This window comes from Chrysoperla carnea, chromosome 4 (assembly GCF_905475395.1).
Source record: "Chrysoperla carnea chromosome 4, inChrCarn1.1, whole genome shotgun sequence".
Classification (NCBI taxonomy): domain Eukaryota; kingdom Metazoa; phylum Arthropoda; class Insecta; order Neuroptera; family Chrysopidae; genus Chrysoperla; species Chrysoperla carnea.
In genome coordinates, this window is record NC_058340.1 from 70,242,565 (window position 1) to 70,527,772 (window position 285,208).

The window sequence follows — 285,208 nt, forward strand, 5'->3', positions numbered from 1 at the left end:
CATTGACAAGCTTAACCTTTCAAATACCAAAACTCTTCTTGATATCAAATTTTATTCAAATCGGACTTAAATTGCGACCGCTAGAGAGTTTACAGACACATAAACATACATACATGCATAGTACATACATATAAATTTATAAATTTTAACGATGGTCATTTTTGACATCTATTAGGTAGGATCGATGTCTAAAAAGTAAAATAAGTATAGATAGATTCCAATTATTACAAGTAAAACATTATAATCGTCTAAATCCTCTATAAAAACGAAAATCAAATAAAATGCTTCAATTCGAAAACCACCTACCGCATTTATTTCCTATATATAACGGGTGTTAGAAATATCTCGGAATAGCAGTCAAATTCGAAAGATAATGATTTTAGCAAAAAAAGTTTCAAACAAAAGTTGCATATACATGTAGAGCTAAAGAAGGAAAGTATAAGATTTGACCTTGAGGGTGACCTTGAATTTTAAGATAACTGAAAAGTTAACTTTAACTCTTATATGGTGATGATGGAGGAAAACATTAAGTTAGGGAATTGTTCCTAGTAAAAAACCGACAACTTTTGTTCGAAACAATTTTTCGAGAACTCAATAGGTTTGGTAGAAATCGAACCCGATAGTATTTCCTTGATTGTTTTTGCATTCGATTTTTACCTTTTCGCATATTATTCCAACGCATTATTTTTATTGGCTTTTTAGTTGATGGATCAATCTATATTTCTGGAGTCATTTTGTTTCGAGTGTCACTGATGTTCCGGAACATTTCTAACCCAAAGTATATTGTATGAATATTGTTAAAATTTATGTATGTAATAAACTACATACAAATATAATTTTCAACGGGTATTATTTTAGTGGTACTATAAAAGTTACCCCACTATAGTGTTATAAATAATATCCCCACTTCAGTCACAAAATCAAAAGTGTTTTCGTTAAAAAGCCAATATATAATAAGATTGCATTACTAAACAGAAAATATTATTAAAACATCGAATCTGATGCGAACACAGATGGTCAGGTTGAAAACAATCTGTTTTTATTTTATTAATAACCGTGATCTATTTTTATATTAAAATATATATTATTAATATGTACGGACGGCCCCGTCTAATAATTTTACAGAAACGTGGAAAAATTTATTTTATTTATCCTTACCTTATAGGAAGTAGGTAGAATCTTTTTGAATACCGGGTGCTTAAAAAAATGGGTGAATTATTGAGTCAATATCTTGATCATCTGAGGAGTATTTTAAAGTAATATACAGGGTGCTTTTTTAAAATTGACATGAAATGCAAAAAATAGTTGGGTCTTTAGTACATATTACGCAAACATTAAACTTGACCCAGGTTTTCAGGCTCAACGAAAAGATCACTCTATTCCATACCTGGTAATAGATAGATGAATACTTTTAATTAGAACGCAACGGTAAGATAAATTTATTCGAAACATTTTTCTGCAAACCGTACAATTTTGGGCAAAAACAAACTGAAAAGTTTTACCCAAAATTGAGTTTTTGTATGTCCTCTGTAGAATCTAGGCACTCTTGGAAAAAATTTTCCAATAAAAGTGGTTTGTTTTTCTATAAAGACCATTTTTTGTTCAAATTGAATGAAGAAATGCGCAAAAAGCTTTTTTATATAGTTTCTTACATAGGGTCTTATAGGGTACTTTTTCTATCAATTACTGTCTACTATTCGGTTTGTTTGAGCTTTTATAAAGAGATGTGTGCCTTTGAAATTAACATTTTTCAAAAATACCCCTTTATTGATGGGTATAGTAAAATAAAAATAAATTAAGATCAGCTGATATCTAATTGATTTTAGCCCTCAATTTTTCAAAAAGTGTAAAATATTCGAAAATAATATTCTTACTTCAAGTTTTGCAATCACTTCGTTTTAGTCTTAATTTTTAAGCACAGTAAAAATTTTGCTGTGTTATTACATAGCTCACACGATAAAGGGAATACGATTTTTCATTATTTTCGGTTCGGTTAAGGACGTTGATGCGTCAACCTGTTTTGCTATGTGCGTTCATAGGGAAACAGTACCTATGTAAATTTTAAAGAATTTTAAATTAATATAAAATAGAAAATTTTTTTGAAATTCTATTAAAAGTTTAAATAATTATTAACTGGTAAAAGTTTCAAGTATGGTTATCGATATAATTTTTGAAAAACATCGATTTATATTTTTCATTTAGTCCCATGTTAAAACTTACTTTTAGTCATTTTTTAAACTTTAAAAAAATTTAAATTAATTCGATAACAGGTTATTTTTCCTGTCTTAAATCATAGAAAATCATTTAAATTATCGCATTATCATATTGTTTTTTATTTCTCTACTAATATTGTTGACGCGTGAACGTCCTTAAATTTAATTGAAAACTGTCATTGAAATTGACAGCACGAATTTTTAACTTTTTTTGGCTTGACACAATAAATAAATTGAATCCAATGATTTCTAATATTTAAGTCCTAGAAAATGATATCATTTACAAGAAGTAGGCAGTCCCTCTATACTTCAACGTATATTGCTTTGTGTATATTTATCTAGGAAACAAAATTTTCTAAAAGAATCTTGTTATTTTATAAAATTTGTGCGAAATAGAAAGAAAGTTTCCCCGCGCATACATCCGGTATGGGTGGGGAAAATGCTGCTAGAAAATCGTAAGCCTTTAACGTGTGTCATACAAAATTTATGCTACATAACGTGTAACTTGTCAAAAAAACAAGTACTTACATTAATCTGGGTGAAGGATTTTTGGATTAGGAAATCCAATGCATATCAAAAAATCAATACAAAATCAAAACATGTATCAAAAAATCATGATGAAAATCAATTTACAAAGCATGAAATTACGTAAACATTTTCAAATGGTGAGTACACAAAATATTATTATTTAAATTAGTTTTGAAGCCGCGTTTTTTTAAATTAAAACGGTATAATTTTTTAAGAACACAAATGAAATTAGTAACAAATTACTTGTAAGTAGGGAAGTCATGTACTTTTAAAAAATTGATCTGTCAAAATTGAATTGAATTTGCTACCGCTTTATTTTTGTTTTTAAAAAAATATAAAGTGAAAAAATATAAAAAAAATGTCTGTGATGGAGGGTTCGTTAAGTAAATGGACCAATGTCGTTAAAGGATGGCAATATCGTTGGTTTGTACTTGATGAAACAGCAGGATTACTGTCATATTATACTGTAAGTGACAATTAATTTCATTTCGTTTTCATTGTTTTGATGTAATTAACATAAATACAATTAATTGACATGTCAAATGTCAATATGTAAGTATTTTTATTTAAATAAATTTCTATAGTGATTTAATGTCAAACAGGTGTACGGGATAATTTAACTTTTACCGGTTTTTTTTTTTTGTAATTTTTCATTTTCATTGATTTTATATTAATTCGTAAAAAATGTACATAATCTTCGCTAATTTAATTATTTATGCATATTTTCCTATTTTTATACTTTTTATTATGTATGTACAAAAATTGCAAAAATAGCAAAAAATCGAAAAATTTTTGTTATCTCCAATTTCGATAAAACTCAGTATATAAGGTAATTTTGTTCCAAAAAGTATCCAATCATTAAATTAACCTGATTTTTATACTTTTTGTATCAAAATTACCCCATACACCGAGTTTCATCAAATTCTGGAACAAAAATTTCTTTTGCGTATTTCTCGATTTTTTCAAAGGGGTTTCCCCTTAAAAAAATTGCAAAAAATCGAAAAATTATTTTTCTCTCCGATATCGATAAAAATCAGTATAAAAGGCAATTTTGACCCAAAAAGTACAAAAATCGGATGCATTTGTTGACTGGTCGAATAGTTTTTGATATATGGACTATAATCGATCCAAATATTGCGATATCTCAGAAACTCTGCATCCAATCATTGAATTAACCGAATTTTTATACTTTTTGGATCAAAATTACCCCTTCCACCGAGTTTCATCAAATTCCGGAACAAAATTTTTTTTTGCGTTTTTCTCGATTTTTTCAAAGGGGTACCCCTTAAAAAAATTGCAAAAAATCGAAAAATTTATTTTCTCTCCGATATCGATAAAACTCAGTATATAAGATAATTTTGACCCAAAAAGTACAAAAATGCTTTTGATGACTGGTCGAATAGTTTTTGAGATACGGACAAAAATCGATCCAAATTTTCAAATATTGCGATATCTCAGAAACTCTACCCACTCGCTTCGCTGGGCAATTGCAAATTTGTATATAAAGACTATTTCGTTATAAACTTAACTTCATTTGCCATCACTTATTTCCGCTTTCGTACACAATTTCGATGGTCTTAATTTTTGGTCTTAATTGTGTCGGACAGAAAAGCTAGAAATAAAAGCGCGTTTATTATGTTTTATAAAAGGGCAAGCGTACAATTTTCTGCTCGGCACAAAATATTTTATCGCGCATTCGCCAAAAATCAAAAGTCTATTTCTGTTAAACAAGAGCTAACTAAATAACGAACAATTTGCTACTCTTGTAACATTTTGACGATCGCTATAAATAACTTACAATGACATCTAGAGGAAATCGAATGAAACAATGTAAAAATGTAGGTACTTAGACTGAAATAAGATTAGATAAAAACAAAATTATGTTTTATTTGAAATAAATATTATTTATTATTAAAACGTATATATAATCGATAAAATATAATCGTTATAATGATTTTGCATTGGTTTGATTTTTTGCATAAGCATTCTTATAAAAATCATAGAATAAATAATAAACTAGAACTACATTTGGAATATACAAGAATCCCAATTCTTTTGGTACGTTGCATGTTGATGGCAATGCTGTGAAATAGTGTACGATTATTATTGTAAATTGGACCTGTAACAAAAATTAAAGAAAAATTGTTCAAATATGAATCAAACTTAATTTTATATTCCAAATCATCAGAGAGATAATACACACTAGAGGGACATAGACATTGGAAACGTCTAATAGTGAGAAAGGTAGAAAGAGACAGAAATTGGAGTATACATTTTTGTTGTTATTATAGTTGGCGCGGAAAAGAATGTATGAGAAAGAGGAAGGAAGACAGCTATACGATATCCCTTTTGGTGTCTTTTTCTATTACGATCAACCTTTGGTGGGGACTTTACACCTCTATTGCGTATTATCTCTATGCGAATCACTCTAAATCTAGATGAGTTAACAATAACCTAATATGAAGTAACTAACTTAAAATAATACATTTTTCAGTAAAAGGAACCTGCCGCCTTCTTAAATAGCTTTAACTCCTTACTCCATGTCTCAAAGTAGGTTTTCAATATGAAAACCAGAGTACAACTGTAGAAAGAAACATTGTAATCAGAGTCTGGTCACGAGTAATCTATGATTGGTTTGCTATTTTTAGGTGGAATTTACATCGTCCCTAGTAGCTGTCGGCTCGCAACCCTCGCGAGTTGACTGTAACTCGCAACCCTCGCGAATAGACTGTAACTCGCAACCCAACTCACACGAAAGTTGCTGTCTGCACTAGCCTGTTTACATGAACGCTGATATCAGTTTCTGACGCGAAACTGAGAAGGAAGAACGCGAGGTTCTGTCGTTTGATGTGTTGAATGCAGACGAGTGGATCACGCAATTGATAGTACCTCAATTGCGTAGAGTAGACTGTAACTCGCAATCCAACTCACATGAAAGTTGCTGCCTACACTCGCCTGCTTACATGATCGGGGATAATATCGTTTCTGATGCGAAACCGAATGAGAAGAACGCTAAGTTCTGTCGTGTATTGTGGTGAATGCAGATGAGTGGACCATGCAATTGATAGTAACTCAATTGCGCAGAGTAGGCTGTAACTCGCAACCCAACTCACACGAAAGTTGCTGGCTGCATTGGCCTGCTTACATGATCGCGGATAATATCGTTTCTGATGCGAAACCGAGTGAGAAGAACGTTAGGTTCTGTCGTTTATTGTGGTGAATGCAGATGAGTGAACCATGCAATTGATAGTAACTCAATTGCGCAGAGTAGACTGTAACTCGCAACCCAACTCACACGAAAGCTGCTGGCTGCATTCGCCTGCTTACATGATCGCGGGTAATATCGTTTCTGGCGCGAAACCGAGTGAGATGAATGCGGTGGATCGCACAGTATATAGTAACTCACATGATACGTTTATACAATGACAGAAACTTTCAACTACTGTTTAGAAGAACTCGTATTCTAAGCCGTACTGTGTAAACCTTAGTCAAAATATGGTTGAGAGCAAGTCACATTATGAATCTTGCTTCACCTTTCGCCGCAGTCAGGTTTACTTTTTTATTTACAATACGGTGTCTGGCTATCGCCATATTAAATTTAGTTTTTTTAGAGCGCCAAATAGGCACATTCAAACAAACATACATAGACTTGACATTACTCTCCTTTGCGTCACGCAGTCGTGTAAAAATATAATAAAACGGTATAAAAACAGTAGGAACAATTTAGCCGTGCATGCAACGAATGGCTAAATTTTTCTTAAAATAAAATTGCTAAAAAATAGAAAGTTAGAAAAACAATTACATTTTTTCTAAAATGAATATTTTTTTTATTAAAAGATAATAAAAATATGATAATAAATATGATCATATTATCAAATAGAAAATATCATATTTGATAATATGATTATGAAGCTACAAAGATTTTTTTGTCTCTGTTTTTTTCATATAAGTATTTTTATAAAAATCATAAAACATATAATAAATGAAAAGAACATTTGGGAGACCCATTAAAGCCCCTGCTAGTTTTGGTGCTTGGCATGAAGGTGTCAATGATGTTAAATAATGTAATATCATTATTGTGAACTGTACCTAAAACAAAAAAGACCAAGTGTATGGTCACTTATAGTGGGGTTCGTTCCACACTGTTCAGAACTGTCAATATTTTTTTTTTTTTAATTTAAAAGATAATAAAAATATGATAATATTTTCAAATATGATCATTAATACAGATAATAGAGAAGTCCGCTGCACTCTTCCATAATGCACTAATTTGCAGAAGTTATTATACCATGTACATATGAAATATGTCAAGGTATACTAAGTTTTGTCCCAAGTTTGTAATGCTTAAAAATATTGATGATACAAAATTTTTGTATAGGTTATCATAAAATCACCCAATTAGTACATTCGCCCGTCACCTCGATAACTTAAAAACGAAGTAAGATATCAAGCTGAAATTTGTATAGAGTGCTGAGGACGTAAAAAGTGTGGTAGAGGTCGAAAATGAGCAACATAGGTCAAGGTCTTGGGACCGTAAGACCCGTCTTGTAAACCGTTAGAGATATAACAAAATTATAGTGTAAATAATGTTTCTTATAAAAAAATAAACAACTTTTGTTTGAAACATTTTTTCGTAAATATCATGTGCTGAATGTAAATGCGCAAAATTGTTATAATTTTGGAGCGTGTTAGTGTCGCCATTGTGAGGAAGACCGTTACGGCCTATATCTCCGGAATAGCAATAACCTTTATTGTAGATAATTCAATTTCCTATCTTTTTTTGCTGAATAATGTTTTTTCTATCACTTACCGTTTACGACTTATTAAAAAATCTCTATTATCTGTAATACATATTTGATAATATGATTATGAAGCTACAAAGATTTGTTTGTTTCTGATTTTTTCATATAAGTATTTTTATAAAAATCATAAAACATATAATAAAGGAAAATAACGTTTGGGAACGCCATTAATGTTGGTACTAATTTTGGTACTGGACATGAAGATGGCAATGATGTTAAATAATGTAATATCATTATTGTGAACTGTACCTAAAACAAAAAAGCCCTAGTGTATGGTAATTTGTGGTGGGGTTCGTTCCACACTGCTCAGAACTGTCCTTTTGAGGATGTTCATTCTGATGAAATTTATATAAAAAGGTAAAATAAAAGTTTTCTTACCATTTGTATAATTGTTAACGATTGTTTCCATTTTATTAGTCGTTGTTGCATTTTTTTCCCGAATAATGCCAAGAAATAGTAGGTGTACATTAAAACATGTACAAAACAGTTGATTAACATTGGAAATGTGGCCATTCCACCTAAAACATTAATGGATTTTTTCGTAATTACTATTTATTTCCACATATTTTAATATTTTTAAAATTCCCCCCAATTTCTTATTATAATTTTATTTTGGACAAACTAACTTAGAATATTTTTAAATTATAATAAAATTGTTTAGGAATCGAACTCGTGGCCTCTCCCATATTTCTATAATTTCCTTATTTTAACTTTTCTCATTTCCGATTTCTACATTGAGCGTAAATTGCCTTCTTCTCCTCTAGCGCTAATACTATTTGCATCAATAATTGAAATGGAAAATACACACATTCGGGGAGAATCGAATCCACGAACTCTTGCATGTTTGAAAGTACGCTACCTCTGCCCCACCGTACTCCCATTTAGACCAATAGAATAAAAAGCATAATTTTAGGTCCATGCATATATGGTTAAAACTAATACCTGCGAAATATTTCGCCCCAATCCATACAAGTGATAATGTGGATACATGATGGTAAACATGTAAAAATGAGATTTGTTTTTTCTTTTTACGTAACACAAAGAATACTGTCTCAATTAAATCCACCATTTTTAACATAAATAACCACCATACGGTTTTTGCCATACGCATTTGATCGGGATCTGTTGTGTATAACACTGGCTGACAACCCCATGAATATGTTGTTAACCAACCACTTATTAGTATCTAGAACAAAAAGCAACATTTAAAAAATATATAACTTGGATCCTTTGGAGCTTGCCATATGCTAGCAGGGATTGCAAATTACAAATAAAATCGTTTCTTAACTTACCGAATAACAGATAATAGCATTTGCAAATACTTGAAATAGATTATAAAATGCAATAATTTTTTTCAAATTGTATGGCTTCCTACTTTCCATATATTGTGGACCGAGTTTATATATTACATATAAATAACCAATTATTGTTATCACCAATGGAACAGGACTGTCCATAAATGGCCATTGTTCCACACGTTTATCTGTAAAAACAAATTATGACAGAATTAGACGAGGGAATAATAATAATACTTCTCTCAGTAGTATATTGGTTAATCGCCTGATTCGCGGAATAAACTCCCCAAAGTTAGCCGAGTGAAGCACTCACTACCATGTTCTCGTTTTACTTCACAATAGCGTTGCCAACTCAGTGGTTTTACCACTAAAACTAGTAGGCTAATACCTATCCCTATATATTATCTCTAAATGTGAAGGATGTTTGTTTATTTGTTACGCTTCCACGCAAAAACTAGCGAATGGGTTTGAATGAAACTGTACAACAATATAGTTCATATATCAGAATAACACATGAGCTATAATTTATAAAGATATAAGTATTTTAAATAAAAAAAGTTTTCACTGTTAAGCTTAGTCAAGCGGGCGGGTATCAAGCTAGTATATCTTAATTATGCAAGTAAAGTTGTTTGTTTGTTACGCTTTCACGCAAAAACCAAAGGATGAATTTGAATGAAACTAGACAATAATATAGCTCGTACTTCAGAATAGTACATGAGCTATATATAATTTATAAAGATATATTTAAACAAAAATAAAACACTTATATTTATTGTTTTATCATTTCAACCAAGGTTTCCAGACATACTTCTTACATTAAAAAAAAAAAATTGAAAACTGATACATTTTAAGAACGTGATTTTGTTAATAAAATTAACCATAATCAATTACAAAAACTTTTGAATAACAATGCTTTGTAAAAACAAAAACAGCTATTGAACTAAACAAGTAATCGCGAGATTATACGCAAAACTTGGCAGCCTGTGGAATGCCTTCCGTAAAAATTCAATAGTCATGGCAGGCCATCACCGATTTGAAGCCGATTAAAATTAGCATGTCTGTGTTGCTATCCATTGCTGAGTGATTCAACTCCTCGAAGCATTTAAAAATAATTCTCGATCAGAATCTTGAGGGGCTTGATTACAAAACAAAGATTTCTGCTTATAAAATTTCGACACCCTTTAAGTAATCTTTATGTCGATACCCACGTATAACGTCACTAGTGGATATCTTCCTGTTTGTTTAAACGTTCATATATTGCATACAAATATAGATCTTTAAAAACTAACTTCACTTTTTTCTTCGTAAAGTGAAAATTCTTCATCCGATGTGATACAAAAAACTTAGGCCGAACCCTATTCTAAAAGTAGGCAAGAGGAAAAGTAACATCTTTCAAATTTTTGACCTGTTAAAATAAGAATTTAAATGGAAGTTGACTCTGGGTCAAGTTCAAATTATGAATAAATATTTTTTGAAAAATTTTTCGAATGCCACTTCGGTGAAACTCTTATATCTACCCGTTTTCGAGCCTGTTTTAATTCACAATCAGTGAACCTGTTTCATGAAATACTGCATGGCTATAATTTTTAAAACGAACGAAACTGTGATATTTTTTCTTCTTTCCGGCTGAGATTCAATTTTTATTTAGATACTGTAAAATTTTTATTTAAGCCTTAATGTCTGTGTAAATTCTATGACGATCTTTTGAGTCAATCTCTATTTTACTTTAGCAAGAATTTTAGTGCCAAGAGTTTCAAATTTCATAGAATTTTCTCGAAGGAATAAGGTATCAATCGAAAGATGATCAAACAAACACGCATTCACATTTCTAATACTAAGTAAAGATATATATATATATAAATAAATAAAAGTAATTACCTGTAAGTTCGTGGAATACGAAATTATATTTTTCAGCAATAGTTGCCATTTTGATCCCCCAATTATTTTTTAAAAAAACAGTCTAAGAACTACTAAATTGCATAATTTATGTCACCAACGTGCATGTACCATTTCTCGGTCAGAAAAGAAACGGTGTTCAATCAATAAATAACTGATCGAATTTTTAAAAATATTGATATGATGTTTAGCAATATAAATTTGTTTTTTCACATTTTCATGGCGTGACGTATGGTGTATTGTATTATTAAATCATGCTTTATACTACCTGCTGTATTCAGGATTACTACCAAGTTTTTTTTCCGATATTTATACTTTAAATTGAATTGTTTAGGAAGAAATTCGTCCGAATTTTCAACAATTGTATTTTTGCGAATTAAAAAAATTATGTTTTATCATTTTCTGGCCCGCTTTTAGTTTGTAAGTCGAAAGCGAGCCCTTAGCGAAAGAAAACTCCACATAATCCTATAGGAGAAAATTGTAAATTTGTTCTAGTTTAAGAATCTTTTTTATTTTTTCAAATATCTCTATTAAAACTTGAGTTATTGTAATCGAACTCGAATGTATGATGAAAAAATCTTTAAATCGTGTATAGACAAACTTTGAAAAGCTATATCTTCGAAACTATCCTCCCTATAAAAACCGGCTTGATCTACAATTATTGCAAATTATTTTTAACTTAACTTTCTTTAAAAATAAACTAAAGTTTTGATGAAAAACCAGCCCTTCCAAGTCAAAATCGGCAAAAACTGAAATAAGGTCAAAATTTTAGAGGTTTATCTTATTTTTCGGCATGATCCGGTCGTTTGCCGAGGTCGAAAACTTGGATTTAACATTACCATTACGTTGAAAACAACAAACATACTTAATTTGATGCAACGTTCACTCCCTTTTCAGATTTTCTTTCGCCAAGGGCTCGCTTTCGTCTTATAAACAAAAGCGGCCTAGAAAAATGATAAAACTTAATACTTACAATCGTACTAACTTCGTTGCTATTGCATAAAACGCATTTTTATGTACATAACACTAAAATAGAGATTCATATCTTTAAAATTAGTACCTTAAAGTACAAAAATATTATTAATTGGCCAATCTACGGACGTTTCAAACCAAACGCTTAGCGCTGACCTAATGCAATATCATTTTCGTTTACGGTCGTATCAAGACGAAAAAAAAAAAAGAAATATTTAGAATAAAATTGGACTGAACTGTTTAGAAAAATTTTCAATAGTTTAGGAGGTATGGCCGTATAAACAATTAAATTGTTTATAAAGATTTTTTCCCCCCACTCTGATCGATAAGCAAGTTGAAAATTCGGATTCAGCGGGTCGAAATACACTCCTTGTTAGGTGGGACCTATTGATGCACACGAAATCCACTCAGCGCCTGTACTATTTGTCATGCTTTTAACTAATGAATATCTTAAGAAAATTAGCCTTTTAATAGTTCAACGCAAACTTTAACATCCCAAATCTAAAAAATTTAACATAAGGGGTATTAAACAATTTTTGCTGGTTATGAAGGGCATTAATGATAATGCATATTCACCACGATTTAAAGATTTTCTTAAGAAAACGTTCCTTCTCGAGAAACGTCCCTAATACACAGGGACTGTTATTTGAATCATATAAATGAGACTTTATCGAAAACATTTTTTAGCTATTTCATGAAAAAAGCCAAAAGACAAAAGTACAATTTATTGAATAAATGTATAATTTAAATGAAATAAAAACGCATTATGTGAAAAAAATATTAATTTCCTGAACCATTACGCGCTATTCTCTTTCATTACGTAAATCGTTTGTTTGTAAATGAACATTAGTGACTGGGCTTTTTCAAAATATTCTAATACACAATAGCCCTGGAGCCGGTGACAGTAAAACTGCACTTACACGGATTTCGAAATTTCACATATGAATCAATACTATTTAACGATACAGCCAGGATTTTTTTTATTTTTTTACTGGTGTGGCAGATATTTTGGTCAAGTGTTGTCACACCGAGATATTTCGGAAGTAGAACTCAAAACGAACAAATTAAAAAAAAAAAGAAAGTAATTCCGCGATAAGGGTAAAATTTTATTGGCTTTATATATTAAAAGTCGGTGTGACAGACCTTTCTGCTACGATAAGAGCTGTCACACCTCCTGAAAATAGATAAAATTTGCAACAAAATGATCTCTCTTAATTTCCATGAAAGTGCAAAATACTTTTTATTCGCTTAGGCGCTACGATGCCACAGACAGACAGACACGCACACAAACACACATAGCGGTCAAACTTATTAAGCGAGCTCCCCTGGCACACCTAGTCCATATTGTACCAATCGTTAAATAGCATTGATTCATATGCGAAATTTCGAAATCCGTGTAAGTGCAGTTTTACTGTCACAGGCTCCCCACTTACAACAAAAATTTATTAAAGAATTTTATTAGGTCTAGAACTGAACGTAATATTTGACACGAATTTCAGAGAATTTCAAAACGGCTGACAAATATGATAATATTTCCTCTACGTAAATTTTTATTGTCAGAGGTGATTTCCGTTTCAGAGTATCCGGAAAATTTTCAATTGAATTGCAATAAAAAAATGCAAAAATCATTCAATTCGATACTCATAATAAGGTGTCTATCGTTCCACATCTAAAATATTGAAATTTTTAAAATGTCGAGCAACGGATATTTTGAGATTGAATTTTTCAATCTCGCATTCAGACAAAACAAATTGCTTACTGATTATTTTATTTTTCTTAACCCCCGAACTATAAAAAGGGGTTGCATAAGTTTGACCGCTATATGCGTCTGCCTCTCTATGGCATCGAAGCGCATCGTTTCGTTTGAAAGGTAATTTAATGGGGAGTGTTCTTAGCTATGTTTCAAGTGCGAGTTTATGGTTCCGTATCCGGAACAACTAAAAAATAGGCGATGATCCTCAAAATGGGATCAGTTTGGAGAATTCTCTAAGGAAAAAGATCATTTAATGGAGAGTGTTCTTAGATACGTTTCAAGTACGAGTATAGAATTTCGTATCCGAAAAAATTCTCGGAGGTTTTCTAAATTTTGTAAATTTCACTTGGATAGGTATAAATTTTCTTTATTGTTGACCAAAGATTATTCAGGCAGCCTATATATTTTATAGAAATTTTTTTCTTATTTGTTTCAGTCAAAAGAGAAAATGATGCGAGGTGTAAGGCGAGGCTGTGTGCGATTAAAAGGTGCTATAATTGGTATCGACGACGAGGATGATAGTACGTTTACAATCACCGTCGACCATAAAACATTTCATTTTCAAGCACGCGATGCAGAAGAACGTGAAAGTTGGGTGCGGGCATTAGAAGACACAATATTACGACATGTATTTCGTGTAAGTAATTTTAATATGCTCTTTAAATTTAATTTCAGACACGAAAATTTCTAACATAAAGCGAGACAACTTTCAAATAGATTTATCGTTATATAAGGAGTAGGGTTTAAAATTATTGTTCGCACAAGCAGTACGATGAAGTCTGCGATATAAGTAGTAAGATTTTGTTATCCAAATCATACTTACCTGGCGTAGAGGTTACCGTGATCAACAAGGCGGTTCCCCCAGGGTGAGGCTTTTCCATTGCACTACGGTTAGGCTGACCCTTGCGATAATCCCTAATGTGGATAACTCGGGCGTGTAATTTTTGGTAGTCGGGACTGCGTTCGCGCTATCCCGGTCTCATGTTAATCTAAAAATATCTAATCTTGATTTCAAATGCTCCAAGCATCAATGCTTGCCTACTGGCTTTCAGTTAGTTTAATCAAAATCGTTAATATTGTCCAAAATTTGACGTTTTTTTGGTATATTCATTATCCATATAACCATATACAACAAAATGTTTTAAAATCATATTATTTAAGGAAATTAGAGATTACAAGACGATTTCAAGGGTTCAGTTGTATATTTACAAATTTATATTGTGTATGCTTGTTTTAACATGCGTGAAATTTCCAACATTACAACAATTATTTGTCTTTTTCTCTGCCTAAAATAAGCTGTAAAATTTTCATATAAATCCGCCAAGTTTATCTTCAACCAAGAGTCCATAAAATGTGTTGCGAAAATTACAAAAAAAGGTTGCCGTTATTATTTTCCACCAAATAGGGCCTACTTTGAAAGCAACTAAATAATTCATGTTGGTGATGGGGTAATTAAGGACGTTCCCAAAGAAATTACCTAAATGTTCCAGTATTTTTTTTTTTGGATAAAACTACGGTACCCTAAATACTTTTAAAACGTTTTGATATGAGACAAATTTGTACAAAAATTGATTCATTATTGACAATAAATATTTATTATCACAATTCTTTACTGCCGGAACCCCCCAACGTTCTCCTTTCATTTTGGAAAAGAAGTAATTTGAGAAACCATTGTTCGAAGACAAACAACTTTTTCTGTCTGTATGTCATTGTGTAAAAATTTGTTAGTTTTTATCATGAGAATTTAATATTAATTTTTCATATTTTTAAAATTAATTACCAAAATTAATTAAAATGTCGGTAAGTTTTAAAAAATAAAATTGCCTTGGGGAAAAATAAATGCAATTTTTTTTAACTTGTTTAATATTGTTGAAATTTTTTTTAGGGGTGTTCATTTTTGACGGTTTTGAATAAATCTTCCTCAATAATAAAACTGGGAACATTTCTGAGAAAAGTGGATTTAAAACCGTTTTTCCAAATATGAATAGTTTTCATTTTAAAGTATGTTCGGATAAAATTTGTGCATCTTTCAATAAAAATAAAGTGAATTTCATACAAACGATGGTCATAGTTTGTCCAAGAGCAAATGTTTCTTAAAAACATTGTTCGAATTATTATTCTCTTGACATGAATCCAACAAACGCTGGTTCGATTCCACGATAGGACATTTTTTTAATTCTCTTAATATGAATAAAATTTTTCTAAGTATATTCTAAAAACAAACAGCTTTCAATTAAAATGTCCTAAATTTAGCAAATTCTACCTTTAGAGAATTATCCATCTAACTTGAACGTATTTTTTTCAGATGAAATGGGAGTGTAATCGAACACAACCGTCAATTGCCGATTTCGATAATAAAGTTGCTGAAGCGGACGCATATTTACAAATAATGATTGATCAAACTAAGGTAATTAAAAACTTTTGGAACTAATTCATAAATAATTGGAAAGTTAATATTAAAAGTTCTTTTTTTTCTAGGCAATTGAAGAACAAATACCAAATATAACGGATTTAGAAGAACAAGAAAAATATAAAATGTTACAGGATCAATCAAATGTAAGTATCTTGAGAAATAGCGAAAGAGACCATTGCCTGTATGTCCTTACATATTTTAAGCATTCTCAATCTAGGCCGTAAGATCGATACCCAGAATTATGTGCCTCATTTTCTAGCTTCTACTTCACAGGGGACTGAAAATCATTTAGGTGTTCACTGAAATGAAGAAAAATTTGCAAGTGAACTGCGTGTTTTTGATTTTCAGTCCCTAAATGTCAATTCACAGGCTTTTATACCGTCAATATTATGTATGCCAAGCAGGGCCTGATTAAACATTTGAGGGGCCCTGGATCGCATGCTCGCTTATTCCATCAGCCATTTGCTGAATGATTTTTTCACATATTTTTTTCATTTGCTTGTTTGTACAATCTGACACAAAGAGTGATTCTCTCTCATCTCTGTATGGCAGTAATTATGTGACCATAGACATAGAAAATAAAGCGTTCTCGATCTAGCTGTCAAATAAAGTGTTACAAAAAATTATGTGGGATTTACGGGGGACTCGTAATTCTGATGTTCCTAGGGCCTAAAAAATGGTTAAAGGCGACCCTGCTTTCTCTTTCAAAGACTTTAGTGCATATGCTTTCTGAGACATTATAAATATTTACTTACATTTGAAATTTTTATTTTCAGACTATGCTCGACAACATTAAACATTCCATTGTATTACTTCAAATTGCAAAGGTATTTTTTTCTTTTTATATGATATTTATTTTCAGAATTATCCTAAAAGGGGATTTCCTATATCATTCTCTGGCTCTCTGAAACTTTTGACTCAAAACCTACAAAAATCGTGTTCAACACTAATTAAGCCGAGAAAATCCTCAAAAATTTGTTTTTAAGAATTTGACGGAAAAATAGGGTGATTTTGACACAGAAAATATAAAAATCGAGTTCATTTAATGATTGGATGATACAAATTTATTACTTCTTTACCGCTCTCCGAATCCACAATAGAGAATATTCATGTATTGTTTTTATATTTTTAATTCATTGTTTACACCGTGTACCGTTTTACACAACAAAGTAAAAAATATAAATACTACTTAAAAATGCTGTATTTAAGTGTAAACAAATATTTAAAATACATTATAATTTTGAGATATTTAAACGCAGTTTTTTGGCGCTCTCTGTTGATGACGTATGAGTACGTGATCTGTCAATTGGTGACAGTTCAATGTATAATTTACAATTTAAAAAAATGAATTTACAACACAGAATTTACACTCGTTGTTATTAAGTTTTTTAATAAAAAGCCGTAGAATAATATAATTTAATGAAATACCATATAAAATGTATGTAATTAATATTATACAGTATGTCAACAAATTTGACAAGCCCGTACTATGATGTCACGTCCGTATAAAAATTAGAATTTCCGTTTTATAAATTTTTAAATGCCCTCACTGAATTTGTACTTTTATTAATTAATTTTAAGTATTTAAAAAGATATTAATTAATAAAATAATGGTTTAGTTGAAATGTCCAGTCATTAAAGTTACGGAAAAAAAATATTTGAACCAAATTTACATTTCATGAATATTCCCTATTGCTGAAGTAGTAGTAACAAATGTACCGATCAAAAGAAGGGGTATCTTATCCGATTAGTGCTGCCACCATTGTTTTATTTAAATATTTCACTTTTATTTAAATATAAATGATAAGAAAATCCCCAAAACACTAATTGATAAAAACTATAATGAATTTCCTTTGTAATAATTTAATCTTACTAAATGATTTTTTAATTATTATTAGAGTCAAATGATTGTAGAACAATTTAAAGATGCAATGCAAAGACATAAAGAATTATTAAAGGCAAGTAATTCACCTCAATCTCACAAGACATTTTACAGACAGTTTTAATGATAAAAAAACCACACAATCAAAATTTTAAAACGTCATTATTTGTAGTAATTGTTTTGTATTGTATCCAGAATACAGCATATCCAGTAAATGGTATTTATCAGGGTCCAACACCAAGATTAAATTTACCCGTACGTAATGCAGGTAACTATTCGACAAATTTTATTCCATAAATTTTGCGATTATCCCCTTTAAAGCTTATTGGGAGGTAATTCATTGCGTGTAAAACAGAACTGGTAATTTCATACTACACTAATTTTTGTGTGTGTTAAAAATACATAATATTTGCAAGCATGTAACTTTGCTATCCTTGGTCCTTTTGAAATGTAACACAGCTCATTTTAAGGGCAAAGAAGTGAACTTGAAGAGGTGTTACTCCAATTTACTCGTAACGAAAAAACTCTCTATATAAGATAATTTTGACTCAAAAAATAGAAAATCGTGTTCATGTATCCTTTAGAAAAAATCGGGAAAAAATTTTTGTTTCCGATTTCGATAAAACTCTATATGTAAGGTAATTTTGACCCAAAAAATACAAAAATCGAGCTTACGTATCGATTGGATGCATAGTTTTGAGAAAATCGCTCTTTGTGTAAAATTTTGGACTATATCTCAAAAGCCACGCATCCAATCATTAAATAAACCCGATTTTTGTACTTTTTGGGTCTGGAATTTTGTTCTTTAATTTGATGAAACTCGCCGAGTGGGGTAATTTTGATTCAAAAAGTATAAAAATCATGTTAATTTAATGATTGGATGCAGAGTTTCTGAGATATCGCAATATTTGGATCGAATTTAGTCCGTATCTCAAAAACTATTCGATCAGTCTACAAATGCACCCGATTTTTGTACTTTTGGGTCAAAATTACCTTATATACTGAGTTTTATCGAAATTGGAGATAAAAAAAATTTCTCGATTTTTTGCAATTTTCTTAAGGGGTACGTACCCCTTAGAAAAAATCGGGAAAAAAATTTTTTTTCCGATTTCGATAAAACTCTATATGTAAGGTAATTTTGACCCAAAAAACACAAAAATCGATTTTACGTATCGATTGGATGCATAGTTTTTGAGAAAATCGTTCTTTGTGTCCAATTTTGGACTATATCACAAAAGCCACGCATCCAATCATTAAATAAACCCGATTTTTGTACTTTTTGGGTCAAAATTACCTCATATATTGAGTTTTATCGAAATTGGAGGAAAAAAAAATCAATTCAACTGGAGGAAAAAAAAAATCAGTAAATCAATTCGACACTGTAAACAAATTAACCGCTAAAAACCATGAAGCAGGTTATCAAAACCACAAAATTCCAAACCACTATCAATTGAAATTACAACTAATAAAAATAAAAGCGTCACGACGCTTTTATTACCATCTTTGCTAAATTAATGTTTTTATTAGGATTTTCACCGAGCTCCAGTCAAATGGGTGTACAAACCGGTATTGAACTTGCAACAGAATGTATCGGACCACAAAAAAGTAACATTTTATCGGGTAGGTAAATAAATATAGGAATAAATCGAAATTAATCTTCAATGATTATAATTTTCTGTTTTTGTTAATTTTTACAGGTACTTCATCGCCTATAATATTGGTTGTGCCAGAAACGTCATATTCCAGTTCGGAAGGTGAAGAAGATTTTTACGATGCTAACGATTCACCATTCACATCCAGTCAAGTTCAAAGTCCGATGTAAGTTACTATTTCTTTTTGCTTTTTTATTAAAATTGGCGTAAAAACATTTTTTTATAGCCCATGTGGTAGAAGCAAAAAATTTACAAAATCATAAAAATCTATTTTTGAGAAATACGAGAAAAGAAAATAATCGATTTGCGTCATTTCTCAAATTATTAACATATTTTTCCGTATTTGTTATTTCAAATTATCACCAACCATTACTTACTTTATGTATATACAGTGTGTTCCAAAAGTCCATAAACACGAGTAATACTGATGTGTTGTGATTATGAAAAACCAACTTTTTACAATTAAACGTCAGACCCCTTTTGAATTTTTTAAACGGGACTTGTTTTAAAATGGATTCATTTCAACGTTCATCTTTAATATTTCGGTAACAAAAGAGATTGTGACCTACGACTTGCGCCAAAATTCGAGTTTTTATGCTCATTCCAACAAAGTTTTAAGAATAAGGTTCCTGATAAAAAAAACAATTTATCTGTATGGAAAAGCCTATCTCAAATTACCTTAACTACTTGATAAATTTTATTAATGGATCCTACATCCTCGTTAGTTAAGTCTAGCTGGTTACTTAAAACCCTGTATAAACGAAATAAACTATTTTTTGTGAAAAACGCAATGGAACACAGACATATGGAGCCCATTTTTCTTGTATATAATACGCAAATAATTTATATCAACAGGAAATTTGATAACAAAAACTTATAAGTTTTACATGCTAAATATATGTTTAGGAAATTTTAAAATACAATCTGTTGGATATTGTAGTAGTATATGGAGCTATACAGGGTGGTCCATTTTATTTTAGTCTGGCCAATAGTTCGTTTTGTAGTTAACCAATCAAAAAATAACTTGCAGAAACAAGTTGCAGAGTTTTTAAACAAAAGTTGCAGAGTTTGATAGGGGACATCATGTTCTGACATTAGATTGGACCTAGTTCTCCGGCTTTCTTTAATAGCCAATTTAGATCCTTAAAGGTAAGAGAAAGAATGCAGCTTTAAATTAGAAAGTTGATCTTCTTGAAAAACTAGCAATTTTTATTTAAAACATTTTTTCGAAAAGCGTTAGCTTTTAGAAGAAATGCGAGACACGGTAACTACAGAAAAATGCTCAACCAAAAGTTTTCAAGGACAATAGAGGACATTCGTCTGTGTCTATGACTTTGATCTGAAATTCTAGTTTCAAGGTCATTGGACCTTGATCTTCAAATGATTTTGAAAATTTACCTGGGCTTAAATGTTATAAGCACAGACGAATGACATTTATTGGCCTTGATAACTCTTGTCTAAAAATTTTTAAAATAAAGCTAACTTATTTTCTTTTGATTAAATGCAGTAATGATAATACCGATTTTTGAAGAAATGCTTTAAATAAAAAATATTATTTTTTTTTATGAGGATCAACTTTCTAATTTAAAGTAGTAAAGTACTAGTTTGACAATTAAAGCAATCCGGAGAACTAGGTCCAATCTGATGCCCCATCGAACGAAGTTACACGAAGGTTGGTTTGACGTCATTTAAAGTTGATAATAGTGATATATTAATACAACTTTTGACACTGTTTTATTGTCATTGCTTGTCGGATTGACATCACAGATCACGTGTGCGGTGGAGCCAAAAAAAATCGTTTTAAAATATTTCAAATATTGTGACTTTTTAACAATTTTTTTCATAGTGTTTTTATTGTTAAAAATGCGTAATTTTTGAGTTGCAGGCTCTGCTCGACCTATATTTTCATAAAAAGTTATCAAAAAGCATTTCTGTTTTTCATAAAAAAGGTCTATTAGCCATAATAGATTAAAGCGGTCCACCCTGTATATGGGAGCTACATACATGGCAGCAGAGCTATACATGTGTGTATATATATTGATTTTTATAACTTTTAAGCAGTCGAATTGGCGTCGTTATGGTCAACAATGCGCGTCCTTATTATATATGAGACATTTCAAAACGACAATAAAAACTTATCATCTAGTTGTATGAATTCTTTTAGATACGTTTGGAAAGAGTAGTCAGAGAGGCGAGTAACATAACACTTACATGAAATCTGAAGGCTTGGGGGGATGCAAGTAATTAAAAATGTGTTTTCATATTTTATGATTATTCCAAGGTTTTTTCCTCACCACATAATTTCTCTTTTAGCTTGTACAGATGATAGAAATTCGAAATTTATTTTTTTAAATGTTCAACAATTCTATTTTATTAAGATGGAATTTTGTATCTGAATGTGCTTTTGGTATCTTAAAGCAGGGGGAAACACAAAATTGAAAATTTCTTGCTAAATTTTAATAAATTAGGGAATATTAATCACAAATAAAGCTGTACTCTTTTCCCACTGTTTTCTCACTTTTCCCAAATCGTTCGAAGACAACAATTTTGAAATTTTTTCGAAGGTGCAACGCTTGAATAGATTGGGGCAGCGTATATGAGTGCGGGTCGGAACATTGGTGATTTGGTGTGCACTCACTTTATATACTTCCCGAGTATCTAACAAATTGTGATGTCAGCCAATCAGCTTCGATCAGATGATTAGCCCATTTATAAGAGCAATTACGATCAGTTAAATCATACTGATGATGACTACATGGTAGTCGAAATATGTATTTATATAATACAAAAATTGATATAGGAAATTGGGGAAACAAATCGAAATTTAGTTCGAAAATAAAACGGGGGGAACCGAGAACCCAGAATGAATGGAAACAATGAAATGGAACAATTTTTCTAAGATTATTTCGAGGTTCACTGAAAATCTTTATCGCAGTTTTACGAACTTTTTTTAATCACCCCGAATATTAACTCGAAAATTATGTGATTAGTATCAATGTTGACCATATTAATCAAAGGTACTTGTTTTTTGATTACGGAGTTTTTATTAAATTGTTTTATTTACAAACTTCCTTTTAGCAATTGAATTTTTTAGTAGATTATTTTTATTTTATTTTCTTTGAAAACTTGTTTGTTGAATTTTATAGAAAATAATTTTCTTACTAAAATTTGTTTCCTTTCCTTTCCGTAAAATCTACCAGAACGTCTATTTATCAAGACAAATACTCAAAAATAAAAAGACAAAATTGGCTTTCATTTTGAAAATCAATAAATTATTTGTACCTCGTAGAACTAAATCTAGGTAAGTTTAATCTAGCTAAAGTGAGGCATTTATACTGACTCTAGTAAGGCATTTATACTGACCTAGGATTCAATAATAAATAAACACAAAATAAATAAAAAACTTAACTTAACAAAAAGAAAACTGACTTTAAAAGAAAAATTTTTCCAAAACAAATTAAAATGCACTAAAAAGTAAACAAATAACGATAATTTAATTTAGTTAAAATTATTATTATTTTTGGAGTCGGTGTCAGCCAAGCTAATGTAGCAAACTGTTCTGTCAGAATTGTTTCCTTGGCTGACACCGACTCCAAAAATAACAATAATTTTAACTACATTATATTATCGTTATTTTTTTTACTTTTTATTGCATATTAATTTGTTTTGGAAAAGTTTTTCTTTTGAAGTCGGTTTTCATTTTGTTAAAAGTTTTTTATAATTAGTGATTTTTAGTGAATCTGAAATATAATAACTAATTTGTCACTAAAAAAAGAATCATCGAAATCGGTTGGCGTGATATTGAGTTATTCGTCCTCTTGTCGTCCATACTTAATGCAAATTTAAGAATTTTATGGTTTTCTCATGGATGTCGTTGTCAGAACTGGACCAAAATGAAATGAGACCACACGGGAAGCACTAGCTTTCAAATAGATAAAGAATCATCAAAATCGATCCACCCAGTCAAAAGTACTGAGGTAACAAACTTAAAAAAATACAGTCGAATTGAGAATCTCCTTTTTTTGTTTGAAGTCGGTTAACAATACACATATCTTGATTTTGAAAACGTGACAAGTATACCAATACCATTAATCAAAAGTTTTGCTCAAAGCCATCGATTTATTTTGTTGCTGCAACGTTTAGTGTTTTCAAGTTCACAACTGACTTTGAACGTACATCAGCTCAGCTGATATTCAATGATGAAGTATGTTTTTTTATTCACTCTTGACCGGTTTTATATACAAATATTAATTACATTGTTAATTAATTATAATATCAATGCTATATTATTACACCGCATTCTATTGATAATAAAAGTTGTTGTGATTTTACGACAATAGCGTATCCAATAAATTCGAACTCCCTAGAGCGGCATTCTTTTACAATTTAGAATTATTAGACTACTTATTATTTATTGAAGACATCTTTCATATATATTAAGACTTTCTCATATTCAAAATTCTCTTAAACGGCCTTAATATCGGAGTTAAAAATGAAATATAACCCTTCAGCACTCGTGTTATGAGAATATTGCTTATACTCGATTTAAAACATAAATGCCAAAAAAATTAAATGATTAAGTTCTAGATCTCAAAAAAACTTATCGATTGACGTCTGGTAAGTCCGATTTGAATGCGTGTCTCGAGAAAACTTAGCTGAAAAACGAAATGTCACTTACAATAAACAAGGATAGATAGATGATAGATTAAGTGTCATCTATGAATACAATAGATAGGTTAATTGAAGTATGTAATATTTCTTTACATTATTTATAAATTATTATATTTGTGATTACTGAGAGAAGTTTTTACTAGCGTCTTTAACATCCGTTTTTTGTACCGTGTGGCTAACAAAAAAAAAGTTTTTATTTCACAGAAAAATTTATGTCTCAAATGGTCCTCCCCTCTCAAATTTGAATACTGTCTACGTTGCTGAATAATAGTATTTCATGTTCTTTAAATAATAAAATTTGTTGTGATTTTACGCGATTACTCATATGTATATACTACGGTTAATGAAACTATTTTTGGTTGACTGATTACAAATTACAAAATAATTATTACTGTCATTTTTTTCTCATTATTGTTATCAAAAATTCTACTCTTTCTTTATTTTTAAAATTAGGTCTCCTTAAAAAAATTCTCAACTGACATAAATAATTAAATCCTCCTCCAAAATAGTACCTATTGTAAAAATAACGTAAAACTTCATTTCGTGCGTCGATGACATCATCATGTTCTTTGGGTTCTCGCCTTTGATTCTCCTCCAGCGGTTTTGATGATAGATAACTTTAAGTTTCTCCTTTAGTAGTTGCGTTGGGTATAAGTGGTCTTTGTGGGTGGCAAAAATATGTAATAAAACAAATCTGTCTTTTTCTAACACATTGTAATTCCTATAAATTAAATCGAAAATGTTCTGTCCGACGTTTAATGTGTCAGAAAGACCTAAATTTTTCCATTATCACAAATAATCTAAAATTTTTGAAAATGATCCGAAATGATGAAGATCAAAAAGTGGCAACATAATCTGAACCATAACATATTTTTTGTGATAGATACACTTGTCTATAATTATTATTCGGATCATTTAAGTCATTATACATCATATAATTTCTAGGTTAAAACATTTTGATAAGACTATGATAACATTACACGAGTCATAACATTAATTAATCACTTTTTTCATATTCCAAAAGTTTATGTTTATTATTAAAGAACTTATAGTACAAGATCCGAATTAGGGTCGACCTTCACCCATCTGTTTACCGAATGAAAGTTATTTTCTATGAAATGTAAAATATTAACAAATATTCCTGTAACGGGTTGCCTTAAAAAATATGGTCAAGACCATTTTTAATATAAATATCAAAACTTGGAAAGCTTGTAAACATTATTTTTGACCAATATTTTGTGGCCAATCATATGCCACCGTAATTGTAACAAAATTATCTTTATTTAGATATGCGAGTCAATGAATTAACAGATGCACGTAATTACTATTTTCAACTTGTATAAATGCGATAATAGTGAACGAAAAAAGGCAAACAACATAGCTGCTGCATATTCTTTATGGCTTTTACTTTCGAGTAGATCAAAATTCGTAAGATATGCAAGTCAGTGAAAAATTTCTAAAAATTTTACTCTTGATATTTTCACTAAAAGTAGTCTGGACCATATTTTTTTAGGCAACCCATTGCAGGGATATTTGTTAACATTTTATATTTCATAAAAAATAACTTTCATCCGGTAAACAGATGGGTGAAGGTCGATCCTAATTGGGATCTTAGACTATTATAATTATTTCCTGACCAGATATTACATACAATTCTCTATAAGTTTGTTCTTTTTTGACTCAGTGTAATATGCTGAGTGTAAGTAGAAAAGAACAGTGATATTATCAAGTCAAAAGACTATTCGCTTCTACTTCTACACTTATTGTTAGTATAAATGGTGGATACATACATTATAGATGTTACCGTCAGATTGTAATTTCTGTTAAATTGTAAACAGTCTATCAACAATCATTCCAATCTGTATTAAATTAACTTATTGATCTCTCTATATAACTGGATAGAGGATCTCATGCATTAAAATTGATCAAATTTGAAGTGTAAACTAGCGCCTCCAAATGAGTGAATATAACTTAAAAAAATACAATGGGGTAAGCGCATATTTAACAAATTTATACTTCGTAGTAAATCGTAACAAATTTATACTTCGTACAATGTTTTTTTTAGTTTCCAGCTAATTTTTCTGGGTGCTGGGAATGCTTTAATATTAAAAACTTAAAATTATTTTACGCTAATGCGATCAGTGACTTAACCCAACACATTCAGCTCAGTTAAGTTAATATATAGGTTAGATTAACACGAGTTGGGATGGTTTTTTGTACCTGAGGATAATTTTATAATTTTACTAGACGGTTTACAAGCTAGCGGAAATTAAATCTAACGGTGGACATATATATATTATATATAGATTTACTTCTATTAATTTCCTGCTAGCAAGATATTGATTTCGCTCCGAAAATTTCATATTATCTTTATACTTTTATATTACAATTATTTATTTTTGTCTAAGGTTAAATTTTTCTATTCAATTTTTGCCTAATTTTGATGAGGGCCAAGTTCCTAGTTTCTACTATTTCTTTTCAATAAAGAACCCAACTTTTAGGTTACTCTGAAGATCAAAACCAAATTCAAAATGTTTTAAATATCACCCCCCCCCCCTTTTCTCACCCAAAATTATTATATCAATGGTAATATTTCAAACATATACAGGTCATATCCAAGTATATACAGAATATTTAAACAATTAATCTATTAGTTGTCAACTTTTGCTTAGTTATTAATTAGTATGTTTCAAATTGTAGATCTATGTTTAGAAATTTATTAGAAATCTTTAAACTTATCATAATAAAGTTATTGGTTTGATCTATAAATGTCATATTTACACGGCTGGTTACTCTGTTGCAAAAGAACAAAAAAAACAAACAAACACATGCGCAATGCATTTCTTGCGCACTCTCAGCACAATATTGTTTACAATATAAAAAAAATAATAAATTTTTTGTTCTTCATAATATTCGCAAGTTGATCTAGTTTTGTTGATACTATGATTTTTTATCCTTTTTTATAGCAGTGAATTAAAAATAATTGTACATAAAGATATAATGAGTTTCTTTTTATTCTCACAAGTGATTTGTTTTAATAAAGGCCATATTTATATATGTACGTTTATAGAGACAGTACCAGTACCGTGCTTACTTTCAAAACAAACCCCCTATGGCCCCCGAACAGTTATTAAATATTTTATTATATTAATTTTTAACGTGTAGTATTTTTTTTAATCTTATATGCCATGATATTACTATGTATATTATGATCTTGATAAGAAAACTTGAACCATTACAAGCTTCTATTTTATTTAGTTTCACCTGTCTGTCTGTAATCAAATCTTGCAAGTCTCTGTCTAGCGCCTGCTCTATAAATAACAGAAGAAATTTGCTGCGTAATTCTTTCTGTGGGTAATTTTTTTATGAAGGCTGGCGTCTTGCTTTTTTGGGAACTTCTCCAGTACTCAAGTTCATATTTTCTATGCAGAATTGAATTTTCTTTTGAGAATAATTCTCGCACATCACAAAACGACTCAAATTCGATAAAAATTATTTTTTAGTGTCTAAACATACTCGTAAGTGTCGTCTTGCGTTACCGTATCTTAGACTGTATTAAAAATATCTTTTATTTTGTTCTGAGTAGTATCATGATACAATTAGCTCAAGTATGTTCTTGCGTAAATACACTCTCTCACTCTTGATTAATCACTCTCGCGCTCTTTTCACCATCCTCCACCATATTGGTTGAAGTTGTTTATTTACGTCTTTTAGTACGCATTTTTCTTTTCTGAATTGGTTAGATTTTCTCAAAACGCGTTCGTATCACGAATATTACTTTGTCTAATTGTAATATGCGTATTGCTACCTCAGTTATCTCGGTTGTTAGTTTGAGCCTCTATTAGTAGTTTCTATTTTTAGGCAACCACCATCAATATGATTTCATCGACAAAACTGTTTAGCTTAGAGTCCTCAAGTACCTTTATTTTCAAGAGATCGTCAATGTCTAAAGAATTTATGTTTCTGTAATTTTATGTTCTGTATTCACCTAACTATTAATTTGATTCATCAAAAACTAACCAGATAGTGTGTTAAAATTTTATGAGTTAGTTAGATTCATAGATTAGTTAGATAGATTTTATGCAGTTAGATTCATTTTCCACTGATTTATAGTGTACACCAGATGGATGCGCGAAACATTTTAATGATGACACATTTTTGTTAAAACATTACTCGGTGCTCTCTGTTAAACATAGCGACTGTAATGTCAATGAGTTTGAGTTTAGTTTAATATTTTACTTTGAGGGGGTTAGTTTTTTTATGTTGAATTTTTCATATTTTATTGCTACACTACTGGATCTCTACTAGTGTGGTGGTTATTGCATTGTTTATAATATTGTGTGTATATGTTAGGAATCAGAAGTCAGAACGTGGATTCATCATAAGTTCCTATACCGTGGATATCTATTGTTGTTTTTAAATATCAGTGGCAGTGGCATATATTTTACAAAAATATAATTGTGTTCAATTGAAATATTTTTAAAATTTAATTGTGTGTTTAAATTGTTAAGTTTGGTGGTGGTTTTTATGTTTAAGTTTATTAACAAAATAACCGGGTAATTTGGTTTGTTTATTTTTTTTCCCACATTTGTTAATTGTTAGGCTCGATTTACACTAAGAACTCTTTTTGTAATGTTTAAATGAAACGGTACAATCATAGAACAATAAATTATTTTTATCCTCAAAATCGAAATAAAAAACATATCATGATTTATATTTACGTTTTGAGATGTTCTACAATAATGTAAGACATTTACAAAAAAAAATTTGTGTGTATATGTGTGTGTTGTCAAATTTTTTGGCGTAAAATAAATAATTGCCAAATAAATATTGATCATTTATAATTTTTTGTACTTCTAGTAGATTTTCAATTAAATTAGTGCGAAAGAAAGGAGAGTTAAAAGAGTGGAGAATTTTTTTCGAAATTTTTCAAAAGACCAACCCGGACACAATACATTGATTTTTTGTTACGGTTAAAATTTTTTGAAAACTATGGATTAAGGTAGTTTTGATCACGCAGATCAAAAGTTCTTATGGATTCAACCCTCAAAAACCCTTCCCTTCCGAGCCAAGACTCTTCAAAGGTTATGCCTACATAAGATATTTCTTTTTGGTTTCTTATGGACTCAATCCTTAGAATCACTTCCTTTCTGAGCTACAGCCCTTCAAAGGTTATGCTTACTACGGATTGAGGTAGTTTTAATCATGCTGATTAAAATGTCTTATGGACTCAATCCTCAAAATCCCTTCCCTTCTGAGTAATCCCCTATGAAAAAATCAGATTTTTAATATGTATAAAATTTTATTTGTAGTTTAAAGCCTCAACAGCATACCGCAAAAATTTGGGCCTAATTGCATTTAAGTGCTTGAAAAAAACCACCCAAAAATAAAGATTTTCTGTTTCTATACATGCTAGAAAGATGGGATTTTAAACAACCGATTTCCCATAACGCAAAACCGCCGAAAAATTAAAAAAAATAGTTTTTCAAATTTTCCGGCGGGTTGCCTTGTGCAAAATGAAATTTTTCGGACTTTTCTGTTAATTTGACTTTATTTCGAGTCAATCGGTGAAAATCCTATCTTTCTAGCATGTATAGAACAGAAAATCGTTAATGTTGGTACGTTTTTCGCGCGTTCTTTTTACAATTAACAATCACGCACTTAAAATGCAATAAGCCCCAAATTTTTTTTGGTATGTTATTGTATAAGATTTACACTACAAATAACAATTTTGTTTCTATTAAAAAAATTTTGGGGTAAAAGTGACTAAAATACTGCAAATTTGCAGTGTACTGTCCGATCACCTAAAATGTAAACAAAAATTGCTATTTTTAAACAGGTCAAAATTTGTTTGAACAGTTGTAACTCCGGCTTTAGAAAATTCGCGTGGATTTAATATTAGTATATATGGTGACTTGTGACACAGTTAAACTTAACGTTTTGCATGTTTCGATAATGCAAATGGGTAATCAATATTTTTGTTGTGTTATAATAATTAAAAACAAGGAAATGCTGAATTTGCACTGCTATTGTTTTATTTTTCAACGTACCTTGAAAACAATAGATAAGAGATTTTAAATAAACTAGCAGCCAAACCCGGCGTTGCTCGGGTTAAAATACATCGCATGTTTAATGGTATAAATAATATTTAGAGTTCCATTTTAAGGATCCAGGGTCTTATTCTATTCTATTAGCTTCTATTGTCCTTTTTCTTGTTAAAAAATCGTTTAATTTAGTAAAATTTATATCCAGACAGAATATTTTAATATAAATAACTTACTTTTAACAATAAAACCCTTGAAAAAACACTAAACTTGGTTGAAATTAAAAGATTTAAATTTCGGAAGATGGCCCAGAAAGTTGGTGTACGGTTCTGGCTTGATAATTCAACTTTCTCGATCATTCCAGAAATTTGTTCTGAAAATTTCCGAAAGTTCACATGAGTAAGAAAAGGATAGATATATATTTTTTTTCCACCCATGATAAACTAATCATATCTTCAATTTTTTGAAAGCTGTCACTTTGCTAATGGAAATATATATAAAAAACATTCCCCCAAAAAGGATACGATCGATTCCTTAATATATCTACCCTTAAAAAATCTGTATTTATTTTTAAACCAAATGTCAATTTTAATTATATTTTATCGAGTTGTATATTCTGTACTGTACCTATAGTGCAGTCGCTAGAGGAAAAAACCATGTTGAAACCTGTGAAAATGAGAAATTAAAAATTGAAATTTTTATATGAAGTAATTTTATATTTTCGGCATGTTTTTTTCACAATTTTTCATTTACCGTTGTGTTGATAATTAGTACCTGAATAACCGAGCTTTGCTCATTATATATTTTAAATGAAACCTAGCCAGATGGATTTTTCGTCCCAAATACTCCCTGCATACTAATCCTGTAACAACGCCATCTACTGAAACCTATCTTCAATGTTTCAGTGTCGGTAAAGCAGTTAGTTGCTCCCAATTTAAATAATGTGTTAAATTTATAATATGCGTACTTTACGCTTCATCTAAGAAAATTCGCTAAAACTGCGCAACTTTAGGAAAAGAAACTTGAAGTCATAAAGCAAATTATCTATTCATTTCAGTAACTGGCAGATCGAATTTCCCTTTCAAAGTTTGATCTAAAAATGTCATTTGATTTTATTACTTTTTACAATTTTGATTTGTTGTTTTTCCAAATTATGTTTTTCATTCGGGAAACTGTCAAAAAATATTGATGGCAAATCTCAACACTCTAAAAAAATGAAATTTAATAATCGACAAAAACAATCAGTTAATAATGTCTCCAGAATAAAGATAAATTTTAGAGCAACAGTTGCATCATTTAAAAAGAGGTATATGCTTAATTCACAAATTTTGAAATCAGATCAACATCCATCATTGAAGCAAAATAGAATAAAAAGTTTTTGTTGACTGGCAACCATTTTTTTAATAAAAATGTCAAATTAACTTTATTTTTCTTTGGATTAATTTTTTTTTTTACTAATTTTGATTCAGAGAAGGTTTAATCAAAACATTGTGAATAATTCCTTTTAGACAATTATCTGGAAGTCCTAAGGCATCAAATGTATGATTTTACCCGTGGACATCCTTGTATATATTTGCGGTATGCATCAGTAAAGCTATTATTTAGAAAGATAGTTTGAATTTTGACATTTTTTTTCACTTTTTAAGATCGACATTTATAACTCGTTTCGTATCTTTCTGCTCAACAGAACAGGGGTTGATGTTTAAAATCAATCGATATTTTACGCTTTCGTAAAGTTTTTTATCGCCCGATTTTTAAATCTTGTTGGAAAATTTAAAAGAAAACAATTTTTTATAATTATAAAATCTATTATAAATTTAATTATGTTTTTATGAGTGGAATTTATATATAAATTAATTATGGTAATTTCCTTTTAATTTTACAGAGGAGTACGAGTTTTCTCAAATGAAAGTGAAACAACAGCAACATCCACAGACAATAGTACTAATGAAAAAGTGGAAATACATAATTCTGTTAGTGACACACTTTCTGAAAGTAATAATTTAAGTAATGAAAATTTACGTAAAGTTTCGACAGCGGTTAGTGAACGAACATCATTACCATTGAACGATGATGGTTCTATTAATTATGATGGTAAGTAAAACTCTAACAAATTTTCATCCTTTTCTTACATAAAATTTTTCATCTCCTAAAAAAGGGAATATGTAATTACAAAATATCGTTTCTATTTGCTCTGGGAAATAAATTTGAATGAAACTTTTTATACCGTGTTTATAGGATCCCAAGAAACATTGAGTCAACTTATCCTAGTCAGAAAAGGGCATAGGGCCCCAGCGGGGGGCATATGAACCCTTATTTTTTGGAAATTTTGGCTTAAAATTGTTATCTAGTAGGTAATTTTAGTCATCTAATACGAAGCCGATGTCCGATTACACGGAGTTTGCCCATCTTTCGAAAATCGCATCATTTTTGACCAAGAATTTCATTTTTTTGGCACAAAAACTAAATTAAGTATTTCTCGTCCAAACTGTGCTCTTGGAGGTATTTTTGGTTGCTGATTACGAATCCAAGATTAACACGAATTCTGTCACATCTTCTGAAAATCGTGTCATTTTTGGCAAAGAATTTAATTTTTTTGGCACAAAAACGACAAAGTAAATGTTTAAAAAAATGACGCGATGTTCGCTGCGATAGATGCGAAAAAAGTGTATTTTATAGTCTTTTTATAAAATCGGATGCGCATACAAAATATTAGTAAATTATTCTTTTTAATTAAAAAAAATGTCCTTAACAATATTTTCAGTCCTGGAAATCCATTAAATATTCATTATTTTTACTTTCCAAATTCGCATGATTTAAAATATAACTTTTTTGTTTAAAGCTTTGTATGACGAAGACATTGAGGAAGACTCTTCATTAATGGAAGCACATGGTTCAGTAATAACACATTTAATATCTCAGATCAAAATTGGTATGGACCTAACGAAAGTTGTATTACCAACATTTATATTAGAACGACGATCATTACTAGAAATGTATGCTGACTATTTTGCACATCCAGATTTATTTGTAAGGTTTGTAAAAACATAAATATTATCTGTTAGATCAAAAGACTATCGTCGCATTCTTAACAGTTGTCAGTCATGGCCGGATTAATCATGTTGGAGGCTCTAAGCTTTTTCTATCTTTTGTTTTTGAGTGTATATACGTCATTAATATTTTAAAATAATAATTTTTTTTCTCCGGATAGTATTGCTGATCAAAAAGATCCAAAAAGTCGTATGGTACAAGTTGTTAAATGGTATATGGCCTCATATCACGCTGGTCGTAAAAGTTCTGTTGCCAAGAAACCATACAATCCAATTTTAGGTGAAGTATTTAAATGTTGGTGGGATTTACCGCATGATAGTCAAGAAAATTTATCATCTTCATTAAATAATTCGACCATTACGACATCGACTAGTGACCAGAATGTTGATACGTCACCGTCGTTGGTAACAGATGGACCTGTCCCGTGGGGTACACGAGATCAACTTACATTTGCTGCTGAACAAGTATCACATCATCCGCCAAGTAAGAAATTTTCCATTAGATAATATGTAACATTCCCTCTTTGGATAATTTCTGCGCACGGCCCTGATATCTAAGATAATTTTTTCACCCGGTATAATATAATTTTTTTGTTTGTTTCTAGTATCAGCGTTTTATGCCGAACATTATAACAAACGTATAAGTTTTTGTGCGCATGTATATACAAAATCAAAATTCTTAGGTTTATCTGTATGTGTATATAATATTGGAATAGGTAAAATTACGTTATTAGATTATAATGAAGAATATACGGTCACATTTCCAAATGGCTACGGTCGATCAATATTAACGGTACCATGGATTGAGTTAGGTGGTCAAGTAAAAATTGAATGTCCACAAACAAATTATCACGCGGATGTTGAATTCTTAACGAAACCATTCTATTCAAATAAAAAACATCGTATTACAGCGGACGTATATTCAGCAAATGATAAAATACCATTTTTAAAAGTATCCGGTGAATGGAATGGTGTTATGGAAGCCAAATGGAATGATGGTGTTAGTATATTTTTATTTATTATTTAGGATTAGCTGATTAGCTACAACTAAACCAGGATAATCTGGACTTATATGCGATTATGATTAACCTGAGCCATGTAATCTAACAGTCAAATTTTTATTCGGTGTTAGTTTTCTTTAGATCATTACCTCATTTTTGAAATTTCATTGAATTTTTTCCCCATGATTGAAGTAATAATAATAATACATAAGAGGGATATCGCAAATGGGTGCCTAGCACCTAGACCATGGAGTCCTCTATGTCCTTCTTGAGAACAACAACCTTTGCCACTCGAAGGCAAGACTGTTCTGGGTAAGAGTTGCTATTTTAAGCAGATGAAGCTATTGGATTCTGACGGGGCCAGAAGTCACACTCTAACTCCAAAGTGGTCCAGTAATTTGACTGTGTTATTCAGCGACAGACGGTTGTTTTAGCAAATAATAATTTCAAAAATTTTAATATTTTTTTAGCGAACAGAACCATTTATTGATGTAAATAAATTAAAAGTTGTAAAGAAAAAGGTGAAACCAATCAGTCAACAAGAAGATAATGAATCACGACGATTATGGAAAGATGTAACCGCTGGTTTACGGTTTAATAATATTGAACAAGCTACACAAGCTAAAAGTGATTTAGAACAGAAACAAAGAAATGAAGCGAAAGAACGTTTACGAACAAATGACAAATGGGAAACAAAAGTAAATATTTTTTATATTTAAATATTATGTAATAATTCTGATGATATCATGATCATCATTTGCACCCATTTCTCTCTTTTCTGTTGCCTTATTGCCTGATGAACGTTAGCTTTTTCACGATGCTGTTATTATTAGTTCCTATTATATAATACACCTATTACAGTTTTGGTACCTTTATATATTTTACGGCATTTGCTTCGCCAAGATGTCAGTGCCACGAGTAAAAAAAATGTAAACCATTCTCGTTGCAATCAGCTGATTATTTCAATGATTAAAGAGGCAGCCTCAAAGTACAAAGACCTTGCATTGAATCTTTTTAAAGTTCTGCTAAAATATAAATTTCTTTTTCAGTTATTCCAACCTGAAGGTGAACTTTGGAACTACACAACACCCTTATCAGATCGTATCGAGAATCAATTATAACGCAGATTATCATTAAATTAAATTATTATTCAAAAAAATAATTGCGTTAGTTAAAAAAAATAAAAAACAATAATTTCTCTTACACAATCCACACAAAAATATATGGGTTACATAACATATATAATTATTTGACACACTGTGGACTACCAAACCTACCAAAATAATAAATATTATGTATTTGTAAAACAAACATAAAATAAATGATCAAACGATTGAAGTTTGGTACTTAAAAAAATAATAATAAATATGATGCTGCAAGTTCTATTTAATTACCTTTTAAATAATCTTATTATTATATTAATTAATTATTTAATTAAATATTAAAAAATAATAATGTTATACCAATATTTGAAAATATAATTAAAATGTGTTTTGTTCATATTTTTTAAAAACCACCTCCATTTGCAATTCTTTTTTTTTTTTAATTTTATTATTTTTTAAAAAACTATTATTTAGGTATTGATTATTGTTTGTGATGTAAAGGAACAATGTTAAATTCAAATTTTCGGAAGACGACTGGGCCGTTCTGAAAAAAAAAAGATTTTGACCTTATTATTTCAGTTTTTGTCGATTTTGATCCAGAAGGAATAGTTTTACATCAAAGATAGTGGATGGAATTTTTAAAATAAATTAAATTTGCAGCAATTTTAGACCAGAACGGTTTTTATAGCACTCATAGTTTCAGAGATACAATTTTTCAAAATTTGGCCAATTTTTCAAGTTGCACGATTAGCCTCTAGACTGAAAGGGATCACTTCGGAGTCCCCTAAGACCCAAAGAAAGTCAACTAAGAGGAAGGGAGAGGGTTTCTAAGGAAATACTAGATCTTCAAAACTGAACTAAAGTATTGGTAATCTGTATGTAAGTTGGGTTAATGTTAAAGCAGAGTCCTTTGGTGTAAACTTCCTAGCTCTTACTCTTTCTTTTTTATGACAAAATATCATGGATTTTGGCGGAATTGAAACAATTTCAATTTAAAGATTGGTTCAAATTTTTTTAAAACTTTAGACAACTACCTAATATAATATCTAGAAAATGATAGCGATTCTAAGACTGAATAAGAATTTTGCATAAATTATACTTCTCTATAGAAATTTATCTTTTGGAACGTCACCTTACGTTAAATAATAATTATTGGGATTTCGTAACAAAAAAAATTACCAATAAAATTTTTAAAAACTTTTATTCATAAAATTCTTGTTTTATTTTTGATCCGTAAATAATAAACTTTTGTACTACTATAACAAAGCCATTATTGAATATTTTATTATGTATGAAAACGAGATATGATCATTTTTGTAAGCGGTAATCGTACTGCACTGAAACTGCATTTCCATTTTACTCGATTCCTGGCAAAAATACAACACAATTTGTAAGGTTCTCAGGTTTAGAGAATTTTACGTTTTTTAGGGCATGTTTAATCACCTCTTACAAAATCGCTCATAATTGGACAACGAAAAATCGTATGGCTATGAAATGTACATAAAATTAAAACGGAAAAATAAGACTCATGAAAATCATAATAGTTTTCATTAACAGGGTGTGACATGTGCTGTGCGTCATGATAAACATAGAACTTTCTACCTTTTAAAAATGGATGATCTTGAATTTCTGATGGATTTCGAATCTTAGAATAAATTGGAGTAACGCGACAATTTATTTTTGCTCATAATATTTAATAATACATGAAATTTATAAAATTAAAAAACCCGACCTTTCCCAGGTTTTCTTGGAACATAGATAATAATATTCTCGATCAAGTCACCTTTCAAATAAAAAATCAAAATCAATGAATCCTTTTAAAAGTTACGATGCCGCAAAAATAGACACGATCAAACTGATAATACTCTTTTCGCGCCAAGGGTTGAAACGGCTGAACCGATTTTGATAAAACATGTCTAAGAAAACCATCTCTAGGATTAAAAATTATAGATTACACATTCTAGTCGCCATTAGTGATTTTTAGCTGCCTCACAAATTTTTAATGATTTATGAATGAAATCAGACATTTTTTTATTTTGATAACAATAACAAACAATAAAATGATAACAATTAATAATAATTATAAATAATACACCGTTATTTATATATATATAAATATATATAAACAAATAATATAAATAATAGGTAAAATTTACAAGCTATTTAATTATTTATTTAGTGAGTTTTAAAATTAATATTTTTTTTAAATAATTAATTACTGATTGATTGTTTTTATTTAATTATTTTAATTTGTAATTAATTAACGATGATGAGGTCGTAGTTCATTTAAAGTAGCACATGATGGTGTTGCTATCGATTGCGCCTTTTTGAATAGTTCTTCATCACCGAAATTTCGTGCTTTCCATATCATCGTCTCACCTATTAACAAAGGAAAAAGTTTTTAGAATTCGGATATAGAAACCTAACTATAGGTTTTGTCTTTCCCATAGCAAGAATGGCTACGAGAAGTCCATCTTGATTGATTACTGGGACTTTGCACAGAGTCGCATGCCAAAAGGTGTGTAACCACAGATAGGCCATTCGACTGTACTTACATAATCGTAGAACATAGTTAAAAAGGGTGGTGGGACTCTTGACAGGACACTGTCGATTGAACTACCTTCTTCATAACATGGTAATCTCTGATGATCCCAGGGCCTGAATGTAGGACGACCAAACCTCTCTTCGGTTTGGGTTCGAAACCTTGGAGAGAAGTTGTGGGATTTTTGCGTGGCGTCTGGTCTCGACAGAATCCAATAGCTTCAACTGCTTAAAATAGCATCTATTAATTGGAGAAGTCTCGCTTTCGGGTGACAGGTTGTTCTTAAGGATTGCACAGAGAACCATGTGGTCTAGGTGTTAAGGACCCATTTGCGGTACACTTCAAACAGCAAGCTGTTCCTGAATGATGATATCTTAAGATGGAGGGAGGAACGCACTCGTTGTTCTACTAGACAGACATGGACGGAGTACAATCGTAGGCGTTCCGCATATCTTATATCGCTTCAAAGACCTCTATAAGCAAAATTGTTGGGGCTATTACAGGACACTAGTTAGGCAGCAGGCACGCTGAATAACTGGGCCTACCAATGCATCATGATTTTTGCAGGAGCAGCCACAGTGAAGAGAAGGAAACGGTATCTCATATTCTCTGACACTATCCACAGTCAAAGGTCTAAATATATCTCACCCCAGGACAGCTCCTCTAACCTAATTATTAAGAGAAATATTTGCTATGCAACTGAAATACTTACGATAATTTCGCTCTCGATGACAAGCATGTCGTAAATTTGTTATAAATTCCTCTTCAATTGTAGCTTCTAAACGTTTCAATGAACCTTGATATTCATTATGAAATGTTTCCTTCACATAATATGGTATATGTAAATGTTCCGTATGCCTTTGGACTATGAATTTTCTAAAAATGACAACAAAATTATAAACATAAATTTGATTAGAATGGAAGGTATTTCTATCTATTTTTTAAGGTATTTCTATCTAACGACAGGAGGCCAAAAATAGGTTATTTCAGACCACCTGAACTCTGAAGATAAAATTAAACGAATCAATAATTGGTTACGTTCTATAACTCTACGATAAGGAAATACTGACTTCTGATTGATTCGATCGATTGAAAGCGCGTGTTTGACGCGTCAATAGAGTAAAACTTTTATTCGAATTTTACCAGAATTCGTCACCGATATTAATTTAAAATTAAATATGCAATTCCATGCGTACAGCGTAAAAATATGAGAAGAATAAGATAATGTTCTTACTGAGTGGCATGAAGACTGTAGACTGGATCCGAAATAAATAAACTAGACATCATACTTAAAATAATTAATATTAATATTGGTAACATTTGTACAAAAGCTGTGTAACCATTTTGTTGCTGAAATTTAAAAAATAAATTGTATTGAGACCATGAACAAAAAAAAAATACAAACTCTTTTCTTTAAGCTAACTTAGTTTTTTTTCGCCTAATACTAAAGTCATTGTCGTGAAGACAACTTTTCAAGAACTGTAGGAAAATTCAAAATAAATAAAATCGCTATCAATTTCCAGCAATAATTTTTTTTAATCGATTAACAGAAAGTGAAATGCATAGTTGTAATTGAATTTATTTTTTCTACAGACGATCCATGATACAAATACACAAGGTATATCATTGTTGCCTCTCCCAAACGCCCCATTCATTTTAGTCTGTCATTCTCATAGCCAAATTTTTCGTAATTAAGCCCATCTGGATTGCTGAGACTTCGCACAAGAGACTTAAAAAAGATGAAGTTTTTGAGTTTGTTCCGTGTTATCCGAGTTTTCGCTTATACTAGGTACCTCCTCCCCACATTAACTTGGATAAACGAGGTTCTACTCTATTTGTATCATTCACAGTCTTAAGTTTACGACAGTACTTGAAATTTAACGTTAAGCATTCTTAGACAAGACTCAAAATGTAGACTATGTTAAAGTGCTCATCAGATCAAATCGAAGCTAAACAAAAACTATTCCCAATAACAATCCACCAGTTCCTAAGATCCGTAGATGTACTGGATACAGAAAGATCATATCCATTTCTCTCGATTTTTGTCAGTTCAAAATGTCAACTCCCCGACTTTAATCAATTCACATACTCTAACCAATTATAGCGACCATTTTCAATACATTTAGATACCTTTACAGTTTCTTTAAAAAGTTTTCGATTTATAGAATTGGCATGCATTAAATTCACACGAGATAATATTTACTTTACTGAAAGTTTCTTCAGAATAAATGACGAACGCGAATAAGGTAGTGACCCATTTTGGACCGAAAGATTTGACCCGAATAATTGCAGTAAATGTTTATCAAAAAGTTGAGAGAACATACTAGTTTTCCTTCAAAGTGTAAATAATGCTCTCAGAGGCGAATTAACAAATTTTTCATCTGTAGGCAGTTTCAAAAATTCAATAACACTTTTTCTATTAGTTCTTTATTTCTTAGAACCTGTAAAATCGCATTGGTTGTTCGGGGTAGTTCTCCGGTTCGAACTATCGTAGATGGATAAATTCATCAACAAAACACTTTTCTAAATCACCAGAATACTTCGTTACTAACATACTTGTTCTATTTCGAATTTATTCAGTGTTTAAACTGGTCAAATTTCTTAAAAACGAAAATTTACTGGAAAAATTGCTGTAAAATTCTCGTCTCTTTTGAAATTCAACCACAAGTCTGTCTCTAATTTATAAAGATTCATCTGCTGTGAGCTTTTTCTTCCGTATTCTTTTTGTGCCTACTTTGCCTTATTGATAATCCGCCTCTGAGTGCTCTAGGAAGGAGAAAGTACACACAAAACATAAGGCACAATCCTTAAGGATAAGGCTTAAAATTTTGTTAAAAAATACATTTAACGGTTTATAAATATTTCATTTATTAAATTTTCTTATTTTAATTAAAATCACAGAATTTTTCTATATAATTTTACAAATAAAAAAATATCACGTGACATTTTAACAATCCAAAATGACAGTCATCATGCCATTACCTATGATTGGATAGCTTAATTGATCTGATGGCCATCGTTAACCTAGGTTTAGAACGTTACGATGAAGAGAGAGGAGGATTACCACACATATCCACGTCTTAATAACATCGCTTGAATATATAGACAAATAATTAAAAAGAATATTTTAAAATAATTTACTTCATGACGTGATTGTGATGTGTTTGTTTCACCAGATCGTGCCCATCGTCCACCACGACGTACGTAAACATTTTGTTGTGGAAAACCACCACCAAAGAACATGTTAAATAATTCTTCGGCGGTGATATCAGCCTCGAAGCCACGACTATAATGTTGACTAGCGGATTGAGAGGATGCACGATTTGGCATGTTGCTTGCTTCACTACCAAATAGATCATATTGTTTACGTTTTTCTGGATCTGTTAGAACGGCTACAGCATTTCCTATTTTAAACAACAATTTACGAAAAAAAAAAATGTTAATTCAGTTAGAAAGGTGACGATAAATCGATGTAAAAATACATTTTACACGATTATTTTTTATAGAATTTGTTTGATAAATCATTTCGTATGTTACATCGAGCTGGATGCAAGTGTACATTTACAAGAAGTAATGTGTATAAGAAAGATACAATTATATGTTTGCTTGTGTATGTTTTTACTGTAGCTTACCTCAGTCGCAGTTTGCTTTGAGTTGTGTGACTGACTAATGCATTTGGTCTCTGAACAGTAGTAGATAGTTCAGTATGCTTTGATAAGCACGCATAAAAGCAAATATATAATAGTATCTTTCTTATACATAAACGTGTTGTATATTTAATATTTACCTATAGCTTTAAAAGCTTCTGCCGCACCAGGCGCTTTATTTTTATCCGGATGTAACTGTAATGCTAATTTTTTATAAGATTTTTTTATAACTGAATCAGTTGCATCCTTGGTCACTTCTAAAATTTCATAGTAGTCTTTACAACTCTTAATTCGTTTTACCTAAAAACAAAATTTTATTATACCATGTATATATGAAATATATCATAGTATATTAAGTTTAGTTCCAAGTTTGTAACACTTAAAAATATTAATACTATAAACAAAATTTTGGTATAGGTTTTCATTAAATCATCTAATTAGTCCATTTTCGCGTCTGTCTGTCAACAAGATAACTCAAAAACGAAAAAAGATATAAAGCTGAAATTTTCCTAGCGTGCCCAGGACGTAAAAAGTGAGATCGAGTTCGTAAATATGCAACATAGGTTAACTGGGTCAACCCCTTAGAAAAAATTCGGGAAAAAATTTTTGTTTCCGATTTCGATAAAACTCTATATATAAGATAATTTTGATCCAAAAAATACCAAAATCGGGTTAATGTGTCAATTGGATGTATAGCTTTTGAGAAAATCACTCGCTGTGTCCAATTTTGAATTATATCCCAAAAGCCACGCATCCAAACATTAAATAAACCCGATTTTTGATTTTTTTTTTTTGGGTTAAAATTGTCTTGTACAATGAATTTTATCGATAACGGAGGCTATATCGATAACGAAAGTTGTTGCGGCTATCACAGGACACTGGCTGGGCGGCAAGCATGCTGAACGCTTAGGCCTAGCAGTGTATCACGACTACTGCAGGAACTGTCACAGTGGTGACGAGGAGGAGACAATGTCTCATCTTCTCTGTCACTACCCAGCTCTTGTCATGACTTACTTGAGCCAGCCTCTCTTTGACGACCTCTCCGACCTAAAGTCAGTCGACGTCAAAGCCCTCCTGCTGTTCTTAAACAGCTCCAAATGGTTCATGGAGTAGTACCCTATGATCTAAGTGTGTCCCGCCCCAGGACAGCCACTCTAACCTAACCTAACCTAATCTAAGGGGTACAAAGTCAGGTTTATATATTGATTAGATGTGCAGTTTCTGAAAAGATCGCTCTTCGTGTCCAATTTTTTGATTTTATTTCGAAAACCTATACAAATTAGAATGTATTTCCTTCGATACATGTTTCACCATTTTATTATTTTCAGATAAAGAATCTACTTTCAGAAATGAATAGAAACGAATATATTGTTAAAAACTTACAGCTTCTAATTGATCAGGTGTAAATTCCACTGGTGTTGATTCCGCTTTAGCCGCTGCAGGTTGTCGTCGACGAACTTGTGGACTTTCTTTTGCATGATCTTTCATGCTAGATATCTTAATTAATAATTCTAAACAATAAACACTCTCATTAGCTTAAAAATGCATCTTTCTCCCTTCCTCAACAATAAAAAACTAAAGTATACTAACCTTTAGCTTTAGTAGATGGATAAAGTCGTTCAGCTTTATGTAAAAATTTTTCAGCTTTTTCACGATTCCCGAATTTTATATTTATTTCAGCGATTTCAATACAACGATCAGCCTCGTCTTTGTTACTTTCAAGCATTTTGACAGGCTTTTTGCTAAGAAAAAAAAAATTTTTTTACTACCAAGGAAATTTTTACTATTTCATTTATAAATTATGCAAGGTCATTAATCATATTTAATTAATTAATGTGTTTCAAATGCATTAATTAACGAGTATTTTAGCTCTAATAAAAACTAAATGTAATTATTTTATGAATATTGTAGGGGGATTAAAGATTAATTTTAATTTAATTAAATAATATGTATATTTTTACTTACAATTACACAATAATTTTAAAAGCTAAATTTTATATTTTTTATTTTATATTATGGCATAAAAATGGAAAATATTTCAAAATATGCATTTATAGGAAAAAAACCCAGTCTAATTTTATATGATGTTGTCAAAAATAGTAATTAATTTTTACAAAATGTTTTAATGAACAGGAATGCGACTCAAAATTGATAATTTCATTTACATTTATGACGTCTGAGCACCTGATAAATATATGTCAAGAAAGAATTAAAATACACGTACATTGGACTGTGTATAAAATCTTAACTTTATTTATTCTTAGGGCTGTGTCACCCAAGTTTGTGGTGCATGGATATAGGAATATTTTAAAAGGGATGGAGTATAACCGAATGGGGTGAATCTCACTCAGGGGGAAGAGGCATGGTATCATTGTGCCTACTTTCTATTGGCTGTTAACTAGGTGCATGCTGAAAGTATGCTCAAAGCGTTCTTTAAGTGTTTTTGATTCGTTTGTAAGCATGGAAACATGTTTGACATATGGTTGACGTGTGTGGACAACATAAATAAATAATCTTGTATTCAAAAGAAAAGTAAAATTTGTAAAGAAAAATAAATACGTGAAGTATTTATGGTTGTTTTAAAACAATTTTTTCAACGATATAAGTCACCTAAACGTAACAATATTCTATTCAATTTAGTGAATATTCAATCTTCAATCCTAGTGTTACAACTATTATAAGTTAACTAATGAAATTCAAAAGAAGGCTTCAGAATGTCTCGAAAATACGTCGATAAATTTTCAATACTAAATTTCAACGTACATTATAGAATTTTTAAAACATGAAATTAATGTAAAAATTTATTTGGGGAAATTATTACTTATTTATGTATTGAATTATGTTCCCGTGAACCTAATCTTTAATTTAAATAAATGTTATTTTTATTATTTTACGAATTATTTACGATATATTCTTTAGGTAATTAGTCGGTCAGAGGAATATTAAAGGTATATTCCTTCATCCAAGGGTAATTAGTTAAAAATATTATATTTGTAATTAATTTTTAAATTATGTATTTAAAAAAAAAAATACATTTTTTTCTTTAAGGTAAAAGATTTTAATTTAAATAGAAAGATTTTTTGCTCGGACCAATCTACAACACACGCAGAATTCGATATCCCATTTAAAATTTCCCGCAGTTGAGAGTGCGAACAACCGCAGCCAATCAAAAGCAGGCATATTGCTTGAGTCAATCTAAAACCATGGATATAGAAATATTAAAATCTAAAACACACGAAATATTATCGTTCTATTTGAATTTCCCGCAAATGAGAATCGCAGCCAATCAAAAGTAGGCACATTGCTCCCCCCTGAGTGATACACCCCCCTCGTCTAAAGTAGGACTTTATACTACATCCCTACTCTAATTACTAGAGATCCGTGGTGTTCGAATAGCGCCACCTTTTTTTCCTTATTATTAATTATTAAAAAAACTGATAAGCAAACTTAGGGTATTTTCCCACAATTGGCGCTGTTGTATTTAACGATTGGTATTCATGATAGAAACATGAATACTGTACACCAACACCTATCAAATTCTTTTTTAACTTGTCAATCCTAACCTAAAATAGCATGTTATGCCGGATCAAGTATATCAAGGGAAGCAACACAATTTTTTTGGATTGTAAATGGACTATAGATCAAAATGTATGAAATGGTCTTAAATTAGGAATTAAAAAATCACAATCCAATACCGTCTTTTAGTAATAACATCTTCGTAAGGGATAAATTTACAGTGAATGATATTTGAATTCTTTATTAAACCCCCCATCAAACATAACCTCATTTTATCAGCAACATTAATTCATAGCGATTAATAACTTATTTATTATTATACAAAAATGTATAAGATCCCAAAGATATTACAAACGCCACAAACAAATAATTTTTTAAGAACTTACATGATTAAACGATCAATTGTAAATAATGAAGGTAAAATTTTTGTTAAAAAATTTGTGTGTAAAATGTTTTTTTAAAGATTCGAAATTTTTTCTAGGCCAAATACGTAAGACATCAGTAACTCCAAAAAATTTAGAATTCACCACACCAGTTTTATATAAATCTTGGAATTATCCACAATATATTAGAACGGTAAGTGCCGTTTTTTTTTTGTGTCACAATTTTCGAATAAATCTAATAAAAATGTTTGTGATTTTAGTTTAGTACAAATAAAGAAAAAACAAGCACAGAAAATGAGATACCGTTTCGAAATAAGCTTTTGTATGGGTTTGTGGTTTTAACGACTTCAGTTGCAGGCGTAAGTATTCGAGAACGATTAAATTGGTTAAGTTTTGTTGTTTTTTAATGTTCTTTCATAATTTTTTTTCAGTTGTATGTCTACTACACAAAATTTATTAAAAGTGATGAGAAAAAATCTCCGGAATTAGTTGAAAATATTTCAACAGAACCAAGTAAGTTAATAATAACGAAATAATATTCAAAAAAATAAAAACGTACCGATTCCGTTAAATAGAAACTGGAAAACAAAATTTCAGGGGTATACACAGCGACTATAGTAGGTTAGGTTAGAGTGGCTGTCCTGGAGTGGGACACACTTAGACCATAGGGTCGGTTGTGATATCGTAAATGGGTTGGCCCATCCCCGGCCACTACTCCATGAACCATTTGGAGCTGTTTAAGAACAGCGAGAGGACTTTGACGTCGACTGACCTTAGGTCGGAGAGGTCGTCAAAGAGAGGCTGGCTCAAGTAAGTCCATCTCCTCATGACAAAAGCTGGGCAGTGACAGAGAAGATGAGACATTGTCTCCTCCTCGTCATCACTGTGACAGCTCCTGCATTAGTCGTGATACACTGCCAGGCCTAAGCGTTCAGCATGCTTGCCGCCCAGTCAGTGTCGTGTGATAGCCGCAACAACTTTGCGAACAGAGGCCCTTGGAAGTGATATGAGAACTTCGGAACGCCTGCGATTGTACTCAGGCCATATCTGTCTTGTAGTACCACAAGTACGTTCTTCCCTCCATCTAAGATTGGCCTTTTTCAGAATATCCTCTTTCAGGAGTAACTTGCAGTTCGCAAATAGAACTCCCGGGTTTTTATTGATGCTTGTGTCCGGCAGCATTGTGCCATTTCTGGCAAGCTCGTCGGCTTCACAATTTCTTGGAATGTCCCTTGAGCCAGCCTCTCTTTGACGACCTCTCCGACCTAAAGTCAGTTGACGTCAAAGTCCTCCTGTTGTTCTTAAACAGCTCCAAATGGTTCATGGAGTAGTGGCCGGGGATGGGCCAACCCATTTACGGTATCACAACGGACCCTATGATCTAAGTGTGTCCCACCCCAGGACAGCCACTCTAACCTAACCTAACCTACTATTTGACGTCGAAAATCCATCTTTCTTTTCCAAACACCTATCTAAGATACGCGCTCTATGACAGTCGGATAAAAACAGGACCGATAATTATATCTAAAAATTTTGTTATCTAGGTAAAAAAAGCATTCCAAGATATCCGCCAACTTCAGAAGATATACCAGATGACATACCATATTTATTAATAGGCGGTGGAACTGCAAGTTTTTCAGCATTTCGTGCAATAAAATCATTGGATCCAACTGCTAAAATACTTGTTATTAGTAATGAATCGAATTATCCATATATGCGACCACCACTTTCAAAAGAAATTTGGTATAATGAAGATCGTCAATTGATTAAAAAGTTAAAATTTAAACAATGGAATGGGTCGGAAAGAAGGTAAGACTAAAACATGAGTCAACATTTTTTTATTTTAAATCGAAGATTATATTTTTTAATTATTAGATTCTATAATTAATTGGGAATATTCATGAAATTTAAATTTGGTTCAAACATTTTTCTTCCGTAACTTTAATGACTGGACATTTCAACTAAAACATTATTTTAGTAATTAATATTTTTTTAATTACTTAAAATTAATTAATAAAAGTACAAATTCAGTGAGGGCATTTAAAAATTTTTAAAACGGAAATTCAAATTTGTATACGGACATGACATCATAGTACGGGCTTGTCAAATTTGTTGACATACTGTATGATATTAATTACTTACATTTTATATGGTATTTCATTAAATTATATTATTCTACGGCTTTTTATTAGAAAACTTAATAATAACGAGTGTAAATTCTGTGTTGTAAGTTCATTTTTTTAAAGTGTAAATTATACATTAAACTGTCATAAATTGACAGATCACGTACTTATACGTCATCAACAGAGAGCGCCAAAAAACTGCGTTTAAATATCTCAAAATTATAATGTATTTTAAATATTTGTTTACACTTAAATACAGCATTTTTAAACAGTATTTATATTTTTTACTTTGTTATAACGGTGTAAACAATGAATTAAAAATATACAAAAAATACATGAATATTCCCTATTATTTCGAAGAGTTACGATTATTAAAAATATATTTTTATGTATTCAAAAAAAGTTATTTGAAGTCTGACAACACTGAAATGTTTATGTTGACATTTTACGATCAGCAGATGCTTTTGGAATAAAAAATTCCTTGAATATTTTAAATAGAAAACTAAAATTGTATTATTTTTTTCAGTTTATTTTATGAACCAGAAGATTTCTACATGGATTGTAAAGATTTACCAAATGCAAGAAATGGTGGTGTATCGGTGGCTCGAGGTTATACAGTTAAAAAAATCGATTGTTTAAATAAAAAAGTATATTTAGATGATGGTAAAGAAATCACATATGGAAAATGTTTAATAGCAACCGGTGCTAAACCCAAAAACCTAAAAGTGTTTGAAAATGCTGGCGAAGATATACAGAAAAAAGTTACACTATTTCGTACAATTTATGATTTTGAAAATTTAGAGAATGTTTTAAGTAAGGATGTTAAGTCTGTTGTAGTCGTTGGTGGCGGATTCTTAGGTAGTGAAATTTCATGCGCTCTAGCACGTTATGGTAAGTTTTTTTTATTTATACAATTTTATACTGAAAATAGCTTTTATTCATTCACAAGTAACCTTGTCTACTGAGAGTACGCGGTAATTTGCCTCAAATTCGCTAGTACCCTCAAAGAGTAGTTTTTGACAATACCTTTTCAGGATGTTTCTAAAGTAGACTAAATTTCCTACAATATGAGACTACAATAGGAAATATTCATGTATTTTTTTTATATTTTTAATTCATTGTTTACACCGTTATAACAAAGTAAAAAATATAAATACTGTTTAAAAATGCTGCATTTAATTGTAAAAAAATATTTAAAATACATTATAATTTTGAGATATTTAAACGCAGTTTTTTGGCACTCTCTGGTGATCTGTCAATTGGTGACAGTTCAATGTATAATTTACACTTTAAAAAAATGAATTTACAACACAGAATTTACACTCGTTGTTATTAAGTTTTCTAATAAAAATCCGTAGAATAGTATAATTTAATGAAATACCATATAAAATGTAAGTAATTAATATCATACAGTATGTCAACAAATTTGACAAGCCCGTACTATGATGTCACGTCCGTATAAAAATTTGTATTTCCGTTTTAGAAATTTTTAAATGCCCTCACTGAATTTGTACTTTTATTAATTAATTTTAAGTAATTAAAAAGATATTAATTACTAAAATAATGGTTTAGTTGAAATGTCCAGTCATTAAAGTTACGGAAGAAAAATATTTGAATCAAATTTAAATTTCATGAATATTCCCTATTGTCTCTGTAGATCCAAGATAAAGCCTTTCAAAGCTTATCATTTTTTCGAACATCGCAATTTTTTTGCAATTTTCAGTCGTTCTGATTGAATTTTGACCCTGATTCTTAGATGAGTCCTCAAATTTAGATTATTCATTAGACTAACATCATAAACAAGTCTATAAAAAATCAGAACTATCAGATTTGACGCAAGCTTTGATGTATAAAGTTCAAAATGAAATTAATTGTATATATTTTTTTTTATTATTTAGGTAAAAATAAAATGTCAGTAAAACAAATATTCGCTGAAAATGGTAATATGGCAAAAGTATTACCAGGATATTTAAGTTTATGGACAACAGACAAAGTAAAATCAGAAGGAGTGGATGTTACACCAAGTGTTAAAATTACCAAAGTTGAAATGACACCAAGGCAACAAGTTGAATTAACATTAACATCGGGTGAAAAAATTAACGTTGATCATGTTATATTGGCTGTTGGTGTTGAACCAAACACAGATTTAGCAAATGTTTCAAATTTGGAGGTTGATCCTGAAGTGGGTGGATTTGTTGTGAATGCTGAATTAGAAGCAAGATCAAATTTATATGTAGTAAGTAGAAAATTATAATTTATCATCGTTGGGAAATCGAAAATCGACTGGCCAAACTGTGTAAAGCCACAACTAGGCCATTCGACAGTGCTCGGTTGAAACTCGCTGAGCACAGTTGAGAAAGGTGATGGGACTCTTGACAGGACACTATCGTTTAAACTATCACCTTCATAACATGGGGAATTTCGATGATTCCACTTGTAGGGCCTGTATGGAGGACGATGAAATCTCCATACATGTTATTTGTACTTGAAGAAACCTGCAGGGTGTCACGTTTATAATGCTTGGATTCATCAATCCTGGGACAAATTCTGGCGAAGAAACTGTGGACTTTGTGGTTAGTGTCTGGACTCGACAAAATCTTATAGCGTGATCTGCTTAAAATAGCATCTCTTACCCAGAAACATCTCGCCTTCGGTTGACTAAATTTTCTCAAGGAGGATCTCTTGGTCTAGGTACTAGGGATCCATTCGCGGGAACCATTTATGTATTATTATTATACCCATACTTGAATCATTCAAAATTTGCAGGCATCACCAGTAAAAATATTATTGTTTTTTACAGGCAGGAGATTGTGCATGTTTCTATGACACAAAATTAGGTCGACGACGAATTGAACATCACGATCATGCTGTTGTTTCTGGTAGATTAGCTGGTGAAAACATGACCGGTGCACGTAAACCCTACACCCATCAATCAATGTTCTGGTCGGATTTGGGACCAGATATCGGATACGAAGCAATTGGAATTGTTGATTCAAGATTACCAACCGTTGCAGTTTTTGCAAAACCCTCACATCTTAGGAATAATCAATTAGCGAAATTAGCTTCCGATCAACAAAACTCTATTAATGTAGACATTGAAAGTCCGGCAGTGCCATCCACGATTGAGGAAAACAAGGTGTCAACAGAAGCATCATCAGCAACAACAACTCTTAGTGATGTGAAACTTACAACTTCCGGCGGCGATGAGTTTAGTAAAGGATTAATATTTTATTTAAGAGACAATATTGTTGTTGGTATTGTGTTATGGAACTTATTTAATCGAATGTCGATTGCACGACAAGTGATTAATGAACATCGAAGCTTCGATGATTTAAGTGAGGTTGCAAAGTTGTTTAATATTTACGAAGAGCCATAATTTTATGTTTTTCTCGTTCATAAACTTGTTATTTTTTTGTGAACTTCGTTGTTTTTTTTCTCTCATTTTTACGTTACAGCACAAAAAAGTTGTTCATGAGAGTAAGTGAACTAGACATGTTATGGTACCAGATGCAATAACGGGTTTGTAGTATTAATTTTGTATTTCTCGCAAGAAAATTGATTTTCTCGACTAATACCGTTTGGATATTGGTGAAAATAGAAAATTTATGAGATCCTAAGAATTGTTACTCGAAAGGTTTCAATTCTTTTTGGTTAGAACTATTAACATTTCGAAAGTTGTTATTTTATATTTTTAAAATAAAAATAAGTTTTGAAATTAAATTAAAAAAAAGAAAATGTTTGTAATTTAGGTTAATTTCCCAAATTTTACCGGCCAAAATACTTAAATAATGCCACTATTCAAATAATCCACAAAATGTTTAATAAAGACAATCAATTGAGAATACACACAAAGAAATTTAACGAATTTTAATGACATGCAAACGAATTTTGAAAGACGTATTGTTTATTTATATTGTTTCCCCAACAACCATTTAAATGGATAAATTATTATTATCAAAACTAATAGATGGCCCTACACGAATATAACGTGTAGAGCCACCTGAAGAAAGGCACCTTCAGAGAACGAAAATAGTAAAAATTTCACAGGGAGTTGCAGATCTGTTTTAAATTAAAAACTATAATCTGTGGTCTCGTCGTTATGAGAGAAGTTTTGCCTGAAGACACTTAAGAAATCCGTTATCAGGATACGTCCTTGCTTCGAACACTACAAAATTCGATTTAGGTAAAAATTGATAATAAATTACAACAATATTTATATAACAACATTTATTTGAAATAACAAAACACACAATTTATTTTTTCGATATCCGAAAATTATTGTTCTTCATCCTCGTATATTTCCTCCGGTGTTAACTCCAATTCCATCTAAGTAAAACAATAAAATTGTGTATGAAATAACTTAGAAAATTAAACTTTGAAATTTATAATAATTACTTATCGTAAAGAAGAATACAAATTTTTTGATTGAAGAAAGTGCTGCGTAGAAGTAACGACAGTATTTAATGTAAGTTTTGTAGCTTTAAGACTTACCGGAAGCATACCATGTATAACTGCATAACCTAACATAGCAACTGTAGCAATTATGCTAGCTAATAGCTTATTACGTGTTGCATGCGGAAAATCTTCTTCGGCGCTGCTCTTAGCACTTGGATTTGGTTTTGGCTTTGGAGTGGTTGGTTTTGTGAAGTCTGAAAAAATATTGTTTTCGTTTTTTAAATTAACAATTTGTAAATTTCGCTTTCATTCTTGAAAGTGAACTACTTGAATGAATGATCACGGAATTAGAATATGAATAATGTGTGGTAGAGATTTATAGAAATGCTTGAGGGGATAGCTTTTTGGGAAGCGGTAGACAACCCCAGTTATTCTTATTTATCGGACTTGGGTCTTCTCTTCACTTCTGTTATTTGTAACATAGCTGAAGAAAATCACAAATTACACGATATGATAATTTACCCAATGCCCTGATCAATATGAATAATCATTTTACCTTCGTCAACACGAAACCATTCTTTGGTAATTCGATCAATATATCCTTCTAAATTTGAACAAGCTTTCAAATGATTTTGTAAAAATGTTGAAAGTAACGGAGCTTTCAATAACGGTGCTAAATGGCCATAAATAGCTGCATCTAAGGACGTTGGTGTATTACCAAACATATATTTCGAGCTACCTAATCGTGACGATAACGTTGTTATACATTTTTCAGCTTCACCAAATAACTGAAAAAAATTAATCGTTGATTAGAAATTATACCATCTCTATTTGGATCAAATGCAGAGGCGGGTTAGCCATAAGGCATGTGCCTACAGACGCGAGGTTTTTAAAGGGGGAAGGGGTGCGGCACGTGGAAGTTTTTAAACAAAGAAAAAATTAATTGTGTATGTATGGGAAAAATGACAGTGCGTTGATTTTGACATTTGAGATTTTACAGGTTCTAAGAAATAAAGAACTAAAAAAAAGGCTTTATTGATAGATTTTTATTACGGGGGAGCACGGTAATTTTTAAAACTGCCTACTGGTGCAAAATTTCTTAATCCGCCTCTGATCAAATGTTAATGACTTACACTAGTTTCAATCACATCTTTTTTATCAACGTCTGGAAACATAGCATCAACATAATTTTTAGCAATTCCTTCATAATATCCTGGATAATAATAATTTAATGGAAATGGTAATGCTTTTGCATACCATTTACGGAATAATTCGGTGTAATTTCGTTCATCCAACCACCTGCGAAATTAAAATAATCCAAAATTAGACTTAGAAAGAACAAATTTGAACTGATTTTATTATCCAGTCAAATTACACTTTGAAGGTTACAAAAATTTCCATAGAGCTAAAAATTGGTATGAATGTTCAGAATACTATTATAAATGAATTGTGATAAGTCCCCATCAATCCCCCTTGTGCAAAAAATTTTATTGTGGGGAGAAGTTTGCAAAAATAGGTTTTTCGCGTTTTTCAGCAAAACAGTGAGTTTAACAGCAAAAATAATTCAGACAAAAATTGTAGATCATCCAATTTGCTACAAAATGTGTCTCTGCACCTTTTTTTCATAAGTATTGCAATTTCCGTGATATAGCGGTTCAAAGAATTGAACAAATTATTTTATTCGTTGAACCGTTATACGAGTAAAAATCTGAATCCATATATCTAATACATACAAATTTTAAAATTTTTAGAATATAAATCAACGTCCAGAACTCCGTCCCTATTTTTATTTAGTAGCATGACCTGAGTAACATCTGTTTTCCATTCAATTGTCAGTGTGGTGATGCTCGTATACCTGCCTCGTTTCAAAGATCTCATACTCAACAAAATACTGTTAGTCGTAAGTATTGAAAGAGGTGGTGAATTTTCGGAGTACCTGAAAGACCAGACATCTGTAAAAATTCATGTGCAGTGTCGAAAAAATTCTACTCGAAAGAGTAGCATTGATGCTGTGAAAAGACAGTGCCAAGAAGAAGAAGCTGGTTCATCAAAAATAAGTCCTCATATTTTTACTCGTACAACGGTTCAAAAATGTATTACGAAAAAAATAATTTGTTCAATTCTTTGAACCGCTATATCACGAAAATGGCAATACTTATGAAAAAAAGGTGTAGAGATACTTTTGGTAGAGAATCGGATTATCTATAATTTTAGTCTGAACTAATTTTGCTGTAAAACTCATCGTTTTACTGAAAAACGCAAAAAACCTATTTTTTCAAACTTCCCCCCTCAATAAAATTTTTTGCACAATTTGCACAATTTTTTTGCAGGATTGATGGAGACTTTTCACAATTCATTTATTATAGTATTCTGAACATTCATACCAATTTTTAGCTCTATGGGAATTTTTGTAACCTTACTTATATTTTAAGGACCAATTTGACTGGATAAATATAGCGAATCAAATATTTTATTAATTACCAAACATAATTTAAAGCTGGTTCTAATTTAAATTTGATTAAATTTATATACGCTGTGATTTCTGCTTGTTCGATTTTATTTAAATGTGCATCACAATCAAAACCTTGTTTTTTTAAATAATTCTGAATTTCATTAAAATCATAAACGATTGTCGTATCATGTCGAAATATTGGCAGTGTATTTTTTGAACTCCAAAATGGATTATTTGTTTGTTTATTTTGTACCGGTGCATTTGAGAATTTTATCAATGCCTATTCCCAATAATCAAAAATTAATAAATTTGCAAAACGTGATTATTTAATTAACAAACCAATGCTTGAAGACATTCGTAGTCAATTGATGGAATACCCCAATCCCCTTTCCATGTTTCAATTCGCATTATAGAATTATTACTCATTTTTTATCTATTAAAAAGTATATTTTACGAAATACAAAATTGATTTTTTTTTAACCTAGTGTGGTAAATCCGAATCGTTTTCTGTTTATAAAAAAGAATGTTTATGAAAAACACTTACGAGATTTGTGTGTGTTTAACCTTAAAATAAAACGTATTTAATGTTTTATAAAAATGCATTAAAACATATTGTATGCAATTTAAAAAAAAAAAGTTTTACAGAAATATTTGAGTACAGAAAGTGAGTGCCCTTCTCTATCTTGAAATTCTGGTTTTTATTGTTGTAACCATTTTTTAAAAATAGACGAAACAATGACACACTGGGATAAACTGATTACTGAATTGATTTATTTAGAAAACGATAGATGGAAGCACCAAGACCATTTCATACCTAAAGATAAATCTTAAAAAAAGTAAAATACTTTCTGGATTTCTATCTATCATATTTGAACGGAGCCTTTTTAGATTCTTCCCTAAAATTAGAACCTTGCTCTAGATTATCTCAAAAATTCGTTTTTGATCACATTTCATCAAACACAGCTTGTTTTTGTCGGGTAGAAATCAATCTACAACACACGTAGAATTCGCTACCCATTTAAATTTTCCCGCAATTGAAAGTGCGAACAGCCGCAGCCAATCAAAAGCAGGCATATTGCTTAAGGCAATCTAAAACCATGGATATAGAAATATTAAAATCTAAAACACACGAAATATTATCGTTCTATTTGAATTTCCCGCAAATGAGAGCCGCAGCCAATCAAAAGTAGGCACATGCTTCCCCCCTGAGTGATACATCCTCCTCATCTAAAGTAGGACTTTATACTACATCCCTACTATAATTACTAGATCCGTGGTAGAAATGGAATGATCTAGAAAGTTCCAAAATGTGTTTAACGGTCAAAATCGATTCGAAATTTTCTAAATAATTCTATAAATGATCTAGAAAGTTAAACCGACAACTATAATCATGATTAACTTTAAACTGACTAGCGCCATCCGTCAATACGATTATACGAATTGAATACCATGCTTTCGTATTGTGTTTCTCTGTCAGTTGTTTGAATATTGTATTTTTGTCTTTGTTAATCTACTGAAGCCAAAATATACATACTTGGTATACGTTGGGCTTATCTCTTAAAATATGATCTAAGGTATATATAGATAGTATTATATCAGTAAAATACCGATATATTCTCTATGACTTTTATCGACTGAAGATTTTTATAATTATAGTTGTTTTGTCGATAGAAAATCGATACTTATAATTTTTTTTGAAATTATCTTCGAATATCCAGAAAGTTACCATTATAAAAAGTAATCTAATAATAATCAGAAAGTGAAATTAACCGTAAATTAGAACTTAAAATTAGGTAAAATGAATTGGGGTAAAACTTAACCTTAAGATAAAAATAAAATTTTAATTTGTTATAGGTAATTTACGATGCCTCCTAATAAGCGAAAAATCAAAAGCGAAGAAGCAAGCCAAAGCTCTTCTAATAAAACAAAGGAAATTAAAAAAAATAAAGTTGTTGATAAATGGCAAGCTACAAAATCAACAATGAAAGAATGTTTTCAATTTTTATTCAATAATGAAAAATTCGCTGATGTTCATTTCATTGTTGGAAAAGACGAAAAACAACAAATAATTCCTGCACACAAGTTTATATTAGTTACCAGGAGTGATGTCTTCGAAACGATGTTTTATGGTTCTTTAGCTGAACCTGGTGATAAAATACCAGTACCAGATATTGAACCGGCTGCACTTTTGGCATTCCTTAAATTTTTATACACTGATGAAGTAGAAATTGATACAAATATCGTTATGTTTACTTTATATGTAGCTAAAAAATATAATGTACCAGCATTACAGAATCACTGTGTGAAATTTTTAAAAACAAATTGGAATGTCGATAATGTTTTTTTATTGTTAACACAAGCTTATTTATTTGATGAATCAGAATTGGCGAATTTCTGTTTACAAATGATTGATACAACACCAGTACCAGCATTCGCATCTGATTTCTTTATCGACATCGATTTGAAAACTTTAAGTGATGTGTTAAAGCGTAACACGTTGAAAATTCATGAAAGCTTATTATTTGACGCTGTTTTACGATGGTCTGAAGCAGAATGCAAGAGACAAGGATTACCTATAAAACCGAAAAATCAGCGTTCTGTTTTGGGCGAAGCATTCAAATTAATACGTTTCCCATTAATGACAATTGAGCAATTTGTTAATGGTCCAGTTAAAAGTGGTTTGTTGTCTGACAAAGAAGTTGTGCAGCTAGTTATATATTTAAAAGGTGATTCAAAACAACCAAAACCATCGATTCCATTTTCAAATCAAAATAGATATTCTGGCAATGGTGTATATTCTACTTATACTTATGGTTATGCAAGTATGTACAATGGTCAGAGATATTGAAATATTTATATTATACTATAGAAAAATAAATACTCTATTATCATTCTGGAAACTTGCAGATTTTGTTCTCACTCAAACCACGGCATGACGCTTCAATCAATTGATTACCTTTTTTTTTTTTAAAAAATACTCAATGCAAAATTTACAATAAAACTTTTTACATTTTTTTTAAGCTTTACTGTTTTTGAACATGTTTTGGTATCATATTATTTGTATTTGAAATTCGATCAAATAGCTTTTTTATCCAAATCATGTTGTTAAGGGAATATATTAATCCAGTAAATATGTATGAAAATATGGGGTTGCTGTGCAAAAGGTCGGGTAGTTTTGATTTTTGGATATGTTGTTAGTGTTGAGCCCATGACTTAAAATCCAAGTTTTCCACCTCGGGGTGCCAAGGCGCGCCGCGGGGCGCGCCACTTTTTAATGAAATATCGAAAATTTGACCATTCCTAAGTGAAATCTCGCGAACGGTTTATTTTACAGAAAATATTATTTTAATAAATTAAAGGGTAATAAATTTGTGACAGTTTAAGCCCAACACCAGGTTTGTAGCGTAAATAATGGCTGAATTATAGATCTTCAAAATAAATTAACAAAGATAATTGGGATCAAGGATATAGGTTGGTAAACCTGCATTATTAATTGATCAGCTGAGTGTTAGTAGTTTAGTAAAAACAAATTAATTCTATTGTCATGTTATTGTCAGATTTGTTGTTTAAAATGATCTGAATGTTCGTGCATGGTTATTGCTTAAAAGTATCATTTTTAAGATACAGAAGTGGCTAGGTCAAGAGAAAAACCCTCTTGAATGGGGCTGGGTATCTACCAGATTTGGGCTCTCTCCCCTCAAAATGGACAGAGATGCAGCTCCTGAATCCCTTCTTAAAATGATATCTTGCAATTGTAAGAAAGCGTGCAAGAACTCATGTGGTTGCCGTAAAGCTGGTCTTATATGTTCTTCTCTATGCACCTGTTCTCTAGGAGAATCTTGCGAAAACGTTTCGGAAATAAATCCGTTTGAGGGGAGCTTTGAAGACGAAGACGACATGCTGGCGTCAATAAATAACTCTAAACATGAAGATATAGGAGAGTTAAATTTTCCACTGGATGAAGAGAACAAGGAGCATCAGGCAGAGCTTGAGCATTTCCATCCTGGCCCATCAAAAATGCGAAAACTTTAAATAGATACTGTTATCGTTATTTGTAACAAATGCTTCCAAAGTGTACTGTATTGTTTTAACTAAATAGGACATTCATTCATAAAAAAATGTTAATATATAACTCCTACAAACACACTTTTCATTCTTTCTTTCATAATTTTATTAATACTTTCTTTTATAGCAAATAAACTAACATACACAATTAAATTATACGGCGTTTGATTTAAACAATTATATTGTGGAAATATTTTTAAAAAATCACGATTTTCACAAATCTTTGAAAAATTGGTTTATTTTGAAGGTTTGTATTTCAGCCATTATTTACGCTACAAACCTGGTGTTGGGCTTAAACTGTCACAAATTTATTACCCTTTAATTTATTAAAATAATATTTTCTGTAAAATAAACCGTTCGCGAGATTTCACTTAGGAATGGTCAAATTTTCGATATTTCATTAAAAAGTGGCGCGCCCCGCGGCGCGCCTTGGCACCCCGAGGTGGAAAACTTGGATTTTAAGTCATGGGCCTAACACTAACAACATAGGAAAAAATCAAAACTACCCGACCTTTTGCATACCACAATGTATTATTTTACTGAACTATATCACGAATCTAGTAATTATAGTAGGGATGTAGTATAATGTCCTACCTTAGACGACGGGGGTGTATCACTCAGGGGGGAAGCAATGTGCCTACTTTTGATTGGCTGCGGCTCTCATTTGCGGGAAATTCAAATAGAACGATAATATTTCGTGTGTTTTAGATTTTAATATTTCTATATCCACGGTTTTAGATTGCCTCAAGCAATATGCCTGCTTTTGATTTGCTGTGGATTGGTCCGAGCAAAAAATCTTTCTATTTAAAGTAAAATCTTTTACCCTAAAGAAAAAAATGTATTTTTTTAAATACATAATTTAGAAATTAATTACAAATATAATATTTTGGTATACCAATATTTTTAACTAATTACCCTTGGATGAAGGAATATACCTTTAATATTCCTATGACCGACTAATTACCTAAAGAATATATCGTAAATAATTCGTAAAATAATAAAAATAACACTTCATTTATTTAAATTAAGATTAGGTTCACGGGTACATAATTCAATACATAAATAAGTAATAATTTCCCCAAATAAATTTTTACATTAATTTCTTATTTTAAAAATTCTATAATACATGTATTAATACGTTTAGTATTGAAAATTAATCGATGTATTTTCGTATTCTTAAGCCTTCTTTTGAATTTCATTAGTTAACTTATAAAAGATGTAACACTAGGATTGAAGATTCAATATTCACTAAATTGAATAGAATATTGTTGCATTTAGGTGACTTACATCGTTGAAAAATTGTTTTAAACAAGCATAAATACTTTTCGTATTTATTTTTCTTTACAAATTTTACTTTTCTTTTGAATATAAGATTATTTATTTATGTTGTCCACACACGTCAACCATATGTCAAACATGTTTCCATGCTTACAAACGGATCAAAAACACTTAAAGAAGGCTTTGAGCATACTTTCAGCATGCACCTAGTTAACAGCCAATAGAAAGTAGGCACAATGATACCATGCCTCTTCCCCTTGAGTGAGACTCATCCCACTCGGTTTTACTCCATCCCTTTTTAAATATTCCTATATCCATGGGATATATCATTAACTTCTTTCCAAATTAAAAGAGTTAATTCAATTTCAAATTGGTTGTTTTGGTTGAGAAATAAATTTAGAAATTTCCAAGTTCCTTATAACTTTATTTACGTTTGATTGGTTACAAATTGTTCCCGTAAATTTATATACAACGAATTAAATCAATAAAATATCAAAGTTTCAAAAAAAAAATATCCATGTTTTTTCATAAATGCATCATGAATATCAAAACAAAATTGAACACAACTTCAATTATTACTCCAGAATATTTCCTAAAGGATTTTAAATAAAGAGAAAAAATTATAAAGTATTTCAGTGGAACTGATTCCATCAAACATCTTCAAAATAAGTTGTTAAAAAGATCGAAAAGGTATCGCGACCCTAATCAATAAAAATCTTGTGTTTTATTGATATTTCCTAGCATTTTTCATTTCTACTTGATAACTTATTTTGAAGATCTACGAGAAAGAGTGCCCAAGTAAAGATCTATGCTTAAAAGAGCTTTGGATATTCGAGGGTTTTTACAGTTCTCACCAACAGAATTCTGAGGGAGAGACGGACATCTTTAGTTACCCGCCTGCCTGTTTGTCAACAAATCTCTTATCACGAGTGCTGACGGGTTAGTAATTGTTGAAATATGAAAAGTATGGTTTAAAAATACCATATTTATACAAAACCATGTTTTTTTTTTTACAACAATCATTCTAAATTTTATGTCTACTTAGAATTCCAGAAAGAATTCGCAATAATATTTTCCACATCGAACAACTACATTCTACAAAAAAAAAGTTTTTATAAAATATTAAAGAGATCAGTTCTGGTTTCGAGGATTAAACGGGTGATTCCATGAAAAAATAAACCATGATGAGAAAAAAAATTATTGTTTTTGATGGTAAAAATATTCTAGTAAGGTGTGAAAATTGTTGTACTTTAAGCTCTCAGTATCTTAAGTACTAAAATAATATTTTTTCACTCAAAAATAACATTTTAGTACATTTTTAACCGACTTCAAACAAAACAGGAGAGGCTTATCAATTCGACTGTATTTTTTTTTTTTATATTTGTTACCTCAGAACTTTTGGCTGGGTGTACCGATTTTGATAATTCTTTATCTATTTGAAAGCTGGTGCTTCCCGTGTGGTCTCATTCCATTTTGGTCCAGTTCTGACAACGGTATCCATGAGAAAATCATAAAAGTCTTAAATTTGCATTAAGTATGCACGACAAGAGGATGAATTACTCAATATCACGCCAACCGATTTCGATGATTCTTTTTTTAGTGACAAATTAGTTAGTGTACTTCAGATTCACTAAAAATCACAAAATAAAAAAAACTGAACAAAAAGAAAACCGACTTCAAAAGAAAAATTTTTCCAAAACAAATTAAAATGCACTAAAAAGTAAAAAAAATATCGATAATATAATGTAGTTAAAATTATTGTTATTTTTGGAGTCGGTGTCAGCCAAGCTAATGTTGCAAACTGTTCTGTAAGAGTTGTTTCTTTGGCTGACACCGACTCCAAAAATAACAATAATTTTAACTACATTATATTATCGATATTTTTTTACTTTTTAGTGCATTTTAATTTGTTTTGAAAAAAATTTTCTTTTGAAGTCGGTTTTCTTTTTGTTAAAAGTTTTTTTTTTATTACATATTTCTAAAATGATTTTGAACTTCCCATCTTGTGTCCTGGAACATTAATTTCTAAGATTTCTTTTAAAATACAACTAATTTGCAATCTAGAGTGACGGTAGTGTCAGTCACGATTTATTTTTGTAATAAATTTGATTCTAGAATACAACGGTTCTTTATTTTACCATTTTTTCAATAATTTGTTTAATAAAAATTGGCCCCAGATACAATTTAAAATTATAAATGCATAGAGGAAGATATTCGAAGTTTATAAACACTCTCGAACGTAGTGTCAGTCACATTTTGTTAAGCATATTTTACTACAAAGAGATAAATGTAGAATCAACCATAAAACTAAACTAAAACTAAAACCGCTAACATAATATGATGCAAAATAAAACATATTTTGGGTTTAAATGTAGTGTCAGTCACGTATGGAATCACCCAAACATTAAAATTCAATTCCAATCGATTCTTTCTCAGGATTTAAGATTGCTAAACTTAATTTTGTTATCGAAACACAAAGCCAACTTCAAAAGTTACGAAATTCCATCAGAGAACAAGTGGTTTTAAGAGAAAAGTAACCACATTCCAATTTAATCACTGTCTGCATCATCGTTTTCATTCGAAATGATTGGAGGAACACAAGTTTTATCCACAAGCATACCATGTTCAATTAAGAAACTTTCCACTTCCTCCGGATAAAATTCATCGCCTAGATCATCAGTTAATCGAATAAAATTACCAACCATTACACCACCTTTATAAATTAACAAGGCAGGAACACCAGACACCTTAAATAGACGACTCATTCCAGCTAGAGATCCAATAATTTTACAGAATTTCACATGAACGTATTCTTTAGTTAATTGGGTCAAACAAGTATTCATTGTTCGACATGCGGGCACATAATCTTCATAAATATGTATGATAACATTAACCGATTTATGTTCGTTATCAATCGCTTCCAAAAATTCATCACCCGATTTTAAATTAATTAAATTTCCAAATTTCGGCAAACTTTTTTCATTTTGCATTATCATTTCTTGCATCCGTTGTTTTTGATATGCGTACAGGAACTCATCGTTTAATATATCATCTAAATCGGCATCTTTTTCCTTATCACGTTCTTCGTCTAAGGCAGATCGACATGTAAGTGATAGTTTTTTAATCAGCTCTATACGTTCTTTCTCTTGTTCGATACGACTCTCTGTTTCGAGTTGCTTAAAACGTTGCCAATCTTTAATCACACCTTTTGGTCCTGTGTTTGCAGCTGAACCTTCCCATTTATGGAGATCAGGTGGTGGAGGTGCTGGATCTTTATTTGTTCCTTGTTTGCTATTTTCTGAATCGGATTCATCTTCGTCCTCACTTTCACTGCTACTACAATAATTATGTACTTTTTCGCCCAATAATTTATCATCTAACGTAGCCATTTTTAAGTACAATTAGAGCACAATATAAAAATACTTTCACTCAAATTAAATAATTTTAATTAGATTCGAGTAATCAAAATAAATAATCAATTTTTTTTGATGCTTCAAGTTTATTTTAGTTTTAATTCACTGGACTAAAAACTATAAAGATTTTTATAGACTAACCTCGATTGTAGATGGGCAGAAACCATAGAGGGTTGACAGTACATACAGAGTGTAACAAAACAAATGAGCGACAATTCGCGATCGCAAGATACGGTGGCGCCGCGCAGCGAGGATTAGTGAAACTATTATAGAGGATTTTGAGTTTTGACAGCTACACAAGTGCTGAATGTTTTTGTTGTTGAGATGGAAATTATCAAAAATGAAAAACGTTGTGGTGTTCCCCAGTGTGGGAAAACAAGATCTACAGGCGTCAGTTGCCGCACAATGTCGCAAAAACATGCTTGCACTTGCTTCCCGCGCCCGCTTTGCAAGAACAATAGCATTCGATTTTTTTGTTGTCATTGGCTACAAACACTTTGATTTAGATCTCATGAGGTTTCTCGGTGATGTTCGACGTTTGCAAACATGAAGATTTGATTAATAAACAATTATTTTGCTTCGATTGGATACCACAGAAAAACAAGTTTTTGGAACGAGAAAGCGCCTCTCCTTCCATCAACGGCCTTACTGATCCACCAAGTAGATAAAATATATCACCAATATTAATATCCAGGGCTTTCTCCATGTTAAAAAAACAAATAAACAAAAAAAAATGAAAAAATTTATTTTGACAACTTGAACGAAAATCCTCTATATCGGCCATATTGCATTCACACCAGAGCCATCTCTAGGTAATTTCGTTCGCCAATATTTATATCGAAAGTCGACATCTCGAGATATGCATAATAATAATAAAATGTAAGACGGGTACCACAGATGGATCCCTGGCACCTAGTCCAAGAGGTCCTCCGTACCCTCCTTGAAAACAACCTGTCACTCGAACGCGGCCTTCTCGGCCGGGATATCTCCCAGGATTGACGAATACAAGGTTTCGGACCCGAACATTAGATATACATGCTTAAAGCAATTCCCTAACCTCGTTTTTTATAAAACGTATCATGGAGGTTATAAAGAAGGAGAACGATCGCTGCGCGCTAAAGCATTAAAGCGTCTGTTCCTGAAAATTTGTAGAATTTATAGTTCATTTTTCAGCCACCAGCCGCGTTTATGAGTGCAAGTAGATGAAGTTAGTACCATTCAAATTTATAAAGTAGTATAGATAAATTTATAAAGTAGAATAGATAATTTATAATTTATTCATTAGTAAATAATAATAATAATAATAATAATTTCATTATTTGCTTTTTTTTCCTTCGAATGATATTATATACACGTATATTAAACGTTGATAGATCATTTGAAATTAGCGCACAACAGCCCGCTTTTAATGAGACAACTTAGCGATCCCAGCGCCTCATTTATTTTGTCCATATTTTGGGGACAATATTTTCTATAGCGATCGTTCTCCTTCTTTATAACCTCCATGAAACGCATGGTAATGACAAATAAATAAACAACCACATCTTAATGGCTGGTGAAAGTACAGTCAAAATTAATCTTAATTCTCTTTCCAGATGGCAGCAGAGCCTAAACTGGCCACGTAATCTAATTTAACGCTCAGCGTCTAGCGTAAGCATGAAAATACACCTTTATATCTATATAGGAAGTCGGGAGAGACTACAAGATTTCTGGACTATCCCGATCAAATCTGCTAGCTTAGAATGGTAAAGGTCATCGGTTCGATACCCACCAAAATGTATACATATATTTTACAGGAAGGATTGGTGATGATTAAAGTGAATGAATGAATTGACCTAATAATAAAAATTTGCATATTTTTTTAGGAACTGTACATTTTGATACGAACTAATATATTTTTGCATTCTCTTATCAGAATCTAAAAAATAAACAAAATCTTATCAGAGTCAACTATGATCGTTACAATGAATGGAATTTTATGATTATATTCTAATTCTTTTTTTTTGCAGATTTTCTAATCTTTATTAAATTTGTAATAGATTTTGATAATAAAATGAAGAATGAAATGACTCATGACGTTTTGATAATCCTAGTGTAATTTGTTGGTTATTTTTATTTACGTCAATTGTTCACACTGTAACTAGCTTCAGAGTAATGGCTATGTTTTTCATTTTCATTTAATTATTTAGGTGCAGTTTTTTTATATTTATTAAAAATATTTTTGTGATTGGGGCATTGGGAACCCATTATTTGTGGGGACAATTAAAAAATAAGTTTTCATGAATGTGGTTAAAATTATGTGAAAGTGGTTTTTTGTAAATGTAAATATTTACAACAAAATTTCTAAGATTGTTTCAAACATAAAGTCTGCCATTTCCCCATAAACTTTTTTTTCTTTTTTTTTTTTTGTCAAAAACTGTCAAAAAATGAGTGAAGGCAAAGATAATGAAAAACAGGCACTTTTGCGGTATCAAGACAACAATCCAACGTATGATGGATCTTCAGAAGGCACTAATCAGAATTTTCAAGGTATATTAAATTTTTTTTGTGTATAAATTTCGACTAGATTTCCTTTTGTTTATCAATATGAGTCATTCGATTTAAAAATGGTACAGCCGATTCAATTCTTTCTTTAATAATAATAATTCCTTATCTTGATTTGAATATAAATGACCTCTAACCTGTTTCATAAGATTTTATGTCGTATTTAGAAAATATTTCCAAAAAATGTTTGTCAATATTCAGCCACAAATTCTTAATAAATTTTGTGAATTGACGGATTTTTTAGTGAATTATATTGTACCGCAAACACGTTATGGTAAAAAACTGCTTTCTTCGAGATAAATTTCTAGATAATATATATATTATTTGTTTATATAGGTCAGCAAGCGACCGTATTTCCAATTGGTCCAGATGAATTACCGCCACCGTATCAAAGTGGAAACACAACAGGTGTACCGATGGTTACATGTCGAGTGTGTCAAGCTATGATTGATATTTCTGGCAAAAAGGAGCAACATGTTGTCAAATGTTGCCAATGTAATGAAGCCACTGTATGTATCTAATTTTTAGACGCTAGGTTACGAGATTCGAGGCGACTTATAAATGTTTGTAATGCATTAACATGAAACAATTTATATTTCGAAAAATTTTCGTTATTTCTCACACTGTGGGATCTCTTTAACTGTAAATCATCCTTCTCGGAACAAAAACGAAAGGTCGGACGTCATTAGACAAGCTGGAACACTGAAGGGTCGGAATAGGGCAAACATTCACATTTTTTTGTCGCTGAGGATTTTGTATTTTTTTACATAGTTAATCTTGGTTTTTTTTCTTCTAATTTTTATAGCCAATACGAAATGCACCACCTGGAAAAAAATATGTACGTTGCCCCTGCAACTGTTTATTGATTTGTAAAAGTTCATCGCAGCGGATTGCTTGCCCACGACCAAATTGTAAACGAATTATTAATTTGGCACCAAGTCCTGTTACACCTCCGGTACCAACAATGCCAGGAATGAGCCGTGTTACATGCGGACATTGCAGTGATACATTTTTGGTAAGTTATTTAAGTTTTATTTGATTTTATAAGATGCCACAAATCGAGAAAATTGAGTATTGTCAGGGAATATAGCTGAGCGAAAATTAATATGGAAATCAAGGAATACAAAAATCAAGTTTACATATTATCCTTAACCCTTCGTTAAGGGTACATCAAATGAAGTTCAGGTCTTGCCCAAAAATTTTCATTTTTCAGCCTCCCCCCCTCCCATCGCTCGGAAACTAAACGGCTAATAAACAAATTGAATATCTCAACTCGGTCGCAACTAGTCTTACACTATGTATTTTCTTAAAATCTTAATTTTTTGGATCGTTTACTTTTTTGTCGCGTTATTTATCCTGACAAGACTAAGCCAGGAAATGTCCCAAGACATTTAAAATTTAATATTTAATTTCGTGATATAATAATTGGGTTTTAATAAATACTAGAATATTTAAAATATGATTACATTTATCGAGAGCTTCTGACGTTCGTTACGCGATTTATGGAGGGTTATAATGAACCTTGGTAGAGCCCAAAAAGACCCAAGACAACGAAGTTACATGCCTGCAAATTTGGAGTATTTTTTACAAAATAAAAAGTGACGTGTTTTTATTTTTGCGAAGTGTATACAAGTTTCTCGCTTAAAAAGGATTCCGGGTTAATTAAGCATGGCTAGAAATTTTTTCAAAATCCGAACTATTCAGTTCTAACTTGGAATCCCTTGGAACTATTAAAATTTCATCAGCACCGATACGAAGTGGAGTTACAAAAAATAAAGCTCTCTACAAAAGACTTTTGTATTTTTTGTTTACAGTTTAATACATTAAATAATGCATTAGCACGCTGTCCTCATTGTCGGAAAGTATCATCAGTTGGACCAGATTTCGCTCGTGCACGTGGATTCCTATTTTTGATAATTGGTATCGTATTTTTGGGTATAGGCGTTGGTGTTACCGTCGGTACATATGCACTGGTCAAAGGTCATGGTGGTATATATGTAGCATATGTTGGCGCTTTCTTATTAGCAATTTTAATGTTTGCCCGTAGCGTATATTATTGTGCCATGAAAATCAGTAATATTGAAGGTCCCATGTAAAAGGGACCTTCATCCTTCTCCCCATTTATTATCACATCTCAGATATCGTAAATTGTGTTTTGTCTAAACAACAACCAAAAAAAAAAAAAAAAAAAGTGGAAAAAAAAAATGTATAGATTCCGTTTCAAAATAATTGAAAGAGATTTCTGATATGGTTTTTTTTTTGCTTAGAAACCATTTATCATATTTTCTCTTATAATTTTTTTATTATTGTGAAAAATAAAAAATATATATTTTAGAACAAAAAGAAAATTGCTATGAGATTCTATAGTTAGGGTAAAAATATATTAAAAACTATTATAATTTATACAATATATTAATTAAGTAAGAATCGGAGGGGTGGTGTTTTAATTATAGCCACACACACACATACATACATATACATAAATAACAATCATCTAAGCAAAAAACAAATGGCTTATTTTCTAGTAATGTAATTAAAAATGTTTTTGTTTCGAGGTGTAAAAAATGGGTTCGATCACCATTCAAAATATTGTTTTTTCTTTGCCATGCGTTTTTCTAGTGTAATTTTTTTTCTATTTTAAAATTAAAACCGTTAATTTAAATAATAATTTTTGTTTATAAAAATGATATAAAATTGTTTTTATTTTATAATTTAGGCTTCAATGACATTGTGTTAAAATTAATGGTCTAAGAAACGGTATAAGGTCGATATCAAAAAGTGTTCATGGCTATTTTTATTTAAATTAATTTAGCAATAAGGAAAGAAGGTGTGACATGGGTGTTCTGAGATTTTTTCAAAAAGTACTTGCGTTAGTCAAATAAAACTAATACTATAGACCAGTAATAGGCACAATAAATGGAGTTCCGACCACTGATCTATAAGACTTTCAAGACGATTAGATTTTGAGAAGGGAAGGTTACATCCCAAAGAATTAACCCCACAATAATTGAGATCATAAAGCAACATTTTCCCTATGAACTTCATAGACTATTTATGTTCAAATCTCGAAGATAAGACTTCTAAGTGCAGGGGTAGCGAACCTTTATGTATCAACGTGTCATTTTTTCTAAAGAAATCTTTAATGAGGCCATAGACGTGCTGTCAATGTTCGTAAGATCAATCGCGTTCGTTCATAATCTATTATGATCGGTGGCATGCCTATAATATTCAGTCGCGTGCCATCAATGGCTCGCGCAATGATTCCCCTGATAAAAAGTCATTCATGAATCGTAAATTTTGGATTCTTAATTAATTCAAGGATTCATTTCTTAAATGCTTTCTTCAAATGAAAAGAGACGGTTTTGCTAACATTTTATAGAAATTTTCATAGTTTGGCAAACAAAAAGCACTTGAAATAACATGGCGAATCCGAAATTTGCGATTCATGAATCCAATGTTTTTATCAGGGTCGCCATCCCTACTCTAGTAGATGGTGTCATTGGTTGCATGGTGCACTGTTAGTTGCAAAATCAGTATTAAAAGTTTCCTCGACGAAATTTTATATCATTTGTTGTTTTTTTTTTACGTTTATTTTAGAAAAAATTATTTTATAAACACTTCAACATTTAATGAAGACATTGAACGCTTCTCATGATTTGTTCTTATTGAAAAGTTTGGAATTTTCATTTGAGTATTCACAGATTTTTCATAAAACGAATTCCATTTCCATTAAGCTAGGTCAATAATACCTGGGAGCTGCAACTACGCCATCTAGCGATAATAATTCGTACTCATTAAAACAGGAAGTGAATCCGTTCTCAATAGTTCCAATTTAGACTACCACCATTTTTAAAGGCCTCTAAAAATATTCAAATTCAAATCAGATAAACCCGACCAATTGGAGACAATAATTCATAATAATTAAAACACCAAGTGGGCCCGTTTTCTGTAGTTCCAATTTATAGTACCAGCTTTCTTACCATTTATCAATACAGTAGAAAAATAATTTTAAAACTTGTAGCGTAGAACGTTCGTAATTGTGCAAACTGTGATGAACTGAACGAACTACGTAAATGATATGAAAATTGGGCAAACTACAAATCGTTGATTTCGTTTAGAATATTTCAAAAGGAGAGTCCGACAAACTCTTTGGCGTTGAAAAGTATTTTATGTTAAATTCAAAAGTATTACTAGAAAATATTCCATTTTGTGTATTTTATTTTTAGAAGCAAAACAGAGTTATTTTACGAATTAGCTAGCAAAAAAAATCTCTAAAAAAAAAAAAGAAAATTTACGCGCAGAATTTCGTATATAATTATTATTGTTAAGTCTGAAATTTGACAAAACTGCATATAAAAAAAGTATATATATATATATTAATTATAAATGTGAAAATTTTTTTATTTTATTTGTATTTTGGGGGTTCACTGTAATGTTTGGGGATGTGCTGTTACCATGTATACACTATCTTATCGATACTCACTTTGATCATTCTTTGAGCTTTGAGCATAGAATTTATAGATTTATAGCCTATATTTATGCAAAATTTCTTGTCGATATCAAATCATGTTTTAATTAGTACAATTTAGGAGAAACTCAGCTGAAATAAAAATATTGTGATTGAAAATTTATTTTTTAAATGCTAATTGCCTGTATATATCTACAATGAGCAGGGTTGCCAAATTTTGTTTGTTTGTTTCAGAGACGAATTTATTTTGTGATAATAGATTTTTATTTAAAAATTGGTTTCGAATCAGAAAAAAATGGATATCTATCAATATAATATGTACGAAAATTGGGAGGAGTAGATGTAGCCTAGATTGTCAAAGTGAAAAATCTAGCTAAACTAGTAAACTAGATTTGACTTTTTAGAAGTAGTTTGAAAGACTCATGACAGACTTATAACGAGGATACCTCTAAAAAATTTGTACAACCCTCTTCCAGATAACAATATTAAGAGGAGTATTGCAAGTTGTACCCTAGCAGCTACGGCTACGGGTATTAGATGCTATTTTAAGCAGTAAAGCCATAGAATTCAAGCAAATTACGAGTAAACCATTTAGCTGTATTATATCTGGTAGAGCGTTGTACAGACCTTTTAGAAATATTCTATATATTAGAATTATTTTCGACCTTGTAAATTTAAATCGTACAGCGCCCACTTTCCATTCTTTATGTCTTTGAAAAGCTCTATAAAATTCGTATTACATGTGGCAACCCTGTAAGTGAGTATTAAAATGACTGACATACGAAAAACAAATGACATAAGTGAATAGAGAAGCGCGAAATTTAAAATAAATGCGATTATTAATTAAAAATAATTTCATCATTCCAAACATTATTCTAAGGATGTTTTCTATTTTAATAATATTTGAAAAAAAAAAGATATCTTTATTTTGAAATTTACGAAATATTAAAAAATAATTTACCAATATTTTAGAAATAACAACAGTCATAATAATAAATATTTTTATCTCAAAAACTATGGCTAACAAACATTTTAAATTATGCTATGAAATTTAGGTGAATTTTTTTGGCCATAATTTTTCAGATTCCAACAATAGTTTAATTTTTTTCTTTTAAATTTAGCTGTAGTCGAAATATTCAAATGGTATTACTAACTTCATTTTTATTGTTTTAAATATTTTGTCGTTCAAAAAATTAGTAAAAATAATGTGCAAGAGAGAAACAATTGTCTACACCGTTCGAAATTCACCGGGCCTCTCTCACGGCTGGCCATATAGGAATATTACATATATGTTTTGTACGTACAATAAAATTTTTAAAATATTACAAATCATTGCTTTTTAACTAGTCTCAAAAAGACAGCATTTTGATGTAAAATGTTTGTTCGTACGTCATTTCATTTATCGACTGATTTGCACTAGACTAATTTTATTTATGTTGAACGAGCTTAATATATAATTTTTATTTATTCGAATCTCAAATGATTTCCACAATCAATTTCAGAAATTTGTTTCCCCAATTTATTTTCTTTTAATTGTAAAAAACCTTAATTTTTTTGTTGACAGAGTATATATTTTTTTCTTTGTTATAATATAGAAGATTTAAAAACAATAAACAAAACGCTTTACAGCCATTAACAGAATCAATAAATAATAATGGAAAAAATAAAATACCATACACACACTATGAAATAATAAGGGATTTTTCGTGAGATTGTTTCAAAACGATTCGTATCTAATGAATAAAAAAACAGACTTATCAGCACCCGAACAAACAGAAATAGCACCCGATCGTGAAACAATACACGTACGTGTTAAACTGTGCCTGGAAAGTACTCGAAATGAGAGACGTTTGTGAATGTTTGTTAGCTTTTGTGTCGTACATAAAAGCTCAACAGCGAGTCATTAATTTTGTCTTGAGCCCTCTTATAGGCAAACATAGTTATTTTTTTTATGGTCTGAGTTAATTATCATTCAGTGCTTTCAGAACAACTTAGGTATGATGGACTTAATCTAGCAAATCAGTAATCTAGCAGATATTCTGAGTTTTTAGCTCAGGTCTATGGAGGGTAGAGAATTGGAGAATCATCTCAGTGTATCAAAAAGTGTCCGTCGAAAAGCATTAAATAAGACTGGCGCTACTATAGCAAAAATGTACATTTTAAAAGAAGTTATCAACGTAATCAAAGTAGGATAGAAAAGTTCACATCAAACACTCTAGCTACACAAGCGCCATTCTGGTCTATTCTAGAACTATTATTTAATGCTTTTAGCTGGACACTTTTTTACTTTGACCCCTATTTAAGATGGTCCTCCATACTAAGGTCTTATAGCCCTAATTATTACTAACTCTCTGATTAGCAGTATTGTATGTTCCGTCATTTTCCCGATTTTCGTTGAAATTACGAAAATGCCCATTAATAATAAGACTTTGGTTGTATTAAATTTGTAATATCTATATCACTATGGACGTTTTCGTCATTCCAACGAAAATCGTGGAATTGATAAAGCAAAATAACAAATGTGTTTGAACCAATTAAAAAGATACAAAATAGTTAGTTTTGAAATGATCTCACGGAGGCCCAGCTGAGTAATATTGTTTCAATAAATTTTGGGCAAATTATTATTAAATATTATATTATTGTTTTATATTTACAAATAAAAATTGAAGTAATTAAAGTGTTTTTTTATTATTAATACAATTTTAAAGTAGTTGTCTTACTTGCAATTGCCATCAAAAAAACATGAAGATTTCATCATCCTCCATACAAGCCCTACAAATGGGATTATCAGAGGACTCCACGTTATGAAGGTGGTAGTTCAATCGGCATTGTCCTGTCAAGAGTTTTCACTAGCCTTCTCAACTGATTTTCAGGCGAGCACAGTCAAATACACAATTTGGTCTGTCGCAAGCCATGCGCAGTCCCAATAATGAAGATGGTTTTATCGTAGCCATTCCTTGATAAATTACGGAACATTTTGCCATGGAGATGACAATCCCAGGTAAAAAGGGCCTTAGACACGACCTTAATGTGTCATGCAATGCCAGCTAGACGATTCAGTTTACCGAAGCATTAATAGACTTTACTCGATTGTAATCTTGACACATCAAGGGCCCGAAGAGCGGCTAACTATCTAACAAGTGTTACAGAACTATGTACCTCTAAGCATTACAAAGATTTTTGATTAAAAAACAGTCGCATATTGACCAAGAGGAATGCATATTGACCAATTCCAAATAAAATGGTGACCTTCTGGCAGCCGCCTTTTCGAAAAATTTTCAACTTGATATCTCTCTTCGTTTCGGAGTTATTGTGATGACGGCTGGACGGACAGACAAACGGAAGTGAACTTATTAAGTGATTTTATGAATACCTATACCCTAAATCGGTTTCATCATTAATATATTTCTTAGCGTTACAAACTTGGAACTAAAGTTACTATATCTTGATATATATTTCATATATACAGGGTGTATAAAAACACATACATTTTTCATGAAATTATTTATTTACATTCTAAAGTTATAACTTAATTGTATTTTTAGTAAACTTTAAACAACAGGTTTGGGCACATGATATAAACCAGTCAATGCATCTTGTAATGCCCGTTTACATGCAATTTCTGATTTATATCCGCCTGCACGTTCTTGTAACGTTTCCGCACGCATATGATGTATAAATCCTTGCGAATGTAACTGTTCGTATGTGGGAGCCGGTGGACCATTTGATTTAAATTGTGGTGCTGAATAAACAAATTGTGGTCCTTCTTCAATCTTTGGTATTGGTAAAAATCCACTATGATTTGTAATCTTAATACCCGTTGAAAATTGTTTTGGTACAACCGGTACATCCACTTTAGCTTGTTCTTGTACATTTAATGCGAACGTATCGATAATATTCTTTGCATTTACATCTGAATATGTTAGCTCATCGATTAACGCTTCTTTTTCACGGATTTTCTTCTTTTTTATTTCATTTTCTTCTAATTTTAATTTTTGTCGATATAATTCTTCTTGTTGTTGTTCTAATTCGAGTAAATGTTCTAATTCTAACTCTTCACGGCTTATTTTGCTCTTATTCTTTAAAATTATTTCACGATTATCGCGTTTATATTGTTCAATACGTTTATTTGTTGCGACAATATCGATATTGTTTGTTAAATTATAAACAATCGTTTCGATTTCTTCTAAATAATCGTTATATTCTCGAAGGGTAGCAAAATCCTCTTCTTTTTTATTATAATCACGCAGTACACGTTTACGAATATCCACTTCTTTTTCAACTTTGGAATCTTCGAATAATTGTACACGGAAATTACTACGTCGTAAAGGAACATTACATTCGGGACACGCACCTGAACCTATAAAAAATTATTTACAAAAAAAGTACTTTTAATGGAAATTTTATGGATTTTTGGAATTCTAACCTTTCAAGAATAAAAGTTCAACGCAATTATCACATAAAGCATGGCCACAGACATTTACCATCAACTTTAGCTGAGGATTTCGATATTTGGTAGTTTTACATCGTGGACACACTTGATCCAGATCCATTATGTCCGAAAATTTTTGGTCGAAAAGTTTGGTACACAAGAAACAAAAGGTTATGATTAATAACGGATCTTACATTCAGGTAATATTTATCACTAAATTAATTCAAAATTTTCCAATATCAAATTGAATGGAATGTTTCACTTATCATAATACATTAAAATAAATATTTTGAGTTTCAAGAACTTTACGACGGTTCCAAAAAACAATCCGATTTGTAATATGACATTTAATATTTACAAAGTGTTCCAATTAATCATGTTTTAAACTTTACAATCTGTCAGTGTCAACGTAAAGATAAGGAGTTAGAGGCAGTCTGAATTTTCAAAAAAAATTCAATATTTCATAGTATAATGTTCTTAAAATATTCTTTAAAAATTTCAAGAGAATCCAATGAATATTTTTGGATGCTCGAGAGCAGGTAGCTGGCGGCTATACATTACATACTCTATACGTAAATTGAGTGTAAAACTTTTAAACGCATTTTTCTCAAAACTATGTTTTTAAGGTCGGTGGCCACTACCATTTCTCAAAGTATAATATCTTTAAAATATACTCGTAAGAATTTCAAGAGAATCCGACGAATACTTTTCGAGTTATTCAACAATGAACGGCGGTGCTCTCAGACGCTCGCGAGCAGGTAGCTGGCGGCCATATTTAACATACTCTATTCATAAATCGAGTACAATAGCGTTTTACTCAAAACTATGTTTATAAAATCGGTGAATTTGAACGAAATTTATACAACTTTTTTTTAAACATATTACACTATCTCTGTGTTAAAAAAATTTGCATTAAATTAAGATGGCATTGGTACCATGCAATACATCATAGACATAGGGAAAGTAGAGACGGAGTATGAAGTCGTATAATACTCTCTCACTCTCTGGTACAATTAGCCTTTTTCCTGGGAAGATTAAAAATAAATCCTCTAGATGACAGGATATATTTGTACCCCCTCCCCTAGTATCACCATCTAGCGGATCTTTTTTTAATCTTTCCAGGAAAAAGGCTAATATAAAGAATTATATTTTTTAAATAATACTAAGAAAAATTTTTAACCAACTACATAAGGCAAATTATAAACATTATCATTAAATCCGGACATACAATAATTAATAATTCCAGGCCTTTTTTCTACGAAGATTAAAAAAAGATCCGCTAGATGGCGACACTAAGGGGGGGGGGTGCATTAAAGCCATATAATTTGTGTTCCTTATCTCTAAATTCCATAAGATTAACGATTATTTTATTTGATTGATTTCGGATAAACTTTTGAGAAGCTATGATTGTCACCACAATTAGGACTTCTTGTGGAACAGGAGACGCTACATATAGCGATAACTTCTTATATAATTAATATTTTATTTTCAAATTTAGGTGAAACCAAATTGAAACATGACATAATGATTTTAGGTTATGGGGTTAGTGCCTCTGACTGTACCTTACCCCAGAATTCACGACTGAGTTCAGTGTGAGTGGAAATTTCAATTGGAACACTTTGTAATACACTGAACTCGAATTATCAATTTATTTTTTAAATTTTACAAGTTTTTTAAAACATTCCCAAACTTCAAACAAAGTTTTGATAACGTGAAATTTTTCACTTTTAAATAATGGATAATAAAAATTCTTTTGAAACGATTTCATCCACAAGTATATTACAATCACTAAACCATTCAAATTGGATGCAAAATTATAAAAATGATCAAGTTGAAAAAATTAACGAACTTTTGTCACATATTAAAAGTTTACAATTAAAAAATTTTCAAATGGATATTTGTATTAAAAGCGCCGAGAAAAGTGCGAACCAACGGAAACAATTTATTGAAAACTGTGACACGATAAATAACGTTATTATACTACACGATTTAAATGATAATTTATCGTTACTAGGTAAGGGGATTTTGAAAGAAACGAGCTTGAAATGAGTTTGGTACTTGATACAAATGTTTTTTTTTTTTTTTTTTTAAATTCGTGCAGGGCTTACAGAAGATACTAAAGAACAAATACCATATAATTCAAGTTTAAAATTGAAATGTTTCATTGCGGATGATATTAAAGAATTAAGTAAAAAAACTTTTGAAAGTATGGATAAAATTAAAATGGATATTCGATCAACGTTACCGATTTTAAATTTTAACGTAAATTATCATATGCAAGAATTAATGGATGAACGAGCACTATTTAAACAAAAATTTGATAACTGTTACCAAGCAATCCTAGTTTTATGTGAGATTATACGAAAGATATTTCAGTTAAAAGTCGATAATATCGAACATTTAAAAGATAAAATGAAAAATTTAAAATTGAAATTGGAATTTATCGATATTAAACAAAAGTAAGTTGAAAACAAGTGAAAACAAACAATTGACTGGGTTAATTGTTGAAATACCATGCATAGTCAGTGTTGATTTCTTTATCACAATACACATACATAACTGATAATCAAGTATAGTATATATTATAAAATTTCCGCCTAATTGGCACCCTCACGGGTAAACAGTGATGTTTACGAAAAAATGTTTCAAACAAAAGTTGTTTAATTTTTGACAAGGAACATTTTTTACATTTAAACTTTTATTCTATCTCTAACGGTTTACAAGATGGGTCGTACGGACCCAAGACCCAATTGACCTATGATGCTCATTTACGAACTTGACCTCACTTTTTACGTCCTGAGTACGCTGTTCAGCTCGATATCTTTTTTCGTTTTTGAGTTATCGTGTCCACAGACGGACGGACGGACGGACGGACAACCGGAAATGGACTAATTAGGTGATTTTATGAACACCTATGACAAAATTTTTTTCCTAGCATCATTATTTTTAAGTGTTACAAACTTGGGACTAAACTTATTATACCATGTATATTTCATATATACATGGTATAATAAGTTTATGTATATTTGTAAAAGTATTCAAACAAATTTCTTATTAAATTTCGATTTTTGCCCCAATTTTCTAGATCAGTTTTTTGTATTTTTAAAATACGTATTTTCGACTACCAAGTAGTCATCATCAGTAAGAATTAGCTAGTGATTACTCTTATTATGAATGTTACCTTTGCTAATTTGGTGGCGGACTGCACTTTTTGGTGTGCAAAGAGTAACATTCATAATAAAAGTAATCACTAGCTAATTCTTACTGATGATGACTACTTGGTAGTCGAAAATACGTATTTTAAAAATACAAAAAACTGATTTACGCAAATTGGGGCAAAAATCGAAATTTATTTCGATATATCCTAGAGTTCTCATTTATTATCTTCAATCATATTTAAATTTCTTATTGTTTAGGGTGATGTTTTGTAAATTACAAGATTTAATATTTAAAGAAACATCAGAAACGGAAAAAGCTGTTGACATAGCAATCAAAGATTTACGAAAGTCTCATGAAACATTATCAACAGAGATTACAAAAATGGAGAAAGAATTCCTTATGTTTGAAAATATGTCGCGGACAAGTGAAACTGGAAAATTAGTTCGAAAATATATCAATTATAAAGAGGAAATTAGTCGAATGGAATTAGTAATCAAGGAATTTAAATAAGTTGCTGATTTTAGGATCCATAATTTTTGTATATAATTTTGTAATTTAATAAAATATTAGATTAAGGACCAGTCGTAGTATTTAAGAGTCATTTTTCTTGGCTGTGGTGAGCTAGGTAGAAAGAGAGAGAAATTGTAGGCATATAAGAGGAACAAAGGGAACTATACGCGCCTACTTTATCTGTGTCTTTCTACTGCAATCAAGCGTTTAGCCGGTGACTTTGCAGCTCTATGATATCATAGAGCTGCAAAGTCACCGGCTATGTTATAATCTTTATGGTCATGTCATAGTTGAGAACCAACAATGATTTAAAAAGTTGGTAGTTTTCAACAAATCCTGATCTTGGTGCGCTTTTATCGGTTTTTCTATCGGCAATAGAATAGGGTATTCCACTATTCTTGAAAAAGTACTTCAAAATGTTGATTTTGCTAAAAAAAGGAACCAAACATTTATTTCGGAAAAATACACACGCTTTCTTGCCAAAAACATTAATTAAATTTTAAAACTTTTTTAAACTGTCAAAAACGCGGGCATCCAATTTCATGACGTAATATGGGTATTACTATACGAAATAACACAAATAACTTTGACAGATATATTCATAGACATCTGATTATAATATAAATATAAATACTTATTTATGTATATATTATACCCAACTGTCTACACTGAACTAGCTGATGGTCTATGATTCATACCGCTATGACATCACAGCAGGGCTTACCCGCGTTTTAGGTCACGTGATACACAGTTTAAAAATTACTTAATTATTAATTTTAATATTTTAAAAGAAAAATGTGCTTTTATGACTCGAAATCAGAATATTTAAGTATATTTTTACATAAATTTTGAATTTTTAGGCCTTCGAGTTTACTTCTAAGGGCTAGTTGGTTCAACATTATTTGTAAATCATGTATGCTGTCAGAGAAGAGCACAATATCATCCGCAATTTTGCGGATGACGATCCTACCTAATAGATGTCAAAAATGACCATCGTTAATTACGTATCTATATATTTTAGTGTCTATAAACTTTATAGCAGTCACAATATTCAAAAGTCCGATTTGAATAAAATTTGGTATTAAAAAGGGTTTCGGTATTTGAAAAGTCAAGTCTGTTTATGAGAAAAATCGACAGATAAACAATGGGTGGGGGATGGTGTCAAGAAAAACAAATTTTTGAATTTTTTCCAAATAAAAAATATTCGATTTTATTCTCGTTTTTGTCTACATTGAATTCATATGTACTTTCATATGAGCTTTTAACGCAACTTCTTGTATAAATCTTTTATCACACATGTGACATTTAAACGGTTTTTCGCCAGTATGACGTCTTACATGAGCTAATAAGATTTTCTTATCATAAAACGCTAGCGAACAGAATGTACAAACAAAATTACGCTGATTCAAATGAAACCGTAATTTATGTTCTTTTAATCGAAACGATGTTCGATAAGTTTTATCACATTTATCACAAGCAAACGGACGTTCTTTGGTATGCGTTAATAAATGACTATCTAAATGATATTTCGTACGTAACTTAAGTCCACATTGATTACATAAATATTTATAAACAGGTCCTGAATTCTTATGAAAATTTCTTACATGATTTTTAAGTGTTAATATTGATTTAAATATTTTTGCACAAAATTCACAAGCTAAATTATCATGTTCCGCATGAGTTATCATATGTTTACCCAAATAACGTCGTTTAAATGATTTCCCACAAATTTCACAATTAACAATTTGGTCTTTCGATTTGATTTTTTCATCTTTATGCATTTTTCGTATATGTTTTAATAAAGTACGTTTTGTTTGAAATGTTTCCCCACATTTATCACATTTTGGACGTTGTCGAATTTTTTCGATTTTATGTACAAATCGCATATGTTTATATAAACCGTGTTTATTGGTAAATTTTGTGGGGCACAATTCACAAAATATTTCGGGTTCATAATCGTTTTCGTGAGTTAATTTATGTTCTGATAATTTTTTGAGTGTTGAAAATGATAAATTACAAATTCGACATCTATTATGAGACTTTTCATGGACACGTAAATGTAATGGATGGTAACATATTATTGAACACTTTCTACATTTAACACCGTCTGATTTATGTATTTTTTTCATATGCAGACCAAGAGTTTCCACTTTTTTAAATGTCTTATCGCATGTTTCACACTTCCAATCCGGTTTTTCATCCATAGTTTCCCTTTCTTCTTTTATATTTTCACTATCACTTTCATCACTAAATTTTTCATTTTCACTATCACTTGCATCATTTATATTTTCACAGCCATCACTCTCTTCTTCGAATTTATGTTGAATGGTTTTTTTTCTGGTTCTTATTCTATTCAATTCTGATTTATCTTCATTTTTAATTTCTACCGTTTCTTCAATTTTTGATTTTTTGTAATAATCGATATTTTCATTTGTAATATTTTCAACATCATCTTCTTCTTTGATATATATTGGAAAATTTGAGACATCTAATTCTTCATTTTTCACGTTATCCGAATCGTTTTGGTTGTTCCATAAATTATTTTTATTCTGTTCAATAATTTGACGAAATGCGTTGTCTGAGTTTTCACATAATTGTTTAAAATTAATGGTATTTTGTAGTTGAAGAAAGCATTCGTTACATATTTGATTTGGTAAATCATCATTCTCCCAAATCTATGAATAAAATAATGTAAATTTATATTATTTTTTTAGAATATTTCAGAATACTGACTTACCTGTACAGAAGCACATGCTATTATCATTTCAACTATTTTAAACGAGTTAATCGATAAAAATGTTTTGTTAAATTTCATACAAATACGACAAACTTTTTCAAAGTCAGATATTAAAACACATTTTAGATCCATTTTACAAACATTTCCCGTTTATTTGATAAGTGTAGGTTATTAGATAAGTAAAAGTATATTCATTATTTTATGGGCCAATTCACACTAGTAACTAGATCAACAGCGGCTCCGTGAGCGTGACCCACTTTTCTTAAGATGTAAAATCATGACGACGCTTGACGTTGTCTTTGGTCGTTAAATTAGAGTTTCATCTAGTTGAAAAAATAGTTTTGTCCAACGGCAATTAAATAGAATCGATGTCTAACAATTATATAGAATCGTATGCAATTGTATAGAATATTAAACAATTTGTAAGAGATGGATTGCATTGATCTTGCATACAATCAATAACAAACAAGAATCACCAGGTCGTTACAAATTCTATATAATTATTGATAACTGACAGTTGCAACCCCGTCAATTAGCGATAATAATTCGTACTTCCTCAACCAGGAAGTGGGTCCGTCTTCAATAGTTCCAATTTAGACTACCAGATGACAATACTTGTACTTACCATTTTTAAATGTCAATAAAACTATTCAAATTCAAATCAGATAAAACTCTCGGTAAAAATTCGTACTAATTAAAATAGGAAGTAGACCTCCTTTTCAGTAGTTCTAATACAGACCACCAGGTTACTTATCAATATCTTGGCAAAAAATGATTGGGCTTTATAATTTATAGTCTTTGAATTTCTGGACACCCTGTTAAAAATTATATCATTATGGCGACAGAGAATACTTTGAATAAGCATAGTTTTTTTTACAGACGTGGTAACCAAATTCGATAACTTTATTTGCTAAAATAAATAATTTTTTTCAAAAATAAAATAATTTAAAATTATATAAGTAATTTATTATTTATATAACATTTCAAACAGCATTTACAACACTAGAGAGGGCTGCATCTGTCTTGGCAGCTATTACATTTCATTCATCTAATTAGTTTATATCTTAGATCATATATTTTAAATAGATGAGCACAGTGTATACCAAGTATATGTATTTTGGCGTCACAGAGTAGATTAACAAAGATGAAAATAATTGGAGGCCTGGTATTCAATGCGCATGATCGTATAACCGGAATCAGTTGCTTCAATGATGTGTTTATATTTCAAATTCACATGTGCTTAAAGTAAATAAATAAAATTTTATTTTGTTTTAACGTTCAAACGAGTAATATTGTTAGCTAATTTTGCGTTAATTCTATGATAAAAATTATTTAAAAATAGGAAAATATTGTGTTATTTGCAAGGGACGTTTTAAAGCAGACATGTATCACAAGTAAGTAAAGTTTAATTATTAAATAATATTTATTAAATGGAAAGGTATTATTATGTTGTAAATTTTAAGGTTAAAATTTTAGTTTAGGATAATATGTTACTTTTGGTTGTTTTTTTCACGTTTTCACATTTTATTTTGTAAATACCTTAGATCATATATTTTAAAATATATCTTTATAGTAGGGTATTTTCAAAGGTAAATACAAATAAAGTTTCCACTGAATGACATTAATTTTCATGTCATCTGAGCTTATATTCCAAGGCTGAATTTGTTTAATGTATTTTTGGTGATACCTGTTGAAGAGAGCTAAAAATAATGTATGCAGAGACATCTGTTTGTTAAACTAGTAATTGTTAATTTTTTGAACTCTTGATAATACAGTTAATATACCTACACGAGTAGTAGTGTAATGTGTTGTATGAAATGTAATGATTGATGCTTGTGTTAAAAACAAATAATAAATATTAATTCTTCTTAAATAATACAGTGTTTAAGTGGTTTATTCTACCCTCAACGCAACAGGTTATGGGCCCAGATCACTTAGATTCCTAGATTGCCCAGGTTACGTGATATTAATAAATAAACATTATACAGTATTAAGTTTTAAGAAGAAAATGGCCGTAAACTATTTAACTAGTGTACCGCGGCTAACAGGTCAAGACAATTACCTAGATTGGGCATTTGCAGTCGAAAATGTTTTCGTTTTAGAAGGACTAACAAAGTGTATTGATGGTAGTGAAACGGATACGACACTAGTTGGAAAAGCTAAAACAAAGTTGATTTTAACTCTGGAGTCCTCCTTGTACTTGCATGTCAAAGATGCAACAACAGCTAAGGATGTTTGGGATCGACTTAAAAAACTTTATGAAGATAGTGGTTTTTCCAGAAAAATAGGTTTGCTACGAACATTAATATCGTTACTATTAATATCGAGTTATCAATCAAGTAATCGAAACAGCACAAAAATTGAACAGGACAGGTTTCAAGATTAGTGATGAATGGGTAGGGTCGCTTCTCCTAGCGGGACTCTCTGAAAAGTACATGCCAATGATTCTAGCTATCGAACATTCTGGAATCGACATTACCACTGATGTAATCAAATCCAAGTTACTTGATATGAATCTGGATAGTGCTGAGAGTAAAGCGGCAGCTTTTATGACCAAGCAAAACTTCAAAAAACAAATAAGAGATGGAAATACGGGTTCTGGTTCTGTGAGTAATTATAAAGATAAAAATAATATCACGTGCTTTAAATGTAAAAAGAAAGGTCATTTTATGAATAAATGTCCAAATAATAACAAAAAAATGATAAAGGCAATAAAAAAGTGAGCGGTAATGCTTTTAGTGCTACTTTTTTAAGCGGTAATTTTAAAAATACTGATTTTTACATAGATTCTGGTTGTAGCACACATTTGACCGCTAGAAAAGATTGGCTGTCAAATATTAGGCAGGCGATATAGAAATTACTACTTTTGTTAATAAAAACAAGCATGATGTAACTATAAACAATGTTCAGTTTGTTCCAGGCTTGACAACAAATCTGTTGTCAGTATCGCAGCTAATCAAGAATGGTAACGAGATTATTTTTCACGACAAAGGTTGCAATATATACAATAAAAAAGGCACATTAATTGCAACAGCTATCCTAACGAATAATGTATATCGGTGGATTTTTAAGCCAAAAATGCAGTTTTTTTTCACTGGCAGCAGCTGCAGTGACCAGTGAGACATGGCATAGAAGATTCGGGCATAAAAATTATAAAGATCCCAATCTAATGAAAAATGGCATAGTTGATGGGATGAATTGTAAGGATTCTTATAAAAATATTATATGCGAGGTCTGTTGTGAAGGAAAGCAGGCAAGATTGTCATTCAATCACAAAGGCAACAGGGCGTCTACCGCACTAGAGGTTGTTCATGCAGATCTTTGCGGGCCCATGGAAACAACATCAATAGGTGGGTCAAAGTATTTTTTTATCCTTGAAGACGATTACACAAAAATGAGTTTTGTTTATTTTCAAAAAAGTAAAGATGAAACATTTGAAAATTTTAAAAAATTCAAGTATTTTGTTGAAAACCAAAAAGAAACAAAAATTAAGATTTTTCGAACAGATGGCGGTGGAGAGTTCTGCAGCAAAGATTTCGAGAACTTTCTGATAAAAAATGGAATTATACATCAGAAAACTAATCCATATTCTCCGCAGCAAAATGGCACAGCCGAGCGCTTAAACCGCACGATCGTTGAGAAAGCCAGATGTTTACTTTTTGATGCGAAGTTGGACAAAACATTCTGGGCAGAGGCAGTAAACACTGCAGTATATCTGCGAAATCGTTCTGTAGTCGCAACTTTAAAAAAGACTCCGATTGAGATGTGGACTAACCAAAAATCAGAAGTTAGTAACTTAAGGATATTTGGAAGTGAGGTCATGATGCACATCCCCAAAGAGAAACGTCTAAAATGGGATAAAAAATCGAAGAAAACAATTTTAGTTGGCTTTAGCGAAAACATCAAGGGTTTTCGGCTATATGATCCAGAAACAAAAAAGGTAATAATTAGTAGAGACGTCATTATAAATGAAAAACTGAATAAGAAAGATGATATAATTATATACTCGGAATTATCAGATTCAGTGGGAGAATCTAATCAAACACTTTCAGATTCTGAAGAAATGGAGAGTTTAAATATATCAGAAGAAAGTAATGCCAGTCAGGATGCTGATTTTGTACCGGATATTGTAATTGAAGACCCCACTACTAACAGAAGATCGGAGAGACAACAAAAACCAAAAAAATTCGATGACTATGTACCTATCTATGCTTAGACAACGATGGTGATCCAGTGTCCGTAGAAGACGCAATGTCACGGCCGGATTGTAAACATTGGATGGCAGCGATGGAGAATGAACTACAGTCATTTGAAAAGAACGGAGCATGGGAGATCGCTGATATTCCTAACAGTGGTTGTGTAGTGAAGTGCAAATGGGTTTTTAAAAGAAAGAGTGATATCTCTGGTAAAGTGCGATATCGTGCAAGATTAGTGGCAAAAGGTTTTACCCAAAAACAGGGTATCGACTTCGATGAGACTTTCTCACCTGTTGTAAGGCATTCTACATTAAGACTTTTATTTTCACTCTCAGCGAAATTAAATTTAAACATTTTTCATCTTGATGTTGCAACGGCATTTTTGAACGGTGATTTAAAAGAAAACGTTTTTATGATGATACCGGAAGGTTTACAATTAAAAGAGAGTAATAATAAAGTTTTGAAACTCAAAAAGGCAATTTATGGTTTGAAACAATCTTCACGTTCATGGCATGAAAAAGTAGATGATTTTCTTAGTAATTTGAGTTATAAAAAATCCGATTTAGAGCCTTGTTTGTACACCAAGATGAAAGATGGTTTGAAAACTATTGTTTGTATTTATGTAGACGATTTTTTTATTTTTACTAACGATGAAATTGAGTCAAATGATTTAAAATTGCAATTAAGTAAAGCTTTTGAAATTAAAGATTTAGGCGAAATAAAAAATTGTCTGGGCATGAGAATAAATATAGACAAAAGTAATGGTACGATAACATTAGATCAAAAGTCATATGTGGATCAATTGTTAAAAAGATTCCACATGACAGATTCTAAAAATATCAGTACTCCAATGGAGATAGGTCTTAGTTTAGATAGGGAAAATGATAATTACACTGAAGTACCCTATCAACAACTTATTGGCAGTCTTATGTATTTGTCTACTGACACTTCAAGAAGTGAATTAGTTTCACCTGATTATTCAAATATAAGTGAATTAGTTTCACCTGACTATTCAAATATGGAATTAATTTCTACTGACACTTCAAGAAGTGAATTAGTTTCACCTGATTATTCAAATATGGAATTAATTTCTACTGACACTTCAAGAAGTGAATTAGTTTCTCCTGATTATTCAAATATAAGTGAATTAGTTTCACCTGACTATTCAAATATGGAATTAATTTCTACTGACACTTCAAGAAGTGAATTAGTTTCACCTGACTATTCAAATATGGAATTAATTTCTACTGACACTTCAAGAAGTGAATTCGTTTCACCTGATTATTCAAATATGGAATTAATTTCTACTGACACTTCAAGAAGTGAATTAGTTTCACCTGATTATTCAAATATGGAATTAATTTCTACTGACACTTCAAGAAGTGAATTAGTTTCTCCTGATTATTCAAATATAAGTGAATTAGTTTCACCTGACTATTCAAATATGGAATTAATTTCTACTGACACTTCAAGAAGTGAATTAGTTTCACCTGACTATTCAAATATGGAATTAATTTCTACTGACACTTCAAGAAGTGAATTCGTTTCACCTGATTATTCAAATATGGAATTAATTTCTACTGACACTTCAAGAAGTGAATTAGTTTCTCCTGATTATTCAAATATGGATTTTGTTGCTTCTGGAAGCAGTGTATTGAAAACACCTAAATCCCAAAAACGCTGGCGCCCTGCTCATGTTTCGCAAGTCGATATGGAGCACGGATTTGATACACCTCGACGCGCCAAAAGACATTTCAGTTTGCCGGTTGATAAAATACGTAGTCAGAAAAAAAAAATTATCGCCTTAAATCGGCACAATCGATTATTAAAAACCAAAGTAAAAAATTTAGAAACGTTTCTAAATCATTTGAAGAGCAAGAACTTGATTTCGGAAGAGGCCCATTCGCACATACAGGTAAAGATATCGCCCATTATTACATTACAAATATAATGTCCGCTGGTTTCGCGATTTTTTTGAATAATTTGAAAATTTAACCCCTTCAAACCTAATTTATTTGATATTTGATATACAAGTATTTTTCGCAAAATTTTGGGTAAAAAAGGCAAGGCAAGAAAACATAATGTTATTTTTTTATATATTAATTCTGATTAATTACTTGAGCAGCAATTGATGAATAAATTTATTAAATCTGTTTTTAGAAAAATTAAATACAAAGTAAGATAACGTTTTCTTTTGCATATCATTTCATTAAATCAATGCTATTTTCTGAATCTGGCCGACAAATTTCAACAATGGATTACAAGTGTCTTAAAGGTCTTACATAATGAATAACGCCAATTTATACTTCTAAAAACTTAATAGAATCTACACATACAAATATCACCAACATTACAAATAAATAATACTGTTTTTTTTTTCAGGCTATGACACCGGACACGGTGAAAGAAATTATTAAAAGAAATTTAAGATCAAAAGTCTCGAAAATTTCTCCACAGTTAAGAGCCTTTGCTTTGACATTAAATTTTTATTCTAATAAAGGTTACAATTATGTACGCAAAGAATTTAAAAATTTATTGCCACGTGCAAGAACATTAAGCAAATGGTACCAGATAATTGATGGTGGTGCTAGATTTACAAAACAGGCTTTTGATGCCATTTCGCAAAAGATGGCCCAAGGCGAAGTTTTTGTTAACTTAACAATGGGCGAGATGTCCATTCGAGAAAATGTCCATTGGGATGGGAAGAAATGGTTTGGGTATGTAGATTTAGGCATACATGGAGAAAACATAAACACCCCAGACGATGACATGCCAATGGCTAAAAATGCCCTGGTATTCATGGCTGTTGGCATGAACAGCCATTGGAAAGTGCCGGTGGGGTATTTTCTTATAAATGGGCTAAACGCAGAGGAAAGGGCCAATTTATTAAATCAATGTTTGGTAATGTTGGACGAAATTGGCGCAATTTGTAGATCCATAACATTTGATGGTGCTGCCGTAAACTTACGGATGTGTAATGTCTTAAAAGCTAATTTTGAATATGGCACAAAAAATTTCCAGCCATGGTTTGCACACCCCGTCACCCAAGAAAAGGTAATTACTGCAATAAGAATTTTTTTCTTTCCCCAGTTGGCGGAATGTTCACTAATTTTTATATCTTCCTTATAGGTTTTCGTTTTTTGGGATGCCTGCCACATGCTGAAGTTAATTAGAAATACATTTGGAAGCAAAAAAATTTTGATAAATAGTAGCTCAGAACAAATCAAATGGTCTCACGTTGAAATTTTAAATGTAGTGCAGGAGCGAGAGGGCCTAAGATGTGGCAATAAATTAAAGAAGAGACACATTAAGTGGGAGGCCGAAAAAATGAATGTGCGTCTGGCCGCACAGTTGTTAAGTAAAAGTGTGGCGGATTCTTTAAAATATTGCGAATTAAAAAAAATTGACGGTTTCAAAGGAGCGGCAGCTACGGCCAAATTCTGCGAGGTTATAAACGATAGCTTTGATATCCTAAACAGCAGATCGATATTTTCCAAAAATCCGCTAGCCGCGAAATTGGGAGAAGAAAACTTGGAATATATCACAGAACGTGTAAATTATTGTATTAAATATATTTCTGAATTAAAATTAGATAGTGGGCGCTCTGTGATTTATTCTGAAAGAAAAGTTGGGTTTTTGGGATTTATCATCTGCTTGATTAATGCAATACAATTATTTAAAGTTTTAAATTCAAGAAACAAAACATTTCGATATATTTTAACATATAAACTTAGTCAAGACCATTTGGAAGTATTTTTTAGTGCGTTGCGCAGTAAGGGTGGATTTAATAACAACCCTACTGCGTATCAATTCAGAAACGCTTATAGAAGATTAATTGGTCGACATCAAATACAAGGTTCACTTCGCAGAAATTCTACTCATTTTGAAGGGGTTGAAATTCTCCATGTAGGAAGTGGTGGAAAAAAGCCTTTACCCGACTCTCTTTTATGCGAAGAAGGTGTTTCTGAGGTAGAAAAAACCAAAAATATTGACCACGATTATATAAATACTGTGTGGAATTTGTCTGCGTTTGTCGAAGACATAGTTTTTTATATAAGTGGTTTTGTAAGTAAAACTGTTGCAAAACAAACACATTGTGACTTTTGCAAGAGTTTGCTTTTTTCTACCGAAGAAACATTACTGATAAGCGTAAAAAATAGAGGGGGGTTGGCAATCCCTTCAAAAGATGTTAATACAATATGCCGTACGGTCGAGAAACATTATATATCGGTAGAAGTGAAAGTTGCGAACGTCGACCTAAAAATTTTCAAAAGCGAAATATTCCAAATGCTAAACGAAAAAGTTTTTGTAACCGAAAATGTGTTTCAGCACATATCCAATCAAGATATTTTGTATAACCATGGCATAGAATTATTCAATTTGATAATAACCAAATATTTGCAATTAAGAATCCACCACACTAACAAAACTGCTTGCGAGCCAGACAATTATATAAGACGGAAACATACAAAGTTAATAAATAATTCAAAAATCAATAATTTTTTATTCTTAATTCTTTATATATTTCCGTCTTGTATAAATTCTTTGTATATATCCAATCTTTAAGATCACTTAAGGAAGTTCCCTCACCAGTAATAGAAAAAAATAAATTAGTAGAAAATGATCCAAATTTTTAGTATGTTGTAGTTAACGATACATATTATTAAATCAAAAAAAAAATTTGGGTATCTTATCGATCAATTAAGAGAGTAATTAATTAATTAAAAATACACTAAATAACATAGCATGATATGAGGATGGTATGTTATTTAGTGTATTTTTAATTAATAAAAACTCTCTTAATTGATCGATAAGATACCCAAATTTTTTATTTATTTAATATGTATCGTTAACTACAACATACTAAAAATTCGGATCCTTATCTACTAATTTATTTTTTTCTATTACTGGCGAGGGAACATCCTTAAACGTGTGATAATGATTTTTTTTTTTTTTTTGTGACATATTCAATAAGATGTAAAACTGTTTTATTTAAATAACGACTATTATTATATTATTATTGTTATTATCAGTCGACCAAATTTAATTACAAAAATACGGATTATAGAGTTCCGAATTCGAACCGTTCCCTTAGAATTTTCCCTAATCCTAATTCTTATTATTATCCTGTATATTCCAATTATAGAAAAACATTTTTTTTTATATGTGTAATTTGTTTCTGTGTAATGATTTACATTAGAACATACCATTATGGGTGTTGTAGTCAGCGATTCGGAAATCGAATTTGATATTTATTAGGCCCACTGTCCATCTGTGTTTCATCCTTTGAAAATACACTACTGGAATTGTTAACAGAGTGAGAACCACGTCTCAAAGTAGATTAACAAGGATAATAAATGCCGAAGCATGGTCATATACGCATGTCTTAATATACAACATAATATCCTGGCGCGTATTTAAAATAAGATTATACCACTTTTAAATAAAATTAAAACAGTATATTTTGTACAAATTACCATTTTACCATAAAAAAATTTTTTTTTTCATAGAATTAACACAAAATTATCTAACAATATTAATCGTTTGAACGTTAAAATAAAATAAATTTTTACGTGCAGCTGTGAATGTGAAATATAAGCAGATAATTGATGCAGCTGATTCCGGTCATACAATCATGCGCATTGAATACCATTGTGGTGTCTCTGTCAAGTCAAATAAATTATTGTACCTAAGTATCTAAAGTGTCACTACTGGTGCATTTTATATTCTGTACCCAGATATTACCAAAAGTGTCACTACCGGTACATTTTATATTCTATGATAATAAATTATGTACTGGCTTGATATGACATCTGACACACACGCCACGACCTACTAAGCTCAGTGGGAACGAAGTTGATTAGAACTTGTTCTCAGTCAGTATTCATCATTCAATATACAAGTGAAATAGAATTTATGAACAAGCTATTAATGGCGGCTAAATGTACTTTAATAAAATAAAATTTAATATAATAATTAATAATAATCTTGATTTCATTTCTAATTACACCCAACCAGCAACACCATCTTTCGGTATTACGTGTTTCTCCGTTAGCTTTTTTAATATTGTATTTTTGTCTTTGTTAATCTACTCTGTGAAGCCAAAATATACATACTTGGTAAACGTTGGGCTTATCTATTTAAAATATATGATCTAAGGTTTCATCCCCTTGGCCATCTGTATATTTTAAATTGAACTAATATGTACTTTCATATGACCTTTTAAAGCAACTTTTTGTATAAAACTTTTGTCACACATTGAACATTTAAATGGTTTTTCACCAGTATGCCGTCGTACGTGATTCAATAAAATCTTTTTATCAAAAAAGGCTTGAGAACAGAATGTACAAACAAAATTACGTTCGTTCAAATGAACACGTGATACATGTATTTTTAATCGAGATCGTCTTGGATACGTTTTGTCACATTTATCACAAGCAAAAGGACGTGCCTTCGTGTGCGTTACTAAATGATTATTTAAATGATATTTCGTACGAAACTTAAGTCCACATTGATTACATAAAAATTTATAAACAAGACCTGAACTATTGTGATAATTTCTTATGTGTTCTTGGAGTGTTAATATTGATTTAAATTTCTTTTCACAAAATTTACAAGCTACACTATCACGTTCTTCGTGTGAAAACATATGTCTACTTAAATAACATCGTTTAAATGATTTCCCACAAATTTCACAATTAACAATTTGATCTTTCGATTTGATTTTTTCATCTTTATGCATTTTTCGTATATGTTTTAATAAAATACGTTTCGTTTGAAATGTTTCCTCACATTTTTCACATTTTGGACGTTGTCGTGTTTTTATGATTTTATGTACGTATCGCATATGTTTATATAAACTATTATTTTTTGTAAATTTTGCTGGACATAACTTACAAAATATTTCGGGTTCATAATCATTTTTGTGAGTTAATCGATGTTGTGATAATTTTTTGAGTGTAGGAAATTTTAAATTACAAATTCGACATCTATTATGAGACTTTTCGTGAGCACATAAATGTAATGGATGGTAAAAAATTAATGAACACTTTCCACATTTAACACCGTCTGCATTATGAACTTTCTTCATATGCAAACCAAGAGCATCTACTCTTTTAAATGTTTTTGAACATGTTTCACATTTCCAATCCGGTTTTTCATCCACAGTTTCCCCTTCTTCTTTTATATTTTCATTTTCACTATCACTTTCATTACTAAATTTTTCATTTTCACTATCACTTGCATCATTTATATTTTCACAGCCATCACTCTCTTCTTCGAATTTATATTGAATGGTTTTTTTTCTGGTTCTTATTCTATTCAATTCTGATTTATCTTCATTTTTAATTTCTATCCTTTCTTCAATTTTTGATTTTTTGGAATCATCGTTATTTTCATTTGTAATATTTTCAACATCATCTTCTTCTTTGATATATATTGGAAAATTTGAGACATCTAATCCTTCGTTTTTCACGTTATCCGAATCATTTTGGTTGTTCCATAAATTGTTTTTATTCTGTTCAATAATTTGACGAAATGCGTTGTCTGAATTTTCACATAATTGTTTAAAATTAATGGTATTTTGTAATTGAAGAAAACATTCGTTACATATTTGATTTGGTAAGTCATCATTGTGCCATATCTTTTAACGGAAAAAAGATTGTATTAATTTAATTTTTCCGGAAAATAAATGGAATATTGACTTACCTGTACAGAAGTGCATGCTGTTATCATTTCAACTATTTTAAAGGAGTTAATAGATAAGAATGTGCTATCAAATTTCATACAAATACGGCAAACTTTTTCAAAATCAGATATTAAAACACATTTTAGGTCCATTTTGCAAACATTCCACGTTTATTTTTGTAAATCGCACACCAACTTCGATTATTTATCAGATAATTGGGGACGGGCAAAAAATATCGTTACATTGAAATATCGATATTTTTTAGAAAATAAGCGACAACTATCACGTATATTATATCATCTTTGTATCATATCTTCAATTTTTAAAATTTTACTTTAGAAACTAAAAATAACATGTAATTTCATAATAATTAACCTTTTGTGCCTGCTTAGTTCATAGAATATTGGGTGTATTCCGAAATATACACTAGTATACTGACCAGTATACTGATGTGTATTTCGGAATACACCCATTAATTATACCTACATGATCGCGAAGAATCTGCTAGCCTGTAAGTGAATGTGATATGATGAATGAGAGAGAAGACTGCCAGTGAGTTCCCCTGTGTCCTTGTCATAATCATATGTACATATACAGGCCGTTTTTGTACCATCTAGGCATATATATGTCTGTAGTATGACTGAATACATCCGTTTAGTAATGCATCTAAGCGAGATGTATTATATACATGTATTTAACATTAGTTGGGAGACGCTTGGAGAGTGGAAGTTTTTTAGATAATTAATAATATTTGTATGCAACAAAACTCCCACTCTCTGCATGCATACAACAAAAGTATTGTGTATCGTATCTGTAGCCTTGCAATATATGTATATAATACATCTCGCTTAGATGCATTACTAAACGGATGTATTCAGTCATACTACAGACATGTATATGCCTAGATGGTACAAAAACGGCCTGTATACTTATTATATGTATTAGTATAGCGAGACAAAGAGGGAAGACGATATCTTTTTTCGGTCTCCTTTTAAGCGGTCATTTATTCATTTATTGCATTTCCTATGCTTTTAAGCCTCTATGTTATATATAACCTCTTAAGTATAACTATATGTATTGGACAAGGACACAGGGGAACTTACTGACAGTCTTCTCTTTCGCTTCGCATATCGCACCCACTATCAACCTAGCGTTCGCTATCTTCATATCTCTATGGTTTAATTAGTAATATTTATAAGAAAGTATATATTATGTTTTATAAAAAGTGTTCCAAAATTAACGCAAGAAGTTCGAATCAGACGTTAATCTTGGGATACTTATGATTTTTATTATTATTATCATTATATACAAATGATAGAATTTTACTTATTTTATATAAAAACTTTAATAAGAAAAGAATAATCTCTGTTAATTTGTTTTATGAAAATGTACAATATTATTTTTCATAACAATTTAATAAATTTTTTTCTTATAAAGTAATAAAAATCGTTATATATTTTAAATTTTACTTAATTTTTTATCCTATTTTTTCTTCCAGAATAAAATTATCAATTAATAAGGTAAGTATTAAGTAAAGGTAAGTATTAAATTAATTATGAGTTTATTTAAAAGTCATATAGCCGTGTGGATATAGCACTTGCCTTTGAAACCAAAATACGGAGGTTCGTATCATGGGATGGTAAATATTTTTGTACTTTTAAAATAAATGAATTTTTTCTGATGTTAAAAATTTTCCACTCTTTTTATAGTTTAAATTATCTATTTAACCCGCCCTCTTCCTATAAATAATGTCAGTTATACATATGTCATAAATCACTATTCTATCAGTGGGTGGGAATTTAAAAAATAATCATAAATACATCTATCTCACTCCTTAAAATTTTAATTCCCACCCCCTGACAGAATAGTGATTTATGACATAAGTTATGACTAACATAATTTTTTTTTTTGTGTGAAATAACGACAAAAATGGCTTGGTTATGCTAAAATTTGAAATTTTTTAATAGGAGAACATGTCATATAGTTTATCTCACTCATATTCTCCTATTACAAAATATTAAAATTTGTATTTATAAAATTAAAAAATCGCTCGTTAGACTAAAATTTGAAATTTTGTAACAGGAAAACATGTTATATATTTTATCCCATTTTTTTAAATAACATATTCGCCTATTACAAAATATTAAAAAAATACATATTTTGCTTGCTTTTTTTGTTGTACATGCTAAAATTTATTCTTGTTAAGTGAAATTTTATAAGATTTTGTAATAGGAGAACATGTTATTTAACAAAAAAATAAATAAATAATGTTAGTCCTACTTTCCTACCTATGTCATAAATCACTCTCCTATCTGGGGGTGGGAATTAAAATAATATAAAATATACCGTGCTCTCTTATTCGTCGCTTTTCGTACTCATAACAATTACCTAAAAAATGATCTTACCGGAAGATTACTAGATACGAACCGAGGGACTGTAACTGGAGGCGACTATTCTAGCCACTACTCCAGTATTGACATACATGTATTATTAATAATGTAATATACATACCTTTTTACTCACCTTTTTCTTAAACTTAGTATTTACTTTTGTTTTACTGATTGTTTTTCATTAAACTTACCTATTATGCATTTCTTTTTACTCAACTTTTTTCAAGACTTACCTATAAAAGAATAATTGTCTTACCTATAAAAGAATAAATATTATTTTGTTAAAAGTGTAGGTTCTGTTTGATATTCCTGAAATCGATGTAAAGGATAAAAGATAAAGGTAGGTATAAAATTGAATAATAATAATCAAATCATAAAAATTGATAAAAACTATATTTTATTATATATATTTGTACATATTTCACCTACAATAAATATGAATAATGGTTATTTATAAAGTAAGAAATCATTTTTCAATAAATTGCGCCCGACCAACGAAATTACCTTTTAGTTCAATGGATTTAACATAGGTGACACCACCGTAGAAATTGTTTGCTAGTTCAACATATTTACTATAGATGACACTACCATCGAAATTAATAGATAGTTTAACAAATTGGTCATAGATGGCAGGACAATAGAAATCATTAATTGGTTCTGCATGTTTGCCATAGATGGCATCACCATCGAAATTGTTCGTTAGTTCAGCATATTTACTATAGATGACACCACCATCGAAATTAATAGATAGTTCAACAAATTGGCCATAGATGGCACTACAATCGAAATCAATAATTGGTTTTATATATTTTTCATAGATGGCACCACATACTTAAGTTTTTATTATAATTTTATCAGAGGGAGGTTTCTACTTCTATTAGTATTATTTACTACTATTAGTATTATTCTTTTTCTACTATCAGTATTATTTCAAAAATATAATGCTTTAATTTTCTGGGAAAAACTCAGAAAAAGTCTTATAGGAGTACCTCTTCCGAAAGAGTCTGAATCAACTACCATTTTTTTCTGTCATTGAATGATTGATTAATAATTTGTTTGATATTTTCAGACTTTTTCAGAATTAGTTTTACTTCACATATTCTTTTTCTTCATTTCAAATTAAATATTATGACTTCCAGAACAGATTTATTTCCACAAGGGATGCCAATAATTTATCAATAATGTTATACACTTACCTTTTACTCACCTTTTACACTACAATATGATTTTTCATGAAAATTTAAAATAATTTTTTTTTTTTTTGTTATAAATAAATAAAAATCGTTATATATTTTTAATTTTTCTTTATATTTTTTAAATTGTTTATCCTATTTTTTCTTTCAGAACAAAATTATATTAATTATTAAGTAAAGGTAAGTATTAAATAATAAGCTAACTATTAAGTTAATTATGATGTTATATATAAGTCAGGTGGCTGTGTGGATATAGCACTTGCCTTTGAAACCAAGATATGATGGTTCGTATTCTGGTATGGTTGATATTTTTTTACTTTTAAAATAAATTAATTTTTCCTGATGTTAAAAATTTTCCACTCTTTTTATAGTTTAAATTATCTATTTAACCCGCCCTCTTCCTATAAATAATGTCAATTATTGTCAGTCAGTTAAATATGTCATAAATCACTATTCTGTCAGGAGGTGGGAATTTAAATAATCATAAATATATCTTACTCTTTAAAATCATATTCTCCTGCTACAAAATATTAAACAATTTGTAAAAATGGCTTAGTTTAGCTAAAATTTGAAACTTTTTAATAGGAGAACATGTCATATAGTTTATCTCATTCATATTCTCCTATTACAAAATATTAAAATTTGTATTTATAAAATTAAAAAATCGCTCGTTAAGACTAAAATTTGAAATTTTGTAACAGGAGAATATGTTATATATATTTTATCCCATTTTTTTTTATAACATATTCGCCTATTACAAAATATTAAAAAAATACTTATTTTGCTTCCTTTTTTTTTTGTACATGGTAAAATTTCGTTCTTGTTAAATGAAATTTTATAAGATTTTGTAATAGGAGAACATGTAATTTCAACAAAAAAAATTAATTATGTTAGTCCCACCTTCTTACTTATGTCATAAATCACTCTTCCGTCAGGGGGTGGGGATTAAAATAATATCTAAAAAAATGACATTATCTCGACATAATAACTTATTTAATTTAAAAAAAAAATCGAGCTAATGCTAGATACGAACCCAGGAACTCTGTGCCCGGAGGCAAATGAGCTATCCACTACTACACCTTACTCATGTTATACATGTCAATAATGTAATATACATACCTTTTACTCACCTTTTTTCAATAATCTGTCTGTATATTTTACATTACATCCATATGTAATTTCATATGAGCTTTTAAAGCAACTTCTTGTATAAAGCTTTTTCCACATATTTGACATTTCAATGGTTTTTCTTGCATGAGCTATTAAAGTTTTCTTATCATAAAATTATTTCGAACAGAATGTACAATTAAAATTACGCTGATTCAAATGAAATCGTGATATGTGTTCTTTCAATCGATATGGTGTTCGGTAAGTTTTCTCACATTTATCACAAGCGTAAGGACGTTCTTTGGTATGCGTTAATAAATGACTATCTAAATGATTTTTTGAACGACACTTAAGTCCACATTGATTACATAGAAAATTTTCTATTACCCATCATACAACTAGTTTCAATTAAATATCGGCAAAGCGGCTTTTAGGGTTTTAAATTTAAAAAAATTCATGTTTTTTTAAAGCATTATAGATTTATTGTAATTATTACCACTGTGCTTTAAATTATAAAAACATTTTTAAATATCTACAATATATAAACATTATCAATTTATAATCAACTAAGGCCCAATTTCACTCACCACTATGAAATAATTAATTTCATTTAACTAATTTAAAACAGAAAATAATTTTCTTACACTTTGAATACCGACCCTCAGAAACTTCAAATCTGTCATCCATTTTGTCGTCTACATCGCGGTTTTCATAACGTTAAACGTGCCGTAGGTCAGAGCCATGGACAAAGGAAAAGAAGAGACGGAGTGTAACCGAGAATTGTAACAGAGAGTAAGAGTATTATACAAATGACTTAAGGAATACTTCCCTCGTCTAAAGTTGAACTTTATACTCCATCCCTATTTTTACTATGCCTATGGTCAGAACAAAACATTGAGCTTATTTCTTTTTACAAATGCTCTTGAATTTCCATAGTTTCTATGAAAACACTTCGAATTTTCTTGTACAAAAGAGTACGCATTTCAATTTCATTTCTTTGTCCCTACAATGAGCCCTGATAGAGCTCAAAAAGACCAAGGATATAAGTGGGATACCGCAAATGGAATTCTAACACCTAGAATGTGGTCCAAGGGATCTTCTAAGTCCGTCTTTGAAAACAACTTACCAACCAAAGACGAGACGACTTCGGTTCTATAGGGTTCTGTCGAGGCCAGACTCCTTGCAGAAAGCCTATAGCTTCTATGCCAGGTTCTCTCCCAGGATTGATGAATCCAAGAGGCATTTATAGATTATCCTCGATTAGAAATCTTGATCCTAACAAGATGGGCTTGTCGTGGCCATTTCTTGATTCGGTAAATTATTTACAATTTATTCTTTATAATTCCCGGTTTGAGACTACTTTGTATAAACATGGCATGAAAAACATAAAATTTAGATCATAAATCACTCGAATATGATTCATCTAAAGTTTCATCTTTAATTAATTTGGTTTGAATTTCTTCATTTTTCATATTTTCATCGAAATTTGCGTGTTCTTCAGGATCTACCCATTCTTCTTTAATTGACAACGGTTCCCTTAATCCAAATATTCCATTTTGTTCTCCAAAATGAATTCGTTGATGTCGAACCAAACTAAATTGTTGCGTAAATGTTTTATTACAGATTTCACACGAATAAGGCCGTTCTCCCGTATGAGTTCTTTGATGACGAATTAAATGATGTTTTTGGGAAAATTTCAAGCCACAAGCATCACACGAATACGGTCTTTCTCCGGTATGAATTTTTAAATGTTGAACTAAACATTGTTTCTTCATGAATGTCTTGCCACATTCGTCACAAGGGAACGGTCTTTCTCCCGTATGAGTTCGTTGATGACGAAATAAATGATGTTTTTGGGAGAACTTTGCATCACAAATATCACATGGATATGGAAGTTCTCCGGTATGAAGTAATTTATGTGCTATTAAATTTTTTTTATCCACAAATTTTTTCTCACAAACATCACATGAAAATGATTTTTCTCCGCTATGAGTTCGTTTATGTCGCGTTAAACTTTGTGGGCAATTAAATGTTTTATCACACACTTCACATAAATACGGTTTTTCCCCAGTATGAATTCGTTTATGTTGAACTAAATGATGTTTTAAATTAAATTTTTTATCACAAATATCACATGAAAATTTTTTTTCACCTCCTTGAATCGGTTCAAGTTCAATTAAATCGTTTTGTAAAGTAAAACTTAACTCACTAAAATCACAAGAAAATGGTTCTTCTAAAATTGCATCTTTAATCATAAATTTTGTATGTAATTCTGGTTGAACAATTTTCATATTTTCAATTATTAGCTTCGATTGTTTTTCTGGTTCTGCTACATGATTTCGTTGATGTCGAAGTAAACTATATTTTTCAGTGAATTTTCTTCCACAAATATCACATGAATATGGTTTTTCTCCAGTATGTGTTCGCTGATGTCGAATTAAATGATGTTTTTGAGAGAACTTTGCATCACAAATATTACATGGATATGGACGTTCTCCAGTATGAATTCGTATATGACGTATTAAACCATATTTATCCGAAAATTTCGTGTCACAAATATCACATGTATATGGTCTGTCTCCCGTATGAATTCGTTTATGTTGAACTAAATGTTGTTTGAAATTAAATTGTCTATCACAAATATCACAAGAAAAATTCTTTTTTTCTATGTAAATTAACTGATTTTCAAATAATTTACTTTGTAATGTAAAACTTAAATCACTAAAGTCACATGAAAATGGTTCATTTAAAATTCCATCTTGAATTGTAAAACTTTTATAAGACTTTTGTTCCATTTCGGCTTCTTTTTGTTCACCAACTTCTTCTTTGATTGGCAAAAAAACTAGTTTATTTACATTTGACATTTTTTTTGTTCGAAATTAGTTAATTATTAATATAAATAGATATTTATTAAAAAATTAAACGTTTCCCACAGCATTTTTACCAATTTTTGTCCAAATTTTAAAATTCTTCCCTAAAAACACTCCCTAATATTTCAATCGTGGGATTCTTCAATTTTATTCTTTCATGGTCATCCGCCATTATTGTGTTAACGTGTTAAAAATTCCATAGACATACAATTGGGATCTGACAAAAGGAGGCATGACATCTGGTTGTCAAAGTAGAAACTAATTTCAAGTTACAGTTTTTAGTGTTGAGCGTTGAAAAGTTTGAAGTTGATTACTTTTGGCAAGTTATAATTACAACAATAATAAATAATTGATAAAAAAAGTTAAATTATTTCGTCTGGAAAGTATTAACCTAGTAAAGTGTTGTGTGAAAAATTATCAAAGTCGTTTCAATACGAATACAGATCTGAGTTTTCATAATTTGCCTCAAGCAGACAAATATTACATGAAAGTTGAAAATTATTTTGGTAACTTTGGGAAAATTGATGTCTTAAAATGATGGCAGAAAACACTGCAATTAAAAAATATCTTACCAAGTCAATAAGTGTGCTCACTTCATTTAAAAAAAAATGATTATGTCTTATCAAATAAGTACAATGTTTATGTCAAATTAAATTAATTTTTTATTAATATATCTTTATGAATTATATTTCCAGTGTTATTTTTGAAGTATGAGCTATATTGCTGTACAGTTTCATTAAAAACCATTCGCTAGTTTTAAGGTGAAAGCGTAACAAACAAACAAACATGCTTACTTTCGCATTTATAATATATAGAGATAGAGATAAAAGCCTATTAAAGTCTTGATCGACTTAAATCTGTCCAATAATGGGCTTCCGCTGGTAAAGTCGCTATATTAACTACTGCACTTGTTACTTTCTTTTCAGATTTTATTTAACGCAGTCGGGTTTTTTATTTTTTTAAATATTTATATCATTAACATTGCCAGTAATGGGAGCCTTCCCTAACTTATACTCTTTGGTTTCAACATGAATGATAAGTACATATGACAGATAGTGTTATTTTGTGCGTAGTTGTGTCATTCAAATTTCAGATTTTATTTAACTCAGTCAGGTTTTTTATTTTTTTTAATTATTTATGTCATTAACATTGCCAGTAATGGGAGCCTTTTCTAACTTAGACTCTTTGGTTTCAACATGGATGATAGGCACATATGACAGATAGTGTTATTTTGTGCGTAGTTGTGTCATTAAAATTTCAGATTTTATTTAATTAACGCAGTCGGATTTTTTATTTTTCTAATTATTTATGTCATTAACATTGCCAGTAATGGGAGCCTTTTCTAACTTAGACTCTTTGGTTTACACATGAATGATAGGTACATATGACAGACAAAGACTATAGGATAGACAAGAAGCAGAAGTATAATTATAAGTGACATCTGGAGTCTGAGGCGATCAACTATTAAGTTTGTCGGCCTTTGCGGGTATGGCTATTAAGTTTAACTACTTTGCGGGGGTGACTATTAACTATTAAGTTTGAAAGCCTGACTCGGTAGAGGCGCTGAAACTCGTATACTACGATTTTACATTAGCTCATATGGGCTGCTTCTCCTCTATCCTATGCTCTTTGATGACAGATAGTGTTATTTTGTGCGTAGTTGTGTCATTCAAAAAGAAATTGGAAACATGTTGTCAAAATTCTTAAATTTTGTAAGGTCGTAAATAATTTACTGTTTTGTACTAACAAATACAAAAAATAATTGGAAAAATGTAAGTAATATATATAAAATAAAATTCAAATAGTGGTTTCTAGAAATGTTATTACAGACAATGGATATGGATATTGTTTCAACGGAAAACAATACCGAATTTCGATTAAATGCAACAAATACAGAATTCGCAAATAGACATAATAATATATTTGGACAACTTACAAAATTAGAACAATCTGTTCAAGATAATCTTAAAAAGAATACTTTGAATAACGATTCCATTGAACGAGACCATTCTTCACCACTTTCAATACTATCGAAACAAGTGATTAAGAAAAAATATACAAAATCATTTCGAGGCAAAGAAAGTATTTTTAAACGTCCAGAAGCACCAATCAACCGATGTTTATTACCCCGAAAAGTACCTGATTTTAAAATAAATCCACAAAAATGGAAGAAATATACTCTAGACGATGTTACACCAGAAGATCTATCAAATCGTCAGAATACAGCATCAGCGTTAACATTTTTACGTGAGCTGGAGGAACGTAAAAAAATTGAAACCATCGAAGACGATATAACTGACGACACAGAATTTAAGCCGACATTTAAAACATCAGCGATAATTTCGGATACAAAGACGACAGCAGCCGATGAAGATAAACCATTATTTAAAAGTTCTGTTTTGGTTATGCCAGAATATACGGTGGGACAACGTAAAAAACCTTCGAAAAAACATAAGTCGAAAACAAATAAAGAAGATCGAAAAGAATTGAAACTTGATCATCTTTTAGAGTATGATGAAGATGAATCATAAGCTTTTTATACTTTTATTTGTTTAAACATTATTTGTAATATATAATTAAATTAAATAATATTTAGAAAAATTCGGTCTTATTTATTAATGTAGAATTGAAATTATTTGATTCAAGTTTGTAATCTCGAGCGCCGAACGCAACTTCGTAAAAAATCGAAAAAGCCGTAAAAATTTCAGATTTTGTCGACTATAGCCTTTAAGGACTAGTTTATGATAATATCTTTTCAGGACGTTTTTCAAATAGTATAAATTTGCTACGATACGAGACTAGAATGGACTCTGTAAACCCAATAGTTTCCAACATAAATTATTTCAAAGTTCATCATTTTTTTTCGAATTCCGTCGTTCTAAGTGAACTTTGATCATGAACAACTCTAGCACACTCCATCGTATATTGATATCTTTTTTCATTTTTGAGTTAACGTCACAGATTATAGTTTTTAATTTAAAACAGATCTGTAACTCCCTGTAAAATTTTTACTATTTTCGTTCTCTGAAGATGCCTTTCTCCAGGTGGCTCTACACGTTATGTTCGTGTAGGGCCATCTATTAGTTTTGATAATAATTTATCCATTTCAATGGTTGTTGGGGAAACAATAACAATATTTTATATATTTTTAAATAAATTAACAACACGTCTTTCAAAATTCGTTTGCATGTCATTAAAATTCGTTAAATTTCTTTGAGTGTATTCTCAATTGATTGTCTTTATTAAAATTTCGTGGATTATTTGAATAGTGACATTATTTAAGTATTTTGGCCGTTTTCATTGTGCCCCTGTTCATTAACTAATTAGTGTAATTTAGTCGTTTTAGGTGTGTTTATATTATTTTCCGATTTTTTTTTATAGTATGTATTGAGTTTATTTTAGTGTTTAGGTCTTGTTAATCGTGTTGATTACATTTACGTAGTGTTTAATTGTGATTATAATTGACTATTAACGAAATAAAATGGTTTTGCATTGCATTTAACTTACATCAAACTAATAATTAATTGTTATTAATAATGTTCATATTAAAATAAATGCTATTTTGTTTCAAATATTGCAATAAATTATTATTTTATTAATATTTGTTATTTTATTTAAAAAACTTTATTTTATTTATTAAAAGAGAAATAAATACAAAAAAAAATTAACGTGTTGTCAGACAGATGGGCGGACAGACCTATATCAAAATTTGGTTCATAGTATCAATATTTTTAAGCGTTACAAACTTGGGACTAAACTTAGTATACCTTGCATATATTTGATAAATACATGGTATAAAAATCATAATAGACCTTAAATTATGAAATTTATTGTTATAAGATTACATAAAATTAAAAAAAAAAAAAAACAATATACGTTATATCATAATATATTAAAGCACAAAAGCTGAATTTTATGCTACTTTAATCTCTTTTTTTGATGAATTAGCATCTTTTGCTTCATAGCCAAGTTCTGTTTGTGATATAACACCCAAATTATCTTTTTTACCGAACTCAGTAAGATCCCGTCTCATTGAATACGCATCTTCACCGTCTGCATAATATTTCGGTTCAATTTCCAATATTTTAAATTTCAACGAATTCGTGTATAAATTAAGCGCAGCTCGATTACTTTTACGTACGTGTAATGAAACATATTGAGCTTGAAAACATTCTACCATTGCAAAGGCAGCTTGATCCATTAATTTTTGTGCTAAACCTAATCGACGATGTGATCGTTTTACCGCTAATGATGTGATATGACCATGTTTTTCTTCACCATCTTCTTCCATTTTGGCTAGAACATATCCAACAATTTTCCCTTTTTCATCTTCGGCCACGTAACTCAATTGTGGCCATGAGAGTCCATGATAAAAATAATATTTCATTTGATAGTTTTCTGGTAAACATAGCAGATTACAATGCTGCATGTTCATTAAATCTTCGGGTTTTGCACAACGGATATTCATTTTGATAGCTTAATCTTTTCGAACGTTCTTCCCTTTACGTGTGTTTCTAATATCGTCTGTTTTCGAGGTATCCTCCTCTTGCATACCTCCAATTAATTCACGAACGAATTTAAATTTCGATAGAAACAATTTCCAAATAACAAACCAACCTATTTCGGAAAGAAAATATTTAAAATCTTTGGTATTTATTTATTAGCAACAAAGTGTTAGTATGAGGTTAGAAATTTCTAAATACCTATTGCGACACCAATTAACACAAATAAAAGTCCAAATATGAACGAGAATAATCCTAATAGTATGTCTCTAAACATTTTTCGTTTAAGAAAAAAGCTTTTACATCGTTTACAACTTTTTTGAAATTAAACTATCATTATAAAAATAAAAAAAACGCCATTTTGTAAAAATAAACGTCTTTATCGTTGTAATAAAAATTATTCGATAGAATTTTTTTTAAAAGTTTTCATTGATTTATTAGAAATACTTTAAATACTTACAAATTAATGTCTTCGAAAATTTTTTCTACATTGAATTCACTCAGAAACTATGATAAAATGTTTGTAATTTGGTTATTTTTAACACCACACATGTTTCTTTTTAAATAAGCGCCGGGTCTATTTACACGATAACGCCCGTGCAACTAACTTAAAGTTATTTGTCACTAAAAAATGAAACTGCAAATCATTGGCATACAAATTCGATAGGTTCCGGTCATGCAGGTATTATAGAAGTGAAGATGCAGTAGCAGTAGCATTGACTAAACTAAAACGGTATCAGAGGTACACCATATTGATACTATGTAATTTTCAAATAGTTACTATTTCGACAAAAAAAAAGTCTTATTTCAATACTTTCTCTATAATTGTACAAGTAGTATTTAATTGAAAAAAATTATCATTTTGCATCATTTTGCTCAATTTTGCCTCATGAATTTAGTCCGGCCATGTTGAAACTGCTGTCGTATTGGTATTGCACATTTGTCAAATGTCAAGCAGCAGATCTCGTTGTATATGGAACTGTTTGAATGTAACAGCTTTTCTTTTCTATAATACCTCCCTGGCCCAAGTAAATAATCGTCATTTTGCTGCTACAAAATTTTTCAAATTTTAAACTAATAGTATCTAGGTACTACATTGGTAGAATCAGGCAAGGTATGCTCTTATGGAAGGCAGGATTCTCTCACACGGTACCCAGTCACCGCCATATTGCCTATGTCATATTTGTTGACAGTAAATATGTAAAAAAATTATTAAATCAATTTGACAGTTCGAATGTAAACAAACAATCAATATGGCGGTAACTGGGTACCGTGTGAGAGAGATTACCGAGAGTGAGAGCATTCCCCCACCCTACGCCTACCTGCACAAAGAGCATACCTTGTCTGATTCTACCAAGGATTTAAACTTGACCTCACCTTTTCAACCCTTAAAATTTAATACAGAGTGATTTTTTGCACGCAAACGTGTACACGAGCCCTTTTTTGACCCTTTAGTATCTCTACAGGTTGATCATGCATTTAAGGAGATCGAGTTAGTAAGTATTTGCGGTTTTTTTGGTCCTTGCGTTCACCCTGTGACAGTCTTGTAAAATTTCTTCTCGATTTTAATAAGGAACTTCTGAAATATCAAGACAAAAATTTAAATTGCTATTTTTATGTTCCTAAAAGTTTGCGTTACCATGTAAACAGACACTTTAATCGTATGATATTTGCTTAAACTATTCTTCGAAGTTGGTAAGAATGATTTTTAGAAAATGTTTTGAAAATTCAAAACCAAAACTTCTATTTCCATAAGAGTAAATTTTCCAAATATTTCACAATTTCGGAGTATTTAAATAGTACAGTGTATTATTGATCCATTTTTGGGTACCGTTCACCAAAACTTCTATCAATAAAATCTAGAAAGTTTCCAACACGTCTTGAAATAAAGTGGAAAATGAACTTTTACTAGTTTGAAAACATCATGGAAAAATCTGCTCCGAACTGTCTTTTAGGATTTAGAGGTGGTTTACAGCTAAACTTTCTAGGATAATTATCCTAGTGTACATCTAATCAAACTGTTAGCGATGCTACGATCGAACATTTTATCATGGTCTCACATATTTATTACATAATTGAACATTTGTATAGAAACTCACGTCTGGGCGTCCGTAGCAGACGAATATTTAATTAAAGGAAAAGGAAGGGGAAATTTTTCATTTAATATAAAAGAAAATTCGAAATTCTATTCAATAATATCTTTTTTATATATATATAGAATCCATATTAAATGTGCGATAAATGTTTTGTTGTTTTTTTATACAAAATTTAAATAAAATAAAATAATAGTACAATTAAAAATTTACAATCATTTTTATCTTTCTAATATCCCTTTTAACACCTACCATTACTAACTGTCATGCTTTGCCGTATTAATTTTAAGTGACAAAATGTTTTTTATTTACATTCTGTTGGGAGTCAAATAATGATCCGAGAGGAAAGTTAATTTAAAAACTAACAGGCAAACCAGTACAGTAGAATTAGCGATGTAAAGGGCTCTCAAATAATATAAATTTGTTTTTATTTACACTTTCACAACACCGATAAAATTATATAAAATCTGTGAACATAATACTTCAAATACTTTTTCCTCTAAAAAACAAGATAATTCCTTTCATCTTTCCATAGAATCTGTAATTGATTTTTTTTTTTTCGTTATAAGTTCTTGCAACGGTTCTTTGTGTACCTAATTCCTAATAATTTTCTACACGAGAAAGAAAAGTTTATTGGGTTTTACAATTAAGATTTCAGTGCCATAATTTCACAAATATTAAGTCCTTTCAAAGTCCCTTGATCACAATAAACACAGTTTTGAAGCCTCTAGCGGGGCAAAAATTTGAATTACTTCATTTTAAAATTGTGATTTTTTACACGTAAGTATCCTGCAAAAACTACTGATCTGTATTGGATGTTGTTGTGAACAACAGGTTGTTTACCGGAGATATGGGTTCTTAATAGATAGAGCATCTCTTAGCTGGAAAACCCAATACCACACAAAGGTAAGAGGTCTTAAAAAGAGCATTCTTACCCCTTAAATTAAGCTCTTTGATTCGAAAACCTGATTTGTGATTTGTGTTCTATTGAGTTAAAACTGATCCAAATAGGGTTGGTCATATTTGACTCGCTTACGCTAATACAAATAGCACTTACCCTCAAAATTTTTCTTCCCTATCTTTTTTATTTCAATTTTTTAGGCACCTCATTAGTCTCTCCAATTCGGGTTTTTTCTTATTTTCAATAAAATTTAAAAATAAAGTAATGAAAATAAATTTTGTGCGATTTTTCTTAATAATAATATTTATGATCCTCAATATTAATACTAAGGGCCCTAGGTTCCACCATTTCAGATTAAAGAATGAGTGCAATAAAAATATTTGGCGATTTTTTATTTAGCTGCCTTGGCAATAAATTATTATTTACCAACGAACACCCTTCATTGGCCTTTAATTTACTTTAGGAACCAAGATAATCCGCTCAATGGCCCTTCAACTAACCATCGATTAAAAATTAATATTATCATGATTAACAAAAGTGTTGGTGGAACCGGACATAAAAAACAAAAATACTTCAAAATGGTCCCAAAATAAATTTGTAAAACTTATATCAATAATTGTTTTTTGCCATTAAAAAAAAAAAAATCTACTTTAAATTTATAATTTGAATAATATTAAATCAAATTTATATATTATTATATAATTAAATTCTTATGTTCACTAAAGTTATCACAGTACAAATTAATATAAATGTTGAGGATCTCTGTTCTAATCACTGATCTCCATATAACTGGATAGGAGATCCCATCTATTGAAATTCATTGAAGCAAGTTAGCGCCTCCAAATGATTGGATAGAACTAAAAAAAAAATAAAACGACGCAAGTACAGGCTTCAATATTAAACAATTAAATTTATTTTACGCCTTTTAGATCGTATATCCAATTTATATTGAGATCAGTAGCTCTAATATAAGATTATGTATCAAATGCAATATATATAAAATGCGCAAGCACGTCATAGAACCTTTCATTTCCACGGTGCAAGTCTAGCTTAACACCGTCCTCGCAATGGCGGATTTAATCCCTCAACAAAGAAACAATTACTCCCTTGGCCCTCTAGCATACAGATCTTAACGCAACATTTTGATGTATCACCTAGACCAAATTCTTTGATATACTAGCATGTGTTTTAATGATCTGGCTTCCAAATTATTCGTAGAAGGATGATTTTTTAGTGAAAAACGTCACCGATTTAAGTTTATATTTTAATTTAAATTTTCAAATAAAGTATTATTAAAAGTCAATTCTTATCCTGAAAATCGAGTGCCATATAGGAATTGTCTTCAGGTCTTTTATTCTTAAATCCGCTACTGCAGGTAAGACGAAAGTTTCAAAACGCACTCACATTCAATTACAAAATTTGTTTTAACAGTATCCTACTAGTTATATTATTATAATTTCTATTATTATTTAACCACAGACGTATCTTCTAAACTTTCGATCGCTAACAATTTGTTGAGAAATTTTCTGTTATAAAGTAAGTTGGCGATTTGAGATAAATTTAAACATCTGTGTATCTATATATAAACATACATTTCAAAAATTTACTATTCTGGCAATTACATGATAATTTAAACAATACACGTAGTAGCTGCGAATTATAGACATGCCTCAAAATTTCTTTCAAAATTAATTGACTTTTTTTAAACATTAAGAATTCAATTTTTCTAATTTTCGGAGTGCCGGCTTTTAATAAAGTAAGGTCTGAAAGATCAGGAGACTTTTTAATTATTCTTCTGATCGGGAGACCTTTTTAGAATGCACTGAATTTTTGAATACAAAAATTCTCTATAATATATTAAATAAAAATCGTTGCTTTGATCTTCAGATGTCCCTGAACAGACTAGAGACGCTATACCTAATTTAATAAACAAAATTGTGCGCATCAATTTCTGGAATAGTTTTGAAATATCCTTCAAGGCTACCCGAAACAATTGTCCTATTTAAAAGAAACTTTTTTTAAACTTAGATAATCTATGATTTTTATTGATTACATCGATAATATTGATAGAATCGGAACTTTGGCAACTTACTCTTGTAATTCAGTTAAAAATAAGAATTAACTAATGAAAATCGATTTACAGCATCCGGATGTTTTTCTTGTTATTGATCGACAATTATTTTAATCATAAAACGATAAATTTTGTTGTTTATGGGTGCCCTGTGTCAAGGAGTATAAACTCGTTTGATCTCAGCATATATTCCAAGAGCTCTAAGTTGATCCACAACTAAGTAATGGTCTTACTTTCTATTTAGGTCACACCTAAATAGAAATCTTTATAAATAGAAGTAGAAAGGTTAGAGCAGGAATTAAGCTATTAGTCAATGTTCTCTATTAGGAATATGGAATAAAATCATTCTTAGTAAAAAAATTTTCCGATTCATTCTCATTGAAAGTATTTTAAGTTCCCATTCAAATCCTCATTAGGGTTTCTATTTATTGTAAAACACCAAAATGTTTTTACGGACGTTTTTTTTTCCAAATGTTCGCTGTTAGGCATCCTTTGTTTCTTCCATTGCATATAAAAAGAGTTTCCCTTCATAAACAAAGGAAACAAATATTTCTTCAATAATTATTCGTTTTTCTTCAGGACGAATAATGAATATAATTATTGGCTGTTTTTGTTTTTTCATAAAGAAGCTTAATTAAATTTAAAGCTATTTTTCTTTAAGTCTATTTTTTTTAGGAATGTTATCATAGATGTCTATGCTAAATTCAGATCACTAACAAATTTGGATTCATTTGTTATTTCTGCGTTTATTCCGTTCCGTTCCGTCTAACTATCACAAAAAATAAGATAATTTTACATAAGGATTAATATTGAGTTTATAATTTTTCGCTAAATTCAGCCCATCTTCTGGCGGCAGTGATATATCTAGGCGACGAATTTTATTGGACGCAAATGAAGTTCTAAAATTTCATCATCTTCTCTATCGGAACCTGCGTCTTGATAGGCACTAATAATTACTTTTAGTAAATAAATCTTAATAAGTTAGCTATCTAAGTACATAGTATAAACATCTGTGTAGTATTATAAATATTTAAAAAGCTGTAAGTTCTTATAAGTAAATTCACGACAATGAGACTACAAAAAAAAAAAATTAGCTTAAGACTGTGAGACTTGAACCAGTGATAACTTTAAATCTCTTGCTGCATGTGAAATATCTACAACAGAGTCAACCATTTCTTGTACCGCTGTCACACTGGGAAATTGTAGGGCAGCACGTTTAGTTTTGGCAACGGTAGCTGCTAATGCTTCGGACAACGCATTCGCACAGTTTAAAATCTGAGTTCGAACATCGTTCTGGTTAATATTTCGATGTACAGTGTCTCCAATATGAACTAATCGATGTGCACTAAGCACAACAAATTTCCCATGTGCTAAAAACACTTTAGGCGCTTGATTATGTTCCACGGTTTGTAAGAACGCATCGATCGCATGTGTTAAATGATTTGAGTGTGTTATTGCTTGCGCCGCATAAAATGTTAATAATTGTTTATCGTTTGAATCAATTTGATCTGTTGATTCCATGGCAGCTGACTCAACATTTTGTAAAAGTGCGTCATAACTCTTTTTAAATTCATTTGGCAATGAGTCGCGAATTTCAGCATGTTTCTTTATAGCACTTTCACGTGATTCCAAGTTCACGTAATCATAATCTTCGAGCCAATCTTCGTTGTTGTTCGCCTGTTGTGGAGACGTGACCACTTTTTTAAATAGGAGAGTAGAGTTGCCTTGAATAAATGATGCTGTTTGGCGCACATCTTCGGTGAGAGCACGTGAACATGCGACTAATTGATCTAGGGCGTCAGGCGGTTTACAATTACCTTCTTCATGATCCATATGCCGACATAGTGAGTCTATAGACCAGTCTTGGATGTCTAAGGAATGTGCTGCTCTTTGAACTAAGGTATCTGCATCACGTAAGGCTTTCACCAACGGTCGTAGTTTTATCGCTAAACCTAGAAAATAAAAATTATATATCTAAGCATAATAGTATAAAATTTTCAATATAAACCATATATACAATCCATAGACTTATATGTCCACCCATACAATTACATTAATAAAGTAGTGTGTCATTACTATGGTAACTGACTGAAATAAAACTCATGCATGAAGCTAATACTTTTTCAAGTTCGCTAAAAATGAATAGCTGTGATTTACGTGAAATTTTAATTCCTATTTTAAAGTAGTTTTTGTTGAAATAAATTTGTCATTCGCATAGTCGCAGGTCGCATAAATTTTAAAAACTCCGATTGGAGTGAAACTCTCTATTGTACGAGATAAATAGGAACCAAAACATAAGTCATTCTTGGAAACGGAAATATATAAACTTTCTTATATATTTTAAAGATTCATATCACCTAATAGATTTGTCAGAAACCCTCTGTATATACTAAATAATATGCATTATTTTATACCTTTATCAGGAGCTTTTGCAGCATTTCCTAGTGCTCCTTCGCTAAACTCGACAAGATCATGAAGTGATGTTCGTAATCGAACCACAGCCAATTTAATATCCATTAATTTCGGTTCCAATTTTTCACGTATCCTCCATTGTGGTGTAACAAAGCCTAATAAACGTCCAATAGCAGCTGTCGCTTCAATTTGTAATTTCTCTAAGGAATCCAACGCCGAATTAATTTCTAACGGTAATTCTTTTGTAACCGGATTCGATGCCGGTACATCGTAAACACCTTGTTGTGACGTGGTCGTCGTATTTTGTTGTACACTACGTGGACTTGGTTTCGGTACATCATAATCCGGCATATTTGCCAAGCTACTACGATTCGAGGAAGACAATGAATCAGCTGTCGTTAATGAGCTTGCCGAACTGCTTGGTGTTAACTGTTGCTGTGATAGTAACAACGGTCGTGGTATATCATAGCTAGAGTCAATAGAATCACGACGTTGATGATGATGGTGCGCAGATAAAGAGGACGCCGGCGCTGGTGATGGCGTCAGTATTGGTGGATTCGGTGATGATCGCCAACTTCGTGGTGTATCGTAATTAATCGGTACAGCACGCGGTGGTACATCGTATGATTCTTGACTAACATCCGACAGGGGTGTATCGCCACGTGCTGGACTTTGATTGTTGTAACGTGGACTCTCACATCGACTTGGTGGTACATCGTAACGTATTATGTTGTAATTTTGAGATGTGTATTGGGGGGTTGATGTCGGCGTAGGCGGAAGGTCGTATAGAAATACATCGTTGATTTTTTTAGGGGTAATAACCTGAAAACAAAAGTATTTACTTTAATTATACAAAAAAAAAAATATATTTTCGATTTTTTACTACAACATGTTCTAGAATAGAGTGAATTTTCAAGGAAAATTAATTGCACTTTTTCTCAAATTTTTAGGAATTTTACACATTAATGGCACACTGAAGTTTAACGACATTATGTGGCCGAATTTTTGACCACATAAACTAGGTTTTTTAATTTTCCTCATAAATCTTAAAAACCTTCTAGTCCAATTAAACTAAATATCTAAAAGAAAAAATTAATGCATCTTTGAAATTTTCCACAGTTGTTTATTAGGGTGTCAACATTTCGTAAAAGTCGACCTCTCAGGGGCGTACCTAACCCCCTTTTTTTATTGGTAGTTGGGCGTTTTAATAAGGTTTTTACAAATTACAAAAAAAATTCAATTCAAATGTCTAGCTGAAGTTTTTTTTGCACATTTTCGTTTTTTTTCGACTTTCTAGCTTCAAAGTTGACCGAGATATGCCAAATGAACAAGTATCCATCGAGGTTAGAGATAGAACAAAAGTTTAAATGTAAAAGTTATTCCTTATAAAAAAATTAAGAACTTTTATTTAAATCATTCTTTTGTGTTGATGTTTTTCAGATTAACTTCAACTAGTGGTTTTGTGAAAAAGGAAAGCAAGAAAAATTCTAGAAAATGATACTAAATGAAACTAAATTATAGCGCCTCATAATTACAGATTTTCCCGTAGTGTGGCCACTCAGAAAATTAGTCTAAGAGTCAAAATTTTCGGCAATGTGATTTTGTCACATTTTATAAGCTTGTTTCTTCGCGGTTATGTCAATTGATCTTTAATTTAATTTAGCTTTATTGTAATTGAAAATATCTCAAACGGGTAAAAAATATAAATTGAATTTTTTATCAAATATTAAAAATCATAATTTATGAGATCTTCCCCCTTTTTCGTCCAGGATAAAATACAATTTATTGTAAATAATATATTATATGCCTAATAAAAAATAATTTAAATTATAGTCGTAAAACATTTTACAAATGTAAGCAAAAATATATGACATTCATATACAAAAATATGGAAAGTAATAATCTCGTGGTGTTACTATAGTAACCATATATGTATGTACCATGTTAACGCCCAACGTACCGTAATGTAGCGTGAGGATAGTGTCTCTTTAAATTTATGTATATTAGGTATAGTCAAAGAGTTGATCGTCAAAATTTATCTACACGAGTAAAATTTTTTTGATAACATGACTAAATTTTTACTGATTTGAATGAAATTTTTTTTGAAGTCCGCTTAGTTTCGGTCAAATTTTTCATTTTTGATGATAGTTTTTCGCTTTCGTTCACCATTGTGCTAAATGTCGGAACAAAGACCCCTCGATCTTGAAACTTATTTAAGGTAGGTTAAATTTGACTTCAAATTTGAAAAGTATGACCCAAATTTACTATAATTCTACACTTGCTTTATCAAAATTGAAAATAATTTGGATAAAATAGAACAAAATTCAATTTTTTTTATTTTGATGTCATAAAGTTCAAAAAATAAATTTTTTTAATAACACAGTTAAATGTGTTGTTTTAGCTTGTCGTTGAGTAAACTAAGAAATCCCTTTTTCCATTGAAATAGTTAATAATAAAATCAATAAAGGCACACTTTATTAAAAACCCTCTAAAACTTCCCCTAATTTAATAAAAAAAAAAAAAGATTCCTTTTCACAATTCATTTGACAGAACACAATCAATGGATATCATAAACAAACATTGGACTGACTGCATCGATCTATTTAGGTACAATCTGCCAAATTTATGATAATACCTACGTGCAAATTATAATCCTTGGCACGTGCGATGCCAAACTATTGATACTTGAAATAAGAGCGTATTTCTATTGAAAAACATGTTTTAATTTAAATGAATTGGGGATTATCATGTCATGATGTGTAAATAATATTCAACAATTTATGACGTAAAATGAATGGTTGCAAAGTTTTTGTTCAATTTCTCAAGTGTTTTGATCACATCTCTCTATTATATTATAAATGTGAAAGTAAGGATGTTTGTTTGTTCGTTTGTTACGCTTTCACACAAAAACTACCGAATGGATTTCAATGAAATTATACAACAATATAGCTCATACATCAGAATAACACATGAGCTATAATTTATAAAGATTCGTCTACAGGCTTCAACAGTTGTATATGCGACACTGGCCTTCGGGAAAGAGATATCTGGCAGAATATTCACGCTAAGAGAAAAATCAACGAAAAACCTCCTTGTAGAGTAAAAAAAAGAACTTTGAGTGCAGATGTTGTCTGAAATAGAAACAGTAAGGTTTTTTTATGGTGTATGCTCTTGAGCTATTGTTAATATAGCTATCAAATATGGAAGAAAGATATGAGGGAAAATATGATATAACTTAAAAAACTAATCGAGTGGAAACTCATTGTGAAGCTTTTCAGATAAATATGAACGTGCTTACAGGTAGATAAAGAAGAATCATCTTGAAAATACAAAGAGCTATTTATTTAAAGGAAATTATTTGTAAGGGAAAAGAAATACTAGCAAGGAATGGTATTACGGCTTCATTAGATATAAAAGACTTTCGCCGTGTTTTATCACATAAAAAAAAAACCAAATTTGTATAAAAACTTTCATTTTTATTTCCGATAGAAAAAAAACCCGCTGACTCGGAAAGAATCTTCTCGAATCTGTAAGTAAAACTATCTTGGGAATTTGGAGAGTTTACAAAATATCTTTAATTCAATGTCTTGATAATGATAATTATTTCAAACTAGAGTGATACCCAACCGTTTCGCTGGGTTTCAAAGTAAAGATTGATAAATATTGCTCTCGCTTATCCCCCTTCTCGACGATAACACTCGAAATAATGGTAAGAATTGTTTTACACAGCTAAAATATATGTATGATTTTCTATTTTTTTAAATGTATAATAGTCGTAATTATTCATTGAGTATATCAGAAAAGATGGCCGTGAAATATTTTATATTGACTATTTTTACAGAAATCTGTAATTTATGGTAATGTCAAATTAAATTAATTTTTAATTTATTTATTAATATATCTTTATAAATTATATCTCATGTGTTATTCTGAAGTTAGAGCTATATTGCTGTGTAGTTTCATTAAAAACCATTCGTTAATTTTTGCGTGAAAGCGTAGCAAACAAACAAACAAACATGCTTACTTTCGCATTTATAATATATGGAGATTCTATCGATACATCTCCCAGATTGGTGGTGCAATAGATTGCAGAGAAAATATCACTTGTCCAATTGTATTCCCTTCTTATCGCTGAAGAAAGTAAACACAATTGAAATATTCTAGGCTTCTCCACTAAGCTTCATCACATAAAAATTTTATATCTTACTGCACCAAATTTTTAAAAATTCGTTTCGAATTCCTTGAACTTGTAAGCAAAAATTTGTAATTTTAAAGCAAACAAAAAAAATTTGTGTGTGAATCACTTTAGCTTCCTCATACTTTTATATGTAACAAGGAAATAAAATACTATAGAAATCAGTCGCGTTGTATTTCCGGTATTGTGAAAATTCGATGAAAATACATGTAAATATTTTTTAGGGTGAGGCCTTCTACTTTAAGATGATGTTTTTCTTTTTTGTAAATAATAAAACTAACACATGGTCAAATTTGTATAATTACGACGAACAACAATTTTTACGTCCAAAAAAGGTAAATAAATTGAATGTTGTTTGTGATTCTTGTTTTTTTGATACAACTTTTAAATTACTGAAGAAGGGAAAAATATTTTTTAAAAGACTTGAAGCTGCTTTCCATTTACAATAGAAGTCTGAGTTCAAGTGATAAAGAGTGGGATATTGTTTTAATAGACAGAGAGTTAACGAGGGATCTGCTAACCTGTAAGTGGATTCGATATGATGAATGAGACATAAGACTGCCAGTGAGTTGCCCTCTGTCCCTGTCATAGTCATATGTCATAATCATATGATGCATAGAGATTTTGTGTCGGCTATTATATTTGTTTTGTACAAAGAGGTTCTTGAGAATAACCTGTCACCCGAAGGCGAAACTTTTTCGGGTAAAAGATGTTGTTTTAAGCAGATGAAGCTATGGGATTCTGTCAAGGCCAGACGCCACGTAGAAAGTCCACAGTTATCCACCGGGATTTCTCCAATACTTGATGGATCCAATGTTTCGGATCGAGGCATTCTAAGCTGGACGCCCTGCAGGTTTCTGTGCAAATAACAAGAATTGAGGTTTCTTTCTCCTTCATACAGGTTTACAAGTCGGTACTTTTAAATTTTATGAACGCCATATTATTAAAACGCCAAAATGCCATTGTTTCAGAAAATACACAATGTCTGCTTGACTTAATAATAAAAAAAAGCGTTCCATCTGAGGGGGGGGGCATAGTAAAGGCTAGAGTTTGCTACATGGAGGAGCCCGTTAGTTCATGGATACTGTTCTTAATTACAGACGAAGGTGGACTTAATTATTATTTTTTTTACATCTCGTAAAATATTCATTATTACATTTTTAGAGTCCCAAAAAAAGTATACCTTTATTTTTTTGAGGGAAGAGTTGAACTGAATCTTGATGTGATACTGAGTTCTATCTAAGATTAAGCGTAGAAGGAAAGCGGTTATTGTGAGACAAATATGGGTTTGGATACAATGACCGTGCGGCATGCCGGCATCGTATCGGTCTGACATGCATGGTAGCCGGTACTAGTTAGGCACTATAGTAGGCTACACTAGGTGAGTGATGATGTTGGTTATTTTTAGATGGTAGCAAAGGCTACTTGGTTACATATTGTGTTTACATACATTTAGTATACAAGCGACAGCTATTATTCATGGTCAAAGAATTTTGTAATTTTTGTTAAGGTTGTACAGTCACGGAACTTAATAAAGATACGTTTAAACGGATAGTCATTTGCCCCCAAATGTAGTTTTATCAAATCATCAAATAAAGGCAATTTTCGTGTTTGTTGGATTCAATACTTTCCTTAAATTACCACCCACAAACGGGAGTTTTTTCTTGTAGCTTTCTCTCCAAACTACCCTAAACATAGCTAATAACACTCTCCATTAAATTACCTTTAAAAAAAACTAAAACGGTTCATCCGTTTGGAAGCTGCGATGCCACTGATAGACAGACAGCGATCAAACAAACAAACAGCCATCTTTTTGGTTTAGGAGGTTTAGGGCCCCCGCAGACTGCAGACTTTTTATCGGCCGATAGTTTGGTCGGCTTCTTAATCAGTATGGAGAGGAATGCATATGCGCACACTACAGCGATTTTTATCGGCCGATAAAAAAGTTTGATGTGGTACCCAATTACATTCAAACTTATGTGTCGGCCAACTATCGGCCGACTGTTTAATCAGTATTGGGGCATACACGATCGCGCATACATGACGATTGTTTAGTCGGCCGATAGCTCAGTTCGCTCTGTGATTTGGCTCTTCCACAGTTATAGGAAGTCTTAAATTTGTATCCTCCTTCGCTATTGCTGGTCCAATTAGCTTGAAAAGTTCATTGAAGCTGGTAATGCTCATTCAATAATAGGCGGAAATTTTTTTCGGGTAATCAAGTAATTGGGAATGCATAGTGTAAAATTTTCCACTAACTAATCTATCACTGAGAATGGGATGCACCCGATACTCTCGGAATCTCTTGTTGATTTTCCTCCTCCGGAGTATGATAAGACCAATAATTTTCCTGGACAATATTTTCATTGTGCGACCGCTTCAACAGTCAGTTACAAACTAGTTCGAGAATAGTCGGCCGGCTGTTGGACTAGTGTGCGCCCTGTTCACCAACCAAACTGTTTAGTTGGCTCGGTGTGCGCACTTTCAGCCCAACCCGACTAAACTATCGTCCGATAAAAAGTCTGCAGTCTGCGGGGACCCTTAATGAACTATGAGAAAAAAGACCTTTAATTACCTCAGAAATGTTTATATGACTCTCAAATACGCGTAGGAAACCGGTCAATTTTCATCAAGCTCCTTGAGTCCCCTTCGCTATAGACGGACATTTAACTAAGTAGATAAATTCAATCTTTTCCTATAAGTAGAAAAGTTTTGTTATTTGAGGTGATATTATTAAATGTTGATAAAATCTCTCGATTCCGAATAAATTCGAGGAACGGAAGATGTGCACCAGGCATTAGATACATCAAAATAAACGACATAAGTCTTAAAAATAGTAAAATAAATAATATTTTTAATATCTCGTGACACGTCGACCATGATTCAACTTTTAGGATTATTATTATTTTTGAAAAACAAATAAATATTTAACCCTGGCGCTAGACTACTTCTTGAAGACAGTTTAAAAGAAATCTTACATGAGTAAAGTATACAGAATCTGAATTTTTTGACTTGAGTAAGAAATTTTGCACAATCATGCGTTTTTCGGGAAGTAAAAAGTTTTCAGCGCTGTCAAAAAGTGAAAATATTGTTCTGTCATGAAATTAAGTGCTTTTCTTGAATAAAATTTCTTTTAAGGTTGATCGACCATTAAGGCAATGCATAGATAAAAATCTGAATTTAAATAAATAATTTTTTGGAAAAACGAATCGAAGGATTTCCATGTAATTAATGATTAAAAATTGGATTTTAACATGTTGTTAACAGTCAAAAGATGATTAATTATTATTTTAAATAGTTAAAAAATTACATAAATTTGATTATTGGTGAAGTTAGATTTTGGGTTAATGAAGTGATATCGAATTAGATTTGATATCTGATTATATTTGATTATAGAAGCATTCAAAGATTGTTGCCCATTTCTTTCTTGCAAAACCGATTTTTATATGTAATTTCTATGACGATACCGTGTACAATGACATCACTATTATATATTTTCATCTTTGTTTAATTATTAGTTTTAACCGTTCATGTTTTGCATAGATTTTCAAAAACCAACTTTACTTTTCTGTCCTAGCAGTGAGAATTTTCATAATATTACTTTTTAATTTCTGGGAGAAGAAAAATTTATAAAGTTGCCGTATACTTTCCGATCAAATTTAAGTATTTTTTCGTTAATTCTGGCATGTAGATAAGTTTTACTTTCAATGCATACGGAAGAGAATCCAGCGGTAGGACTAATTTAAAGTAAAATATAAAAACGATACCAGCAAAGTAAGCTTCTTTGAATATAAAGAGATACACAAAAATTCATTATTTTAAAAAGTTGTTTGTTATACAAGTTTTATTGTCTGTTTCGCTGTCGATGTCGCTGTTTGTGTTTTATTCTTTATTTTTGCGATAGTCTGGTCTGGCGCCACTTACACTTGGTGGTGTATGTACGTATACAATATTATAAAAATGACATTTTACATGCCAGAATAATTATTATTATCTTTATATAAAATTGGCTTAAATATCCGATGTGAAACTTCCAAAAATATCTCAAAAAATAATTATTACGATGAGTCACTCAAACACGATTATTTGTAAAAGTTGAAGGCGCTCAATTTAAAATATCAACAATGATTTGGAACGCCCCAAGCTTTGACAAATAGTCATGTATGTGTGATTCATACTCTGATTAGAACGGTAATGAGAGAGCAGACAAGCTGGCCAAACTGCCATACCAAGAAGGTCTTAACAGATTAGGAGATAATCTGAAAAACCAACAATTAAAGGCATGGACCAGCTACGAGGGAGGGCGAATCGCCAAAAGCCTGTTGGGTAAAAGAAACTCGCTCGGTAACAGAGCCGAGGAAATCTTGAAACAAAACAGAGCTGATATTAGAGTCATCGTAGAGTTACTCACAGGGCTTGATAACCTGAACAAGTTCCAACATCAGATTGGAAAAAGACAATCTCCCGCGTGTGACAGATGCGGAGAAAATTCAGAAGAAACATCGAACCACTTTCTCTGTTACTGCCCGGCGCTCATATAGCAGCGAAGGAAATGGTTTGGTTCGGCCATAGTCGAACCAGAAGAAATTAGGAAACTCAGCGCTAGGCAAATCCTGGGTTTCAGTTGGTTATAATAGCCACTTAAAAGCCTAGCGGGGATAAAGTACAAGGGTCTATTTGGCTAGGTGCTCTGAACCATTGCTTCGAGGCCCGAGGCTCGAGCATGGCCCGCTAACTTCCATACCCACACCCATGTGTGATTCATAAAATTAATTTTATAACTTCTAATTTTTAGTAAAATAAAAGCTTATTCTTGGAAAAAGTATTTTTAATTTTTTTATGTATATCAAATATGATGGAAGCGATAGGAAACTTAGATCATGCTACCCATAAAAATAGATCATCATCCGATTTACATATTTTCGTACTCTTCTCAGCAAACCCTTTCATTTGGTACCTATATTAGGAGAGTGTATAAAAAATAACTAGTCTACCATATCGGATTTGCAATGACATCACTTAGCTGATCATTCATTGTCAAGATTTGGCCTTATAAAACTGAAAACCTCGTTGGGAAAAAACGCCCTATTACAATAAAGAGTTGGATTGGAGCATCATTTCGCTACAAAACAATACGAAGAAACATTGGTGGAAATTCATTCCATTAAGTGTACATTTTTAAAGTAAAAAACGTACATCTTAAGACAAAATTAACGGGTTTCCCCTTTTATTATTACATGTAAAAGCAAAATAAAAAACACAGAATGGTCCAGAAGATGGTTAAATGAATCTGATGTAAATTTCAGTATAAAGAGTTTTGGGTGTCTTAAAACAAAATCAGCGTGGGAGCTGGCAGTTTACTTCACGAAAAAATCTTTAAATTTTCACTAATAAACAAGATTTTTTGAAAAAAATGAAGGTTTGGTAAACTATGTTAGAAAAATTAATTTAACTTCATCAAATACAAAAGATAAACAATAACCAAAAGAGAGGTTGGACTATAATTTTCCGCCCAAATCCATCGTTGGCTGTTTACTATGAGATGCTTTGAAATCTAAGACATATGTCAACAAATCGGTGACCATCGACACCGAAAGGGGGAAATTGAGAGCTATACCAACGCCCTTCAATTAAATTTATAAAAAAGGATCCACAAAAATGTTCATATATCTCAGCAAAGCCTTAGAACTTTACCCAATATGTTATCACATCCATAAATCTTTATTTCATGAATCAAGAATGTCTCCGATCTCATGTTCCTTGTCGCCCGAGGCAAAGCCAAGAGTGACAAACATGAGCTCTGAGACAATTTCTTACTTGCTCCCGTGGTGTGTATACTATTTTACTGCCCGGCGGAGAGGAAGGGCGACAACTTCGTTTAGCACAGCAGGACGAAAGTGAAAACTTTCCACTTGAAAGGGAGAAAAAAATTTACAAATCAAAATTATTTATTGCATTAATTTTGGAACTCCCATTACTTTATTAATTTTCAAAATGACTAGGGGATTTCCTAATGATGTAGAGAAGATGATGATTAAAATCTATTTTTAAAAGATAACCTTCTTTTAAGGTCATCTTACCTTTTAAAATTAGTTAATAATAATATAATGCTTAGTAGTTTATATAGCATAGCGTTTTCTATCACCTGTCGATAATAGTTTAAAATTTTTTTTATTGATTTTTCAAGTAATTTTACAAATGAAAATGGTTTTTCTAAACTGCAAATTCAAACGCCAGTGACGTCAACATATCGCTTTAGTAACGCCACCGCACGGACAAATCATAAAATAACATGCAAAATTATAAATGGTTTGTTTCCCAACTTGTTTTTACAATATTATAACATAATTATACTTGGAAACAAGCCGAAAAATATGCATCTAGCGTGAATTATTAATTTTAAAAAAAAATTACTTAAATATATTTTAGATGAAATTTTTTTCATTTGCATAATGCAAATTTTCTATTTAATTACAATAATTTTCCTTGAAATGTTCAAAAATTTCTTTGTATACACTCTATATAGGCTCACTTAAGATCTTTCAAATTTTCGATAGATAAAACCATCAAAGTTGATTAGATTTTCAAAAAAATAAATAGTAAAGAAATATTATGACTAGACGAAGTAAATAAAAATTGTTTCGCCAAGTGATTTAAAATGATTTAAAACTTACTTTATTAGGTTGAACGTGCCAACTTCGCCGTTTCCCTTGTCGTTGTAACAATGTTATGTCTGTATGATGCTGATTTAAAAGATGTTGCTGCTGGTGTTGATGTATGTTGTTACCCTCATGTGATATCATTTGTCCTGTATCTGCAAACATTCCAGTTAGTAATCTTAATCGATTGCCAGGACATATACCCTGAAACAAATAACAAATATATTAAGACACCCTCCTCAATTCATTGTTTGTTAAATTGACTTGGAAAAGTTATTGAAACAACTAAAAGTATAGATATATTGTGCCAATTTATGTTCCCTGGTTAAAAGTATAACATGCCAAGAATTTATAACCCAAATGTAGATCGAATATCATTTTTACAATTAGCTCGGATTTTAACGTCTATGTTTTCGTTTTAATTAATAGGGGATCATTTCGTGAACACATGTGCATGCACAAGTTCCATCTGTTGGTGCATAAGTGAACGAAGTTGGTAAAATAATGTTCCAAAAATATTTTTTTTAACGTCTATGTTTTCGTTTTAATTAATAGGGGATCATTTCGTGAACACGTACACATGCACAAGTTCCAACTGTTGGTGGCTGACATTTGTTAGTCTATGAGTATTCTCTTATACGTAGACATATCCACGTAAAACTTAGTTAACCATGTTTTATACAACCATTTTGCGAGCGTCCATGATGTAGCTAAAATAATGTTCCAAGAATATTTTTGTTCTTTATACTAAGGCATCGTTCCTGAACTCCTTATCGCATAGAAATATATTAAAATAACATACCTGTCGACCACGTAACGAACAAAGCCACCATCCTTGTATCCCAGCTGTGTTTTGTTCGAGGACAACCAAAATTTCACCTTTACGAAATGCTAATTCATCGGGCGATTCAGCAATATTATCATATATCGCTTTGGCAAGACAATTCTGGAATAAATAAAAATGAAATTGTAAGTAAAAAATTGTCAACCGATAGTATTTAAAAACAAGCGAAAGCAAACAATTGACTGAGTTAATTGTTGAAATACCATGTATAGACAGTATTGATTACGGAATCGTTTTTTTTTTTTACGTCATGTAAGTAGATAGTACACACAGAACTGACATTCCCATATAGGTAATACAAACTATATAATTTGCACCTGATTTTCGCCCTCACGGGTAAACAGTGATGTTTATGAAAAAATGTTTCAAACAAAAGTTTTTTTTTTTATCAAGAACATTTTTTACATTTGTGTCAACTTGTGTTCTATCTCTAGTTCAAGATAGGTCCAACGGACCCAAGACCCAGTTGACCTATAGTGCTCATTTACGAAACCGACCTCACTTTTTACGTCTTGAGCACACTATAAAAATTTCAGCTTGGTATCTTTTTTGAGTTAGTGTTGATAGACAGACGGACAAACAACCGAAAATGGACTAATTTTTGTTCGTAGCATCAATATTTTTGGGCGTTACAAACTTGGGACTAAGTTTAGTATACCTTGATATTCTATACAACAACTTTCTAATCTAAAGCGTTCATTTATCGATTACCAGTTATGGCTAAGAGCGAGCTTTTCATTGAGCTTGAAAACCTAAGTCAAGTTTAATGCCTGCGTTTTATCGATACTTATTTTTCTAGTTTCGAGTTTCGAGCATACGTCAAATTTAAAAAGCCACTCTGTATATCCGATCTTAGTCCTAGACTCTAGGACTATTATTTTCAACCTTATAAGATTAAGGGAAAGCGAATTTTAAAACGAGAAGCCACCACCTCATTGTATATTGTTATAGCTAATAATAAACCCTCGGGTAGTGTTTCTATATTTTGAATGGGGTGAAAATGAATGCAATGCGTAATGTGTAGTGACATGGTAGTGTCACTGCAAAGTCACTGTACCGTTGTGGTATGATTCATTCATAGTACATCCACGAAATGTGTTTCATATGAATGAACAAAACTGAATATGGTTCGGTTCTTATCAGTAATTACAACATCTCATTTACACATTTGTAAAATTAAAAATAAAATGATTCATTTTCAAAGAATTAATTAGCTATACTTATTATTAGAGAGAGTTTGTTATTTCAATGACCATTGACTTAAGGTAGTACAAGCACCAACTTTGATGATGAGTTGTTATAACTTCATGAATGTAGACGAAAAATAAGAATAAAAAACAAGTGAAAACAAACAATTGACTGAGTTAATTGTTGAAATGACCATGTATAGATAGTTTTGATTACGGAATCGTTTGTTTTTTACGTAATGTAAATAAAGAGAGATAGCTAGCCATACATACATGTCACACACACATAACTGATATTCCCATTTGAACCTAATCACGAGTAAACAGTGATGTTTTCGAAAAAATGTTTCAAGCAAAAGTTGTTTAATTTTTTATAAGGAACATTTCTTACATTTAAACTTTGGTTCTATCTCTAACAAGTTGGGTCCTACGAACCCAAGAGCCAAATGACCTACATGTTTTGAGCACGCTATAAAAATTTCAACTTGATATCTCTTTTCATTTTTGCGTTATCGTGTTGTCAGACGGACAGACAGACAACAAAAAATGGACTAATTAGGAGATTTTATGAACACCTATACCAAAATTTTGTTCATAGCATCAATATTTTTAAGCGTAACAAACTTGGAACTAAACTTAATATACTTTGATATATTTCATATACATGGTATAAAGTGCGATTCGATATCAGCGTTGGTTTTCGAAATATCGAAAACTAAATAGTTAAACAAAATTTTCAATTTTCGATATTTTGAAAATTACTCTAGATATCGAAAACCTTTTTTTTTTTACTTTTCGTCTTACTTTGTCTATCCCCACTACCGTTTTTTTTTGTTTTCAATAATTTACTAAGGTTTTAACTTTTTATTTTCCACCGACTAGTTTTGGAGAAATTTATGAAAACATACCACCCAACTACCGTTTTCCCATAAAACCAATTTTAAATATGCCTACTTTTATTTAAATAATCGAGCACCCCCTCTCCCCTAAATGTTTCAGAGTTGATTTAGACCTAGTTCAACTTCATATAAAAAGAAAATCAAGCATTTTATTTAAAATTGCCTTGGTGGTCATACTACCTTAATCATATAACATCACCAAGAACATGATTCATTCATGTATTCATTGGAAGAAGACGAACGGAGACGACGTAAGGCAGCAGGCAAAGAGAGTTTTTTTTTTACAACTTAAACCGTTACCAAGATTTAATGTTGTGTGAAATTTAATTGTTTATGGAATGATTTTAAATCATTGAAACCATAATACAAATAAAGTCCTTCATTTAAATTTAATGAATTTGAAGAATTTATGATGATTTCAATCTTTTGTTTATTTCTCTCTCTGTACTAGAGTTCTTTGAATATGACCTTTGTATGCGGTTAAAAATATAATGACGTAATGATGACGTTTAGTTTTGGAAATTATGTTGTACGGATTGATGTTGTCATCTGCTGTTGAATCATGCGAGGATTTAAAAGAATTTTTTTTTTTTTTAGAAAATAAATTTAAAAAATCAAAAACCAGACTGTGTTAAATAAAAATTGAAAAGAAATAAGTGGATACAAACAATTGATTGAGTTAGTGAGTTAGTTGTTGAAATACCCTGTATAGAATGTGTTAAATGTCAGTGCTTCCATTATTTTAAATAAATTAGAAAAGTTTAAAAAGCCAAAACTTAAATTATATATTTTATAGGCGTTTCGGTCGCCATTTATTTCATTTTCGAAAGTTTCATCTACAAATTTTTTCGTTTTTTGAGAATGTTTTTACAAGAGCACTAGTTAAAGCTGCCCGACAATTTTTAATTTTTTATAGTTTTAGAGAAAATGGACACCAAAGTATTGCCCTAATGTTTCCAACAAAAGTTATTTATTTTTTGATAAGGAACATTTTTTACATTTAAACTTTTTTTCTATCTCTAACGGTTTACAATATGAGTACCCAAGACCCAATTGACCTACAATTAATTACCGCATTTACGAACTCACTTTTTTGTCCTGAGTATGCTATAAAAATTTCAGCTTGATATTTCTTTTCTTATCGTGATGACGGGCATACAGACAAACATGTTTTCTGCGACACTTGCAAGATTAAGACAAATTGATTGAATCGATTGAACACATGATAAACACATTAAGACTCCTTTGGATGTCGCACAGTCTGGTAAAAAGTTTCAAACAAAGGTTTTTAGAAATATAATCCCCAAAATTCTGCCTGGATATAAACGCGGTGTTTGATAACATATTTTGATATTGTCAGACAAAAAACCTTCTTTTACGTCACTTTCATAATCGCGAGTTTTCTAATAAAATTCCAAAAATATCTTTAATTATTACATGACAAAAGTTTAAGGATATTTGTTACAAAAAAAACTACTGTTTAAGGACAGTTCACTTTTAAATGTACTTGAGTGTACAGTGTACAGATTGAATTGAATATAAATAACAAAATTAAAAAACTTTATTGTTAATATAAAAAATATATATTTTAATTTAAATTTTTATTACTAATATAAATATTTAATGTAATTTAGTTCAAAGTAAATTGAATGAAATATTATTTATTAATAAAAATTTAATTGATCAATTCTATACAACTTTAGTTTACAACAACACAAAAAAAAAAAAACTTTATCTCTAAAAATATTTAAAGTCTCTTTATCTATATTTAAATTTTTTGATTCAATTTATAAAAAATTTTTTTAGTTTCGAATAATTTAAAAAAATATAAATTTTAATCGATTATAATTGTTGTAAATACAAGGTTTAATATTGTAATGACATTGTAATTGCGTTTCTATCGAATGTATGTACATTCGATAGATACGACTTTGCTTTGTATACAAACATTACCTTAGCAACGCCTGTTGTTTGTACTCCAGATAATTGCGGAATAAATTCTCAAATATAGTTCTTTTGGTTTTATTTCGTATTTTAGATTTCTACATTTTCATATGTAAGAGCAATCTCTTACAATATCAGTTAAGGTCATATTGTCATATTGGGAAATAATAGAATAGTATCAGGGTTTTTAAAATAATGTAACTTTAGCTTCGAGTACTAATTACTCTAAATATATTAAACCTATTAATCTTTTGTCCACTAAGAAGAAGATTAATCATAAAAAATAAAGATATTTTTTTTCAATTCTCTTTAATTAAGATTACTAGACAAGATATTTGTCAATATTTAGTTTACGCCTGTAAGTATGATATTACATCAAATATAATCGAATAGACCATGATGTAAATATCGTATGCATGATTAAAAGTAAACAACAAAAACAAAAAGTAGGATTATTATTATTTTTATAAAATAATTTTAGTAAAATTAGATATTCAGTCACGTAACAGCAACACCAATCAGAAAGTATTGAAAGTATTACGTCACGCCATAACAAACGTAATGTAAACGATATTATATTTTTAATAGAACGAAGCAGATTCGTCGATTACAACTGCTTAAACTTGCATACACAGAAATGATTGTATGTAAAGTCGTGATGTCATTCAAGACATCATGGCACTCTACAATGTTTCAAGTAAATCTGAATTGGTTTTTTTGTAAATGCAAAACACATAATGTAAATAGTTTTTTTTGTTAAATAATACTTTTTTGGAGTAAATTAGATGTTAATGAAACGTATAAACCAATTTATCAAAATTCGGACAAAGGCCTATAATTATAAAGAGGAAACATTTGATTTTTTTTTATTGGATAAACTGAAAAGCCATTAGTCCGATTTTAAATCTACTTTCACCAAAATAAACCTTTCATTATCAGCGAGTAACATGAGTAAAAATCTAATTATTTGTAAATGGATTTATATGATATTCTTTTATCTATGGTGCCAAATTGGTGAAGGTTAGTGTTCGAATCTAAAATTATCCAAGAAATTTGAAGACTTTAGTCTAGAAACAAACTAGAAAGTAATCATGTTTTGAGACAGAGAAGTAAAAATAATAATTTTTTCCAAGCTAGAGTACAATGGTTTGTTATTAAAAAAATGGGTATAATAATAATAAACAAAACTGTATTAAAAACATACCACTATTATGTTTGAATGTAAGAATTGCACCCTCAATTTCGTGTTAATTGTTAACAACATGCGTCATCTTGTTTACTATTTTATAATATATGATATTATTTGGGGTCCTTTAGGGCAGGATATATAGTAAAAAGAAAAGTACAAAATTAGCATTTAAGGATGTATGAGCATGGTAGTGGGGGCACAAATTTAAAAATAGATATTTTTAATTTTGATGATAAATTTATATTATTACTTGACGATATAAGACGAAAAGTAAGAATAAAATTTTTCGATATCTGGCTTAATTTTCAAAATATCGAAAATTGAAAATTTTGTTTAATTATTTAGCTTTCGATATTTCGAAAACCAAGACACATATCGAAAAATTTTATTCTTATTTTTCGTCTACATTCATGAAGTTATAACAAAATTCATCATCAAAGTTGAAAATAAGATAAAAATAATTAAAACCCTTAATCTACCCTGCTCTTACATCCCTTATATGGACGGTGACACTTAGTTTTTTTCTTTTCTAATTCATTGCTAATATGTTGACTTTCTATTAAAAAGTTTTTTTTTAAATTTGTTTTCATTCATTCCAAATGAAAATTATCAAAAACTTCCAAAATATGTGGTTTTTTGAGATTCCTCCATAAGAGCCAATGTATTTTATATCGATTTTTAATGACTTTTTTCTTAAAAATTTGCACGGATACCTGAAGCTGAAATTTTAACCACATATTCTTTGAGTAAAAGACTAACTACAAACAAATTTTGAGCCTTTAAATCAAACATTGTTGTCATACTCATACATCCTTAATGTTAAAAATGTGTGAAATTTAATTTTTAAAAGCAAATTTTTCTAAAGTTTCAGAAAAGAGATCAAAAATATTCCCAAGCAGCTCACAATTTAATTTACTACTAAAATATTTAAAATAATTGAAATCTAGCACCCTACGCTTTATTATGTAAATATAAATAATGACGATGGTCTTAAAATTTACACCCATCCACCTAAAAGAAATCTTATCAGACTAGATTTGATCTTCTGAGTAGTTGATGTTAATAAAAACGTGTAGCTCCATTCGCACAGAACCTGTCTCTTAGAGGCAGCCTTGCGGTTATATGATTACAGAACCCTTAATTTAGAACCATTTCACACTTTCACACTCTTCATAACATAATGATATAAATTTTGATGTTAAAGTGTTAATTATTGAACCCACATGGTTTTATAAATTCTATTTATAAAAAAAAAAAAATCATTTTATTAAAATGAAATATTTTTATTAAAGTAATAAAAATGTATTCGGTGATTCGATGCAGTGTGTTGTATGAAATTTAAGTTATAAAAAATATAGTCAAAATTGTTTTTAACGACAATCAAGCCTATTATCGTAGCCCAATTTTAATCCATTGATTGTCGCATATGTATATGAAATATATCAAGGTATACTAAGTTTAGCCTATTGATGCCACGAATAAAATTTTGGTATAGGTGTTCATAAAATCAACTAATTAGTCCATTTTTGGTTGTCTGTCTGTCATCTGTCTATCGTCTGTCCGTCTGTCATCACGATAACTCAAAAACGAAAAAAAAAACATCAAGTTGAAATTTTTATAGCGTGTTCAGGACGTAAAAAAAGTGAGGTCCAGTTCGTAAATGAGCAACATAGGTCAATTGTGTCATCTTATGAACCGTTAAAGATACTACAAAAGTTTAAATGTAAAAAATGTTCCTTATAAAAAAATAAACAACTTTCTTTTGAAACATTTTTTTGTAAACATGACTGTTTACCCACGATGACGTAAATAAGATACAAATTTTGTTTTATGTATTATATGGGAATATCAGTTATAAATGTGTGGCTATCTAAGAGTGGATATCTTTATTTACTTACGTGTCATCAAAATACAAACGATTGCGTCGTCAACACTGTCTATACATGGTATTTCAATAATTAACTCATTCAATTGTTTGTTTTCACATGTTTTTACTTGAATTCAGCTAGTACTTATACCAATTCGTCATAATAAGTAAGTCATTGTTATTAACAATGTCATTATAAGCGACTTTGACTGAATATAATGAATATACAAATGTATATAATATCACTCACTAATCATGTTATATGTGATTAGATCAGATCGCATCGGTACCGTTTATGAATAAAATAATAATAATTATTCATGTTGATGAATAAAACCTTCTTTTTAATTAATTTATTCATGCATGAGATAGAAATAATAAAAAAATATAATACAGTAGAATCTCGATAAGTTAAAGTCCAAGGGAAACACAAAATATTTTAAGTTATAGAGGTTTTAAGTTATCAAGTGTCTATGTTAGGTAAAGGTTAATATAGAGGTATGTACATGTTTCTATGTACCCTAGTTAATATAGAGGTATGTACATGTTTCTATGTAGTTACTGAGGGCCTATACAGAGATTATTTATTTAAGTTATAGAGGCTGCGTCTTTTAAGTTATAGAGGTTTTGGGCTCTGATGGGAAGGGAACATAGTATTTTTTGAAGTAACAGAGGTTTTTATGTTACCGAGGTTTAAGTTATCGAGATTCTACTGTATTATGATTGCGTACAGTGACAGCGGCATCATATTACCGACATATATATGTATAAGATAATTTTATTGATGTTCAAAAAACTCTTTTATTACACTTTTTATAATATCAAAAAATTTATATGGCGTTTTAAAGAATCAAATTAAAAAAGAAATATAGCAACTGAATTACTTAAGGATGTATAAGCACGGTGGTAGTGGGGGTACAAATTGAAAAAATTGATATTTTCAATTTTGATTGTGAAAATTAAAAATTTTGTTTAATTATTCAGCTTTCGATATTTGGTAAACCAATGGCAGATATCGAAAAATTTAATTCATATTTTTCGTCTACATTCATGAAGTTATAATAAAATTCATCTACAAAGTTGAAAATAAGATAAAAATAATTTCAATCCTAAATCTACCTTGCTCGGACATTTTCTATGTCATTACTAATATGTTTACTTTCTATTAAAAAAGTTTTTTTTTTTAATTTGTTTTCATTCGTTCCAAGTGAAAATTATCAAAAACCTTCAAAATATGTTATTTTTGAGATTTCTCTATAAGAGCCAATGTATTGTATATCGATTTTTAACCGACTTCAAATAAAAAAGGAGGAGGTTATCAATTCGTCTGTATTTTTTTTATTAATGTTTGTTACCTCAGAACTTTTGAATGGGTGAACCGATTCTTTATCTATTGAAAGCTGATGCTTCCCGTGTGGTCCCATTTCATTTTGGTCGAGTTCTGACAACGGCATCCATGAGAAAACCAAAAATGCCTTAAATTTTCATAAAGTATGCTCGACAATAGGACGAATAACTCAATATCACGCCAATCGATTTCGATGATTTTTTGACAAATTAGTTAGTGCATGATTTCGATGACAAATTAGTTAGTGCAGTACTTCAGATTCACTAAAAATCACAAAATAAAAAAAATCTTTTAACAAAAAGAAAACCGACTTCAAAAGAAAAACTTTTCCAAAACAAATTAATATGCACTAAAAAGTAAAAAAATAACCATAATATAATGTAGTTAAAATTATTGTTATTTTTGGAGTCGGTGTCAGTCAAGCTCATGTAGAAAATTGTTCCGTCAGAGTTGTATCCTTGGCTGATACCGACTCCAAAAATAACAACAATTTTAACTCGTTATATTTTCGTTATTTTTTTACTTTTTAGTGCATATTAATTTATTTTGGAAAAGTTTTTCTTTTGAAGCCGGTTTTCTTTTTGTTAAAAGATTTTTTTTATTTTATGTGTGATGTGACCGAGTAATCAACACTATCTATACATGGTATTTCAACAATTAACTCAGTCAATTGTTTGTTTTCACTTGTTTCAATGTAATTTATGCATGTTTCTTCAAAACGGTCAAATCAGAATTTTATTTAAGTTTATAGTTATTTGTCACTAGCGGCATACATGTCAGTTACCTGGTATCAACATTCAATCCTATAAATTATAAATTAAATACTTATGACAAGTTTGCATGAGTAATAATGGCAAGAATTTTAAAAACACACGCTATTGTTAAAATTATTTGAATGTCAATGATCTAGAAACGAAATCGGGCGAACGCACTCAAGAGCCATAAGCAAGCTAGTTAAAATCAAATCATAACTACTTTTTGTTAATATTCAAAAAGTAGGATAAATCACTATAAGACATCAGTCAATATTTAAATTCACAGATGTTTTTACGGAACTTAGATTGCTTAATTAAATGAAACATGTTGTTGATTGGTATCTAGACGATCAACAAAAATCATGAAAAACCGTCTAAGATGGCTTAAAAAACCCTGAAAGGAAAACATCGACGATGAGGGAAGCTAGCTAAGAAAAACTTAGTTCAATATCGAATGATTTTTGCAAATAGACAATTTCCAAGCTAAGCGGAAGTTATACTTTTAAATATAAAAACTTTAAAGTCGAAAGAGCCACATTATAGAACGACAACATTTTTGGAGGACTTTTCTATCACATTTTAATAAAGGGATGTATCTTCTAGAGATACACGTACACGTTTTCAGCTTTCCAATTTTACAACGAAATGGTCAAGATTTTGGAATTTTTTATCTAAATACCAAAAAAGGAACTTTAATGCAACTATTCAATTTCAGACGAAAAGAGTAATGTTTCCAAATTTGGGAAATCGTCGGTCGGTCAAATCAACTGGAATAGTTCTAATTTCGTAGTGAACTAATTTTAAGGTTTCGAAATGATTAAGAGTGTGCGAGCACCAAGGCCATTTTAAATAAAAATATATGAATTTGGACTAAGTTTAAATCAATTCTGAAAATTTTAACAAGGGTTGCTCGATTATTTAAATAAATAAATGACTTCAAAAGTAGGCATATTTAAAATTGGTTTTATGGGAAAATCAAATTCAAGGAATGGTTTCACGTCAAACAAAATTATATCATCTCAATAGTAACTTGGCTAATTAGTAATTATATCTTTGATATACAAAACATCTATGATAAAACAAGTGAAAACAAACAATTGACTGAGTTAATTGTTGAAATACCATGCATAGTCAGTGTTGATTTCTTTATCACATTACACATACAAACATGTGACACATACATAACTGATAATCAAGTATAGTACATATTATAAAATTTCCACCTACTTGGCGCCCTCACGGGTAAACAGTGATGTTTACGAAAAAATATTTCAAACAAAAGTTGTTTAATTTTTGATAAGGAACATTTTTTACATTTAAACTTTTGTTCTATCTCTAACGGTTTAAAAGATGGGTCCTACGGACCCAAGACCCAATTGACCTATGATGCTCATTTACGAACTTGACCTCACTTTTTACGTCCTGAGTACGCTGTAAAAATTTCAGCTCGATATCTTTTTTTGTTTTTGAGTTATCGTGTCCACAGACGGACGGACAGCCGGAAATGGACTAATTAGGTGATTTTATGAACACCTATGACAAAATTTTTTTCCTAGCATCATTATTTTTAAGCGTTACAAACTTGGGACTAAACTTAATATACTATGTATATTTCATATATACATGGTATAAAAATATATGAATTTGGACTAAGTTTAAATCAATTCTGAAAATTTTAACAAGGGTTGCTCGATTATTTAAATAAATAAATGACTTCAAAAGTAGGCATATTTAAAATTGGTTTTATGGAAAAATGAAATTCAAGGTAAATGGTTTCACGTCAAACAAAATTATATCATCTCATTAGTAACTTGGCTAATTAGTAATTATATCTTTGATATAAAAAACATCTATGATAAAAAAAACAACGGATATATAATAAAAAGCAAGATGAATTCAAAATTTATTTTAAATAATAATATATTCATCAAAATTATATTGAAATCAAAATAAATGACAGCCCATAATTAATTACTGTGTCATGGTACTGTTATAGCTGTGTTACAGAAGAGAGATATACATATGTGTGTGTGTGTGTGTGATATATTATTAGGCTTACAATACTTGCTGGTGGCTGAATGACTAGGGGCTATATCCGGGATCATTTTATTGTGTAATATAACTAATGATGTTAATATGTAAAACGTATTGTTCTATAAAAATACATTAGTGCTGTAATTAAAATATTTTTTCGTCCAAATTTTATAAATTACTAACAGGCAGCGATTTGGTCCAAATGTTAGTTTGGGATGTAAGTTACATAGTAAAAAAACAATTAAACTCGAGACCGTTGAAAATTGTGAAATGGGGGTTGATTTGAAGGGTTGAATTCAGCAGAAAACTTCTAGATAATAAAACATTGAAAACTTTTGTACGAGACTATTTTCAACATAACCTCAAAATACATGAGAAAATTTCGAAAAACTGTTTTTTGAAAAACTATATTGATGTTTTTTTTTCATACTCCGGCTGTGCTAATTTGAACCGTTGAAATGCCTACTTTAAAATGGTCTATCTCTGTGTATGGTTTATTTTTCATTAAACCGTTTAATATCAAGAAAAACCGGAAAAAAAATATTTTTCGTCCGTTTCTTGTTTTGAATTAATAAATGATAAAATTTTATGATTTTCCATTTGAAAATCCAAAAAATAATAATTTCACATACAGTAACTATTAATTTATTCATTCATATATTAGTCTAGTTAACATCCACGATTTTTTCTATCTTTTTTGTATATTCTCCGAAAATTACGAAATAGGTGTCATTCGATTCGCAATTTTATGTAGAAAGTTTACTAAAAAAAATGAAATGGCGCTAAAAAAAATTGCAAAAGTTATAAACAATTAAGTGAAAAATAAAATAGGGGGTTCAGTTTTTTTTGAATAACTCAAAAAATATTGAAAATTTTCGAAATCTGAAAAAAGATCCAAAAAGATGAAGAAATTTCCTAAAATAAAGTTTCTACTGCCGAAATTGTATCTCTAATATTTATAATTTTTACAGAGCCTTGAAAATAGCGCAAAATATGACAAGTTTGGTTCTCGCGCGCGTTCTTTCTTTGAGACCTACTAACAAAAAAAATTATTTAAACATATAAAATATGAATATTAATAAATAAAAAAATTAATGTAGTTTTGAGATACATGAATAAACAATAATCCGTGGTTGAAAAAATTTTTTTATAATTTTTGCATTAGTTATGTAATTGTTAACTAACAATTTTTTCTATATAGAATGTTAACATAAAATCTCCGATAATTATTAGATTAAAACCCCAGAATTTTTTTCCCTCCGTGAAGTTATTCTTATTAAGCTTACAAATAAATTACCGTTTTTAAAATTTTAAAATTTTGATTTTTCAATTTGTTATTAACATTTGAATATTAACAAGTGGAAATTTTAGGATACAAAGCACATAAATTTTGTCCTGACTTTCTATTTTTAGATAGCCTGCCATTACAAACATTCATTCGTAACATTCTTCATAACAACCTGAATTCTTTTCAACAAATTTTTATTTACTTTGCATTGTACATAAAAACCTGAATACATAGAAATACTTATTTTTGAAAATTCTTCGAAAAAACAATCGAAAGTGGGTAGGGTAAGAGTGTTGAGTGTTGATATATTATTATTATCGTTTATTCAAACTTTTTTTAAATAAATTTGTATGATAAATAATAGATATTTTATCTTTGTAGGGTGATAAAACGTAAGGACAAATTCAAACATATGTCACAATTTTTGTTCAAAAAAATATTAAAACCGCCTTACAAAAAAACATAAATATATAATTTTCAACTCAACTGAATGCGTTTTTTTTTTGTATTTGAATTGAATATAATTTTACATGGCATGGCCGTGACCAAATAATAATTAATGCTTCATTGAATTTTAAAATTATTTTGAAAAATTTAAAAACTGTTATTTTAAATTTTTTTTAAATAAATAGACAGTTTTTAACCCTATTCAACAGCTTGGCACGCGTTAAACTATTATCAAATCAATTTTTTTTTATGTAAACTCCCTTTCAACATTCACGATACTACAAAAAAATTTAGTCTCTATTTAGGTAGTTGTTGTGCTAAGGACATGGTGTTAGAAAATTCTTAATTTTTGTATGGACTTTTTAAGGGTATTTTAATACAATTACAATCAAAATTAGAAGTCGATTGATTGTCTCTAACTCGTGATACACTGAATTAAAGTTCGTCAATTTTCAAAACATTAACTGAATAAGTGTAAACAGGTTAAAACAAACAATTGACTGAGTTAATTGTTGAAATACTCTGTATAGAAAGTGTTGAAAGTTAAATTAATAATTTCTATAATTTTTTTGCGTTTTTAGAGAATCTTTCACAATGCTACTAGTTGAAGTTACCTGCAGATTTTCAACTTCTATTGTTTCATATTTTATAGTTTTTTAGAAAATGGACTTCAAAGTTTTGTCCTTATTTGCGGCCTCATTTGTAAACTGTGATGTTTACGAAAAAAATATCACAATTTTTGATTCTACAAACAATTGACTGAGTTAGTTAGACTCTGTATAGAAAGTGTTGAATGTCTTATCTTAAAAAAAAAATTTCCGACAATTTTTTTTTGAAACTTTTTTTCATCAAGTTGATGGTTTCCGAGATATTGACCAAAAATCGGGTTTTTTTTGTGTATATATAGCGTTAATTATCGCAAAGCGAGCACTTCCGAGACTGCGCGTTAGTAGGGTCTTAAACTAGATATCGAAACCATCCATTTTTGTACTTTTTTTTTCCTTTGAATAAGTCCACACAAAAACATTATTTTGAGCGGACACCAATGCACGAATTTTCAAGTATGTATTAATCATTTAAAAAAAAAAAGGGTTATGTTCCGCGAACTATTTCTTTTTACAATCGCTCATTCCTTCTTTAATTGACCACACTGTGTTTCTTTTTAGTTTTTAATTACTAAGATGACAGGAGGTTCAATACTTTTTGAAAGCCCTGTACATACGTACATTACATGTGATTGTATACATAATAAAAGTGAGTGAGTGACTAGCATGCACAGAGTACTAGCAATGCGGTGATATAGAATTATTATTTTTTTTTTTTTTGTTATTTAGTTATAAAGTCATGCATTTCGTTTTTTATTTCAAGGATGTTTTAACTGCAACTTTGTGTATTATGTTTTTATTTCTTATAATACATATAAATATATAACAAATATACATACATACATACATACATACATACATACATACATCATAAGACACACATATGTGCACATATTTATTATTGCTGCGGCTGGTTTTTTTTATTTAAAACTTCCATAAATATTATTAAACTGATTAAGGATGTATGAGCATGGTAGTGGGGGCACAAATTTAAAAATAGATATTTTCAATTTTGATGATAAATTTATATTATTACTTGACGATATAAGACGAAAAGTAAGAATACAATTTTTCGATATCTGGCTTAATTTTCAAAATATCAAAAATTTTGTTTAATTATGTAGCTTTCGATATTTCGAAAACCAAGACACATATCGAAAAATTTTATTCTTATTTTTTGTCTAAATTCATGAAGTTATAACAAAATTCATCATCAAAGTTGAAAATAAGATAAAAATAATTTCAACCCTTAATCTACCCTGCTCTTACATCCCTTATATGGACGGTGACACTTAGTTTTTTTCTTTTCTAATTCATTGCTAATATGTTTACTTTCTATTAAAAAGTTTTTTTTTTTAAATTTGTTTTCATTCATTCCAAATGAAAATTATTAAAAACTTCCAAAATATGTCGTTTTTTGAGATTCCTCCATAAGAGCCAATGTATTTTATATCGATTTTTAATGACTTTTTTCTTAAAAATTTGCACGGATACCTAAGCTGAAATTTTAACCACATATTCTTTGAGTAAAAGACTACCTACAAACAAATTTTGAGCCTTTAAATCAAACATTGTTGTCATGCTCTTAAATCCTTAATGGTTAATTTTGGTAGTATAAAACAAAGGTACCACTGATCCCGTCAATATTTTGGAGTGAGTAATATGAAGATTTTTTGATTGAATGACAAGTTTCTGAAGTATTTACCGAAGAAATTGCTCCGGGATATCACTTATTGTATATAATTTTAGTCACTGCCTCAGTAATATTGCGTCTAATTGTCAAGGCGACTTTACTTTTGTAATTTTTAGGTGCAAATTATTCTAAAGAATGATTTTTATCCAAATCGAAGACAAACAATTTTTCCTCATTTTTTAAAGGCAGGTGGTAATTAAGGGATAGTATTTCCCTTTGAAAAAATTCAATCAAGAAAATCAGAATTAAAATATGTGTTTCCAAAATCAATAAAACTTGGTTTATAAGGTAATTTTGATCCAAAAAATACAAAAATGGAGATAATTTAACGTTTGGATGAGTGGTTTTTGAAATTTCGTCAAAAAAGTTGCATGAAAACGCTTTTATTTCGGAGAAATTATGAAGATATTTTACTACCCTAAATAATCCAAAAACATGAAAATATGGAAGATTTTTTTCTTTGAAAGTTTCTAAAGAGTATTAACCGACATTAATTGTATTTTTCGGACCAAAATTATTCCAGAAATTGCTTTTTATTCAAATCGGAGTCTAATTTAGAGAAATAGACTACAAGAGACTATACAATTAAATAATAAATATTGTGTAAATTTTTAAAAAGAAAGAAAAATTATGTGAAATGTTTATTTTAAAAATTGTAGACGGTCTAGAATTTGAAGGTTAACTTTATTTTTCAATTAACCTTAATTTGATTTAATAACAGTTTTTTTCTTTCTTCAAATATGTGATAACTGAATAATAACTGATTTCCTTTTAAATTGAATCTTAGATTATATTACATTTGAGTTAGAAGTAGGTAGGTTAGGTTATATTGGCTGTCCACGAAGGACACACTTAGGCTATTCGTTGTGTGCGTAGTCATGGTGGGGATAATAAAATCGATGCCAGCGCTTTAAGTGAAAAATTTTGGAGATAAAGTGGGCTGTTATGACTAATTTGCAATTATTTACATGTTAATGATATAGAAACTGTCAAATTAAAATGATTGAAAAACACTAATTAATTAAACTTAATGCATTAAAAATTGTGAAAATAAGAAATCAAATTGTACAAATATTATTTTTCAAATGTTAATTATCGTAATTATTTATTTAAATTTGTGAAACAAGAATATTAAATTTTAAATGTAAGTTTTCAATGCAATCCACACAATTATATATGCATCCATTAATTCTATAATTAAAGTAGTGTATCGTTGTCATGGAAACGAAATTCACGCTCGGAGCGAATAGAGCCCATTGTGATACCAAATAGGTAAGTCTAGAAGTAGGTAAGTCTTAATTATAGACTGTTTCATTATTGAGATATAATAACGCCAAGTTAAACAATTTTATTGTTATTGAACAGAAACGAATATAGATAGAGTATTGGTAGTTGAAGAGAGATATCTATATTAATAAAATTGAAAACAGTTCTCTTGGTACACAATATATTGAACGACAAATAGTTGCGTGGTATTGTAAAGTTAAAAATTACACATTATTCGATTATAAGCATTTATTTGGTTAATAAAGTGTGTTGCATTTAAGATGAAGACACCCTCATATTTTAGTTATTTCTAGGAATATCGATTTCAAATTTTGCACAATCAATCATACAGGGTGATAGATTACATTTTTTGACATACTTAACCAAATCCGAATTTTAAACTCAGCCTACAATAAATTGACAAATAGGGCCACTTCTTAATATTTTCGCAAGCGTCAGATTTGGTTAGAGATATTGAAAAAAACCAAAGCATTGTTATAATTCTGTAGGGAGACAAATAATACCTTAAGCTTAAAATTCGAAGGGTCTCACTTCATGTTAAAATACTCATCAATATTGTCACAAATCATTTTTGAACTGAGATTCTGTGTAAATGGAAAGTATCTAATAATATAAAGAATTTAAAAAGAAAACAAACAATAATTTTTATTTTAAAAAAAATTCCAACAGATGAATAAGTAATAATAATATTAATAATTTATAAATAATTTATTCAGGTGATGATAACTTTAAAAAAAATTTATTTAATATTTATAATGTCATGAACTTTTTATTGTATATAATTTTTATTTTCAAATTATAATAAACATGATAAATAAATAAAAAATTTGTCTATTATTTTTATCAAAATGTCTGATACCCTTCAAAGGCCCTTGATACCTCCATAAGGCACTTTCTTGACACTAACTAACCCTCACCAGACAGCTCTTCAAACCTTTAGCTCAATTTAGTGAAACTGTTGCGTGTCAGGCTAACGAATAATAAAGAATTTGCTTAAAAGTTAGCTTTTTATAACAGAAGTAATATATAGAAGTAATATGATGCATTGTTTTCATACTAAGTACTTTTTTTTTATAAACGCAGGAATATATTATAACCCAGTACAAACAATCACATGTGTATGTTAAAGTCAAATAGGTACAGCGAATTTGTCCAATACTGAAGGAATTGGTTACGACTTCGTATTAAAGTTCAAAAAGTAATTATTAAAATCGAGAAAGAAAAAGCCAATTTTAAACTAATTTTTAAAATTTGTGGAGGTTTTTGAGCTTCAAAGAACGTATAATTCGTAAAAAAATACAAATACGTCCATATACGTCCATAGAATTGCCGTTCGTAACTCTAAAGCTATAAAAGATGGAAGGTTAAAACTACGTAAGTAGCTTTGCTTCGAATCATTAACTTATTCATCTAAACTATTAAAGAAATTCAAAGAAAATAACTTTGAAATATTTTCACATCTCAATATTTTTTGAACTTTCGGTACCTACATGTATATGTTTATTAAAATATTATAAAATAAAATCACATGTGCTAAAATAGAATAATGACATCATATTAAAAGTATAAAAAAAAATCCGGTATATAATGTTATACACACTTTCTGAGATTCCGTACTCAAACTTATCTTTATTACTGTCCTTTGCAATTGAAACATAGCTAAATTATCCGAAACATGTCACACATTTTAATCCGTCAGCACTCACGTCAACCGTTCGGTAATCTAGCCGCGTGATGGGAGATATATATTGTTTTACTTTGTGAATCATAACCTCTACATAATTTTATATAAATTTATTTGTTAATGCATTATCTTAATTAAAAACAAGTTTGATTACGTAATTATTTAATGATGTTGGAGAATGAAAATGTTAGAGCAGAGAAATAATCGAAATAATTAATATAATTTTAATCAATTTCACCATATTTCTATTACAAGTTCATTTAATTTACTGAGCACGAAAAGGCTCGAAAATTTCCGAAGTAAAAATTTTTACAATTTCTCATATGGCAGGAAAAAATATATGTTTTTAAAAACTCTAGATAGGTTGAAAATCTCTGAAAAATCCACAATTCAGAAATAGATAATAGGTATAAGTTTCAACCTTATGTACTATTTAAAAAATATAAATTATTTATGTTTTAAATCGAACGTGATCAAAGTTTTCATAACGCGAGTACTGACGGGTTAAAGAACACTCTAAAGTCTGATTTTCGTTAAATGATACAAAACCCTTGATACAGGAGTTATATTCTCACTATTCGAACTTTTTTTTTTATTGTACTTTGTATATTTTTTTTTTTGTGCATTACATTTTGTCATGAGACAAACAACTTTTTTTTTTTATTATTCACTTTGTGTGTACAACGTCGACGTCACTTCGCTAAATACACAAAAGCATTGCAAAAAACACAAAATAAAAAAACACTTTCATTAAAAATTTCAAGTGTAAATTTACATTTTAATTATTTTAAAACGATTTTTTAATTAAATTTACGGTTTTTTCTTAAAAAATATAAAAAAAAACTTTTGGACAATATTGCATTAACTTTTTGTTTGTGCTAAAATAGGCAAAAAATTTCTGACTTGTTCGTCTGGCCCTTTTCTTTATCCCTTAATAAATCTTTTAATCACTGTTATTAAAAACCACTTTCTTAAAGAGCAAAGCATTAAATAAAGTAGCCGACCATTAAACAGTCAAAATTCCCATAATATATTTATTTTTAGATTAAATGTTTTGCTTTCTTTAGATACTTGAAAAAGGCAGTAAATACACATGCCACCTAGTAGTTGTTTACTTTTTAAGTGTTCTACTTCGTCAGTTCCAAACAATAGATGCTTTGTCTGTTATAGGTAATATGTAGCATAATTTATATATAGTAACCCGAAGACGTACGATGTACCTTAGCTGATTCTGTATCGGTGGGTAACAACAACATTGTGTGGTGTGTCCGCCAGGTAATTGTCAGTTACAAACAATAGATGCTTTGTCGACAGCACACAAGAATACAAGTTTTACACACGTATTACTAAAAAATGAAAGGTGCGCACGATAGGTTTCGCACAAAAAACGTATTGAGGTCATGCGATCATTAGATATCATTTTTTTTTCTTTACAGGCGACTAATATTAAAACAAATTCGTAAGAAGTTCTCGTGAAGAATAAAAAGTAGGAAAGTACACATGATTAATCTTATAAGTATTAAGGATTTCCTATGGACTTATTGTGTACACTTTTTCAGCAGCAAATGTATTCTCAGCTTTAAAATAATACTATTTTTGATATCTTGCAATGATTTATCAAATTAATTTGACATGTAAAACACATTTCATTGAATTACCCATATATGTAAAGATATTTTTTTTTATATATGCTTAACAAATAATTCGTGGAAAGAACACACAAACCAACCCAGCAAGTGAGCTGTGAGTGTTGACAGTGGCGCCATGTCCGTCTTATATCAAGTGTTAATTAAAAAATTGTTATTTATCATCATACAATTTTATCTACCAGAAAAGAGTTAAGTCTAGAGCCATGCTTCAAATAAGAACAAAATTTTGAATAAAATAAATACTCGTGACTAATAAAATGGGATTATTGTCACCTCATGTTTTCGAACACATGTCCTAAATGTGTGTTTTTCCTGAAAGTGAGTTTGTTTGTTTGTTACGCTTTTACAACTCAATGGATTTTAATGAAACTTTACAATAACATAGCTCATACATCAGAATAACAAATTTATTTTTGACATTTCGCTGCGCCATCTATAAACATCATAGTAAAGCAAAAATAAAATATTTCTGTAAAAGAGTGTGTACTTGATACAATTTATGGCCATCTGTTCAACCAGGGATTTCTAATACACTCAATCCATTATGGAAAATTTATACTTAGAAAAAAAAAATTTATTAACTGTACATACATATATACTTCTAGCAAAGTTTAAAAAAAATTTGAAAAAAAACGATTTTTTCTCTGGGAATCTCTTTCAAATTGTTGAAATTAGCCCAACCGCCAATTTTAAAGTATGTTACCTAGTAGGAACAAAAAAAACTGTTAGACAGTAAATTATTATCAAATCCCGTGCCTGATCCTAGACTATCTGAAGTAATATTCAAGAAATATTATATTATTGACAACATCTTACTTGTAATCGGATTACAACATTCTTATTTTTATTTGTAAATATTAAAAATACTTTACAATTAAAAACAATTTAGCGAAGAAAACGTAAAGTTCAAGTTTTAATGCATTAAGGCCTTAGATACTACAACAGGTTAACTACGAACACTGGCATCGACGTACACAGCTTTTAGCCCCAATGGTTCTAAGCAGAAATTTTTTACTTAAAAATGCCATATAAATTCAACATTATTTTGCATAGACACATACTTAGCCAACTAAATCAATGATAAATTAAGGTCCAGTAGCGGGCGCATCTGAAATTATTTTGTTCTTGAAACGTTTTAATATAGAATGATATTTATAATACGGAATGCTAAATAAATTCTAAAATTAAACGAGTTCTATTTACTATTTTTAGAGAATTAAATAAATAAGGACTTTATCTCAAAGAAACGTAGGCGCAGTTGTTATTTTTCAATGGAAAGAAATATAAAAAAGCATTTTATTCAAATAAAAATATTTCATTTCGAAGAATTATATTTGAGATATGTTAGAATCATAGTAATCATTGAATATTAATATATCTTAAACCCTTACTTGTCATCGTGAAAGCACTATCGTTAAGTAAAAGAATTTAGTTTTTACTTAAGACAAAAAAGTTTTAACGATTGTTCGCAGTTTCTTTTTGAAAAAAACTATCATCAATATATTTGATCACAAAATATAACAAGAATTGGATTCATATAACGCTTTCACCAAATGATGGCCACTGTTTCTCCAAAATGAAATTTTGGAAACTTTTCCATGTATTCCAGTTGAATAATTCAAAAAATTTCAAGGCCAAATTAATACTTTTAAAGTGCTTTGATAGAAAATAGAACGAAAATTTTACAAGTAACGAGCTTGGAAAATATTAATACTAAATGTAACTCAAGGCATTACGACCAAATGCACCATTTTTGAATTAATTCAAATAGAAAAAAAATTATAAAAATACTTTTAGAAGTTGTCAATTCCCTTCTTCACGGAAATCCCTGACATTTCCCTGACTCTCCTAACAATTTGAAACCCCTGACATTTTCAGGTTTTCCAGGAATGTGGCATAAACTATTTTTTATGATATTACCTGAAATTCTAAATGAAACTCTATATTTTGGAAAGATTTTCGATGTATCACAAGAACTACTCATTCTAACCTTCAAATGAATTAGATATCTGCTTAAATTTTATTATTTAGCTATTTCCAAGACTTTTTATATTGCAAAGAGTCTATTATTGACCCAATGGTAAAGTCCGAAATGATTTCGACAGTTAAAAATTTGTTATAACCGATTTTACTTTTACAAAAAGGTTAAATAAAATTCTTATCGATTACTAAGGGTTAAATAAAATTTTAAATACATATTCATTGTTTTTAATTCATATTTATCAATTATAGAATACAAATTAATTGGAAAATTTAATGAATTTTAATTGAAAAATCCTTGATAGTTAATTTAAAATACAGAAAACAGTATTTAAAGCTTATTATTAACTTCTAATAGGGCTGTCTAAAACAATACGACAGCTCATTCATTATTTAGAACTATGTTCCTTATCGCATGTTATTAGAAAACGTTTTCAAGCGATTCAGCGATTCAGCTTCCCGTTAATTTTGAGAATATGCAAAAATATTTTTATAATTTGTCAATTTTTTATCAAAGTTCTAAGTTTTTTCTTTAAAAAAAAATGAGTTTTGAAAGCAAGTTATCAGAAGTTAAAGATAATAAAGATAATTTAAAGTAAGTACAAGGAAATTTTATGTTATGTCATGATAAATATCCTGATCAAAACAAAAATAGGTAATGTACGCACATATCGGGTTAACTACTTAATCAAAAGTATGTCCAAGTTTAGTCCCAAGTTTGTAACGCTTAAGAATATTGATGCTACCAACAAAATTTTGGTATAGATGTTCATAATAAATTACCTAATTAGTCCTTTTTCGGTTGTCCGTCTGTCTGACAACACAATAACTCAAAAACGAAAATATATGTCTAAAAAATATATAACACAATAATCTTTTTATTTAAAATTGAAGTTGGCTAGGGAAGCGGGTAGTTCACAGCTAGTTAAAGAATAAAACAAGTATTTCTAAAATTAAAACCTTAAATTTTCAGAAAAATATCTAGTAAACAAAAAAATAAGCGCTACATTTATATAGTTCTTCCATAGTTCCTGTCGGGTGTCCCACTAAAAAGAGATCGTATTACTTTCAAAAAGTCTCTGAATAATTTATAATTCACAAAAGAACACCCACAAAAATAATAATGTAAAAAATTCTTTGCATACTTAAAATCATTCTCGCATGTTAATATAAAAATAATATTTATGTCAAAAAAACTTTATGTGAATTTCTCGATCTAAAAACCGCGCCCTTTGAAATGAAAACCATTTAAAAGGAAGGCGGGATACCACAAAATATTTTTTGATTTATAAATAAGAATCCAAGAAGAAGAAAAAACGTGTGTAAACATTTAACGCACATATTAAAAACATTACTTTTTATACCTGACCTGCGTTCAGAGTCAACTACATACTTTTATATGGTTTTTTTTTTTTTTTTTTTTTTTAAATGGGTTCAATTTTAGGGTTCCTTAGTAGACGGGTGGTAGAGCACTTGAGATCGATATTTTTAGGGGTAGACACCGAGAGATGCGGTTTTTTACCATCGATTCCGGAAGTAAATTAAAATTGAGTCCGGTGCGACCTTGGAGGTCAGCACCAAAAACTTCCCAGTACAATAAAAAGTTATAAAAAGGCCTTGTTATTAACATTTATAGATCATGTTTCGAACATGTTCAAACGATCATTATGTCGTGTTGAAAACAGAATTCATTCACGTATCAGTTCTTAAACATACGATTACGCGTCGAATAAGCCCAGTTACGTCATAAATGGTTCGCGAAATAATCGAGGCGAAAGAATCCGAACGAAAATACGCACATACGAACACACACACACACAGTTTTCTTTGTGTGCCCTCGTTTTAGCCCTCAGCGCGACGAATTAGAGACAGTCCTGACTAAGAAAATTCAACCAGAGTCAACAGTAGAAGCAATGCTGTCATCAAAAGCGGCCTGGAACGCAATAAACACTTTTGCCACAGTAGTCCTTACAGAGTTGCGGTCTATAGAGAGAGGAAGAACAGCGAATGACGCCAATTAGAAGAGTAGAAAAGTAACATCTTAGCTACCAGGAAGAAGAGCAGTAGCTAGATCCTCCCCTCATGAAGTAATGCCTAACGGCGGTTTCCGTGGGGATCAGAGGTTGGAGGATAGCGGAGGTTGGAGAGAGTACGATGTCTGTGGCGCCACGATTTGACGATGGAATATGGTTAAGCAAAGTAAAACAAATCAAAAATGAATAGTGCTAATTTTCGGGTTTCGGCTTATTTTTCGAGTAATTGACTCTTTGAAATTACACATATGGCCATTTTTTTTATGTTGAATCGTTTAAATTTGACAAGTTCATATGGATCACAAGTTCCCTTGCGTTTACCCTGTGGACGCGCTCACTGATCTACAAATTGGCCATGCCTTTAATGGGGTCGTGTTAGCACAGGTCTGCGGGTTTTTAGCCCTTGCGTTACAAAAATGGCGAATTTAATGACATAAAAATTGCATTTTTTAGACTTCATTATCTCGAAAACCAAGCGAAAACTCGAAAATTGGTATTCTTCATTTTCGCTTTATTTAAGTGCGTTTTAAAATATTCTGTTGTCAAATCGTGGCGCCACAGTTATCGTACTCGAGCCCGGAGGTTTTTAGTCGGTATTAGCATTGACAGGTCTGTCAGTCAATGTTCGAGCCCGACATATCCAGGCGAACCACCTAAGCCTGGAATACGTAAATGTATTTTCCTCCGGTACAAAAAAAAAAAAAAGAAAACGTGTACACTCACACACATACAGACAGATATTGAAGCTTGAAAAAGTATAATGAAAAGAATTCGATAGTGCAGTTACATACTTCAAAATTTTAGTTTTAAATAAACATATGAAACCCTATATTACGTATGCTTGATACACTCTAGACCGATTTTTAAAAATATAATACTTATTCTTCCAATAAGTTTAATAGGTTTCTCATATTAACTTTTTGACTTTTTTTTTTATTATAGACACTTCTCAGGACCTTGTGAGAAATGAACCTTGTTACTTTGTTTTTTATGTGCCATATCTGGTACTTTATGAGAAATTATCCACGAAACCCGACCGAAACTTCACTTTTTTTAGATGGGAACATTACTTGAGAGATAAGAAAAGTCATGCCATAATTTGGGTATAAAAAAAAACCCAACCAAAAATTTTCTTGGCTCAGTTGAAACAATTTTGATTTCTAACAGGTCACGATTATGTTTAAATATCCATCAAATTAAGTTCTAAAGTCACTAGTACTTTATGAGAAATTATCCACGAAATCCGACCGAAACTTCACTTTTTTAGGTGGGAACATTACCTGAGAGATGAGAAAAGTCATGCCATAATTTGGGTATAGAAAAAACCAAAATTCAACCAAAAATTTTCTTGACTCGGTTGAAATAATTTTGAATTTCTAACAGGTCACGATTATGTTTCAATATCCAACAAATTAAGTTCTAAATTTGTAAAATTTCTATTACCATCTATTTCCCATAATTTCAGGAAAAAAAACTATTTTTTAGATGCAAGAATTCAACTATTTCAAAAATATTGCTAATATCTTTATAGAAGATTTAGATATCTCGAAAAACGCTCATAAAATTATCAAAACGATATGATTTTCATGTTTTAGTCTCAAATTAGTTCCTTGGACCATTTATCAAGTTTTTACAAAATTAATTGTTTTAATGTTTAAAATATTTTTCTAAAATTCATTGATAATTAAGCAATTCAGCAATGAATATATTTCAAAAACAAAATTTTTTACAAAACACCGTGACAATATTTATATCAAGGCCAAAGTCCTAAAAATTCATACAATCAACTCAATCAGTTAAAAAAAAATATTCCAAAACTCGCAATAATTATTTCATACAATTAAAATAAAATTTTGGTTCTCCCAAAATTAAATTCTAGGAAAAATATGACATAATTCGTATAGGTCATGGTTCACCTATGTATAAAAAAAAAAAGAAATTTGCAATTTACCTGTGAATGTATGGATGGTGTAATATTAATCACTGTATCCGTACTTTGAGGCATCATAATCCAGACTCAAAACATCTAAATCAATTTAAAAATTAAACCTTGCACACTATACTTTTAATTATCACTAATCTCACATTCAATCCAAACATTGAATAATTATTATCACAGGTAAGGAAAACCACTTCACAAAATTAAACATTTTCGATTTTTATTTGTTATAAAACACTATCTTAAACTTTATAAATTAATTAATTCATTTCGTCACATAAATTTTTAATTAATTACTATGTTATAAATTTATTAATTTTTAATAAAGCATTGCACATGAAATTATTAACATGTTCTTTAGTAAAGCATTTGACTGTCACTAGTCAAGTCACTACGGAGTACGGACTACGGTAGAACTTTACACAAGTCTGTTATAATGAAATTTAAAATCAAGTGTATTATAACAAGAGTCGGGGTTCAACTCTCTTCAACCATGATATAAATACAAACAGTTTGGCAACACATGTGTGATGCGCAATCAACATATATGGTGATAGGGCTGCCAACTTTCCGATCTTTGGATGACAGGTGGTTCTCAGAGTACTCTTGAACTTGGAAGGAGAGCACAGAGTACTCTTGGACTAAATAGTAGGGACCAACTTGCGGTATCCCTTTCTTGTTTTAATTATTATTATATACAAAAAAGCCTAAAAAACTATGATTTTCTAAAAACTAGAGTTAAATAATTATATTTTTACTATTAATACTGTAATAATATAAATAATTTGCTAATAATTGCATAATTTATTCTTTAATGATATACTCTTCTGTTTTTTTAACCGACTTGAAACAAAAACGGAGAAGGTTATCAATTCGACTGTAGTTTTTTTTTAATGTTTGTTACCTCAGAACTTTCAACTGGGTGAATCGATTTTGATTATTCTTTATCTGTTTGAAAGCTGATACATCCCGTGTGGCCCCATTTCATTTTGGTCCACTCCTGACAACGGCATCCATGAGAAAACTATAAAAGTCTTAAATTTGCATTAAGTATGCATGACAAGAGGAAGAATAACTTAATATCAAGCCAACCGATTTCGATGATTCTTTTTTTAGTGACAAATTAGTTAGTGTACTTCAGATTCACTAAAAATCACAAAATAAAAAAAACTTTTAACAAAAAGAAAACCGACTTCAAAAAAAAAACTTTTCCAAAATAAATTAATAAGCACTAAAAAGTAAAAAAATAACGAAAATATAATGTAGTTAAAATTCTTGTTATTTTTGGAGTCGGTGTCTGCCAAGCTAATGTAGCAAACTGTTCTGTCAGAGTTGTTTCTTTGGCTGATACCGACTCCAAAAATAACAATAATTTTAACTCGTTATATTTTCGTTATTTTTTTACTTTTTAGTGCATATTAATTTATTTCGGAAAAGTTTTTCTTTTGAAGCCGGTTTTCTTTTTGTTAAAAGTTTTTTTTATTTTTTTTTTATTTTGATTTGGCAGCTCTATATGGAGAGTCTGGATCTGTATCTGTATCTTTGATATACCTACCTTTAACAAGATAAAATTAATTATCGTTTGTAATATTGAGATTATCTCGATTAATATCAAATTCATATAACAGACGTTTTGATGTGACACAGATCACACTTTAAAATGTAGAATTATTTAATAAAAAATCAACTGTTTTTATGAAATGTGAAAATGTATGCCTGAGAAAATTAAAATAATAAAATATTTTTCCCTGACAATGACATACCTATGTATTAATACCATGATTTTCAGTATGCGTATAGTACACATACTGCGCATGCATTGTATTTAGATAAATCTGCAGAATTTCAATTCCATTTATAGACAATTTATTTATTATCCATATATGAATAGGCAGGCAGACATTCTTTTTATTAGAAAGATTTCTTTTTAAAATAATATACGTTGTTAGTTTTTCTTCTTAATGATTTTTAGGTCAATAGAAATAATAAAGAAAATTTAATACTTCTTTTTATTTGAATACTGCTTTTTTTTATTCATTTCACAGCAGATTTTTTCGGGTCCATTTATTAAATAATAATTGATATTCGATTTATCATTTTTGGTGATTTTCAAATATCTACTTTACAAACGACTTTGAATATTAAATATTAAACTCTGAGATTAACAATTAATTTTTCGCAAACTTAACATCTCTGAATTATCTTAAATATAGGCAACTCCTCTTGCATATGTGTAAAACCTTGTCAAAATATATATAAACTACTAAAGAAATGTATGTGTAAAGTACTTCGCTTTATTTGTATTGTCATCGTTCATCGAATATAGTAATTGATTCTCAAAAATTTAGCAAAATCTCATTCGAGAGAGCTAAAAATTTGGAGGTAAATAATATAAAATTTGATAATTAGTTGGATAGGACTTTTTCTACAAAAAACGTAACAGACGAAAAGTTCTAAATCAAAAATTGTACTTTTAGTTAATAACAAATTTCTTTTGTTTAAATTTTTTTCCTATATCTAATTTAGAATTCAATATACACAAAATATTTAACAATTAATTTTGTTAGTTGTCATATTTCTAAAATTAGAAATTTTACTTTTGGCTACATATTTTAACAGCCGAATATCATACATATTTTTACCTAAAATAGATTGTTAAATATATATAAAGAGCAAAGATTACCGCATTTTTTATATTCAGAGTCGTAACTACGAGGAGGAATTGATGTCCTTCTCTCATTTAATTTCTTTTAAACTTAATTTTATTTTAAGAATATTTCAATCACAGATTCAAATATTTTATTAACAAATTAAAGGGGGAGTAAACAGATTTTAAAATTTTTAAACTTCCCATTAAAGGTCTAGAGCCAAGCGTAGTATTTGATGGTTATTCAGAATGGCCTAAAAGCTAAATTTTTCAAGGTTTCGAACATCATGTTGCTATGTCGAAAGTCGGGCAAAATGATTTTTGTATTTTTATTCAATTATATTCTTATTTGAATATTTTGTCAAATGAATATTCCAAACCCCCCTGAAATAAAAGTACACTGTTTTGAAATGACTGTCACATACTAAGTCTGGCGCTAGACTATTATTTCACAGACTAAATTCATATTAGTGATAAAAGTGGAGATAAATCATGGATAAATCACTTACTTGTATGTCAATGGTTTTCAAATGACAAATGGCGTTAAAATACAAGTGACAAATAAAAACACTGTCTATAGTTTTAAGAAACTTTTATCAATTTAAAAATATAAATTAAGTTTTAAAGTTTAAATGAATTTCAAAAATATCATGTTAAAATTTAAGTGTTTTTATGGTCATTCAAATTGTAAGTGCAAATTTTATTTTTTTGGTTAAATCCAAGATATTTTGACAGGTAACATTATTTATATTTTCAGTTGCAAAGTTCATCCTCAAAATGTAAGGTATTTTCAACGAAAATAGTATGGAAAATTTATTGTGGGGCGTCATTTAAGACGCTACCGCAGCATAATGTCAAGTGCAGATGAGAATTTTGCAGATTTTCAAGAACAGGCGAATTATTTTTTAAATTCACAAAGACAACCTTATTTAAAAACATTCTCGGATATGTGGTATAAGATTTTTCTTACTGCATTATTTTCATCAATTTTTATTCATACGGTAAGTGTTTTACAGTTCAATCGAAGTCTGACTTTTTAATTTAACCTTGAAGTGGCTGTAAAACGGGAATTGCCTGAATATGATTGACCCGAAATTACCCCCAGTTATCAGAGAAATATGTATTAAGTATTAAAAAACATTGGAAAAAAAAAATTTTCTATTTAATAATTTTATGTGCAGTTTTTGAAATATTGCCAGAAAATAATGTGAGGAAAAATACTAAAATCCTGTTGAGTTGGCCAAAAATTCTTCCATTGACGGTAAATCTGAAATTCTCGCAAAATACTATCGCTGATATAAGCTCCTGAAGGCGTTTTATTATAGTCTAGTTTTTGGTTAAACTAGAATTCTTAGCAAAAATCAAAATAAAATACCAAAATAAGAAAAAAATATATAGACCATGGGACAAAAAGGATGCTTTGTAAAATGATTAATACATACTTGAAATTTCGTGAGTGGCTTTCTTTTGGCCAACTTTTTTCGCAAACTGCGCTCTCAAATGAGCACATGACGTCACATTTAAGCTATCGGTCTGGAAAAACATAGCAAGAAATTTGTCGGATACTATGACCACTTGATAATAACATAAATCCACGGGTTGGCCTTGCTTATACAGGAGTCGAGTTAGCACCGGTCTGCGGGTGTTTAGTCCTTGCGTTCACTCTATATATACGCGTCCGTGGTGGGCGGCAGCATTCTAAATAAATACGTTGAAAAAACTACTTATTTTTTAATTAAAAGCAAATCGAATAATAGGTTAGGTTAGAGTGGCTGTCCTGGGGTGGGACACACTTAGACCATAGGGTCCGTTGTGATACCGTAAATGGGTTAGCCCATCCCCGGCCACTACTCCATGAACCATTTGGAGCTGTTTAAGAACAGCAGGAAGGCTTTGACGTCGACTGACTTTAGGTCGGAGAGGTCGTCAAAGAGAGGCTGGCCCATCTCCTCATGACAAGAGCTGGGCAGTGACAGAGAAGATGAGACATTGTCTCCTCGTCATCACCGTGACAGCTCCTGCAGTAGTCGTGATACACTGCCAGGCCTAAGCGTTCAGCATGCTTGCCGCCCAGCCAGTGTCCTGTGATAGCCGCAACAACTTTGCGAACAGAGGCCCTTGGAAGTGATATGAGAACTTCGGAACGCCTGCGATTGTACTCAGACCATATCTGTCATGTAGTACCACAAGTACGTTCTTCCCTGCATCTAAGATGGGCCTTTTTCAGAATAATCTCTTTCAGGAGTAACTTGCAGTTCGCAAATGGAAATCGAATAATAATATATTATAAATTTAGCTAAATATTTTTATTGTGGGTCCTGAAAGGGATATATTTTAACAAAATGCTCATCGTAATTTGAATAAAAAAACAAGAATGTTTAATTTACAGATAGCAGCTTTAATCGCATTCGCCACATTACGTAAACACAAATTTGGTAAATTTTTCCCAATATTTATCATAATCATGGGTGTTGTACCACCATTAACGTCTGGTGTTGTAAGCAGTGCAACAATAGCGTTTGTATATCGTGCTTCAAGTTTACCAATGTCACCATTGTATGCGTTACTGTGGGGACTTGGACAAACAGCTCTTGCCGCTTGTATTGGTTTTACACGAATTTTAGCAACATTATAACGTCCCTCCCAAGAACCCGTCATTTTTTTAATAAAGTGATATTATATTAATGCATGATGCGATCGATGATTGATGAATGACACAAGTTTTTTCTTTGTTTTTTAATTTTTAAGTGCGTTTTTTAAAGACATTTTTTCAAATAAACAAAATGGTGGATATTTAAACGCAATTTTTATTTATATTTATATTCATTTGTTTATAAAAACAAAATACAAATTAAGTATTAGATCAATTTTTATCTGTGTTTTTTTAATTCGTTGAAAAATTTTGTATAAATGATTCGAAATGATCTATTTTTAGATACGTATGATAAATTATGTTTCATTTTGTTTTTCCCCAAGTGTTTCCCCTCGAAATTCACGGCCATTTTCTACACTTATTGCTAACTGAGAACTAAATCAATCTCAATTTAATTGATTCAGATAAAAATATCCTTAAAAAGACTAAAAGATATTTTTCACGGTTTTTGGTAACAACTAAAATTTAGATAAAAACAATTATACAAAGCAAGAATATGAGTTCGAAGTTTTGTTTTTTTATCAATTAAAAAATGGTTTAGACCTAAAAATGATAAAATTTAAGCTCAAAATTAATTGAAACCTCTCAATTAAAGAAGTTTTAAAAACGCAGTTTTTGTCTGTCAAATTCAAACGACAATAACCTTTTTGTGAATATCAACGAATTCAATCTGAAACTAGCCGTTCAGTGGCGTCGCATGCGTTTTCTCTGTTACACATGTTAAAGGGAATGTGGCTAGTCGTTTGGATTTACAGTTTTTTCACATATTATCAATTTGGAATGAATTTTAGGAAGGTATCAATTCCGCGTTCAAGTCGCATTTCTAACGCCATATTCTAATTATGTCCACAGGCTAGTAGTATACGATGTTGAAGTGTAGTCCTTCGATCTGAATGAAAAAATTGAAAATGACCACAAATTAATTAATTTTTACGTTTCGATATATTTATTGATCAATAGACATTTGGGGAAAAGCAATTGTAATATAAAAATTTAAAAAAATTGAGATAATATTTCATACTTAATTTCAACTTCTTGTATATTTTAGTTTATTTTTTATTAAATTTTGTTATAATAAAGTAAGTTGTTTTGTATAAAAAAATTTCCATTGTTTTATTCAATTTTTGTTTCTCTGCAGCATGTTTGCGTATTTATAAAGAACAACTTTCTAATTTAAAGCGTTCATCTAATGATTGTCAGTTATGAATCAGAGAGAGGTTTTAATTGGACCTCAAAACTTAAATCGATTGAATTCGGTGCCGGTATAAGATGTGTGCCTTTGAAACTAACATTTTTCGTTTGAATTTTCCTCGATTAAATTTATTTGTCAAATTTCAAGCATATGTCAACTTAAAAAAGACACTCTGTATATAATATTAATAAAGATTTAGTTCGTAAAAGTTTTGTGAGAAACTAGCCGTTCTGTCGACTGATCTTCTATCTCTGGTCCTAGACCTTTTTACACTCACTTTTAAAAAAAGTTTAATTCAGGACTGTTCAATTAAAAATTACAATTTTATTTTTCTAATTCGCATTTCTACTTTATTCTTGTCTAATTTTGTTTCACATATTAATATTTTTTTCGATTTTACATATGAACACATATGACGGACATTTTTGTAACATCTTGAACGCAACCGTGATTTCGCTAATTTAATATGTGACCAACATTAAATTAAATTTAATGTGGGTTGACTAGCGATGACCACGTAGCCACTCAATTTGTTAAATTTATTTTAAAAAATGAAAACAAAATGATAATTAAAAAAATAAGAATATATATTTTATTTTTTAAAAAAGCTATCGAGAAAAACGATTGTAACAATTTGTTTATATTTAATTTTCTTATTGACTTAAAGGAAAATAATAGTAGGACACATGAACATTATAAAGTGGATACACTGGATAAAAACAACTAAATCATTTCCAGTTACACCTGTTACAAGTAAAATTTACAAAATTAAAAATAAAAAAAAAAACCTACAAATGCGGTCTTTTCCTTGTAGCTTTCTCCAAACTGAACCAACTAAGAAGAACATCGCCCCTTTTTTAGTTGTTTTGTGTGCGGAACCCTAAACTCGCACTCGAAACATAGCTAACAGCAGTCCCGTTACAAGAAAATACCATAAATGTTACAAGTTAAATTTACAAAATTTGAATAAAAAACCGACAAATTGCAGTTTTTTCCTTGTAGTTCCCTCCAAACTGAACGGATTTTGAAGAACATAGCCTCTTTTTAGTTGTTTCGTTTACGGAACCCTAAACTCGCACTTGAATCTATCTTTTGTACCTGATAAAAATTGAGTGCATTTAACCAGTATGCCCACATAAACACGAAATTCGGCAATAAAGTATCCTTACTATAAACGTGTTTAAACTTAATTTAAAAATGAATTATTAAATATTTGCATATCTAATTTAATAACAATTTCACCAGCTTCAGTCTCCTTTAATATTAACTGTTTAATAAGGGGTCCATTTGATGTTTTTGTATCGTTGTATATATCCCATAATTTTATTGATGCTTTACCTAAATAATCTAAAAATTAAAATTGATTAGTAAAATGTCAACGTACAATCCTAGGGCCAGATTTCCAAAAGGTAAAAAAAAAAAACCAAGCAAGATTGTAATACTTACAATCCGGCGTAAATATACTATTTTCGTAGACATAAAATTGCAATATATCCGATTTAATATCATGTACATGAAATTGCATGGGTGCGTTCCATTCAAATATCGTATTCGTTAATAAACATCCATTATTGATATCACTAATTTTTCCATTCGTATTATTTCGTAAAACTGCGTTAACACTTTCTGTTTTATGTTCTTGTTTATCCATTATCACTTTACAGAATACATTCTCACACACAATTTTACCTTAAAACCAAAAATTTTGTAAATTTTATAAGGGCAATTTATTTATATGCAAATTCTGATGTGGGTCCATAAATTTTAACTTACCAGTCTGTCGTTGAAAATGCATTCCATGCATTACATTTATTAATAAACGACCTTGATATCGAACAACATTATCTTCGTTAAAATCTATGAAGAAACGAATCAATATTAGTGATCTTTCGTTAGAAAATAGTGCCTCATTTAGATCATAGATTAAGGTATTTTCAGCATGGCTAAAGCTATGGTAAAATTTTTTTTGGACAGAATAGTCTTTTATCCTAAAGAAAAATTGGTTTATATGTTATACTAGTATCGGATTTACATCAAAAAAAGTATTATTTAAAATAAAGTTACTTCGAAAACAATGTAGAGTGTCATGACGTCTTGAATGACATCACGACTTGACATAAAATCATTTTATTATAGTATATTAAGTTTAGTCCCAAGTTTGTAACGCTTAAAAATATTGATACTACCAACAAAATTTTGGTATAGGTGTTCATAAAATCACCTAATTAGTTCATTTCCGGTTGTCTGTCCGTCTGTCTGTAAGCATGATAACTCAAAAACGAGAGGATATCAAGCTGAAAATTTTATAGCGTGACATATAAATTATATAGGACGTAAAAAATGAGGTCGAGTTCGTAAATGAGCAACATAGGTCAATCTTCTAAACCATTAGAGAGGAAAAAAGTTTAAAAATAAAAAATGTTCCTTTATATATTTCTAATTCCCAAAATTCCCTTTTTTATCAATTTGTGAACACAATGTAATCTGATCTAATGGGAAAGGAACCTCTCTTACAAAATTTCTATACTTATACCATTTAAATTAGTTTTTGCTTGTATTGTAATTTTATTTTGTTCCGCATTTTGTTTCGCCTCCGTAATTTGTTTAATCCACAGCGTACAATCGTTCGTTGTTACAGCAAATAAGTGTAAAATTTTATTTGGTGTTTTTAATACTATTAAACGTTTTTTATCCATCATATTATTTAAATTTTCTGACGACATCTTTATGTCATTGTATAAAGTTATATCCTCGATTAAAAATGGCTAAAACATACAAAATAAAACAGTATTTTAGCCTATAAAGACTATGATTTCGTGATATACATAAATATTCGTTTTTAACCCTTCAGGTTGGTCGTCTTTCGTAATATAATCATCAATTCTTGTGATGAGAAAAACTCTCACAGCTGTTAATAAATATTTTTTTGCTTAACTTATGTTGTAAAGCGTAAAATATGAAGGTGAACAAATTTTCAAGTAATCATTCTATTTGATATTTTGAAAAAAAATAACGTTTATAAAATAAGCATGAAGTTCCGAAGGATTAAAGAACGTAGGCGAAAACGACAAAAAAAAATTCTAAAACAAATACACTTCCCTATACCATAATTTACTTACTTGCTTATAAATTTTTAACTCAATGTCAGAATCTCTATAAAATGATAGGCGTTCATTATTAATAGGCCTACTAGGTAATGTTAGAAGTAGAAAATCATTAAATAAAAAGGCCAGTAATTCTTTACCACTTTTAACCTAAATCAGAAACAAAATTTTTATTAATAAAAGGTTTTCTATTAACAAAGTGTTTCGGATTGTTAATTCTTAATGATTGTCTTACCTTAATTAAGACACCATAATGTATAAATTGTCTAGGTCCTAACGATTTCGTTTCCGAGTTAAAAACAATATGTAATGATTCACTTTGTAAAACATGTTTTTGTAACCATTTTAAACGTGTTGTATTCTCACTACGTCGAACGCTTTCATTCACTTCTTGGCAGAATTTCTCCATTTGTACTAAGGCTTTTTTTAATTTATAATAATCTATAAAATCGAAAATTATTAGACCAATTATTACTATTAGAAGACTCTACCATTTTAATCAGTTATCAACTCTAATAATAACATACCTGGATGATTTTCGTCTGTATGTTTTAAAATTTTTGATATAAATAAGGGATATTTTGTAATTCGTTGCATTGGTTTAATTAGGAACGATGATAATGGCATGCCTTTTGTTTTCGGATTATTTTGGCATTTTTTTACTTCGTTTCGAAATGGTATCGATGTCTCTAGTAAATGTTGTAGTAACGAAGCGGCCGATAATTGTTTACTACAAAATTTTGTGTATGGCGTCATACGATTTACCTGCCAAAAGAAAAAAAAAACAATTTCATATCGTATGAACAGAATATGTAGCTTAAAGTTATTCTTTGTTGGAAGAGCTTTTTATGAAAATTGTACAACAAATGGCAAAGTTACAAAGGTTTTAATATTTTTTAAATTTGATTTTGGTGACACAGACGGGCAAGACGAAATTATAAGGTTTCCTTTTTTCATCTTTGATTACGGTACGCTAAAATGGTTCATCTTGTACATTTTCGGGAAAAATCTGACTAAACAAAATCATGCATATGTTGCAGCCAAATATCTTAATTAGTCATTCATTTTTAACGGCTAATTAAGCTAGTTGGCTGCGACACTTACACGTCCTATTTCATGTTATTTATACTTACATGAGCTGAAATAACGTCACCGATAATATAACAATTACTTTCACAATTCATTAAATCTTGATAAAATAATTGATCACAATATAAAATGTCACGCCAATTAATAAATATTTTTGATATTAAATTCACATTGATACATTGACTCTGTTCGATTGGATTCTCAAATACCTCGATTACCAATAATAAATCATCTAAATACTGTTTTTGTGAATTGATTAATTCGTATATATTCTCCAAACGTTTTTTATCTTCTAAATTGTTCGAAGCTGTACAACAAAAATTTATTTAAATTATAAGATACTAGATAACGGTCCAAACAACATAAGTCTGGTTTAAGTTTTGGTAAGTTATGAGAGAGAGAAAGAGGTACGGAAAATAAGAGAATGCAAAAATATGGATTAGGTGAGTATGAAATCATTTGTGGCGTTATATAAATTAAAGATGAGTTGAGGAAATAACGATGGTTTAAAAATTCAAATCAATCGGTGTATAAGGTAATTGTAGCCCAAAAAGCAACCCAGAGAACTAGGTCCAGTCTGTTGTCAGAACATGATGTCCCCCATCAAACTCTGCAACTTTTGTTTAAGTTATTTTTTGATTGGTTAATTACAAAAAAGAACAATTAACCATAATAGATTAAAATGGCCCACCTTGTATATGATCCGATAGCTTCTTATTTCTAGTTTTTGAATCAATATCTCAAACACTTTTATCATTACTTAATATTTTATGCACAGAGCAGAAACGCTGGGAAAATTTATTTATTAATTTGATACGAATTTTAAAAGCGTGCACGAGGTGCATAAGACAAGAAATTGAGTATGTGCAATCGAAAGCTTGTTTATTTCTCTTTAAAATACAATTATATTAATCTTTATGCGAGCTTCAAAGGCCAAGTTATTCGCCGGCAATAACCTTTAATATTTTAGGTTTCAGGGGGTTCCCAATAATCTGGTAAGTCTAATAAGTTTAAAGAAATATAAGGAAATAAAATTGCCGTTTTTTTTTGTAATATAACATAACTTATTGGTTTATTTTTCATTTTTTATTTTGAACATTGAAAACAATTTATTATTTTTTTTATTGAAATGAAACACTAATTTATAATTTTAAATGGGTATTTTTTTAATAATTAATTAAGCATTTTTATTTAATTAATATTACAGATAGAATTGAGAAATTGCAACAAATTAATTTTTTTATTTATTTATATAATTTTACATATTTTTGAAAGCATAGTTGTTTTTTTCTATTTTACGTATATTGTCGTAAAAATTCGAATTATTGATGAAATATTTTTGGTTTCAAAAATTAAATTTAGGTGTAAAGATAATAATTGATTTAAAAAAAATAAATAAATAGATAGGAAAATGGAAAATTTAAAATGCTGTGAGCACCATTTACAAGTTTTTCCCTAGGTAATAGTATTTGAAATATATTTCAGAATAGCTGGAAATGTAAGAGGTTATTGTAACAACAACCCTTCAATTTTCCACAAATTTGAAAAATTTGAAAAATGACTTGAGTTTGCATCGCAAAAACAGACACGCGCACCGAATAACCGTTGGAAAATCAACGAGTATTGTTTTAAAACATGCAACCGCATTTTAAAATTTCCGTATTTATGAAAATATTGATTAAAATAAAGAGCACATGTTTATAAAAATTAAAATAAGTTTTTTTCCAAAAGTGATTTCCAGGATGCTGTGAGAAAATTAAAAATTATTTCGAAACATCTTACAAGTTAACGAATTAACAAATATGTTCGACAATTCAGTTCCTTTTCTGACTAAATTCTAAACATCTTGCAAGTTGATCTATTAAAATAAATTCAATAAGATTTCAGAATTTGTCGTAGTTAGTTCACATTTTCTTCGAATACGTTCGGCAACTTCTTTTAACTAAATTTACAATCAAATATGAGAGTCCTTGAAATAGCGGAAGACAACCTTAGATTTCAGAGGATTTTCAATCGAGCTTAACATTTGACTTTCAGATCTGTCTTAAGTCCGTTGCTTCGATTTTGGAAAATAATTAAAACATAAGATAATGCTTGATTAGCGTAAGTGTGATGGAAAAATTGGAACAACCCGAAATCACTTGTGCAAAAAACTATTTTTCTAGACTTATTTGATTCCCTTTGGATATGACTTGTGTTGATACCTTAAAATAATAGCTACATTACGATTTATTTTTTTTAAATCGTGCTTAATCATGACATACTTTTAAAAAGTTTTCTAGATATTCTCGATTATTCGTAATTCAATAATTTTAAACTTGATAATACTTCAAGGGTATTTAAAAAAAAAAAAAAAAACCTAATCAAGTCGGACAAACCTAATATGTTAGGCCTAAAAATGCATTTTTTTTCTAGAGAGCTTTCTAAAATTAAAAATCTTTTAAGAAGTTTAAATCCACATTAGAAATGTTTTTTCAAATAAAATCGATGAATAGATTTTCATTTACATAAATGGTAACTATTCATAAAATTACCTTAAAATTTTTTCAATTTTCATGCAATTTTCTTTTAAGATATGGATAATGGGTATTATAAATAATATCATAATCGTTGACATAGTTGACATCATGAAATTCGATGTAGATCACAGCCTTCAACTTTCAAAACTACCAAGTTCATCTTAGAAAATAAAGAAGCTATGATGATTTCGAAAGAGGAAAACACATTACACGTTGTGTCGACGAATATTTGTGATTTATACCGATGTTCAAATTTGTAATACACGATTCGCGCGAATAGGGTTGTTCATATAAAATTCTAACTAACAATATGACCAGAATTTATTCTAAAATTGACCAGAATGGCGCTTGTGTAGCAAAAGGTGTTTGATGTGAACTTCTCTATCCTTCTCTAATAACTTGTTTAGATCTTTATCATACTTGTATTACTTTCTTTTAAAACTTACACTTTTGCTATAGCAGCGCCACCAATTTTCTGCTTTTCGGTAGACACTTTTTATATAAAAAGATGATTCTCCTCATCTTTACCCTCTATACTGAATGTCTTCGAGAGATTACGGAATCATTAGGCTGATTTCGATAATCTTTGGTAAATACAACGTGTATTGTATATGACTCTCTTGAAAACATTAAAACTATTTGACCAAATCAGTGATCATGATGTAAACTAAATCATTTTGTATATTAATCAAACTAAAATAATATCTATAGGGTGTCCGATAAGAACCAAAATATGTTTTGAAGAAAACTCAGAAAAAAACTTATAATCATTGTTTAACAAAATTGTACAACGTTTTTGAGAATGAAACAAAGAGTTAATTAGATTTGAGATTTCTTTGTGGGATCTGTGGGACAAAGTTATTTGAATTAATCGAATAAGTACCCAAATACCTATTTCAATAAAATCTTCATCATAATCCAGGTTCTTATTAACGCACCCTTTACAAACAAAAATTGAACAACTTTTCCATTTTCTATCTCCTTAACTAAAATCATGGGATGGAACAATAAAAAAATATTTGCTTTCCATTTTAAATAATAAATTGTGAACTTGTGTTTAAAAATAAAATTAAAATTAATTTTTTTGTTTCAAAAAATATACAATTTTTTTTTAATGTTTTGTTTAAATAATAAATAATTATATAATAATAAATCACTTATTAATTCGATTCAAATGGAATAACTTTTTTGTTTAAATAATAAATTAATTAATTTAAAATAGTACTCTAAAAATTAAAGTATTTTTTTATTTGCTAATTCGAGACATATCAGACTCTTGAAAAAGAAAATTTTACTACAAAAATAATTTGATTTACATATTTATTAACGTGAAATAAGTTTTAAAACTCTCATGGAGGAGAAAAACAGATAAAAACCCAGCAAAAAAAGGAAAACTAATGGAGAGACAGGTATCTTTTTAGCTTGCTTCCTCAGTTATTCACAGAGTAGGCAACCAGATGAATAACGATGAATGATGAATCACTTCACTTAGGATTCGAGAACTAACGAAATTCTGTCTTTGTTTTCAAGTCATTATCTTTATTCCAATTTAGAAGATTAGCGAGGTTTTTATTTTTAGATAGATCCAGGACGATTCTCTCAAATTTACTGCGTAAATTCAGGTCTAAATAAATTCTTTGTTGAAATCTTAATAAATTTCGTAAAATAGACTTTTATGTTTTATTTTACCCCGAATTCCACATGAGACAATTCATCTATAAAGGAAAACTGTGAACAGTTTTCCTTTTGATATTGAGTTTACAAATGAATAGATTTCCATGACTGTTTTTGAACAAAGTGAGTTCGAATTATTTTTCGTTAATAATATATGTTTTGAGTATTTATAATTTCTAAATTAATAATAACACCAAAATCAACCAATTTAAATCTAAAAATTTTCAGTTATACTTTGAGAATATCTGGAAATAACAACGTTTTTACGTAGAAAGAATTATTATATATTCTATTATATAAATTTTTAACTAAGATTTATGATCATGTATTAGTCCCGTCTTTTTTCTTTGCTTATAAAGTGTCAAATTCGTAAAGTGCTGCATTAACGAATGATTCTTATCTAATTGAGCGCTCGGTAGCGTTAAGTTAATATCAGCACCCCTTGTATATTAAAAAAGGGATGTCAAGCGATCATTTCGATTTGATGCAGTCAATATGCATCGGATTTTGTTCTGGCGCTAAGTTTGCGATTTTTACACCAAAAAATGTGGGACTAATTTCACGATCATTAATAACATTAATTACTTTTTATAATTAATTCAAAACAAAACAAAACAAAAAAAACTGAGATGTGTGCTTTAAATTTTGATGACACATATTTTTTCATATAATAAAACTACTACTTGATTGATTAGTATTGGAATAATCGCTGTGTGCTGTACGGTCGTGCATAGTTGAGATATTCCAATCCATTCCTAAGTACAATAAATTTTCTTTTTTACTTTTACTATTTAGATTTTATTTTTAAAATGGGAATGAAACAGGTTATTTTATAAAAGCACATCTCTATCGGTGAGTAAATAAACACACCGTAAATAAACTACAAGTGAGCTTATAATATTATAAATAATAGAATTTGAGAAAAGTAATCTTCTTAAAACTGAGAAAATTACTTAAGAAATTTAAAACTTGGGTATGTTTTAAAGAGAACACAACGTGTTGTTGAGCAGTTTAGAATGCTCCCTAAGCGATTTCGTTTTTGGAATCTAACGGTTGCATTAAAAGCATATCTCAAACACGTTTAATTTTCTTCAAATGTTTATTAATAATTGCCCTACAAGTTTTATGTGACAAAAAAAACCATTCCTTCCTTGTGATTGAATAAAGCTTAAAATGAGCACTAAATAACTGGACAGGCAATGAATGAAAATGAATTGAAACAGCTAATCTTCTTCAATTATCGTAGGACTGTATTCGTCTCGAAATTTTTCTACGAAAAACATTAATTTCCTACGAAAATTAAGTATTTTTCATATTGGAAAAGAAACTTTCGCGAATGATACCGATAGAGGCGTGCATGTAAATATTTGAGTGCATTTAACCGGTAAAAGTACTTGTACAAATATGGCGACTGTTGGAATCTATTAAATTATTCGCCCGGTAATTACCTCGCTCTGTCTACACCACGCGCAGGGCCGAATTAACCCATGGCGGGTCCCATAAGTAATGGAATTATCCAGGGCCACCAGGAATTCAGGCGTGGTGGTTTTTTTTGTCTCCGTAAATTAATTTTCTTTCTTCCCTTTTTTTTTGTCTTTCCCTCTTTTTATTTACTCTTCGTAAATTAGCTTGGCACACTTACCATAAAAATTTGCCTTTTCTCCCTATTATTTTGTCTATTCTTTTTTTTACTCTTCGTAAATCAACTTGGCGCCCCTTTTAACCTTTACCTGGGGCCCTAGGCTGCTGCTTACTCTGTCTAGAGGTTAATCCGTTTCTGTCCACGGGATCTGAGCACAGTGAACGGTCAGTCAGAGCCACAGTTGTGTATATGTGACTGTGGTCAGAACACAAACCTTGCCTACTTTTATATTACACTGTACTTAATAATTCTTAACTCATTAAACAGTAACGCTTGCAAGCGCTTTTACGTATTAAATGCACCCTTAGTGTCACAACCATAGACAGAATGCAATAGATCATGCAAAGTTAATACAAGATTTTCTCGGTACCGATATCACAGTTTTTTGAATAAACATTCCAAATTCTATTCTGATCAAATTATGATATCGATGAACAAGCTGAAATTTTGAAGTATTTTTGTTAAAATATATTACGATCCAGCTTCAAAAAATATTAATGATTATTTATGATACATTCGTGAACTATGGTTTCAACAGATGATGAGTGTTATGAACGCACTCTAAATTATTTAGCTTTGATAAAATTAGTAAAGGCAAAAACACACTAAAAACATTCTAAAGGGCCTACATACACGGATGCAACTTTTGTGCAATTAATAAATAAATAACCATGGAAATAAAAAGGTTGCAAATTAGTTGGCTCAATCGTGTGTGTAGGGCCTAACAATAAAATTAATATTTGTTATTAATTTAATTTAAAAAAAAATAGAGACTTACTTTTAAAAGTAAATTCTTTTGAAATTTATTCCAGTGAAACAAAATATACAATATATTTACAAAAAAAAAAAATTGGGTAATAAATTTAGATGTAAACAAATAGACTAATTGATCAATGTCCAAATTTAAAAATATATTTACATTTGTGGACTTTATGTACGTGTACCATTTTAAAAACTTTCGTCTGAAAAACGTCAAAATGTCAACAACAAAATTATCATAGAAAAAAAAAAAACAAAAATAATATAAAATTAAACTAAATTGAAATTATTTATTATTATATTAATCAATTATCATCTATTTGTAACTAATTCAAAACTTGACATATTGACACTGAAATAAACTTTTATTTATAGATAATTATTTCCAATATTTTCTTCTTCTCATCACTTTTTTTTCTTTCTCAAAATTATAGCTGCAATATTTATTATTGTTAGCGCCAAAGTAATAAAAAATTGAACTAGATATTATAATGAAAATGGTATGGCAATATAACGGGTGCGCCATCTTTTATGTCGGTATATAAACATTGAATAACTTTGAGAAAAACAATCGAATTCTGTACATGAGGTATTTTTATTCAATTTGATCCTTTTCAATTTATTTGGATTAGTTTTTGCGTACAACATCAATCATATCTCTTTTTGTTACGTTTTGGCCCAAACAGTCACCTTTTAAGCAAGCTACGCCGTTTTATGAATCTCGTGTGGATTCACCATTTTCCAAATGGGACTATTTTGCTTATTAATGCCATCAGAAAGTGTGAAATGGGCCGGTAATCAAAATTTGCTTCCAAATATCAGATTCAGTGACTATTTGGTGATTATACGACACTTTTGGGTTCTGGACAACGGTCTCTGATCGCTGACCAGTTCATTGAAACGCCTTGGTTGTTGATGAACGGCATTTTGACAATTTCCCACTGTCTCCGGCTCAACGAACTACACTAAACGACGAATAGTGTTGTCACGAGCAAATTGTACTGAATTTATGTTTCAAAAACATGTGTAACCAACTCAATCGATTGACAAATGTCAAAAATATTCAATGCTTACATACCGACATAGAAGATGGCGCAACCTCTATATCTTCTTCCCTCAATCTTTTTAATAAAAAATGCAAGATCAATACTAATTACTATTTTGTGCTTTGTTATGAAGTGGTTTTAAATTACTATCAAAACCAACGAACTTACAACGAACTGAATGTATGGACGTGAATTCGTGACTTATCTATATCTCTCTCAGAAAATTGTATTGGTACTATAGTAAAATATTACAAGAGAAATCTATTGACGAAATAATCGATTGCCTTTAGTGTAAATTATTGAAAACTATTCATAATATCTAGTTCAGTTTTTTGATTTCATTACATATACAGAGGCATTCAAAAAAGAGAGAATACTCCTCAAAATCCTTTTTTTGTCTTGCGATTGTAAAAAAAGCATAATAAAAACAACTTTGGTTCTGTAAATAGCACTTTAAATATATTTCAGACACTCTTATTTCGCATTTCTTTAATTTCTCTCCTCAGGTTAATATTTTGTGAGATATTAATTTGATAGAATTTACAAAATCAAAGTTTTGTCTATTGAATGTTATCTCGTTTATGAATGACATTGTATAAAGAAACATTCACAACAAAAAAATATAACGAATTTTTACTAGAGAAACTATGAGTAAAATGTTTCTCAAATAAATATTCCAGCCTGATTTAACCCAAATTTCACAATAGCAACGATGTTTCTTCGTCAAAATTATAAACTTACAGTTTTCTTGATAAAAATATGTAACCTTTTTTGTGGACTACTCTGTATATAATAAAGCATATCATTCTTTAAAACAGACAGACATAAATTTTTCAAATCCTGACATAAAATTTTATTAAAAATATGAACATTTTAATCAGACCGACTTTAAACACAAGTTCACCATATTAATAAATTCTTATAATCCAAATAAATGTAACCAGGTCGATTTACAGGACAATTGTTAAGTGCAAGTTTGTTTACTTGCCGAAATTCTACCATAGACATTTTTCGACTCTTTTCCATCTAAGAGCAAAAATCAACACAATGGCAATTTTCGCCTAAAAATTGACCTGAAGTAGACTCAAATTTTAAATTTGATTAATGAGTATATTAAGTGGCAAATTTCGTTCAAAAATGGATTTAAAAAAACATATTTCGTCATGATTATAAATAACACTTTTCTAAGATTTCAACACTTTTAATTAACTAAACAGGATATTCCTTCTTCCTTCTTATCTAACGTTTAATATATTAAAGAAAAAATTTTCGCTACCGTATAAATAACATATTAAAATTTAAAAAATGGCAGCGTACATTTTGAGCCAAAATAAAAAATTTGATTTCAAGCAAAAAGAAAACATAAAAGAGTGATTTACACCTAAATTTAATCCCATTTTAAAAATATTTCATTTCAAATTAATTAAAAAAATTCGAAACTGCAATAAATTTCAAATTTAATGTTCAAAAGTTAACCAGGATGTACGGAAATTTAAAAAAACAATCTACAGGAATATTTTGGGATTTTAACAACAACAACAAAAAATGATAAAAATCAATAAAAAAATATTTTCTACTTACATTGTAAGGGTCCAACATAGTTGCTAGGAAATAAACCAGATACTCCATTTAATTCACCACGCCACCAATCAGGTTCTTCACGGGCCGTTACACTTATTATATCGTCTTTTGTAAATGTTAATTCGTCAACATTTTGTGCTGTATATGGGAACAAGGCAATTACTTTATCTGGAAATTTAAAAAAGAAATTAACTTTTAACTCAAACCAAAGGTCTAGAATCAGCTTAAAATCGATGAAATAAGAGAATAATTAGCCTTTTTCCTGGGAAGATTAAAAAAAAGATCTGCTAAATGGCAACACTAGGGTGAGGGGGGTATAAATATACCCTACCATCTAGAGGATCTTTTTTTAATCTTCCCAGGGAAAAGGCTAATTGACTAAAAATGTGTTTACCTAATATCATTTCTTGTTGATCAGTTTTACTTGCAGAAACTGGAGTATTTCGACCACTATTACGACCACTACTTTCTAATACTTTAACATATGTAGCAGGAAACCAGCCTACTTGACGTTTGCGTCCTTTTGCTTGTAATTCACCCTCCCACCAACCAGAATCGGATTTTTTACGAATCATTATTAATTGTCCTCGTGACAGTGTTAATTGTTCAGCACTGGTTGCTTGATATGGTGCCAAAACTGTAGCAATTTCTGGTTTTTTCGAGTTCTTGAGAGTCTAAAAAAAAGAAAATAATTAATTTCAATTTTTTTAACTGACTTCAGGCTAAAACTATATGAATCTGAAACTACTGTTCTTTAAAAGAACCTCTTGAGGAGATTAGATCAGCTATTATATTTGGTTCCGATACCGGGAATCAAATAAAAGTCTCCAAGAGTGAAAACCATGATTCTAACCAAATACTAGGAGAAGAGATGTTAATAAATTAAAAAGAACTTTCAGAATTTCAGAAGCAGAGGAAATATAGATAAGTCAAAAGCGATAAAAAGTAATTGTTCTTATCGGAGGAATTTAATATAAAAAAAAACCATTCTAACCATTGTATTAGAACCCATTGCCGCAAAATCTGGTGATTTGTCCACAGATTTTCGTTTATCGTTAATCGCTGATATTTCTGCATCAAAATCTGACGATGATTTATTTTGTGCATTATCAATATCTTGCTTAGCTTGTTCCAATTGTTTTGGAACATTCGGTGGCTAAAATAAAAATTTACCAATTGTTATTGTTGATATTTAAAGAATTTTAATAGACTTACCGCCATATCAGCTTTTTGTACATAATTTGAAGGGAAAATTCCAATATTATCACCGTTTTGTCCAGTCCACCATTCGCCTTCTTTTTTCAAAACGATAATTACATCACCTTAAAAACGCATATTCATTGTAATAATTATTTCTACAGTAGTATCAAAGATAAAGGAGAGGGGGAGAAAGGATATAAGGATGCCGTGGATTCATCGAATGAGGGAATTTTAAAAAATTGTGTAAAATTGACTGATTTCAATTACCTGCATTGAAGCTTAAATCGCCTTGTTCTATTGAATTGTAAGGATAACAGGCAACGTAATAGTCTGGTTCTCCTATCGCCTCTACAGGTGCTGGTGCTGCTACTTCATTGGCAACAGGTATTTGTGATACAGTTTCTACGACTTCCGGAACTTCAGCGATACCTCTGTACAAAAGATTTGAACAGTTTGAGCAAATTATTTGATATAATTTAGTGGACCACACTTTAAAAGCAAGTCTCTGTTTTCTAGGTCACACCATAAGTTCGAGTTCTTATTTGTGAGTACATGATCAGTGAAAGATTAACCATGGTAGAGGGGAATTAGGCACTGCCTGGGGGCCCCGGGAGAAAGATCAAAAGATAAATTTGTACGAGAAGAGTGATACAAGAGAACGCCCAAGGAAAAGACAAATTTTTATGAGAAATGCCGCACATAAGTTGATTTACAAAGTTGAACGCAAATAAAAAACTTACTCTAATGGCCGGTTTATAAGTATATTATCATCCTTAACTCCAGATAATACACTTTCGGATGTAGTGCTTCCATCGGTAACAGGCTCCACATATGATTCAGGGAACCATCCTAAATGGCCACGAATTTCACCAGCTAACCAACCAGGTTCACCATTTTGTTCCGGTGGCACCATAATAATATCACCCGGTTGAAATGATATTTCATCTTGATTTCGTGCAACAAATTCGTAAATTGCACGATATTTAATTGATGTTGATGGCGATGTACTATTATTCGTTGTAACATCTTCTGGTGGTCCCCAATCGGCAGACGATGTTGAATTCCAAGCGTTGTCAGTATCTTTCCATGCACTTTGATAATCATTTGCAGCATTGTTGTTGATATTTTTCATTTGTAGCACCTAGAAAAGAAATTGTCATAATTGTATAGCTTCAAATTTGGTTCTGAAGAAGGAAGGAAAATAAAGGTAAAGAATCTTGGGCCTGAGAGACTTACCTTCTCTTTTTTTGCTTCATAATCGTTATATATGACTTCGCATTCGCTCACTAAGTCATTTAATTGTTGTGTGAGATCATTTAATTGTAAATTATTATTTTCAATATCACTTAATTTTCCACCAATTTGTTCTTCCATATCCTGTAATTTATCCTAAAAAAAGAAAATTTATTTTCAATTTTACAAAACTATAGTTCCATTTTAGATCGTAAGATAGTGACATATTTTGTTCCTCAATTTTCGCTTCCGCCTAGAAAAATTATTTCAGTTTTGACTATAAGGAGGAAAATTCTATCAAACGATCGAATAGCAAGAAAATGGTACTCACTTTCAATTGTTTGATAATAATTTCTTTATTATCGAACGCCATTTGTGTTTGATCTAAATGATCTTGATCATTTTGTAAATTCATTTTATTTTTCGTGTCCAATTTTAATTTTTCCTGACTGAGTGCAATTAATCGTGCATTTTGCTCTTTTAATTTTGTTTTTAATTGTGATAATTCTTGCATGTGTGTGTCTCGTGTTGCACGCATTCCATCAATTGTTGTTTTTACATTTGAGACGCCCACTCGAGTATTACAAATTTTCTGGGATAATTCTTTTACTTGATCGGTAAGTGAATTTAATTCAATCGAAAGCGTTTGATTGCGTGCTTTCAATTTCAACACATTTTCTTGAGATCGTTGTCGTTGTTGTTGTAATTCTTGGGAACGTTGTTTCTCCCATTCTAACTGTCTTTGACGTTCCATTTCCCTGAAAATAAATACAAAGATACAAAAATGTTCAATCATATTAAGTTGTTCTTAAACTTCAATACAATTTTCATTACCTTCGTGCTGCCTCTCTTTGTTCCTGTTGTCGTTTTCGTTCCTCTTCAAGTTGACGTTCTTTTTCAAGTTGTTCCTGAAGTTGTTGTTGTATTTCTAGCTGCCGTTTACGCTCCTGTTCTGCTTTAGCTCTTTCTTTTCGTTCTTGTTCTTCCCGTTCTTTACGTTCACGCGCTTCAGCTTCAGCTCGTTGTGCTTCTAACAAAGCGCGACGACGTCGCTCTAATTCAGCTTGACCCTTCTCAAAGTTCTCCTTGCGCTTATCCTCGAAAGTAGCTACAAAAAAGAAACAAGTAATTTTTATCTAAATTAAATAATTTATTTAAATTAAATTTTTGTTTCTTACTTTGTGGCAAGCTAGAAGCTGGATCCCCATCAGGTTGTTGGGAACCTTGACTAGAAATAGACCCGTGTCGTGAAGTCGTACCAACACCCGTTCCACTAGTGACCGATGCACGTCGAAATGCTGGTGGAATTAATTCAGTGGGTAATACTGCTGGCGGCAATTTTCCCATGGTTGCTTGTTCGCATAAATACATGGCCAAAACGAATTCATCACAACCTAATCGTCCATCTGAGTCCATATCCGCTAACGCCCTAAACATAGAATTAAATATTTCGTAATGGTTTTTTATATGAATATCAAGAAATTTCTCGAAACTTACCAGATTTGTGCTAAAACTGCATGAGGTAATTTCGATTGTAACATTAAATTTCTAGCTTGTGGACCACTCAAGTATCCAGATCGTGAACGATCAGTGGTATTAAAAAGTTGGGTAAATTTCAATTTTGTTTGATGTGGAACTGCCCATTCGATTTGCCTAAAAGATCCAGAAATACAATGTTTTTACCGACATAAAAGATGATGCATCCGTTATAAGAAAATGTTATGAAACTTACATGGGAGACTCAATTGAACCAATGCGCTCCATAGTGTTTCGAGGAGTCGTATTCACTGTCGATTCAAGTGGTTTAATGGGGGTAGAAGAAATTGGAGCCGTTGAAATTAAACCTTGTAAATTTTCCATTGAAGGTAACGCTGGTAGTGTTGTTGTTTCTGTCTTAACCGGCATACCAGTACTAATAATTGAAGTAGGAATAGATGGCACAACTCCAGGAACAGATGGCAAAGCACCAGGAATAGATGATGGTAAAACTCCGGGAATCGAGGGTGGTAAAACACCAGGAACATTAGCTGCTGGAATCGTTGGTTGTACCAAGCCTCCTAATGGTGCTGCACCACCAATTAACGATGGTGTAGGTCCACTGATTAAGGATGCAGTTGGTTGTGACATTATTGGCATGGAAGGTTGAATTAAGGGTGCAGGGTTAGTTGAAATAGCCGACCCTAATGGCACTAACGGTGGTTGATTCATAATATTAGGTTGCATTATAGGCTGTTGTGCCAATAAATTAATATCGTTTGATGCAGGTTTTGGAGGTTGAGGACGCGGGGGTATAATTGTGCTACCCATAGTAGATGGTGTTTGATTTATATTCATTATCTGTGTTGGTAAGGGGGGTATCGCTGGGGGAGTGTTTTTCACTGAATTTAATAGAGCTGGTGGTAAAACTGTTGGTATTTCAAAGCCACGTAACTTCAGATTAATCAATTTACATGCGATTGAAAATTCACTTATGTCCATTTTTCCATCAGCATCTGTATCTGCCAGGGACCTAAATATAAAATTTTTGTTAGTAATTATTTTAGCGATAAGGAATTGAAAATAATTAAATTAATGCCTAATAATAACACAGGTCTGCAAAAAAAAATTTTTTTCAGCTGCATGAGATATTTTTACTAAATTATGTTTTAGAATGCGCTGATTTCAGAAATGATGGCCATTTTTTTCTATCACGTAAGGTTTTTTTGCAAATTCAAACACTAAAAATTGGTAAAAGCACTCGTTTATTAAAAATTTTACAGTAACCTGCAAGCATAGTGACATCCCATCTTCCTTGGTGTCATCCCATCTTTCCTGTTCTTCACTGTAAGCTCCCAAGTTTTCAGGAAAATAGTCTATGTGGGAGTGTAAAAAATGGACCTCCAGGCTTATCTTGCAACCTTGAGCATCGTATGCTGGTAGTTGAACAATGGTTTTGTAGTCAGGATCCTTAGTATTTCCTAAAAACTTTCACACTATATCCTTGAATGATACACAAGCTTATTTTCCTCCTCATTCATACTTTTCACAATGAGGGTGCCGGTTAAAAGCCTTCTTATGTCGAGGCCAGTGAAAACTCCCTCTTTCAACTTTGCTTCTGACAGCTTCGGGAATTTTGTACATAGATATTTAAAACAGTCTCCACCCTCTTGCAGGGGTTTTACAAATTGATTCATTAACCCCAAATTGATATGGAGAGGTGGTAACAAAACTTTTCCTGGCGGCAAAAAAGTAGTATTGATAACATTTTTCTCTCCAAGTTTTTAAGTTTCTCGGGGTGGCCAATCACTTTTAGTCTAATGCTGTTCTCTGGCTCTACTATCCCATAAGCATAAGAAGCAAGGATATTTAGTATAGCCTGCTTACTGACCCAAAAGCATCGTCAGCTGCCTGCTGACCCAAAAGTTCCCACAAACCATTCATTAATGGTCCTGATATTTGATTCTTTCCAGGATAATGGCCAAATTATTATAGTTAGTTTTCTTCCATATGCACAGAATACCCCATTGGAAGCGAAGCTAATTTATTTTCATTGTCCAATAATACTACTTTAAGACTAGTTTATGTTGTTACTATAATATCTATGAAAACCTATGTGATAGAATGTTTTGAATATTTTTCCTGTTTTTGGGAGGTCAAAATCTATAAGAAAATGTAAAAAATCCTATGCAGTTTTTTAGTCGCAGACCTGTGTAATTGAAGTTATTTAGATATGAACAAGTTTGATTTTAGTTTTCCACATAGTGTTCGAAATTGTTTTTAAAAAACGTAAAAGCGCCCCTTAAAAACTTTTCCAAATAATATTTTGTTAATTACACTTTTAAAAAAATACTAGCATGTAAAAACTTGTTTATTTACCAAATTTGACCTAAGACGACAGGTGGAAGTTGACTTTGTAACATAAAACCTTTGGCTTGAGATCCATTTATATGACCATTTATTGGTTGTAACGATTTAAATTGTTCTTCGTATCGAGCTCGTTCTCGTGGCTGAACAGTCCACGGATCTCCTTGAATTTGTGCCATTATATTTATTAGGTATTTTTATCAGTTGTCACCTAGAAATATAATATCATAATTAAAACCTCATTACATTTTAATTACTTTCAAAATAATCGTTTATAAATATTTGCATTTTAGAAAATAAAAATTTACCAATAAAAACAACAAAATTTTATATTCGTAATCCGCCCATCTAAATGTTTGACATTTCTACGAATGAAACTTCATAATCAAAATCAATAAAGCCACGAAACGTCGTGTGTTATTTTGTACTGATAATTTGTAATAGTTCTATTGATTAAAATACGTACAAAAGGGTCGGTTCACACTGTTCGTGAATTGTACGGATGCGTACATAGTTTTTATTAGAAATTCATTAAAAAAATTGGGATCTGACATATGGGCGGGGCTAAAGAAACATGGCTGACATAAAGTGACAAATTTTAAAAATAACACAGCAAAACATACTCTTTGTGCAATTTTTCAAGAAGAGAATGATTAATATTAATGAAATTTGTTGTTGGGGTCAAACAAAGCCGAGTAATCGTAATTTTACTAAAGGTGAAATACTATTGATAGCAGGGCATGTGATTAAATGTGGAAAAAATCAGATCGAAAATGAGGAGGATGTGCTCAGTTTAACGTCATACTGTTTACAAACAACTAATTTAATAGAAAAGCCTCATCAAATCGATATAGATAAATAAATATCTCTTCAAGTATTCTTGATGTCAAAACACAGTTATCTTTTTAGATTTAAACATATAAGTTCAGTAATACATTATAAACATTGTACTTACTTGATAAGACATAATGATTTTTTTTTTAATGAAGTGAACACACTTTTTGACTTGGTAAGATATTTTTTAATTGCAGTATTTTCTGCCATAATTTTAAGGCATCAATTTTCTCAAAATTACCAAAATAATTTTCGACTTTCATGTAATATTTGCCTGCTTGAGGCAAATTATGAAAACTCAGACCTGTATTCGTATTGAAACGACTTTGGCAATTTTTCACACATCACTTTACTTTTCTCGTGCTTTTAAATTGACGTAAATACTTTCCAGACGAAATAATTTAATTTTTTTATAAATTATTTATAATTGTTGTAATTATAACTTGCAAAAAGTAATCAACTCCAAACTTTTCAATGCTCAACACTAAAAGCTGTAACTTGAAATTAGTTTCTACTTTGACAACCAGGTGTCACGCCTCCTTCTGTCAGATCCCAATAATTCATTTTTCATATACCTTTTGAGTGAATTGCTAAAACATCCCGCATATATGTTTTTTTTTCAGTGATCATTATTTTGCTTTCGAGTAGTAACTTAATGACAAAACGCTAGTGTCCCATAAAAAGTTTCACTTCAATAAAGATTTAAAATTCGAAAACTCCTACAAACTGTAGTAGTCGATATCTATTACTGACACGGCCACATACAATCGTCTATTATTCTTAATCAGTCTACATTCTATATAACTCTGTGGGAACTTATTTATATCAAAAGAAAGATAATTAAAAAAGACAAAAACATTTAAGACTAATCAAAATTACTGAGTAACTTGATCATATTGTCTTTTGTTTGTTAGGTACGAAACAAATTGACTTAGTTACTAATGACATTACTGAACAATTATATCATATTTCAAAGAAAATGTTTGTGTAGATGTAGGCTGTTTTGAATTTTTATCTTTTAACAAATGAATTTTACAAAATCTCCAAGAAGTATTTCGGGTACGGAATCCTAAACTCGCACTTGAAACGTATCTAAGAACACTCTACCTTAAATTACCTTTTTCCTTAGAGCCTTCTCCAAACTGAATTGATTTTGAGGATCATCACCTACTTTTTTAGTTGTTCCGCATACGGAACCCTAAACTCGCACTTGAAATGTTGCTAAGAACACTGCCCATTAAATTGCCATTCAAATGAAACTAAAAAAATACAAATCGGTTCATCCGTTTAGGAGCTACGATATCACAGGCAGACACATATAGCGGTTAATGAGAGATAAAAATGGTATTTGGAAAACAGTGGATTAGAGGCTTTTAAATAGTTTTATTATTTTTGTTGATCTCATATACAATATTAAGTATGAAAATATAAAATTGATATCGATAATCATTAATTATAAACCAACTTGAAATGATACTGGGTACGTGGTAAATGTTTTTAAATTGAGTACAGCAACTGTTTGGGTTTTAGCAAATTCTGGTACGCATATAAGTTGAACTTCTTGATTTTCTGGTCCTGTAACAAACAAACAAAAATAACCATTAATGTTAGTTATCCCTATTTAAGTACAATACCCGTACGCCAATCATAACATCTAGAATTACCTTTATAAATTTTATTTTGATATTTTGCTTGATTTCCGGCAAATACTGTATGCGGACAATCCTTTATTATGAATGGATCTTTTGAATAATATGGATAACAACTTAAGGTATCTGGTGCTGTTGGACATAAATGACCCCATTGTACACATCGTTGTAACGCTTCTAACGGATCTTCAATATTACTGTAACTTAATATTGATTGTATTGGTTGACCTGAAGTGCCTGTAAATCAATAATTTTAACTTTAATAAGACTCGGCTGTAGTGTTTTATTAAATATGGCTAAAATATAAGTAAAACCTTACCCAAAAATTTAAACCCATCCAGTTCGAATTCATATGGATTTGTAACTCCCTGAATCGTTGTAAATTTACTGGATTGTGGATACATACAATAATGCATGGGCTGTTGAGGTAACATATAATTTGTTGGATCAAATTCACCAGGCATAATATCCACTGGTACACACTGTACTAATTCTGATAACATTTGATCGAATAATTTAACAGCGTTAATTGTTTCATCCGTTTCATTTCCTTTACCCAATAATGATTTTTTTACTTTATTATCTGCGGATGCACGAATTGAATTTCCTACAATTATCACACGACAAATTTTCGAAACTTCATTCAATTGATCCTTATTCGCAGATAATCCAATTACCCAATCGATAAATAACTGTAACGCCATTAAACTATCTGTTTGATTTGCCATATCGATGCCCGAAATAAACACAACAAATCGATCATCGTTGAATATTGGCCTTTCAATTTGTTCAGAGCAATCGACAAACACGTATTCTTCAACCTTAAATTGTCCTAAACTAAGTTCACTACCTAAAATGGCACATGGAACGCCCGTTACAATATCGTGAGCGCTTAAACCTTCATGTAATTGTACACGCTGTTGTTCGTTTTCTAAAATTAAAACATCCGAATCATCTGTGAAATGTGTTCGAATTGGTTGTGGAATAAGTTGACTTTCCTCGGCGATTTCTTTTAAAATTGATGGTTTCAATTTTTGTTCTTTATAAATAGTCCCTAAAACTATACATAGACCAGGTTGATCGCCAGCATTTGCGAGTTCACAAATTGGATATTTTTTACCTAGAAAAAAATATCGAAAGCTATGATTAACATTTCCAGTTTGTGTGAACTTTCAGTCTTTATCTCAAAACCATTCGAATAGTTATTAAATCGATACGATTTTCGATTTTTTAGGCCACTCGGGCCTCTCTAAATTTCTGTTAGAAAATGATCTCATTAAATGATACATATAAGCCATTTTTAGCAAGTGATTTAAGTAAACATTTACCAAAATCTCAGTATTCGTTGTGTGCGTAGTCATGGTAGGGATAATAAAATCGATGCCAGCGCTTCCAGTGACAAATTTTGGCGTTCAAGGAGGCTGTTGTTGACTAATTTGCAATTCTTTACATGTTAATGTTATAGAAAATGTCAAATTAAATTTATTGAAAAACACTAATTAATTAAACTTAATGCATTAAAAATTGTGAAAATAAGAAATCAAATTTCACAAATATTATTTTTCAAATTATCATAATTATTTATTTAAATTTGTGAGACAATAATATTAAATTTTCAATGTAAGTTATAAATGCAATCCATACAATTATATATGCATCCATACAATTCTATAATTAAAGTAGTGTATCGTTACCATGGAAACGCCTCCAAAAAAACTCACTCACGGTGCGAATATAAATATAAAATTACAGTAAAACTTACCAAACTTCGGTAAATGTTTTTTTAAAATCAATTTTGCTAAAAATTGCTTGGTATACCAATTGCTTTTTGGCTCTTGTGTTCACCCTGTATGGCGTAAACCCCATGTAATATATGTAATTTTACCAAAAGTGAGTTAAGTAAACTTTTACTGAGATTTTAAAATTATTATAAATGTATTAATTTATAACTCACCCCATTTTTTCTCAATTCTCTCCAACAATCTATTTTTCACATCGATAAGTCGAGTCAAATAAATATGATAGTATTGTTTTGTAAAAGACTCTAAGGATGGCTTAAACCGGGTCGATAAATTACTATATTTACATTCTTTTCGAATCATTTCTTCTGAATTTTCTGTTTTTACAGGCATTTATGCTAAATTATAAATAATCTTGGGTTTCAAGTTTTCAAGGATTAAGAAAATTTAAACCGCGCAAATTAATAAATATTGACAGTAAGTACGTAAATAAGGAGCACCAACTATATGAAAACTAAATTTCGTGTCTGCTTACACGGTACCAGTCAAACATACATTATTTATTATAGATACTCTTCACCGAACGATTTCTTGAATTTTTTTTTGGGGTCCGTTTTCAACTTATTTTCGGCGTCAGAATTCGTTGCGTTCGAAGTATGGTACCTACATTTCAGGGCTGCCAGTAGAGCCAACTTATTTTATACCGCTCGGTCACTGAAATTATACAGAATCAAATCTCATTATACAAAGCGACAAAATTGTTTAAAAAAACAGTTCCAGTAGCAAGTGGCGCTGGGTTAAAAAGTCACTTTTACGTTTACTTGTAATGCTAACGAATATTACTCTGAGAGCGCCAATTTCGATTAGAATAGTTTTCGAAAGAGCGACAAGCTCATCACGCTATCTACGATTAAGAAATGTTCGATCTCTCGTTATCTCAAATAATCGGTATTTTAACTCTCACAAAATTTACTTCACGTTTGAATTTTTATTTTTGTATCCAATTATACGAGGCAATCTGTTATACAAACTGGATACATAAAATAAACATATTATACCCTTTTTGTATCCATTATACAATCTGGCAGCCCTGCTACATTTCAAATGATACACGTTCCAAAGCAAATCAATCTTAAACCACTGGTGGGAGTCGTCACGAGAGGGCCCAAATACAGTAAATGAATTATCGTCTCGCCAAAATATAATATTTATGCGAATCTGACCTCAATCAGCTAACTCCTGCAAGGGTTATAGGATTTTAAACAGACGCACCAAAGACGTACATGTTGGCACTGTGCATGAGTTTTATTTCAGACGTTTCCATAGTAACACTATTTTATTAATATAATTGTATGGATAGACATATAAGTTTAAGGTTTGTATATATGGTTTATAATGAAAATTTAATACTATTTTCTAACTAATTTAAATAAGTAATTATGTTAATTTACATTTAAAAATATAATTTATGCAATTTCGTCTCTTATTTTCATAATTTTTTATGCAACAAGCTTAATTAATTGTTTTTTATCATTAATTTTGACATTGACATTTATTATAGCATTTCCATGTAAACAATTAAAAATTAGTCTCCTTCGCTAAAATTATCTATTGGAAGCGCTCCATTTTAACGTGTAAATAAATTAGATATCGTGTTAATAGACATATAAAAAAAAAAAAACATAAATTCCCCTAAAATTATTAGCTTTCACATTAGTCATAAGAAGAAATTGAAGCAATATACAAAGTTCCGTGTTTATGTTGAAATTTTTTCCAAAAATATCCAGTTTTTCTATGTAATTTTTGATTAAAAGTGTTTGAAAATAAGTGTTGAATGTTTTGAAAATAATTATAACAATTATAAACTAAAATTACGCCTGAAATTAACAAGAATATAAAATATTTAAAAAAAATTTATAAACATTACTTAATTATAATTCATATAAGGAAATTTGCTGATAAAATAAGTAGAGTGATTTTCCTGTTTTGAAGGCTGAAATAAATAATAAAATAAATGTTTTTTTTTTTTAATGAGTGAAGTAAGACTTCATAATAAAAATAAATAATAACGATGTATTACGAAATGTCATTCGGTCAATGTTCGCTACGTCATACTTAAATAGCAAGTGGCTTATGTGTGTATATGTATGTATCATCAAGTAAAAAGTTTTACGATGGCGGATAGAAATGAGAAAGTGTTAATGGAATTATTAAAAAAACCGGGTAACAATGAATGTGCCGATTGTGGTAGTAAAAGTAAGTGTCATTCATAATTTTATCCAAAAACAATTCAAAATTTTTATGTCATCATCAAAACATTTGATGTGTGTTGTGTATATTATATGAAATCTAGGAAATTCATGTGTATTGGGTGATACATGATATATATATTTTGATTGATATTTTAAACTACTTCTGTCTTTAGCTTGGGGGCGTTTACATTTTTATTTATTTATTTATATTGCGTGAAACATTATTGTTTATGTCATTTTTATTGAATATGTATATATGTATAAATTTGTAATATTCTATTATTATTATACAGAGTGGTGGAAAAGTTACGCATGTGTTTAAAATTGGAATAACTTTCTACAAATAATTAATTTTATTATTTTAACTATATGCATAAACCTGGGAAATTTTATATATTTCGATCCCTTGTGTAAGATTCTTGTAAAAATCAAATTTTGTAGTTGTCATGTTTATTTGTTTATGTTGTCACATATTCTAAGACACTTGGCTTGACAGTCGGTTGAAGGTAGGTTAGGTTAGATTAGGTTAGAGTGGCTGTCCTGGGGTGGGACACACTTAGACCATAGGGTCCGTTGTGATACCGTAAATGGGTTGGCCCATCCCCGGCCAGTACTCCATGAACCATTTGGAGCTGTTTAAGAACAGCAGGAAGGCTTTGACGTCGACTGACTTTAGGTCGGAGAGGTCGTCAAAGAGAGGCTGGCTCAAGTAAGTCCATCTCCTCATGACAAGAGCTGGGCAGTGACAGAGAAGATGAGGCATTGTCTCTTCCTCGTCATCACTGTGACAGCTCCTGCAGTAGTCGTGATACACTGCCAGGCCTAAGCGTTCCGCATGCTTGCCGCCCAGCCAGTGTCCTGTGATAGCCGCAACAACTTTGCGAACAGAGGCCCTTGGAAGTGATATGAGAACTTCGGAACGTCTGCGATTGTACTCAGACCATATCTGTCTTGTAGTACCACAAGTACGTTCTTCCCTCCATCTAAGATTTGCCTTTTTCAGGATATCCTCTTTCAGGAGTAACTTGCAGTTCGCAAATGGAACTCCCGGATATTTATTGATGCTTGTGTCCGGCAGCATCGTGCCATTTCTGGCAAGCTCGTCGGCTTCACAATTTCCTGGAATGTCCCTGTGTCCCGGTATCCATACCAGGTCTACATTCATTCGTTCCGCCAGCTCATTTAAGAACGTACGCCAGTCCTGTGCTACCTTTTACGGTTGAAGGTAAAAGACGTAACTCTTTCGTTGTAGTCGGGTAAAAATAGAAATGAACTATTTCAGTACGGAACAAAATCGTCCAAATTTTTACGCTTTTAGAATCTGTAATAAAAATATTAAAATTAACTGTAGAAAGTTATTATATGCGTGATTTTTGCGCTATCCCGTATTATTACATAAATTTATTGTATCTATTTAGATATTTTAAATCTATTTTAGAAAAGGTTAGAAATATGAATTGTAGAAAATAATTTTAGAAATACTTAACTATCCGTTTATTATCTTATCAAGATTCACAATACATGGTTTTTCCAACAAAAACAAAGTATAAGAGTATTTGGACTATAGACCGGCATAACCACAATAAAATTCTTTTCAAAAAAATTTGCTTATTGTGTTACGATATTGTGGCGTTACTATTTTATGATTTATTTGGTTTTTTTAATGTCTCATGTAAAGATGACTCACGCTAGAAACATGCTTGTGTACAAATATAATCACACATAAGAATTAACTGTTGATGTATTTAAAATTTCCCAATATCTTGACCTCTGACCTTCCTTCAGAGGCCAACACTTCAAAATGTATGATAATTTGTACATTTCTTCACTATCTAATTTTTACCCCAACGACGGCGAGTTATGTATTTAACAGGTATGTATGTATATGGTTCATCTGTTCCCTCATAGTTTTCTAAACTCTTTATCATAATTTGACAAATGAAGTTGGTCGCTTTCACGCAAAAACTACCCAATGGATTTAAATGAAACTGTACAACAATGTAGCTCATACATCAGAATATAACTAAAAATTTCGAGAGATATCTACATATTCTGTAACACTCTGTATTAATACTGATTTTGTTTTGTTTATTGATGTTAATTAATATCTATAGAGGTCATTATATAATTTATAAGTGGATGACTCATATCAATTAATAAGAGAGAAATGGAATGATTGTTTTTTGTCCTCTTTTATTCATATCGATAAGATACGTCTCGAAAATGAAATTTAAAATTAAAAGAAATATCCGAAGAATCCTTCCCATTTTTCAATTCTTAGAAACAATTTATAGTTGTCTTGTCATATGTCATTGAATGTCAGATCTTCAGTTACGTTATCTAATGCTTTGCTCCCAATTTTCTATTTTCCTGCCTGATGCAATTTCAGGCGAAACTACAGTTACTTCACTCAAGCAAGTTTCAAGTATGTGTTTATCATTTAAAAAAACCTGTGGTGTCCCACGGTCTATAATGGACCGTGACAACCCTAAAATAAAATTAGATTTTTGGATCTTTTGGTTAAAAATGTTTGGTTTTCAGATCCGGTATGGGCATCATATAATATTGGTATATTCGTGTGTACACGTTGCGCAGGCGTACATCGAGGAATGGGAGCACATATTAGTAAAGTAAAACATTTAAAATTAGATCGATGGGAAGATTCACAAATTGAACGAATGAAAGAAGTGGGAAATAAAGTGGCAAGACTAAAATACGAAGAAAGAGTACCACCATGTTACCGAAGGCCTACCGAAGATGATCCTCAGTTAGTATACTCAGTTATGTTTTTGCAGGATATGCTTGGAGGATCACAAAACCTCTACTAATGTTATTTGTGTCCTTGCAAAGTCTCCAGTGAGTTGGACACAAGACGTTATAATTGAAACTAGGTTAGGTTAGGTTAGGTTAGAGTGGCTGTCCTGGGGGTCCATTATGATACCGAAAAATGGTTGGTCCATCCCTGATCCTTACTCCATGAACCATTTGGGGCTGTTTAAGAACAGCAGGGTCAACCCTAATAGCTCAGTTGGTTAAAGCGTAACCAATTAGCGGATTCGATTTCCGACGTTACAAAAATTAATTTCATTAATGGTTGTGATGGGGTGGTGGGATAATGGTGCATAGTATATGCATGAAGGAGGTACACTCAGTCTCTCAAAGATAATTATGTCCTGATAAATGAAATTACCAGCGAAAAACATGGTATCACAATGGGCCCTATGGCCTAAGTGTGTCTTTCGTGGACAGCCAATATAACCTAAACTTATCTAACCTAAGTACAGCGGAAGTGCTTTGACGTCAACGGACTTGAGGTCAAATAGATCGTTAGAAAAAGCTGACTAAAGTGGGCACATTCCCCATAGCAAAGCTGGACTTGATTACATATTCCTTATTTGATTCCTAATGGTTGTTAAATTTTTCCAGAGTATTAGTTGAACAATGGATAAAAGCGAAATATCAGCGTGAAGAATTTTGCCACCCAGAACGACAGCAATTGTATATAAACGGGCATATGGAGGGATTTTTAATGAAACGTGGCAAAGAAGATAGTCGATTTCACCCTCGAAAATTTATATTAAACGAAACCGAAGATACATTAAAATATCATGTAAAAGAGCGTAAAGATCCGAAAGCAGTTTTACGAATATCAGAATTAAATGTTGCATTCGCACCAGAAAAAATTGGAAATTTAAATTCATTACAAATAACATTTATCAAAGATGGATCAACGCGACACATTTACGTGTACCATGACGACCCAGAGACAATTACAAATTGGTACATGGCAATACGATGTGCGAAATTACATCGATTGCAAGTTGCGTTTCCAAGTGCAAGCGAAAGTGATTTAGTTGGACATTTAACAAAAGATTTTGCCAAAGAAGGATGGTTATGGAAAACGGGACCAAGGAGTAGTGACGGATACAAGAAACGATGGTTTACACTTGACAATCGTAAATTAATGTATCATGACGAACCGCTAGATGCACACCCGAAAGGGGAAATATTTTTAGGGCATAACTCAGAAGGTTATAGTGTACATAGTGGAGTGACAGCAGGCACGAAGGATCAAGGTTTCTCATTTACGTTAAAGACCCCGGAACGTACGTTTAATTTATCGGCAACGACAGAAGCAGATCGAGATCATTGGATTGAAGTTATACAACGGGTACTTGAAAAACCACTTACACCGCAAGACACATCAAGTAAGTTACTTATTTTAACTAAACAAAAACGCGTGTGTGCTGATTTTTTTTGCTTTAAATGTGGATGTTAAAACAATAATCATTAATTTATTTTTGCTTGAACTATTTTTCTAAAATAATTAATTCATTCTGATTGAACAATGGATATCAAAAGACGCCATTTATCATCAAACATTCTATAAAAATTACAAAATTTGTTAATACTCGATAATCATTCCAGACGCTCTAAGAAATTTGATATAAAATTCGATGAATTTTATGACACGAGTATGAATTTTCTGAATGTATCAAAGATGGCTTCCATTGACATCCAATGTACAATTTACACGACTTAGACTAATCCATTTCGAAAAGTTTGTATTATGTACAATTGAATTATTTTATAATTAAATTTTTCAAGATGTATTTTTAATGTAAGTCTTAAAATCGATACAATTATTTCTTGATCAATCCGATACTGATTGATCATTGCTCCAAAAAAAAGAAAATTTTTATTTATTTAAAAAAAAAATAATAATTAAACCAAAGATTAATAATTACTATTAATGAATATTTATTATAATTTTAAAATGTACGTCGAATTTATATATAGATACTTTAACGCGTGTAAATTTTTCATAGAATTGTACGAAAAATTTACACCAAATTAGCCGAATTTTGAATGATTAATTTTAACATATTGAAATCGAAAACCTCGCTGTACTATTTAAATAATATCAGAATTTCAATCTTAGAAAAAAATTAAGTATGAATTTTAATCGAATATTAATTAAGAATCTCTTTATTTGCTAAGATCGAATCTTATTGTATATAATCGTGTTTTCAGTCCTCTGTTTAGTCCTAAGGTTTTTACGATAACTAAGATGATTAAGTCAAGAAAAGTATATAAATCAACGGGGAACTGTAACTGTACAAACTTTATGGGAAAAATTTTTCGTTGGATTCAAAAATAATCGAAATATGGTAGCTTATTTTTCGATCCCAATTCAGATATTCAAATGCCTTGAAAAGCATTATTTCTGGCTGAGATCAAACATTCAGCTAATCTACATAATGAATGGCGTGTATGAAAATAAATTCGTCCTTGAATTTTCCTTCCAAAAATGTTTTCTAAAAAAATTGTCTTATTAAAATTTGTATTTTCACGACTTATCACTAAAAATAGAAATCTTCCAATTCTTCTCAAGCAAATATGCTAGATATGCTTTCGAACTTAAGTGGTCACTTGATTACCATCGAAAATTTTCCCCTAAAGTTTCTGCAAGATCCTTTCAACTAAAGATGAGATTCCATTGCTGCGACAAATAATAAAGTCCGATTTGACCAAGCGTTAGTTTTTGGAAGTTTCCGATTGGTTAATGCCTACTACAAATGTTTGTTACAACAATGGAGCTTGAATAGAGTAGAATCCTCCCCCCTACGAAAATTTGATTGGGTGCCCTCGTATTTAAGTATCATTTACATTATAAAATTTCACCAAAAATCAATCTTAACCATTTTTGCACAAATCGGATTCTGAAGGAAAGCATATGCAAAATAAATTCAAGCAAGAGAAAATACGCATGAGGCCAAGATCCATTGAAAGAAACTCTCAAAAAAGTAGAAGTAAAAGTTCACTTATCTAATACTCAATTATTCACAGATCTAGTATAATAAATGTAGATTGCTGTCATATTTTGCATATTATAATTCTTTCAGATCTTGCACGAATAAATTAAACAAAACTATTTTATAGTGTAATTTTTCCAAATGTATATTTATTTTTTTCATAAATATTTTAAAGCAGTCTTTGGATAGACATGCGCACTTGTATCATTGCCAGTATATTTATTTCTTTAAAGAAATTCAATTGTATATAATAAATTATTGATTATAATTTAATTAATTAGTATTATAGGTTAGGACGTTTCAAAACGGCTAGTAATTTTTACAAATTTTTCTTCTATCAAAATTTTCATAGTCAAGAGACTTCTATTTCAGTACGGAAAATCAAAATGATAAGATACTTGCTGCTTAAATTATTGTTAAGGTTTTACTGGCATTTTGGGGTTACAATAATACCTGACCTGCATGTTTGTTTCATTTTCTTTTCATAATTTCATTTTTACATCAAAATTCAAAAAATCCCTTGTCGAGTAATTACATTTTTCAAGGTTTCCTGAAAGATAAGTTCTCTATTATGCAAATTTTCGTAGAGAAAAAAATATTAGATACGATTTTAACAAAAGCCGCTCAAATTTTCAGAATAAGCCGTTTTGAAATAACTGTTAAATACTAAACCACAGCCCTAGACCTATTAATATGTTCGAAACAATTAAGATAAATTTTGTTTAATCATTTTAATAATTTATTTCATTATTTTTTTTTTTTTTGTCACTCATTATTTTTGTGTATATAAATAATAATTAAAAAAAAAAATTTATCATAATTAAATTAATATTTTTTAAATCAATTTTCTGCATTAATTTTTGTTATTCATTGTAAATTATTTTCACCATTTTCCTTGCAGCTAATAATAATAATAATATATTAATTCAAAAATAACGCTATTAATCAACATGGCCGCCGTCTCGTGCTTAACTTATTCATTTGTTTATGTTATTTTTTCATATTAACATAGTAAATAGATTGTCTCATTATTTTTAACATTTTATTAACATTCTATAAACCAGGATTGCCACACATAACAATTAGGAAAATTTTTGGGAAAACACATCATGTTATAAACTTTCGAGAAAGTATTATGATAGAGTCATTTTTTGTTGAATTAATGATTTTGATTTTTCATATCGATCCAACGAAATTGGTCCTTATACCTAATGTAACCGGAAATCTAAACATTCGTACCTGATTTATTTAGATACAAACTACAAATGGTCAATTCCAGGTTTAAGAATTGCATAGTGGAAAAGTTTGTAGGAGCGATAAACAATCTAGTCTATTACGAAGGAATATTACTTCAGGTACACCGTTTGACAACTAATAATTTTTATACAGAGTGCCTTTTTTAATTTTACATATGGTTGAAACTCGGAAAATAACTTTTATCGGTAAAAATGTTTCAAACGAAAAATGTTGGGTGTGCAGGCGCATGTCTTGCAAAAATTAAACTTGACCTAGGTAATCGATTTGAATCGAAGTGAGGTTTTAATTGAATCTGAAAACTTGGATCGAATTCGATGCCGATATTAGATGTGTCCCCTTCAAACTAGCATTTTTCGTTTGATGTATTTTCCTCGATTAAATTTATTTATCGAGTTTCAAGCATATGTTAATTCAAAAAAAGCACCCTGTATAATATCAACAGACGTATATTATGTTGCGACTATAGACTTGTTAAATAGACGACTTTTTGTCACTCCTACAAGTTCTTGAATGTGACCAAGTTATTTAGTTTGAAGTATTAGGCTTTAGTTTTTTAGAATTTAGCGCAAATTAAGTGTGGCAATTTTGTACTAATTCGACTTCTATAATTTCTAGTTTGAATGACAACGCAATAATTTTAGCTACAACCGCATGGCTTTTAACAATAAATTTAAATGTTTGATTAGAAAAACAATTGAAATAATTTGGATATAATGATTTCAGTCGCAGCCCGTCTTGTAAGGAAGCGAACATCATCAAATACCATGAATATATTCTCAGCAAGATAGATAATAAGATTACATGAAGCTCTCCTAAAAATTCCCGTGTTGTGTTTATAAGTTTCAAATTTACATTTTTAATCCAGTAAAATTAGATCTAAAATTTCTCAAAAAATCCTTACCGCGTTGTAATTTTTGTTGTACATGAAAAATACCTTTAATCTGAACCGGGAACGAATCGAAGATTTTTATGATATGAATTTTTTAAGGCATTAAAATAAAGATCTCCACTAATATTTAGCTTGGTCAGAATTTTTCGAGATGATTTCTAATTTAATTGGATTAGTTCTGTTCATATTAGTTCAGAAAACATATCGAAGTAGAGATTTTTTGCCTAAAATTTGCGTGCACTAGAACAAAAGAGGACGAATGTGACAAGGGGTGATGAAAGCCTATGGAATAATAATAGAAGACTGGATTTAGAGTGTGTTAAGATTAGAATATAATCATATTTTTGCATGGGTTCGATTTTCAAAAAAAAAAATGGTCTACCAAAAGTGAAGCCAATGTTATTTGCAGCAATAGATATTATTTCCAACGTTAATTTAAAAATATAACCAAGACATCAAGCAATCTGGAAAATCTAGAAATATATAGAGATTTTTGAGATTCTAGAAAAGCATAATTTAACGATGAAAATAAGACAAAATTTATAAAATACTTTCTTTTAAAAAAGGCAAATAAAATTCTGCATTTTATATATTTTTAATTTAAAGACATACAAAAAAAAAAACACATAATCTCACAAAACAAACAAAATGTAAATTTAGTCTTTCGAATGTTTTAGATTTATTTAGGAATTTTTATTATTTAAAAATACAGGGTCTTTCATCAAGAGGTGTCATTTAAAATTTTAAAAAAAATCGCAATATTTTTGTAAAAAGAGGTGATAATTTTATTTTAATCCAAAGTACAAATTCTGAAGTTAGTAATGGAACACAATATATATTAAATCCCCGCCGCGGTTGCACAAGTTGCACAATTTCGACAGACTATAAAAATCTCTATTTCGAGAAACCATAACTCCAGGAAATTTTTCACGCAATAGAGCCGTTGTTTCGCCAGAAAAAAAAGCCAGTTTAAAATATGACCCAATGATACCACCACTGCAAAAACCCCACCAAACTGTCTCTCGTTGTGAATAGAGATGTTGTTTGACTATTTCTCTTGGATTTTCGTAGCCCCAGGTGCGACAGTTTTGCTTATTTACGTACGTACACAGATGAAAATGAGTTCCATCACTTAGAATAATTTTATTAAAGAAATCATGATCTTGTTCTTGTATTTCCAGTACCTAATCAGTGAATGAACGGCGTTTTTCATTTCTAAAGGTTTCAATTCTTGTGTCAACTACATCTAAGTATGAAGTGGTTATAGATACATATGCAATAGCTGCCATATTTTCAGTTGACCTACCCGAACGAGCACAAGTTGAAATCTAACTTGTTCGAGAAGTTCGAACTTGTCGATTAATTTCACTATACCAATGCGAGAAGGCGCTTGATGATGTCCCAAAAACAGTATGAACTTTACGAATTATGTTCGCGATATTTTCACCGCTTTTGTAATGAATTTTCACTGTTAATGAAAGCAACACAAAAAGAAGGAAAGTTACACCTCTTGTTAAAAGACCCATTAGTTATTCATGTTGAATTTTATTATATTTATATACTTACAAAAAACAAAAAGAAGAGTGATGTACGAATTTTCATTTTTTTTAAACAATTATAATATATACATCCATTTTACGGATGACGTCAGATGGTCGATATGTAAAAATATTTCATACAATTATAATTTATAATATTGAGTCCATTATTATATAATAGGCATTTAAAAATTACGATTGTACGCCAATAAAAGTAAACTAAGCACCTCCATAAATAAAAAAAAGTAACCTCGAAGACCTTGTGATACAAAATCGCCTTGATAAAAGGTAAGTTAATAATTTTTTGTATTGAATATTTAAAAACCTTTAGTTAGAAACCTCATATCGTTGTCTTTTGTGGTTGATCCTTTTTTTGCAACTCGTTTCCAATTCCCAGTTCTCGCAAATCTTTTTCCACTGACTTTATCCACCTGGTCCTGGGTGTACCGCTTTTTTCTTTTTCCAGTATTTCCTCTGCTCAGCATTTGTCTCGCCACTCTATCTAAGTGGAATCGAAATACATGACCCGTAACCGTAAATTAGGTACTATCCCAAATTCAATCGATTAAGAAATAGTAATACTTTTCATTAATTTTCAAATGTGGTTTACTTTTTCATTAGTAAACTACTGAGTATCGATAATTGGGAGAGGCACACTGACGAGTAAGCGATTTTGAACTGGACCAGTTTGCATTTGGATCATTTCAAACAGTAACGGTGAATTTCTATCAAAGCGATAGGCGATGAGAGTACCGCAATGAACTGTGAATGAAATCGAAAAAGAGATATTGGAAAGATTTAGAGGGAACATTAGGTGTGTCTAGGCGAACGGTACCACATATATCGAGAATTCATTATTCTTTTGAGATACGTGGAACGCAGCAATTGCGTTTTATAATAAAAAAGAGGAGAAAAACTTCATCCTTAAATTCAGTATTACACCTAGATTTTTGATATCTAAATAAAGGCGTTAATAGATATTGAAATAAATACCACGATACTCGAAATAAAATTGTATATAATTCTATTTAAAAAATATACCACAGGCTTTAGCTAAATATCGATATTTCGATTTCAACGCAACCATCGTCAGTAGCTAAGTTTATCTATATAACACATATATTCTTTGCAAAAAAAAAAAATTATATAAATTGTGATATTTATTTCAATAACTATGTCTCAACTCGAAGTCAAGTTCATTTTTATAAAGGCGTTAATGTTTATTTTTAGATGCCTGTATGTATAGGGTCTCCAAAAAATAATATAATATTTATGCGAAATCCAAGTGCTTTTCAAATTGATAACGAGGGTAAATGTAAAGTCACACAGAATATCACATTAAACATATGAAAACAAATTTTGTTGTTGTAAATATCTTCAAAAAGATGATGTCGATGTTCGAATTTATATATAAATTTAGTTGCTCAAAAATATGTACATTTTTATGAAATCATGATTATAAGACTGTTGTTCTGTGTGAAATAAATGTGGAATGCACTTCTCATCAATAAAATCACTTTTGATCACCAACCCTTCCAATTTTGATATTCATATGAATCCCGAATACCTCTGAATCCAGACATAGTATTTGAGACATGGAGACTAATGAAGGAGACTGCACTAAAGCGGAGGATTGGCAGTAGAAATTGTAGTTACTTTTGCTGGTACCACTAGCGTCGCTAGTTTTCCATTTGCGCCGAAATGAATATAGTATAATAAACAGGGGTGAAGTAAGCAAGTAACCAATTTTATTTTGAAGTGAATAAATAAACGAAATAAATACGAACATACGAACGGAATACTACATAAATACGTCACATTTTTTAAATCCAATTCGCACATTTCACTCCTTCCACTATCCTGGTGCAAAAGGAACACTACTGACATCTAATTTGTGACAACCATTTGTTTACATGGAATTCGATCCCCTTCTTTAGCCTCCATGTCTCCATTTGATAGTCAATTCAGAACGGTTTATAATTTGAGAGACTTATGCAAGGCCATGTCTAACAATCCTCCAGAGTTTTAGGGACTGCCATGGGGTCTGCAAAAAAATGTTAGTTGCGCGGCAATTATTAATATGAATATTGAAGTCGGAAGGGTACAATCGATTTATTTAGAAAAACACGCTATATTCAAAATTATATAAAGTAAAATTATTTCGAAAATAAAAACAAAAAGAAATTTCAACCATTTTTCAAGTAATTCATACGTAATTAGTTTTAATTATGAGCTTGGTTTTTATTATTTATTAATTTACGAATATATTTTCAAATAAAAGACAAAATTTGGAATTTTTTTTAATAATTCTGTCGAGATATACATAATATATACTGGAATGCACATATTATCCAAATATATACCCAATATTTAAATCCAAAGTTAGTAAATTTCTAATAATACATAATTAAAAACTTTTTTCAAGGAAATCTGCACTCAAGAGCACTGCGATCGTTTTCTATTTAAAAAAAATGACTGAATCATAAAAAGCTGAAGATTGCATGATCGGTCCTCGTGGGCAGATCATGCGATCTTCTAGAATGAAGCCTTGTAGTCTTGACGTTTGAATTCGCCTTAAACAAAAAAAGTCTAGACTCTAGAAGCTAGTACCGGCATTATCAAAGTCTCGAATTGGTCTCAAATAGAATGCACAATGCTCATTTCTTGATATTTCCAAAATTTTATTTTTCTTCTTAGATTAATTAGAAATTAAAAGCAATAATAGTTATTTTTACCGCAATTTTATTGCGTCGGTAATAATTTTGGTTGAATAAACCTGTAAATGGGATCAAAATTTTTGAATAAGGCATATAATAAAATTTACGCCTTTTGCTCAAATGAATAAAAAGTAGTTTGTTTGGATATTGATGGTACTCATTTTGTGGTAAATTTTTTAAGAAATATTTTCGTACGAATTATTATTCTAAGAAATAATTATCCAATATACATGTATGTAAATCTCGATTTTAATAATTATACAGTCAATTTTGCTTGTACATTTTATATTTTACGAACCTTTCAGAGAGAAATGGCGATTCATTCACTAAAAGTCCTTCTTCAATTGGAATACTAACTGTTCGAGTTGGGCCGCCCAAAAAAACAAAAAGAACCCACCAAATGAGTCTCTAGTACCAAAATATTTATTCGTCATTATAAGCGATGTCACGAAAACTAATTTTGACTGTATATTTAAAAAATTTTTGCACACGTAGAAAAGACAAAGAACTCACTCCAAAAATGTCGTATAAATCCAGAGCTCTATTATTTTTAACATAGAGAAGAGAATGTGTACCCTAGTGGATACGGCGACATTTTTAAAGTGATGGCTCTTGGTCTATAAGTTGATTTAGCGTAAAACTAAAGAATGCAAATGCAAAACAAATCATTTTTCATCATCATATAATTATAATCAAATAAAATTAATGTTGTAATTTATATATAATAAATTTTTAACTTGTGTATTTATTTTCAAAAACAAACAACTAATATAAATTATTCATTTCTAAATCATTTCTTAATTTATTTTCCTTACTCTTTATTATTCCTCATTGCTCCTTTATGAATGATCAAAGTAATAAAACCAAAAAATGACCAAAATATCGGAATTTAATAATACAATTCCGATTGTTGCGGGTCCGAACGTAAAGTGTTCGTATATGGATGCTTTGTGTATCTTGCTCCTATACTTACTTCCCCCTTTAATCTGAAAATGTTTTGCTCGACTCTATTTTATATTTTTGACTATTCTAAACACTTTTTGTGTCTTAAAATTTTATCATATGAACAGTTTGCGTCCAGTCCCGTAAAAAACAGAGTTGTACTATTATTATATTCTGATCTCAAATGGTTTATTTCCTCAACTAAAATATTAATTCATTGAAATAGTCAGAGGCCCTAATGAAGTTTAAAAATGTGAGATTTTATTTAGATCTTTATCCCAATATAAAATGACTTTTTCAGTGCTTTAATGATTAGAGTAAGGTTATTCGGACATCGTGTGTTTAGCGTGAGTCTCACGTTAAGATAATTTAGAGTAGATGATTAGCGTGAACAGAATATTATCTAAGTTTTTTAGCTTTTCTCAGATTTTCTGAGAAAACCTGAGAGATTTCCTGAGAAAAGCGTTCAGTGAATGAACGCAATCACAGGATTAACCAAAAAATTCACAGACCCGTTTTTACTCGACCCCATTAAAGGTTTGGTCAACCCGTGGATCAGTAAATGAACGCAATCACGGAGAAAAACTATTAATTTTTCACCAGATCCGACAACGGATTTAAATTTACGTAAAAAATGCTATAATTTGGTTTTTTTACGTGACATTCTAGTAGGTTTTTAAGAAAAGTCGCTAAAGAAAATTTTATCGGTAAATAGCCGTTCGATACACGATAGTGTCCGAATTATCCACTACCGTAATTATTAATACGGCAACCAAAAAAGTTGTCTAGGACTGCTACTGAAAGTGTACTACAATTTACGTATAGCCTTATATTCAGGAGTAAAAAACTGTTTTTAAACTAACAAACCTTTATTTACAAAGTAAAGTCTAACAATAAATATTATAAATTATTTAAAAATATCAAATCGCTGGTTGAAGAATCCGATTCAATCCGAAGTGTGGTCAAAATTTTCTTTTTATTTTAAAATATTTTCTCCATATACAATTAATTTTCAAAATTTTCGGATTCAGTCTCATTAAAATGGATCGGATTCCTTAACCAGAGTTAAATTCTGACTATTACATTTTACTTGACGGCAAATGATGCTCCACACGAACAACCTTCTTCCGCTTGAGGGTTATTAATTATTCTAAAAGCTGATTTTATTAATTCTTCATGATATTCAAGGGTTGATCCTTTGATAAAACCTAAGGTTGTATTATCGATAACTATCGATACACCTTCTTTTTCAATTACTCTGAAAAATACAGAAAAATATTTTATTCGATATTTCTGTGTGGTCTAAAATATGTAGCGATCTGTTAAAATCACTTAATCTAATAGTGTCAACTCTTGAATTATTACACGAAATCCTTAGAAACAAAATAAAAACGATCAGCTTCTATGCAATAATTTTCTGATTACTTACATATCTTCATTACTGATATTATTATCCAATTCGAATTTATATTGGAATCCAGAACAGCCTCCACCATCGACAGCAACTCGTAAATATTTTGCACAGTCTGGATCATTTTGTAGTTTTTTTAATTGCCGTACACAACTATCACTAATTATTATATTTTCTAACTTTGTCGAAAATAATCGTATATGATTCGGTGTTAATTTACGTAATGCTGGTAATAAATATGATAGAGTTGCCATTGTTGTTTTTGCCCTTTTTTTTTTGCTGAGTATTTAAAATAAATGTTTTTAAATTAATAAAAATGGCATAATTTATTTCATCATTCGTCTATTTACATCTATCTAAATATTAGGTTATGTCGTTTAAAAACAAATGTCAAATGCCAAAATTTAAATTACTAATGACCTCTATACTTTAAAATACAAATCAAATTATATTTTTTTACATGATTAGGGTTCCGTTGTTAAATATAGAATAACGAAAACCACATAGTTTTTCATGTCCGTCTGACCAGCTCCAGATACTTGAAGAAAATAACACCATTGACTGAATTTTACACTAAAAATGTTGGAAATGCTTCAAAAAAATGTTTCACTCTTATTTTAAATCGTAATTTCTTGTAACCTACCGTAACGTAATGTCGTACAAAAGAAACAGTAAAGCAAATTTTCTTACTCGTGATTAAAATACATGAAATATTATTTAAATTAACCGCTATTAAGATATGGTTTTTAGCAAAGACTATAGGATAGACAAGAAGCAGAAGTATAATTATAAGTGACATCTGGAGTCTGAGGCGATCAACTATTAAGTTTGTAGGCCTTTGCGGGTATGACTATTAAGTTTAACTACTTTGCGGGGGTGACTATTAACTATTAAGTTTGAAAGCCTGACTCGGTAGAGGCGCTGAAACTCGTATACTACGATTTTACATTAGCTCATATGGGCTGCTTCTCCTCTACCCTATGCTCTTTGGTTTTTAGTATTGGGATCTGACATATGGGTGGGGCTAAAAAAACATGGCTGGCATAAAGTGACAAATTTTAAAAATAACATCGCAACACAAGAAGACAATGATTAATATTAATGAAATTTGTTGTTGGGGACAAACAAAATTGAGTAATCGTAATTTCACTGAAGGCGAAAGACTTTTGAAAGCAGGTCATGTGATTAAATTTGGAAAAAATCAAGTCGAAAGTGAGGAGGATGTGCTCAGTTTAACGTCATACTGTTTACAAAGAACTAATTTAAAAGAAATGCCTCATCAAATCTATATAGATAAATAAATATCTGTTCAAGAATTCTTGATGTCAAAACACAGTAATCTTTTTAGATTTAAACATATTAGTTTAATAATACATTATAAACACTGTACTTACTTGATAATACATATATGAGCACACTTTTTGACTTGGTAAGATATTTTTTAATTGCAGTGTTTTCTGCCATAATTTTAAGACATCAATTTTCTCAAAATTACCAAAATAATTTTTAACTTTCATGTAATATTTGCCTGCTTGAGGCAAATTATGAAAACTCAGACCTGTATTCGTATTGGAACGACTTTGGCAATTTTTCACACAACACTTTACTTTTCTCGTGCTTTTAAATTGAGGTAAATACTTTCCAGACGAAATAATTTAATTTTTTTATCAATTATTTATTATTGTTGTAATTATAACTTGCAAAAAGTAATCAACTCCAAACTTTTCAATGCTCAACACTAAAAGCTGTAACTTGAAATTAGTTTCTACTTTGACAACCAGGTGTCATGCCTCCTTTTGTCAGATCCCAATTCCGCTACATAAACAAAAAAACATCGAATATGCACCAATCAGGTACCGAATAGCTGTGCGTATGCTTAATACTTGCGCGTCTTCATTATTAAAACGGCGTCATTTAGCTGAAAAAAGTATTTGTACTAAAATTGTTAATCATAGTTATAATTAATTATCATGACAGAAAAAGATATGAATCCTGTTGATCGCATTAATTTAGTTTCTATGCAACAAGATCGAAAATTACATGAAAAACGATGTGAAGTTCAAGGTAAGTTCATTGAAACTTTTTTGTTGACCTTGAACTTTCTAGTTGCTATATATATTTATTATACAATGTTTTATAGAATTAGAAAGAGTAAAAAAAGAACTTGAAAAAACTTTGAATGATTTAAAAAAAGAAAATGAGGAAAAACAAAAAAAATTGGATAAGAAAAGAGAGTATAATAATAAAATGAGAAAAATTAATGAAAGGTCTGATACAATTTTATTTTAATTAATAATAAAACTAGTTTTATGGATTTAAATTAAGTTAAATTTTACTAAATGAGTTATAAAAAAATAGAAGGAAAGAACGGTTGAAACACTTAATCTAATCTAAAGGCTAGCATTCCATCTAGGAACTATTGAGGCTGGAAGTTACTGCTATTTAATTAAATTTCTTCTCTGGGTCCGCGAATATTCATGTATTTTTTTAATATTTATTATTCATTGTTTACACCATTATATAATAAAGTATATTATATAATTAAAGTAAAAAATATAAATACTGTTTAAAAATGCTGTATTTAAGTGTAAATAAATATTTAAAATACATTATAATTTTGAGATATTTAAACGCAGTTTTTTGGCGCTCTCTGTAGATGACGTATAAGTACGTGATCTGTCAATTTATGACAGTTTAATGTATAATTTACACTTTAAAAAAATGAATTTACAACACAGAATTTACACTCGTTATTATTAATGTTTCTAATAAAAAGCCGTAGAATAATATAATTAAATGAAATACCATATAAAATGAAAGTAATTAATATCATACAGTATGTCAACAAATTTGACAAGTCCGTACTTTGATGTCACGTCCGTATAAAAATTTGAATTTCCGTTTTAGAAATCTTTAAATGCCCTCACTGAATTTGTACTTTTATTAATTAATTTTAAGTAATTAAAAAGATATTAATTACTAAAATAATGGTTTAGTTGAAATGTCCAGTCATTAAATTACGAAAGAAAAATATTTGAACCAAATTTAAATTTCATGAATATTCCCTATTATTGTTTAGTTTCAATAACAATCTAGTCCGCGTTCTAATTTTACGATTATTATTAAAGATTTAAGAAACATTTGAAACTTATCGATGAACATAATGAATTATTAGAAGAAAAGAATACCATTGCCGAAGAAAATTGTTCCAAAGAATTGGCTCGTTACGAAAATTTAGTTAAAACATCCGCAAAAAAAGAACAAGAACATATTAAAATTTATGAACAATTCCCTCACGTACAAGAACAAAAAGAATGGTCTCTGAAATTACAAAATATCAAAATACAATTGTGGATTGAACAGACCCGGGTCAACGAACAAATCAAGATGAATATGGTAATGCATGGAATTCAACAAGGTCGTTTGAATATTTCCATTGTTCAATTTGCCAAACGTGTTATGGATTTATGGAAGCATCAAGATAAAATTGAAGCGGCAAAAAATCAGAAACAAACTTTGATTGTTCGATTGAATTCTATGAAAGAAAAAATCGCGTTACATCAGTCCAGAAGTAAGATGGGGGCATTATAGTTTAACCTTTAAATTGACTTAAAAATATTGATTACACAGGTCTGCAAAAAAAAAAAAAAATTGTTGTCAGCTGCATGAGATATTTTTAATAAATTATATGTTTTAGAATGCGCTGACTTCAGAAGTGATGGTCATTTTTTTCTATCACGTAAGGTTTTTTTTGCAAATTCAAAAACAAAAAATTGGTAAAAGCACTCGTTTAATAAAAATTATACAGTAGCCTGCAAGCATAGTGACATCTCTCGATATCGCGGACATCCTGGTGAAACCGCTCCCCTTGTTCTTCACTGTAAGCTCCCAGGTTTTCAGGAAAATATGTGGGAGTGTAAAAAATGGACCTTCAGGCTTATCTTGCAGCCTTTAACTTCGTATGCTGCTAGTTGAACAATGGTTTTGTAGTCAGGATCCTTAGTATTTCCCAGAAACTTTCGCACTACATCCTTAACGATACCCAAGCTTCATTTTCCTTCTCATTCATACTTTCCACAAAGATGTTGCCGGTAAAAAGCCTTCTTATGTCGGGGCCAGTGAAAACTCCCTCTTTCAACTTCTGACAGCTTTGGGTATTTTGTATATAGATATTTAAAACAGTCTCCATACTCTTGCAGTGATTTTACAAATTGCAAATTGCCAAAACACTTTTAGTCCAATGCTGTTCTCTGGCTCTACTATCACATAAGCATAAGAAGCAAGGGTATTTAGTATAGCCTTCCTGCTGACCCAAAAACATCGTGAGTATTTTGAAGTTCCCACAAACCATCCATTAATGGTCCTGATATTTGATTCTTTCAAGGATAATGGCCAAATTGTTATAGTTAGTTTTCTTCCATATGCACAGAATACCCCATTGGAAGCGAAACTAATTTATTTTCATTGTGCATATCTATGAAAACCTATGTGATAGAATGTTTTGAATATTTTTCCCGTTTTTGGGAGGTCAAAATCTATAAGAAAATGTAAAAAAATCCTATGCGGTTTTTTAGTCGCAGACCTGTGTTATGGTTTTTAAAACATTATTTTCCATAAAAATTAAATTTTTTTTCTTCTAATAGGTATGCAACTTGAATTTCAAGTTCCACAATCATTTTTGGAACAGGTAAGTTTGTTGTATAAATAGATTTTGGATTTGTTTAAAAAAAAGTAAGTATTTTGAACAGGCCTGTGCGCGGAGTTCAAAATTTTGTTCATCAGTTGTAGTATATAGTGTATATACATACTTTAAACAATTAACTCAGTAAATTGTTTATTTTCACTTGTTTATAAATATTTATGATACATTTAGGTTGGTAACGTTTCGAACACAATTCCGCATTCGTCCACAGCATCATCTTTGAAAAAGTTGGAATCGAATTTATTGCATACGCTATCGAAATTCACTACTGTTGCAAAAGGTGAGTGATGACGGTTCCCCTAGGTCCGAAAATACAATACATCTACAATTAAGCAACATAACACGCTGGGAAGATGGTTAATAAGTTTACTGCAATCCATCTCTGCATATCTTTAGGGCCTTCGTCAATATTACTTATTTGTTAAAAAAAATATTAGTTTAAACAATACCCTACCGAGTTACCCACCGGCAACCTTCACTTTTAGGTTCAGAAGCATGTTTTAAACGGGTTTTTTCGAAAATTAATCATGCTCAATGCCGGATTTTGCCGTATCTATATGTAATTTCCCAATGTTCCATTTATCGAAAATCATTACATTAGTTCCGCGATTTGCAGGTAAAAATGTTCAGAAAATTAGTTAAGCGATTTGGGGGTAAAAATGTAAGAACCAGACAGAGAAAGTTTTCTTTAAAAAGTTAGGATTTCAAAGATAAGATTTTTTTATTTCTAGTTACAGATTCGGTACCACGCAATCAATTATCGCCTTCGCCATTTAATAAAGGACTACCACATTTTCCTCAAACTAGCCTCCACAAATCTGATGATTTAATAAAAAAATTGAGCCAAATGACTGCTCTGAAAAGTATTAGAAGTAGTAAAGATAAAGTTCCTGAAGCAAACTTCAAAACACCTAACCCAGTTTCAAAAGAGAAAGTTTCTTTGGGAAAAAAAGAAGGAACAACTTCAACTAGTGATCATATACCACCCAATCAAACAACTCCACTTACAAAACAAAACTTGAATTTATTCCCTGAAAATAAATCATCTCCGGTGATTAAAAGAAAACGGGAAAACTCCGAATCCAATATTAAACTCGGTACGAGTGTTGAAAATATTCAAAAGTCGGAGCTATCATTATCGAATAACAAGGGAAAAGAACCGGAACCTGTTGAATCTACAAAGAAAAATAATGAGCAAAATCCGAAGATAGCACCAATTGATAAAAAAGTACGATTTGATCAAAAAATACCACAAATACTAAATATTGAAGTAATTCAACCACCGAAAAATTCTAATATGGATGATAGCACTCATGAAATAACGTCCGAAGTTGGAAATATTCCTGAAATTGGACAACAAAGCGTTAGTTTTATGAGTGATGAACCTGTAGACCAAGAGAGCACTCAAAATTCACAAAATATTATTAAAAATTATGATCAAGAAATAGCTGATGCGCGTTCTCATATGTCATTTATTTTGGACGGTATGTAACTTGTTTCAAATAAACAGCCGGGATGCAAAGCCGGTACAACTAATAAGCCGGGATGCAAAGGAAAATTGGGGAAACAGTACTGATTTTTAACCGACTTCAAACAAAAACGGAGGAGGTTATCAATTCGACTGTATTTTTTTTAATGTTTATTACTTCAGAACTTTCGACTGGGCGAACCGATTTAGATGATTCTTTATCTGTTTGAAAGCTGGTGCTTTCCGTGTGGTCCCATTTCATTTTGGTCCAGTTCTAACAACGGAATCTATGAAAAAACCATAAAAGTCTTAAATTTGCATTAAGTATGCACGACAAGAGGACGAATAACTCAATATCAAGCCAACCGATTTCGATGAATCTTTTTTTAGTGACGAATTAGTTAGTGTACTTCAGATTCACTAAAATTCACTAAATAAAAAAACTTTATTGTTATATTAACAAAAAGAAAACCAACTTCAAAAGAAAAACTTTTCTAAAATCAATTAATATGCACTAAAAAGTAAAAAATAACGATAATATCGACTCCAAAAATAACAAGTTGGGTTGGGTTGGGTTATTACAAATCATTATTATTTTTGGAGTTAAATTGTTATCTAAGACATATTTTTGGTCACTGATTACGAATCTGGTGTCAGATTAACGAATTCTGTCACGTATTCCGAAAATCTTTCCATTTTTTGCCAAGAATTTCACTTTTTTGGTACTAAAACGGTAAACTAAGTATTTGTGGTTTCAACTTGATTCTAGGAGATATTTTTGGCCGCTGTTTACGAATCCGATGCCCTATTACGCGGATTCTATGATGCCTTCTGAAAAACTAGTCAATTTTGATAGTTTGCCGTTTTTGTGCCAACATATATTTTTTGGGTTTACATATTTCCTCGCTAAGGTCCTATGCCCTTTCAGGCTAGGTTAAGTTGGCTGAATGTTCCTTGGAGTTCTATAAACACGTTACGGAAAGTTCAATTCAAATCGGTGCTGTTTCCTCATTTTTCCACATTTTTTTTCCGATTTATTTTCATTGTATTAAAATTTTAATTTTTGGGTTTGTTTCAAGGATCGCCAGAATATCCTGCGGCTATGGGAGATTTCGGTAAGATTTAAATATTGTATTTGTTTCCTCTCTAATTTTACTCCGTTACCAAAGACCTAAAAAGTCCTAAGACCTAAAAATATTACTGGAGCACACAAAAGCGTTTCAATTTTCTTTTTATATTTAGCTTCACCACCTTTATCTTCAAATGAAGGTGGATCGGAAAATAATGAAGCCACTATGAACATTCTTACTGTCCCAGCACCGAAGCCAGCGACGAAAACAACATTTTCGATATTCGGAAGAAAATCATCAGAAAAGACAGATAACAAAGGTTATCGATTATTTTGAGGATGAATAGATGTGTGGGATTTGTCAACAATATTAGAATCATTATTAGATAGGTCCAAGAGGATTCCAAGATTATTTTTTCCAAAGTTTTTCAAAAAGAATTTATTTTTTGTTTTTTAGAATTATTATTATTTTATTAAAATTGTTAATTTTTAAATACCTCGTTGGCTCGAATCTTGTTAAGTCGAAAAAAATGTCATTCTCTTCCGCTGAACGCCTTAATACACGGTATCTCGAATTATTTAGACTTTGTAACTCGAACAAAATGTTATTTCCCTACGAAGTATTGATAGTACATGTTTGCATTCTCTGTAACTTGAATTTCAGAGCCCGTAAGTTGTAGTCAGCAAAATATAATGCCACAGTAGTTAGTAAAATATAATCACGCCTTTCTAGGTCGAAATTTTAGCAATTAAATCCTCTGTATCTCAAACTACTTGGGAAGTTGAAAACTTAATAGCACGAAATTTTTTTGCACTTTTCTTGAGGTTCGAGTTTTTCAGGTTCTACTGTATTTTAATTATTAAACAAATACCATCGCACAATTTTCATCTTTTCCTTTTTACTTCCCTACTCCTAGCGCCTTTGTATCGGCCTCTCCTTAAATTCCCTTTGCCTGGTCGTCTGTTTAGCATCTTTGACTTAAAGGAACGGGACAAAGCCCATGACACATAATGCCCTTTTACTTCTTCCCTTTGAAACCTACTTGGGCATGAAAACCCATTAAATCCACTTTATATGGACCTTTTTTTAATTTCCCTTGACCTGTAACGGACAAAACAAAAAAAATCACATAATAATCCCCTATGCCTTTTGTATCCCTCTCCTCTTCATTTTCTGAGTTCCAATTCCAGCACAGATTTATTTCTACAAGAGCTCTTCTTTAAAACGCTTTGACCTGACCACTAGGAGAAACAAAACAAAATAAAGAATTGATTCATTTATTATTTTGAAACATTTTCGAAGTTCAAAAAAATTTACAAATACATGCTAAACTAATCCCGAAAATTCGATACACTAATAATTCGAGTATCTTGACCAAATAATGTTGCACGTATATGTGGTTGCATTTTCGTAATAATTAGATTAAATCGTGTATTTAATGTATTGTCAATAATTAAACGACTTCTTCTATCCCGTAATTTTACACCACCATTTTCATTTTCATTTAAATAAAATCGTTTATCTAAACGTAGCTCCAATGGTTTTCCCGTTTCTTCTACATATGTTTTAACACATTCATCTAGTATACTATTTACAAAGGTTTTATCTTTTGCACGTATGGTTAATATCACCTGTGATTCCAGAATCTAAAAGAGGAGAATGCATAAGAATTTCAGAAAGTGTAACCGTATTTTCGAATATATTTATTTAAAATATTATTTCATGTTTGCAAAAAAACCAGATTTTTAAAAATAATTTTTTTGAATTTTTTCCAATTAAATCCGACGAAACCTTTGAATCAGTTTCAATTGGAATGAATAAAAAAAATTTTCCATTCATCTCTCTTAAAATTGGTTGGTTCCAAATGGAATTAATTGGAATAATTTGGAAATTTTTTCCCAATTGAATCCCAATCGTTCCAATTGATTGAATTGGAAATTTTCCAATTTATGAATTGGATTTTTTATCAGGGCTAGCTTTAGAAGAATTAACATCTAACTTAAAACTTTAAATACCATTAAAATTCCTTCTAAAATAAGTGATTTTAACATTTTTTGATAAACTTCAGTGCCATGATGTGAAAATTGTGATAGATTTCGTCTGGCTTCTTCAATAATATCATCGACAATTTCACGACATCTAAATAATACTTTTAATCGACTTGCATTTTCAAGTCTAGATAATTCCCTGTAAATTTTTTAAATTTTATTAGGAAAATTTGTTATATTCTTCGTCTTTACATTATACAATGTTTCCCCAACCTTTTTTGTGCAACCAATTCCTTCTTTTCCTCTTTTTTATAACGTTGCATTATTTTTAAACGTTCATTTTGTACATACTTTCCTTTTGCAAGGCTAAAATCTTCTTCAGTTCTGGTTTCTATTTCATTTATTTTTTCACATGCTTCTTGTCGTATAAAAGCTAACATATGCCGTAACTGTAAAAAAAATATGAGTATGAGAATAAAGTTAATAAATTCGTAATAATTTTCGTATTATGGGATAGCGAGATCATCAACCGACTTCAAACAAAAAAAGAGGAGGTTATCAATTCGACTGTATTTTTGTTTTTTTTTTTTTTTTTTTATGTTTGTTATCTCAGAACTTTCGACTGGGTGAACCGATTTTGATAATTCTTTATCTATTTGAAAGCTAGTGCTTCCCGTGTGGCCCCATTTCATTTTGGTAGAGTTCTGATAACGGTATCCATGAGAAAATAATAAAAGTGTTAAATTTGCATTAAGTATGCACGACAAGAGGACGAATAACTCAATATCACGCCAACCGATTTCGATGATTCTTTTTTTAGTGATAAATTAGTTAGAGCTTTTCAGGTTCACTAAAAATCACTTCAAACTTTTAACAAAAAGAAAACCGACTTCAAAAGAAAAACTTTTCCAAAACAAATTAAAATACACTAAAAAGAAAAAAATAACGATAATATAATGTAGTTAAAACTATTGTTATTTTTGGAGTCGGTGCCAAGCTAATGTAGCAAACTGTTCTGTCAGAGTTGTTTCCTTTGCTGACACCGACTCCAAAAATAACAATAATTTTAACTACATTATATTATCGTTATTTTTTACTTTTTAGTGCATTTTAATTTGTTTTGGAAAAGTTTTTCTTTTGTGGTCGGTTTTCTTTTTGTTAAATTTTTTTTTTTATATTTTTAATTTGTCAAAAACGTAATTTAAAAAATGTCGAGAAACACAGTCGAAAGATCCTGGCTGGAATTCTTAGAAATTATTTGATTTTACTTGAGACTCGGCAATATTTAAGTGCTCGTCAGTTGCTGGTAGAGCTTCATCTTCGTCTTCCCAGTGTTGATCCAGTTTTGTATGATTTTAGTTTTCACTCATAGTAAATTGAAAACTAAATTTTTTAATGAAAAATAACTAAATAATTTTTATGTATTACCATAGAGATTATTGAAATTTTCAGATTGCTTGGGAACTATGATTTAATTCCAACGTTTAAATTTATTCGCTCTGGTGCAAGTCTATGGATTAGCTACCCCCTAACTATTTCTAGATGGATATTTTGCTTCCACCAAAATGTTAACCGAATCATATTGCTATCAAATAGATTTCACTATGATCCGATAATCACCATCAGTATATAAATTATACTGTAATCAGAAACACTTTAGAAGTATTTATATCATAATCGTAGCTTAATTATAATTAAAAGTAATTTAAAACAAGTGAAAACAAACAATTGACTGAGTTAATTGTTGAAATACCTGCAAGTAAAGAAAGATAGCCACTCTTACTGACATTCCCATATATTACATATTACCATATAATTTGCACCCTCAAGGGTAAACAGTGATGTTTACGAAAAAAAGTTTCAAACAAAAGTTGTTTATTTTTTTATAAGTAACATTTTTTATATTTAAATTTTTATTCTATCTCCAACGGTTTACAAGGTGGGTTCCACGGATCTATGTTGCTCATTTACGAACTCGATCTCACTTTTTACGTCCCGAGCACGCTTTAAAAATTTCAGCTTGATATCTTTTTTCGTTTTTGAGTTATCGTGTCGACAGCCAGACGGACAGATAACCAAAAACAGATTAATTAGGTGATTTTATGAACACCAATACTAAAATTTCATTCGTAGCATTAACATTTTTAAGCGTTGCAAATTTGGGACTAAACTTAGTATACCTTGAAATATATTTCATATATACATGGTGTAATAAGATTTCTGGTAAATACTTTTGGAAAATCTATATACACTTTCAAACTGTAATGGAAATTAATTAGAAAATTAACTTCATATATCGTACGATACGTATCATATCATATATAAATGAAAATTATTTAAAATTCTACATACGCTCTTTATTAACTTTGTACTTCATGTGGTTTTATTTAATTTACTCGAAAATTTATAAAATATAAAGATATTTTTTATATTCGGACTATTCCAAAAATTCAGTTGGAATTTTTTTAAATCAGAATAAGACGTATTTATTAGAATTAATTTAGAATTACGAACACACGAACGTAGTGCTGGCTTTACTGATCGTGGGTGTAAGACGTGTGCCCCAGGTATATTTACGAAGACTAAGAAACAAGATAAAGTGGAAAAAAAACACACAACTGATGATAGAATTTGCTACAGGCCCAGCGCTGGCTTAATCCGGCACTGTATTCACAATGTACAGTTCCGAAGACTTACTCGTAAATTCTACATTAATAAACTGCTTTTATTTCAATTGTCTGGGTTTTTCAGCCTTCCGCATTCACCATTGTATTTTTAGTTTTTGACGCCTTCATTTAAGGTCACCATTTATTTCCTTCCAGGTTGTGTATTGAAGACTTTCAAAATAAGACTGTAAGCCAGGGCTGCCAGTAGAGCCAACTTATTTTATACCGCTCGGTCACTGAAATTATACAGAATCAAATCTCATTATACAAAGCGACAAAATTGTTAAAAAAACAGTTCCAGTAGCAAGTGGCGCTGCGTTAAAAAGTCACTTTTACGTTTACTTGTAATGCTAACGGATATTACTCAGAGAGCGCCAATTTCGATTAGAATAGTTTTCGAAAGAGCGACAAGCTCATCACGCTATGTACGATTAAGAAATGTTCGATCTCTCGTTATCTCAAATAATCGGTATTTTAACTCTCACAAAATTTACTTCACGCTTGAATTTTTATACCATGTATATATGAAATATACATAGTATATTAAGTTTAGTCCCAAGTTTGTAACGCTTAAAAATAATGATGCAAAGAAAAAATTTTGTCATAGGTGTTCATAAAATCACCTAATTAGTCCATTTCCGGTTGTCCGACCGTCCGTCCGTCTGTGGACACGATAACTCAAAAACGAAAAAAGATATCGAGCTGAAATTTTTACAGCGTTCTCAGGACGTAAAAAGTGAGGTCAAATTTGTAAATGAGCATCATAGGTCAATTGGGTCTTGGGTCCGTAGGACCCATCTTGTAAACCGTTAGAGATAGAACAAAAGTTTAAATGTAAAAAATGTTCCTTATCAAAAATTAAACAACTTTTGTTTAAAACATATTTTCGTAAACATCAATTGTTTGTTTTCACTTGTTATTTTTGTATCCAATTATACGAGGCAATCTGTTATACAAACTGGATACATAAAATAACCATATTATACACTTTTTGTATCCGATTATACAATCTGGCAGCCCTGCTGTAAACGTATAAGATTGGAATGCTTTGAATATAATGAATCCAAGCTGTGTATTGAAGACTAAACGTATAAGATTGGAATGCTTTGAATATAATGAATAAACTGTGGAATACATCCATAATAGGTTAAATGCCACCTATGTTGGGGTACAATAATTGCTTATTAAAATCTATTTAACAAAAATTTCTTAATAACAATTTCTTCTAGGCTGTTTCCTTAGTACTTAGTTGTAAGGTTAAGATGAACGTCATGAAGATATAGCAAAGAAAAGATTGTAATCAAAATCAATCACTAAGAGTTAAGTCTGGACCACAAACAAATACTTTTGTTATTATTATTAAAACAAGTGAAAACAAACAATTGACTGAGTTAATTGTTGAAATACTATGTATATAGACAGTGTAGATTACTCACATTACACATACATACCTGCCACACATATATAACTGGTATTCTCATATAATACATACTATACAATTTGCACATAATTTGCGCTCTCACACAGGGTGAACAGTGATATTTACGAAAAAATGTATCAAACAAAATTATTTTTTTATAAGGAACATTTTTCATATTTAAACTTTTGTCCTGTCTCTAACGGTTTACAAGATGGGTCCTACGGACCCAGGATCCAATTGGCCTATGTTGCTCATTTACGAACTCAGCTTCAATTTTTTACGTTCTAAGCTATTTACGTTGTTTTTACGCTATAAAAATTTCAGCTTGTTATCTTTTTTCTTTTTTGAGTTATCGTGATGACAGACAGACAGACGACAGACGACAGATGACAGACGACAGACGACAGACGACAAACGACAGACGACAGACGACAGACGACAGACGACAGACGACAGACGACAGACGACAGAAGACAGACGACAGACGACAGACAGACAGACACACGGAAATGGACTAATTAGATGATTCTATGAACACCTATACCAAAATTTTTTTCGTAGCATCATTATTTTTAAGCGTTACAAACTTGGGACTAAACTTAATATACTATGATGTATTTCATATACATGGTATAACTATGTTAGGTTAGGTTCAAAAAAGAATTCATAATCAAGATTTTATAACGATTAAAAACTTAAATAGTACAAAACGGTAGCGTTGCCTGTCATTCTGTCAAATGTCAAGAGCTACTGCTAACTGCACACACATACATATACAACAAGTGTAAAAGGTGGATTGTTAATTCATATTTTTATTATTTGATTTCTTGTCCACAGCTGGATACCTCTTGCAATCATGTAACTTTGAAATGGTTAAGAATGTCTGCAATGTCTTAAAAATCAAATCTATACATAATATTATCTATCTTCTCTGTAGGGTCTTATTATTTTACTACTGTAGGTCTTTTTTTTTTTTACGAGATTCACGCGTGTTTGTGAGTTATGTTTAAAGTCTTTTTGATGTACAGTTGAATTTCGATAAGTTAAATTGTAAGGTACATTTCAAGTTAAGGTAGGCTCCTTTTGAAGGTCAACTTGTATTACAAATCTTCACGATGTTTGCTGATAGAATACAGAACGTGTGCTTTCCTGACATTTCATGGAATGGCATTAGTGTTGGCATTTCATGCCAGTTTAAAATATAGATCGAAGTTCAGACACCAACATAAATCCTTTCAGTAGTTGAGTACAAACTACTGAGACTAGATTGATTTCTCTATCTCCCGACTTCACAAAGCTTTGAGGTGGCAATCCTAAGTCTAGGTCTGAAATTTCTCGAGAGCTTCTATTCTCTATTGCTATTTTCTACTAGAGATGGAAACAGTAAGACATCTTAACAGAAAGTTGGTAAGTTTTTCAAATGTAAAAATATGAAAAACTGAAAAGTTCCATTTGAGTTCCATTGTGATTTATGTAAAAAGCAAGAACTGATTGTGGAATTGAAATCTTTGATTCTTATTATAATAACTTTAATATATGAACTTTTTTACATGCAAGGTGGTAGATATATCTTTGAAGAAATATTTCAGGAGATGTAATAAAGTGAATTTATGTGTATGTAAAATTATTTGAATGTATTAGTAGCAACCAGAAATAAAATCAGTTTTATTATAAAGTTACTAATCAGACTTTTATCTTCTTGCTTTGATTGACTTGTCTAATCATTAATATATATGCTTGAGATAACCCAGACTTGAGACTTTAAAAGTGAGTATAGTTTTTGGCAACGAGTGCAAATAGACGTAGTCATATTCGTAATCGAGTAAAAAGAATTTTTTATACAAGAAACGGTGTATGGGGCTAACATACCGTGTTTACTATTGCTACTCCTTCAATTCAGAGGTGTTTTGGCATCCCAGAAAAATTTTACAGGAAAAAAGAATTTTTAATCTGGGCGTGACACTTTACAATAGGGGATCGGATAAAATTTTTATTATCACTTCAGATGAAGAATTCTCACTTTACGAATAGAAAAGTGAAATTGAGATGACATATAAAACATTGTTTTGCTAAAAGAGGATGCACAATCTTTGAATGCAATCGTTGATTGCTTATAACTTCTTCGTTTTTTAATCAATTTTAATTTCACTTTCCAATTTTGTCATGGTATCAAGTCGAGTTTTACATTTTTGTGGGTAACATGGCAAATTAGACAAAATGATTATTCCTTATAGCTAATATTGTTAAACTTGCCACTAAATAAAAAGCACCACCTATTGAGACTTTTTCCTGGCAAAAAATTTTTCGTATTCGTCATAATGTACGTCCAGACTGTCTGGAGGACACTTTTTAAAGCCTCTAGGGCCCAAGCTATGGCCCGATCTAGCTATTTAGGCCTTTATACTTCTGATATCATATACAGGGTGTCTTTTTTAAGTTGACATATGCTTGAAACTCGGTAAATAAATACAATCGAGGAAAACGCTTCAAACGAAAAATATTAGTTTCAAAGGGATATATCTTATATCGGTATCGAATTCGAATTTTTCAGGTTCAATTAAAACCTCACTCTGATTCATAACCGACAAACATTAGCTGAACGCTTTAAATTGTTGTGAAAGTTGTTCCTTATAAATACACAAACAGTTTTTTCTAAACCGAATAGTTTAGACAGTTGATTTATTGGAACATTTTTTTCGAAGAGTGTCCAAATTTCGTAGAAACAATTATACAAAGTAGCAATTTTGATACGAAAGAAAAATTTTGGGTTTTCCAACAAAAAATGTTACATTTTTATTCAATAACAACTTTCTAATTTAAATTGTCTTATGTCAACTTAAAAAGCACCATTTTGCCACTCCGGGTGGTTGCCGAGGCTACCTCCCCCCGGATCGAGCTCTGGTTCAAGATATAAACTAATGTTTATAATTAAGCTAGTCGTATAATAATTGAACGGATTTTAAGATCCATTAACGATAAAATCATGCATAGGTACTAACTTGGTAGGTATAATATGATATAGCTGCGGACGAATCTTTATATTTTATTTTTGTGACATCTCTCATCTTATTTCTGACGTAGATCTTTTTTAGATAGATTTAGACACTGACATATAATATCCATTATAAAATATAACATATTTTTATTAAAAATGAAGAGTAACCGAGACTCTCTGTTTATAAGTGTAAGTGTTATGTGGATACCTTCTATTCTTTTTTTTTTTTGGTAGATTTTTTATTTTGCTTTTTTATAATATGAATATTATGGATTATAAAACTGTATGGTATTATATAATGGTATGCAAAATATTTTGATCGAAAAGAGTTGAAAATATGGTGTACAAGCTTCTTATTAATTTGTATATGAAATTCTTATTATCCTTATATACTGAGTTTTATCGAAATTTCTCGATTTTTTGCAATTTTTTTTCCCTTTGAAAAAATCGAAAAAAACGCAAAAAAAATTTTTGTTTTGGAATTTGATGAAACTCGATGCATGGGGTAATTTTGGTCCAAAAAGTATAAAAATCCGGTTAATTTAATGATTGAATGCAGAGTTTCTGGCATATCGCTATATTTGTACCGATTTTAATCCGTATCTCGAAAACTATTCGACCAGTCATCAAATGCACCTGGTTTTCGTACTTTATGGATCAAAATTACCTTATATACGGTGTTTTATACAATCAGAATAATTCTAAATTCAATCAAGATGATTTTTAATTTTATCCAACAAAAAAATTTGACAAACCACTGTTAAATCGTAAATCCTCTAATTTCGATTGAGGCGTGGGAGAAAGGTTTATCAATTTTTTTTACAAAAAGCTTATAAACCATTACTAAAAAAACACCTTACACTATTTTTAAACAGAAAGAATAAAAAATAAATCCAGCCAAACACCAAGTGAAGTGGATAATATTTAGTCGTCGTGTATTTTTTTTTGTCGGCAAACGATGTAAACATACAAACATCTAAAGAAAAAAGTAATAAGTATAAGAAATATATTAAATAAAAGAAAAAATTACCACTAAACGAATATAATAATACAAACATTTATTATAAAGTAAATAATATATGTATCTAAGATACAAAGATACAAAGATACAAAGATACAAAAAAAAAAAAGAATTTTATTAAATACAGAAGCGTTTTAAAAAATAATTTTCTATTGAATTCAACAAAAAAAATATCATAATATAATAATAATATGTATAACCTTTCGGCAGGTTTTTATTTTTGTTATATTCTTTTTAATAATATTTCTTATGTATGTTTGTTCATAAAGATTTTTAATTTTCTATTATATGCCTTTTTAGTCAAAAGTTGTGTTCGAAGATACCACCTATATGAATGGGTGTCTCATCTAGTCTAAGTAGTTGGAACATTCATCTAACATTAAAACGTAAACGATATCTCGAAGGATCGAGCTACCGAAACGGCCCTCTTCGCGATACAGCAAACTACTGTATCTCCCGGCAGTCGAAACTTATTTCGAGCTGCCTTCAGTTACGCATATACAAGCTTGAAAGCTATTTCAAGAAGTGGAAAATCAAAATTAATCCTACGAAGACCTAGTTCGTCTTGTTCATAAAGAAGACTAAATGTTCTTCACATCCACTCGAATTGAAGTTGGTTACCACTGAAATTTAACTAACTCAAATTGTTGAATACTTGGGTGTAGCCCTCCAGAGGTAGCTGAATTGAACGCAGAACGTTAAAAAACATCTTGCCCTTGGAAACGCATCCTTTGCTGGGTTGTACCAACTACTCAACACTAGGAGTGAGTTACGCTGTACTCACATACGCTGCCCCAATCTGGTCGAACGTTGCAACTTCGCAGCTTGCGAAAATGAAAAAATTCAAAATCGTTATCTTCGGGCGATTTCGAAAGTCCCCCTACGATGCCCGACTGAAGCTCTCCACAGAGAAACTGGGCATCCCACAATCAAAACCTTCATCCAAACCATTTCAAAATCCTATTTCCAATCTTCCCGTAAAAATCCTTTCCCGAAAATCAATGAACTGAGTCTATTTGACCCGCGTACATTGTTTTTCAGGAAACGATATCGCAAGCCACATGATGTTGATTACAACTGATTCGGTGTAATCTAAATTTTATATATTTTTCTTTAAGATCTAGTTTTAGGGATCTAGAAAAATTATTTTTTACTTGTTAGTACAATAAAAGCTTGCCCCTTAAAAAGTATTTTTTATTAAAATTTTTTCGCAGAAATTTTGCTGACTTTAATATATTAACAGGAATACAAAAAGACGTGCATCGAAGAAGGGAATTTAATTATCGAATCTAAAAACCTTAGAAAAAACCTTCAAAAATTTTATGATATTATGTTAGGATATGGTAGGGTAGTTCAGATGAGTTCTTTAAACATTATTCAATTAAAAAATAATTTACTATAAAGTGGGACGTCCTGTACCTCTTACTTTTATTAATATCAAACATATAAGATGGAAAAAACAGTAAACCAGCCTATTTCTTAATAAAGATTTTAGTTATTGACGAAAATTTACAACGGTATACTAAAATGTTAATTTCATCGACTTTGGTATGCGAGAAAATTGATAAAAAATCATTTTTTAAAAATATGAAGTATGACTTCAAAATCCCAAGAACACGAAAATTCATACAAATCGTAAGAAATACAGGAAAATATTAAAGAAAAAAAATGTTTGCTTTATTCTAAATCATTCAATTTTTGGGTGATTCAAATGTAGTGTCAGTCACATATGGAATCACCCATTTGTTTAAAACATTCTTTTTTTCTCTTGTATATCAGAAATGTACTGATATATCGTTCAATATATACAAAGTATTTAAACTATTAACTATGTTAGTTGTTGAATTTCTTATTATTATTGATAAAGATCAAATCAAAACAATTAGACGGCATAAGTGTTTGTATAATAGAATTTCAACATTTTTGACATATGACATGTTCATTTATTTACAAGTGTATATGTATCTACGTCATCCCTATATAATAAATGTGAAAGTAATGTTTGTTTGTTTGTTTGTTTGTTACGTTTTCACGCAAAAACTACTGAATGAATTTGAATGAAACTGTACAACAATATAGCTCTTACATCAGAATAAATATATTATAAAGATATATTTAAAAAAGTTATATTTAATCTGACCTTTTATTTCTTCATCTATGATCATCATTTTGAACCATAAATTAAAAAAAATTTAACATAGTAAATGTAAAACAATTCATGATCATCTTTTCTGATATACTCAATCAATTATTACTATTTTACACTTAAAAAAAATTGAAAACTGTGCATATATTTTAACTGTGTAAAACAATCCCTTTGAGTGTTATGGAACAGGGATAAGTGAGATCAAGACAGGTAGATGCTATAAAGCGGTGGTTTTTTACTTTTAAGCCCAGTGAAGCGGGCGGGTATCAAGCTAGTACATGTATATTTGTCTTTCATAGAACAGCGATCTATGATAATATTTCAAGAGTTAGGTTTAGAATAGAATGAAGTATATACGATCAATTTTTAGTTACCCTATGAATACTATCGTGATATTGTAAAGATTTGTTAGGTCACCCACTGAGTTTAAAGTGGTATTGGAGATTTTTTTTTTTTAATTAATTAATTAAATAAAACAAGCTATATAATTGAATTGACTAATTGAATAAGATTTTATGTTATATCATTAAGTAAAATACAATTTTTTATACCATGCATATATGAAATATATCAAGGTATCCTAAGTCCTAAGTTTGTCCCAAAAAAATGGATGCTACGATAAAGTTTTGGTATAGGTGTTCAATACATTTACGGCTATCTGTATGTCTGTCTGTACATTCGGGGGACCTGTAGCCAAGGATCAGATCGTCTGGTGGCGCATAGTTAACAAGGCCAAAGTTCATTACAGGCTCTAGCGACTGGATCGGAAGGGATCGAACTTGAACCTGTTAAAACTATCTATCCGTTGTTGTTTCGTGGGATAAGATTCCCTTACTTTGTGAAGAGGGCAATAGGGTATTATCGTTAGTCAAAAATAAATCATAAAATTTGAAAAAGTTAAAATTTATGTAAAAATATATTTAAATATTCTGATTTCGAGTCATAAAAGCACTTTTTATACCATGCATATATGAAATATACATAGTATATTAAGTTTAGTCCCAAGTTTGTAACGCTTAAAAATAATGATGCTAGGAAAAAAATTTTGTCATAGCTGTTCATAAAATCACCTAATTAGTCCATTTCCGGTTGTCCGTCCGTCCGTCCGCCTGTGGACACGATAACTCAAAAACGAAAAAAAATATCGAGCTGAAATTTTTACAGCGTACTCAGGACGTAAAAAGTGAGGTCAAGTTCGTAAATGAGCATCATAGGTCAATTGGGTCTTGGGTCCGTAGGACCCATCTTGTAAACCGTTAGAGGTAGAACAAAAGTTTAAATATAAAAAATGTTCCTTATAAAAAAATAAAAAACTTTTGTTTGAAACATTTTTTTGTAAACATCACTGTTTAGGGGGCGTTACTTAGGTGCAAATTTTATAGTATGTATTAATATAGGAATATCAGTTGTGTGTGTGTCTATTTAAAAGTGAATATCTTTTGTTATTTACGTGACGTCAAAAAAAACAAACGATTGCGCATCAACACTGTCTATACATGTTATTTCAACAAATAACTCAGTCAATTGTTTCTTTTCACTTGTTTCTTTTAAAATATAAAAATTAAAAATCTTAATTTTTAAACTGTATATTGCGTGACCTAAAACGCGGGTAAGCCCTGCTGTGATGTCATAGCGGTATGAGTCATAGACCGCCAGTTAGTTCAGTGTAGACAGCTGGGTTAATATATACATAGATAATAAGTATTTATATTTATTATAATCAGATGTCTATGAATATATCTATCAAATTTATTTGTATTATTTCGTATAGTGATACCCAGATTATGTCATCCAATTGGATGCCCGCGTTTTTGACAGTTTAAAAAAGGGTTTTAAATTTAATTAAAGTTTTTGACAAGAAAGCGTGTGTATTTTTCCGAAATAAAGTTTTGGTGGCTTTTTATTAGCAAAACATTTTGAAGTACTTTTTCAAAAATAGTGGAATACCCTATTAACTCGATGGCCTCTTTCTGAATTTGCTCTTGTGTCTGTATAAATGTTCCTATATTTTTGCTGAAATGTTTTAACTATTTTTTCCACTATTTTCTTGTATTGTTTTGTACACAAGTGTACATCCACCTATGTATATGTATTGAAATTAATATTTTTATTCTTATCTTTAATGTTAAGTTTTATTTTTATTTTGTTCACAATACTTGTGTATATAGATAGATATGCCTATGATGGATTGGATCGGCTCCAAACCACTGCTGTGTAATCGCACTATCGTTCATTCGATCATCAACCGGCATCATCTCAATCAAAAAACACTTACATACATACATACATACATACATACATGCATATATACACGCCAAACAACCTGTGTGCCACAAAACGTCATCATTCCATTATACAGACAGTTTACCATTGATTGGGTGGTCTGTAGGACTCTTCTATAAAAATATTATTTATTTTAATAAAAGAAAAATAATTTTTTTCATGTAATAAGTAAAAACCGAAAAGAACTTAGCCCGATCATCTTAGTAAAAAAAATGGTTAACCTCGGAGTTCGTAAATCAACAACATAGGTTAGGTTAGGTTAGGTTAGGTTATATTGGCTGTCCACGAAGGACACGCTTAGGCTATAGAGCCCATTGTCATACCATATGTGTTTTACCACCTTTCCGCTGATAATTTCATTTATTAGCTCCTCAATTTCAGAGGCTGAGTGCACCTCCTTCATGCATATACCATGCACTACACTAGCCCATCACAACTTTTAATTAAATTAATTTTGTTGCGACAGCGGGAATCGAACACACTACCCTAAGCATACCGCGGACGGAATTGGTCACTCCTTAACCAACCTAAATCAACAACATAGGTCGATTGGGTCTTGGGCCCGCAGAATGCTCATAGATTCTTAAAAACATCTGAAAATTTTCTATAACTATTCAGCTTTCGATATTTCGAAAATTAAGGCAGATAACGAAAAATGTTATTTTTATTCTTCGTTTACATTCGTGAAGTTATAATAAAATTCATCATCAAAGTTGAAAATAAGATAAAAATCATTTCAACTCCGAATCTAGCCAAATATGTTTACTATCTATAAAAAAAATTTGTTTTCATTCGTTCCAAGTGAAAATTATCAAAAGCTTTCAAAATATGTCGTTTATTGAGAGTTCTCCATAACAGCAATGTATTTTATATTGGTTTTCAATTATTTAAAAAAAATTTGTATGGACACCTAAGCTCAAATTTTAACCATTTATTCTTTGAGTAAAAGTCTACCTATAAAATAGTTTTAAGTCTTTAAATCAAACATTGATGTCATGCTCATACATCCTTAATCACATCTAAATCAACATTGTATTTTATTTTCATCAAATTCCTTAAGAAAATTGTTTTTACGAGCAAACTACCTTAAAACTCAAGTTTTTGGAACTATATTCCTTATCGCACGTTATGATTTGTTTTGCTGGTTGAGATGTAAAACCAAAAAATGGTGCAACAATTTAAAACGACTCCAAAATTCGAAGATATAGGTTACCTCGACTACAAGCCGCGCTGAATATTAACAAAAATATATAGACAGAAGAAATTGATCATACAAAATTGAACATGTGCATAATAAATCATTCAAACCAGCAAGAAAATCAAAGAAAATTTGAGTAAAAAAGTAAGCACTACATTTATAATGTACGAAGATACGATAGGAACATAGTTCTTACCAGGTGTCCTACGAAAGATCTCTCTTTTTTTAAATAATGTTAAGGGTATTGGGTATTACATATATTAAATACGTCTTTAATAAATTCTAGTAGCTAATTTGAATAAACGACCCCAAAATCCGACGATGTAGACACGGCAAAATGATCGTATAAACTTGAACATGTGCATAATCAATCATTCGAACCAGCAAGAAAATCAAAGCAAATTTGAGTAAAAAAGTAAGCACTACATTTATAATGTACGAATATACGATAAGAACATAGTTCTTACCGGGTGTCCCACGACAGCACTCTATTTTTTAAAATAATGTTGAGGGTATTGGGTATTACATATATTAAATACGTCTTTAATAAATTCCAGTAGCTAATTTGAATAATACAATAGAACACAGGTATATATTTCACAAAGATTTATTTTTCTAATTTCGAGTGGGTCATTTATTAAGTTTGAATATGAACTACTTACTTAGTTGCTAAGTAATATGGGATTTTTTGTTCAAGTGAAGTGTCATCCACATTTAATATATAATAATCGATACTTTTCTCTATTGATTTAATACAAAATACTTATTATAGATCCATTTCTCCAAGAATTGAGAGTGTTTATATTATTAATCTTTTTTTATTCTCAAAAAAAAAAAAAAAACTATAGGCGGTCTATGTATGTATTAATTAAGTAGTACTCCAGAAAAAAATAAAAAGATTTAAGTAGGTTATTAAGTATATTGTGTAAAAAAATAAGAATATAGTGTTAACGCCACTATTGTAATCTTTTACATATTACTTCTTTTTTTTTTCACCATTTTTATGAGATCTCATTTAAAATTTAAATCATGCTTGCATTCTAATCAGATGTAAAATAACTGTTTTAATCCCGAATGTGTAAAATATGTAAAATTTTTGGGGGATATGATAAAACGACTCGTTTGCTTAAGACTTTTCTATACATATTTTGATTGGCGTGAAATCATTCTTTGATTGGCGTGAAACTTTATATTTTTTTTTAAAGAATAATCTTTATTATTTATTGGTGCAAAAAAAAAAAGTATAAAGAAAAGCGGTTTTCTTGATAAGAATGATTAAAGTTACAATAGGGTATTATCGTTAGTCAAAAATAAATCATGAAATTTGAAAAAAGTTAAAATTTATGTAAAAATATTCTTAAATATTCTGATTTCGAGTCATAAAAGCACTTTTTTCTTTTAAAATATTAAAATTAAAGATCGCAATTTTTAAACTGTATATCACGTGACCTAAAACGCGGGTAAGCCCTGCTGTGATGCCATAGCAGTATGAGTCATAGACCATCAGTTAGTTCTGTGTAGACAGTTGGATATAATATATACATAGATAATAAGTATTTATATTATAATCAGATGTCAATGAATATATCTGTCCAAATTATTTGTGTTATTTCGTAAAGTGATACCCATATTACGTCATTAAATTGAATGCCCGCGTTTTTGACAGTTTAAAAAAGGTTTAAAATTTAATTTAAGTTTTTGGCAAGAAAGGGTGTGTATTTTTCCGAAATAATTTTTTGGTGGCTTTTTATTAGCAAAATCATCATTTTGAAGTACTTTTTCAAAAATAGTGGAATACCCTATGGAATTTCAAGCACTGCGATTATACCCTTTACTTTATCGATTTGAAATTTGGATATGTTATAGGTATTCATATTCTACCTGCCCTGATTGCTTTTTCGAAAATCCTGTTAATTTTCCCAATTTTCATTGTTTACATCCAAGTCCAAGAATAACGAAAATGTACCTGGGTGTGAGTAAAAAAAATTGTTAGAATATGAATCAAATCATTATTAGGTCAAGATCCCATAGCTTATAATCGATTCTTTAATCGTAATGTTTAATCGTCTGAATCGCAATCAACAAGTTCTAGCGACGGTAAAAGTTAATTATCTAAAAAAGAATTAATTATTTTTTATAGACATATATGCATATATTTTTATATTAATAAACGTATTGATCCGATCGGTTAAATAAATAAAAAATCTATTGTGAACACCAAATTACTCTCTTGTATACTTCGAGATAGAACAAAAGTTAAAATTCAAAAAAATGTTCCTTATAAAAAAATAAACCACTTTTGCTTGAAATATTTTTTCGTAAACATTACTGTTTACCCGCGAGGGCGCTAATTCGGTGTAAATTTTATATAGTAAGTATTATATGGGAATATCAGTTATGTGTGTGTGTGGCTAACTAAGAGTGGATATCTTTCTTTATTTATGTGACGTTAATAAACAAACGATTGCGTCACCAAAACTGTCTATACATGGTATTTCAGCAATTAACTCAGTAATTATTTGTTTCCCCATGTTTTTTTTATAAATTGGAAGAGAAATAACAAAACAACTATGGACGTTTATTTGGTTTCGTTTTTCGAGAATGTTTCACAAGACCAATAGTCGAAGCTATCTGCAAATTTTCAACTGTCTATATTTCATAGTTTTGGAGAAAATGGATACCAAAGTTTGTCCTTATTTGCGCCCTCACGGATAAACAGTAACGTTTACGAAAAAATGTTTACAAAAGTTGTTTATTTTTTTATAAGGAACATGTTTCATTTTTAATATTTAAACTTTTGTTCTATCTCTAACTGTTTACAAGATGGGTCCTACGTACCCAAGAGCCAATTGATCTATGTTCCTCATTTACGAACTTAGCCTCCCTTTTTATTTCCTGAGCACGCTCTAAAAACTTCAGCATGATATCACATTTCGTTTTTGAGTAATGTGCTCACAGACGGACGGACAGACAATGATCGTTAATGAACTAATTAGGTCATTTTATGAAACCTCTACCAAAATTTTGACCGTAGCATCAATATTTTTAAGCGTTGAAAACTTGGGTCTAAACTTAGTATACCTTGATATATATAATACATTAATAGATACAGAGTATAAAAACCCATATTTGATTGTTATTATTATTATCCGATTATCGCAAAACACACCAGTCTCCAAAAAGTTTGAGGAAAGTTAAGTTATTTTCTAAGTTTTTTATTTGTTTTTGTTTGTTCATTTAGTGGAAAACGGGCATGTAACTTCTTATTAAACAAATAAGAAGATATAGAATAGTGACGTCATTCTACGGTATCGCCATAGAGATATAAAATTCTATTTTGCAAGAAAGAGACAGGTAACAATCTTTGAATGCTTATTATAGCCTCTTCGTTTTTTTAATACATTTTAATTTCAATAATTCAAGTATACTTTTACATTTTTATATTAAAACTCCCTTAAATTTGTACAAGGAAGTTATATAATATACAATGTTAGGTCCGGTTGATTCGAGTCGGCATTGACAATAGACGACATTGACTGCAACAACACTTTGGATATATTGTCAAATGAAAAGAACATATATAGAGATAGGTAGACCTACCTGTGTCTCCAAACGTTATGTCAAAGTAATTTGATATTCATATTGTTTTTTAATGATTTGTACGAGCCATCTCACATCACTATATATATACCTTCTTTTTTGTTGTTGTTGTTGTTTGGGAAATCATATTTAATAACAAAACATAGGATTCTTAACATCAAACATATCGAATAGTCTAAGCAACAGGTTCAAATCGGTGAAATATAGAAATAAATAGATCGTAAAAATGCTTATGATAACTCGTTGGATTCTTTCGTTTTTATGGATTTTAATTTTTTTTGTGGGGAACTCGGTGGGAAGTTTTGAGCCATGATACTCGCTGACTTTCTATAGGTCCAATCATTAAATTAACCGAATTTTTACACTTTTTGGGTCAAAATTACCCCATCCACCAAGTTTTATTAAATTCCGAAACAAAATTTTTTTTCGATTTTTTCGATTTTTTCAAAAATTGCAAAAAATCGAAAAATTTTTTATATCTCCAATTTCGATAAAACTCAGTATATAAGGTAATTTTGACCCAAAAAGTACAAAAATCGGGTTCATTTGATGACTGGTCGAGTAGTTCTTGAGATACGGACTAAAATCGAGCGAAATATTGTGATATCTCAGAAACTCTGCATCTAATCATTAAATTAACCGGATTTTTAAACTTTTTGGATCAAAATTACCATATCCACCAAGTTTGATGAAATTCCAAAACAAAAATGAATCTTTTGGAAACTTTTTTTTTAGTTTACAATGAAGTCGAAAATTCTACAACCATGGTCCTCTTTTGATAGGTACTCTACTTTATCGACATAAATGATAAAACTAATATATATTCGATGGGCTACCTTCAATTTGAAGTTAATAATACTGGCTCAATTAGAATTTATAATATATAAAAATATAAAGCGTATACTCTTCATTTAAAAAAAAATTATTGACATCTCGATTATAAAAACTGATAATTGTTAACATGATATATCCATTGCGTTCAAATACTTTGTAAAATTTCTAGCTAAAAACCAAATAAATATTTTAACCCAAATTTGGTTAGAAAATTACCACCAAACCCAACCATAAAGAAATATAAGAAATGTTCGAAATATCTGAGACATCCATATAAGCTCTCTCTGTATGGAATATTTGAGACGTTCATAGCTTAAGGAATAGTAGCGCCAAGGCAAGTTTAGACTTGTGGTTTAAATTATTTGTACCTTATTTTCAACTTTGATGATGAATTTTGTTATAACTTCATAAATGTAGACGAAAAATAAGAAAAACTTTTTTTCGATATCTCCCTTGGTTTTTCGAAATATTAAAAGATAAATAATTAAACAAAATTTTCAATTTTCGATATTTTGAAAATTACTCCAGATATTGCAAAATTTTATTCTTACTTTTCGTGTGTCCCCATTACCGTACTCATACATCCTTAATTATTCGGGCACAAGGGCTTTTTTTTGTTTTCAAGAATTTATTAAGTTTTTAACTTTAATTTCATTAGTTTCTTTTTTTTTAATTTCCACCAACTAGTTTTGGAGAAATCTATTAAAACATATCATTCTTCTACCGTTTTCCCATTTTCTTATAAAACCAATGTTATATATACCTACTTTTGAAGTCATTTTTTTATTTAAATAATCGGGAAACCCCCAGTAAAATTTTCAGAATTAATTTAGACTTTGTCCAACTTCATATCAAAAAATGATCAAACCATTTTATCCAAAATTGCCCTGGCGCTCGTAAATCGTTAAAAGAAGCTAGAAAAGTTTTTTTCTACCAAAATTTTAGATCAAATTGCATTCTAAATGACAAAGACTTTTGAACTATCGACAAAACAAGACTTGTTTGTGAGAATGTGTGTCTTTCCTAGTTATTGTAGTATATTTGTGTCTTCATAAAAGCACATTTAAGTGCACTGCGCTTCCACCATAATGAACTATCATCATAATATAACTAATATTGTTTTTGTCTGTCTTTTAGAGAATTGTTAAAGGTAAGTTTAACAAAGGATGAAGTTGTGTTTTCAACTGTAATCCGGGTATCTCCATATTGTAAATTGGCATTTTTAGATCGAGTGTTTGTGAGGAGTTTCATTACCTACATATAAATATTATAATAAAAACAAGTGAAAACAAACAATTGACTGAGTAAATTGTTAAAATACCATGTATAGACAGTGTTGATTACTCTGTCACATTACACATACATATATGTCACACATACATAACTGATATTCCCATATAATACATACTATACAATTTGCACATAATTTGCGTTCTCACGGGTAAACAGTAATGTTTACATTTAAACTTTTGTTTCATCTCCAACGGTTTACAAGACCCAATTGACTTATATTGCTCAATTACGAACTCGACCTCTTTTTTTACGTCCTAAGCACGCTATAAAAATTTCAGCTTGATATCTCTTTTCGTTTTTCAGCAATCATGATGACAGACGGACAGACAGACAGACAGACAACAAAAAATGGACTAATAAGGTGATTTTATGAACACCTACACCAAAATTTTGTTCATAGTATCAATATTTTTAAGCATTACAAACTTGGGACTAAACTTAGTATATCTTGGTATATTTCATATACATGGTTTAAAAAAAACTTAAAAACAACAGAAGACTTGCAAATGATAAAAGCGTCATTTTTACCACAAAACATAAAGTTTTCTGCAAAAGAGAATCCAATTCCTGCTGTTTTGCAAATTTTGCTTGTCCAGTATTATGAAGATTTTGTTCCCAGATTAAGATATCCTTTTTCATTATGCCGCATATTTACATGATTTCATACATTAACAACTTTTTTAATTAGGTCAATGATCTCTTAAAGAAGATATCAGAAACTTTGAAAGATTTACAATTAAGAGTATGTAACAAAAATTATTATTATAAAGTAATAAATATTTTCTTTAAAAAACATTTTGTTTTAATTATGTTATTAAATATGTTTTGTTTTGAAGTTTGCATTGAATGCGGCCGCACGCTGTATTTAAAAAAAATATATATATTTAAACAAGTGTATCATCTTTCCTCTGAAATGTTTTTATCTAAAATCTATGTGCTTTAACTAACTAAAAAATTGTTGTAAGATACCGCAAAATTGTTTTTAATTTTGTTTATTTTATTTTTGATATCAAATTTATTCATTTTTATCATATTTAAATATGGTTTGCAGAAATATATCTTTTTTCTTTGTGATCTAACAGACTAATATCCAAGACCAATATTTTTACTATCACTATTTCAATTTAACTGATTTGCGTGTGAAAGATCAACATTTTTTCCCTTTTCTTATTTTTATATCTTTTTTTTTTAACTTCCCACTATATATAGTTATTGCAATGGGTCCGATTTTCGAAATCGAAATTTTTAACATAAACGTTTCATGGTTAGGCCAAAACATTAACACTAATTTGGAGAAGTATGTATGTGTATGACGTCCGCAGACATTTTAAAAATGATATCGACTTCGTTAAAGTGTCGATCAATGTGTAGTAAAGGCAATATGATCTAAAAAAAATTTTTTCCCTACTGAAAAAATCTCTTAAGAAAATTGCAAAAAATCGAAAAATTTTTTTGCCTTTGATATCGAAAAAATTCATTAAATAAGATAATTGTGGCCCAAAAAATCCAAAAATTGGGTTTAACTAATGATTGGATGCGTGGCTTTTGAGATATAATCCAAAATTGGATACAAAAGGCGATTTTCTCAGAATTTATGCAACCAATCTATACACCAAACCCGATTTTTGTATTTTTCGGGTCAAAATTACCTTATATACAGAGATTTATTGAAATTGGAAACACAAATTTGTTCCCGATTTTTCTTAGGGATACCCCTAAAGAAAATTGCAAAAATACGAGACCTATGTTGCTCATTTACGAACTCGACCTCACTTTTTACGTCCTGAGCACGCTGTGGAAATTTCAGCTTTATATCTTTTTTCGTTTTTGAGTTCGAAATCGTGTTGACAATGGTATAGAAATCATGGTGTCAAAAAAATTAAACCTAAAATTACCAATGCACATTTTAAAGAAACTAATTACACTAAACCTGCAAGGTAGCGTACCACAAAACTAATATTTATAATTAATTACTCAAATAGTTATTTGAATTTTCAAATAATTTTTATCTTGTTGTATATTTTTCATTTTTTTTGGAATTGTGTATCGACTACAAGTCACACTGAATATTTTAAAAAAATAGACAGAAGAAATAAGCACAAAATGATCTTACAAAATTGAACATGTGCAAAATCAAAGCAAATCTGACTAAAAATGAAAGCGCTATTATAAATAGCGCGTAGTGTGCGTAGTCATGGTAGGGACAATAAAATCGATGCCAGCGCTTCCAGTGAAAAATTTGGCGATAAAAGAGGCTGTTATGACTAATTTGCAGTTCTTTACATGTTAATGTTATAGAAAATGTCAAATTAAAATTATTGAAAAACACTAATTAATTAAACTTAATGCATTAAAAATTATGAAAATAAGAAATCAAATTGCACAAATATTATTTTTCAAATGTAAATTATCATAATTATTTATTTAAATTTGGGAGACAATAATATTAAATTTTCAATGTGAGTCATAATTGTTACCATGGAAACGCCTCCAAAAAAGCTCACGCACGGTGCGAATACGAAGATACGATAGGAACATAGTAGAACACCTTTAGTTCTTTTTACTCAAATTTTCTTCTAAAAATTTTCATTTAATATACATATAGATTAAAAAGTAAAAGTAAAAATATTCGATGTTTTTTGATTGTCGGTTTCTTCTATTATTATTATTGCTAACAGATAAACTATACATCAAAATTCTTGATTCTTTTCTCATCATTATAACACACACCCAAAAATATAATAATGGGCGGTTTCTTTGTGTCGATAGGTAACAAAAATACACACATAGTAAGTATTTTTTTTTTGGGAGATAAGTGGTATTGTCAATAAGCTGGGTGATACTATCCACATGCAAGTTTATAAAAATCTTTAATACCATAGGTATTTTTCTCTTTCTTCAGATTAACCCAACTTTTATTATTATTTTTTTATTAAATACACGAGGGTTTGTATATTTTGGTCGGAGCGAGTATTAACTAGGTATCACACTTTTTTTTCTTTGCTTGTTCCATTTTTATTTTTTTATTTAATGAAATCGAAGCATAAACTAATTTTAAACAATATAATAATTGTAGTTTTTAGCTTCTTTGTTATTAAAAGCAATCGTTTAAGTTCCATGGATCGATCTTTTGTGTCGGGTTCGGCAGATATGGATCATATAGAAATATTTAGATCTTACAAAAAAAATAATAAGAACAATATTTGTTCTTAAAGATTTTTTATTTTTGAAGATTTTTTATTTTTGAAGAAAAATTCAATCAAGTATGAAAATTTGTATATATTTGAAAACATACGCCCTAATGGTTTCACACATTTGCGCCTGCTGTCATATTGGCTGTATTGTATATTATATATGTTTCTTGGATAACATTATGAATGGTTTTACACTCGGAGAAAATAATGTCATGGTCTAAATGTAATTGTGACATATGTTTTGTCACGAGCAAGAAACTAATCACCGTGTAAATTACTTAGTGATTAGAAGATTAAATGATATATACCGCATGGAAGTTTTGGTTCATTAGTTGTTGATTTTAGGTAAGTTCCAAGAAAAATACATCTATCATTCAAAATTACAGAAATTATAGAACTGGCAATGATGAAAGGCAAAGAATTTGGTGTTAATTGGAGCTCAGGAGCCAGAGACGGATTAAGAAATTTTGCCCTGTAGGAAGATTATAAAATTGGCGCCCCCCGTAATAAAAATCTAGCAATAAAGACTTTTTTTAGTTCTTTTGTTTCAAGTTCTTTATTAAATGTAGTTCCTGTGAGGAGCTGATAAGCGTCCATTTGTAAAACATATGATTACAAAAAAAATTAAACAGAATAAAAATCTACCCATAATTCATTGGAGAAACAGTTCTGTGAAAGTTTTTAGTTTTCTGGCATGTATAAGTCCAACCGTTTCCAAACTTGATGAACCTTTCAAGATCAATTTGTCTTTTTTTATTTCTGAAGTTTTGGAATATATCTAAACATACTTTTCTGCAATTTTGTCTTTGAAATGACACCATTTTGTCTGTTATAACAAATTGCATCCTTAGTTTGTAGTACGTAGGGCAGCACTCTTTTTGGAAAATAATCAGTACCTATGTGAGTAGTTTCCTTTTGGCGAGTCTATCAAACATTCTCTAAAACTTTTTTCGTAAGTGTTGTGTTTTCAAATGAACATGATAAGGTCATATTTGAGCTATCGGTCTGATCTAGGGTAAAAAATTCTGATTGAGGGTTTATGTCTTTCGAGAACTGGAGGTCAAAAACGGGCTAAGGCAAGGAGACGAGGCAATTTTTTAACTCCAAGATCATGTCAAAGAACACAAAGATTAAAGTATACAGAACAATAATACGCCCAACAGTAATGTTTGGTAGCGAGTTATGGAAGCTGAACCAAAAAGAAAAACATACACTGAACATATGGGTGAGAAAAGTATTAATATCAATTTTTGTCGGCCGGCATTTCTGTGAAAGGAGATCAATCGAAGAACTATACAAACTATATACTGAGATGTTAAGATCACAGAGATTGAGATGGCTAGGCAATGCATTTCAATTATCCTTAAATAAAGCGACAAGACAAGTGCTGATCTGAGAAAATACCGGAAAAAGAAAGAGGGGTAGGCCCATGATCAACTTTATCAAGTGAGTGGAAAAAGATTTGCAAGAACTGGGAATTGAAAACTAGAAACAAGATCATCTCAAGAAGCCTTGGTGATCATTTATCTATTGATATTAAAATTTTTGCATATGGAGTATAATGATAGAATTCTTAAATAATACAATAGCTATTTGGAAATATGAAATCTATACTTCGGCATTTCTCTGTGTGTGATATACAAAACACTTTTTTTCAAGTGTTACATTGTCATCAAGATAATAAATATATATTTGACACACAAATAAAGTAATTTATATATAAACACTAGCTGACCCGGCAAACGTTGTTTTGCCATATAAATAATTTCCTAGTAATTTCTAGTGTAGACAAAAAATAGCTTACTTATTGTAAGTATGTATGTATGTTAGAATGTGTATATTGTATGTATGTAAGAATGTGGTATATGCGTGAAATAAGCATGAAGCGCTGTGAACGATGAGGGAATATAAAAATAACAAAAGGCAAACATTATTTTTAAGGTATTATAATTTATTCCTTAAAATTATATATCATTAATAATTAAACAATTACGACAGTAACACTATTAAACAATATCAATCTCTTAATGCTATAGCGTGAACAATATTTAAAAAATAAGGGTTGATCGTAGAAGGGTGAAAATTGAGGATTGTATGTATTTTTGTTTGTTGTATCATAAAAAAAGAGAAATTAAAAATTTTGTCTAAAAAATAAAAAAAAAAATTTAGGGGTGGACTACCCCTAACATTTAGGGGGATGAAAAATAGATGTTGGCCGATTCTCAGGCCTACCCAATATGCACACAAAATTTCATCAAAATCGGTCAAGCCGTTTCGGAGGAGTATGGCAACGAAAACTGTGACACGTGAATTTTATATATTAGATTTATATATATGACAAATATATTTGTCATAGAAAAATAGAAAACAATTATTTTATTATTTGGAGTATTTTTTTTAAAAAGCCGTAACCAATACTTTTTGTAATAATAAATATGCAGCAGGATAATCTGTTACATGTATAAGTATATTTTTAAAACTGTTCGATATGCTATTTTACAGTTTAAAACTTGTAAAATATGTATTGTAATAATTAGTAAATCTATTGAATTTTTTAAGTACCTAGTCTTTTTTTTTCAAAAATAAGTTTTAATAACTTAACAATTTTTCAAAATGGAATTATTTGTTAATGATATACTTATTTAGTGAGTTCTTTAGGTTGAGTTTCAAAATCGACTGAATGTTCAGTTCTTCCAAAATTTATTCGATCAATTTTTGCAATATCGTCAAAAATTATATAGAATATCATCAAAGCCCTCATTTGTAAGGATTTCGGGGCCTGTTGATTTTTAGACGTTTACAAATTTAAATTAAAATAATGCACAGAAAAACATTTTTTATATCAATGAAACTGGCTTTGTTGGAAAGATAATTTTATGCCTTTAATGTCACAAATATGATTTCGAAGTCTTGCGGTCGTATTTCGAACATAGCTCACTGAATGTTGTATTTCAAGTATTCAACCAGTTCTGCCTTATCGGCGTAGTCAAATGATTTTACATATTACCAAAGAAAATAATCTAATGGGGTTAAATCGCCCGTCCTAGGAGGCCAACTTCATGAATTTTTATAAAAATATTTCATAAAAATTAATAATTCAACAATTTCCAAGCTCTAGTGTGAGTTTATTCATGAAATCAAACGAAACTAAAGAAAAAGCAACTTTCTGGTATCAAATCGGTCCTGTCAAAACGAAAGAGTTTTGCCAATTCAAAGATTTGAGCTTCTAAAACAATACGTTTGTGTTTTTTTTATATAATCTATATTCCGGTAAAGTCCAAATACGGCCATTACTGGTTACTTTTCATGGTTTAATTTATGCTATGTTATATGTCTTGAATTTTCTAATCGTTAAAAACGAGCACCAAACATTAGTTTTAATTCGAAATTCTATTTGTTCAAAAGCTTTGTATTGTTAGAAGAATCAATACTTTATTTTCTACCAAAAGAGTCATTAAACGAACCACTTTGTGAAAATTCTATATTCATGTTTGTTTAATATATTCTTCATAGATGTCTGTAGTTGTATAATATAGGGATGTAGAAATTAGTTTTAATATTAAATTAGTTTATATTTCATATATTCGGGAATAAAAGAAACGATTTTTTTCAACAAATTATAAGAATTTAGAGTTAATTGAGATTATTGGATTTCTTCTTTCGTTCGTGGTCATTTTTTTCGTGATTGATATCGCGCGAAACAAAAAATGATATCGACTTCGTTAAGGTGTCGAACGAAGCATATTAACAGCAATATGATCTGAAAAGAATTTCATAACAGTCGGTCCAGTCGTTTCGAGTTGGTTAACTTTTTATTTTTCTATTTATTACATTATTATGAACTACTTATTATGCTGAGAAGTTATTCGTGTGGACTTCAAGGTCCGCATCAGACCCTACTCTAAAAAATATTTGTAAGCTAATTTTCAAAAATAAATGTTTAATGTTTATAAACTTTTTTTTTTGCAGAAGCTGTGAATAATGTTTGATGGTGTTGGCGCATGGAAATAAAGTTTTTAATTTATTTTTAAAACTATTTTATATTTACTTTATATAACTGCTACCCATGATTCTCAGGATTGTATTTTGATCTATGAAAATTCGCTATTACTACACAGCTGACGAACTGTTTCTCATATGGTTTTTTTCATAAAAATATAACTCAACAAGTTTTTATTTGTTCCACATATATAATTTATATAGGATGTATTTGATTTAGAAGGTTTTTTTTTGGGGGAGGAATATTTGATGGTAAGGTAGCTAAGGTACATATACAAATACGTACAAGGTTTGTAAAATTATAATTATGTTTAAAAGGTAATGAAATTCACTTCCAATTAAATTTTAACTACATATTTACATACAAATACATAGATCAGATATATTGGATGTCTCCAAAAAGTGGTATAATATAATATGCAGATAGAGTTTTCCTGTTATCCGTTTGTCTGGATACATTCAGATTTGAAAAGGGTGAGAAATAACACTTTCAGAGTATGCGAGAAAGCTCGAACAAAAGAAAATGAAAACGCTAGATCCAAAACTATAAAATATTAAATATTAATTTATAAAGCATCGGAATTCTTCAAATATGAAAGAAGAAAGGTATAATTTTTGGAAAGGTAAGCTATAATCATATAAAAGTATAGAATAGATCTCTGTTTAATCCAGCATACATACAATTTTGACAATTCCTCCTTCAAATGATAGTCGCTATTAATTGATACCCGCTGTATAATCGTAAATGATATTTACGATTGTGTGTTATATACCCGTTAAAATACACAGTTTTCATCAATCACATGCATGTATTTATATTGTTATAGTCTATTTTTTTATATTCATGAAATTTCATTCTCAGAGTCTCATTACAGTACATCCACATTTATTATTAAGATTTCTAAGATCCGATCTGTGTTCTATTTAAAGACTGATGCTAGCTCGAAGGCACAGACAGACAGATAGACAGTCGGATAACCGAAAATGTGATAATTAAGTGATTTTATAAATGCCTGTATAAATTTTGCTCTCAGCATCTATGTTTTTAAGCGTTCATCTCCTTGGAAAGAAACTTAGTCTTGATATATATTTTACATATATAGCGTATAATAACGGTCAGACTAAAGTTTAATATGTATATACAATTTTCTTGCTGGTTTTGCATCAATAATGGTCTTGGCGCAAGGAATTATTAAATTTGTTTCTCTAAGGACTAAATTTTCTTTTTTTTACATTTAAAAAATGACGGAAAACAGTCTTAGAAAGTTTATCATTTTTTCGTTTATAAGTATTTTAATTGAATTTTCAAGTTCTGTGATAAAGCAAAGCAAATTTTACGATTTTTTGTGTAATTATTTTGAAACCTATGGATTTAGCTAGTTTTGATCATCTAATCAAAAGTTCTGATGGAGTTAACCCTCAAAAACCCTTCCATTCCGAGCCCTTCATGTAAGCATAACCTTTGAAGGTCCGTAGCTCAGAAGGGAAGGGTTTTTGAGGGTTGAGCCCATAAGAACTTTTAACCAGTATGATTAAAACAATCTTAATCCGTAGTTTGTGTAACCTTGAGCCACCTGAATCATGTATTGTGTTCGGGGTCCTTTACTATCAGTTATAGTTTTGTGCACCCATATTGTTTCCAAAACACTTTTCTATATTTTTCCACGTTTGAGGCTAACTATAGAATACTATGAATATAAAAATTGAACAATATTTATTTATATGTATTTAATATAGGTAGACCCTTGTATAAAAATATTGCCTAGATTTATGTTTCTAGCATACACACACGTATATAATAGTACTAACGTACGCATATTATATTATTCGTCTTCATATTTACTAGATATATTATTGTATGTATAGTACAGTATAGTATAGTAAGCATTGCTAGAGTTTAGTATAGTATATACTGTAGTATAGTATAGTAAAGTAATATAGAATGCTATTATATGAGGGAAATTGCCCCTTTTATAAAATACACATACTACACGTTAATATAACAACCAACGCATGTTTTGTTGAGTACGTATGTGCGAGTTTTAAGTGTACAAATATTCCTAATATACCATGTTGTTAATCAATATTTTTTTCTATCATTAAAATTCATTCATTTCAGTGGCGTAATAGGAGGACAAAGACCTCCGTACATAGAGAAAATAGCGGGGCACCACCCTGTTGTTCCATTTTCCATACAACGATGCACATGAAAATATAAAATATTTAATATTAAGTGTCCAACCTCGAAATCTAACGGAATAAGCTGAATTTTTGTACAATCCTTTTCAATTTTGATAGTACATTCTTAACTTTCATCCAAGAAAAACAAAACTTGAGTTGTTTTGATGATTGAACGAATAGTTTCTAGAAGTATCGACTAAAATCATTATTTGAGCGTTCATATTCTAGACTTCTAGAGCAATTTCAGTCAATAAAATCGAAACTTGTTATTAAATCACAAAATGAATTAGATTATCGTAATACATATTTGTTTTTATACAATGTATATATGTAATATATATCAAGATAGATTAAGTTTAGTCCCAAGTTTGTATCGCTTAAAAATATGGATGCTACGAAAAAAAATTTGGGATAGGTGTTCATAGACACATCTAATTAGTTGATTTTCGGTTGTCCGTACGTTCAAGCTGAAATTTTTACAGCCCACTCCGGACGTAAAAAGTGTGTCAATTGTGTTTTGGGTCCGTAGGACCCATCTTGTAAACTGTTCGAGATAGAACAGAAGTTTAATTGTAAAAAAATTACTGTTTACTCACGAGGGCACACATTAAGTGCAAATTTTATAGTGTGTATTAATATGGGATTATCAGTTATGTATGTGCGACATGTATAGGTATATGCGTAATGTGACAGAGTAATGAGCACTGTCTATACATGGTATTTCAACAATTAACTCAGTCAATTGTTCGTTTTCACTTGTTATTAAATAATTTCAAGTATTGTTTGTGAGAAAAAAATGTTCAATAATGAAATATATCAGATTTTAGGGTTCAGTATCGAAAATTTTCATAAGTCTTCATTTATAAATTATCAACCTTGTATCTAATAGACTCTATGTTGATGTATAAGCCAGTTATATTATGTTTATAAATACAAGGATAAAATATTTATTTTATTACAAGTAAATATTTGTTACATAACTGTTTTGTACTCTATCTCAATGCTTTTATGTAGTATAGTCAGTCAGTCCTATACAAATCATAATATTACCATCTATATTGTTTTTAAATACAAACTTATTAAGTAAATAAATAAATAAGTACATACCTACTTATTTATAAATATTCAGATCTATCTTTAACCACACTTAACTCAATACAATTCATATACAATAAACGAATGAAAACAAATAATTGACTGAGCTAATTGTTAAAATACTCAAGTAAAGAAAGAATGCCAGTGCTTGCATTATGAATTAAAAACACAACACAATTATGTTATGTTATTCGAAAATGTTTCACAAGACCACTAGTTAAAGTTATTCGAAAATTTTCAATTTTCTATCGTTTATAGTTTTGGAGAAAATTGATACCAAATTTGTGTCCAAATTTGAACCCTAACGGGTAAACGGGGATATTTATGATAAAATATTTCAAACACAAGTTGTTAATCTTATAAGGAACATTCTTTTTGATATTTAAACTTTTGTTCTATCTTTAACAGTTTACTCTTTTATCTCTAATATAAGATTATGTTGCTAATTTACGGACTCGACTTTTTACGTCCTGAGCATGCTATACAAATTCCGACTTGGTATCTTTTTTCATTTTTGATGAACACGATATGGTCAGACTTTCACAGACAGACAAACAGGCAATCACAAATGGACTTAAGGTGAATTTATAAACACCAAAATTGTGGATATACCCATTTTTAAATACCTTCATTCAATTGGTAATGCTAACTATTAATTAATTGTAGAGAGCTTTACTTTATGGAATTCCATAATTTAGGGTTTGAAGAAAAAACTTCCAATTTTCTTTGCTTAGTGCACTTGTATTTTATTGTAATATTTTAATATTTTAATAATTAAAAACATGACATGTTTCGCTTAATAAAGACATTTTCCAACTGAGTTTGAAATTGTCTATATTAAACGAAACTGTTTTTAATTATTAAAATATTAAAATAAAAGTTGGTTAAGGCGTAACCAATTCCGTCCGAGGTATGCTTAGGGTAGCGGATTCGATTCCCACCATTGCAACGAAATTAATTTAATTAATAGTTGTGATGAGCTAGTGTAATGCATGGTATATGCATGAAAGAGGTACACTCAGCCTCTGAAATTGAGGAGCTGGCAAATGAAATTATCAGCGGAAAGGTGGTAAAACACATATATGGTATCACAATGGACTCTTGCCTAAGTGTGTTCTTTGTGGACAGCCAACCTAACGTAATCCAACCTAAGTAAGCAAAGAAATTGGAAGTTTTTTCTTCACATTCTTAGTTGAACATTTTTTATTTGTGTCACCGAATCTATTCCATGATCGCTCCGAGAAGAGAGGTGTAAGCGAATTCGAGGCAAGTTCGTTTTCATTGTAGTACGAGTTTGTCCAACTCATTTGAGTCTTATCACTAGCTTGGATCTTTCATTTTCGATTTTGTAGAGACAATTTTTTTAATATAACAAATTTATTATCAATAAGATATATTTGTCTTCCAAAAAATAGATCTTCTTATTTATAAATCTACCCACTTCTAAATTTCCTATATCAAAAAAAAAAAAGGAAAAAATTACAGATAAAATATTCGATGATGTAGAAATAATTTAAAATGACAAGCCTTCATATGATGACCAGTTGGTAAATGGAACGAAAATATACATCTATATTCCATGTATAAAAATACTTCTTTAAAAAAAAAAAAATGATACAAACAATAACGCCCTATACTGCCTACAAGAGTTTTTAAAAAGTATTGATAGGTACTTATGTGTCCTTTATTGTCCTTTCAATATACCTAATAGTTTTGGGTTAATTACTTAATTCCTGTTTATTATTTGTGGTATTATGACAAATAAAAATCATAATTTTTGAAGAGAAAAAAAAAATTATATTTTATGTCATTTGAAAAGAAATATTTGAAGTATTGATTTTTAAATTATATGGATTTATGAAAGGTGATACGAATTTGGAAGAAATTGTATGAAATTAATATTATCAAAAATTGGAAGTTATAATTCATAGAGACAAATGTGAGAAAAGGAATTAAGGTAGTATCTCAAAATATCTGATATCTAAGTATCGCCTACTTACAAATATCTGATATCGACAATGAATTCCTACTCCAAAGACAAAACTTTAGTTCGAAACATTTTCAAAAAATAATAAAGTTTAAAAAGAACAAAAAAAAGTAGAAAATTTAGAAAAAAGTAGAAAGTTGACCTAAAAAGTAGAAAATAATTCCTATAATATCAATAAAAAAGAAAAAAATCATTTTAGCGTAAAAAAGCGTTGCGTGCTAGATCACAATGATTGTAAATAGTTTATTGACAGATATTGGTAAAAGTAAAATCATTATAAATTATGTTAAAAAGCATCCCACGCTTTACCATAGCATGATTTTTTTTAGTTCAGCTGATTAAAAAAGCGTGTTTTTTTAGTTTTTTTTACTTTTTAGTTCAGTTCGTTTAATTTAGTTCCTTTTTTTGAAATCATTAATCCTGAAGATCCTAATCAGGATAATCGGGCAAATTTAATTAATGTAATGTCATCGGTCCTTGATAAGTGTACGAAGTTTCAATTCAATACGACATTTTGAGGTGACTGAAAATAATGTTCAAAGATTCCGTTACATAGATTCATATCAAGCTAATAAAATCGTGTTAAAAAATGCACCTTTCGTTCCTCATCGTTCAAATTATTAAATAGTATTGGAACTATATTTCTTAGTGCGCGTTTTTTATTTTTTGTTACTTTGAAATATTAATAGTATTTTCAATGAGGATATGGTCTCGTGGTTACAGTGTCCGCTTCTCATTCGGAAGGTCGTCAGGTTGAAGTTCATCAACTTTAATAGACTTTTTCTAAAATTTTATACTTAAAATTATTATTTTTTAATTGAAAATACATAGCTTGTGACGAAAAGAACATAGTTTCTACCAGGTGTCCTACGACACCTCTCGCTTTTTTTTTTTTTAAATATGACGGTTGAAGGAAACTTAAAGGCGATAATTTTTTATTTTGTGTAGTTTTGAGATATCACGTTCTTTTCCAAAATTCATTTTGTGATTACTTTTCTAAATGATCAGATCCTTGTTGAGTTTTTAATGGAATGAAAAATATAAAATTATATTTTAAAAATAAATATGCAAAAATATATACATCCTTGTGATGACATAACAAGGATTTGTTTTTGTGGTAGAAAAAAAGGATCTTCTGCTGTATAAGAAAAGAATATACATATATGTATATCTACTTATATAAAATCTTTCATCATATCTTTTTGGACATGATTATATAACTTTAGGCGATGACATTTTTATAAATAATTATATTTTTTTTTTTGTATTTTCAAATCATTTTTATACAATAAACTTACTTTTATATTTTAAAAAGAATATTTTGTATTAATTTTAAATCTCAAATTTTTTTCCAAAAAATTTTTGTACAATTGTGGTGGTATAGGTATTTCAAAAACATTTTGAAATTCAATAGGGTTTGCAATTTTTTGAAAATATTTTTTAATTAAAAATATATACATATTTAATTGAATAAATATTAAATCAAACTTTAGAGGATAAATCAATGTAATGAAAAAGATGACTATTTGCTGATATATTTTGCCTGGAAATTATTAAAATCGAACGACTTTGATAAAAATCAATTCGATAAATAGTTTTTGATATATATATGTGTATAAAAAGATAATTCAAGATAATTGAAATATTACGAGAATCAAATTTCTTCTTAAATCGAATTTTGTAAAAAGAGAAATATTCGTATAGATAGATTTTTGCAGATGGAATTACAGTACCACGGTGACTCACATACCAAAATCATGACTACAATGAAGACTTGGACATTACATTACGACCATTGGTGGATGACCAGAGTTGAACCTTACGTTATGGCGACTGGCGATCACCATATTGATTTTTCATTACTGCCTTATCTTCAGTAGCACTCGCAGGGGTAAGACAAATCCATTAACGTCAGAATCACAAACATTGGTCGATGCGTTTAGTCTCTAATGTGCCACATAGGAACACACATAAATTTTTTTCACAATATGGCGTCTGATGGTCGCCGTATTGAAGTTTCATTACTACCAAATCTCCAGTAGCAATTGCAACGTTAAGACAAATCGATTGACTTATTGAGAATTATTAAAATCGGTAAATACGTTTCGCCTCTAGTGTGCCACAAAGGAACAGACATAGACTGATAAACACATTACCACTCCTTTTGCGTTACTCAGTCGGGTAAAAAGAATATTAGAACATATTTGCGTGGAATCATTTCTAATACTTTTTCAACATGTTTCAACTCTCCTATATAATATAATAAAAATAAAAATTATAATACATTTTAAATATAATCATTTTGAAGTAATATAAATCAAAACCACACAAACTAATACAATTATTTTGTATAATTCATACAATACAAATAGGTAGAATTGTATAAAATATATTTTGATATATTTATTTTGGGTATAACGAATTATATATTATTATTGTTATATGTTACTCAACACTAATCCAATTAGAATTGTCAAAGCAACTTTTATTATTATTATTATTATTATATGATTTCAAACTTATAGTATTTTAATTATTTTTTCATTTTATTTTTTTTGAACTTCATGTAGTTACTGGCACAAATGAAGATTAGATTATTTGGATTATATAAGGTGAAACAGAATGAACGTTGGGAATTTCTCAAATTTCTTAGGTGTATGTTGATGAAATTCGGTTTTAGAAGATATCTCAAAAACCACTAGTTCAATATTTTATTTCGTTTAATTAAAATTATTAATTAAGGTAATTTTGACCCAAAAAATACGAAAAATATTAATGATTTTTTATTAATATTTAATGATTGGTTAATTAAATTTGAGATATCATTTCGAAGCATGATATATCTGGAAAGGGACGCATATAACCAGTTAATGAGGTAAATTTCCCTATTTTTTGGGGCCTAATGATCCTTAAGAATGTATGAGCACCAGGGCAATTTTGGATAAAAGGCTTGATTTTTTTTAAATATGAAGTTGTACTAAGAAGTTGTAAGTCTAAATCAATTCAGATTATTTAAATAAATAAATTATTTCAAAAGTAAACATATTTAACATTGGTTTTAAGGAAAAACGGTAGAGAGTATGTTTTCATAAATTTCTCCAAAAAAACTTTGTAAACAGTTTAAAATTTGTAGTTTTTTTGAAAGGCTTCTGAGAAAAATAGTTTAGGGACCATTTCGACGTAGAAACTAATTAAAAAAGAAATTCAGAATCTAAATAAAAGAAAAAAATAAATAAATAAATAGAAGCAAATAATTAAAATTTGTTTAAAATAAAATATTAAATAATTAATAGCAAAAAATGAATTAAATAAAAAAAAAAAGAAGTAAAAATTAGGTTAATTGGATTGATATTTTTAAAAAAACAAAAAATCCCAAAAAAATAATAAAAAAATAAAATATATAATTATAATTATACCTACATTAATTTATATTTTCAAATAATGTAAAAAATATATTGTTCGAACTATTAAAAAAAAATTTATAAATCACTACAAATGACAAAAAAAAAAAATAAATAAATAAATAAAAAAACGAAAATATTAAAAAAAAAAAAATGAAAAAAAAGTAAACCAATCAACTATCATAAAATTATCGTTATGTAGTCTCGTCAATACATCATCCCGACGCTATATATATATATAAACAGAACAAAACAATACCCATCGAATTCAATTCTTCGGCTTCGGCTTTTTTTTTTTCATTATATTTATTATACCGTTATTTTTCAATCAAAAAACACAATATTAATAATAATAATAATATTAAAATAGATAAAATGAGGAAAAATTTTATTATAACAATATTTTTTGTGTGTACTAGCTGCATTTTATATAGAATATATACATTCAGCAGTCAACAAACGACGCTCGAGGCACAATCTGATGAATAACGAACACAGAGCGACGCTTCTATGTGTGTGTGTGGATGTACTGCGTCGTCGCGACGCTCTTAAACAATGGCGTCCCCACGGGAACCAATGATCATCATGGTTATTGTATAAACCACTCACGCGAGAGTAATTCAACAGCTCCGCCTTATTCAATAATACAAATATATATCTATATATATATAAACATAGAGAGATATTCTAACAAATATCTATATCTATCCCCGTTTTCTCCCTTTTTATAGCATCCAGCAAAAATATTTTTATGTATGCGAGAGTATGCGAATGTATGTATGAATGTGTGTTAGTCCCTTAATATTACTCTACCCATCCAGGTGCGCTTCTTGGTTCTGATGTTTGTTGGAACAAATATATAGGGTAAAATGTAGCACCTAGACTGAAAAACTTGATGAAAAGCTGCTTTTTTGGTATGTTTTTTGGACCACTTATGAGAGGTGTGAAACTACGTTTTTGAAGCATAAAAAATGTTGTGCTAGTTGCGTAATCCGTGAAAAACTGCAAGATTTTCGGACTTTTTTCAGTTTTTGAAGTTTAATTCAAAAATAATGAGCTTTTGAAATTAGTTATTACTATCATTTTGAAAGTACATTAATTTTGAAACCATTGAAGCCAACTCACAGCTAAGTATATATAATAGTTTTTGATATATGATGCGTGAAAAATTTACATAGTTTTCAGAAATGTTAAAATTTTGAGTTTTGCTTATGTTAAGAATGTATGAGTGCCAGGGAAATTTTGGATAAAAGTCTTGATTTTTTTTAAAATGAAATTGAACCATCTAAATTGAATTGAAAAGTCTAAATCAATTCTGAAAATTTTAAGGAAGCAAGCTCGAATAAATAATTGAGTTCAAAAGTAGGCATATTTAATATTGGTCCTTATAAGGGACACATCTTTCTGAAGTCTCAGTTATATTTCGGGGATTTTCATCAATTCAGAAGAGGATTCATTCAAAATATAGCTCTGATTGTTAGTATTATGAGAAAACGATAGATGGATGATATGTTTTCTTAGATTTGTCCAAAACTACTCAGTGGAATTTAAAAAAAAAACCACTTAAATTAAAGTTAAAATCTTAATAAATTATTCAAAAAAAAAAAAATCCGTTATGCCCAACTAATTAAGGATGTATGAGCACGGTAGTGGGAAAAAACTTAGTAAATGTGAAACATCGGTGAACTGGGTCTCTGGTATAGCACTTTCCCCTTTGTATATATATATACAAACGACTTTAGATGTATACGCTTGTGATCTTAATACCTTCAATATGACGACCGATTTCTAGTGGTGATAATGTTGATGTTCTTTCCCATACCCTTCACACGGCAGGGGTCACACAAGAGTGGGAGCGGGGGAGACTTGAAGTCTTGGGGGTAGTAATATCTCACAAAATTTTATGCCCTTACATGTATATACATATATATACAGTAAAAGATACAAGTTACAACCAGAAATGCCATTGTGAAAATGGATGTTTCCATAATATATCATAAAAAAAAATAGAAAAGTTTTCTTACAAAGTATTGTTATTGGGAAGTGTTGATTTGTACGATAACGTTGGTAATACGTTAGATAGTGCACGTTAAAATTGTTCATTGGTAGTTGAAAATATTGTTGTTGATAATTTTAAGATCTACCTACAAAATTGAATTTTATTGAGGATAAAATTTTCGAGACGAAAGTTTTCTTGTAGTTTTTCCAATACCCACTAACGAGACGTGATTTCGTTAATTATCAATTAATATTATTAATATAAGAAAAGTATTAGGAAATAAAATTTATTAAAAATTATTTATTTAATCCCAATCGTTTGTTTTTTGACGTCAAGTAAGCGAAGAAAGATATCCACTCTAAGATAGTCACACATATATAAATGATATTCCCATATAATAAATACTATAAAATTTCGACTAATTTGCGCCCTCGTGGGTAAGCAGTGATGTTTACAAAAAAATGTTTCAGATAAAAGTTGTTTATTTTTTATAAGGAACATTTTTTACATTTGAACTTTTATTTTATCTCTAACGGTTAACAAGATGCGTCCTACAGACCCAATTCCCAATTAAGCTATGTTGCTCATATACGAACTCGGCCTCACTTTTTACGTATCTACTAAGCACGCCAAAAAAATTTCAGGTTGATATCTCTTTTCGTTTTTGAGTTATCGTGATGACAGACGGACAGACGACAGATAGACAGGCAGACAACCAGAAATGGACTAATTAGGTGATTTTTTGAACACCTATATCAAAATTTTGTTCATAGTATCAATATTTTAAAGCGTTACAAACTTGGGACTAAACTTAGTATACCTTGGTTTATTTCATATAGATACATGGTATAAAAATCAAAGTTCGAGTAAAGAACAAATATTTATCGAATGTATGAAAAAATAACAAATTTTCGGTTTCTCCTTATTATTTATACCATGTAAAAATTTTAACGTGTGAATAACTTATAATGTTATCGTGTTAATAGATATGACGATTTTCTTATATCCATGATCTTTGGTGGCAAGGTTTGGTTTCTAACAAAGTTTTTCACAAAAAAAAAAAAAATTTGAAGGAAATTTTTTTTTGTTCATCTGAATAGTATTTTATTTACATATATACACAATTTTTTTTTCTTCGTATTCTTGTATTGTGTCCTCCCGAAATAAAGAGAAAAAAAAAAGTTATGGGATGATATTAGTTTGTAACATTAATTTTATTATCCTAGTTTTGTTAGAGGGATAAATTTTTTCTTTTCTCTCCAGGAAATGCGAATAATATTTGTTGGTTTTTAAAGATGGAAATTTAAGTTTTATCAATAATTTTTATTTACATGGAATAAAAGAATTCTTGGATAAAATTAAAATTAATAATACAAAAAAAACGTCAAATTCAATAAAAACTTAAATTTATTTATGAATTATTTCCACTAGTAGGTTTTCGTTAGTTTATTTATTAAAAATATTTTGATTATTTTGAGCACAGTAAAGTTTTATACAATTCGGGTACAAAATTACTAAATTGAACATTTATTAATAAAATCACTTTAAAATCATGTGAATTTTTTTAAAGAATATCATATCTAAAAAAAACTTCATAGCACAGGAGCTGCATTAGTTAAGAGAATTCTCTCAGAGATACAAAAAAAGTAACACATTTTTCTTGCATTTTTTTTTTCCAAGAATTTTTATTTTGAAAACTAAGCGTCTAGAGAAAAAATTATTAGAGTACTTTAAAATTCGTTATTCAATTATAATAAAAGAATTTTTTTTTGTGAATTATTAAAAAAAATTTATGATTTTTTTTTATAAATAAAATTATTTTATCAAAAATTAAAATTTCTATATTTTAACATTAATATATTTTGTATAAAATTATAAATATTTAGTAAACCTACGTCGGATAGGTAACATTATCATTATGTATGTTAAACAAATTTTCTATGTAATTGTAAATTTTCAACATATATTTATATAAATGCTTAAAGGCAAAAAGCTTATCAGTTTGTTAATAATAAATATTTATTTACATTTAAAATGATATATATATATATATATATATATATATATATGTAATATATATATATATATATATATATATATATATATATATATATATATATATATATATATATATATATATATATATATAGAGGTATATTATGTTTATCTCTATATATTATAAATGTGAAAGTAAGGATGTTTGTTTGTTTGTTTGTTACGCTTTTATGCAAAAACTAGCGAAGAGATTATAATGAAATTTATAATTGTTCCATCTATGATCCCATTTAGAACCATAAATTTCTGTAAAAATTTAAAATATTAAATGTTAAAAAATTCATGGCAATCTTTTCTGAAATAATCAATGAATTATTACTATTTTAAACTTCAAAAATTGAAAACTGTGTATATATTTTAACTGTGTAAAACAATCCCTTCGATTGTTATGGAAGAGGGATAAGTGATGTCAAATGAGGCGGAGGCTATAAAGCGATGGTTTTTACTATTAAGCGCAGTGATGCGGGCGGGTATCAAGCTAGTATATATATATATATAATATTCATCATGTTTTTGAAATCATTTTCACTTGAAAATATTTTCATATATCTGTGTAATATATATCTAAAATTTATATACTTATATTATTAACTATTTACATTCTCTTAAGATTATGAGAAAGCATAAGTAATAGAACATCATCATCAGATGAATGTTTGGTGGAATCAAACAGAATGTTTAATTTTCATAACATTCTCTAAATCATACAGTAAATAATATTAGAAAAATTTATTAATAAACAATGTTATTTATTAATAAGAAAATTGAAGGTTTACCACATCTTAAGATTCGATCGGGAGGCTCTAAAAAACTTATAGTTTTTCCTGACTCACGCGACATCAACATAAATCCTTAGTAAATAAAGAGATCTTTTGTGTATTTTGAGTATTTGTAAATTCGATAGTTTGAGCAGAAAAATCGGTTTAAACAAAACATCAAAAATATATTTTCTCTATTATGATTCGGTGATAAAATATCAGATTATTTTCACTATTTCTGACTTCCCGGCACTTCAAACGGCAGCTTTAGATATACAGGTTGGCTCATTTTAATCTATTATGACTTATAGCACGTTTTGTGGCTAAGAAATCAAAAAATAACTTAAAGTTTCAGAGTTTGATGGAGGACATGCTCTGATATCACATTGAAGTAAGTTTTGAGAATATTTATAGAATGGTGAACAGAATTAATAACCCATTTTTTTTATTATAAAATAAACTTTTTTTTTTTAACTTTTAGTTTTCTCTTTTCCGGATTTTTTGAATAAAACCATTTTAATCTATTTCCTAGAACTAATCAATTTCCTAACTGAAATATATATATTTTTAATAATAATGTTTTACCTATATATACGATGATAAATCGTTTCAAAAACTATATAATTTCGAAAAAGATTCAGAAGCATAAAATATATATATATTATTTTACCGTTATTATAGATATTAATTTCGAATATAGTTATAATAAAATCAATAAACCATAAATAGAATATTTCGATATATATAATATTCGAAAAAGTTTTAACAAATAATAATAATAACGATTTGGATAATTTCGTATACAGTCAAACCTGGATGAGTTAAATCTAGAGAATCGAAAATATTCTATAAGAGAAATGTCAAGCTTTGTCATTTTAACCCTCTCAAATCTCTAAGAGAGAATTGTTTTTCCATCGTGAACATCTTTAAATGAGACTGCATCTGTACAAGCGACAGTCGACTGTATTTCAACATCTACGGTTAAGTATTATCCATTCTCAAATTTCGTGGAACTAAATTTATTTTTGTGTCTTTCAATTTTGGAATAACAATTTCGAATGCAACTTTCGGAGTAGACAAGTGACTTTGCATATCTCCAAAGAAAATAACGCAAGGGGCCATCCATAAATTACGTCACACCAATTTTACGATCTTTAAACTCCCCTCCCTTCACCGATGTCACAGATGGTCACACTTTTGGACCACTCTCCTGAACGTGATGTCATATATTTTATAATTTAATAGAAATATTTAAAATTAATCAGAAGTTAAAAATTTGATTAATATAAATAAAACAATAGTTAATAATTTTCGTTTTTATGGGTTAGTTTGAATGGTCCCTGGGGTTCGATCACACGATCTTAAAAGTTAATTTAGTAGGTCCATTACGTGAATTTAACAATTTTCAAGCGTTGCCCTGGTGTATCTATTCGTTATGAAATGGAAAGCCAAATTAAACAAAAATGACTGACTGACTCAAATCTGCTGTCACATCGGATATCAAATATAATAGTGTTGTCAACTCAAAGATGTGAACCCCTAATCCTAATCATCCATTAAAATACCTACATAAAATTTATCATCAAATATTTGCTATATTTTTTAAAACGTCTATATTTTTAACCGAAAAACATGGTTAGTGAGAAATTTTGTTAAGCTAAAAAAACATTCAACTCTCTTAAACTCTTTCTTAGTCAGGTTTGACTGTATACCTACAAATATCCGTACATATATAGAAGGTATCTATTATATATAAATGTTTGTGCCATAATAAAAATACGAAAAATTTCCATTTTAAAATCATTATGTCTGTCTATTTTGGTGCCATCGCATATAAAAATTGGTATACATATACCTACCCCACATACTGGGAGTAAAAACGTGATCTTATTATAAATTTTTCTCGATTTTTGTTAGACAAATATTATATTGGGTTTCTCATATGTATAATAGTATTTGCCAAATAAAAATTTTAGACGAAATGGTTTTCATGTGTGTATTATTCCTTTTCATATATCTTATTGAATTGTTCTTAAGGTAGTTCAGTCGTAAATTTGTAATGTTAGAAAAATAAAAGGGTTACCAATTGTAAAGTGATTGGTTCATTATTTAAGCAGTACGTAAAATCTTACCTTAAAATCTACCTTTGAATCTACCTATGTAATTCGTAACAAACTGCAAAAGTTCCAAATTTAAGGCAATCCACAGCTCCTTATGTCTAATAGTTTTTGAGATATGATGCTTAGAGTGCTAGAATGTTAGAGATAAAACAAAAGTTTAAACGTAAAAAATGTTCCTAATAAAGAAATAAACAACTTTGTTTGAAATAATTTTTCGGAAACATTATTGTTTTCTCGTGAGGGTGCAAATTAAAGCAAAACTTTGAAGTCCATTTTCTCTAAAAAATATAAAAGATAGACAGATGAAAATTTGTAGGTAAACTAAAACTAGTACCAGTGGCGGCCGGAAAGCGATGCAAAGTAGCTTTTTTGATATGTTACTTGGACTCCTGGAGGGACGGGTGTTGAACTACGTTTTGCAAGCAAAAAAAGTTGTGCTACCTGCGTCATACGTAAAAAGCTGAAAAAAATTCGAAAATTTCAATCAAGAGGTCAAATAGCATACCAAAAAAGCAGCTTATTTGGTATGCTACAAAATATTTTCTCTTAGAAGTCAAAATATTTTTAAAAATCAATAGACATTTTTATCAGTAGACATTTGAGGTTTATTACAAAATTTGCTTAATCCTATAGGACTCAAACCGTAGAATGTATTACCTACCCTGAAGGTTTTAAAACGTAAAATGCACTCTCACTATTCCTATGAAATTTTCGCTTGATCTAAGGTCAATGATATCTTGATCTAAGGTCAAGGATATCGAATACTTTACGCTTTCTTTTAGAATGCAGCATATTGACATCACATACCATTATTATCATTTAAATTGAAACGAAAGAAACCTAAATTAAGTTAAATTTTAATTAATTAAAACAAATAAAATATGATTAATTAGAAAATATATAATTCAAATAGGTATTTATCGTAAATGAATCGAACTAAAATAAATAATATATGTAATATAATAAAAAGCTTAAAAATTAAAATGTAAAAAACGTCTAATAGATAATTTGTCTTAAAATAAAAATAAAATAATTAAATAATTAATAAACAAAGTGATTGTAAATGAATTGAATAAATGAATGATAAATAAAAATGTAAGAGGTCTTAGAATTCCTATAATAAATTCAATTAAGTATTATTAATGTGCAGTGTTTTAAAGAACTTGAACGTGTTAAGTTTTAATGTACAAATTACTATATTATATGTTTTTGTATATAGATTGAAGATTTAATAGATTATATAGTTTAACTTAAGGTTGTATGGCCATTAAACGAATCAAAATCAAAATTCTGTAATATTTCAATATTTTTAGAGCATTTTTTTACATTTACGTCATACAAATTGCCTAGTTTACGATATTTTTAGAGCATTTTTTTACATTCACGCCATATAAATTGATTAGTTGGCTAGTTGAAATGAAATTATATTATTATTTTCTGTTTTTTTTGTATAATTGATAATAAAGAAAATTGAATTATCCTTTTTGATGTGCCGTACTTGTTAAAAAAAAGTCGTTTATAAAAAGATAAGATTGATTGTACATTAAGCCAAATTTTAATTTTTTCATATCTACGTATGAAATCACTTTTTTTTGTAATAAAATCTAACAAAGAATTTTCATTTAATTAATCATTAAAAATTGGAATATTAATATGTTGTGAATATTAAATTTTGAGTGGACGCATATATTTTCGATAATGTTGTTTCATCTTTTAACGATTTAAAAATAAAAAGCTTCTACTTTTATAAATTAAATTTCGTACATTACGTTAACAGAAAAATAAAAAATATATCTGACGAAGAGTTTTGTAAATATCGTTTGTAAATAGATAAAAAATTTACGAAAAATTCAAAACATGATTATTTATTATTTTTAGTAATGAAATAATTAGATAAATCGATTAATAGTGATGCTATCTATAAACTTGTATAATTAAATTATAGATAAAAATGTTTAATTTCTATTAAAATTTATTTATAACTTGCGGGAGACTGTTCAATCAACTTTAACAAATAGTTGAATTATTTAAATTGATGTGTGATTGAAATTCTTGTCACAAAAATGTCGTTATTTTTCTTTTTACCTCGGAAACTTCTGGTCAATTTTAGCAACAAAGATTTTGTAAAGGATCTGAGCTTAAAGTCAGCAGATATTCCATTAGTTTTAATTAAGTTGTTATCTTTACCGTTAAATTCATTTAATCATGATGTATTTTATCAAATAATCAAAAATTCCATACAAAAAGCTATTACATAAAATTTCTAATACCCTTGATAAAAATAGTTTGATTTAGCACCCCTAAATTAAGAAGGTTAAAGTGGGTTAAATTATTACATTAAAACCCAAAATCAATGAATCGATATTCACTTAAGATCACATCAATATCATCGATTACCTATATATATCTGTAGATATTGAAAGGTGTGCTTTTATTTATAGGATATTTAATAGGTAATTTACAACTTTATTACAATACTTTTTTGTTAGTATTGTTGAAATCAACCAACCACATACTCCTATATTTATATTATTAATATAAATTAGGGACGTAAAATTCAAGCCCTCTTTTTTAAAACCAATTGTTTGAGGGTACCAGTTTAAAAAAAAGAATTTTTTTGGGTCGGTAAATTAGTCATCATCTGCCGTTTTACCACAAAATAACAATACGAATTAAAAGGGTGTTTTAGGGGTATTAAAAGACGAGAGGGGAAATCAGAAATACCACAAGGTAAATAATATAAATTCAAAAAATTCCATCGTCCACCGAAAATGAAGACTAAAAGATTTTTCTCAAAGGAATTAAAATATCGTTACGGATATTCATGATAATGAAATAAATATATCTTCTAGTTTCGAAATTTTCATTATTTCTTCATCAGTTTTTCTAATAACAAGGTTTTCTTGAAATTGTGTTATATTATTCCGAAACTTTATTCAGAAAAACGTTTCAAAATCTTTATTATTTCGGTGTCGCTTCTATAACTTAAATAAATAATTGTTTGTGGGGACTTTTTGAGAAGAAGCTACAAGAACTAAAAAAAAATCAATACTTTTTGACAATTTTGATTAAAAGAAAAGCAAACAATTAAAAGCGGGTGATTTCATTTCATTTCAAACAATTTTCAATGGAAAAAATACATTTTTTGTACTATTTACGGGAAAATATTTGTCATATAAATTTCATCTTCTCAAATGAATTACCAGAAAATTACCATTGCTTAATAATACTCGTAACCAGCCAGATCGGCGTTGAGTTGTAACTGTTTTCCTTTTTATTTCAAGCTCACCCATATTTTTCCGTTCAAACTTCTCGTTTAAAAATTTCAAATATTATTAGATATTCAATCTTATACTCTTGAAACTATCCAATAGATAAATTTAACGGACAGTGGGGTAATAAAACAGAAAATTCGTTTAAGGACGTTCCCCAAAATCACGTTTTCTTAGAATAATCTTTAAATCATGTATATGCATTTTAATTAATACCCTTTATAAGCAGGTAATTGTTAAAACTCTTTACGGGGTTAAATTTAGAGATTTCAGCTGTTAAAGTTTGCGTTGATAACATATAAATTCTATATAGATATGCTTTATTATGCGTAACAAGGCTACTTTTCTTACGATTAGTTTGGAAAATTAATATTCATTAGTTGAAAGCATGACAAATATTTTCCTATAAAAAAAATTACGACAAACGGCTTTCGTTTTTCCTTAAAATACATGTAAAAGTGATGAAATGATTGGCATTTGTGTTTTATATATCTTCTAAAAGTAATTTTCTCTTAATCTTTAGGCATCAATTTTTTTAAAACTGTGGTTTATACCGAAAAATTTTACTCTTAATTTTCGTTCAATTTTCACCAGAATTAATACTCAAAATTTGAAACGTATGTCTTAAATATGTTCATACACTCATTTTGGGAACGTTCCTAAATCTTATTACGACGAAAATCAATAGATCCGATAGGTAAATTTGACGGGCATTCAGAAAATTAAACAGAAAATTATTTGCGTGAATTTTGAGGCACTCGTTCTTCCTTAAAATTCACTTAAAGTGATGTAGTGAATGGTATCTGTGTGTTATTTCTTCTATAAGTGATTTTCACTTAATATTTAGGCATCAATATTAAAAAAAACTATGGACTATATATCGAAAAATTTTAATTTTAATTTTCATCTAATTTTCTCAAATTCTAACAGAATTCACACTCAAAATTTGAAAAGTAAGTTTCATTTTCATACACTTATGTTTTTTGGGAACGTCCTTAAATCTTATTACGATGAAAATCAAAAGATCCGATAGGTAGATTTGACGGACATTCAGAAAATTAAAAAGAAAATTTTTGCGTGAAAACAAAAACAAGATCTTTAGATATGTAATAAACGTTTAAAAATGAGTGATCTCATCTGCTGCTAGATGAGATGCTGCACATATCTGAGATAATGTTTGAAAAAGTCATGCTATAAAAAAAAAAGACAACTGGTTTTTCATCTCACCAGCATATTATCTCTATCTTTCTCCAACTCATACAGCACACACACACACACACACACACACATAATATCGAAGGGTATAATAATAAACTAAAGTGAAATGGTACATATACAAACAGCTCCACCTTCATAACATATTTGAGCTCCGCCCTTATTGGCCCCAAATGCCACACTCCTCATGTCTATATATGTATGTTTGGATGACTCCACAAAACGGCTGAATAATAATATAACCGCACACAACATTGGTGGTAAAAAACTTAAAGTTACTATACTAACTGAGTTTTAGAGAGCGAAATATCGAAACGAGAGATACAAGCAAGAGCAGAGCAGCGAGTAGAGAGTAGAGTTAGTTTCCGAGTAAATATTTTTCGGGGGTGACTTTTCACTCACTCAAATATTTACATATCGCTCGATTGTGTGCTCGCTCTCAACGTCAGATATTTATTACCATCTTTTGGGGATACATTATAGATAGACACGTTGCGTTGTTGTTCGGAGAGTTACCCCGGTGTTTAGTTGTGGGTCACTTGTGTGTCACAATCGCCGCAGATGTGTGCATATATATATATATATGTAGTATGTATACGCCGCCCAGTGACCATCACTAATCGTGTCGATCAACCAAAAGTGTGCGGAGTTTGAACAACATCATGACATCGGTTCGTCGCGCGTTCTAGTGTGCATTTATATGTTGCATTGACGCCTTCATCTTTAAAATATTAAATCAACTGTTGATTTTCCAACGCTTTTCTTTGGTGCAAAAGGACAACTAAAACCCATTTACCATATATACATATATATATATACAGAGCTTTATTATATATAGCTCGTTTGCTCGTTTGCCAATTATTTATGCTAAATGCAATTTAACAAACTTAAACTTATTTTCGCACGGTTTACTTAACTTATCTCTTTTCGGTGACTGACTTTTAGTGTGGTTTTATTAATAACTTGTTACAAATCAAAATAAACTCAAAAAGTAAATTTTATATTCCATAAAATATTCTGGGAAAGTGCTGATTTTTATTATTATTTTTTAATACAAAATTGTTTTCGCGCGTTCTTTGGTTTTTTTTTTTTGATTCGCGAGTGATATTTTATTTTGGTGAACTTAAAAACTGTGTTTTTTTTAAATAAAATTAAATAAATTTTGATGTGTTTGGAACAAGTTGTGTTTTTTTTTATTTAAAGTGGTTTAAATTTTGTTTCGTTAAAGGTGAGTTTTTCATTTAAAATTATTTTTTTATGCATTAAAAAATTATAATTATTTTGTTGAAAATTTGGTATTCAATTTCAAAGAAATGACACCTCAAAAATTTTCCTAAAGTTAGACTATAAAAAACTGCTTTCCATAAAACACTCTGGAAAAAGTTTACACATTTTATAGCATGTACAAAAACTATTTCCGTCGGCCGAATAATGTACGGCGTTTTTCCTTCGTGAATAATCATCAAACTATTATTTGAAACTGTTTTCTTCAATTTTTACTAAAAATAGTTTTATTTTGTAAAATAAATTTTATAAAATAAGAGTTTTTTTAATAATTATTTTTCTTTGATTTTAAAATTTCACATTTTATTTATTACGATTTGGAGGGATCCTTTAATAAATTTACTATTTTTGGGCATTAAAATTCTGATTTTTATAATCTGTTGTCAAAAATGTTTAAAAAATATTAATACTTATGCGACGCGAGTCAAATTCGTACCTGTATAGGCGACCGAAAAGAAAAATGTTTACAACACCAAGAAAAATTCTGCCCTAATAAAATATATCTTTAAAATCTGAACATTAATAAAAGAAAGCTTTAATTTGACAATTTTACTATAAAATTTTAGAATTATTAATGGATTAAACTTAGGATAATTTTAATGTAGAGTTTCAGCAAAAATAAGCTTTCGAAATAGTTAATTTTGAATGAATATGTTGGTAAAATAAAGCAAAAATTATGTCAGATAATTTATTAGCACAAAAAATTTCAGTTTTTAAAGTTTTGAACATAACATATAAAAGTTATCTTAAATTGGCGCGATTTTTTCTCTATGTTTTAATTTTGTCCGTCGCATAGCAAAAATTTACTTGATATGATTGTCTCTATTGATATCTTCTGCTAAAATCACGATTGTCAATTCAATGTAAATATATATTTTTTTTGGTGAGCTTTATCATCTTTCTAAGTTGTAAAGAATTTGGCGTGGAATCGTCGGGTATATTATATATTTAAACATTGTATCTTTTATATGGTTAATTTTACAGATAAATATTTCTATGCGCTTCCACCATAAAATATAATTTAATTCTAAATAAAAAACAATATATTGTATTCAAAATTTGATCTTTTAAACCGTAGATTTTTCAAATAATGTAAAATTATTGTTATAAAATATATAATTGTGATTAGAAGAGCTTCATTCAATAAAATTGAAGTACAAAACTGGGCTGTAATTGACTGAATATTAATCTCAATAGTTTGTGCAAAATTGCAACAAAATTTCTCAATAAAAGCCAATAGAAATTAACTGAAAAACAAGTCGATATCAATATATGACATTCACAGGTTTTTAATTTTAAAGACAGAACTTTTTGTACTTTTATATTAAGTACCTGAAAATTGTTAAAAAAATATATATATTAAAATCAGTTTTAAGTGAAATTTAATCTGACTTACAAGAAATTACCTTTTTAAATATATATCTACTATCTACTACACATTTTTAATAAAAAAAGGCAACTTTATATTATATTTTATATATAATTTATAAACATTTTGTTAACAGTATCTACCAGTACTATATGTATTAAATTTCATATATTTTTAATTAAAAAAATATTTTAAAAATAAACTTAACAAAAAAAAAATATATATATATTTAAACTAAATTAAAAAGATATTAAATATACAATTTTTATTTAAATACATATTTTTTATCTATTCAGAATCAAAATATTTCTTTTTTTTGTATTTTTAATAATAAAAATATGATTTTTATTAATAATTATAATAATAGTTCCCGCTTAATTGGTCAATGCCAGTATAATAATATCAAATTTCAATGGCTAAATCAGAAATGGCACATGGATCAAAAATATTTAATATTTATTAAAAAAACAAATAAAACTAAATATTGATAATTTAAGGATATGTCCATAGAAATGCATTTGAAAAGATTCCCGAAATTTAACAGGAGTCTTCATTCCTTCAGATTTTAGTTATCAATTAAAATAAAAATTCCGTGTAGTAAGGAAATAAATGATTCTTTTTACTAAGTTCAGTTAAGGTAGTACAAGCGCCAACTTGTGGTTAAAATTATTTGTACCTTATATTCTTCTTTGATGATGAATGTAGCCGAAAAATAAGAATAAAATTTTTCGATATTTGCCTTGAAGATTGTGTAATGATAATTTTGATTCTTATAAAATATCCTTATAAGTTTAATTTAATAACTATCCTGTTATTCGGAATAAACTCAAATTTATGGAAAACAGACCACAGTAAATTGACTCAGTAAAAAAAATTCAAATAAATGTATTTTAAAAAATAGTTTTATTTCATTGATAAAATGTTATTTCGATCAACTTCTTGAGAAAAATATCTATCGTTTTTAAACGCAAAGTTGAATTTTCGAATTATTTTTCGTAACACGAAAAGGTATATTTAATCAAGAAATTTATTTAAATTTATTAAAATATTCAAAGACTTAAATAAAGACTTTAAAAATAAATTATTAAAAAAAAAAAACTTTATAAAATGTAATTCTAGTAGCATTTTTGATTTAAAATTAAGTAGTTTTTAAAACCGGCTTAATAAAATAAAGAAGATATTAATACTTATTACTTATACATATAAAGCTTTATTATTTTTATCTGTAGAGATTTTTAAGTTGAAATGGGTTCAAGACGGTATTTCTTTGTAAGAATTTTAAGATAAACACTTTTTTTTGTGTGTTCCATTGAAAAAAGTATTAGAAATAGTTTAACTTTAAACTAAATATCTATACTGAAAATTGAGAATATTGTTTGTATATACCTAAAAACTGGCGCTTCAAATAAGTTTGGTTAATTGTAGCGCCAACAAATCTATTTTTAGCAATTTAGTTTGAATCCGTTTTAACCATTTATTTGAGGTTGTGTGATGCGACGGTTCAATCAATTTAACGGAAAAATAATAATATTTCAAATTTTTATTTTTCACTCACAAATAGATTCAAAACTGCACATCTAGAATGAAAAATTAACAAAAAAAAAAAAGAAACGTGTCGTGGGACGTCCGGTAAGAACTATGTTCATTTCGTGCAAATAACTGTATTAGTAATTAATGATAAATACCTTGCAGGTTTAGTTTAATTAGTTTCTTTTAAATGTTTTTGAATTTTATTTTTTCTCTTTTGATACTTTTATCATTTCTGTGGGTTGGTAATTTTAGATTTAATTGTCATTTTTTCTTGCAAGGTACTGTTTCCATATCTGTGCATTGGTAATTCTGAAAATTTGAAGTAATTAAAGAAGTCAAATTATTGTTTTATTATTTAAAGATTTAAATATTATAGTTACTTTAACTATATACTTCATGAATTAATTGTAATGTTAGTTTAAAAAAGACATACTTCTGATTTAGTAGTCAACCCCAATATGTACGTACATTATTTGTTCATACTTTAAATTATCTCTTATGTTTAATCTCTAATTATCTGTTATGTTTAACCTCTGATAACTCACAAATTGAAATTTGAGTGAAAAAACAAAAATGTTAGACAAAATTTACAAATTGATAGATTGTAAAATGTTTATGCATATTCTCAAAATTCATGGCAAGCTGAATCGATTAGAAAAGTTTCTACTTTTAAGATTTTGTTTCATATGGAACAATTTGTAAATGTGATAAACCAATCATAAATCGATTCTTAATTTGCACTTGAAATAAATATGAAAAACCCCTAGGGAAAAACTTATTGATTTACCTTCACATATTGTGAAGAAGCTTGTCGCGTCGGGAGGTCAAATACTTGTCAAATAAACTATAAAGTAATCAAAAAAGTATTTTTAACACTCAAAAATCATATAAAAGTAGTAAAATATTATAAATAAAACTGTTATAAAATAAATATTCGAAAAATCATATTAATAAAAATGTTATTAAACATACTTGAAAACTCTTCACATATTTACTATTTCGATTATAATTTCACTTTGATTTCATTCCAAAATAAAATAATACATGTAAATAAATATACAATATTGTTGAATTCTAGCACCTACTTCAAAAATATATTACTAACTCTTTAAGTTGGTTGTTGTTGGTGTTGATATGTATGTGTGTAGAAGAGTGTGTTTCTGTATTATCAATATGAAATATAAAAGGAATTAAACTATCAAATCTGTCATCAGACGTTGTGTTATCTTATAGAAATGTTTATTACAAATATTTAATATTATATCTTATTAATATATATGAAATTATATAAAAATACCATTCCGTCAAATAGTTGTTTTTATATTTTTAGCCCCCGAATGTGTCTGTGTGTTTGTCTGTCTGTGGCATGGTAGCCCCTAAACGGATGAACCAATTTTAATTTTTTTTTCTTCGTTTGAAAGGAAATTTAACGGAGAGTGTTCATAGCTCTGTTTCAAGTACGAGCTTAGAGTTTCGTTTTCGAAAAAACTAAAAAATTGGCGATGATTTTCAAAATCGATTCAGTTTGGAACAGGCATGGTGAATTATTTTAACTTATAAATAATTACTATGGAAATGAATGGTCAAATAAACCTGGCTAAATTCATTTTGAATAGTGAAATGGTAAAATTATTAAAACAATAATTCAAAACAATAATTTAAAAGAACAAACTCAACTCAAATATTTCAATTTCAATTAAAATATTTCCAAAAATTTGTCCCAAAAAATGATAGCTCTCTAAGTATCCAGTTCATCTCATCTGATGTCCTTCACCGTCACTTTGATATTGATTTAACAAAGAGTGTTATAAGTTTAAAGTGTTTAATTTTGCGTTTGTGTGTTTCTCAGTGGCATCGTAACCTTCAAACGGTCGAACCGACTTGATTGAGAACATTTTATAGCTAACTTTCAAAAAAATCGGTTTACAAGGAATAAAACAAGAAGAGGAAAATAAAACTTCAGAAATTGGAAAAAGTTTCATTCGTAAAAATTGGCTTAAATCATCGAAAACCTAATTCAAAAAAAGGAATTTATGCTAGAAAATTATGTATTGAGAAAAGTCGGGAATTATTTTGGATACCTTAAAAATTTCTATTTTATGAAGTAAAGTGTTTTCAGAACAGATTCAACTATTATATATGTTTAGTAACAATGTTAATATGTTTTATATTTAACTATAATATGCAATAAATACTTACTATTGAATGTTAGTAAGGTGCAATCACCCCAAAATATGGTACTTAACTTTTAAGAAACCATAGTAATGCCCTTTATTCTATCTATATATATACGATATGATATCAAATATATATTATTGCATTGCAAGTATGTAATAATAACACTAATATAATATAACTCACAACTCAAATAATTGTGAAGTATCTCTAATGTGTCAGTCACCAGTCATCACACATTCAAATAGAAGCACGCTTTTATATGTACAGGGTGTTTATACATTTGAATTTACTGTGTAAAAGTGGGATTCTCGGAAATAAACTTCTTGATATATTCGACGACGTAAACTCAATTAGTTAAATATCTTCGGATACTGAAAATCATTTAAATATACATAAATTCTTCGAAAATATCTTTAAACGAAAATGATTTCCATACGGACGTTCCTCGGGGAGGACCAAAAAAATCTCGTATTCATAGCGTTTTCGTAAGCAGTATCAAATTTTTTTGATACTGCTGTTAAAGCTGCTGTTTAAAGGCTGATTTTTCCAAAGATGAATTTGTAAAACTAAAATTCCTAAGTTAAAAGCAAGAAAAATATTTTCCTATAAAGAAAATTATAACAGACGGCCCTCGTTTTTCCATTAAATGCATTTAAAGTGATGAGATGAATGGCATTATTGTGTTATTTCTTCTATAAACTATTCTATCTAGATCATAAGGCATCAATATTTCAAAAACTATGAAATATATATCGAAAAATTTTACTCAAAAATGATCAAACATTCACTTTTTGAGGAAATATCTCAAGGATATTTTGTATTAATACATTTTCAAGGACTACCATATCAAATGAAACGTTTTTTTTTGCAATGAAAAACAAAACTTAATGTAAAATTGTAAAACGACTTGTATAATGTTTGGCAGTATTTGTAAGTTTCTATAAAAGGACGAAAATGCAAATTTTGACATGAATCTTTTAAGCGTTAATAAAAGAAACACATGTCAACAGTATTTTTTTTATCAGGTTTTATCGAGTATAAAAATAGTAAATAAATTGGTGGAGGTGCAATTAAGTAAGGTAACATATCCTTCCTTACTATGTTATATGTATTTATTTGCGCTCCCACCATATTTTACAACTTACTTGATTCAAAGAGAATTAATATTCAATGTTGAATTTCTAGAATTGAGTCGAATTTTTTTGGTGTAAAACCTTTCCGAAATAATATATTACATACCACTGACCATAATATTGACATAAACTGCTTTACTTCAATAATTCTAAAAGAATTATTGATTCTGTATCGACATTGTAATTGTGTTTCTATCGAATGTGATACATTTCTTTTGTAGACAAATATTACCTGAACGACGCTTGTAGTTTGTACTTGGTAAATTTTCAAATATAGTTCTTTGGCCTTTATCTCGTATTTTAGATTTCAGTAGATCTTCAGATGTAAGGACAAGCTCTTACAATTTCTTTTAGATTTAAAATCGAGAATACCAAAATTTATAACCTTGGTATGAACCTAATAACTTTTTAATAATTGTAAATCTATTTATGCACTCTTCTGTATATGAATAACTTGATTTTTTTCAAATAAAACATTATAAATGTGTTCTTGTAAACAACTTTTAATTGAATACTAATTTCATATTCGGTATTTTTGACAATTTGAGGACTTACATTTATATTATTTAATAAAAAAAAATTAAAAAAATTATGATAATATAAAAGTTTGAATGATTTAAGAAAAAAAAGTACCATTATCGAATTAATTTCTTTTAATTTTAAGTTTAAAAAATGACAAAAAACAAGGTTTAACATCGATAACTATACTTGAAACTTTTATCAGTTAATAATTAATTATTTAAGCTTTTAACCGAATTGGTTCGACTACTGCAGGAGCTGTCACGGTGGTGAGGACGAAGAGACAATGTCTCATCTTCTCTGTCATTGCCCAGCTCTTGTCATGAGGAGATGGACTTACTTAAGCCAGCCTCTCTTGGACGATCTCTCCAACTTGGAGTCCGTCGACGTCAAAGCTCTCCTGCTGTTCTTAAACAGCTCCAAATGGTTCATGGAGTAGTGGCCAGGAATGGGCCAACCCTTTTTCGATACTAGAACGGACCCTATGGTCTAAGTGTGTCCCAGGACAGCCATTCTAACCTAACCAAATAGGTTGGTGAATGAACGTCCATAAATGTGGATTATTGAAAAGCAGAACTAAATTTTCTTTGCTTTTTAGACTAAGTAACTAAATATTTTTACATACTTTATTAACAGTTTTTTAATTTTGATGAAGTCATCCTGAAGATGTTCCACTAAAAACAAAATAACACCCTTTATTTTTCATGAATTTCTATGTTTATTTAAATAATATTTAGTTACAAAATAGAATCCTTATTTTAGTAGAGAAAGCTTCAACACTCATGTCTATTTTAATATTTTATTGTTAATGAAAAAAAATATATTATTTTATTATTACCAATGAATTGAACAATGTGTATTTATTTACCTTTATAAGTAAGTCGATAATAAAAATATCCCTTAATTTCATTTTATATTTAAAAGGGATGATTATGTAGCGTGTGGATGTATATGTTTGTATGCGTGTGTGTGTGTGTGATAAGCTACCTATCAAAGGTCATTAACTTTCAAAAGCTTAAAATAATGTGCTTTTATTATCTATAAGGAAGAAGTTAAAAATTTGGATTAAAATCAAACAGTATGAAGTTATTGTAGGCTGTAGGCGTATCAATGAAAAAGATTTCGTTTGTATCAGTGATGTGGTATAAATGAACTTTATTGAATAGTCATACTATTTTCGTATAAATTTATTGGAATAAAAGCTAACTATCGAGCTTTTAAGTAAACAAAACTAACGTGTAAATAATTACTGAAAATTAGTCGCTTAACGTGTATTCAATAGAATATTGAATAAAACGTTCATTTTGAAACTATGTTCCTTATTGCACATCATGGCTGGTTCAGAGGTAATACAATAAAAAAGTGAACAAAAACAACCACACTAAAACCCGACCATTTTCACTGGGAAACTAAAAAACTTTTCAGTCGATTCAGTTCAGCCATGAATTTTGAGAATATATATTTTTTTGTCAAAATTTTATGTTTTTTCATTTCAAAAAATTATTTGTTAAAGTGAGTTAACAGAAGTTAAAGATAATAGAGGTAATTTAAAGTTCGCCTTAGCTTCCTCAATCACTCGAATTATAGATATATGTCTTACTAAGCTGACTATTGGAAAGTCTTTTTTGTTTCACACATAAATATTACAAAGAAAACACCGCGCTCTAAACTTTAAAAGAACATAAAAAATTTTCCAACCCCTTCACAAAAAACATACATATATCTATTAATTAAAAAATAAAATAAAATTTTAAGTTATAATTAAGTTGTATAAATGCGTTCGTTGTTGTTGTGTCAGAGGGTAGACCGATTATTACACTACAAACTTGTTAAAAAAATAAAAACCAGCTGAAAACTGAATTCAATATTGATTTTCATCTTAGTATACAAAGTGTGCTCCGTCATAATCAGTCAATACCCAAAAAAAAATCCGTGGTAGATATGATATTTAGACGTCAGATTGTTTTGCAACACTTTCACATCAATGTGTAAGCAGATTAGGAAATAATACCAAGAGTTTGTTCATTATGTAATTTGTATATCAAATCTGTAATAAAATTGCCTATGTTGATAATATTTTTCTCGCCTGTTTTTAGCCACGGATACCTGGTACTGTGTAATTTCGTACGGGTCGAGCAAGTGATGTTATGTTGGTATAAATAAGGATTTAAAATTATCATTACATATTTTAGGATAATTTAATTTTCTCATGTTGGTATGGGTTCACGGTTTATCAAATGTAATATAAATTATTAGCCCGATTCGTGCGGATTTCTAAGTGCGGTATCCGTGGCTAAAAAACAGGCTAGACTCATAATATAATATCAATAGTAATTTATATTATTTTTATTTATAGGCAATTTTATTACAGATATGATATACAAATTATATAATGAAAAAATTGAAATCTTAAAATTAATTATCTGGAATGTTTTATCCTAAATGGTACATTTTTAGACCGTGAATCTATGCCAATAAAATAGAGGTAAATTAGGAGTAAATCATGGAATTTGATAACGGATTAAGAAAGATTTCGCATAGACAGGAAAAATCAAGCACGAGAAATAATACATAAAATTTCCTAAAAATTTTTAATTTCTAAATCTTTTTTAAAAATTTTGTCAGACTTTAGGATGGTCTTGTGCTAAATATTAAACAAAATTTTGCCTGTAAGTATTTTGCCTACGATAAATATTATCTTTTTATTAATATAAAATAAGAAGGTTTAAATTTCATGCTTCTTTCACAGCCTGAGCCTTAATTGTTCTGAACATTAAGAACGTAATCATGTATAACTTTTGCCACGTTTTCAGGATGAAAACTCTAGTTTTCTATCAGAAAACTTATAAAGTATTTCTCATCTATACACATAAAAATATTGTTCATAACCGTTGAAGCATAAATTTACTGACACGTGATCACTTGTTTAATTTTTATTTTTTTTTTTATATTTATTTCAGATATATAGGGAATAAAAAAAAATTTATTACTGCTACTACTCTAAGCCTTGTGTGTCATATGCCGTCATAATTGTTTGGCAAGGATTTAGTTATATGTATAATTATCATTATATCACATCACATGTGTATATTCGAAAATTAATGAAAAATATGTACATGAATATATACAAATAATATGCTGTATTAAATCTATATTTTGAATAATTTATTTTGTGTATAATCTGGAACAAATTAAAAATTTGTTTGGAACAAATTAGAAATTTGTTTTTAAAAATTTTGCCCTTCTGTCTTTTTGTCCCTCTTCTTAAAAATTCTTTTTGAGATAGTAACTTAGTTTTTTATATAAATATATGCTTATATCAATTTAAGCCCAATTTTAGAAAAGCCTAGTTCCTTATAATAGCAGAAAAACAAATCATATTTATTGCTATTTTCTTTTTAAATTTAAGGGCATCATATATAAAGGGTCTGTTCATTTTCGAAGTTAACTGTATTGAAATCATGGTTAATGTATTCTTTAATGGACAATATTTGTCACGAAGGCTGGTTTTTTTTAGTAGGTCTGGCTTTCTAAGAAATATGCTTTTCTGAAAATTGTTATAGTAAGAAATTCACGACATATAGTGATGTTATAAACAATACTGAGCCTTTCTATTTCTCTCTGTGGTATTGCAGTTCCAAAACAGTTATTTTCGTCTTTTTCAACTTTTACAGTATCTCATATCATGGTGGAAGCGCAGGGAAGATTATAAGATAAAAATAGGTTTCTGTGATTCCATTTTGATAAACAACAATTTTTAACACAAATTAAGATCGATATAGTTGTTTATTTATGCGTAAAAAAAAACGTTGTTTTACGAATTTTAACGAAATTCATCTACCAATTTGGTGACAGTGGAAGAAACTTATCTCGCTATTACGTAAGATGTATCTACAATCTGACAAATGAAGCTTTGTTAATAATGCTTTTTGAAATTGATGAAACCTTAAATATCTCAGTTTTTTTTTGATCAGCAAGCTACCACTGTTTTAGCCATAAAACACACTGATCTAGATGGAAATAGCACTGTCGACAGTTTTGCTCTGCAAGACACGAGTTTCATCTTTGAGAAGGCAAAGTTAATAAGCTTTGAAATATCTTCATTTCTAGGACTGTGTAACTTTATAATCTTGAAAATGTATAGCTCTTAAGAACGTGGAGATTATCTTGGAGGACTAGAAGAAGAAAGCAAACTACATATTTTGCTGTTGTTCACAAGAAATTAAAAGATAGGTACTGGTAAGCTCATAAATTAAAAAAGGGAATATCATGAATCTATCGAGTCCTAAGTGACATAATAATCTTCCAGGCAATCCAATTAAACTGAAAGGACATTCTTTTCGTAGATAGCACACTTTCAACAACGAAATATTTCATGACATTTATAAAATCTTGGCCAATCTAAATTGATAGAAATTTCTGTGATTTAAGTAAGTTTTTCTATGAAATCTATACATTTCATTTTGAAACACTTACCTTATATCAACCTATTTGCAAACCCCCTAACAATTAGTTCGAAGAAAAGCGTTTATTAAAATTATCAGTCTTTAAATAAAAGTGTAGATATATATATACACACATACTTTTCTGCTCTTTATAAAAAAGTAAGCGGTATATTTTTATTAAAAAAAAAAATGAAGAAGTCATCTTAAAAATATTCTGGTTATAGAAATCGGTAACTCTTTGTAGGTATAATAATATTTTTATTTATTTACTTACAATTACTACAACATAGAACTATACAATTATATTTATGTTTTTTTATTTTTTTCTGAATCGTTTGTGGGTACAGTGTATACTTGTATAGCAACAGATAATAGGCATATAATAATAAGGACACAAGTTTATTTTTTTATATTCACTAGTTGTAGTTCATAGAGGAGTTTTTTTTGTGTGTACAGAGTCAAATAGTTCAATGTTATAAAAATATAGTGCATAGTACACATAGTAGAGTCCCCTTTTAGCTTTGGCGAACGTGAATGAACTATTTATACAGGATGTGTACTTAAATTGGCTACATATGGAAAATTCTTTATAAAAAGCTCTGCTTTTGAAAATATTTATCTTGTGTCCTATTATAAATTTTTTTTAAATAATTTCCTACATATCTCGGGAGTGATTTCTTGAAGCGTTTCGCATATTATCTGTTCAAAATGGTCTACATTTCTAAACGATCATCAACATTCCTATAGAATTTTTTCAATTTGTGTCCGCTCTGTACATTCGATGGCAAGAGTGAATAGCTGAATGTTAATATTTTCGAAAGCAGAGAGAGAACCTCATTAAAAAATACAAAAAATTGATACCGGATTATTTCATATTGCGTCCTAGGCCATGCTGGACTTTTTATCAAGAACAACTTTTTTTCATAAAACAAATAATATAAAAGTTTTCCACATGGTACCGATTAAATTTGACACACTGTATACATGTATGTTTTTAATAGATGTATTGTAGAAAAGTACTTACCTATCTTCAATTGATTCCTGTGTCATTACAGGATACGAAAAAAAAAAGAATTTATTGTAGGAAGTTAGTTTAGGGTGGTCAATGAAACTCTTATATCTGGAATTGTAAGCAGTATATATTTTATCGAGTTTAAATCCTGGATAAATTTGTTTATCTTTTTAACCAGTAGATTTTCAACAAAAAGTCTCGTGTTAAAAGTATGCTTTGCTAGGGCAGTTTTTCTTTTAGTCAGTTAAGTCTCATGAGATTCATGAAAGGTTTTAGTTGTTTGTTTCATTATTCATCAATGAACTTGCCAAATTTCAGAAATAAATTTGGCAAGTTTGATGTTTACAGTGAACAATAACAGGAGGGATTGTTTTCTTCTTCTTATCCACCAAGATGATCTCTTCGTTCTAAAAAGGACTACATTTTTCTAAAGATTACAGTGTTATGCTGCCGTAGAAGTGAAGGTTTTTCTAGGCTTTTCATGTCTTGCAGTGAAAAACTGTCGACAGTATTATTTCCATCGAGATAAGTGTGTTTTATAAAACTAAAACAGCGGTAGCTTGCTTAAGTCATGATGAAAAATATCAAGCAATCTTTTGTATCTTTTGTAGGAGAATTATTATTTTTGACTTTATAGCTCGCTTAGTCTTGCCAATGTGTAAGGATAAAACCAATGTACAAGATCAAGTGTGCAAGACAGTTTTAGATCAAGATTAATGTGAAAGACTACGATCAATGTAAGGGTATAAGACAAAGATAGTCAAATTAATCTTGTTTTGCTCTTGATACATAAAATTAGATGAGAAAACATTATCCAATAAAAACTCTATTGCTCTATAAGGTTGTCTAATTTTTAAAATTTGATCTTATCGATTTATTCTCTTTTATAAGAGCCTTAGAGCCTAGAGCCTTACACTAAGCCAAACAATCTAAGGACGAAGTGTTTAGCAATACTCTTACCTTGAAGTTCAAAAAGATGATATCTCAAAAAGAATCTCTGCTTGAAATATGTCGAAACTTTTACTCATTCTGAATGGTATACTTTCGAAATTGAAAAGACCTTTCTTGGTTTTTATAATACCCTCTATATATATATATATATATATAGCTTTAAAATAAAATCTACCATCAGTGTGGTACACACACACACACTCACACACACATACAATCGTATGTGGCTTTATAAGTATAATTAAAATTTACATTCATTCAAAATGAAAAGAGGTTATGTTGTTCAACTACCTATATATAGGTGAATACTGTGAATGTACTACTACTAGAGCTTTTTATACACATATATAATATTATATTATATACACACAATTATGCAGTACATAGTTCTGACACACACACACACAGAGACCTGGCTGGTTGGCTGGCATCATCAAACTTCAGTTTCAGACTTCCACAACATCGTCAAAGTTATTGAAATTACATCAAAGTTAATGATGTGTTTTATTGTGTTAAATCAACAAAGTAATGAATGAATGTGAATGACTGTATGTATATATGTGTGTGTGTTTGTGTAGGTATCTACTATACCGACCGACTACTTTTTATTTTTTTATTTTAAAGTATTTGAAATGTAAAAACTTAATAAATAAAATTCTACTTCGGATTTGTTTTTATCTAAATGAACTTTAGAATATTTGATAGAATGTATTTAATGCTTTTGTTTCTAAGCTGTGTTTGACATAACTTATAAATTAGGTTATGTTATGCTAAAATACATTAGGTTAGGTTACGATTAGTGAGGATAGGTTAGGTTGACATTTATTTTGTTTTTTATGATTTTTAATTAAATATGGCTGTAGATTAAAGAACACAGGTTTAAACATTAAATATCACAACACAAAACTATGGAATGACCTAGTCCATTAAAAGAGTAAACTATTTTTTATCAGACAGTTTATTTATACATTTGAACATTATTGTTGTAAAATTACTATGATTTCTTAACTACTTATTCAAAGTCTAACTTGTCGCATGGTATAATGATTTTCCCAATATTATCTGAATAATATTCTATTGACTTTCGGAATTAGTTTTGCAGAAACTATAACTGTTGGTGTTGGCGCAGTGAAGTAGGAAGGACAACGAAGATTTTTTTAAAGATTCTTGTACTTGTGGCCATAATTGCCAGGATACTTCTGAGTACTCGTTGTAACTATCGGTAAATTTGGGTGACTAAGGTCATTGTGTTGGTCAATAACTAACATTTGGTTGATTTTGAGCTTTGTTAAACCAAATATAGTTTGAAATTACCAACAAAATTCTACTTTTTGCGTTCATAATCTAATCGAGGGTTCAATTAAAAAGAAACAAATTAAAAAAAATGAAAATGTTGTCGAATTAACTAACTATTATAGCTCTTTTTTTTTAAGATGTAAAATTCGGTTCATTAATTAAATTCAACTATTGAGTAAGAATTTAGTTTAAAAATAAAAGTTTTTAAGAACTACTACCTTTTTAAATATTTTTTTTTGTAAATAATTAAAGAAATAAGTTTTGTATATATTTTCTCAATTAACAAACAAACATACAAAAGATCAAAGGACATTTCCATGTGAATAGTTATATAAGTATCAAAAATTATTCGACATACGTTACTTAAAATCTACTTTAATCTATCAAAATATAAAAATACACAAAGGCTATTACTTTGGGTATGTACTACATGATTCCACAAAGGCCTCAGGTTCAATTAAATAGTTGACTTTTCATTGAATTTTAATTTGAAGCATAGACCCAGACAAATTTTTGGAGGGAAAAATATGAACTTTTCATTATTACTATGTCCTTTACTTTTTGGTTTAAATTTGTTGCTTGCGTTGATGAAAAATATAAAAAAAATACAAAAAGTTGATGAAACATGAAATATAGGGTAAATTGGACTCATAAAATTTAAAAAACGGGTACATTTAGCAATGGGATAAACGGTTTTTGAGAGATCACCTAAAAAGTTTATTTTGGAGATTCTGGAAATATATAGCTTCCGCAATTTTTTAGCGATCTAAGTTTTACACAAACACCTATGATAAAAATAAACAAGAGAAGAAAAAAAATTCATAGAAAACTTGACAATAGAGTAAAAGCGCTTTTATTTTTAAAAGAAAAATATCATTTAATATTTGTATGCAATCACAATAATAATTTACTTTTTGTAAATACAGTCAAACCTGGGTAAGTGAGAACTGGATAAGTGAGAAAACTCTATAAGTGAGAGTTATAGCCAGGACCCGTCATTTTAAGCTCCAAAAACCTATATTAGCGAGAAACAGAAACCTCTATAAGAGAGAGTCGTTTTTCCCTCATGGACCTCCATTAAGTGAGACTGCTACTAATCTATACCTCCATAAGCGACAGTCGAGCTTTATTTATTTATATTATTTAGGAGGAACTATAGCTACAATAAAAATACATTTTACTTCCTGTGACTTGTTATTGCTGCGTACCTCTATAAGAGAGAAACGCTACCCATGTACCTGCATTAGCGAGAAACTCGGGCTAGTGAGAAGCCTCTATAAACGAAAATGAGATTGTGCTCCCTTGAACTCTCGCTTATCCAGGTTTGACTGTATTTTAGTTTAAAAGCAGGTCTTTAATTTATGTTTTTTAATGTTTAAATACAATACAAAATATATTCTTAATCCATAAAATACTGTTGAAAATATACCTTCTGCATATCTCGTTCTCTACAAACCCCTGCGTTTCATCAAATTCACCTGCATCTTTTAATCGTATATATTTAAGTGTAGGTGTTGATTTGAAGGTTTTAGGATGCTATAGCAAAGTACATGTAAACTATAAATGTATTACTTTCAAGACAGCAAAAATTTCGAAGAACACGACGAACATTGACGCATAAGTTTAAATTATCTCTATTATCTTTAACTTCTGATAACTCACATTCACAACTCTTTTTTTAATGAAAAAACATAAAATTTTTACCAGAAATACAAATTGATAAATTATAAAAATATTTTCGCATATTCTCGAAATTCTTAGGTAATTTGAATGAAAATGAACGGTTTTTGGTGTAGTTTTCTTTTTACATTTTGTTTTGTGTTACCTCCTAACCAGCAAACAAATCAGAACGATATGGAAACAGAGTTCCGAAAATTCGACCCAGATAAGCTTCGAAATCGATTTAGCTTTCATCTAAGAGCTTCAGGTCCGATTCCAGGTATCGAAACTAATTTTAACGTCTAGATCTTGATTAAATACTTCAAATATAACTGAAATCGAAAGACACGAGCTGCAATTGCATTAATTCATTTCAGAATTTACGAAACCTTCATCTAGTTCATATATTTTCATTCTTATAAAGCTTCATCTTACATATATTCTGCATAGCGAAAAAAAAGGGGCAAATCACAATTATACAAATTCAAACCGCACATATAGTTAAAAAAAAAGTACTTATACAAATTATATTTTCTTTGAAAGGTTACACAACCAGTGAAAATGTTTCTATAAAATTTTCAAGTAAAAAAAAAACTCGTTACATATATTATTACTTTTATTTCATTTACCATTGCTTGCTGCTTGCTGCTTGCTGCTATTCGTTCGCTTATAATCATATGCTTCAGCTTTCGCTTGTGTGGTGTATTTACCAAACTGAATAACAGAAACATACATACACAGAGTCGTCGTCGGTAAAAGATTAAAAAAAAGCCTTTTTTTTTTTACTCCAAGTATAAATTTCTTTTATATTAAAAAAATAAATGTACAATATTTGTGTTTCGTTTGTGTTTCTAAAATGTAACTCTTAAACTCTCGGTAAGCCAAGCCAACAACAGTTTTCTTTACGTCCCATAAATAATTATTCTAAAATATATGTATTCATAATAATTTTTTTTTTGTGTATAGAACATAATAATACAAAGGAATATGTTTTTCTGTGTGATTCTAAATAAAAATAAAAAAGTATAATAATAAAAAATAATTTTTTTATGTTAATTACTTTTCCATTAATAATATTTCGGTATAGAAATATGTTTTTTTGAGTTAAATTTCTTGGCTTTGAAATCATTTTGAATAAATACTTGTTGAAATGGTTTTTTTTTAATGTAAATAAAATGTTTATACTGAGAAAGGAGCAGAGAATATTTGACAAACACTATGAGATAAATCCAGAAAAACAAATATTAACATATTATTCGGCGATGATGCGAATTCGACACTAAAATTTGATTTTTGTTTGAAATTAGTAAAAGTATTAAGAAACAAGTGAAAACAAACAATTGACTGAGTTAATTATTGAAATACCATGCATGGTCAGTGTTGATTTCTTTATCACATTACACAAACAAACATGTGACACATACATAACTGATAATTAAGTATAGTACATATTATAAAATTTCCGCCTAATTGGCGCCCTCACAGGTAAACAGTGATGTTTACGAAAAAATTTTTCAAACAAAAGTTGTTTAATTTTTGATAAAGAACATTTTTTACATTTAAACTTTTGTTCTTTCTCTAACGGTTTACAAGATGGGTCCTACGGACCCAAGACCCAATTGACCTATGTTGCTCATTTACGAACTTGACCTCACTTTTTACGTCCTGAGTACGCTGTAAAAATTTCAGCTCGATATCTTTTTTCGTTTTTGAGTTATTGTGTCCACAGACGCACGGACGGACGGACAACCGGAAATGGACTAATTAGGTGATTTTATGAACACCTATGACAAAATTTTTTTCCTAGCATCATTATTTTTAAGCGTTACAAACTTGGGACTAAACTTAATATACTATGTATATTTCATATATACATGGTATAAAAATGACGGATAGCGGTATTGTCTATCTGATATCAAAAGGGAATTCGAAAATACGTTATGAGATCCCAATTCGAATGGTGGAGGTGCAGGGAAGACATGTTAAGAGTTATATAATAAGTATTCACTTTTATTATATTTCTTACAATGATTTTTATGGGTGATCAAATGATTTCTCATGGTTCTAACAAGTGTTTAGTAAGGAAATAGCAAAACATTATCGTCGATATTACATCAAATTTTCAGTTTATCTTGCGCTAACCTCTTGAAAGGTAAAATGGACCGGGCAAAACAGATCATGCGGTTTTCGTTGAAGAAAAAAGAAAATCTCATCTAGCAAAAAAACGAAGATGCTGAATGGTGAAGATGTCTATATCGCAAATTTGATGGGTGTTTTTTGTAAATTCATCCGCTCGCTTGCATCGATACTAATGATGATGAAAGTTATAATGTTCACAAGCAAAAAAGCTCTCATCAACTTTCTTCGATTTTTGTATTTTTCTATATTATTTTCGTTAATTTTCTCCTTAAATAACTCATTGGTTTTTTATTTCATTTAGTACTTCCATTTTGCCTTAAAGTGTGGTCCATTTTACTTCGATATGAAGGTAAAATGGACCAAAACGAGGCGGAATGAAAAATCAATTTTCAATAAGAAAAGTTTGATTTTTTCTTAAATATATCGTTTTGGCTTCTTTTGCGCTATACATTTTTAAATTGGAATAAAAACAAAACGGTATAAGATACCAATATTATTTTTATTTTTATTTTAAACTTACTATTTCAAATTTTACTTTATTTTTTTGTTCACATGCGATAAAGAAAATTACCACTCTGAAGTTAAGAAGGCCATAAAAATTATTTGTTTTGAGTGTTTTGTTTTATAGAAGTGCAAATGAACCATAATCCAACGACCAAATTTAATATGAATAAACCTAATTAGATCATCCTATATGTGCTTTTTAAAGGCGTCGATTTTTAATATTTAATTTAAAATATCGTTTAAAACTAAGACAACAGTGGTAGCTTTTACGGATTTTGTTTAAAATTTTGCACTTATTGTTTCTCTTTTCGATCAATAAGACTGAATTTGTGTGTTAGATTACTTTACGTATATACATAAACTAATATTTTGTCTAGAATCACTTAAATAGCAAACAATATTTTATTTGAAAACCATAAAGTATAAGAGATTTATGTCAAGAATGATAAGCTTCCAGAATGTATTCTGGTATCCTGGTATTCAGTCCAGCTTTAGCTCCAGGTTGATGATAATCTATATATGTAGAGCCTTGTATAAAATACGATATGTTATACTTATATGTGACACCATCTAAACAGATTAATTGCAAAGCATGTAACCACAACGAATGTCACTATAAATCACTGGATTGGCTACTGGCTACTCTCAGTATATTTGTATGTAATCTTAAAAAATTTATTTTCTTTACTCTGTTTTTGTACAGGGTTGTACAAAAAGATGTTATCATGTAATTGAGAGACATTTTTCATCAAAGATGTTACTCATTACTAACTTTTATAAAATATTCGCTGTAAATACGTTCTTACGGTAATACAAGCACCTAAGTAATTTTAGATTTAGAGTTGAAATTATTTTTACCTTATTTTTAACTGCACCGAGTAGTTTTGGAGAAATCTATGAAAACATATCATCCATCTACCATCTAACCGCCAATAAACCTACTTTTGAAGTCATTTATTTATTTAAATAACCGGGCAATTCACCCTAAAATTTTCAGAATTGATTAAGACTTTGTCCAAATTTATATAAATCGGCCTTGGTGCTCGTATGTCCTTAAAGCTATCGTATCAATACTCTATATGTAAATCAGAGAAAGTATTTCCCTAAAACTTTCACACAATACTAATATATATATTCTAGAAAATCTCACACAGATTTTTATTTCTACGACACTTTTTAAAACCAACCCTAATATAAAAAAAAGCAGTACTTTAACGCTAGCAGAGAAATTATAATAAAAAAAGTATTACAACAATACACGTTTATATAAAAATAAATCGTTTGGTTTGATTGAATGACACGTGTACAGAACGTTTGAACGTTGTTCAAACATCAAACGGACCAACGCACACACGTTAACGTTAACGATATACCAGACACACCTTCATCTCAATTCGTTACGTTTAGCTGTACCCAACTCCTCTGGTGATGATGATATGATTGAAATGTCATGTATAACAAATTAATTATTATAATAAATTAATAACAATAGAAATTATTAAATTATTATATCAATTTCATATCGTAATTGTTATGAAAAATATAATCTTTTTTTTTATAACAATAGTCCAAAAGCCAATTATAAGCCGTTTAATTCAAGAAGTGTGCGGGCATAGTGTACATTTTTTTAAGGTTTTTGGAATTAATATCTGGAACGAATCAGATTTAATTGGAGTTAAAAATTTTGACGTATTTATTATTAGAGATATCGATCGTAAAAAACAAAATTCATTTGCCTATATTTGATGATAATTTAATGGAAAGCTCAATAATCTGCGAAAATTTGAAATTGGTTGCATACTTTTTTTTTTAATCTTCTAGGAAACTACTTTTGATTTTATAGAATTTTTTTTGTCACAAACTCATATAAATGAAAGAATAATTCATCTTAAGTATATTTTAATTATTTTTTTTTTAAATTAATAATTATTAATAAATTATTATTAATTTATTATTTACTTAATTATTAATAAAAATAGTTATATTTTTGAATAAAAAAAAAACGGTAGTGACATATCTACACCCCTTGAATTAGTCAGCCAACATAATCACGTTAAATTCACATTTTTCTGCTTGTTTCTATGGAAAATAACGTTATACTAATTGGAATCAAGTTTAGAAACAAACCATTTTTCATTCTGCATGTTATTTTATCATTTCTCCGTGCGGTGGCGGTTTCTTTATTGCTCGTTTCTTCAATTTTTGGGAGAAATAATGCCAAACCATACAAATTTTTGTAAATATTTATGGATATCTTCTTCTTCTAAACACTTTTACAAGCTTTATAATTCACTAGGGGGTGTTTGTTCATAACTTTTAATAATAATAAATTGCTCATAAATTAATTCTCAGCTCAGACACTTGAAAATTTTTCATATATATGAACCCCCCTAACAAATATTTGATTTGTTCTTTCAAAGTGAGAAATATAACAAAATTTGTAATTGAAAATAGCATGAATTCATTGAAGTTGAAGAAACTTTAACATGCATGCAACACATTTTTTAGTAATAATAAAAAACACTACAAAGTTAAAATTATTTTTGATATGATAAAATCTTTCACCCTGACAACTAACTCTTCACACCCCTTCCTTAAAATCTCACCCTTAAAAAAAAACTCTATATGATGTGTTAAGTGTTAATAATTTTATAACCAAATTTAAAATCTCATGAATAAATATGATTATTATTATTAATAATAAAAATAAATATATTGCGCGTAACATCGTAACATCAAGTGTAATAAACTTTAAAAATGAAAAGCTTTACTCTGTAGATAAAACAAACTATTGTCATTGTATTTGTAAGTATTGACAAACCGGATCGAATTTAAAAAGTCTGTTTTAACTTCATAAAAATATTTATAAAGTGTATCATTTCGATGGATTTTCATAGGTTTTTCACAGCATAATACCACTAAATTACTTCATTGCTTTGTATTTGTCCTTAACTTTAAATAAAATTATTTTTTAATCGCACAACAAAAAGTTTAAGCTCGGAAATCATTCTTTATATCGATAAATAAATGAAATTTTCGTGTTTTTTGAACAGAATTTATATTGCCTAGTGATTTTAAAACAAGGTATAGAACAACTTTTCTTCCATTACCAAGACAATTTGAGATTTAAGGTTGAAATTATTGTACCATATTATCATCAACTTTGATGATAAATTTTGGTATAACTTTATGAATGTAGACGAATCTGCCTTGGTTTTTGAAATATCTAAAGCTAAATAATTAAACAAAATTTTCGATATTTAGAAAATTACTCCAGATATCGAAATATATAATTCACCATCCAAATTGAAAATACTACCGTGCTCTTACAGCCTGTATTAGTTGGGCGCAACGGTTTCTTTTGTTTTCAATAGTTTATTAAGGCTTTAACTTTAATAAAAATAATTTTGTTTAAAGTTCCATCGACTAGTTTTGGACAAATCTATCAATAACGGTACACAGAAATATTTAGAAATGTTTTAAAAATGCCTCTATCTATAGAAGGAAAATATTTTCACAGCTTTTTGGTATATTGGTAAGTTTCTGTTCTTGAAAATGTTGGTTTGTGAACCACTTTAGGATCATAAATTTCTGTTACTTTTTTGTATTAATAGCTTAAGTAGGCTCCATTTGTTTGTCTAATTTTTCCGACTACTGTAAAATACTTTAATTTTTTATCAAAGTTAAAACCGATTTAAATATAAATAACTTCTGCATACAAAATCTATTGTATATCGATTTGTTCCTGTTTTTTTAGTCTCTAACAAAAAAAGGGTGGTAAAAAACAGTCAGTATATAAGTGTTAAAATATAGTTTTTTCATTTTTCAACCCCTAAAACTATATAAACAATCATAAGTTATCACATCGAAAACAGCTCTATATAAAAACAATGAATACTCCTGACTATAAAAATAATATTTCATGAATATATAATTAACTTCATCATATATTACTGAAGTTCTAAAACATTTATATAAAGAACAACCCCTTTACAATGTTATGTAAGTTGTTACAAATGATGTAACTGTTGTGTATGTAAGTGATAAGTAATTTGTTTTGTATAATATAAATAAATTTGCAAAGTCATACATATTGTATATTTAAAAATATGAATACTATTTGTGTAATAAATAGTTTTATATTATATAATATATATCATTCTTCTTTTAACAAAACTATAAAATATTATAGTTTTATATTCATAGATATTTCAATTATACTTAGATTGCTGAAGAAAATATAGTTTATCAAGTGAAAACAAACAATTGACTGAGTTAATTCTTAAAATACCATGTAAAGACAGTGTTGATTACGCAACGCAACCTTTTTTTTTACGATTTGTAAGTATAAAAAGATAGTCACTCACAAAATAATGATAGTATCTTTCTACTCACTTCTTCAGTGTAAATAGTAATAGACCAACACATACATATATACAAACATATATACTTGATACAATACCTCTAGCTATCTTGCGCCCTCGCGGGTAAAATTGTCGTTTTTTTAATCAAACATTTTATACATTTAAACTTTTGTTCTATTTCTAACGGTTTACAAGATTAGACCCAAGACCTAAATGACCTACGTTGCCCATTTATGAACTCAAATTGACTTTTTACGCCCTGAACATGCTTTAAAAATTTCAGCTTGGTATTTCATTTCGTTTTTGAGTTATCGAGTCGCCAGACTGACGAACGGAAATTGGACTAATAAGGTGATTTTATGAACACCTATTTCAAAATTTTGTTCGTAGCATCAATATTTTTAAGCGTTACAAACTTGAGACTAAACTTAGTATACCTTGATATATTTCATATATACATGACAACTAATGTTTTGAATGCCTTTATACCTTTTTATTTTAGAACCTTAAAAGTAAACATTTGCTTGTAACTATCTTATATATTATATCTCCTGTATTTTTCCTGTATCAAATTTCATTACTTTCTCTTCATTTTAAATAGAGTGATGATAAATAGATGTAAAATAGAGTGTCTAAAAAGTTCCATTTAGGAAAAAACAGGTTTGGAAATTATTTTAACATTTAATTTTGTTCATTATATAATTTGTATAACATATCTGTAATAAAATTGCCTATAAATAATAAAATAACATAACTTTCTGTTGATATTATATTATTTCTTTAGCTAAACTTATTAACATTTTTTTAGCGATAGACAAAAGGTGTGCACGCATTTTCTATTGAAATCAAAAAATCTAAACTTTTCTCTATATTTTCACCTATTCTACAAAAATTTTAAGTTTAACTAATATCAGTCAATTTTAATTGATAATTTGTTTACTGGATACAATCATATTTCATATGTATGATTAAAAGCATGAATTCAGCTATCTAAGCATAATATTAAACAACTGTGACAATTTATGATAATATATTAATATTAATAATGATATTAAATATGACTATTATTTATATTAGGGGGAGTATCACTGTATCATTCACTACTCTCAGTAGTTTACTGTTCTTTTTTACTGACTTGAATAAAAATACAAATTTGTTTTTATTATTCTATGTATTATAGTTGTCATTAATAATTTTATTGAAAATAGTATTTAGCAAAAGAATTATTAAGGCTGTGTACCAATGTATAGTACATCTTTAGAATTACATCAATCATAATTTTTTTTGGGGAATAATTTGGGTTATATTGTTTGTATACAAAACTTATTCAAATTGATTTTGAGTTAAAAATATCTTGTACTTTAAGTGATCTCTGTATCTCGCTCTTAATCTTTTCCGGCCATTTGTTGCCGTTATCCAGTCAAATAACGACGAATCGGTTATAATGACGAAAATAGAAGGTCTCTACCGAATTCATATAGAAACTCATAAAAGGTATACTAGAACTGGAATCAGATTGAACCTAGTTCTTCGGGTTGCTTTAATAGTCTTTTTTAGGTCCTAAAAAGTAAGAGATAGAATTACATTTTAAATTAGTAAGAATTTATAAAAACATTTTCTATTTAAAATCTTTTTCGAAAATGGTTAGATTTCGGTGGAAATATGACCTAAAAATATGTGCATTATTGCACTTAATCAAAAGAAAGTTCGGTCCCTTTAGAAAGTTTTAGACAAAAGTTATCAAAGACAAAAAACGTTTTTTAACACGGCACGTTTACTTACAAATTAAGGTTTTAATTAAATTTAATTTCCCGCTTTGAACCTCATATCTAACATTTATAATGTCAGCGGATAAAATTGTGCATTTTCTGAAAATTGGAAAATGAATTTATCGATATGTATTTTTGATCCCTTACAAAAACAAAACGTCAGATGAGTCAGAAGTTTTCAGAGTTCTCCGAAGTAGAATCGAGGGAACTGTCACCGTCATTATTTTACGGTCTATTAGATATTACAACGAATTTTCGGAGAAAAAAGAAATGAAAATTTACAGGGAGTATGCAATACTAAAATACAGGGCCGGATTTACAGAAAGCACCGTCCTTGTACAATAGCAAAAAATGACGCCCCAAGTTTCTTCAGCTGGTTCTGATACAATAAAATATATGTACAACTTTTTCTATTGAACTGAATAGAAAAATTCCACGCAAATGAATTCTTCGTCATTTCAGAAAAGGTATGAATCAGGATTTAAAAATTGTGGTTGAGAATATGTTTGGGAAATTCAAAAATATAAAATTTTTTCAAAATCTTCAACATTTTTCGTCATGTCTTACATCAAATGTCCGCCTTAGGCCATGGTTCTTGTGGTGCAATATGTGAATCCAGGTCTGCTAAAATATTCAAAACATTATACGTTTGATAACATTTTCATATAGAATTTTTCAATTAAAATTTTGTTATATTTTTTTTCCTGTTTTATTTTCACATATAAAGTTTTTTTTTTTTATGTTGTATTTCTAGAAAAAATCACATATTCAATTAACAGGAAATTTACATATTTTTATAACAAAAAAACATATTACATTTTCACAAAATTTTAATATGATGCTTACCGTAAGTGGACCGTGATTTTGTTGTTTTATTTGTGTAATACAAACACTAATATTTTATTTATAATACGCAGAGAACATGGAGAGAACCCAACCAAACCCAAACAGGAAAAAAAAAAAAAATATATATATATATATATATATATATATATATATATAACAAACATAAAAATTAATAATAATTTTGTTTTTGGGGAAAATTATTATAATAAAACATTATGAAATATTAATTTTAATAATAATTCCTAGAAATTATTATTTTTTGGGTGAAAATAATAATAATAATGTTTATTTTAAAATATCAATTTTAGTCTATATTTTATAACAATGGAGGATTTAGATTTTCATTTTTGTTATCAAATATTGTAGGAGGCATAAGTAATCTGGGCGCCATATTTTGCATTAATGGATTTTTTTTTCCGTGATTTTCTCACTTAAGTACTTGTAGGTTAGGTTCGGTTATATTAGCTATCTACGAGGGACACACTTAGGTCATAGCGCCCATTTCGATACGACATATGTGCTTGAACACCTTTTCCGCTGATAATTTCATTTATTAGCTACTCAAATATTTTGAAAGGCTGAGTGTACCTTCTTCACCATTGTGCATCAGCCCTGCACAATCATTAATTAAATTAATTTTTGTTGTAACGGCGGTAATCGAACTCGCTACTATGGGCATAAAGGCTAATGATTGGAGCGCAATGAATGTGCATTTTTTTTTTTTTTGGAAAATTATTTTTTCCATGTCACAACTCGTAAGAATTACGATAACAGGATCAAACTTTGTTTCAGGAAATATTGAATAAGAAGAAGGGTATCGAAAACCATAGCTTTTTACAACAATACTGTTCAAGTGTATGAATGAACTTAGTTGTCATTCATAATCAATTCTTTGGATTGTCTGGCCGTTCGGTTTAAACTTTTGCTTTTTTTTACTACCTAAGCCTGCTTATTACTATCATATTGATTGCTTGAATAATGAAGCAGTCTTTTATGGGACCCCACTCAAAACTTTCGTTTGAGTGTGTAGAACAAAGTTATATTGATTAGAAAGTGTGCTTTTATAAGCATTATAAAAAAAATTCACATATTTAAGCTTAAATTTTTTCTTCAACAAAATTGACGTTAGTGTGTCCTATCAAAAGTGATGTTATTCCATATTATTGCAACTTTTTTTATCTTTTTCCGACTTTATTTCTTACAGTTAAGGCAAAATTCTATGATTATTTTAGTATACCATTTGAAGGATTGATGTAGGTAGGTTTACTAAATAGAAAAATTGAGATTTGAGTTGTGAATCAATATTTCTTGTAATAGAAATCGACTACGCTAAATAACCCCACGTTTGTTTGTTTGAAAACACAAAGCAATTCTTAGAACTGATAATATTTCCCCAAATTTTTATAAACATAAAAGAATTTATGAATATATTTATCGAAAGACACAATATTATCGTTTTTTTTTTCGTGAGTGAAATGTGACGATTTGAAAGTATTGTCATACAACAAAATCAAATACATGGGAAAAAATATGTAAACTCATTGTGGATATTGATATTGAGATACTGTAGGAGGTCTTTGTGAATCAAGTAGACCTTTGATGACCTTACGTATCAAATGAATTAAAACAAAAAAATATTTTTACTGTCGGAGACATAGCACACAAAAAAGAAGTTTATTCGACAAGTAACTACATAACTACTTGGTTTAATGATAATTTTGCTCTTTTTTTATAAAAGAAAAATTTATTATTGAATTTCTGTTTGTCAAGTCATTGGCTATTGTTATACTGTTTTAATACTATTTTAAAAACGTTGTTTAGGTTGGTTTTAACCAGTAACAGATTTATAATTTAATAAGTGTCTACGTCGAATAAAATTATTGTGTTAAGGTTACAATGAGATAAATATTTAAAATTGAACACTTATTCTCTTTGATTAGAATGTTGCTTCGCTATAATAATGTCAAAAACTTTAGGATTATACGCGCGGTAAGAGTATATCAGCTTGTAGAGGAATAAGGTATAATTTTTGTCCAATATTGTACCAGCGTAGACTTCACCGACATAATACTTTGTGTTATCAGTTGTTTAGAATACTATAGTTGTTTCTGTTACAACCACAATATTTTATAATGGTTGTGTTATCCACAAAATTCTTTCCGTATATTCTCCACTGAAAATTTACGTCTTAATGTGTGTTTATTTTTAATTTCTCATGGAAACTATGTGGTGAATAATTTTTTATAAGTTTCGCAAGTATTTTTTGGAATTTTCGCAAGTATTTTGTGGAATTTTCTTCTGTTTTTCTAGAATCTTTCACAAAACCATTAGCTGAAGTTATTCTGAAAATTGTTAACACATTCATTTATGGATTTAGAGAAATTGGAAGCCAATGCTTTTTCCTAAGTTGCATCCTCACAGATAAAACAGTGATGTTTACGAAAGAATGGTTTAAATAAAAGTTGTTAATTTTTTTATAAGGAATAACTTTTAAATTTAAACTTTTGTTCTATCTCTTACGGTTTATAAGATGGATACTTTTTCATTTGATTGAAGAGCAAAAAAATTCCAAATTTTCATATTTCGATCAATTTTGAAAGTAGAAAGTCGAAAAATAACGAAAATGTGCATAAATATTTCAGCTAGAACTTTTATTTAAACTTTTTTTAAATTTATTGTAATTTGTAAAAAAATTATTAAAACCTTCAACTACCCCTTAAAAATAGGTGGTAGTTGAATGCCCCTGAGTGGTCGACTTTTTTTTACGAAGTTTTTACAACCTAACAAACAATTTCAAAGATGCATTATTTTTTTCGTTTTTACCATGATATTAAATTTAATTTTGTTGTACTAATTAGAATTAACAACTTTTGTAAAAGTCTACAAAATTCTTAAATTTAATACCAATAATTGTTTTAATTTAGAAAACAATATATTTTGTATGTTTCCTTCAATGATAGATAGCAGGCTATCAAACTAGCAGAAAGATAAAACAATCCTTGTATATTAATGTAAAAATATGTACAATAAAAATGATCAAACAAACAATAATAAACAACAACAACAACAACAAGAACATAGAACATATTATAATAATGATGATGATGATGATTGTAACATCATTTTCTCTGATAAATATCATTAATAGATTGTTTATTGATTGTTCTCTAATGAATATGTTGAATTCAATTGTATTTGTATTGTACTACAGTACCTACTTACTATAAAGTCAAATACAGTAACAGTATCATAAAGAAGTACCTAAACCTCTTATATTGATTAATGTTTTATGTCAAATAAACAAACAGTATATCTATACCAACTGAAACACACATATCATATTTGTTGTACACGAGTATACCTACCACCGTTTATACATTTACTATTTAAAGTTTTATATGTTCTAAAATTGTCTTTTTGGAACTGTTTGAGTATCAGACCTAATAGATGAATATCGATGATATTTTTTTGGCTATATAAAAGCTCATTATCATGTAATAAACAGCACAGCAAGTTATTTTTCGAATAACAAGAAAAACAACCAAGATGAAAACCAGGAAAGCTTTGTTTGTATCCTTTTCTAGCAAAATATCATTTAGCATGGAGTTCTTATGGCAAACATAGTATATGACGTCAACTACTATGCTCGTTCTTTTTATCTAATTATCAATGTAATTAGTAGTTTAAAAAGCTTATATAATTCATATTTCTCAGTCGATTTTAATTTTAATTTCACTTTTTGTCATCTTTTTTTCGGTAGTTTCATATTTTGTTAAGAAATCTGAAAAAGAAATAATCGATATTTATATTTTTATAATCGAAGTCTTAAAAAAATTGTGCACATAATGTAAAATAAAACTATTTCAAATTAAAATCCTCTAATTTTCTGAATAAACCTTACAAATTTTTAAGACAAAATCAAGATTTATGATTTTACAAGACACAAAACTTTCTTTTTATTAGGAAAATGTGCCGTTTACACTTTTAAACAAAGAATAAACTGTAGATTACAAGCGGAAATTTAAAATAGTTTTCTAAACAATGTAAAAAACTAGTTGCAAGAAAATAGCTTCTTGACGTGGTAGCAAGTAAATATTTTCTTGGGTCAAGAAAATATTTACTTGCTATACTTTGAAATAAATTTCGATTCATGCCCCAATGTCCTAGATTAATTTTCGTATGATATACATACGTATTTTGACTATCATGCAGTCATCATCAGTATGATTTAACTAATCGTAATTATTCTTATACCGTGCAGACCGTCGCCAAATTAGCAACGAGTAACATACAATATTAGATTAACTTTACGATTAGCTAATGTAATCTGATGATGACTATATGGTAGTCGAAATACATATTCTTATAATACAAAAATTGATCTAGGAAATTGGGGCAAATATCCAAATTTTGAAATATCCTATAGTTCTCATTTATTATCTTACTGCTATACTATAATTAAACAGCAAAAATGCTTTTCTTTATTAAAATTGTTGACTCAAAAAATATTTACTTTTTATAAAAACATCAACAGCTAAATAAGCGCGATTATTTCAATCGAGTATTTTGTTTTTATTTTTCCCTCACGAAAGTTTTGTTTACTGGAAATATCTCGTTTAGAGAGCCTAGAAAAGTTGTATAATTGTACTGGCACGACCTTGACAACAACCTCTTAAATTCTTAGCCATTCGGAAATAATTATCGAATACTATAAAATTTAAACATTCAATTTCAAAACAATGACAATATTTGGTGGAAGCGCAGAGTAACATGGGATGGCGTATACTAACAAATGTAAAAATATATATTTAAGGTAAAAGAGAATGCCATTAATATTTCAACGGGAATTTGCACCCGATTTATTACATTCAATTTTTGAGGCCATATTGTAGTTTCTCTTAAAAAAAATTATTTTCTTCAATTTTTTCCTTATCAAAACATATAATCTTTTTAAAAAAAATGAATGAAGAAATTATTAATAGGGTACCAGCATAATATTTTTATATGATAAAGTTTATTTTATTATTGATTGATTAATTATATTGATTATTATTTTAAACATATTTACGATACCTTAAGTGAATAATTATTGAATATTTCAAGGTTCTATTTGAAATAAAAAATTTAAAAAACTTTTACG

General features: G+C 29.7%; 23 protein-coding genes and 1 non-coding gene across 30 annotated transcripts; 10 read left to right on the forward strand and 14 right to left on the reverse strand.

Moving 5' to 3' along the window:
* Positions 1–3,046: 3,046 nt before the first annotated feature.
* On the forward strand, positions 3,047–35,323 carry LOC123299296 (oxysterol-binding protein-related protein 9). The gene is made up of 14 exons (XM_044881653.1): positions 3,047–3,207; positions 13,896–14,096; positions 15,765–15,866; positions 15,938–16,015; positions 16,649–16,699; positions 17,950–18,022; positions 19,282–19,374; positions 19,452–19,572; positions 32,007–32,215; positions 32,964–33,156; positions 33,333–33,655; positions 33,777–34,171; positions 34,643–34,870; positions 35,222–35,323. The coding sequence occupies exons 1-14, from the start codon at positions 3,100–3,102 to the stop codon at positions 35,291–35,293; spliced, it is 2,247 nt and encodes a 748-aa protein (XP_044737588.1). The 5' UTR covers positions 3,047–3,099; the 3' UTR covers positions 35,294–35,323.
* LOC123299339 (elongation of very long chain fatty acids protein AAEL008004-like) lies at positions 4,665–10,901 on the reverse strand. Of its 3 annotated transcripts, none has more exons than XM_044881716.1 (5): positions 10,717–10,901; positions 8,836–9,026; positions 8,486–8,729; positions 7,922–8,061; positions 4,665–4,860 (listed from the first exon to the last, which is right to left on the reverse strand). In XM_044881716.1, the coding sequence occupies exons 1-5, from the start codon at positions 10,763–10,765 to the stop codon at positions 4,687–4,689; spliced, it is 798 nt and encodes a 265-aa protein (XP_044737651.1). In that variant the 5' UTR covers positions 10,766–10,901; the 3' UTR covers positions 4,665–4,686. The 3 variants fall into 3 exon arrangements, with proteins under 3 accessions (XP_044737651.1, XP_044737650.1, XP_044737649.1); XM_044881715.1 differs by lacking the exon at positions 4,665–4,860 and adding an exon at positions 6,639–6,830; XM_044881714.1 differs by lacking the exon at positions 4,665–4,860 and adding an exon at positions 7,268–7,792.
* LOC123299377 lies at positions 14,275–14,436 on the forward strand. The gene has a single exon (XR_006535317.1). It is a non-coding gene; the product is annotated as a U1 spliceosomal RNA (small nuclear RNA).
* Positions 35,324–37,499: 2,176 nt separating the features above from the next.
* LOC123299324 (dnaJ homolog subfamily B member 14) lies at positions 37,500–43,602 on the reverse strand. Its single transcript, XM_044881688.1, has 8 exons — positions 43,430–43,602; positions 43,055–43,206; positions 42,848–42,975; positions 41,605–41,764; positions 40,959–41,221; positions 39,052–39,167; positions 38,530–38,693; positions 37,500–37,654 (listed from the first exon to the last, which is right to left on the reverse strand). The coding sequence occupies exons 2-8, from the start codon at positions 43,188–43,190 to the stop codon at positions 37,536–37,538; spliced, it is 1,086 nt and encodes a 361-aa protein (XP_044737623.1). The 5' UTR covers positions 43,191–43,206; positions 43,430–43,602; the 3' UTR covers positions 37,500–37,535.
* Positions 43,603–44,969: 1,367 nt separating this feature from the next.
* LOC123299303 (apoptosis-inducing factor 1, mitochondrial) lies at positions 44,970–50,905 on the forward strand. 2 transcript variants are annotated; one of them, XM_044881659.1, is made up of 8 exons: positions 44,970–45,397; positions 45,462–45,560; positions 45,622–45,722; positions 45,795–45,876; positions 46,908–47,172; positions 48,013–48,377; positions 49,385–49,722; positions 50,287–50,905. In XM_044881659.1, exons 1-8 carry the CDS (start codon positions 45,307–45,309, stop codon positions 50,860–50,862), a joined length of 1,917 nt encoding a protein of 638 aa, XP_044737594.1. In that variant the 5' UTR covers positions 44,970–45,306; the 3' UTR covers positions 50,863–50,905. The 2 variants fall into 2 exon arrangements, with proteins under 2 accessions (XP_044737594.1, XP_044737595.1); XM_044881660.1 differs by having other exon boundaries at positions 45,462–45,556; positions 45,624–45,722.
* A 799-nt stretch (positions 50,906–51,704) lies between these two features.
* Positions 51,705–55,082, reverse strand: LOC123299328 (metaxin-1). 3 transcript variants are annotated; one of them, XM_044881693.1, is made up of 7 exons: positions 54,977–55,082; positions 54,673–54,897; positions 54,363–54,613; positions 53,015–53,180; positions 52,438–52,669; positions 51,882–52,135; positions 51,746–51,812 (listed from the first exon to the last, which is right to left on the reverse strand). In XM_044881693.1, exons 2-6 carry the CDS (start codon positions 54,757–54,759, stop codon positions 51,882–51,884), a joined length of 990 nt encoding a protein of 329 aa, XP_044737628.1. In that variant the 5' UTR covers positions 54,760–54,897; positions 54,977–55,082; the 3' UTR covers positions 51,746–51,812. The 3 variants fall into 3 exon arrangements, with proteins under 3 accessions (XP_044737629.1, XP_044737628.1, XP_044737626.1); XM_044881694.1 differs by lacking the exon at positions 54,977–55,082 and having other exon boundaries at positions 51,705–51,812; positions 51,978–52,135; positions 54,673–54,960; XM_044881691.1 differs by lacking the exon at positions 54,977–55,082 and having other exon boundaries at positions 54,673–54,960.
* Positions 55,083–55,968: 886 nt separating this feature from the next.
* On the forward strand, positions 55,969–57,345 carry LOC123299329 (BTB/POZ domain-containing protein 2-like). Its single transcript, XM_044881695.1, has 2 exons — positions 55,969–56,126; positions 56,188–57,345. The coding sequence occupies exon 2, from the start codon at positions 56,198–56,200 to the stop codon at positions 57,179–57,181; it is 984 nt and encodes a 327-aa protein (XP_044737630.1). The 5' UTR covers positions 55,969–56,126; positions 56,188–56,197; the 3' UTR covers positions 57,182–57,345.
* Positions 57,346–61,646: 4,301 nt separating this feature from the next.
* On the reverse strand, positions 61,647–63,178 carry LOC123299338 (phosducin-like protein). Its single transcript, XM_044881713.1, has one exon. It carries the CDS (start codon positions 63,063–63,065, stop codon positions 62,226–62,228), a length of 840 nt encoding a protein of 279 aa, XP_044737648.1. The 5' UTR covers positions 63,066–63,178; the 3' UTR covers positions 61,647–62,225.
* Positions 63,179–65,283: 2,105 nt separating this feature from the next.
* LOC123299341 (type 2 phosphatidylinositol 4,5-bisphosphate 4-phosphatase) lies at positions 65,284–67,800 on the forward strand. Its single transcript, XM_044881717.1, has 4 exons — positions 65,284–65,618; positions 65,970–66,142; positions 66,439–66,648; positions 67,448–67,800. The coding sequence occupies exons 1-4, from the start codon at positions 65,516–65,518 to the stop codon at positions 67,727–67,729; spliced, it is 768 nt and encodes a 255-aa protein (XP_044737652.1). The 5' UTR covers positions 65,284–65,515; the 3' UTR covers positions 67,730–67,800.
* Positions 67,801–73,641: 5,841 nt separating this feature from the next.
* LOC123299332 (CDK-activating kinase assembly factor MAT1) lies at positions 73,642–74,886 on the reverse strand. Of its 2 annotated transcripts, XM_044881700.1 has the most exons (3): positions 74,728–74,886; positions 74,528–74,659; positions 73,642–74,461 (listed from the first exon to the last, which is right to left on the reverse strand). In XM_044881700.1, exons 2-3 carry the CDS (start codon positions 74,652–74,654, stop codon positions 73,653–73,655), a joined length of 936 nt encoding a protein of 311 aa, XP_044737635.1. In that variant the 5' UTR covers positions 74,655–74,659; positions 74,728–74,886; the 3' UTR covers positions 73,642–73,652. The 2 variants fall into 2 exon arrangements, with proteins under 2 accessions (XP_044737635.1, XP_044737634.1); XM_044881699.1 differs by having other exon boundaries at positions 74,528–74,886.
* A 1,349-nt stretch (positions 74,887–76,235) lies between these two features.
* On the forward strand, positions 76,236–76,749 carry LOC123298908. Its single transcript, XM_044881007.1, has 3 exons — positions 76,236–76,547; positions 76,635–76,699; positions 76,741–76,749. Exons 1-3 carry the CDS (start codon positions 76,268–76,270, stop codon positions 76,747–76,749), a joined length of 354 nt encoding a protein of 117 aa, XP_044736942.1. The 5' UTR covers positions 76,236–76,267.
* Positions 76,750–76,756: 7 nt separating this feature from the next.
* Positions 76,757–78,266, forward strand: LOC123298909. Its single transcript, XM_044881009.1, has 2 exons — positions 76,757–76,992; positions 77,950–78,266. Exons 1-2 carry the CDS (start codon positions 76,757–76,759, stop codon positions 78,200–78,202), a joined length of 489 nt encoding a protein of 162 aa, XP_044736944.1. The 3' UTR covers positions 78,203–78,266.
* A 1,162-nt stretch (positions 78,267–79,428) lies between these two features.
* LOC123298910 (zinc finger protein 726-like) lies at positions 79,429–81,074 on the reverse strand. Its single transcript, XM_044881010.1, has 2 exons — positions 80,940–81,074; positions 79,429–80,877 (listed from the first exon to the last, which is right to left on the reverse strand). The coding sequence occupies exons 1-2, from the start codon at positions 81,069–81,071 to the stop codon at positions 79,429–79,431; spliced, it is 1,581 nt and encodes a 526-aa protein (XP_044736945.1). The 5' UTR covers positions 81,072–81,074.
* A 10,088-nt stretch (positions 81,075–91,162) lies between these two features.
* On the reverse strand, positions 91,163–93,036 carry LOC123299311 (zinc finger protein 91-like). The gene is made up of 2 exons (XM_044881673.1): positions 92,843–93,036; positions 91,163–92,777 (listed from the first exon to the last, which is right to left on the reverse strand). Exons 1-2 carry the CDS (start codon positions 92,972–92,974, stop codon positions 91,323–91,325), a joined length of 1,587 nt encoding a protein of 528 aa, XP_044737608.1. The 5' UTR covers positions 92,975–93,036; the 3' UTR covers positions 91,163–91,322.
* A 4,996-nt stretch (positions 93,037–98,032) lies between these two features.
* On the reverse strand, positions 98,033–100,543 carry LOC123299317 (zinc finger protein 271-like). The gene has a single exon (XM_044881680.1). It carries the CDS (start codon positions 100,374–100,376, stop codon positions 98,910–98,912), a length of 1,467 nt encoding a protein of 488 aa, XP_044737615.1. The 5' UTR covers positions 100,377–100,543; the 3' UTR covers positions 98,033–98,909.
* A 1,529-nt stretch (positions 100,544–102,072) lies between these two features.
* On the forward strand, positions 102,073–102,928 carry LOC123299343 (protein TSSC4). The gene is made up of 2 exons (XM_044881720.1): positions 102,073–102,154; positions 102,212–102,928. The coding sequence occupies exon 2, from the start codon at positions 102,215–102,217 to the stop codon at positions 102,911–102,913; it is 699 nt and encodes a 232-aa protein (XP_044737655.1). The 5' UTR covers positions 102,073–102,154; positions 102,212–102,214; the 3' UTR covers positions 102,914–102,928.
* A 1,263-nt stretch (positions 102,929–104,191) lies between these two features.
* Positions 104,192–105,500, reverse strand: LOC123299345 (N-alpha-acetyltransferase 10). Its single transcript, XM_044881722.1, has 2 exons — positions 105,345–105,500; positions 104,192–104,999 (listed from the first exon to the last, which is right to left on the reverse strand). The coding sequence occupies exon 2, from the start codon at positions 104,848–104,850 to the stop codon at positions 104,296–104,298; it is 555 nt and encodes a 184-aa protein (XP_044737657.1). The 5' UTR covers positions 104,851–104,999; positions 105,345–105,500; the 3' UTR covers positions 104,192–104,295.
* A 1,608-nt stretch (positions 105,501–107,108) lies between these two features.
* Positions 107,109–150,123, reverse strand: LOC123299298 (breast cancer anti-estrogen resistance protein 1). Its single transcript, XM_044881655.1, has 5 exons — positions 149,897–150,123; positions 124,015–124,158; positions 123,228–123,416; positions 112,364–113,183; positions 107,109–111,901 (listed from the first exon to the last, which is right to left on the reverse strand). Exons 1-5 carry the CDS (start codon positions 149,951–149,953, stop codon positions 111,045–111,047), a joined length of 2,067 nt encoding a protein of 688 aa, XP_044737590.1. The 5' UTR covers positions 149,954–150,123; the 3' UTR covers positions 107,109–111,044.
* Positions 150,124–153,060: 2,937 nt separating this feature from the next.
* On the forward strand, positions 153,061–155,289 carry LOC123299352 (transmembrane protein 170A). The gene is made up of 3 exons (XM_044881729.1): positions 153,061–153,218; positions 153,289–153,532; positions 154,921–155,289. The coding sequence occupies exons 2-3, from the start codon at positions 153,383–153,385 to the stop codon at positions 155,164–155,166; spliced, it is 396 nt and encodes a 131-aa protein (XP_044737664.1). The 5' UTR covers positions 153,061–153,218; positions 153,289–153,382; the 3' UTR covers positions 155,167–155,289.
* Positions 155,290–157,006: 1,717 nt separating this feature from the next.
* On the reverse strand, positions 157,007–176,480 carry LOC123299286 (intersectin-1). The gene is made up of 22 exons (XM_044881636.1): positions 176,375–176,480; positions 176,079–176,277; positions 173,956–174,732; positions 173,721–173,876; positions 173,402–173,652; positions 173,058–173,331; positions 172,555–172,981; positions 172,227–172,379; positions 171,731–172,131; positions 171,258–171,421; positions 171,006–171,112; positions 170,785–170,946; positions 170,185–170,464; positions 169,791–169,958; positions 160,614–160,876; positions 160,008–160,245; positions 159,716–159,921; positions 159,496–159,630; positions 158,910–159,141; positions 158,150–158,233; positions 157,823–158,065; positions 157,007–157,723 (listed from the first exon to the last, which is right to left on the reverse strand). Exons 2-22 carry the CDS (start codon positions 176,243–176,245, stop codon positions 157,563–157,565), a joined length of 5,049 nt encoding a protein of 1,682 aa, XP_044737571.1. The 5' UTR covers positions 176,246–176,277; positions 176,375–176,480; the 3' UTR covers positions 157,007–157,562.
* Positions 176,481–178,272: 1,792 nt separating this feature from the next.
* Positions 178,273–180,730, reverse strand: LOC123299319 (DNA polymerase delta subunit 2-like). The gene is made up of 4 exons (XM_044881683.1): positions 180,504–180,730; positions 178,869–179,669; positions 178,565–178,786; positions 178,273–178,475 (listed from the first exon to the last, which is right to left on the reverse strand). Exons 1-4 carry the CDS (start codon positions 180,679–180,681, stop codon positions 178,354–178,356), a joined length of 1,323 nt encoding a protein of 440 aa, XP_044737618.1. The 5' UTR covers positions 180,682–180,730; the 3' UTR covers positions 178,273–178,353.
* A 1,527-nt stretch (positions 180,731–182,257) lies between these two features.
* LOC123299321 (arf-GAP with dual PH domain-containing protein 1-like) lies at positions 182,258–190,997 on the forward strand. The gene is made up of 4 exons (XM_044881685.1): positions 182,258–182,544; positions 185,082–185,307; positions 185,967–186,748; positions 190,337–190,997. The coding sequence occupies exons 1-4, from the start codon at positions 182,436–182,438 to the stop codon at positions 190,399–190,401; spliced, it is 1,182 nt and encodes a 393-aa protein (XP_044737620.1). The 5' UTR covers positions 182,258–182,435; the 3' UTR covers positions 190,402–190,997.
* Positions 190,998–196,591: 5,594 nt separating this feature from the next.
* On the reverse strand, positions 196,592–197,501 carry LOC123299351 (iron-sulfur assembly protein IscA-like 2, mitochondrial). The gene is made up of 2 exons (XM_044881728.1): positions 197,129–197,501; positions 196,592–196,957 (listed from the first exon to the last, which is right to left on the reverse strand). Exons 1-2 carry the CDS (start codon positions 197,362–197,364, stop codon positions 196,786–196,788), a joined length of 408 nt encoding a protein of 135 aa, XP_044737663.1. The 5' UTR covers positions 197,365–197,501; the 3' UTR covers positions 196,592–196,785.
* Positions 197,502–205,681: 8,180 nt separating this feature from the next.
* On the reverse strand, positions 205,682–207,710 carry LOC123298911 (V-type proton ATPase subunit E-like). Its single transcript, XM_044881011.1, has 4 exons — positions 207,607–207,710; positions 206,612–206,787; positions 206,366–206,537; positions 205,682–205,996 (listed from the first exon to the last, which is right to left on the reverse strand). Exons 2-4 carry the CDS (start codon positions 206,776–206,778, stop codon positions 205,682–205,684), a joined length of 654 nt encoding a protein of 217 aa, XP_044736946.1. The 5' UTR covers positions 206,779–206,787; positions 207,607–207,710.
* Between the last annotated feature and the right edge of the window lie 77,498 nt (positions 207,711–285,208).

Bases quoted from the DNA above. Each gene is read 5' to 3' on its own strand.
- LOC123299296 (XM_044881653.1), top strand. From the start codon at position 3,100: ATGTCTGTGATGGAGGGTTCGTTAAGTAAATGGACCAATGTCGTTAAA. The intron at 3,208-13,895 runs GTAAGTGACAAT...TATTTGTTTCAG, and splicing joins GATTACTGTCATATTATACT to TCAAAAGAGAAAATGATGCG. The intron at 18,023-19,281 runs GTAACTATTCGA...TGTTTTTATTAG, and splicing joins TTTACCCGTACGTAATGCAG to GATTTTCACCGAGCTCCAGT.
- LOC123299339 (XM_044881715.1), bottom strand. From the start codon at position 10,765: ATGGCAACTATTGCTGAAAAATATAATTTCGTATTCCACGAACTTACA. The intron at 9,027-10,716 runs GTAATTACTTTT...TTGTTTTTACAG, and splicing joins CGTATTCCACGAACTTACAG to ATAAACGTGTGGAACAATGG. The intron at 6,831-7,921 runs GTAAGAAAACTT...TTTTTGTTTTAG, and splicing joins CGTTAACAATTATACAAATG to GTACAGTTCACAATAATGAT.
- LOC123299324 (XM_044881688.1), bottom strand. From the start codon at position 43,190: ATGCTTGAAAGTAACAAAGACGAGGCTGATCGTTGTATTGAAATCGCT. The intron at 42,976-43,054 runs GTTAGTATACTT...TTTATTGTTTAG, and splicing joins TCCATCTACTAAAGCTAAAG to AATTATTAATTAAGATATCT. The intron at 37,655-38,529 runs GTAAGTATTTCA...CTTTGTTAATAG, and splicing joins TCATCGAGAGCGAAATTATC to GTGAGACGATGATATGGAAA.
- LOC123299303 (XM_044881659.1), top strand. From the start codon at position 45,307: ATGTATAAGATCCCAAAGATATTACAAACGCCACAAACAAATAATTTT. The intron at 45,398-45,461 runs GTAAAATTTTTG...AATTTTTTCTAG, and splicing joins ATCAATTGTAAATAATGAAG to GCCAAATACGTAAGACATCA. The intron at 49,723-50,286 runs GTAAGTAGAAAA...TGTTTTTTACAG, and splicing joins CAAGATCAAATTTATATGTA to GCAGGAGATTGTGCATGTTT.
- LOC123299328 (XM_044881693.1), bottom strand. From the start codon at position 54,759: ATGAGTAATAATTCTATAATGCGAATTGAAACATGGAAAGGGGATTGG. The intron at 53,181-54,362 runs GTAATTAATAAA...TTAATTTCGCAG, and splicing joins CCAGCTTTAAATTATGTTTG to GTGGTTGGATGAACGAAATT. The intron at 52,670-53,014 runs GTAAGTCATTAA...AATTTTTTTCAG, and splicing joins AAGATGTGATTGAAACTAGT to TTATTTGGTGAAGCTGAAAA.
- LOC123299329 (XM_044881695.1), top strand. From the start codon at position 56,198: ATGCCTCCTAATAAGCGAAAAATCAAAAGCGAAGAAGCAAGCCAAAGC.
- LOC123299338 (XM_044881713.1), bottom strand. From the start codon at position 63,065: ATGGCTACGTTAGATGATAAATTATTGGGCGAAAAAGTACATAATTAT.
- LOC123299341 (XM_044881717.1), top strand. From the start codon at position 65,516: ATGAGTGAAGGCAAAGATAATGAAAAACAGGCACTTTTGCGGTATCAA. The intron at 65,619-65,969 runs GTATATTAAATT...TTGTTTATATAG, and splicing joins CACTAATCAGAATTTTCAAG to GTCAGCAAGCGACCGTATTT. The intron at 66,143-66,438 runs GTATGTATCTAA...TAATTTTTATAG, and splicing joins GCCAATGTAATGAAGCCACT to CCAATACGAAATGCACCACC.
- LOC123299332 (XM_044881700.1), bottom strand. From the start codon at position 74,654: ATGGATCTGGATCAAGTGTGTCCACGATGTAAAACTACCAAATATCGA. The intron at 74,462-74,527 runs GTTAGAATTCCA...AATTTTTTATAG, and splicing joins TGAACTTTTATTCTTGAAAG to GTTCAGGTGCGTGTCCCGAA.
- LOC123298908 (XM_044881007.1), top strand. From the start codon at position 76,268: ATGGATAATAAAAATTCTTTTGAAACGATTTCATCCACAAGTATATTA. The intron at 76,548-76,634 runs GTAAGGGGATTT...AAATTCGTGCAG, and splicing joins TGATAATTTATCGTTACTAG to GGCTTACAGAAGATACTAAA.
- LOC123298909 (XM_044881009.1), top strand. From the start codon at position 76,757: ATGGATATTCGATCAACGTTACCGATTTTAAATTTTAACGTAAATTAT. The intron at 76,993-77,949 runs GTAAGTTGAAAA...CTTATTGTTTAG, and splicing joins TTTATCGATATTAAACAAAA to GGTGATGTTTTGTAAATTAC.
- LOC123298910 (XM_044881010.1), bottom strand. From the start codon at position 81,071: ATGGATCTAAAATGTGTTTTAATATCTGACTTTGAAAAAGTTTGTCGT. The intron at 80,878-80,939 runs GTAAGTCAGTAT...TTTTATTCATAG, and splicing joins TAGCATGTGCTTCTGTACAG to ATTTGGGAGAATGATGATTT.
- LOC123299311 (XM_044881673.1), bottom strand. From the start codon at position 92,974: ATGGACCTAAAATGTGTTTTAATATCTGATTTTGAAAAAGTTTGCCGT. The intron at 92,778-92,842 runs GTAAGTCAATAT...TTCCGTTAAAAG, and splicing joins CAGCATGCACTTCTGTACAG to ATATGGCACAATGATGACTT.
- LOC123299317 (XM_044881680.1), bottom strand. From the start codon at position 100,376: ATGTCAAATGTAAATAAACTAGTTTTTTTGCCAATCAAAGAAGAAGTT.
- LOC123299343 (XM_044881720.1), top strand. From the start codon at position 102,215: ATGGATATGGATATTGTTTCAACGGAAAACAATACCGAATTTCGATTA.
- LOC123299345 (XM_044881722.1), bottom strand. From the start codon at position 104,850: ATGAATATCCGTTGTGCAAAACCCGAAGATTTAATGAACATGCAGCAT.
- LOC123299298 (XM_044881655.1), bottom strand. From the start codon at position 149,953: ATGATGCCTCAAAGTACGGATACAGTGATTAATATTACACCATCCATA. The intron at 124,159-149,896 runs GTAAATTGCAAA...TATTTATTCCAG, and splicing joins CACCATCCATACATTCACAG to AATTGTCTTGCCAAAGCGAT. The intron at 123,417-124,014 runs GTATGTTATTTT...TATTTGTTTCAG, and splicing joins GTTCGTTACGTGGTCGACAG to GGTATATGTCCTGGCAATCG.
- LOC123299352 (XM_044881729.1), top strand. From the start codon at position 153,383: ATGTCAAGTGCAGATGAGAATTTTGCAGATTTTCAAGAACAGGCGAAT. The intron at 153,533-154,920 runs GTAAGTGTTTTA...TTTAATTTACAG, and splicing joins CATCAATTTTTATTCATACG to ATAGCAGCTTTAATCGCATT.
- LOC123299286 (XM_044881636.1), bottom strand. From the start codon at position 176,245: ATGGCACAAATTCAAGGAGATCCGTGGACTGTTCAGCCACGAGAACGA. The intron at 170,947-171,005 runs GTAAGTCTATTA...TTTTTATTTTAG, and splicing joins TACAAAAAGCTGATATGGCG to CCACCGAATGTTCCAAAACA. The intron at 159,631-159,715 runs GTAAGACAATCA...TTTCTGATTTAG, and splicing joins ATTATGGTGTCTTAATTAAG to GTTAAAAGTGGTAAAGAATT.
- LOC123299319 (XM_044881683.1), bottom strand. From the start codon at position 180,681: ATGCCTGTAAAAACAGAAAATTCAGAAGAAATGATTCGAAAAGAATGT. The intron at 179,670-180,503 runs GTGAGTTATAAA...ATTTTTTTCTAG, and splicing joins GAGAATTGAGAAAAAATGGG to GTAAAAAATATCCAATTTGT. The intron at 178,787-178,868 runs GTAAGGTTTTAC...ATTGATTTACAG, and splicing joins GGATGGGTTTAAATTTTTGG to GCACTTCAGGTCAACCAATA.
- LOC123299321 (XM_044881685.1), top strand. From the start codon at position 182,436: ATGTATCATCAAGTAAAAAGTTTTACGATGGCGGATAGAAATGAGAAA. The intron at 182,545-185,081 runs GTAAGTGTCATT...TTTGGTTTTCAG, and splicing joins TGCCGATTGTGGTAGTAAAA to ATCCGGTATGGGCATCATAT. The intron at 186,749-190,336 runs GTAAGTTACTTA...TAATGATTTCAG, and splicing joins TACACCGCAAGACACATCAA to TCGCAGCCCGTCTTGTAAGG.
- LOC123299351 (XM_044881728.1), bottom strand. From the start codon at position 197,364: ATGGCAACTCTATCATATTTATTACCAGCATTACGTAAATTAACACCG. The intron at 196,958-197,128 runs GTAAGTAATCAG...TGTATTTTTCAG, and splicing joins AATATCAGTAATGAAGATAT to AGTAATTGAAAAAGAAGGTG.
- LOC123298911 (XM_044881011.1), bottom strand. From the start codon at position 206,778: ATGTTAGCTTTTATACGACAAGAAGCATGTGAAAAAATAAATGAAATA. The intron at 206,538-206,611 runs GTTGGGGAAACA...AAAAATTTACAG, and splicing joins GAATTGGTTGCACAAAAAAG to GGAATTATCTAGACTTGAAA. The intron at 205,997-206,365 runs GTATTTAAAGTT...CTCCTCTTTTAG, and splicing joins TTTTAGAAGGAATTTTAATG to ATTCTGGAATCACAGGTGAT.